At 43.3% G+C, this 242,736-nt stretch overlaps 1 protein-coding gene and 1 long non-coding RNA gene across 4 annotated transcripts; one reads left to right on the top strand and one right to left on the bottom strand.

Moving 5' to 3' along the window:
* Positions 1 to 60,001: 60,001 nt before the first annotated feature.
* On the top strand, positions 60,002 to 217,653 carry SH2B2 (SH2B adaptor protein 2). 2 transcript variants are annotated; one of them, XM_075854196.1, is made up of 9 exons: positions 60,002 to 60,137; positions 143,755 to 144,632; positions 165,263 to 165,364; positions 171,857 to 171,948; positions 173,959 to 174,053; positions 194,406 to 194,591; positions 200,972 to 201,165; positions 211,787 to 211,958; positions 213,294 to 217,653. In XM_075854196.1, exons 2-9 carry the CDS (start codon positions 143,781 to 143,783, stop codon positions 213,590 to 213,592), a joined length of 1,992 nt encoding a protein of 663 aa, XP_075710311.1. In that variant the 5' UTR covers positions 60,002 to 60,137; positions 143,755 to 143,780; the 3' UTR covers positions 213,593 to 217,653. The 2 variants fall into 2 exon arrangements, with proteins under 2 accessions (XP_075710311.1, XP_075710310.1); XM_075854195.1 differs by lacking the exon at positions 60,002 to 60,137 and adding an exon at positions 60,306 to 60,560.
* LOC142743438 (uncharacterized) lies at positions 193,591 to 202,810 on the bottom strand. Of its 2 annotated transcripts, none has more exons than XR_012881563.1 (3): positions 202,725 to 202,810; positions 194,284 to 194,649; positions 193,591 to 193,766 (listed from the first exon to the last, which is right to left on the bottom strand). It is a non-coding gene; the product is annotated as an uncharacterized LOC142743438 (long non-coding RNA). The 2 variants fall into 2 exon arrangements; XR_012881562.1 differs by having other exon boundaries at positions 194,414 to 194,649.
* Positions 217,654 to 242,736: the final 25,083 nt, after the last annotated feature.

Below are 242,736 nucleotides of genomic sequence, written 5' to 3'. Positions count from 1 at the left end.
GCACTGAGGAGGAGAACACAGCAGGTAATAAAGGACAGGGGGCGGAGCTAACTCCGACTGACCAGGCCGCGATAGGCTCTCCCACTCCTGAGCCTGCCACCCTGGTTGGTGGGAGAGGGTGTCAGTCGAACAGGTCTGGCCTCAGGTGTGGATTGATTAATCCCAGGAGTATACCTAGACGTAGTACCTGGCAGATCCCTAACAATATCTACCGGGCTGGGCTATATACAGGGGGACTATATCTACAGGGGGCTATATACTGGAGTGGGCTGTCTATAGAGCACCATATACAGGGGTGGGCTATATAGTATATAGCCCCCTGTAGATATAGCCCACCCCTGTATATGGTGCTCTATAGATAGCCCACCCCAGTATATAGCCCCCTGTAGATATAGTCGCCCTGTATATAGCCCAGCCCTGTATATATAGCCCACCCCTGTAGATATAGCCCACCCCTGTAGATATAGCCCACCCCTGTAGATATAGCGCCCCTGTAGATATAGCCCCCCTGTAGATATATTCCCCCTGTATATAGCCCACCCATGTGTATAGCCCCCCTCTGTAGATATAGCCACCCTGTGTATAGCTCACCCCTGTAGATATAGCCCCCCTGTGTATAGCCCAGCCCTGTAGATATGGTCCCCCTGTAGATATGGTCCCCCTGTAGATAGCCCACCCCTGTAGATATAGTCCCCCTGTAGATATAGTCCCCCTGTAGATATAGTCCCCCTGTAGATATAGCCCACCCCTGTATATAGTATCCCACAAATAGCTCCCCCTATAGTGCTCCACAGAAAGCCCACCCCTGTATATAGCCCCCTTGTACATATAGTCCACCCCTGTATATAGTGCTCCACAGATAGCCCACCCTTGTATATAGTATATACAGGGGTGGGCTATCTGTGGAGCACTATATACAGGGGTGGACTATATGTACAAGGGGGGGCTGTCTGTGAAACACTATATACAGGGGTGGACTATATGTAGAACTCTATATACAGGGGTGGGCTATATCTACAGGGGGCTATATACAGGGGTGGGCTATCTGTAGAGCACTATAGGGGGAGTTATTTGTGGGACACTATATACAGGGGTGGTCTATATGGGGGCACTATCTACAGGGGCTCTATGGCAGGCACTATCTACAGGGGTCACGGTGTGTGTGGGACACAGTGTATGGTGCTATTATAATTAGAGGTGCAGTGTATAGCGCTATTATATTTAGGGGCGTAGTTTGTGGCATAATGAGAACTTTATATTTATTTATAGGTGCAGAAATGTTGGAAAAGTGAGAAGCTGAAGACATGTGAGCGGCAAACTGCAGAAATGGGCTGTGACCGGGAGAAGTCATCATAGAGGTCTGGACCGGATGCAGAAAAAGAACTAGAATCTGAGACGTCACCGGTGAGTCACTTAATGTAAATGTTTATTCTGCCTCTAATCAGCACTGTAGTCACTGTATGATCTGCAGCGAGATGATGGGTGGTGTGATTATGATATGATTTATTTTTTGTGAAACGGCATCTCCCAGCATATCCTTACCATTGTTCGAGCCATGCTGGGAGCTGTAGTTTTACGCCATACAAACCTATACGGCAGGGGTTGCACTAAATTGAGCTGTATTTGTGCTGGTGTTGTATATATGTAGTGAGCTTGCTTCTGGGGCTGTATGTATGTACTGAGCTTGGTTCTGGTGTTGTGTATAGAACCATATTGCTTGTGAAATGTACAAATAATTTTATGCTCACGTTACATAAAAAGAAATGACACGTCGATTGGTAGAGAAAACAAACACGGCGAGGGGGAAGTAGATGTCGGGAAAGAGGTTTGGGGGGGTGGGCGCCAAACTAAATCTTTGCCCCGGGTGCTAGAGAACCTAGCTACGCCTCTGCTAATAGATGTAAGTGTACACAGTATAGACGGAGTCAATTCGGCCAACGGAATAAAATAAGGCAAGTAATATAAAGAAATGAGCATATGCAGGACTTTTCACCCATCTGTACGGTCTCTTGGCCAGTAAGCGACAAGGATTTCATTAAAGTTTGTAAGACTTGGAACTCTGTTATATGCTTACACTTTGCATTACATTGCACACATTGAATTAGCTCATCATATTGCAGCAGCATTACATAGTGTTATTAGTTAGTTACTATTACTCTTATGTGTTCTGAGGGGGTTTTTTGTGTTCTGAGTGTCAAGGTCTGTAGCAGATTTGAAGTCCAGTAGCTGAAACGATCAGGCAAGAGGGCGCAAAGAGCAAAAGTAGTCAAGTAAAAGTCCGAGTTCGGTACACAGATAAGTGGCAACGAGTTGTAGTGTGAGACACAGACGTGGCTGGGAAACAGTCCAAGTTCGGCACAAAGATAAGCGGTAATAGGTTGTGGTGTGAGGAAGAGACGTGGCCAGGAAACAGTGCAAGTTTGGTAATGAGCAGAAACAATTTAAAGAGAGGCAGCAAGGAACTACAGACAGGAAGCTCAACAGTCCGGCAAGGAGGAAGTGCAAGATCCACGCTTATATAGGAGCCAAACGGGTGAGACTAATTAGGCAATCAAGATAAATCAATTTCAAAGGTAAGGAATCAAGAGAAGCTAGACACTAGATTCAGCATTGGAATTGTCCAGCAGAACCATCATTAGCTCAATGAGAAGTGCCACAGTATTCCCCTTCTGTCAGGATGTTCTCTGGACGTCCAGCTTGCTTGTTAGGATATCTCTAATGAAATTCTTTATAGCCTAAGAGGATGAACATTTTCTTCTGGTTTCCCAGGAATTCTCAGGCATACCTTTTCCACTGGATCAAATGCTGCAGGTTATTCCAATAGGCAATGCGCATTACTAGCATATCATGTCCTCCATGCAGCTTCTGTTTCTATATAAGTGATCGATAGACATAGGGGAGCAGGATATAGAAGACATAAAAGCACTAGCTCAGAAAACTAAGAATGAGATTGAGCCTGCGGGGGGAAAAATGCTAAAGAATGTAGAATACAAATCATATAATTGTAATGACAGGGTAGGGAGACAGACAGGTGAGCCCTAATCTACCCGCCACTCAGTCCCTGCCTACTTGCAACGACCCGTCCTAAGCGACGGGGTACAACTGGGCGACGGTCCCTACGCTCAGTAAGTGCAAGACAGACAAACAGACAAGTGTACACAGAAGCGAGGGAAACGAGGCAGCTGCCAAGGAGACACCGTGAGCAACAAGAGTAGTGAACGAGCCGAGTCAAACCAGGAGAGAACGAGGTACCAAACGCTGAGCAGGAGAGTGGTCAGAAAGCCAAGGTCAATAACAAGCAGATGATGAGTAGTACAAGCAGCAGCAGCAAGCCAGGAAACAAGCATAGAAGAATCACAGGCAAAGGAGGAACAGTAAAGGTAGGTATAAATAGACAGTGGGCGGGAGCTAGCTCCGTCTGGCCAGGCTGTGATAGGCTCTCCCACTCCTAAGCCTGCCATCCTGAGTGGTGGAAGATGGAGTCAGTCTCACAGACATAGGAGCAGGTGCAGACTGATTGCCCATGGGCGTCGACACAGAAGCTGTGTCTGGCAAATCCTTTACAGTACCCCCCTTTTATGAGGGGCCACCGGACCCTTTCTAGGTGGACCTGGTTTATTGGGGAAATGAAGGTGGGACCTCCTGAGCAATACCCCAGCGTGAACATCCCGGGCGGTAACCCAAGTCCTCTCCTCAGGCCCGTATCCCCTCCAATGGACCAGGTACTGTAGGGAGCCTTGGACCATCCTGCTGTCCACAATTTGGCCACCTCGAATTCTACCCCCTCAGGGGTGAGAACAGGGACCGGAGGTTTCCTCGAGGGAGCCAAGGACGGGGAGCAGCGTTTAAGGAGGGAGGCATCAAAGACGTCGTGCACTCGAAAAGACGGGGGCAACTCCAGTCGGAAGGAGTCAGGCTTAAGGACTTCAATGACCTTGTACGGCCCTATAAACCGGGGAGCAAACTTCTTGGACAGGACTTTAAGGCGCAAATTTTTAGAAGATAGCCAGACCAGATCCCCGACCACAAACAAGAGGTTAGCAGAACGTCTTCTATCTGCCTGAGTCTTTTGTATGCTCTGAGATGCCTCTAGGTTCTTTTGAACCTGGGCCCAGACTGTGCACAGTTCCTGATGAACGACATCTACCTCGGGATTGTTGGAACTACCAGGTGAAACGGAGGAGAACCGTGGATTAAACCCAAAATTACAGAAAAAGGGGGAGACCCCTGACTAGTTACTGACCCTGTTATTAAGGGAAAATTCGGCGAGGGGAAGGAATGAGACCCAATCATGTTGACAGTCAGAGATAAAACACCTTAAATATTGTTCTAAAGACTGATTAGTCCTCTCCGTTTGGCCATTAGTTTCAGGATGGAAAGCCGAGGAGAAGGACAGATCAATCTCCAACTTTTTACAGAAGGCTCTCCAAAACAATGAAACAAATTGTACCCCTCTGTCAGAAACAATATTGACAGGAACCCCATGGAGACGCAGGATGTGTTTGACAAACAAGGTAGCTAACGTCTTAGCATTGGGTAGTTTCTTAAGGGGCACAAAGTGGCATATCTTACTGAAGCGGTCTACTACAACCCACACCACCGACTTGCCTTGAGATGGAGGCAAATTGGGGATAAAATCCATGGAGATATGGGTCCAAGGTCTCTGGGGAATGGGCAAAGAACATAGTAAGCCCGCTGGTCGGGACCTGGGAGTCTTGGACCTAGCACAAACCTCACAAGCGGCGACGTAGGCCTTAACGTCTTTAAGCAACCCAGGCCACCAGTAGTTTCTGGCAATGAGGTGCTTGGTACCCAGGATGCCTGGATGGCCAGATAGTGCAGAGTCATGATTTTCCCTAAGTACCCTTAGCCGGAGTTGCAGGGGAACAAACAGCTTGTTCTCAGGAAGGTTCCCGGGAGCTGAACCTTGATCAGCCGCAATTTCAGAGACTAAATCAGAATCAATAGAGGAAATGATTATACCTGGAGGCAAAATACAAGCAGGATCTTCCTCCGAAGGAGGCCTGCCATGATGCTACGCGACAGTGCGTCAGCCTTAATACTTTTAGACCTAGCACTATAGGTGACCAAAAAATTGAATCTGGTAAAAAATAACGCCCATCGAGCTTGTCTCGGGTTTAGCCTCCGGGCAGACTCTAAGAAAACCAGATTCTTGTGGTCGGTAAGGACCGTTACCTGGTGCCTAGCCCCCTCCAGGAAGTGGCGCCACTCTTCAAATGCCCATTTAATGGCTAAGAGTTCGCGGTTGCCAATATCATAGTTACTCTCAGTGGGCGAAAACTTCCTGGAGTAGTAGGCACAGGGACGGAGATGGGTGAGCGACCTGGTACCCTGGGACAAGACAGCCCCCACTCCCACCTCGGACGCGTCAACCTCCACGATAAATGGCTCCATTTGGTTGGGCTGAACCAGCACTGGGGCCGAGATAAAGCACTTCTTAAGGACCTCAAAAGCCTGGATAGCCTCAGGAGGCCAGTGGAGGAGATCAGCACCTTTGCGAGTGAGATCCGTAAGAGGCTTAGTGATGACCGAGAAGTTAGCAATAAATCTCCTGTAATAATTAGCGAATCCCAGGAAGCACTGTAACGCCTTCAGGGAGGCAGGTTGGACCCATTCCGCCACAGCCTGAACCTTGCGGAATTCATGAGGAGTGAGGATTTGACCCAAAAATAGTATCTCTTGCACCCCAAACACACATTTTTTGGTCTTAGCAAACAGTTTGTTTTCCCGAAGGACCTGGAGCACCTTCCTGACATGCTCAATGTGGGAGGACCAGTCCTTGGAAAACACAAGTATGTCATCAAGGTACACTACAAGAAATACCCCCAGGTAGTCTCTTAAAATCTCATTTATGAAATTCTGGAAGACCGCGGGAGCATTACACAACCCAAACGGCATGACGAGGTATTCGAAATGACCTTCGGGCGTGTTAAACGCAGTCTTCCACTCATCCCCCTCTTTGATGCGGATAAGGTTATAAGCCCCCCGTAGATCAAACTTAGAGAACCATTGGGCCCCCTGAACCTGATTGAAGAGATCAGGAATCAAAGGAAGGGGGTACTGGTTCCTTACAGTGACCTTATTCAAGTTCCGGTAGTCGATGCACGGCCTAAGACCACCATCCTTCTTCCCTACGAAGAAGAAGCCACCACCTACCGGAGAAGTAGAAGGGCGAATGTAACCCTTGGCCAGGCATTCCTGGATATACTCTCTCATGGCTTCACGTTCGGGACAAGAGAGATTGAATATCCTACCCTTAGGGAGCTTAGCTCCTGGTACCAAATCGATTGCGCAATCGTATTCTCTATGAGGAGGTAACACTTCGGAGGCCTCTTTAGAGAAAACATCAGCGAAGTCCTGAACAAACTCAGGTAGAGTGTTCACCTCCTCAGGGAGAGAAATAGAATTAACAGAAAAACATGACGTCATGCATTCATTACCCCATTTGGTAATATCCCCAGTATTCCAGTTAAACATGGGATTATGCATCTCCAACCAGGGAAGGCCTAAAACCAAATCGGACGATAATCCCTGCATCACCAGCACAGAGCACTGCTCCAAATGCATGGAGCCAACAAGGAGTTCAAAAACAGGCGTATGCTTTGTAAAATAACCATTAGCAAGAGGAGTGGAGTCGATACCCACTACCGGGACAGGTTTAGGCAAATCAATCAATGGCATAGCTAGAGACATAGCAAATTCCACAGACATAATATTAGCAGAAGACCCTGAATCCACGAAGGCACTGCCGGTAGCAGACCTACCGCCAAAAGAGACCTGAAAGGGAAGCAAGATTTTATTAGGTTTCATCTTTACGGGAAATACCTGTGCGCCCAAGTGACCTCCCCGATGATCACTTAGGCGCGGAAGTTCATCCGGCTGCTTATTCTTACGCCTAGGACAGTTGTTCACTTGATGCTTGTCATCCCCACAGTAGAAGCAGAGACCATTCTTCCTGCGGAACTCACTACGTTGTTGGGGGGACACGGAGGCCCCGAGTTGCATAGGTACATCTGAGTCTTCTGTGGAAGAACGAAGCAACGGAACCTCGGGAGGCATCATGGGGGAGTAAGAGGAGAAGGCACAAAAACGTTCAAGTCGTCGTACCCTGAGACGTCGGTCAAGTCGTACCGCTAAAGCCATAACCTGATCCAGGGAGTCAGCAGGGGGATGGCTAACTAGCAGGTCTTTCAGGGCGTTCGACAGACCCAATCTAAACTGGCACCTCAAGGCAGGGTCATTCCACCGAGAAGCTACACACCACTTCCTAAAGTCAGAACAATACTCCTCTACAGGTCTCTTACCCTGACGTAAGGTCACCAGCTGACTCTCGGGAAAGGCAGTCTTGTCAGTCTCGTCATAAATGAGCCCGAGAGCAGAAAAGAAAAGATCAACGGAGGAAAGTTCAGGGGCGTCAGGAGCCAAGGAGAAGGCCCATTCTTGGGGCCCGTCCTGGAGCCGGGACATAATTATACCCACCCGCTGGCTCTCAGAACCTGAGGAGTGGGGCTTTAAGCGAAAATAGAGCCTACAACTCTCCCGAAAGGAGAAAAAAGTCTTCCGGTCCCCTGAGAACCGGTCAGGCAACTTGAGGTGGGGTTCGAGAGGTGAGGTGGGGGGCACTACCAGGGAAGCATCACACAGGTTGTCCCTCTGAGCCAGGGACCTGTAGGGAGAGGCCCTGCATCTGCTGAGCCAGGGTCTCAAGGGGGTCAATAGATGTGTCAGGGACCAGGGTAGACTAGGTATATGGGCCTGTGATTATGTAATGACAGGGTAGGGAGACAGACAGGTGAGCCCTAATCTACCCGCCACTCAGTCCCTGCCTACTTGCAACGACTCGTCCTAAGCGACGGGGTACAACTGGGCGACGGTCCCTACGCTCAGTAAGTGCAAGACAGACAAACAGACAAGGGTACTCAGAAGCGAGGGAAACGGGGCAGCTGCCCACGGACCAGGAGAGAACGAGGTACCAAACGCTGAGCAGGAAAGTGGTCAGAAAGCCAAGGTCAATAACAAGCAGATGATGAGTAGTACAAGCAGCAGCAGCAAGCCAGGAAACAAGCATAGAAGAATCACAGGCAAAGGAGGAACAGGAAAGGCAGGTATAAATAGACAGTGGGTGGGAGCTAGCTCCGTCTGACCAGGCTGTGATAGGCTCTCCCACTCAAAAGCCTGCCATCCTGAGTGGTGGAAGATGAAGTTAGTCTCACAGACATAGGAGCAGGTGCAGACTGATTGCCCATGGGCGTCGACACAGAAGCTGTGTCTGGCAAATCCTTTACAATAATGGTCAGAAATAGTGATGTTCCTTATGTATCACATATGACCGCCTAATCTGAGAAATAACCTAAAAACTTAGGTACGCTTTAAACTGTAAAATAATAATAAGAAAAGATATGTAAAAGATACATTTTTCCAGATGAATAGGAAGGGCTGTTTTTTTCTTATGTTCCATTTTAAATCTTTTATGTTATATTATAGGTGAAACCTATGAATTCCAGGGGTGTGGCTAGGGGAGGGCAGAATGTTAAAACGAAATTGCACCCTTTTTTTCTCCTATATTTTTTTTTATCCTTTGACAACATAAAGCATGTTGCAGAATTTAAAAACTGCCTGTCCTGGATCTACAATTTCGTTTTCCCTACCCCCTCGCTACAACGGGAACATCCTCCACATCTGCCTCACTGCTGACCCTCACTCAAGGGGAGTCAACTCTTGGGAAGTATGCCATCTCCTTTCATACGCTGGCAGCGGAGATGGCTTGGAATAATGAGGCCTTTGTGGTGACTTTCTGGCAGGGCCTGGCCTCTTATATAAAGGATGAACTGGCAGCTTGAGAGCTTCCTGCTACCTTGGATGCCCTAATACTTCTGGCAACCCAGATTGATATGAGGACCCAAGAGCGCACTTTGGAAGTTTGTCGGGAGAAGAGGCCAAGTCGACTGGCACCGAAATTTCAAAGGTCTCTACTGCCCTGTTCTGCTGCACCTCCGGAGGAGCCTATGCAGGTAGACAGACTCCGACAGTCCAACTAGGACCGGCAACATAGATGTTTGAGAGGTTTATGTCTGTATTGTGGCCACAAGGGACATTTCCTGCACCAATGCCTGCAAAAGCCGGGAAACTCCAGCACCTTGGCTTGATTGGGGAGACAATCCTAGATGAATCTTCCGCGACTACTAAATTCTCTCCCAGACTTTCTATTCCGGTATCTATCGTCACTGCTGAAGGATCGCACGTTGTACCTGCTTACTTGGATTCTGGAGCGGCTGCAAACTTCATCCAACAGGAATTAGTAGACCGTCTACACTTGGCTACTGTTCCTCTAGAAAAACCTCTAGCAGTCGCTTCTGTTGATGAACAACCTCTGCTGGAACCTATGCTGTCTATCACCAAACCGCTGAGACTACAGATAGGAGTTCTACACTCGGAACTAATAACTTTCTATGTCCTATCCAAAGCTATAAAACCCCTCCTGCTGGGATAGCCATGGCTTCGCCAGCACACTCTAGTTCTTGATTGGAATTCCGGAGAGGTCCTCCAATGGGGCCCCCGATGTCTTCACCGCTGTCTGCCTCAGGTTTGTCCTGTTCTTTCTCCACTGCCTCTGTCTTTCAATGGTCTACCTCTAGAATATTCAAATTATGCAGATGTCTTTAGCAAGATGGAGGCAAATTTTCTTCCTCCTTATCGTCCCTACGGTTGTCCTATTGAGTTTCTTCCTGGAGCTTCACCGCCTCGTGAACGGGTTTATCCTCTCTCCTTGTTTGAAACGCAGGCCATGTCGGAGTATGTCAAGGAGAACCTGGGGAGGGGGTTCAACAGAAAATCTTCACGAGCTGGTGCTGGATTTTTCTTTGTGAAGAAAAAGGATGGATCACTCCAACCATGTATCGATTACCCTGGGTTGAACTTAATCACGGTAAAAAACAAGTACCCCTTGCCGCTTATATCCGAGCTCTTCGATAGCATTCGTGAAACCAAGATTTTGATAAAGCGGGACCTATAACCTGATCCAATTTCACAAGGGTGACGAATGGAAGACCGCATTCAACACCCGAGACGGTCACTACGAGTGTCTCGTAATGCCGTTTGGACTGTGTAACACTACAGCAGTGTTTCAGGAGTTTGTAAACGACATCTTCCATGATCTTCTCTATGTCTGCATCGTGGTTTATCTGGACGCCATCTTGATTTTCTCACCTAACCTGACGACGCAACGGAAGCATGTTCGCGACGTCCTGTCGTGATTAAGGGGTAACACTTATACGCTAAACTTGAAAAGCACGTATTTTAAAGAAAATCTTTGCCCTTCCTGGGCTATATTGTCTCTAATCATGGTCTACAAATGGATCCAGAGAAAGTTAGGTTCGTCTTGGAGTGGCCACATCCTCAAGGGCTCCGAGCCATACAGAGATTTCTAGGATTCGGAAATTTCTATCGACTGTTCATCCCAATTTTCTCGTCACTAACTGCCTCTATCTCGGTTCTTACCAGAAAGAGAGTGAAAACTAAGAACTGGACCTCTGAGGCGGCATTCTCCAACCTCAAGAGCGCCTTCACCTCTGCTTCTGTTCTTCATCATCCTGATGTAACACGACAGTTTTCATTGGAGGTTGACGCCTCTGCCATTGGTGCTGGAGCACTCTTGTTTCAAAAGAATTCCATGGGTAAGGCAGTATCATATGAATTTTTCTCCAAACTCTTCTCTCCTGCAGAGCGTAACTATTCTATTGGGGATCAAGAATTACTCGCCATAAAGTTGGCCTTTAAAGAGTGGAGATACCTGCTGGAGGGGGCTGATTATCCCATCATCATCGTCGCATATCACAAAAATCTTACTTATCTACAGTCTGCACAACTACTGAACACTTGTCAAGCCAGATGGTCATTGTTTTTCGCCAGATTTCAATTCCTGCGGACAATAAAATGAAGGCCCTTGCAAATCAAGGATATTCCTCCTGGAAATGTTTTTGTCCGTCTTGCTGACAGGAGAAGAATTCTCCGCTGGGGACATAATTCCAAACTGGCCAGGCACTTTGGTGTTCGTAAAACGCTGAACTTTATTGCTCGTCACTACTGGTGGCCCACACTACTGAAAGATGTCTTGGACTTTGTTTCTTCCTGTACGAACTGTGCCCACAACAAGGCTACTCATTCTAAACCTGCTGGTCTGCTCCTACCTCTGCTAGTTCCTGAAGCTAGCTGGCAACACATAGCCATGGATTTTATTACTGACCTCCCCCTTCTGCTGGATGTACTACGCTCTGGGCCGTGGTGGACCGCTTCTCCAAGATGGCGCAATTCGTTACTTTAACCGGCCTTCCCTCTGCTCCTCGTATGGCAAGTTTGTTTATCCAGCACATTTTTTGTTTGCACGGTCTCCCCCTCCATATTGTGTCAGATCGGGGGTTACAATTCACATCTAAGTTCTGGAGTGCCCTGTGTAGACTCTTGGATGTGAGATTGGACTTTTCTTCAGCACGCAGTCTAATGGTCAAGTTGAAAGGATCAACCAGGTACTTGAGAATTACCTTCGTCATTTCAGCTCAACAGGACAATTAGGTACAGCTTCTGCCATGGGCCGAATTCTCCTACAACAATCATACTAGTGAATCTACTGCTTATTCTTCATTGTGTACAGTCAACATCCACGTGTTCCTCTTCCTGTGCCAGCTACGTCTCAAGTGCCTGTAGCCAATTCTTTCTTCGGAGGTTTTCTTCACATCTGGTAGCAAACTAAGTCTGCGATTCTTCAGGCAGTTAATTGCATGAAAAGATATGCAGATAGGGGAAGAAAAATTCCTCCTCCATTTTCTCCTGGAGTCCAGGTCTGGTTGTCCTCCAGAAACATTCGCCTGAAGATCCCTTCCCACAAATTCGCCCCCAGATTCCTTGGTCCCTTCGAGGTTTTGCAACAGATAAACCCTGTATCCTATAAGCTTCGGCTACCGCCTACCCTCAAAATCCCCAACTCAAATCATGTCTCCCTCCTAAAGTCGGTGGTCCTGAACCGATTTAGTAAATCCCCTGGTTCTACAGTTGCTCCCTGCGGTTCTTCTGACATCTTTGAAGTAAAAGAGATTCTAGATTACTAAAGGCTAGGACGGAGAACCTTCTACCTGATGGACTGGAAAGGGTTTAGTCCTGAGGAGTGGTCATGGGAGCCTGGATCTAAGTGAGGGCGTAAGGGGGGGGGGGTTACTGCAATGGTCGCAGATCGCCAGCATTACTTACCCACCAGCGGCCGCAACCGCGGGCCTATGACTTCCAGCTGGCATCTCCCTCCTCGGAGACGCCAGTACTCGCGACTGCTCTTTTCCTATGCTCTGACTTGTGTATGCACGTGCGCTCATCCCCGGCCTTATAGGGCCAGTACACACCTACAAAAAAACTCCCTACCCAATCCCTACTCACACCCCTGTATAAAAAGGACTCTGCCCTCTTCCTACTTGCCTGAGCATTGTTGCGTCTCCCCATGTTCGTTAGCAAATAGTCCTTTAGTTGTATCTTGTTCCCAGTCTTCCCGTATCCTGTTTCCTGTATCCCGTATCCAGTAACAATTTGTTTTTGAGAGAAGTTGTGTTGGAGTCCAGTTCGCTCTCTGTGCCACGTGTCATCTGCCACGCCAAGTGTCTTCTGTCACGCCATTTGTCATCTGTGCCGAAGTGTCTACAATGCCACGTGTCTATCAGGACTGCTAAACAGGTACTCTACTTCTAAGGGCTTACATTGACTGTGTTTTCAGCCAGCTGCTACTCCGCTATGGCAGAGCGGCCTAGTGGGTCCACATACTAGAGTCATGACAGTCACTAGGTGGATAAAGTGTAATTGCTAATTTTTGTTTCTATGTACACGGCATTCCAAATTATTATGCAAATTTTATTTTTCGCTGATTTTCCTAAATAGTCGATGCAAATGACAGTCAGTATAATCTTCAAGCCATCAACCATTGGAGTATAATGCGAATTTTATTGAACAAATCTCCTAATGATAACAGATTTTTTTTTTAGAAGTAAAAAACTCAAAATGCACTGTTTCAAATTATTATGCACAACAGAGATCAAAACATTTTAAAGGTTGTAAAGAGAACTAAAATGGTAATTTTTTGAATTTGCAGCATCAGGAGGTCATATTTACAGAAATCAAAAGCTATTTCAATAAAAAAAAACTTAACAGGCCAAGTTACATGTTAACATAGGACCCCTTCTTTGATATCACCTTCACAATTCTTGCATCCATTGAATTTGTGAGTATTTGGACAGTTTCTGCTTGAATATCTTTGCAGGATGTCAGAATAGCCTCCCAGAGCTTCTGTTTTGATGTGAACTGCCTCCCACACTCAGATATTTTGCTTGAGGATGCTCCAAAGGTTCTCAATAGGGATGAGGTCAGGGGAACATGGGGGCCACACCATGAGTTTCTCTCCTTATATGCCCATAGCAGCCAATGACACAGAGGTATTCTTTGCAGCATGAGATGGTGCATTGTCATGCATTGTTTAGGGGTGGCCGAATAATAGTTTTATGCACACTTGCAAACCTTTGGATGATCCTACACCTTGAGGTTCGCGGGACTTCTGAGGCACCAGCGGCTTCAAATACCTGTTGCTGCTTTGCAATGGCATTTTAGCAGCTGCTCTCCTAATCCTATTAATTTGTCTGGCAGAAACCTTCCTCATTATGCCTTTATCTGAACGAACCCGTCTGTGCTCTGAATCAGCCACAAATTTTTTCACAGTACGATGTTTACGCTTCATTTTTCTTGAAATATCCAATGTTTTCATACCTTGTCCAACTTATTGCACTATTTCACGCTTTTTGGCAGCAGAGAGATCCTTTTTCTTTCCCATATTGCTTGAAACCTGTGGCCTGCTTAATAATGTGGAACGTCCTTCTTAAGTAGTTTTCCTTTGATTGGGCACACCTGGCAAACTAATTATCACAGGTGTCTGAGATTGATTACAATGATCCAAAGAGCCCTAAGACACAATACCATCCATGAGGTTAATTGAAAAACTAATAATTAAATGTTTATGACACTTAAATCCAATGTGCATAATAATTTGGAAGACGGTGTATATTAGCCCATTCTTTCTAGTAGCCACGCTTTCACAATGCAGTCAACCATAGTTAAACCTATTATCTGTTCATATTACCTAATGAAAAAAAAAGTTTCTTCTCTGCTTCTGCCATACATAAACAGTGTGCTACTTTGCTTAATAACACATTTTGAGTCATTGAAATGGGATGTTTTTCCTGATTTAAAGATAACACTGACCACACATAAAACCAGGAGTAATGAGAAGTGGGATTGTCACCCTGATAGCTTAATCAATGTAAAGGTCCCTTGGGGTCCTGACTTACAGAATTCTCACATCTAATCTAGATTCACCATTCAATAAAACATATACACATGTGGCAGCAGAACTTGTCATGTATTGCTAGTATCCGCTATAAAAATAACACTGATATCACCACAACAGGAAACTCAGTACTGAGAAGCAGAACATATACATAAACATAGGCATTGAAAGCCTAAGGGGAAGATGTATAAAGACTGCGCCAGTCTAAATAAAAAAATAAGCTAAAGTAAGGCACATGCCTCCTATCAAGTCTGTCACTTCTTGATCTGTCCATGCGACACTGAATGAAATCCACGCCAGACAGGAGCTGACTTAGATTTAATTTACGATAGTTTGTGACGTAAATTATTGTAAATGGCATAGGCCGCGGGTGGTCACACTCCCTTTTTGCTAGGCTCTGCCCACTTTTTATTAAAAGTGTCAATAGTGGGGAAATTGACTCAACATTGCGCTATAACATTTGAACGCCAATAAACTGCCGTAGAAACATTAACTCACCCACCGTTGTTTAGAGCAGAGGTTTATTAGGTTGAGTTCACACTGAGTTTTTTGCAGGCAAAAAATTCTGCCTCAGAATTTTGAGGCAGATTTTGATCTGCCTGCATGCCGTTTGCCACGTTTTTCGCTCGAGCCCATTGAGCGCCACGGTCAATAACGCCGCGAAATACGCTTTCTCTGCTTCCCATTGATGTTAATGGGAGGTCAGAGGCATAAACGGCCAAAGATAGGGCATGTCGCTTCTTTTTCCCGTGAGCGTTTTTTACCGCTCGCGGGGAAAAAACGCGTCCGCCTCTCAATCAATGGGAGGCGAATTTCAGCAGTTTTTTGCCGCGTTTTCTGACGCGCCTTAATGGCTGGCTCATTTTAATTCTCATCATTGTCCCACATCTGTGAAATATTTAGGTAAGATCTGAATGGGTCATTTCTGGAACTTAATGGGTCTGTTCTTTTCAACTGTTTTCAACATGTCAACATAATAAAAATAAAAGCATGTCCGGTGCAATGGTGGATTATCAGAGGGTGGTTTAGGCGGGTGCCTGGGGCCCGAGGCTTCTGGGGGGCCCATTGCCGCCCAAAGTACAATGTAGTTTTGTTGCGTTTTCGTCGCGAATCGCGGCAAAAAACTTGAGAAAATGGCACTGTATATGTCCTGCAAAAGGACCTTTAGACATAAGATCACATGACCTCATCGCTGACGTTCTTAGTACTGTTTAGAGACCTACTGGTCACATGACCGCAGGTCCATGAGCAGCAGCAAGACTCCACGGAGAAGACTGAGGTGAGCTGCTATGCAAGTATAAGGGGATGGATTTGTTTAAGGGGTCTGTATTTAGGTTATTTAGGGGGTCTGGTGTGGGGTCTGTATTTAGGGGCCTGGTTTGGGGACTGTATTTAGGGGGTCTGGTCTGTGTTTAGGAGGTTTGATGTCTCTATTAGTTTAAGGGGTCTGGGGTCAGTATCAGTTAAAGGGGTTTAGGGTCTGTATATTTAAGGGTCTAGTATTAGTTTGACGTCTGGGGACTGTATTTAGGGGGTCTGGTCTGGGCTCTGTATTAGTTTATGGGGTCTATTTACGGTCTGTATTAGATTAGGGGGTCTGGTCTGGGGTCTGTATTAAGGGAGTCAGGTCTGGGGTCATTATTAGTGTAGGGGGTCAGGTCTGGGGTCTGTATTTAGGGGGTCTGTATTTAGGGGTCTGGGGTCTGTATTAGTTTATAGGGTCTGTATTTAGGGGTTTTTTTTTAAACCGAAAAGAAAAATCTCGACATAATAATATTATATCAAAATATATTTATTTGTACTTTATTACACATCAATAAATACAAAACATACAAAAATAACCCCCCCCCCCCAAGTATATACTATAGACATATAAAATATAATTAAAAATATACCAGGTTCACATAATACAATATCAAAAATTATATATAGAGAAATGATTCCTCCCAAAAGAGAATCACATCCCAGGTAAAGTGGTAGCTATACCATATGTATGAGTAATCAAACTGACAGGTCCCTCCGATCAATAGAATATAGCAACCATGCTTATGATAATGGAGACCTAATCAGAAAAAAGCTATAAAAAGTTAGAAGTGGAACACAATACCTGTTAAGGACATGATACTGGGAGGATAAAACACCTGGACACCAAGCACCTCGACGCGCGTTTCGCAACCTTCGTCTGTATTTAGGGGGCCTGATCTAGGGTCTGTATTAGTTTAGGGGTCTTTATTTAGGGGTCTGTATTAGTTTAGGGGGTCTGTATTAAGGGAGTCAGGTCTGGGGTCATTATTAGTGTAGGGGGTCAGGTCTGGGGTCATTATTAGTGTATTAGGGTCTGGGGTCTGTATTAAGAGAGTCAGGTTTGGGGTCATTATTAGTGTAGGGGGTCGGGTCTGGGGTCTGTATTTAGGGGTCCTGTCTGTGGTCTGTATTTATTTAGGGGTTCTGATATAGGGTCTGTATTTATTTAGGGTGCTTGTTCTGGGGTCTGTATTTGTTTATGGGGGTCTGGTCTGTGGACTGCAGTAGTTTAGAAGGTCTGGGGTCTGTATGTATTCTATGATCTAGTCTGGGTAAAAGGTGTTGTCCGGGCACATCGATAGGTCATCAGTATAAAAACCGGTCCGTGCCCGGACAACCCCTTTAATTTATGGTCCTTGGCCTTGGTGTCTAAATTTGTGTGTTTCTATAGAGGCTGGAAATGGCTGCAGAAGTGATTGGCAAAGATGTCTCCCATCAGAGAAGACGTCACCTGTGAGTCACTCGATCTATAGAGGATCTGTCCCCTCTCCTGACATGTCTGTTGTAGGAAATCCTTGTATTCTACATATCTTTGTGTACCCAGGACTAATAGACAAATGTGTGTTACCATTCAGGAAGTGTCCCTGAACAGTGTGATACGGTCAGCGATGGTTGGAGACTGTCAGTAGTAGGGACACAGCCCTTTGACAAGGGGAATCGTAACAACCATTTGTCAATGCTAGCACAGAAAGGTGGTGTTCACTATAGACACGGCAGAGCGGCGGTGGGGAAGGTGGGCCCAAGTTTGTGGAACAGCCCAGGGCCTATGGTCTACTTAATCCGCCACTGGTCAGGTGAACACTAGAGGTAATGATCCACTGAAGAGGCAGTCAACCTCTTGACAGAAGAGAATAGTATGTGTTGAAGTTATTTTCTTCGCTGTACATCAGCTGTAATACACAGATGGTAATTCTTCTCTGAAGTGTCCGGCACTCAAGTAGGATATTATATAGCATTTGCTAATATGTTTTATGTTAAAGATGCCCATACAAATAAGACAAATCTTGTCTGAACCTGCAGATCGGCGGTGAGGTTAACTGACTATCTAATTTGTATGAAGGCCACCTGATTCTTCCCTGACAGCAGATGTCGCGGGGCAAAAGAAAGATCCGGTATGTTGGATTTGAGAGGGGTATGGCAGTGACTTATTCTCCTCCCCCCATTAAAATAAACATGCATGCTCGGCTGAGCCTAGCGTTTATGTATATGGGGGAGTCAGAAGAAGTAAGTGTCGGCCAGACAAGCATTTGCCAATAGTTATTTAATATGTATGACCGCCTTTAGACTCACTTCCCAAGAACTGGTCTCTGCACTTCTGACCTCACTGATTATATGTATGAATGTGATATTTATTAATTTTTTTTCCTGTTGCTTCTATAGCGCCATCTTATTATGCAGCACTGTACAGAGATTGTCATCACTCATATGAGTCCCTGTCACCAATGGGGCTCACAATCTACGGTAATTTAATTTTGGCTAAAACACACACACTGGGACCAATTTTATAAACTCCAATTACCCTATGAGTATGTTTTTTGAAGTATGAGAGGAAACCACGCAAAAACAGGAACATACAGACCCATTGTTGCAAGTTATCAGTGATATCCACTGAGCCACCATGCAATGGGCATCAACAACCGCCTTATGTCTATACAGACTGTGCATATGTACCTAAGGGGGGATTCACACGAGCGTGATTTGGCAGCGTGTAGGGCGCGTGGTTTTCGCGCGGCACGCAATGCCCTATAGAAGTCTATGGGGCAGTACACACAGTCCGTGTATTTTGCGCAGCGTTTGTTCGCTGCGCAAAATACGCGACAGGTTCAATAACTCTGCGTATTTCACGCATCACGCACCCATTGAAGTCAATGGGTGCGTGAAAACCAGGCAGGTCGCACGGAAGCACTTCCGTGCGAACAGCGCACGAGCTGTCAAAAGGATGAATGGAAACAGAAAAGCACCACGTGCTTTTCTGTTTCCAAGCATCCAAACGGAGTGTCTTTGCGAGGAGCGAACCCCGACAACCGAAGCTAACTTCACCGGGTTCGGCCAAACTCGTTTTGGCTGAACCCGGCCAAAAAATTTCCGGTCCGCGACGTCGGGAGACATTCACTGTGCTGAAAGAGTTAAACTGTTTCAGCACCATGGACAGTGACTTGCGATCCCAAAATACATGAACCTGTAAAAAAACCCGAAGTTCTAACTTACCGATTACTCCTGTCTCCTTCCTGCAGTCCGACCACCCGGGATGACACTTCAGTTCAAGTGACAGCTCCTTCCAATCACAGGCCAAGCACAGGCTGCAGCCAATCACAGGCTGCAGCGGTCACTTGGACTGCCGTGTCATCCAGGGAGGTGGGGCCCGATGTCAAGAGAGGCGCGTCACCAAGGACGCGTCACCAAGGACGCGTCACCAAGGCAACGGCCGGGAAGTTCTCGGTAGGTAGGAACTTTATCTTTTTTTTTACAGGTTTTTCGCTGTTGTGTTCGGCATTCACTGTCGAGGGTGCTGAAAGATTTAGCTCTTTCAGCACCTTGGACAGTGACGGGCGTCGACAAGCCTCATCTCTATGATGCCGGCTGCGCAAAAATCACGCAGCCGCGCATCAGACACGCATGACACACGCAGCTGTCAAATGGTTTTTGCGCTCGCAAAACGCCACGTTGTTTGCGTGCGCAAAAACGCAACGTTCGTGTGAATCTGCCCTAAATGTAACTTAACTAACGAGTCCCCTAAGCTTCTGTGGTACCTGAGATGAACTTGTAAGGCCCTAGCTTTAACCCCATATATATACGTGGATAAGATCACTACATGTGCTCCGTTATTTAATAGGTTTCCATAAAAGACCTTCGTGAAATGTCAATAAAACCATTTATTAGAGTCTTGTCATTAGACTCATCAATCTTGGTTTGCATGCAATTTTTTATAAAAACACTTCAAATAAAAGAATTACAATAGTACAAAAACCAAGAAATCCAACAAACTTCAGCATTCAGTATAGTTGCCTACTCAATGTTATGTCAAATATTAATGAAAACATAAAGGAAAGAGAAAAGAATAAAAAAGTGGACAAAAAAATCCCTAATTTATTCCTCCTACACACTCCCTCTCCACGCATCATACTATGAGGACGTTCCTGAGTAATACAACCATGGCTGCCAATCTTTAAGGAGCAGGTCTTTCTTATCCAAAACCATGCTATGTTAGCGATCATTAGTTGTTATCCAATTTAATTTGGCTTTAACAAAATCAAGTGGAACCACTGCCTTCTTCCATGAAGTGGCTTTGGAAATCTTAGCTATTACGAACAGATAGGAAAGAAACTTATGGGCATGGATAGATATCCCCCTGATGGACTTATTTAACAGAGCTTGAGTGTGTGACAATTGCAATTAAATTAAAGTAATGGAATACAGCATATTATATATTCGCCTCCAAAAGCGGCGTGTCTTAGGACATTCCCATCAAATATGCAGGGGACTTCCCATCCCTCCGCAATTCCTAAAACATAACGAAGGTCATGAAGGGAACATCTGAGACAGTTTTCAGGTAATAAATACCATCACAAAAGCACTATATAATTAGCTTTAACAAGAACATATTGATTAATATTTTAGCAGTACTAGTGGCCATATCTTGCTATGAGTGTAGGGACTCGCAATACGATGGGGACCCTTGATGTGGGTTGCGAGCTTGCGTATTATAGCCAAAATATCAACTAATACCTCATGTTTATCATTGATATTTATTGTTTATCATGGATATCTTTTCAGGATGCAGCTGGGCCTTGTAGTGCTGGGGGAGAATAGTGTGTCAGTATACTGTGTGGTGAATTTGGATGGTGCTGGGCAGCCCGCCTGATCTAATAGTATGGGCGTGACTAATAGGCTGTATGCCAGCATGGTGCACTACATGTAACCATGTGACTGACACACTTATAAAAGCTATATCTGTGTGCAATGATAATACTAAGCAGCCACCCCCGTCGTGAATAGTAGGCGTGAATGTCTGCTCATCGGTATATTGCACCTGTGCCACCTCCCTCTGTAGCATTGTAGTTTATCTGCGTCCTGCTGGGAAGTGGTGTGTGTACCTACCCTTTTGAGTAAATATGGCCTGTTTAGTCATTTTAAATTAGTACAGTTCTTTTTCAGTGATTGTACTTCCCATCCCTCCGCAATTCCTAAAACATAACGAAGATGAAGGGAACAGTACTAACTACCATCATAAAATCAATTTATGATTAGTTTTAACAAGGACACATTGATTAATATTTTAGCAGTAATAGTGGGCACATCTTGCTACTCATGAATAGAAAAATATCAAGACATGTCTCAGTCTCGCATATTCATAAAGGTCAACTTATTCATACAAATAAAGGATAAAGACACAAAATAAATAAATAATGGAGAGAATATGGTGGCTATTAGGATAATGGAAGCACAGACCTTCGAATAGGATTTAAACGGTAAGATCTACTTACAGAGTTTTCAATGAGAGTAAAAGATGGTAGATTTGATTGTAGCTAAACAGTCGGAATTTTATGCGTATCCGTAAAGAATTGTCTGAGGGTGAACTCACGGCGGCAGTAAAATGGCAGCAAACGTCACTTTATGCCCCCATATAGAAGTTAGGCCCCCAGTTTGTACCCACATAAATTTAGTGCCCTCTGTAGATAGTGCCACATATTCCCCTCCCAGGTAGTACCACACAGCCCCCCCTCCTAGGTAGTACCACACAGCCCCCCCCTCCTAGGTAGTGTTACACAGCCCCCCTCCCAGGTAGTGCCACACAGCCCCCCTCTCAGGTAGTGCCACACAGTCCCCCCTGTAGATAGCGCCATACAGTCCCCCCTGTAGATAGCGCCATATAGCCCCCATGTAGATATCGCCATACAGCCCCCCTGTAGATAGTTCCATACGGCCCCTTCTGTAGATAGCTCCATATGGCCCCCCCTATAAATAGCTCCATATGCCCCCCCTATAGATAGCGCCATATGGGCCCCCCTGTAGATAGCGCCATACGGGCCCCCCTGTAGATAGCGCCATATGCCCCCTGTAGGTAGCGATATACAGCCCCCTGCCTGTAGATCGTGCCACACAGGCCCCCTCCCAGGTAGTGCCACACAGCCCCCTGTAGATAGCGCTATACAGCCCCCCACCTGTAGATAGCCCCATATGGCCCCCCTGTAGATAGCGCCATATGGCCCCCCTGTAGATAGCGCCATACAGGCCCCTCTATAGATAGTGCCATATGCCCCCTGTAGGTAGTGCTATACAGCCCCCCGCTTGTAGATCGTGCCATACAGGCCCCCTCCCAGTTAGTGCCATACAGCTCCCCGTGTAGATAGCGCCATACAGCCCCCGCTGTAGATAGTGCCATACGGTCCCCTGTAGATAGTTCCATATGGCCCCTGCTCTAGATAGCGCCATATGGCCCCCCTGTAGATCGCGCCATACACCCCCGTAGGTAGCGCTATGCAGCCCCCCCCCACCTGTAGATAGTACCATACAGCCCCCCTGCAGATAGCACCATACAGCCCCCTCCTATAGATAGAGCCATATAGCAACCCCCAAACAAATAAAACAAAAACACTTCATACTCACCTAGGCCCCTTTCCCGCGATGAACAGAGTGAATCAACGCCAGCGTGATCCACGAACCTAGTAAACCTGTAACCTAGTAAACCTGTAACCTAGTAAATTGCAGAGCAGGGAGTTACCTCCACGCTCTTCTATAGTGTTCAATAGTATCTGCATATACTATTGAATGCGGCGTCGCTACCACTGTAGAAGCTAGAGCGGCTGCTAGCAGAGCCGCCGGGCATGGGGGGGCCGTGACGGCAGACGACACAGGCCCCTCATGCCGTGGGCCCCATAGCAGCCGCTATAACTGCTACAGCGGTAGCTACACCGCCTCCTAGTCAGGGGATCCCTCTAGAAGCAGAATCCCCGGCAGGAGTGTCAGCGACGCTCTGGCCGGGGATTCCACTCCTGGAGGCGCCAGGACGGCAGCGTTAGCACATGGCAGTCGAGTGGGCCCCCCAAGTGTAGTGGGCCCCTTCACTTTCACAGGTTGGCCGGGTGCTGAGGCTGGCCCTGGTCTGAGCCAAATCCCCAATGTCTCATAAAAGTTTTCTATTGTGTATAGATTTTTATTCAGCCACCATTTAAATGTCCGGGGTTGTAAAAATAGGATTTTGAATTAACCTTGCAGTAGGTGTATGCTGAGATGCAAAAGGGAATATATTCCTAAATTTATCTAATAAGGCAAGTGAAGAAGAGAGGAGGGGGCACATGATAACCGGTTTGATTCTTTAGTCATCCAGAGGAGCAGATCAATTGGTGTAGAAGGGGTAGCAGTTTGTTCTAAAGGTACCCATCGAGAAAGAGCGGACCTTTTATGTAATGACACTAAAGAAACCAAGCGAGCCACGTAATAATATTTTGTTAAATTCGGTAGACCCAGGTCACTAGAGGCTTTGAGCACATATAAAATATTTTGTGGTACTCTACACCGTTTAGGCCTCCAAGCGAATCACAAGACAACTTTTTGTAGTTGTGTCAAAAGAGTATCGGGTGCATCAATTGGTAGAGTATGAAAATAATATAACATTTTTGGTAGGAAGGTCATTTTTATGACTGTAATGCGACCTAACCATGACTTGTTCATAGAGGCCCATAGAGTCAAGTTGTCCTTCAGTCGTTGCTTCAGGGGTTTGAAATGGGACTGAATAGAAGGAGTTAAATGAATTCCTAAGTATTGAATCTTTTCTTCCCTCGATTCAAACTCAAAGTTTAGCTGAATCAATTTAGCCATATTTTGTGAGAAATTAATGTTAAAAGCTTCAATTTTGTCATGATTTATTTTGAGACCTGACACTCTAGAGAATGTATCAAGAACATGATACAGGTTCGGGAGAGAAGTTAAATGGAAGGACCAATAAAATATAGTCGGCAGAGTGAGCATTTATGGGTATATTCCCTTGATATCATCATTCATCCTGATTTAGTGGGCTAATGGTTCAATTGTTAAAATGAATAGAATGGGGGACAGGGGGTAACCCATTCTAGTTCCTCGAGCCATTGTGATCGAGGTTTAGAGAAAACCTGTAATATTTACTTGGACTGAAGGATTGGAGTATACACTGCGGAGAAGAGCTAGAAACTTCGGACCAAGTCCCTATCTAGACCCATCACTCTTGGATCTCTGTAACTCCCATTTATTTCCATGCAAAGGTGGTAGTGATACTTACTCATTCTTGATATTGGTGGTGTCTCAGCTTTCAGACTCCCACTCATATGACTAATGACATGTGTGAAATTGAATGATGATTTACATAAAAATATAAAAAAGTGTATCATATACTTATTCCTTATGTACTTCACACAAAATAATAGCGTAGCTAATTCTATTCACCTCTGTTTAACTATAATAATTATATGCCGTATAATTAGAAAGTTACTTTTGTGTTCGCTGCTTTAATTAACTTGATTACGTTTTCTGTTACATCTGCACTTACTTTCTGGATTATTTAACAGCTGCCACAATACCTTTCCATAGAACAGAAATTTTGTGTTTTTCCTCTGTTGCTTTTAATCCTTATCTTTTCATATGTTTATATAATTATAGCATTTGTCGTTTTCAGCCACAGTGAGTGATTTCACAGAGTGTAATTCTATAAAGGAAAGCTGTGAAAGAAACAGAGGCTAAGAGTTATGGATTATATTTCATAATAAAGCACTCTGAAGGATATCCGCTCAAACATACATTTGGCTCCACGGTGCTGGTTTCAAGTGAACTAAAAAACCAGACTCAGCACACAGCAGTCTATTAATAGAGAACCGTCCGAGTGCTGCGTCTTCATACATTGCAGGCTTCTTCAAGTATAAAGTTAATTATTCAAACAGCAAATGATTTATATGTAACTCTATTGCTACAATTGAACTGCTTAGAATTATTAGCATTTACCGGTTAACATTTGTTCCTTTGGCTCCAGTGGAGCAGATTTGGAAGATCAATGGCAGATTATACAGGTGGCGTTGATGGCGACGTCTGCGGTTCAGAGCCCTGCAGAGAAAGGAGGTGATAAAGGGTATATGCTACCTCCAGAAAAGTCTACTTTCCAATGTTACTTTTATATGTGTAGTTTGTACAAAGCTAGCATACCCCATATAAGAGAATTGAAATACATGGTCTTAAAAAAAGTTTTATTTTATTTACTCTTTATTTCATAATGTTCTGGAACTTCACAAAAGAGTTAATCAGTTATTTTCTTTTCTTATGCTACTAAATAACATTGGTGGGTGTTTGGAGGTTGGGATCTCCACTGGTGCCCTGAATAAATGGTCACCACCAGTTTAGGCCATGGCTACATTTAGTCCCAGGTTTGTGGATTTCTAAAGCTCACTTTAGCCCAGCCCTGGCTGCTGAATCAATACTTAGATGGGTATCAGTGGAGGTCCCATCACGTACTAATGTAACTTTGTGACGTGACTAAGTGACAACATCAGACAAGAATTCAGCTACTCTTCATCATAACACTGTTCTTCCATGAACAACATACATGCACTGATATTTTGTATCAAAATCCCTTGGAAAACAAAAATCAGTACTATTAAAGAGGATTTCTACCACAAATGTAAAAAAATGTCTATATACTAGTAAATCAGAAGTCAGAGCAGCAATCATTGTTTTTTTTTAAAGAAATTAGAACAGGAAGGGCAGCCATATTTGTTATCACATTTTAATGGTAGCCATGGGAAATGCTCCTGCTTCCTCTGACCTTAGTGACCACCTTAGAGGTGTCACTTGAAGTTTATTCACTCTTTTGATCTTAAAGAAGTTCTCCTTGACATTAAAATTGATTGACGAGTTGACTTTATATGCTTACACTTTCTAATATATTATATGTAGTAATGTGGCTTCCCAGGAACAGGTCTAAGGCACCAAATCTTGGTATGTTTGGCCCAATGACATACTCTGCCTCAAGTGCAATAATTGTCTCAGAGGATAAACTGCCCATACCAACCAATGAGGGCTCTGCTTTAATTTTCTTATCTGCACTGGAAAAATGAAACATGCAGTGTAATTGGTTGAATTGGGAAACACAGCAACTTGTTCACAGAGAAGGTGATAATATGATAATAGATGAGGCCCAATGTCCGTAAACAAGTAGGCACTGACCCTAAGATCTGCTCTCTGGATTAGCATTGCTACAACTAATTAATTACAAAGAGTACCTAGAGTACCCTACGCAATAAACTTTATTTGTAGTGTAACAGAGAACACCTTAATGTATGTATTGCATGTGCTACATTAACCCCTTCCCGACATCCGCCGTATATATACGGCGCACGCCGGGTGGGGGAATATGGAGCGGGCTCACGGGCTGAGACCGCTCTATAGAGCGAGTGTGTTGGGTGTGTGTTACAGCCGACACTTCTGGGTAACAAGCGGGATCCCACTTGTTTAACCCGTTAAATGCCGCTTCCAATAGCGATCGCGCCATTTAAATTACTAAAAACAGGGGGGCGACCCACTGTAACGTCCCAACGGCCCCCCCCCCGCGGTGAGATCGAGGGGAGCCGTTGGTTGGCACGGCTGCCTGGGGGCCTGACGAAGTCCCCCATGTCCGCCATCTTTGTACTCCTATGAAGCTCTGCCTCCGGGAGGGCTTCATAGGACACTGTCAGAAACGTGATATACTGCAATACATTAGTATTGCAGTATATCGCGCAAGCGATCTAACGATCGCTGGTTAAAGTCCCCAAGGGGGACAAGTAAAAAAAGTAAAAAACAGTCAAATAAAGTTTTTTTTTGTTTTCAATAGTTTTTTATTAAACAGTTTTTTGTAATATAATAATAACACAGACTCGCAGAGTCTCAACTTTTGCATATCAATAATACAATTAAACAAAGTATTAGACCCACATGGTCTCCAATAAATCTCACATTATATATCATTCATGATGTCAACACTTCTGCCAAATATATAGTATATAAATGCCTTCATTACTAACATAGGTAACCAATCTTGACATCACATTGCTTTATAGAGTACCTTAACATGGCCTCTAAGGAAAAAATATAAGAGAGAAAAACAAAACACACACAATAAACAAAAGAAGGATAAGGAGGGGGGGAAGGAAAGGTGTAGGGTAGAAGGGTCTCCTAACCATCTCTATGTATTCACGAAAATGTGTGGTTCCTCCATGGGTCCCAAATGGCATCAAATTTGTCTAATGTACCCGCCAGCTGATGTGTTAGGCGGTCATTAACCATTATCCATGAGATCTTAGCGATCAACATATCCATAGACAACGTGGGTGTTCGCCAGGCCCTAGCAATAGTTATTTTAGCTGCCAGAAACACATATCGGAGAAATTTACATGCGGGGGCCCGAACCTCGGGAATAGGACCGCATAGCAGAGCCGTAATCACATCCCTGGGGGGTTTGACTTGGATCACTGTGTTAATAAGCTGGTATACCTGGTTCCAAAATGTGGCAACCACTGGACACTCCCATAGAATATGCATTAGTGTACCCTCCGCACCACATTGTCTAAAGCAGTGCTTATCCACCAATGGGTTAAAGCGAGCTATACGAGTAGGGACCATATACCATCTCATTAATACTTTATAACCCGCTTCCACCAAGGATGTATTGATAGATAGTTTTGAGGTCGTACATGCCATCTCCCGCCACTGCTCCAATTCCACTCCCGTACCTAAATCGTGTTCCCATCGTGTCATGTAAGGGAGTTTACCTTCCGGAGTAACCAGATCGGAATATATCGTGGAAATTTTATGTCGTAAGCCAGAAAGCCAACACAGCCGTTCAAAAGTGGTCAATGTGCTGATGTCCCCCCTCCTGGATTTCCAGTTCAACAAGAAGTGGTGTATCTGGATATATCTAAAATGCTCCGATGGGGGCATCGAGTGTGAGTCCTTAAAGTAATCCAGAGTTCTGATGTCCCCCCCTACAAAAAAGTCCTTAATCCTGTAAAACCCCTTATTGAGCCACCACCGGAATTCCATTCTACGCAGACCCGGAGGAAAGGCAGAATTACCCGTGATGGTCATGAGCGGATTATGGGGTGATTTAATATGGAGTCTCTTTCTAAGCGAGTCCCACATCTGTAACATCTGAGAAAGCACAGGGGAGAGAACCGGAGGCCTGTCCGAGGACTCCATCCACAGTAGCGTTTCCAGCGGGAAACTGGTACATGCGGCCGTCTCAATTTGCGTCCACTGGGGACAGTATGGTCTCGCATACATATCTGTAAATTGCGCCAGACGTGCTGCGTGATAGTATTGTTGGATATTGGGAACCCCCAGACCCCCCTCCGTTTTAGGGGTGAATAAAGTTTGTCTCTGTATTCTCGGTCTTTTAGAACCCCAAATAAACCCCATGATGAGCCCTTGGATTTGTCTAAGCGCCTTCTGAGGGACCACAATAGGGAGCGTGCGAAAATAATATAGCAATCTGGGCAATATCGTCATTTTGATGGAGGCAATGCGGCCAAACCATGAAAGATTAAGAGGGGACCATCTAGTGAGATCCGTAGCTATTTGTTGAAAAAGTGGAGGGAAATTGTCCTCGTAAAGGGACTCTATGGTAGGTGTCAATTTAATACCCAAATACGTCAATCTACGTGCATCCCAATGAAAATCAAAGTTAATTTTTAGGAGCTTCACTACCCCTATTGGCAATGTAAGATTCATTGCCACCGACTTGGAGTGATTGACCTTAAGCCCAGACAGCTTGCCAAACTGATCAAGAATATGAAAGAGATTCGGCAATGATGTGAGAGGTGTCGATATGAAAAGCAGTATGTCATCCGCAAACAAGGCACATTTGTGTTCTACTCCTCCCACCTTCACCCCCCTAATGTCGGGAGAATCTCGTATGAGGTTGGCCAATGGCTCAATAGCCAGCGCAAACAGGGAAGGCGATAGCGGGCACCCCTGTCGCGTTCCTCTGCATATTGGAAAAGCTCCCGACATAAATCCCCTAGAATTTATTTTTGCTGTAGGAAGACAATATAAGATCCTAAGAATAGACAAAAATCCCGTACCGAAGCCCATTCTCTCAAGGACATAAAACAAATAGTCCCAGGATAGCGAGTCAAAGGCTTTCTGGAGGTCAAGGCTTAATAACATACTTTGACGTCCGGAAGTGCCATCCCACCCCGAACGAACAGCTGAGATAATGTCCACAGCCCGTCTCGTCTGGTCTTCCGCCTGGCGGAGGGGTATAAATCCCGCCTGATCCTTATGTATATATGTGGCTAGGAATGAATTCAATCTAACCGCCAGAATTTTTGTCATAATCTTAAGATCCACATCAAGAAGGGATATCGGGCGATAGTTAGCCTGATCTGTATGATCCTTATGAGGCTTGGGGATAAGATGTATATAGGCTAGATTCGAAAAAGGGGGCAAATTGTTACCCTCCCGATAAGCATTGAACAATTCAACCATGTGCGGGGCCAGGACCTCCCTAAAGTGTTTGTAATAACCTGAGGAAAACCCATCTGGCCCCGGGGCTTTGTGAGCCTTCAGATTTTTAATAACATCCAATACCTCCTCCAATCTAAATTCAGCATCCAGTGTTTCTCTATCCCCTTGGGAAAGTTTAGTAGGGAATGTTTTTTCCAACAAGACCCTAGCCTTATTTTTATCAAATTGAGGTGGAGCTGAGTACAACGCTGAATAAAAATCCTGAAAGGCCTTTACAACTTTTGTGGGATTCTGTGATAAAGATCCATCCGCCAATCGCAGTTTCGGTGGTGTTGAGGTGTTAAATCGGGGCGTGAGGCGTCTAGAGAGTAATGTTCCCGGTTTATCCCCTTGTGTAAAAAACTTATGTTGTGACCAACGCAGACTTTTTTCCGCCCAACTTGTCAGACATAAATTTAATTCTGTTCTAGCTTCTGCTAATTTTGCTTTAATAACTGCTGAGGGGTCTGTTTTAAATTTCTTAGACAGGTCCGCAAAATTCCTCTCCTTTAACGCCAGAACCTCCTTCAACCGTTTCTTATTACGCGAGGCTATCTGGATGAATTTCCCCCTAATCACTGCTTTGTGAGCCGCCCAATTGGACATAATTGAGGTGTCTGGTGCCTTATTAAGTAGAAAATATGTGTCCAATTCCCTTTGGATTTCTTTAACTATCTCCTGATCCGATAGTAATGACTCATTCAATCTCCAAGAGGAGATAGGCGGTCTCCCACATAAATCTGACAACCGAACCACAATCGGGTCATGATCAGACCAGGGTGTAGCTAAAATCCTAGCATCCGTGACCTTAGGGAGTAAGCTAGTTGACATCATAACATGATCAATACGGGTGTGGATATTATGGGCTGAGGAGAAATAAGTATAATCCCTTGCTGTGGGGTTAAAATCCCGCCAGACATCTATGACGTCCACCGAATGGAAGAAACGTGCTACTTGTATGCTGGTTGACGTAGGAGGTATAAGTCGCACCCTGAATGCGTGGGATTTATCCATGGACGCGTCCAAGGCGATATTAGAATCCCCACCCATGATTATCGGGCCCTCTATCGATGAATGGATCTTGCGCCACATACCCTGGAAGAACGCCGGTTGATTGGAGTTCGGGGCATAGTAGTTAATAAAGGTTATTGGAGATTCATGTAACAGACCCGAGACCAGGATGTACCTGCCATCCGGGTCAGAGATCGTGTTGTGAGGTGTAAACGGGACCGACCGAGACAACCATATGCCCACTCCCCTGTGCTTAGTAGAGGCACTAGCCAAAAATTTTTGTGAGTAGTGTTTATGAAAGTACGATGGAGCAGAGGAGGTAGAAAAATGTGTTTCCTGTAAAAATAGTATATCAACATGAGAGGATTTATAATACAAGAAAGCTTTTCGACGCTTGATCGGGGAATTAAGGCCCTGCACATTATGTGTGAGTAAGCTAAAGGTTTTAGCAGATTCCATGGCCGCCATCATAGAGCAGGAGGTAGAACCATGTGCGTATTAGGATCCCGCCATAGAGACAAAGGTCAGAAATAGGAAAGAAAGGAAAGGGAAGGGGGTAAAAGACAGAACAAAAATAAGACATACACAAGGTATCAATAGTACCGAACATAGTCTACCGACTAGGCAGTCAAGGAAGACTGCTAACAGGGGGACAGCAGACCGTCGTGAAGGCACAGCATTTCCGAAAATATATATCCAGACATTCAACCCCTTAACCTATATCAACCCTGAGCATAATAGGCATTCACATGTTAAATATAAGGTAAAGCAAACTTTCATATTTTTAAAAAAAAACAAAACAAACATATCTATAGCCAGAGTACCAACTCACTGCGAACTTGACCCATCCAAACCCTTCCTCGCCTTTTTCGGGTCAGCTTATAAACAAATTTCCATTACTATAAGTGGGAGTCCAGAGAAGCAAAAGAAATCCCCACATCCCCCCCAACGTATGGATCCCCGGCTCCCAGTCCGCTGAGAACTGCAAATGGCGGTATCCGGCTGAAATTCAGCCTCCGTGCTGCTTGAAGACATCTCCGGCCGATATGAAGAATAAAGAAAGAGAAAGAAAAAGAAACTATCTGCTTCTATAATCGACCTCCTTTCCGTCATGTCGGATTCAATTGTTGCCGACGAGATTCCACCCTCTGTTCCCGAGGAAACTCTGGACGGCCTCCTTGGGTACGCCATATTGGTGACAACGGGGGATCCCGTATGGGGAGTCGGGAGGAACTGGCTTTATCCTGGGGTGGTAGAATATGTAAGTCCCTCAGCAGGTCCTCTCCCTCCTGTAGCGTAGAGAAGCCATATTGCCTATTATTGCGCATGAAGAGGAGACGAAATGGGAATGCCCACCGGTATGGAATCGCATGGTGTTTGAGGGTCTGCAGAATAGGGCGAAGCATCCGCCTTTTTTGAATGGTTTGGGGAGCCAAATCAGCATATATCTGAACCGCTGTATTATAAATGGTGATCACCGGAAGCTTCCTAGCTCTTTCCATCACCTTCTCCTTAATCGAATAATAGTGGAGTTTCACTATAATATCTCTGGGAAGTCCATCCCTCCTCATGGCCGTCAAAGCTCTATGGGCCCGGTCAATTTCCATATGTGATTCCGATATATCAGGTATCAAGGTAGTGAGTAGCAGGCGAACCACCCCCGGTACCTCCGTCTGAGATTCCGGGACCCCTCTGATCCTGAAGTTATAGCGTCGAGAACGATTTTCCAGGTCCTCAATTCTGGTGTTCGCTTCCTCCAATTGCTCCTGCAGATCCTCCATAAATCTAGTATTCTGGTTAACTCTTGCAGTGACTGAGGTCATTTTGGTCTCAATAGCCTGCATATGCGCCCCCACTTTGTGTAAATCTTGATGTACCGCGGCTATCTTGGAGCTTATTTCCCCCATCTGAGCTTGCATGGCTCTTGATATGCAGGAAAAGATGGCGTCCTCTGTCAACCCGGAAGTAATGGCCGGCTGCATGGGCGAGTGCTGTGAGACGTGAACGGGCGCTAATTGCGGCAGTCCCAGGTCTGGGATCGGGCCCTCTTCTTGTAAATCCTCCTGTGCCTGCAATAGTGATGTGCTGCTATTTTCCCGCAGGAGCACAGGATAATCCTGTGATAACACCGCCGAACTGGATTCTATCTGTGTCCCCTGCTGCTGCTGCAGCAGGCCTTGCTCCGCCATGTTCGGCGCCGCCATCAGCATATCTGCCACGGACCTCTGAGCCTGGGTTTGCTTACCCCTTCTTCCACTCCCTCTGGCCATAGGTGGATGCCCGAACCTCTAAGGTACCTCTCCTTTCTTTTATGGGTCTCGATGTCTGCTGTTAGCGATATATATGCTGGATTGCCTTCACGAGGTGCGGAGCCTGGTTAGAACGCGTCCACCATGTTCAGCTGCGCGCATGCGCCCATAAAGTTTTTTTTTAACAAAAAAAATGTAAAAATTAAAAGCTAAAAAAAAAAACTTTTCCCATTTTCCCTCAAGCACAATGTAAAAAAATTAAAAAGCTAACATAACTGGTATCGACGCGTCCGTAAAAGTCTGAACTATTACAATATATCATTATTTAGTCCGCACGGTCAACACCGTAAAAAATTAAAAATTAAAAACCTCAGGATTGCTGTTTTTTGGTCCCTTCTTCTCCCACAAAAAATGAAATAAAAAGTGAACAAAAAGTCTCACGTACCCCAAAATAGTACCACTATAAACTGCAGCTCGCCCCACAAAAAATAAGCCCTCACACGGCTAAATCGACAAAAAAATAAAACCGTTATGGCTCTCAGAATGTGGCGACAAAACTCAAATTTTATTTTTAACAATCAGTTTTTTCCTTGTAAAAGTAGTAAAGCAAAGAAAACTATAGAAATGTAGTATCACTGTAATTGTATTGACCCGCAGAATAATGTTAACATGCCGTTTTTACTGTACGGTGAACGCCGTAAAAACAAAACCACCCAAAAGGTTGAGGAATCTCTGTTTTTTTCCTATTCCACCCCACATATATATTTTTTCTCGTTTCCCTCTACATTATATGGTACAAAAAATGGTGCTGTGAAAATCTACAACTCGTCCCGCAAAAAAACAGGCCCTCATATGCCAATATTGATGGAAAAATAAAAGAGTTATGGCTTTTGGAAGGTGGGGAGGAAAAAACTAAAGTGAAAATCCGAAAAATGGCTGCGGCGGGAGAGGGTTAAAGAAGATCTCTAGTGGAGAGACAACTTTCCATAACTGCACCCCCCCCCCCCCCCCCCATCTGATTGTCTATCCAGCTCTGGACTTCTTTTACGTATATTGCGCTCATTTTCCTGTTGTCCAGACTTCTGGCTACCACTGATCAGACACCATCTTGAATTTTAAATTTCAGCCTGTTCTCTATGCTATGCTATCAATCCCATGACAGCATCACATGACCAGCTAGACCCAATACCAACTCTGCCTGCTGGAACGACACAGTGAGGCTGAACTGTGATCTTCTTCATTATAACTGTGTGCCAGAAGCCTGTCTAATCATCATCAGTAATTATAATAAGAGTCCCCCCCCCCCCCCCATGAAGAGTCTGGGGAACATTTTGTGTGATTTCATTATACAGGAAGTTCCGGTGCCTGTATGAGTGACACAGGCTTACTAAATTAACTTAAGTAGGAAAAGTGTGTCACTGAAGCCTGATTCAGACTGTTGCTATGCAACAGTCCCAGTGTGATAAAGTGATAGAATCAGCAAGAAAAAGAGCAGGTAAGAGACTGACACATGGAATTTCTTAATGGAAAAAATGGCAAACTTTAGTTTTGTTGGAGCTTCTATTCAATAGTGTGGTAAACAGATTTTGGAATTGAGAACCTTTATCCAAATAATATCTATTACACAATGAATGGCGCAGGCATGGTAAATGTTACTATCTTATGGCTGGGATCAGAAATTCCAGATATCTTCTTATGTATGAAAACAAAACAATATAACACTTCATACAAAATTTAGCGTGTACTTTTTATGCTCTTTCTGTATTTATATGTATTTATATTATGCTTTGTCAGTTTTCATAAAATTTCTGATATGGGATATGTCACGTTTTTTTTCACTGGCAACTTTGCTACCAAAATGTGTTTGTTGGAATCTACTAAAAAGCAAAAGGTATTGATCGGCTGTGGTTTTGTAATCAATCCCATGTGCAAGTTAGTGTTTACTGTATTGGATTACATAGTTCCTCCATCCATTAGTAATCCTTTTAATTGGATAAGCATCAAGCATCACTGTTTAAGTAGATTTATTTTGGAACAATGTAAGGTCTGCACAGGGAGCAGAAGTGGCAGAATTGTGAGCCAGACTTAAATTAATAAATTCTATGTTTAGCACAAATCATTGTTCATAACTATTATAGTCCCTTCTTTTTTTTTATATAGGTTTGTACACAGCACTCTGTGTTCTAGGTGCACGGATAGGATCCCACTCCACTATCCAATATAAAAGTAAAACCTGGCACTCCTTTCTTTACTTATGCAATAACGATTTATTTTAAACTATCCACAGTGATGTAATAACGTTTCTGTCCAAGTACGACCTTCTTCAGATAGTAAGATTGCTGTGTATCAATCGAATGCACAAAATGTGAGGACAGGTTCTGACCACTAGCTCGTCCTTAAGAAACATTATGCGCTTCGTCCGACATAGTAATATCTTATATCATGTAGTTAATTTCAATGTAATACATTAAAGGGGTTCTCTGGAAAAGCAACATGTAAATAAAGGTTAGTTCGCAGTATACTTACAGAGGCTCTGTCACCAGTTTATAACTCCCCTATCTTCTACCTAATCTAATAGGCTCTTTAACAACAGTTGTTTTTTTTTAAAAACTTTTATTTTTTACCAAGTTATGGTAATTTTTAGTTTTACGCTAATTTGTTCTAAATGCCCAACTGGGTGTTTTTTTTACTTTTCACCAAGTGAGCGTTGTAAAGAAAAGTGTATGACGCTGGCCAATCAGCGTCATACACTTCTCTTCATTCATGCCCAGCTTGTTTCACTGCACAGGGTGATGTGACAGGACTTCCTGCCACAGGTCCTTCACCGGAGCCATAGAAGACGGAACAGATATCGCCTCCAGCCGCTGCAGATTCGGATAAACGTCCTGGCACGACTGGAGGCGATGTCTGTTCACTCTTCCGTCGCTCTGGTGAAGGAACTGCGGAGGAAGTCCCGTCACAGAGTGATCTTGCGAGATCACGCTGTGCAGTGAAACAAGCTGGGCATGAATGAAGAAAAGTGTATGACGCTGATTGGTCAGCGTTATACGCTTTTCTTTACAACGCCCACTTGGGGAAAAGTAAAAAAACGCCCAGTTGGGCATTTAGAACAAATTAGCATAAAACTGAAAATGATCATAACTTGGTCAAAAATAAAAGTTAAAAAAAAACAACAACAAACAACTGCCTATTAGATTAGGTGGAAGATAGGGCAGTTATAAACTGGTGACATAGCCTCTTTACATTTTTAGTTCTTTTCCAATTGCTGTATCTCTATGCCGATCTCGTGATATCTCCCACTTCCGCTGATGTCACAAACATCCCTCTTGAGATCTATTTTCCGGTGCATTCAGTGTACGGGCACATCGTTATTACACTGGAGGAGGGGGCAGACTGCTTCCTCTGTCACCTCCTTCTCTAAACATGCGTTGTAGATGCCAACCAGCGCAAGGCAGCTTGGGGATGGTAGTAAGGGAAGAGGACAGGAAATGGCTGAAGAACAGAAGAGCAAAATGGAAATAAACCGGAGTGCAGCCGCAGATCGGGGAATGTGAGGCATTGGGGGGACTTTCGCACACCATAAAAAGCAGCAACCCAACATTTAAAAATTATGCTATCAGTATCAGAATACTCCTTTAAGACATATGTATTTCCATTAAATATTGCAATGTGGTACTTTAATAAAATAACCTCAAAATGTATTATATTGTCCTTCTACAATCATCATTCCATGAAAGGATACTGTTAAAAAAACCTGATTCTCATTTTTTTAGTAGATATGGAGCTGAAAATTGCGTCATATTTATAAAGGGTCTGGCTGCCATCTTTTTAAAGAGACGAGAGTTTTCATTTTGGAGACGTGGTTTGATTTGTTGCAAACATGTATCTACTTTTTAAAGCATGTGTGGTGCTTTCATCACCACAAAATTGTTAGTTTCTGTAGCTTATGCCAGGTCAAATCAATCATGTAATGAAGAAGGGTTCTCTAAAGGAAGAGTACTTAGGCCCCATGCACACGACCATAAAAATCGTCCGTAGTTGCGGACCACAATTACAGTCCGCAATTACGGACCAATTCACTTCTATTTTTCACGGATACCTTCCCGTTTATTTACGGTAAGGTGTCCAGGCCGTAGAAGTGTACCGCAAAAGATAGGACATGTCCTATCTTTTGCTTTTATGGTCCATGCTCCCATACTTTGTATGGGAGAATGGGCCGAAAATGCGGGCGGCGGCCGTGTGCATGGGGCCTTAGGCCATATTCACATACACCTCTGTTCCATTTTTGTGAATTTTGCTGTATATCACATAAAATTGCACCATATTTGGCTGACAAATGATGTCATTCAAAAGACATGTTATATATATATATATATATATATATATATACAGAATTGGGGCAGGGTCCTATAAACTGCCCTATTCATATTGCTCTATGGAACAGAATAACAGCAACAAAGTACTGAATTAACCCCTTAAGGACGCAGCCTAGTTTTGGCCTTAAGGCTCAGAGCCCATTTTTCAAATCTGACATATTTCACTTTATGTGGTAATAACGTCGGAATGCTTAAACCTACCAAAGCGATTCTGAGATTGTTTTCTCGTGACACATTGGGCTTCATGTTCGTGGTAAAATTTGGTCGATATATTCAGTGTTTATTGGTGAAAAATTGCAAAATGTAGAGAAAATTTTGAAAAAATTGAATTTTTCAGAATTTAAATGCATCTGCTTGTAAAACAGATGGTTATACCACCCAAAATAGTTACTAGTTCACATTTCCCATATGTCTACTTTAGATTGGCATCATTTTTTGAACATTCTTTTATTTTTCTTGGACGTTCCAAGGCTTAGAACATAAACAGCAATTTCTCATATTTTTAAGAAAATGTCAAAATCCTTTTTTTTAAGGTACCTCTTGAGTTCTGAAGTAGCTTTGAGGGGCCTATGTATTAGAAACCCTGATAAAACACCCCATTTTAAAAACTAGACCCCTCAAAGTATTCAAAACAGCATTTAGAAAGTTTTTTAACCCTTCAGGCATTTCACAGGATTAAAGCAAAGTGGAGGTGAAATTTGCAAATTTCATTTTTCTTGCTGAATTTCAATTTTCTTCATTTTTTTTTCTGTAACACAGAAGGTTTTACCAGAAAAACACTACTAAATATGTATTGTCCAGATTCTGCAGTTTTTATAAATGTCCCACATGTGGCTCGACTGTGCTCGTGGAATAAAACACAAGCCCTAGAAGCAAAGAAGCACCTAGTGCATTTTGAGTCCTCTTTTTTTATTAGAATATATTTTAGGCAGCATGGCAGGTTTGAAGAGGTGTTGAGGTGCCAAAACAGTAGGAATCCCCCAATAGTGACCCCATTTTGGAAACTACACCCCTCAAGGAATTCATTTATGGTTGTTGTTACCATTTTGACCACACAGTTTTTTCATAGCACGTATTTGAATTGGGCTGTGAAATGAAAAAAATTTCATTTTTTTCCAATAAAATGTCATTTCTGATCAAAATTTCTTATTTTCACAGGGAACAAAATACCCCATTTTGTTGCCCAATTTGTCCTTAGTGTGGCAATACCCCATTTGTGGTGATAAACTGCTGTTTGGGCCCATGGGAGGGCTCAGAAGGAAAGGAGCGCTATGTGTTTGTTGGAGTCCAGATTTTGCTGGATTGGTTTTCGGGTGCCATGTCGCATTTGCAGAGCCTCAGAGGTATCAAAGCAATGGAAACCCACAAGAAGTGACCCCATTTTGGAAACTACACCCCTCAAGGAATACATTTATGGTTGTTGTTAGCATTTTGACCGCACAGTTTTTTCACAGCACCTATTTCAATTGGGCTGTGACATTAAAAAAATGACATTTTTTCCAATAAGATGTAATTTTTTATCAAAATTTCTTATTTTCACAATAAATAAAATACTCCATTTTGTTGCCCAATTTGTCCTGAGTGCGGCAATACCCCATTTGTGGTGATAAACTGCCGTTTGGGCCCATGGGAGGGCTCAGAAGGAAAGGACCACCATTTGGCCTACTGGGGATTTTCTAGTGCGAAGTCATGTATGCAGAAGCATCTGAGGTACCAGTACAGTTGAAACCCGCAAGAAGTGACCCCGTTTTAAAAACTACACCCTTAAGGCATTCATCTAGAGGTGTAGTGAGCATTTTGACCGGAGACATACACCCCATAAACTGTAATGTGGGTTCTCCCGGGTATGGCAATACCCTACATGTGGCTGTTATCAGCTGCTTGGGCACACAGCAGGGCTCAGAGGGGAAAGACGAGGGGGGATAAGCTGTGCGGAGTGCATCAGGATAAGTAAAATTGGGGTAAATTATAAACCAAGGGATGTATGATAAATTTTAAAACACTCTTTCATACAGAACTCTGGTTATTCGGGGCACGTGTCACATTGATATATTGTGTCATCCCTTATCGCCCTCTTATAGCAGACTTTGCACCTCTTTTGACTTTTTCCCTTCTTGCCAGTTTGGGGAACTTCTCCTGGAAAGTGTTGCCGCCCTGGTATGATGCGTGTGGCCCCGCTTCCAGAAGTACTGGGTGCCCCCCCCCCTTCTTGGTCCCTAAAGATTAGGTTCTTGATAATCACCTCTTGAAATTCCAGGAAAGTTCCCGTCTGGCCTGCACATCGACGTAGCACGTACGCATTGTACAAAGCCATCTGTATGATGTGCCCGGCCAGCTTCTTATACCACACCGCATGGCGCTGTAGGGCTTCAGGATTTGATCTGACAAGTCCATCCCTCCCATGTACCTATTGTAGTCCAGGATGCAGTCTGGTTTGGGGGTGGCCTTTCCTTCATATATCCTAAACCTGTAGGTATACCCTGATGCACTCTCGCACAGCTTATACATCTTCCCGCCATACCTTGCCCTCTTACCCGGCAGGTACTCGCAGAATTGAACCCTCCCTTTAACATGTACCAGGGACTCATCAATAGAAATACACTTCTCGGGGGTGAATGCTTGGGAAAACCGGGCACTGAAACGGTCTAATAGGGGTCTCCGTTTATACAAACGGTCAAAACTGGGGTCATCTCGGGGTGGGCACGGCTCATTATCAGTATAATGTAAGAAGCGAAGTATTGCCTCATTTATTTATTTTTTTAGGTTACAGTTCAGTTCTGAAGTTGCTTTGAGGGGCCCATATATTAGAAACCCCTATCAAACACCCCATTTTAGAAACTAGACCCCTCAAAGTATTCACAACAGCATTTAGAAAGTTTATGAACCCTTTAGGTGTTTCACAGAAATTTAGAGCAAAGTAGAGGTGAAATGTAAATTATTTTTTTGGGTCAGAAAAAGGATTTATCAGAGAAACGCAACTTAATACTTATTGCTCAGATTCTGCAGTTTAGAGAAATATCCCACATGTGGCCCTCAGGCGGTAATGGACTGAAGCACCGGCCTCCGAAGCAAAGGAGCACCCAGTGGATTTTGAGGCCTCTTTTTTATTAGGCACCATGTCCGGTTTGAAGAGGTCTTGTGGTGCCAAAACATTGGAAACCCCCCAAAAGTGACCCCAATTTGGAAACTAGACCCCTTGAGGAATCCATTGTAGTTTTATTGGGGTGCATGCTGCTTTTTGATCAGTTTTTATTCTATTTTTAGGTGGCGTGGTGACTAAAAAACAGCAATTCTACTATTGTTTTTTTATTCTATTTTTTTTACAGCGTTCACCGTGCGCTATAAATGACACATTCACTTTATTCTGCGGGGCGATACGATTACGGCGATACCATATGTTTATAGTTTTTTTTTATGTCTTATGGCGTTTGCACAATAAAATACGTTTTGTAAAAAATCATTCACTTTTTGTGTTACCTTATTCTAAGAGCCATAACTTTTTTATTTTTCAATCAATAAAGCCGTGCGAGGACTTATTTTTTGCGTAACGAACTGTAGTTTCGATCAGTACCATTTTTCGGTACATGCGACTTTTTGATCTCTTTTTATTTAATTTTTGGGAGGTGAAGTGACCAAACAATTGTGATTGTGGTACGGTTTATTATTATTTTCTTTTACAGCGTTCACCGTGCGGGATAAATAACAAAATCATTTTGTAGTTCAGGCCGTTACGGACGTGGCGATACCAATTATGTATAGTTTATTTGTTTGTTTAGATATTTTTATTAATAATAAATGACTGATAAGGTAAAAAGGGGGATTTTTACTTTTAATACTTTTAAAACTTTTATTTTCTTATTTTTACACATCTTTTTTTAACTTTTTTTTTACTTTATTACTTTGTCCCACTAGGGGACTTGAGGACAGGAGGCTCTGATCGCTATTCTAATACACTGCACTACATGCGTAGTGCAGTGTATTAGAACTGTCAGCTACTCACTGACAGCAAGCATAGTGGGTCCTGACGTTGTCAGGACCCACTAGGCTTCCGTCTATGGCATAGCCGGACGCCATTGTTTGGTGTCCGGTTGCCATAGTCACCATCGCCAGCCGCTATCGTGTAGCAGGCCGGCGATGGCAGCTTAACCCCTAAAAAGCTGCGATCTCTATAGAACGCGGTTTTTAAGGGGTTAATGAGCGGGGACACAGCGATCGGTCCCCGCTGTAGGAGGTGTGACAGCTGCTGTACGAGACAGCAGCTGTCACAGCTCCTGTATGTGTCGGGAGGACGGCCGAAACGGCCGTTACTCCCGAGACGTACTATTAGGTCATGGAGCGCGAACGATACAGCTACCATGACCTAATAGTACGTCCAGGAGCGGGAAGGGGTTAATGTTTTTACTTCAAATTCAATCAATGAGAAAAAAAAAGAACATTTAAAAAAAAAAAATTATGGGGGAAAAAATCTACAATATTATTTTGAGCAAAAAAAAGTACATGGATTTAATCTTTTATAATGATTTAATTATCCTCATGTAATTTCAGACTTCATTGATGTTGATATCCACAGAGGAAGATAGTACTATAAAATTAAATTAGAATGTTCTTCCAAGCAGAATTTAAAGAGGACCTTTCAGCTCTTCTGACATGTCTGTCTTAGTAAATACTTGTATTTCAAATGAAATAACTCCTTTTCTTAAAACTTGTGTTATGCCGTTCCTTTATTATCACTTTTAGAAATGTACAAATAAACTGACAACTGGGATATCAATGTTCGTATTTGATCTGTTGCATTCGTCACCCATAGGCTATAATGGTATCCGTGTAACGGATACATCATGAACTTTCATGACCCTGTTCATGACATATCCGATAAACGGATACCTTTATAGACTATTGGTGACGGATACCACTGTTAGGCTTCTGTCATTGGCCTCCATTTAAAGATAATTTGGGAAGCTTCAGTGATTTATGGAGAGTTGTCAATGAAGCTTCCCCATGTAGCAGGCGCTGCCCTGTCCGCACACTTAAGAATTTTATGGCCGTGATATAATGGAGTGTCAGCTCTGTGGAATTCTTGTGGATTCACACAGAGCTTTGCCACATAGAGAACCCCACACCCGAGATGGCAAGACCTTCAGAGCAGTCAGAGGTCTTGCATCAATGACTTAGCTTCCCAGGGTGGAGATAGCCGCTGTGGACTCCGGCTGTTTTGGAGGTTATGTGGTAGATATTTGAGTTGTGTGAGGAGTCCCCGGCTGCTTTTTATCTTGACCTGGGGAAGTTACGTCATTGGAGCTTCCTTGGGGTAGCCAGTTACGTCACTGGGGCTACCCCAAAGAAGCTCCAGTGACGTAGCTTACCCATACGGATAAAAAGTAGCCGGGGACTCCGGCTGCTCTGAAGGTCTTGACATCGCGGGGGTGTAGTCGGGCCAACGTGTGGGTGTGGGTGCAGGTGGTGACAACTGGTGTGAGGATCTCTGTGTGGCAGTGTTCTGTGTGGATCCCAGAGGAACCTTCAGAGCTGACATCATGCGTTATATCATGGGGAGAGAATCCCTTAAGTGTGCGGAGGGTGGCTAAAGTGTGCGGGCAGGGCAGCCTCTGCTTCATCGGGAAGCTCCAGTGATAACTGTCCATATATGGATAGTTACGTCACTATAGCTTTCTGATGCATACATTTCACCGGAGGCCTGTGACGGATGACATACAATGGAATCCATCACCCATAGGCCCCCTTTTTTTTAAAAGTGTATACTGTGCGGTATACTTTTGTTTACAGTATCCGGTGGGACGGAAAAACGGAGTCTACTACGTTATGTCATCCTTAAAAAAAATTTGTATACTGACATATACCAGCCCGACAGAGGCCAAAAGGAGACTCTTTTGGCCTCTGTCGGACTAATGGAGCACTCTGGACACGTTTAACGTGTATGTTGGGAGCTTTCCCGAAATACATACTAAACGTAGGGCATAAACGTGTTGTGAACAGGGCCTTTCATGTTTATATTGCTAGTTTTTGGGAGATGCACAGTCTACTTCATAAAGTTCCAAATCAATGACGAGTCTTAGACAATGGCTTTTGTGGGCATATTGACATATTTATTTACTGACTATTTATATAATCTCATACTTACATAATGTCACGGTGCGGGGTGTGGACCCACTGGGCCGTACTGCGTAGCGGGATAGCAGCTGGCCAACTAGGTACAATACAATGTCTATAGTCCAGAAAGGGTACCTGAGGCAATGTAGACAGTAGCGGTGACACAACTTGACTCTCAGATGCAGCGGAAGATACGACTTGACTTTCACTGTAGATGGCACAGTAGATGCAGTGGAAGACACGACTTGATTTTCACTGTAGATGGCACAGAGGCACAGTAGCATGGGATACAGTGTACAGGCAGCAGGAACGGGTAACACTGGGAACTGGAAAACACTAGGATACCATTTGCAAGACAAACTTTAGGTATACAACAACGCTCAGGCAAAGATCAAGTGGGCAGAGCCCTTTTTATAGTCCAGCAGCATTCTGGGCTAATTACTGATTTTTAATAACTGGACGCGTACTGGCCCTTTAAGGCCGTGCACACGCGGGCGCGCACGCCCTGCGGGAAACAGTCTCAGAACCCGGAAGTGAGTGCCGGCATCTCCCTGGAGGGAGATGCAGCTGAGAACACAGACTTCCATGGCCGCGGCCGTAAGAGGGTAAGTCTGAACGACGGTCCATGGCCATAGACGTTACAGTATCCCCCCCCTCTTACCCCCCCTCTTCTTGGGACCAGCGCGGGAGAGAAATCTCTTAATGAGGAAAGGGGCATCTTTGTTGGTGGCCAGGATCTCCCTCACTTCGAAAGTCCCTGACGAGCCGCCGGGAGCCACTTCGGAACTAAGAGTCCTGGAGAAGCGGTTCAGGACCACGGGCTTCAGCAAGGAGACATGTAAGGAGTTAGGGATCTTGATGGTAGGAGGCAGCCGAAGCTTGTAAGACACAGGATTGATTTGTAGCAGAATCTCGAAGGATCCGAGGAACCTGGGAGCAAACTTGCAAGACGGCACCCTCAGCCGGGTATTCCTGGAAGACAGCCAGACCATCGTACCTGGAAGAAACTGGGGAGGTTCTCGTCTTCTAGTGTCTGCCTTTCTCTTCATGCGGTCCATCGCCAGCAGAATAGAAGATCGTGTCTGTTGCCGTATCTGCAGAAAGTCCCTGAAGGCAGAGTCAGCTGCAGGCACCTGGGACATAGTAGAGACAGGAAGAGGTATACGAGGATGTTGGCCGTAGATCAGGGGTCTCAAGCACGCGGCCCGCAAGCCGCATGCGGCCCCTGGGGCTGTCATCTGCGGCCCGCGGGACACAGAGCCGATAGTATCGGCTCTGCTCCGAGACTCTGGAATTCCCTGACATCGCTGTCCACATATGAACAGCGATATCTGGGGCTTCCCCAGAGCCGGAGTCCCGGGCAGAGCGCTAGTACAGGCTCTGCTCCGGGACTCTGCGAAATTCCCTGACATCACTGCCCATATATGGACAGTGTGTCAGGGTCTTCCCCAGAGCGGAGTCCCGGGCAGAGCGCTAGTACAGGCTCTGCTCCGGGACTCTGTGGAATTGCCTGACATCGCTGCCCATATATGGACAGTGTGTCAGGGTCTTCCCCAGAGCGGAGTCCAGGGCAGAGCGCTACTATCGGCTCTGCTCCGGGACGCTGTGGAATTCCCTGACATCGCTGCCCATATATGGACAGTGTGTCAGGGTCTTCCCCAGAGCGGAGTCCCGGGCAGAGCGCTATTATCGGCTCTTCTCCAGGACTCTGGGGAAGCCTCTGACAACGCTGTCCATACATCGACAATGATGTCAGGGGTTTCCCCAGAGCAGGAGTCCCAGTGATGTCAGGAGCACAGCTGGAGTCCCAAGAAGAGCCTACTAGCGCTCTGCCCGGGACTCCATCTTTGGGGTTGCCCCTGACATCTCTGTCCATATATGGACAGTGATCTCAGGAGCAGAGCTGGAATCCAGCTGGAAGCGGCTCTGCTCCGGGACTCCAGCTCTGGGCAAGCCCCTGACATCACTGTGGTAGCATCTGCGGAGGGCACTGCTGTGGCAGCATCTACAGGGGGCACTGCTGTGGCAGCATCTACAGGGGGCACTGCTGTGGCAGCATCTACACAGGGCTCTGCGGCAGCATCCACCGAGGGCACTGTGGCACTATCTAAAAAGGGGTTGCCCCTGACATCTCTGTCCATATATGGACAGTGATCTCAGGAGCAGAGCTGGAATCCAGCTGGAAGCGGCTCTGCTCCGGGACTCCAGCTCTGGGAAAGCCCCTGACATCACTGTGGTAGCATCTGCGGAGGGCACTGCTGTGGCAGCATCTACAGGGGGCACTGCTGTGGCAGCATCTACAGGGGGCACTGCTGTGGCAGCATCTACAGAGGGCACTGCTGTGGCAGCATCCACCGAGGGCACTGTGGCACTATCTAAAAAGGGGCTGCCCAATCTTGACGTGTGCTAACTGAGCTGCCGGACTGCATTTAGCGACTCTTAAACTGGAAAGCTGGATTGTTGAAATAAGCACGTGGAGAAATCTCTAACATTTTAAACCTAGCGGTATTATTATAGTAATATAGTGTTATAGTAGTTCAAATAACTAATTGATTAACAATAAGGTTATGTGCACACGAGAAGTGGCTTTTACGTCTGAAAAGACAGACTGTTTTCAGGAGAAAACAGCTGCGTCGTTTCAGACGTAAAAGCTCCTCCTCGCATTATGCGAGGCGTCTTTGATGCTCATAAATTTTGAGCTGCTCTTCATTGACTTCAATGAAGAACGGCTCAAATTACGTTGCAAAGAAGTGCCCTGCACTTCTTTGCCGAGGCAGTCATTTTACGCGTCGTCGTTTGACAGCTGTCAAACAACGACGCGTAAATGACAGGTCGTCTGCACAGTATGTCGGCAAACTCATTCAAATGAATGGGCAGATGTTTGCCGACGTATTGTAGCCCTATTTTCTGACGTAAAACAAGGCATAATACGCCTCGTTTACGTCTGAAAATAGGTCGTGTGAACCCAGCCTAATTTTGTATTGTATCAAATTTGAAAGTAATGCGGCCTGACCACTTAACATTTTTTCTATATGCGGCCCACTTACCCTGCCGAGTTTAAAGACCCCTGCCGTAGATTATGAAGAATGGACTGGAGGTGGTGGACTCACTAGTATGGTTATTATAGGAGAACTCAGCCCACGGGAGCAGCTGCACCCAGTCATCATGCCGTCTGGAGACAAAGTGCCGCAGATAGTTCTCCATAATCTGGTTAACCCTTTCGACTTGTCCATTGGATTGAGGATGATAAGCTGAGGAGAAGTCCAACTTTATACTGAGGAGGCCGCAGTGTGCTCTATAGAACTTCGAGGTGAACTGGACCCCTCGATCCGAGACAATATGCAGAGGCAAGCCGTGCAGCCGGAAGATGTGTTGGACGAAGAGATCAGCCAGTTGAGAAGGAGAAGGCAGGTTAGTCAGTGGAACGAAATGAGACATTTTAGAAAATCGATCCACCACCACCCAGACCACACTGCATCCAGCAGAGAGAGGCAGATCAGTAACCAAGTCCATTGCAATATGTCACCATGGGGCATCGGGCACAGGCAGTGGTTGGAGCAGATCAGCTGGTCTGGATTGGGCAACTTTATTTGCTGCGCATATCGTACAGGATGAGACAAAGTCTGTGACGTCTTTGGGCAGTGTAGGCCACCAGAACTGATGGGCAATTAGGTCTCGGGTCTTACGGGCACCTGCATGACCTGCCAGCTTAGAACTATGACCCCAGCGAATTCTTCCTCTGTCTGACAGACATACAAGTCCTTCCCGGAGGAATGTCACTAACTTGCAGAGAGTTAATAGAATAGATGCAGGAAGGGTCGATAATATTCTGTGTAGACTCTACGATGTCCTCTGTTTCAAACGACCTAGACAAGGCATTGGTCCTCACATTCATAGGTCGGTAGTGGAGCTCGAACTGGAACCGAGCAAAGAATAGCGACCACCTGGCATGACGAGGGTTCAGCCATTGGGCCGTCTGAAAATAGGTCAGGTTCTTGTGGTTCGTGAAGACCAGGATAGGATGTGCTGCGCCTTCTAGTAGGTGTCTCCACTCCTGCAGGGCCAGCTTGATGGCCAGTAACTCCCGATTCACAATTGAGTAGTTGCTCTCTGCAGGAGAAAACAGCTTGGATTAGTAGCCACATACCACAGTCTTGCCTTTCGAACCTCTCTGGACCAAGAGCGCGCCAGCACCAACAGAGGAGGCGTCCACCTCCAACGAAAACTGTAGGGATACATCGGGATGATGAAGAATAGAGGCTGATGTGAAGGCCTTTTTTAAGGTTTTGAAAGCGGCCTCTGCCTCCGGAGTCCACACTTTGGCATTCATGCCCTTTTTGGTAAGAGTAGAGATGGGAGCAGTCAGGGAAGAGAAGTTGGGAATGAACAGCCAGTAGAAGTTGGCGAATCCTAGGAAGCGTTGTATGGCCCTTAAGCCTTGGGGGCGTGGCCATTCAAGGACCGCTTTTACCTTCTCAGGATCCATTCTGAGGCCTTGATATGAGATGATATAGCCCAGGAAGGGTAGAGACTTTCTTCGAAATACGCACTTCTCCAGCTTGGCATAAACATGATTCTCCCTTAATCGCACCAGATCCTGGCGGACATGACTCTGATGAGTTACTGGATCTGGGGAAAAAATCTAAATATCATCGAGATACACCACAACACAGACATAGAGGAGATCACGAAAAATGTAATTGTCAAATTCTTGAAACACCGCGGGGGCGTTACACAGGCCGAAGGGCATAACCAGGTATTCGTAGTGCCCATCACGTGTATTAAACGCAGTCTTCCACTCGTCACCCTGACGAATCCGGATTAAATTGTAGGCCCCGCGCAGGTCTAGTTTAGAAAAAAATGTTGCCCCCCGAATGCGATCAAAGAGTTCAGAGATTAACGGCAATGGGTATCTGTTCTTTACCGTGATCTGGTTGAGACCCCGGTAGTCAATACAGGGTCGGAGGGAACCATCATTTTTCTTGACAAAGATAAACCCGGCTCCGGCCGGGAATGAGGATTTACGTATGAAGCCCCTCTCAAGACTCTCCTTAATGTAGGTCGACATAGACTGAGTCTCTGGTAAGGAGAGAGGGTATACTCTACCGCGGGGAGGAGACGAGTCAGGAACTAAGTCGATAGGACTAGGATAAGCTCGATGTGGTGGCAGAGTCTCTGCTTCCTTCTTGTCGAAGACATCTGAGAACAGAGAGTAACAAGGAGGCAACCCTGCCAATGACTGAGACGGAAGAGACTGAGGCGGATCAATATGCCCCAGGCAGCGGTTGAGACACTTGGGACCCCACTGGAGAACCTCTCTAGAGTTCCAATCCAGGATTGGGGTGTGTAGACGGAGCAAAGGCAAACCCAGCAGCACGGGGTTGATGGCCTTGGGCAGGACAAACAGGGAGATGAGCTCAGAGTGAAGAGCTCCCACTTGAAGCCTCAACGGCTCGGTCACAAACATAATTGGGTCAGGCAGTGGCAGTCCATCTAACGAGGCAAGGACCAATGGCCTTTCCAGCAGAACAGTGGGCAAATGAAGAAGGTCCACCAGGTCTTAGCAGATGAAATTGGCTGCAGAGCCAGAGTCCAGATAGGCAGAGACCGGATGGGGCCTCTCACCAGCGGCGATGGTCACAGGAATGAAGTTTGGAGGAGAGTTCTCTATTAAATGCTGTATCGCCCGGGGTTGTCTCTTCAACCAATCCTAGGCGTTGGGGTTTTTTGGCTTATGGGGACACAGACGCACGACATGGCCAGCGAGGACGCAATATAGACAGAGACCAGAGGTGCGCCTGCGCTATTTCTCCTGTACTGTCAGTTTGAGCCGATCCACCTGTATCGGGACCTCGGGTGTAGCAAAAGAAGACGGCAAGAGGGGTTGCTGGAAGTTAGGCGCCAGTCTAGGAAGTTGTCTCTCTTGTTGCACTGCTTGAGACCTCTCTCTGAGCCTTATGTCCACTCGAGTGGCAAGTAGAATCAAGTTGTTCAAGGAAGATGGTAGATCCCGAGCAGCAAGTTCGTCCTTGATCACGGATGATAGACCATGCCAGAAGGAAGTGCCTCATTGTTCCAGGACAGTTCTCCTGCCAGGGTCCGGAACTGGATGGTGTATTCGCCCACGGAGGTGTCCTCCTGGCGAAGGTTCAACATAGCAGTGGCTGCCGATGAGACTCGTCCAGGCTCCTCGAACACGGTACGGATTATCCGCACAAACTCCTGGAAGTCCCCGTCGTTCCCAGATTGGGTTCGCCCATGCCAGAGCCTTGCCGGCAAGTAGGGAGATAATGAAGGCGATCCTGGCTGCGTCTGACGGGAATGCTCTGGCGTGCAGGGTAAAGGGGATATGACACTGATTAAGAAATCCCCTGCACATACTTATGTCTCCATGAAAACGAAGTGGCAATGGCAATGAGAAGCGTGGATCAGGACCGGAGCTGCCAGGAGGATCAATGAGGAGCTTGAACTGGAGCAGGGAAGGAAACAGCTAACGCCCCTAGCTGTTGTGCCATGGAGTCTACTGCCACAAGAAGTTGATCCTGTCATGCTCGCAGATCCTGCAGGTACGCCTGCATGGCTTGGGAGAGTGACAGGCCTTTAAATTGACTAGTGGGGTCCATGGTCTGAGCATACTGTCACGGCGCGGGGTGTGGACCCACTGGGCTGTACCGCGTAGCGGGATAGCAGCTGGCTAACTAGGTACAATACAATGTCTATAGTCCAGAAAGGGTACCTGGGGCAATGTAGACAATAGCAGTGACACAACTTGACTCTCACTGTAGATGGCACAGTAGCACGGGATACAGGGTACAGGCAGCAGGAACGGGTAACACTGGGAACTGGAAAACAATAGGAGACCATTTGCAAGACAAATTTTCGGTATATAACATCGCTCAGGCAAGGATTAAGTGGGCAGAGCCCTTTTTATAGTCCAGCAGCATTCTGGGCTAATTACTGATTTTTAACAACTGGACGCGTACTGGCCCTTTAAGGCCGTGTGCGGGCGCGCGTGCCCTGCGGGAAACAGTCTCAAAACACGAAAGTGAGTGCCGGCGTCTCCCTGGAGGGAGATGCCACCGAGAACACAGACGTCCTTGGCCGCGGCCGTCAGAGGGTAAGGTCCGAGGCCATAGACGTAACATATAAATTGTGACACAAGATATGATCTTGCTCTGTGCCCACACATGCATTTCCTAGCAAGCTTTCAGGAATGTAGCTTTGTGATTTGCCACTTTCATGATCATTGAAGGCTGTTGCCATGGAGACACAGTAAGTTATGTCCTTGGTACCCTCACACTCCATTCACAATTTCATCATTTTTGTCTCATACTTCAGTGCCACGCATAGTGGAAATGTATTAACATTTCAAACCTTTGTACCTTACTTCCTCTATTTTCATATTTTTGTCTATAGCTGTTTTGTATTATGTATCACAACTTTTTTTTCCATGTTTTCTTTTTGTGCATCTATTGAAATAACTCCTCCAGGTTACATAGCCTGTAAGCACGCTCAGAGGAAACACCTGTCACAAGAACTGTACACACATTTAAGTATCAGAACTTGAAGCAAAGTCGAAAGGCTGCTCTTCTGTATGCAAGAAAGATGAAAAAAATGACTCCATGATTAAAGATTCATGATAGATGAGTGCCTACTATTGAGGCAGCCATTTATCATTTATTATTGTCAGTCTATTCCTATAAAATTGCTTCTGACTAGTAATGTCACTAAATTGGTAAACTTGGACCTCCATTTTTATGGTGACATTTTTCTTGTTAAAAAGAACCTGTCACCTCCCCTGACATGTCTATATTGTACACAATTCTAGAACATATTTTCTGAACTCTGCATTATGCTGTTTCTCTTTTATTCTTCCTAGAATTTTATTAAGAAATTGGTGTTACCATTTCCCTTGTCAAAGGGTCATGTACCTACACACTGTGACTCTGTCAGCACTGCTTGGATATTGTCACGCTGTGAAGTGACACTCCCCAACTGGTAACACCCAGTTGTCAATTTATTCATAATTTTCTAGAATGAATAATCGAAAAACAGCAAAAAGCAGAGTTCTAAAAAAATTCTCCATAATTGTTATTTTATGGGGAATAAAATTATTTACTAAGACAGACAAGGCTAGATCCTCTTTAACCCCTTCAGGACTGAGCCTGTTTTGGCCCTCAGGACGAAGCCGATGTTTTCAAACCTGACGTGTTACTTTATGTGGTAATAACTTTGGAATCCTTTTACCTATCCAGGTGATTCTGAGATTGTTTACTCGTGACATATTGTACTTTGTTAGTGAAAAAATGTGGTCGATAAATTCAATATTTATTTTTAAAAAACAGCAATATTTAGAGAATTTTTTTTAAAAATAGCAATTTTTCTAAATTTAAATGTATCTGCTTGTAAAACAGATAGTAAAACCACACAAAATAGTTATTAGTTTACATTTCCCATATGTCTACTTTATGTTTGCATCGTTTTTTGAACATTCTTTTAATTTTCTAGGACGTTACAAGGCTTAGAACTTTAGCAGCAATTTTTCATATTTTCAAGAAAATTTCAAAAGGCTATTTTTTTAGGGGAAAAGTTTACTTCTGAAGTGGCTTTGAGGGCCTTATATATTAGAAAGTTCCCATAAATCACCCCATTTTGAAAACTGCACCCCTCAAAGTATTCAAAACAGCATTCAGAAAGTGTTTTAACCATTTAGGCGTTTCACAGGAATTAAAGCAATGTAGAGGTGAAATGTACAAATTTCATTTTTTTTGCCAAAATTAATTTGTAATAAAAAAAATTCTGTACCACAGAAGGTTTTGCCCAAGAAATTCAACACAATATTTATTGCCCAGATTCTGCAGTTTATAGAAATATCCCACATGTGGCCCTAGAGTGATAATGGACTGAAACACGGGCCTCAGAAGCAAAGGAGCACCTAGTGGATTTTGGGGCCTACTTTTTTTTAGAATATATTTTAGGCACTATGTCAGGTTTGAAGAGGTCCTGTGGTGCCAAAACAGTAAAGACCCCCCAAAAGTGACACCATTTTGGAAACTACACCCCTCAAGGAATTTATCTATGGGTATAGTTAGCATTTTGAACCCACAGTTTTTTTGCTAAATTTATTTGAATTAGTATGTGAAGATGAAAATCTACTTTTTTTCTGAAACAAACGTAGAAATTTTAATTTTTTACAAGAAATAAAGGAGAAAAAACACCCCAACATATGTAAAGAAATTTCTCCCGATTATAGCAATACCCCATATGTGGTAATAAACTGCTGTTTGGACCCACAGCAGGGCTCGGAAGAGAAGGAGCACCATTTGGATTTCTGATTTTGCTGGATTCGTTTTCAGTGCCGTGTCGCGTTTGCAATGCACTGGAAGGGCCAAAACCGTGGAAACCCCAAGAGTGACCCCATTTTGGATACTACACACCTCAAGGAATTTTTCTAGGGGTAAAGTTAGCATTTTAACCCCACAGTTGTTTTGCTGAATTCATTGGAATTAGTCCGTGAAAATCTACTTTTTTTTCTGAAAAAACGTAGACGTTTTTAATTTTTACAAGGAATAAAAGAGAAAAAGCACCCCAACATTTGTAAAACAATTTTTCCCGATTACGTAAATATGCCATATGTGGTAATAAACTGCTGTTTGGACCCACAGCAGGGCTTAGAAGGGAAGGAGCTCTGTTTGGCTTTTGGAGCCCAATTTTAACTGAAATGGTTTTCGGGTGTCATGTCACATTTGCAAAGCCCCTGAGGTACCAAAATAGTGGAAACCCCCCAAAAGTAACGCCATTTGGGAAACTACACCACTAAAGGAATCTATCTAGGGGTATAATGAGCATTTAGACCCCATAGGTATTTTGCAGAATTTATTAGAATTAGGCAGTGAATATTAATATCAACATTATTTCCACTAAAGTGTTGAATTTTTTCAATTTCACAAAAGATAAAGGAGGAAAAAGCACCCCAACATCTGTAAAGCAATTTCTGCAGAGTACGGCAATACCCCACATGTGGTCATAAATTTTTTTTTCATTAGAAATTAATTAACCCTTTCCGGACTGATCCATTTTTTGCTTTTTCTTTTTAGTTTTTCCCTCCCCGCTTTCCAAGAGCCATAACTTTTTTATTTTTCCGTCAATAGAGTGGTGTGAGGGCTTATTTTTTGCGGGACGAGCTGTAGTTTTTATTACATACAACTTTTTGAGCACTTTTTAATAATTTTTTTGGTAGAACCAAGTTGACCAAAAGATTTTGCGGTTTTAAATTCTTTATTTTTCACGGCGTTCACCGTGGGAGTTAAATAATGCTATATTGTAATAGTTTGGACTTTTACAGATGCAGCGATACCAATTTTGTGTATTTTTTTTCATTACTTTAGAGAAAAAATGGGAAAAGGTTTTTATTTTTGGACTTTAAATATTTATTTAATTTTTTTTCACTAATAATAGCAACTTACTTTTGTTTTTACCCATTTTATTAGTCCCCCTAGGGGACTTGAACCAGCAATCAGTAGATAGCTGGTACAATACACTGCAATACTAATGTATTGAAGTATATTGTAATTTTTACAAGCTCCTGTAACAGTGCGATCACAGTTCCTGTCCGTGTATAATGGAAAGTCATTGTAGGGTAGTTTCACCTTTTAACAAAATGTCACAGTTGAAATTAAAATAAAAAGTTGGGTTACTTTGCAAATACTTTGCTTTACTGTTTTTGCATCAACGTCAAGTAATATTATATATTTTTTTCCAGCAGCATTTCAAAGTCGTTCAAAATTCTGCTGGTTTTGTTAGGACCAGACAGCAAATGAAGGATAACTCCGCAGCAAATCCGCCCAAGAATCCGCAGGAAATACGCAGTGACAAACCGGCACCAAATCGTGCGGATTTTCTAGCGGATTTCCCTTTTGCGGAACAAAACCCCCTCGTATACTCACCTTACAAACAAAGCTCTCCTGTGGTGACGCTTCCCTGGCCTCCCACCGCTTCCCTGGCCTCTTCACCAAGCTCTAGTGATGACGTGTCGGCACATGTTACTGTTGCAGCCTGTGATTGTGAGTCGAGACAACACATCATCACTGAAGGCCGCTAAACAGAGACCGGCAGGGAACCAGGGTAGGATCACTACGGGAGCGCGAAAGGAATGGTAAGGTGAGTATGATAGTTTTTATTTTCTTTTAAATTAAATATGCACCTGCTGATTTTGCTGCGGATCCGCAGGCGATCCACAACAAAATCCGCAACGCTGGGATTTGATTGTGAATTTTAACTTCTCTATTAAAGTCAATGCAGAAAGTCCGCAATAAAACCGTGCTCATTCCGTGACTGGAATTGACATGATACGGATTAAAAAATACACACTGCAGGTCAATTTTTTCGTTTTCAAAAGGTATTTATTGGCATAAAAGGTAAAGTAGGAAGCATACAAACATAAATGTAACCATCCCCACGCAGGGGGATAGAATGGAGAGTAATTAATACTAAAAAGGGGTGATATAATAGTATGCAGGAAAGGGACATAGGAAGGGGCATTATACATGAATATTCAAAAAAAAGGTTGTGGGAGTTTGGGAAAAATGTTTCAGCATGGAAAAACCCCTTTAACTTTATTTAATTATTTTTTAAATGTTTCTTTAATCCCATTGGGGGACTTATTTTTAAACTGTAATGTAATGTCATATGTAATGTGAAATGCACAGGCGTTTGTTATGGAATACCTTAGATATGCCCTAACAGGGACTTCTACTGAAAAGCCCATGGGACCTTTATTTAGGTCACAGGCTGACCGTATAAAGCTGTCAGCCCCGATCCTGGCCGTTAGAAGGGATTTTTAAGAGATTTTGAACTACTCAATGCATTCCTATGGACAGCAATTTTTTTGTAGTGAAATAAATAGCCTTATGACTCACTACAAAACAAAAGTCTAGGTCTAGCCCCAGCCGTAGGTCTGGTCAAACCAATTAACTTCAGAAGTCACATAATTAGTTGAATTCGCTCCCCCTATGTGTAATCAAAATGTCACATGATCTGTCACATGAAGTCAGTATAAATATACCAGTTCTGAAAGGCCCCGAGTCCACAACACCAATGTCACGATGCAGGGTGTGGACCCACTGGGCCGTAGCGGGATGGCAGCTGGCCAAACAGGTGAAGTACAGAGTTCAATAGTTGAGGATACCTGAGGCAACGTAGACAGTAGCAAGGCAGACACGTCCTGGAACAGGCGGCGGGAAGACGTCAGGTGAGGCGTAGCAAAACAGGCGTAGACCGCAGCACAACACAGTAACAGCACAGCACGGCACTAGAACTGGGTAACACAGAAACAGGATACGGAATACAGGAACAAGGTACACTGGGAAACTGGAAGACACTGGGAGACCATTAGCACGACAATCTACGGGTAACAAACAACGCTCTGGTAAAGAGCAAGAGGGCAGAGCCCTTTTTATAGCCCAGGGCATCCTGGGCTAAATTGCAGACTTCCTGCAATATGCGCGCACTGGCCCTTTAAGGCCGTGCACGCGCAGGCGCGCGCGCCCTCCGGAGACAGTCTCAATGTCCGGAAGTGAGTGCCAGCGCCTCACAGGAGGACGACGCTGCACACAGGTAGGATGTCCATAGCCACGGCCGTCGAGGTTTAAGTCAGAACGACGGGCCGTGGCCATAGACGTTACAACCACTAAGCAACATCAAGACCAAGGGGCTCTCCAAATAGGTCAAAGACAAAGTTGATTCTCAAAGACATCAACGATAACACTAATGGAGCTCCAAAGATCCACAGCGGAGATAGAAGTACCTGTCTATAGGACAACTATAAGCCGTACGCTCCCCAGAACGGGGCTTTACGGAAGAGTGGCATGAAAAAAAAGCCATTGCTTATAGGAAAACATGAGAAAACAAGATTTGAATTCACCAAACAGCATGTGGCTGATTCCCCAAACACGTGGAAAAAGGTTCTCTGGTCAGATGAGACAAAAATTTAACTTTTGGCCATCATCGGAAATGCTATGTGTGGTGCAAACCCAACACTTCCCATCACCCCAAGAACTCCGTTCCCACAGTGAAGCATAATGGCTGCAATCATGCTGTGGGGAAGTTTTTTATCGGCACGGACTGGAAAACTAGTCAGGATTGAAGGAAAGATGGATGGCAGTAAATACAGGGCAATTCTTGAGGAAAACCTGTTTCAGTCTGCCAGAGATTTGAGACTGGGACGGAGGTTCACCTTCCAGGAGGACAATGACCATAAACATATTGCTAAAGTTACACTGAAGGAGTTTAAGGGGAAACATGTAAATGTCTTGGAATGGCCTAGTCAAAGCCCAGTCCTCAATTCAAATGGGAATCTGTGGCATGACTCTAAGGGAGGATTTACAGGAGCGTGTGCGTTTTGCGCGCACGAAAAATGCGACGTTTTGGGCGCGCAAAAGTCACTTAACAGCTTCGTGTGTCATCACCATATGATGCGCGGCTGCGTGATTTTCGCGCAGCCGCCATCATTATGACACTCTGTATGTTTGTAAACAGAAAAGCACGTGGTGCTTTTCTGTTTTCAATCATACTTCTTACTGCTGTTGCGCGAATCACGCACGTCCCACCGAAGTGCTTCCGTGTGGTGCGCGTGATTTTCACGCACCCATTGACTTCAATGGGTGCGTGATGAGCGAACAGCGCAGAAATATAGGACATGTCGTGCATTTCACGCAGCGGACACACGCTGCGTGAAAATCACGGACTGTCTGCACGGCGTTGCACGGACGTATTACACGCTTGTTTAAATCCTCCCAAAGGCCGAAATTAGACGACCAAGTGCAAACTTGAACGTGAAAAACTTCAGTTTTTCACGTCCAAGTTGCACCCGTGCAGGACCCGTTTTCACGGATCCCTCATAGACTTGGGTCTATCGAGGGATTTGTGAAAACGGAAGAAAATAGGACATGTTCTATCTTTCAACGGACCCTTCACACGGTCCGTTAAAATAACGGCCGTGTGAACGGCCCCATTGCAATACATGTGTCCGCGTGACAACCGTTGTTTTAACGGCCGTCACACAGTCCTGTGCTACGGTCGTCTGAGTTCGGCCTAAGACTGCTGTACACCAACACAACCTGTCTAACTTGGAGGAGTTTTGCCTGGAAGAATGAGTAAGGCGAGATTCACACAACAGGGTTTCCCGGCCGGGTGCCAGCCGTTCATAAATCGGCCGTCACCCGGCTGCATTAGGAATAATAGACCCCTAATGGGGCTATTCACACGACCGATTTTTTGACGGCCGTCAAAAAATGGGACATGCCCTATTTTCGGCCGGGTGCCCGGCTCCCATAGAACTCTATGGGGCCGGGTAATACACGGCCATCACGGGAATGTGGCCGGGTCTACCGTCACTCACGCACTCTCTCTCCTCCTCCTCACAGTGCAGAGTGCATGTGAGGAGGAGGAGGAGGAGGGTCTTTTTTTGCTCCCTGTAGGAGTCGGAATCCGCTACAGGAGAAGTGCGTGACTACACTGTCCATATATGGACACAGCGAAGTCACTCACTTCTGCTGCGGAATCCCCGACTTTATGGCCGGGGATTCCGCTACAGGAGAAGTGAGTGACTACACTGTCCATATATGGACACAGCGAAGTCACTCACTTCTGCAGCGGAATCCCCGACTCTATGGCCGGGGATGCCGCTACAGGAGAAGTGAGTGACTACACTGTCCATATATGGACACAGTGACGTCACTCACTTCTGAAGCGGAATTCCCGACCTGTGGCAGGGAATTCCTCTCCAGGAGAAGTCAGTGACTACACTGTCCATATATGGACATTAAAGTTAGTGACTTCTCCTGGAAGGGGGGGGGGGGGATAGGTGCAACCTACAGGGGCGCTGTGTGGCATCACCTACAGGGGACTTGGTGGCATCACCTACAGGGGGCTGGGTGGCATCACCTACAGGGGGCAGGGTGGCATCACCTACAGGGGGCAGGGTGGCATCACATGCAGGGGGCAGGGTGGCATCATCTGCAGGGGGCTGGGTGGCATCACCTACAGGGGGCTGGGTGGCATCACCTACAGGGGGCAGGGTGGTATCGCCTGCAGGGGGCTGTGTGGCATCGCCTGCAGGGGGCTGTGTGGCATCGCCTACAGGGGGCAGGGTGGCATCGCCTACAGGGGGCAGGGTGGCATCACCTACAGGTGGCTGTGTGGCATCATCTAAAGGGGGCTTGGTGGCATCACCTACAGGGGGCTTGGTGGCATCACCTACAGGGGACTTGGTGGCATCACCTACAGGGGACTTGGTGGCATTACCTACAGGGAGCTGGGTGGCATTCCTACAGGGGGCAGGGTGGCATCACCTACAGGGGGCTGTGTGGCATCACCTACAGGGGGCTGTGTGGCATCACCTACAGGGGGCTGTGTGGCATCACCTACAGGGGGCTGTGTGGCATTACCTACAGGGGGCTGGGTGGCATTACCTACCAGGGGGGCTGTGGCATTATCTACAAAGGGCTGTGTGTGGCAACAAAGTTAAATGAAATTCATCCAATTTTAAAACGGACAGGGAAAAAAACTGATTCAAATCGGGTCCAAATCGGCCGGTAAAAACGACAACTCGGCCCGGAACGGAATCGGAACGGATGCAAACCGGATGCAAACCGGCCGGGAAAATCGGCCAAAAACGGCCGACACTCGGACCCTGTCGTGTGAATGAGGCCTAAAAGTCCCAGTGTCCAGATGTGCTAAGCTAATAGAGACATTCCCCAAGAGACTTGTATCTGTAATTATAGGAAAAGATGGCTCCACAAAGTATTAACTTTCAGAGTCTGAATAATTATACACATTAAAGTTCTATGTTTTTTGTCCTAATTATTGTTTGTGTCACAGTATAAAATATTTTGCACCTTTAGGCTATGTTCACACAGAGTTTTTTGCAGGCAGATCAAATTCTGCCTCAAAATTCCGTCTGGAATTTTGAGGCAGATTTTGATCTGCCTGCACGTCGTTTGCCTCGTTTTTTTGCGGTGTTTTTCGCCCGCAGCCATTGAGCGTCACGGGCAACAAACGCATCAAAATACGCTTTCTCTGCCTCCCATAGGTCAGAGACGTAAACACCCGAAGATAGGGCATGTCGCTTCTTTTTCACGCGAGACGGTTTTGGGAGGCATTTTTGGCCGTTTTTTGGCACGTTTTCCAACACGGTTTCCGTGTCAAAAAAACTCTGTGTGAACTGGCCCTTAAAGGGAACCTGTCAGCAGTTTTAAGGCCTCGAAACTAATGACAGAGCGATATAGGGGAGGAGGAGGACATTGTAAACATATATTTTTTAGGCGTTTGCTCCTCCTGGTGTGGCGGTTGCTGGTACCACTCTCTGCACTGAATGACGGCTCTAGTGGCCAATCAGGAGACCGCTAGAACCATCAATCAACCATCAGAGGGGCGGGGCTTGCATCATGCAGTGCAGGGGCACTTGTACATAGAGTCCCGCCTCAGTGGCACATGCGATTGGCGTGCCGGTGAAATTATACATAATTTTTTCAGTCACGCAACTTGCATAATCGAGACAAATAGTATGTTTGCAATGCCCTCCCTATCCCCTATATCGCTCTGTCTGCAGTTTTGAGGCTTTAAAACTGCAGACAGCTTCTCTTTAAAATAATAGACATGTTATGTAAATCAAATGGTACAACCCCCAAAAATCTATTTTAATTCAACCTTGTAATGCAACAAAACAGGAAAAACACCAAGAGGGTGAAAACCTTTTGAAAGGTGCTGTACCACCCAGCTTTCCCTGAGGAATAAATAACTAAGACTAACAACACAATGACCTATATTTACTGGTGTATTTGTGTTTGTTTTTTTTGGAGAGGGGGGTCCTGTATAGACCAGCATTTGTGAATCCTCGCTTCCACTGAAGCAATATTGACATGACCTTACTGGAGGCAGCCCCTGTGAAACGAGGGGATTGTGCTGGTGAAAAAATCTCAATAGTAGCAGCAGCACAGACATGACACTGGCCCTTTAAGAGCTGCGCAGTGAGCCGGGCGCCGCCTCCAGCTCCGGGGGTGTGGAAAACAAGAAAGGGATTTGTGTGATCGTGTTATTTGTCGCCAGTGTGACAGGAATAGTGGAGCATGCTGACTACAAAGCCAGGGATGTAAATCCCCCTGCGCCCCGTGCACCAGCAATGATCCCCACCACAGGGTAAGTGACCCTGGCGCCAAGGCTGTGCCCTCACTCTCCGGGCAAGGCTGTAAGGGATTGCTGGGGACAGATTTGCTTTAAAGGGAGGGATCCAGGGACAAGTGCACATTGTGGGGCTGCCTGCCGAGCTGCTTTATATCATTACTGTGTTCCGGTGGCATTCATGGAGCATCCCTCGTGCCAGCCTCCGTGATCTGCATCCTTCATATATAACGGGGCTCTGCCTTGTTCGTTCTCTCCTGGCTGGTAAAGATGCCCCTGTGCCCTGGGGCTGCATTCTGTCCTGTATGAGCTGACCCTTCTGTGCCCCCTGCATTATTCATGGTGAAGCCAAAGCCAGGCAGATGTTGTGTGTGCCCTTCTGGGGGAGGACATGCCCTGCTACTACTGTAAAGCATCATGGAGACGTGGGGGGAGAGAGAGGTAAATGTTGTGTGACAGACTCATGGAATAACAGAGCGAGAAATATGTGTAAACAGCACTGTGGGGCTGGTCTGTATTGCATTCTAGGAGATGTGGGGTACTGAATGTCCTTTATATTATTGATAAGTCGTGACCATTGACTGTGATATGCGACATTCTACGGTTATAACCTGGAGACCACGCACTTAACCTTTTCTCGAGCGTTCGTCCTGTTCTCAACCGATAAAACGGAAGGAGGTTATAGGGACATTGCCGCTTGTACGGAGGGAAACGTCGTTTAAAACTGTTGCTTTCGTATTCCTCAAAAATTGCTCAAGACACTTGGAGAAAATTAAGCGCTCCATGAAACCGTCTCTTTAACTGTGATTGATCTAACTTCTCGTCCTAAGTCATGACATATCATGATGATACATACGTGGCACGACATGTGAATATTTAACCACGCCCCTATCTACCGATTAAAAATGAACAATTTCATCGCCATGGGTAGGTGTACGAGAAAATGGCATAAATTGTTTAGAACTATTGAGTATAACATGAGGGTGGATTTTTCCCCGGTATATTTATACAATTGATACACGCGCCCGATCGCTCTCGATCATTGGTCTGCTGACACTTATGGTGCACTTGATCATTGTTTCTCGCTGTATTAAAAGCGGTACATTAAATGCTACATTAACACCTATGGCAGGAGCCGTTCACAAAGCTCTTACTACAGAGTGCTGCCATTGCTTTTCTATAGCTGTAGTGGGGGCCATCTGGCATTTATTGCCCATTTACCTAAATAAACACCGCTATAGACTATAATGGATAAGAGGTTGCTTTGTGATTTTTTTTTTGTGGGGAAACATAATCTTATTCTTTAAAGGGAATGTGTCGCTAGAATTTTATTTTTTCAGTTAAACAATTAGTATTTGAGTGATTACACATTGTTTTAATTTTTTCACAAGTCAGGAAATATTATAAATTACATTCTAATTTATAACATTTCCATGTGCTGGCCACTAGAGGGAGCAGTTCCCAAAATTGCTGCATGGTCACTGTGGTAAAGCAACCTCCTTGATTTAGGCTGCAAATTTGGGGAGGACACACTCTCCTCTAGTGTCCTCACACAATCCCCCCTCCCTTCTTCTGGCTAGTGCCAGGAGAGGGAGGGGTTTGAATGTCTTCAAACCTCCTACACTGTGTGCCGCCATTTTCTGAGCGACTGCACAGTGTAGGAGGATTAGATACAGGGCTCAGCAGACTGTATCACACGAACATAATAGACACATCATACACAAACATAAATTACCTGCTCCTGCCTCCGCAGGTCTACACTCCTATACCTTGCGCCTTCGCTTCGTGGAACATATGGCCGGAAGCCGCGGCTGGAAGTCGTCATCTTACTGTCCAGTAGCGGCTTCCGGTCCACATGAATATGACGCCGGATTTCGCTCAACGAACTAGCTTAGTTTTGGTCTGTGTGGGAGCGGCGCATGCGCCGTTCCCACACAGACGGCGTACGCTTCTGAGAATGGAACGGCTCCTGTTCACATTCTCTATGAAATGGCGCCGGATTTCGCTCTGCCGAACACCTTCCTTTTGGTCTGTGTGTGAGCGGCGCATGTGCTGTTCCAACACAGACGGCGTATGCTATAGTGAATGGAACGGCTCCCGTTCGCATTCTCTATGGGGATGTATGTGCCGTATTCCATCTCTGTATGTGTCGTTAATCGACACATACAGAGATGGAAAAAAAAAATGGCAGCCCCCATAGAGAAGTAGAAGTTTGAATACTGTAAAAAGTAGAAAGTCACAACACTAATAAATAAAAATGTTGTTTATATTTTATTAAATGCAATATAATTTAAAAAAACTAAAATCATGACACCTTCCCTTTAACGCACATGGACGTATTGGACGGAGGAGAACGGGGTGTATTGGAAATACAAGAGGTCCCTGACAGCAGAGGCTTCATTCACATGGAGATCAGTTTGAAAAGATCTCTGTTTTTATTGAATTAATGGCCTCAGTGTTTCCTCATAACCGTGTTGGTCGAGCTGAGTGGTCATTTAAAGGTTTAATGTATTTATGATAATGACTGGTAGGAAAAGTCCAAGCAGACTCCACTCCCATCATGGAGCAGCAGATGGGTCGCATTGCTTGTATGTGCGGCGCACAGCTGCTGTACTGTACATCATAAAAGCTTATCACTCTTCCAGTATTGACTGCGGAAATGGAAATGTGCTCGGAGAACATGGTACCAGCTCTGTGGTCTGTGTGTTCTGTGAGGGATGCTGGGAATGGCTCATTAGATCGCATGTCGGAGTTACTTCCAAAAAACAAAAATATCCTAGATTAGATTTACAGGTAGCAATGAAAGCGCACAGAGTGGTAAATATAGCATGCATATTTGTCTATCATATGTCTGTATGTTAAAAAATATACTGGGGTCTGTCAATAAATCTATTATTTTTGGAGCATGTTATGTGCCTATTAGTGGGATCTGCTCTGACCAAGCTTCTCGTCAGGGAATAAAATATTGTGTACCCTCTGTATTAGGCCTCATGCATGTGTGGTACAGATCCATAATATGGCAACCATAGATTTTATTGCCCCATAGTGTACATGATTTTTTTTTCCCATACTCTGTTTCACGCCATATTACCTTTACGGAGACATACAGAGGGCCTATTGGTATGTAATACTATTACGGGGTCTGTGCAGGAGCCCTTCGTGAGGGAGAATGAGCCAATCAGAAATGTCAAGAGTGCTCATGTGACCGTTACTACTAGCTGGGTAGACTCTGATAGCCTCATTTATCAAAACTGTCTAAGAAAAGCTGACTTTGTTCCCATAGCAACCAATCAGAGCTCAGCTTTCCATTTGGAACAGCAGTTGAAGAAATGAAAGCTGAGTTCTGATTGGTTGCTATGGGCAACAAGGCCATTTTTTCCCTTAGACAGTTTTGATAAATGAGGCCCTAAATAAAAATAAAAAATAAAGTATATTGTAAAAAGTCCTTGAGAAATTCTCATCCATTAAGTTGATGAAAAATTAATGCAGTTGTTGCTGTACATCCATCTGTAAAAACTTGTTTGACAACCAATATGGCTGTATTATGGCTCTTTCTGGTGGTCACTCAGCTATTCTAGGGCCTTGAAGAACATGGTATTGCTCCATAGATAGGCTCATTTTCAGTTGATTTAATGGAAACCTGTCACAAGGTTTGGAGCCACTAAATCACCATCATGTTTTTCTACAGCTGGGGATTAGCGTTCCAATCTGCCAAACCTCAAATTGTCAATTTCGGCAGTAGTTAGTAAAGTATCTTACAATTTACCGAGATGAGCCCGGGAGCGGCATTGGACGCATGGCACAGATGAAGCGAAGTGTACGGTCTTTGGTTTTATGTGCGAAACTCGCATTTGCCCGTTGCCTCCGGACTTCTCTTGGTAAATTGTAATTTACTTCATAAACTATTCCCGAAACTGACGTTTTTGAGGTTGGCAGGTTTGGAACACTAAACCCCAGCTGTATAACGGCATGCTGGTGGTTTAGCGGCTCTATACCTAGTGACAAGTTCCCTTTCTCAAGACAACTCACTCTGTTTTAATTCACTGACAGCAAGCAATATGTTGATTTGGTAGAGAATGAAACAGAAAGTTTGTTAGAAAGTTGCATAAAATTTCATTTTACAATGATTGGAATGCCCATACATGCCCAATGGGACACGAAAATTGCCTTCCGATGTATGGCTGGACGTGACAAACCGTAGACAAACCCTCGTGTTTTCCTCCTTTGCAGAACGATCGTTCGTGATCGCACGAGTAACCCATACACATTCAACTCCTTTCAATACCCAGATGAAAGTTTCCAGTACCGACGACCAGTTTTTTGGAAGACTACTGTTGGCCATTGGGGTGGTTGTAATAATCGTTCGCTTAATTTTCTAAAGTGTCGATCGTTTGTTTTGGTCGAAATCGTCCACATTCATCAACTTTTATCTTATGTGTATGGCCACCTTAAGAGTCCTCTGAGTTCAAAAGCTGGTGGTGCCTTCAGATTGCAAGGGTTGGGCAAGGATCACTCGGCCCCTTACCACAACTTTACATACAAACTGGTATATGCTATGGAGCGTATGGTGGAATCTATGTTTTGAGATGACAGGATTCATTGTCCACTAATAATCTGTAATTCTAATCAAAGGCAACAATATTTTTTTAGCTAACCCAGTGACATGTCAAACCTTAAAATGTTGCTTTCGTATTGTTTTTTGATTTGGTGGATTCTCTGATGCCTTAATTGTTATTTACTTATTATTCTGTTCATGGGCATCATGTTGCATTTTATGTTTTGTCCAACTTTTCTGCAGGGAAAATAAACTATCCATAGCACATCAGTAGAGCTCCATTGATTGGTATCAGTCATGGCATTACCATTCACATGTGGCTTTATGTTTCGACTTTTAGGAGTGCGTCTTGATTAGTCATTCCCAATCCCTACCTTTATCAGCTAAACATATCATTACAAAAATCACTTAAAGGGATTGCCCACTTTCAGCAAATTAATGTTATTTTGTGTATACAATTTTCCAATATACTTTCTGTATTAATTCCTCACGCTTTTCAAGATCTCTGCTTGTTATTATTCAGTAGGAACATTCATTATTTCTTTCCAGTGGATAAAATTCTGTCTGTGGTCATTTGGTGGACACACAGGTGCTGGGATCATTAGACGACACAGCTCTGATACACATAGGGTGAGATCTACAGGGCGGATACGCTGCATAAAAGCACAGAGCGTATCTGCCCTTTGCGCTGCAGGGAATTCCAGACGAAAAACCGCACCAAAGTGTGGTGCAGTTTTTCGACCGGAATGTCCGCTGCAGTAAACTGCACCTAAAAAAAGTTTCATGCTTACGTAGCCATGGCAACGCGTCCCTCCGCCATCTTGCAGGCTGGCATCCTGGAATGACGATCCCATCCCAGGAGGCCAGTCTGGACGAAGAAACACAGAATTCTGGGTAAGTATAAGGGTATGTTCACACGGCAGCGTCCAATACGCCTGAAATTACGGAGCTGTTTTCTGGCGAAAACAGCTCCTCAATTTCAGAAGTAATTGCTCGTACTCGCGTTTTTTGCGGCATCAATTACGGACGTAATTGGAGCTGTTTTTCAATGGCGTCAATGAAAAACGGCTCCAATTACATCTCAAGAAGTGATATACACTTCTTTGATGCGGGCGCCTTTTTACGCACCGTCTTTTGACAGCGGCGCGTAAAAAAAAAGCCCATGTACACAGAACATCGTAACCCCGTTGATTTCAATGGGCAGATGTTTGCCAGCGGTTTGGAGCCGTATTTTCGGACGTAATTCGAGGCGTAAATTTACGTCCGTAAATAGGGCGTGTGAACATACCCTAAGATTATTTTTTTTCTGTGTTGTGTTTTTTCCGGCGGAATCACTGGAATCATCTGCTGTTTGTTGCGGGTTTTACCTCCCCATTATATTCAATGGGGAAAACTTGCAACAAATATACAGCACTTATGCAAATACAATAGTCAACTACGCTATTCCATACAGGGGCATTCAGTAAAAAAAGTTTTTTTTTTCAATGGAAGCCTATGGGTGACGTATGCCACAAAATGCCTGTACAGTTAGATACATCAGAGCCTTATTTTGGAAGTATATGTCGGGAGATCATTCTAACATACAGTGCTGTGTCAAGAAATGTAGCAATGCACTTACACACTTTTTCCTACCCAAGCTGCAATTTCAGTTTCTACCTAAACAGATAGGTAAAGTTTAGGCCTCATGCACACGACCGTAGCCATGTGCACGGCCGTGATTTTCGGGGCGGAGTGTCACCCGCAAGCCGTCCGCAAATCGCGGGCCGAGCACATGGCCACGGCCATTATTTGCTATGAGCCTGGACCGCAGAACACGGCCGTAGTAAGACATGTCCATTCTTTCTGCGTTCCGGGCTCCTGGGCCATGCACGGACCGTGGAAACCACGGTCGTGTGCATGGCCTCAGGAATGAATGGGGTCGCAATTCTCCCGTGGATTTTCGGGGGAATTGCTGCCGCAAAAGCACGTTCGTGTGCATGGGGCCTTATACTTTTGTATTGTTTTTTTATGTTTCTGTAAAAAAAAATAATGTTCTATCTGTTTCATCAGTAATTTAAAGGGGTTGTCCACTACTGGACAACTGATGACCTATCCACCGGATCGGTCATCAGTACGTGATCTGTGGGGGTCCGACACCTGGACCCCGTGCCGTTAAGCCGCTCCGGCTGCCTCCGAGTACATGCCAGAAGCAGTTGGCTCTTTACATAGCATAGCGGCCGTGCTGCAGTACTGCAGCTCTGCTCCTATTCAAGTGAATAGGAGCAGAGCTGCAGTTCGGCAGCACGGCCTCTGTACAGAGCCTTCTGCTTCCGGCTCCGTATATCACATAATGGGCCATAACATCCGTTGACTGGAGGCAGCCGGAGCGGCTAACGGTGTGGGGTCCGGGTGTCAGACCCGCACCGATAATATACTGATGGCCTATCTGGTGGATAGGTCATCAGTTGTTCAGTAGTGGACAACTCCTTTAAGTTTTTGTGGAATTATTTTATTGGCATAACTTTATTTATTGTGTCTTTAGCTATACAATCTCCAGAACTCTTGTGCTGCAAACGTATAAATTGTTACATGACAAACTTATTTATTGGACGGTGATGAAAATGTCTTAGACCTCATGCACACGACCGTATTTTTGTCCTCCCGTAAATACTGGCGTAAATACGGGTCCGGTGTCACACGTATTCGACCCGTTTTGCGCGAGTATTTACGGACCCGTGCCCGTAAATATGGGTCCGGTGTCACCCGTATTCCACCCGTATTTACGGGCACGTTTTTGGCTGCAAAATAGCACTGCACTAATCGGCAGCCTCTTCACTCTATCAGTGCAGGATAGAGAGAAGGGACAGCCCTTTCTGTAATAAAAGTTAAAGAAATTCATACTTACCCGGCCGTTGTCTTGGTGACGCGTCCCTCTCTTCACATCCAGCCCGACATCCCTGGATGACGCGGCAGTCCATGTGACCGCTGCAGCCTGTGATTGGCCTGTGATTGGCTGCAGCGGTCACCTGGGCTGTAACGTCATCCAGGGATGTCGGGCCGGATGTCAAGAGGGACGCGTCACCAAGGCAACGGCCGGGGGACCGGACTGGAGGAAGCAGGAAGTTCTCGGTAAGTATGAACGTCTTTTTTTTTTTTTTTTACAGGTTGCTCTATATTCTGATCGGAATTCACTGTCCAGGTGCTGAAAGAGTTACAGCCGATCAGTTAACTCTTTCAGCACCCTGGACAGTGACTATTTACCGACGTCGCCTAGCAACGCTGCCGTAATGACGGGTGCACACACGTAGGCACCCGTCATTACGGGAGCTCCACAGACTTCTATGGGCTGCCCGTGCCGTTATTACGGCCTGAAATAGGACATGTTCTATCTTTTTCAACGGCACGGGCACCTTCCCGTAAGAGAACGGGAAGGTACCCGTGGCCAATAGAAGTCTATGAGCCCGTTATTACGGGTCGTAATTACGACCCGTAATAACGGGAGTTTTTACGGTCGTGTGCATGAGGCCTTAGAAATATAATATACAATGAATCCATCCCTATACAATAAAAGTCCAGCAGAGTCGTCCTCTACTTTTAAAAGCTATGTACACCTTTAAAAACATTTGTTTTTAATAAAACAGTGTATCAGTGTGTTTTGTGCAACTTTTTAATGACTTTTTATTAAAAATGATTTGAAATAATCTGCCTCAAAATTCCTTCAGGGATTTTGAGGCAGATTTTGACCTGCTTGCAATTTCTTGCAGCGTTTTTTGCCCGTGGCCATTGATTTCAATGGGAGATCAGAGGCAGAATTGCGGCAAGAAAACGTATGCCACTTTTTTTTACCGCGAGCGGCTAAAAGCCACTGCATAAAATAAAACGCCTCCGCCTCCCATTGAAATAAATGGGAGGCAGTTTCAGATGTTTTTTAGCGCTGATTATATTATAGCTTCAGTACCTTCATGTTGGAAAAAAAGTTGTAAAAGATCAAAACATTTATGATGAAAATATTGTTGTGTTCTCTGCCTGTAATTGCATAAAATTTGTACAGACGACGGTGATAGGAATCATGACGATGACTTATTTTGACTTGTTTTTACCACATCGTGGTTGTTGAGAGTTGAGTTGTTATTGCAGTGTGTACCAGAATTGTGAATTATTTTACATTACATAGGGGAATAGATATAATAGTTTAAGTAATTGAATGTATTTAGAAAATGGAGTTGTGTTCCAAACATCCGTCCTTTCGACTGTCAGGAAGACGGCCTGTTTTATCTAATGTCGTATAATTAGCGTCGAGCACGTATGCTTCGTGAATTTGAATTTACAGTCTCTCGGGGTCGACAACAGACTGGAGATTAAAACATGAGCACCGTCTCTGGCTACTTTATCTTTAAACAAGTATTATTATGCATATTTAACATTAAAAAGATTAGAAATTCATATTATAAAAGCCAAAGGGTTAACTACAGATAAAATGAAAAGAGGCATGTAGTCCAGGTGCAAAAGAATCCCAAAAGAATCCCTGCTATTCTTCTTGTATAAAATCTTCCCTGCTGCTTAAAGGGAACCTGTCACATTGAATTTGCAGTCCAATCTGCAGGCAGTTATAAAGCAGGAGAAACGGAGCAGACTAATATATAGTTTTGTGGGAAAAGATTCAGTGTAACTTGTATTTTATTCATTCAGACCTCTGCTCATTCTGGGATTAGGAGTCCAGTGGGCGGTCTCACTCAATGATTGACAGCAGGGATTTAGATCTATAAATTACAAGTTCTTTTCCCACAAAAATATATACTGTACATCAATCTGCTCTGCTTCTTCTGAACTATGGCCCTGTTCACGCGTCGGATTCCACTGCAAAATTACGCTTCCCATTTATTTAAATGACGGACGCATTGCCGCTAGCCTTTTTTTTTTCAGCTAGCAGGAAAAAGAAGCGTCCTGCCCGATCTTTGGGCGGATTCCACCTGAACCTTCCATTTAAGTCAATGGGAGAAGCAATCTTCCTGCCGATGGCACGAATAATTCCGCGGTGCATTTCGTGGCGGGACCCGCCATGCAAAATCCACTGTGAGAATAGGGCCTATTACATGCTGCCTACGGAATGGACTGCGTTTCAACATGACATGATCCATTTATGTGTATTTCTATAAATTTGAATAAAACGGTTCAGGATATGTGAATAAAAAACGACATTTCATTCATTTTTATTGACACTCAAGTATTAGGAGAAGCTAGCTACTTGCTCTCTGGCATGTTTTACACATACAGCATTTTGATGCGTTTTTGGTGGCTTTTTTACCCAAGAATGCCCACATAGCATATTCTTTTTTGCAGCATTTTTACAGTCAGTGGTGTTCCATTAAAATGCAGCATTCTCGATTTATTGCGTTTTTTTTCCTGGCTTTTTAAAAATAACGCATGTACATCATGACACTAACTATAAAAGGCCACTAAAAACACATGTAATAACACCATAAGGCCGGATTCACACGAGCGTGTTTGGTCCGTGTGTCCGCTGCGTGAAACTCACTGCATGTCCTATACTTCTGTGCTTTTTGCGCATCACGCACCCATTAAAGTCAACGGGTGCGTGAAAATCACGGACATCAAACGGACGTCATCCGTGTGCTCTCCGTGTTTTTCACGCACCAGATGCTAAAGAAATGATGAGGAAAAAATAAAACACCTCCTTCAGTTTTTTTGCTGATGTAAAAAACGCGTGATATACAGATGACATAAAACGCAGACGCGCACCGTACACTGATACCACATGGAACTGCAACGCAGGAAAAACGCTGCATTTTTTATGCGCGCAAAACGGACATGTTCGTGGGAATAAGGCCTTAGGCTTAGGGTATGGTCACACGTGGCATTTGTTGCAGAAAATTCTGTGACTGCTCCATACAGTTGAACGGGGCTGCATGCACGTGGTGCAGAAACAAACTCATTCAGACGTATGGAATGGATTTTCATTCAGAGAAATTTCTGATGTCACAATTAAACTCCTTGCCAGAATTTTTCACTCACATTGCTTTTACATATCTCTGCTGTGAGCTGAACATCTGAGGTGTTTGAGATAGACCGGTTGCTATAGATACACAGCAGTCTCTCCCTAGCAACCAGTCAATCTCCTATTTCTCAAGTCTTCAACTGAAGACCAGATTCACAACTACAGGCAGAGGAAGGCACACAGGCTTTATAATACTCATTTCATCTTTTCTATACCTCTGAGGCCTTATTTACACGAACGTGTGCGTTTTGTGCGCGTAAAAAACGCAGCGTTTGCGCATGTTGCACTTCCGTGTGTCATCAGTGCTTGGTGCGTATCTGCGTTATTTTTGCGCGTATGGCATCCTTATGGCACGCGGTTTTGACGTTTACAAAATGAAATGAAGGAGGTGGTTTTCTTTTTCCCATCATATCTTGAGCAACTGTTGCGCGAATCACGCACAGAACATGGATGTGCGTCCGTCTGCTGTCCGTGATTTTCACGCACCCATTGGCTAAAAACGCTCAAGTATAGGACGTGCAGTGAGTTTAACGCAGCGGACACAGGCTGCGTGAAAAACACGGAATGTCTGAATGGCCCCGTTGACTTGCATAGGTCCGTGCAATGTGTGTGATTTTCACGCGCTTATCACAGACGTGAAATACGCTCGTGTAAATAAGGCCTTAAAAGGGGTTTTCTGATGGCATATGGTTGGTGTCCGATTGCCGGGGGCCCCTATCAATCCTGGGAATAAAGTGGCCGCATTTCTGGTTTAGCACGGTGTAAACTTCACAGTTTTACCCTGTACACCTGTCCTGCCGGCCACCTTCTGCGCAGGGAACTGCATCAAAGCTCTCTTCACTTAAATAAGGCTGCACAGAAGATGGCCGGAAACGCCACTATGCAGGGAAAAACGTCTAAATGTGCATGATCATTGAATATTTGTCATAATGAACGGTTTGCTTTTAAAGCAAAATGTAAACAAATAGCACAGTTTTTTTACTGTATTTTTTTTAAAGTGGATCACCAGGAAACAGTTTGCTAGGCAATAATAATCACTGTAATGGATATAAGTTGTCTTTGTGCAGACCTATTGGGGAGCTTGTGGTTGGTTTTAACATCCAATGTGCACAAGCAGCACTGAAGTGTAAGGTATGGAGAAAGGAAAGAGCAGCAGCAGTATGAGCCTCTGATGTGGCAGATTTCAGAATACTCCAGTCTTCCATTGTCACGATTTGAACCCAGAAACTCCTGTGTCCCAGGCAGTAGCTCTTCTCATTGAGCTTCTGGTTATGCTGGACAGCTCCAATGCTAAGGGTATGTTCACACGCTGAGCCAAAAACGTCTGAAAATACGGAGCTGTTTTCAAGGGAAAACAGCACCTGATTTTCAGAAGTTTTTTGAGCAACTCATGTTTTTCGCGCCGTTTTCGCGCCGTTTTTTTGCCCGTTTTTGGAGCTGTTTTCAATAGAGTCTATGAGAAAACGGCTCCAAAAACGGCCCAAGAAGTGTCCTGCACTTCTTTTGACGAGGCTGTAATTTTACGCGTCGTCTTTTGACAGCTGTCAAACGACGACGCGTAAATTACAGGTTGTCGGCAAACCCATTCAAATGAATGGGCAGATGTTTGCCGACGTATTGGAGCCCTATTTTCAGGCGTAAATCGAGGCATAATACGCCTCGTTTACGCCTGAAAATAGGTCGTGTGAACCCAGCCTAAATCTTTTGTTTGTTTAGGTTTTATTTACATTTCTTGAACTCTCAGACAACCCCTTTAAGGCTCTTTCCCCACAGGCATAGCTTTAGGGTGTACAGATGTAGCAGTTACACCCTAGACCTTAGGCCTCTCTGCCACATAAGAAGACACCGGTGTTCTAAATGGCACGTGGTAAAAGGGGGTCCTTTTACATATTTGGCATTAGGGCCCTGGAGCTTCAAGTTAAGCCAGTGTTCCTCCCGACCTCCACATTAACATGCACATTTGGCCGATCTGCCTCTTTTGCAGATCCGGTCAAAAGTACTAGAAATAGTGCAGCATGCAGTGCTATTTATTTTTTTTTTACTTTTTACGGAAACCTGACGGAATCCATTTAAGAAAAAGGTTAGAGTCATTATTGTCCTTCATTTACCGGCTCCGGTACTTCAGTTTCTTTCATTCTTCTGTTCCTATGAAGGTGTGAACCCAGCCTTAAACAGTGTAGAAAGTAGACAATAAGTCAGAATTACCCAACAGAAAGGTGATACTAAGAATTATCTTTTTATGCTTACAACTAGACATCTGCTTTAGGGGGGATTCACACGAACGTGTATTGGGTCCGTGCGGGCCGCGTGGTTTTCACGCGCCACGCACAGACCAATACAAGTCTATGGGGCAGTACAGACAGTCCGTGCTTTTTGCGCAGCGTTTGTCCGCTGCGCAAAAAGCGCGACATGCTCAATATCTCCGCGTATTTCGCGCATCACGCACCCATTGAAGTCAATGGGTGCGTGAAAACCACGCAGGTCGCACGGAAGCACTTCCGTGCCAACTGACTGAAACAGCGCACCAGCTGTCAAAAGGATGAATGTAAACAGAAAAGCACCACGTGCTTTTCTGTTTCCAAACATCCAAACGGAGTGTCTTTGAGATGAGCGAACCCGGACAACCGAACCGAACTTCACCGGGTTCGGCCGAACTCGTTTTGGCCGAACCCGGCAAAACAAATTCCGGTACGCGACGTCAGGCGATAGTCACTGTCCAGGGTGCTGAAAGAGTTAAACTGGTTCAGCACCCTGGACAGTGACTTCCGATCCCAATATACATGAACGTGTAAAAAAAAAAAAGAAATTCTGACTTACCGATAACTCCCGGCTTCTTCCTCCAGTCTGACCTCCCGGGATGACAATTCAGTCCAAGTGACAGCTGCAGCCAATCACAGGCCAAGCACAGGCTGCAGCCAATCACAGGCTGCAGCGGTCACATGGACTGCCGCGTCATCCAGGGAGGTGGGGCCAGATGTCAAGAGAGGCGCGTCACCAAGGACGCGTCACCAAGGCAACGGCCGGGAAGTTCTCGGTAAGTACGAACTTTTTCTTTTTTTTTTTAACAGGTTTCTCAATATTGTGATCGGCATTCACTGTCGAAGGTGTTGAAAGAGTTACTGCCGATCAGTTAACTCTTTCAGCACCCTGGACAGTGACTGACGTCGACTAGACTCATCTCTATGATGGCGGCTGCGCGAAAATCACGCAGCCGCGCATCATACACGGATGACACACGCAGATGTCAAGTGGTTTTTGCGCGCGCAAAACGCCGCGTTTTTTGCGCGCGCAAAAACGCAACGTTCGTCTGAATCTGCCCTTAAGGAAGAATGTTGTCAACACCCACGTCAGTCATGTGAAAAAGTAACATCCCCTTAAAACTTAATAAGTTGTTGTACTCCTTTTCCAGCAATAATTGCAACCAAACACTTCCTATAATTTGATACCAATCACTAGAAAATTCATTCAAAGTATAGAAAGGTTCTGCAAAGTAATGGATGTGTGTTGCATAAAAAAAAAGAAAAAAAGTCTGGTGGACCATCAGCTATTAGCCCATAAACATGCACATTATTTCAATGGGAAAGGATGTCTGGTACCTCTGCTGCTGCCTTAGGCTGGGTTCACACGACCATGTTACGTCCGTAATGGACGGAACGTATTTCGGCCGAAAGTCCCGGACCGAACACACTGCAGGGAGTTATGTACGATGCTAGGAGTCCCTGCCTCGCTGCAGGACAACTGTCCCGTACTGAAAACATGATTACAGTACGGGACAGTAGTTCCACGGAGAGGCAGGGACTCCTAGCATCGTACATAACTATGATGCTAGGAGCCCGGCTCCCTGCACTGTGTTCTGTCCGGGACTTTACGGACGTAACATGGTCGTGTGAACCCAGCCTAACACTGTGGGGGTTGGTCTGATTAACATACAACCCTTGTTTCCCCAGACTGGAGACATTGGGAGACAGTTGGACTGTCCACGTATATATTATAATTTCTACAGGATCCTCTAATTTATCTGATGTGTAATGGTCAACACCAGCCGCAGGGATGGAAATTAGGATTAGCACTCAATAATAGGAAAAATGCAAACACTGTAAGGACCGAAGGTAAAGACCAGACTTTTTTTTTTTAATTCAAATTCAGCAGTAAAGTGGCATGATCATCATCATCATCATCATCATCATCAACATCATCATCACTTGGGCATGTGGACACACGACAGGTTGCAGCAGCGAAGTTACATGGAAGAGAAAATAAAAGCATATTGATTTTTTGGGACTATTATTGATTTCTATAAAGCGCCAGGAAAATGTAGGTGCACTTAAGCCACCCACTGTCTAGTCATCAATAATTTAGGAAAGTATTCAAGTCTGTGGAGACAAATATGTGGTCCATGTAATACACGGATGGGCTTAGTTCGCCAGAGCATCAGCTTCCGAATACTAACTGGCTATCCGCTCTATGGGGTCCCCCTATTAAGTACCATACCCTAATAGGGGGTGTCTAATATCGATTACATCTAAGTTATGAACGTTATGAATTCTAAATTATGAAGTTATGGATATTAGCTGGATAATGTGTGTCAGAGACACGTAGGACCCTGCTCTCAGCCGAGCTGACAGCTCAGCTGAACTGACGGATTCGGCTGAGAGAAAATGCTACAGCTTCTATGTATACAGGATACATAGAAGCTGACTTTTTTTTTTTTTTCGAACCAAAGTAAAATAGAAAATTGCTTAAAAGCACAAACCACATTGATTAAAACAAAACATTCCATTCAAAGGTGTACATAGCTTTTAGGCTTATGTTCAAATCCTACAGTTTGTTTTTAGTCATTCATATTTGCTTAGTCTTATCTGACTTTAAATGCACTTTCAGACAGTTCCAAGATTTGGCAATGGCGCTCTTCACAGCTAGAGAAATATTACTGAGCATTTTATGAATCCTGAAAACATGAGGTCAGTATTGCAGTCAGTTGCGCTGCTGTCATTTCACAGTTTAGCACAATGTCTTGCAAGCCATCAACACTGATCATGTGCAGCACAGGTGACTGACTAATGTGCGCTGGTAAATTACCACTGTAATTGCTCATTTACATCTTATGGTATGTTCACTCGCCCTATTTACGGACGTAATTCAGGCGTTTTATGCCTGGAATTACGCCCGAAAAAACAGCTCCAAAGCGTCGGCAAACATCTGCCCATTGAATTCAATGAGTCTTACGGTGTTCTGTGCAGACAGGCTTTTTTTTTTACGCGCCGCTGTGAAAAGACGGCGCGTAAAAAGACGGCCGCCTCAAAGAAGTGCCTGTCACTTCTTGGGATGTAATTGGAGCCGTTTTTCATTGACTCCATTGAAAAACAGCTCCAATTACGTCCGTAATGGACGGCGCGAAAAACGCGAGTACGAGCAATTACGTCTGAAATTCATGAGTTGTTTTCGCCTGAAAACAGCGCAGTAATTTCAGACGTAATTGGCGTTGCCGTGTGAACATACTCTTACTGTGTTATTAGATAGGTACAAGTCTGTTGTGTAATGTATTTTCTGTTCCTCTGCGAGGAAATTGTTTATATTGAAAGAAACAACATTTTCATGTTTCATGTTAAGCGCTGTCGTCTCTTCTTTTTGAAAGAACATTCTATTGGTAAGAAAAGTGAGCAGCTACTATTTACTACCTCTCTAGTTTCTTCCTCTCTTTATCAGTGTGCACGAGTCCAATAAACTGGATATGATTGAACAGTAGCACAAGCTGCCATTTTGCTCTTCGAGTAGAAAATTATTGCCAAGGGAGACTGGAGACTGGGCATGTAGTCCATCTTTTTTAGAGGCGATCTGCAGGATCTTTTGGGTCTAATATTTATAACAATCAAATATCCAGACAACTGGCATCTAAGGCCCTGTTCACACTGAGTTTTTTTACGCGGAAACCGCGCCGCAAAACTCCTCAAAAACCGCCCGAAAATAGCTCCCATTGATTTCAATGGGAGTTGGACGAGTTTTTTTTACTGCGAGTAAAAAAACTGCGTCGCGGTAAAAAGAAGCGTCATGACCCAGCTTGAGGCGGTTTCCGCCTCCAAAACCCCATTTCAATTACTCAGAAAGAGGAAAAAAACGCCTCGACGAGTGTTCTGACGAGTTTTTGTCAAACCACTGTGCAAAAACCGTCTGGAGCAGTTTTTGCAGGAGGAATTTTCCTCCTGCAAAAAACTCCGTGTGAACATAGCTTAAATGTCTGTTCACATTTTTGTGGCAGATTTACTATTACTGTTGTGCCATAAGTTCTTCCTTCAGTTGCACCGCACCTTCTTTTCGGCAAAAATAATTTGAAACTAATTTTGTCAATGAAATGCACCAAAAAGAACAGATGTTTGCGACTCACCCGACAAGGGCACGTAACTTCGCTGGAAATCAAGCATGGTCTAAGATGTGTCATATTGCGCCCACATTTGTGCATAAAATGTTGGCTAAAATAAGCCAACCAAAAGGTGGTCTAAAGTTATACAGAAGCGTCTAAAGATACGACAATTTTATGATCCAGCATGAGCCACTGTGAAAAATTTAATTTTAATTCTAGTCTAATTCTAAGCTGTTCGAATTTAAGAGAGTATTAGCAAATCTGCCTCATGTTGTTTTTTCATAGGAGACATGTACTCAGCTTTTTTTTTTTTTTTTTTAAATCTTACATTTTTATTGAAAGATTTTTATACATTACAACCAAACAAAAATACACATAAGTAACAAACACACAATACTGTTCGTATTAGAATGACACTCCATACAAGTAAAACACAGTACTCAGCTTTTATTAGACATTCAAAGTAGTAAGAAATATGGTCTTGTACTGTATCCTTTCAGCACTGGGATCCTGGGTTCAAATCCGACCAAGGGCAACATGGAGTTTGTATGTTCTCCCCGTGTTTGCGTGGTATTCCTTCAGTACTCCGCTTTTTCCCACACTCCAAAACATATATAGGTTAATTTTCTTCCTATGAAATTGCCCCTAAAGGGGTTGTCCATGATTAGAAAAGCATGGCTACCTACTTCCAGAAAGAGTGCCGCATCTGTCCATGGGAAATTTCTGGTGTTGTAGCTGAGCTGAGCTGCAATACCACACACAGCCTGCAGACAGGTGTGGCACTGTTTTTGGAAACAAGCAGCCATGTTTTCCAATTGTGGTCCGGGCTCATTGAAATCAATGCACATTTTGTGTGTGCAAGATCTGTGATTGCGGACAACCCACCGATGACACTATGCTGCCCGTCCGTGCCGTAATCACGGACCGTGCCCACAGTCATAATTATAGACAAACACAATCTAACTAAACAAGTAACACACAAACACTTGTATTAGTCATTTCCCTTATTTGGGACATTGAGCAACCATCCACAGTGGATGGAGAAAAAGTAAATTAACCTGGATGTTAATGACTCCTTCAAGAGCTAATTGGCCAAATGTGTTTCAATTAGGCTTCATTTACACGAGCGTAATATACGCGCGTGCTTTTCACGCGTGTCGTACGCACCTATATTACTCTATGGGGCAGTGCAGACAATGCGTGAATTTTGCGCAGCGCGAGTGCGTTGCGTAAAACTCACGACATGTTCGTTTTTCGCGCATCACGCACCCATTGAAGTCAATGGGTGCGTGAAAACCACGCATGCCGCACGGAGCCACTTCCGTGCGAACTGCGTGATTCGGGCAAGAGCTGTCAAACTGAATGTAAACAGAAAAGCACCACATGCTTTTCTGTTTACAAACATCCAAACGGAGTGTCAGAATTTAGAGATGAGCGAACCGAACTTCACCGGGTTCGGCCGAACTCGTTTTGACCGAACCCGGCAAAAAAATTTCCGGGACGCGACGTCAGGAGTTAAACTGTTTCAGCACCCTGGACAGTGACTTCCGATCACAATATACATGAACGTGTAAAAAAAAAAAAGAAGTTCTGACTTACCGATAACTCCCGGCTTCTTCCTCCAGTCTGACCTCCCGGGATGACAATTCAGTCCAAGTGACAGTTGCAGCCAATCACAGGCCAAGCACAGGCTGCAGCCAATCACAGGCTGCAGCGGTCACATGGACTGCCGCGTCATCCAGGGAGGTGGGGCCGGATGTCAAGAGAGGGACGCGTCACCAAGGCAACGGCCGGGAGACCGGACTGGAGGAAGCAGGAAGTTCTTGGTAAGTATGAACGTCTTTTTTTTTATTCACAGGTTGCTGTATATTGTGATCAGAATTCACTGTCGAGGGTGCTGAAAGAGTTACTGCCGATCAGTTAACTCTTTCAGCACCCTGGACAGTGACTGACGTCGACTAGCCTCATCTCTATGATGGCGGCTGCGCGAAAATCACGCAGCCGCGCATCATACACTGATGACACACGGAGCTGTCAAGTGCCTTTTGCGCACGCAAAACGCTGCGTTTTTTTTCATGCGCAAAACGCACACGCTCGTGTAAATGAGGCCTTAAGGAGATTAGATTGGAAGTGTGGGTTTCACAGGTGCTTTGCCCAGAAAATAAAGGCACACAAAGCATTTTTACTGAAAAAGCTATTCTTCTAAAAAAAGATTGGTTAGTGTGAACAATGCCTTGATGGTAACAACTTTAAGAAGACCTCAGATATGTCTGAAGCTGGAAAAGGCTACAAAAGCATTGCTAAATACCTTGGTGTACATCAATCCACGGTTAGACAAATTGTCCACAAATGAAGAAAACTCAGGACTCTTGCTACTCTACCTAGTAATGGTCGTCCTGTTAAGATTACCTCAAGAGCACAACGGCAATCCTGAAAGAGGTAAAAAAAAAAAGAACCCAAAAAACATACTGAAGACTTATAGTATAAGCAAAGCTGCTTCTGTCCAGAAAAAAAGCATTGCAGACCGTCTCAAGTTTGCCCAAAACTACCTGGATGTTCCATAATGCTTCTGGGAAAATGTTCTATGGGCTGATGAGATAAAAGTGGAACTTTTTAGCACAAATACACAAAGCTATGTTTGGAGGAAATAGAATCCTACCTGTGAAGCATGGTGGAGGGAGATTCATGGTTTGGGGCTGCTTTTCTGCCTCAGGGACTGAACACCTTGTGATCATTGAGGGAGCAATGAATTCAAAAGGTGTATAAAAACATTTTACTGGAGAATGTAAGGGCAGCAGTCCATAACCTCAAGCTGAAGAGAAGCTGGGTGATGCAACAAGACAATGACCCAAAGCACACAAGTAAATCAACTAAAGAATGGTTGAAAAAGAAGATTTGTGTTTTGGATTGACCGAGTGTCACGACGCGGGGTGTGGACTCGCTGGGCCGTACCGCGTAGCGGGATAGCAGCTGGCCAACTAGGTAAAAAACAATGTATATAGTCCAGAAAGGGTACCTCAGGCAATGTAGACAGTAGCGGTGACACAACTTAACTTTCACTGTAGATGGCACAGTAGATGCAGCGGAAGACACGACTTTACTTTCACTGTAGATGGCAAGGTAGCACGGGATACAGGGTACAGGCAGCAGGAACGGGTAACACTGGGAACTGGAAAACACTGGGAGACCATTTTCAAGACAATCTTTAGGTATACAACAACGCTCAGGCAAGGATCATGTGGGCAGAGCCCTTTTTATAGTCCAGCAGCATTCTGGGCTAAATACTGATTATTAGCAACTGGACACGTACTGGCCCTTTAAGGCCGAGCGGGGGCGCGCGCGTCCTGCGGGAAACAGTCTCAGAACCCGGAAGTGAGTGCCGCCGAGAACACAGGCGTCCATGGCCGGGGCCGTCAGAGGGTAAGTCTGAACGACGGTCCGCGGCCATAGACGTTTCAACCGAGTCAGAGTCCTGATCTTAACGCTTATCAAGGTGCTGTGACGTGACCAGAAGAGTGCTGTGCACACAAGGCATCCCAGAAATATTGATGAACTGAAACATATTTGAAGGGAGGAATGGCCCAAAAAAGCTCCTCAACATTGTGCAAATCTTATTTGCCGCTACATGAAACGTTTGGTTGGGGTGATTGCTGCTAAAGAGGGATCTACTGGTTATTACATTTAAGGGTTCACTTACTTTTTCTCCTTGCACTGTGGATGTTTGCTCAATGTGCTCAATAGGAGACATAAACAGTACAACTGTATGTGTGATATTAGTTTAGTTAGATTGTGTTTCTCAATAATTGTGACTTAGATAATAATCAGACCACATTTTATTAGTAATTAATGCAAAAATCCAGGTTATTTCAAAGGGTTCACTTACTGTTTCTTGCAACTGTAATATAGACAACTCCTGTAGTGATTTCATTTTTTTTTTCCTATGGAATAAATATGGACATGTCTTGAGGTGACATCATGTCAGTGAATTATTGGGGACGTGTCCATGGGTGACATGTTGGGAAAGTGGTATGAACAAGTCCTTAGGTGACATGATGTTAGGGAATCAATATGAACAAGTCTGGAGATTACATTATATTTGGGAATGATATGTCCATGATTAGAATCATGTTGTAGCATTATTCTACACATATCCAAGACTGATTGGTGAGAAATGTTATTATCATCTAATTATTATTTTGCATGTCATACTCACATACAAGTCTATTTCTATCTTAATACGATTGTCTTGTCAGATCAGCCTCCACAACTTCTCATTTTTCTGTGGGAATCTGCACATAAATGTGTTTGTTAGATAGAATAACTGTCGTTTTCTTGTAGAACTTCTGCAGGAATTAACCAATAAATGTCCTTTATTTAAATCCTAAAGAAACGATATATGTATAATATAATTTACAATGAAAATTCTTCCACCGTATTTAAAAAGGGCTTGTCAGCTAACTTGACATATCTCTCTAAGGCTTTGTTCACATCTGCGTTGCGTTATTCCGTTCTGTTCCGTCAGGGGTGCAGAACAAGGGAATAAATGAAACAACGGTCCCGTTGCACAACGGACACCGCCGGTTGCCGACGAATCCCATTGACTTTAATAGGTTCCGTCGGTTTTCCGCCGGGGTGTCGGTGATTTTGACTCCGGTAAACCCTGCCAGATCTGTTACGGAGGCCCATAATGGAGCCTCCGACGCAGATATGAACAAAGCCTTAGTAAATACTTCAATTTCCTATAAACTAACATTTTTAAGACACGTTTTTAGAATTCTGAGTTATTTTATTTCTACATTTCCAGGAGAAACAACACAACAACTGGATGTTACCATTTCCCTTGTCAATGGGGCATGTCACTACTAGGGTTGTCACGATCCAAGAATTTGGACTAAAGTTCTTCCATTTTCTGATGTGAGGATGTGAGGGCGTGGTATGATGAATTTTGAACCCCTATGTGCCTCACATTTATAGTAATTAACCCCATCATGTTAATCAGTCATAATGGACAACTTTGGGTTAATGTGTGAGGTACAAGATGGGGTTAATTACCATTAATGTGAGCCACATGGAGGCTCATAATACCTCGTGCCTCACATTAATACGTGAAAGAAAGTCGTTTTTATTTTTTAACAGTGTAAACATCATAAATTACGCTAACATTTTTTTTATTATGGCCGCGACAATACCGAAATATGTGTATATTTTATGTATTGAAACTTTTATTTTAATGTTTATTGAAAATTTGTGTATTTTTAGTTTACATATCTTTCTTTTTTTTACTTTTTTATTTTTAAACTTTAATGTACTGGCATATATCTACATGCCAGTACATTAGCCTGTATACTGATAGTACACAGGCGGTTGTTAGAACATACCTAAGTATGCCCTAACAACAGGAAATATGGTCAGACAGCCCTGAGGTCCTTCAATGGACCCTGGGCTGTCTGCCCATATATGGTATGTTCCTCAATCGCGTCACAGGGATCCCCCCTTCTCATTTTCCCCTTGAATGCTGCGGTCAGCTTTGAATATCGGCAGGGATGAAAGGTTTCTCTGATCTCCGCCGTTAGAGCTGGGCTGTGTAATACAGCCATTGCCCCGCTCCTAACAATAAGTGTGCGCGTGCGGTCAGAATGAGGTGATGCGGCTGGCCCTGCACTAATGAGTGGCGGTGCAGGCACTGAAGACAGAACATGGGGGTGTTTTGTAGTGCGCCCGCCATGTTCTGTCTTCAGTTCCGGCGCTCATTAGTACAGCGCGGCTGCATCACGTCATGATGACCGTGCGCACGCACTTGTCAGGACTTAGGAGCGGGGCAATGGCTGTATTACACAGCCGCAGCACCGCTCTAACAACATTCATGTGTTACTATACTTAGCTATGCGGCCGCAAAGCTTAGTATCGAAATACATGAAATAACAGTATTGAACCGTATGAGGGTGCACAGTATTGAAACTGTATCGAAGTTTAGTTTCATCGTGCAACTACACACTCTGCATAGTCACTGCACACTCCGACTATCCAATTAGTGTTGACAGTGTAGCGACATACCCTATTAAAAAGTTGAATGGTGATGCCCAGTTGTAAATTTAGTCCTATATTTCCAGGAGGAATAACATAAGACCGACGCAATGCAGAATTCTACAAGTATTAACTAAAACTGATCTTTCTGAACAGCTCATAGAGGCTTCCGGCGTACGCACTAAATGTGTCCAAAGGGCTCCATTAGTCTGACGGAGGCCAAAATAGTGTCCTTTTGGCCTCCGTTTGGCTGGTATACACCGGTATACCTTTTTTTTTTTTGTATGGAATTGCATAGTAGTCTACGCTATTCCATACAACAGAATCCCATTAAAAAAACGTGTATCGTGCAGTATACATTTTTTTTTTTTTCATAATCTGAATTTTTTATTAAGAAGCAAACAAACTCAAGAAAAACATTTCAGTATACATACATGTTATTTTTGCATTATCTATATTTCTCTCAGGTAAGATGTTAACGTGTTTCCACATATTACCCACAAATTCACCTCTCAGATTATAGGCATTGTCTCTATTTGATAAGGTTTCTTTATAAAAATATATTTAAAGCTCTGTGTAAGGTGTGTGTTATCCTTCCATTCCCACTAAAGGAGGGAGGAAGGAGAAAGGGAAGGAGAGAGATAGGGAAAGAACCCGGAAATAGAAAGAAAAGGTTCCCTTCTCCCAGACAGGAGCCCCCAATTTAGCAGAGTGCTTCTGGCCGACCCCTCTATGGGGGGGGGGGGGGGTTCCGCCTAGCCATTTAGCAACGTGTGGACCAGATTTGAAGGTCGACCATGTACTCCACAGAGAAAGAACTGCACCAATGCGATCACTGTCCTCTGCAACTAGAGATTCCATTCGATATAAAGAGTCCATCTCCACTACCCATTCCACAACTGAGGGCGGCACGGTAGACTTCCAGTGTCTAGGAATAACTGTTCGTGCCGCAGTCAGGAAATGCCTTAGCAGCCCCTTTCTAATACTCGGCAGAGGGCCCGGAATTAGAGATAGCAAAGCCATTTGAGGAGTGGGTACCAGCTGTGTACCTTCCACTTCTGTATAGATTTCAAAAATCGCTTTCCAGAAGGTCTGCAAAACGTGACATGACCACCAGATGTGCAACATTGTTCCGGTCTCGGTCCCGCATCGCCAACACAAATCTGACACCTCAGGGTACATTTTGTTCAGATTCTGTGGGCAACGGTACCATCTAGTCAGGATTTTGAAGTTTTTTTCCTGTGCCTGACATGCTACCGGCATTTTGTGAGATCCCACTCAGCCTGTGACAGGACTACTCCTAGTTCTTGCTCCCATGTGCTGACGTATGCAGGAGGCTGGTCCTCACCGGCCTCTAAAAGTAAGGTATACAGGTTAGATATCACCCGATCCAGAGGCTCAGTTTGAAGCAACAACGACTCAAACGCTGTGCTAGTACCGATATGTATCCCACCCGGTAGCGCCGAGCGTAAAAAGGTGGACAATTGGGCATGCTCCATCCAGCAAAGCTTCCTCCCCGGGCAAGTTCCTCGCAACTCGGACCAAGAAGGGAGCCTCCCCCCCTCCGACATTACCTGACATAATCTCGTGTTTTCAGAAGAGGACCAAATCATAAACTCTTTCTTATTGACGGCTGGTAAAAATTCCGGGTTATCAAACAGCGGGCTAAGGAGTCCGGGTCTATGTGAAAGGCCCTTTCTAACCATCAGTCTGTCCCATAGAGTGAGGCAGTGCTGGGTCAGCAAGGGCAGGGTCGCAAGTGCCGGCCTATAATCGGGAAGAATCCATGGCAGCGATCTAAGTGAGAGCGTGACTATAGATTGCTCAATCCCTACCCATTGTTTCTTGGGTCCATTATGAAACCAGTCCACCACCCTTGCGAGTACTGCGGCCTGATGGTAAGTGGCCAAGTCCGGGAGTCCCGCTCCCCCCTTCAGTTTTGGACGGGATAGTGACTTCATATTAAGGCGTGGCCTCAATGTGCCCCACACAAATTTCCGAAAAGCTTTCTCCAATGCCTTAAAAAATGTTCCGGGGACTAATACTGGGAGAGCCTGAAACAGATATAAAAACCGAGGGAGGATGTCCATTTTGATTGCATTGATGCGGTCAAACCATGAGAGCTGCGCTCGATCATATGAAAGTAGATTTTTGAGAGTGGCTTGTAGTAACGGCTGATAATTGAGAGTGAAAAGATCCACCAGATCCCTAGGAATCTGAACTCCCAAATATTTGATTGACCTCGCCTGCCATTTAAAATTAAAGGATGACTTTTTAAAAGCTCCAGTGTCTCAGAAGATAAGGAGATGTTGAGTGCTTCAGTTTTCGTATAGTTTACTTTAAAGTTGCTGACCTAGCCAAATACTTTGAATTCTCTAATGAGTACTGGTAGGGAGATCACCGGGTTTGTCACGAAGAGCAAGAGATCATCCGCATATAAGGCCAATTTATGACAATCTCTACCTATTTCTATCCCTGTTATATCTGGGGAATTACGTATAGCCACCGCTAAGTGTTCCATCGTGATGACATAAAGTAATGGTGACGGGGCATCCCTGTCTAGTGCCGTTAGCAATCGAGAATGTTGTGGAAAGTATTCCGTTTGCCCTAACCCTTGCAGTAGGTGTCTGGTATAGGGACAGTATCTTATCTAGCATAATGAGGCCGATCCCAACCTGGGTCAACGCCGACTTCAGGAACCCCCAGTGTACCCGATCGAAGGCTTTTTCCGCGTCAACCGATATTAAACATGTGGGTAGCGACTTTTTCTGGACGTAGGAAATTAAGAGAGTAGTTTTATTGGTGTTATCCCTAGCCTCTCTATTTCGAACAAATCCCGCCTGATCTCCGTGAATACAACGTGGTAGGAGTGGGGCTAGTCTATTAGCAATAGCCTTAGAATAATGTTTTCCATCTACATTTATCAGGGAGATTGGACGGTAGTTAGAACATGCCGAGGGATCTTTCCCTGGTTTGGGGATCACAGTGATGGTTGCCGCCAACGTTTGCGGAGTGAATGGCACGGAGGTTGTAACTGCATTATATACCCTAGTCATATAGGGGAAAAGTTTATTAACAAAGGTTTTGTAAAAGGATGCCGGGAATCCATCCGGACCCGGACTTTTACCCGCTGGAGCTGACTTTATGATTGCCTGTATTTCAGATTCCGAGAAGGCCTCCCCTAGTGAGGCCGTCTCGGTCTCCTCCAAAGTCGGCAGCGCCGTCTGTTCAATATAGGAATCAATCCTCCGTTGAAGGGCACTTGGAGACATGTCCGCCAAAGGCCCCCTGAGGTTGTATAAGGCCTGATAGTAGTCCTTAAATGTATTAACAATGTCTTCTGGCTTATGTTTGACCTCACCCTGTGTTGTTTTTATCGCCGGTATAAAGGATTGAGGGACCCGTGGGTGTAATGCATTAGCTAATGCCCTCCCGCATTTGTTAGAATGTTCATATGCGAAACGCATCATCCGGTCTCGAAACGACGCATGCACCTGATCTAATAAATTCCTCAGCGAATTTCGAGCTTCTAGTTGCTCTACTAAAGTCTGGGGGAGTTGGGACTGCTTGTGAGTGGTCTCTAAAGTCTGTATCTGGGACAAGAGCTTATCAATTTTGAAAGCCTGTTCCCTCTTCAATCTCGAGCCTTGCTGTATAAATATACCTCTTAATACACTTTTCAACGCCTCCCACTGAACCGGCAGAGGGGTGGAGTCCTCCTCATGATGCTCCAGAAACTCTGAGATGGATTTGTTAATTGCCGTTTGGCAAACCGCATCCCGTAAAAGATGGGGGTTCAACCGCCAGTGCCATTCCCGCTGTTTAGTATCTGGGAAGATAAGAGACCAGTAAACCGGCGCATGATCCGCCCAAATCATAGTTCCAATCTGAGACTTCGGGGACCAGGAAAGTAAATGATGACTAATAAGAAACAAATCTATCCTGCTGTACGTGCAGTATACATTTTTAACATGGGAGCCTATGGGTGACATTCTACTGTATGGTATACGCCATAGGCATCCATTGAATGTATAGATTATGGCCTTTTCAATAGCCTTTCATGATGTATCTGCTAAACAGATAACATAATAGTCTATGGGTAACGGATGCGTTAAACTGATGCTTAACAGTGGCCTCCATCACCCATAGGCGATAATGTTATCCGTTTAAGGCCATGGAACCCACCGCAAAATTCCTCTTCCTATTCATTTCAATGTGAGTCAGATTCTTCTTTTTCCCGCTAACTGTTTTTTTATTTATTATTTAAACATCTGTTTATTGAGTTTCAACATTTTTTACAAACACACAAAAGGGCACAAGGACGCACCTGATACAATGCAAAAGACATAGTATAATATAGTGACCTTACACAAGACATTTGCGGTTCAGTCAAGAGAATAACAATACAGCAGAACAACCGCTTAACATCCCCCCAAACCCTCCACAATCTATTGAAATAAAGGGAGTTCAAACTACAAAGTCATGCACATGCAGAAATCCATATTTTAGTTGAGATTGCATAAAGTAGCACCCATATCTAGGAACTGAGTCCCTATAAACCTAGCTAACACTTCAAGTTACCCAGCGTACCAGCTACATTCCTCTTCAAGTACCATGAGATATAGCTGAAAGGAGACTGAAAATGCTTGCTCACAAAAACTTTCCAGGTCTTGAAAAATTTTGATGCACCAGACCCCGCGGAATGTTCAATCTCCAATCTATCCATATGAATAAATTTTTTCATTTGCGCAATCAGTTCAAAAATCGTTGGGACCTGAGGGGTAAGCCATCGAGCCAATAGACTGCGTTTAGCTATAACAAAAAATACATGTAGGGCTAGCGGAGTCAGGTACATCATGCGGTAGTGGAGCGCTTTCTAGAATCACTTCCCATGTGTCTGCTATAAATTTCCGTACCTCCTGCCAATATTGAGTCAATTTTGGGAATGCCCATAAACCATGGTGAAGATCTGTTTTCGGAGTGTCACACCTTGGGCAAGCCACCAATCTGTCAGGGACATTAGGATGAGAGGGAATGTTAAAACCATAGATGGCTTTATGAAGAAATGTAAAATGAGTTTCTCGCCACCGTTCATTGACAACCGCTTTCCTGACCTTCGACCAACCCCCAAGTATCTTCTGTGTTAGATCAACATCTGGGAACTCTTTGTTCCAGGCCTTAAACATTATAACTGTTGTGGATTTGGCCTGCCGTTCTCTCAATTTGCCATACAATCGGGACAAGGAGGATTTGATTGGAGGAGAGACAACCAGAAGGTCAAGGGGGTTGTCAAGGCATAAGTTAGATACATCCCGGAGTTGCGTTGTTAAAAAAGATCTCTATTGTCCATATGCCAGGAAATGATGAGACGGGACATGTTTGGAATCTACCAGTTTATGAAAAGTCGTATAACGACCTTCAGAAGGCTGGTAAATGTGTTGGAGTTGTAATATGCCCAAGGCGCGCCACTCTCTGAAATGCGGATTCTCCCTCCCCGGCGGTAAGGCTGGATGACCCTTCAAGTTCATATGTTTAGATACACGTTGTGGAAGTTTAAAAGAGGACCTGATGGTTTCCCAAGCCATAATAGTATCCCGGAATAACACCAAGCGCCTCACATTAATTGGGAGTGACCCGAGTGCCATATGTAAAAGGGCGGATAGGTGCCAGGGGACCACTATCCCCGCTTCTAGGGAATAATTTGAATAAAAGGCAGAGCCTTGTAGCCAGTCCAGACCGTGACGGGCAAGACATGCTAAATTATAACTATGAATATCAGGAAGATTAAGTCCTCCCAAATCCTTAGGGACCATACGTTTCCTCAAAGCTATTCTCTGACGTTTTCGTGAGCAAATGAATGAGGTAAAGGCCGAATTTAATTTTAGGACATCCCTATGCTTAAGAAGAAGATTGAGGACCTAAGCTGTGAAGCCACTTTACCAAAGGTGGCATACTATCAATACTTGCAAATTCGTCGTGCTCTTCAAAAGTGTCCTCAGCAGCAGGTTGTAAGCACATCGTCTCTAATTAAAAGGTTTATATTGGGCTATATAAAACCATATGAGGGGGATGTCCACTGCATATAAAGCATTGTTGAGGTTGGGGAATGTGGATGAGAAATTGCCATACATGCACAAATGGGATCATGATTTGAATATTCTGACAAATGTGACTCAGTGGAGAAGAGCTTGCGATTGGCTGTTCCTCTCGTTGTGTGAATAACTTGGAACAAGTAAAAAAAATACATTTGCGTTGGTATCTTTACCCTTCTCGATTGGTTCATGTTAATCCGGGATACTCAAGTCTCTGCTGGAGACAATGTGGGCAAGTAGGAACATTGGAGCATATGTGGTGTTCCTGCCCAATAGTCAAAGTGTTCTGGGAGGCTACTTTTCAGATTATTTCCTTGGTGGCTGGTTATGATGTTCCTCCAGCCTCAGATATGGCCTTATTGAATATCAGGGTAGCAGAGATGTCTCCAGACCACTGCTGGCCTGCGGTGCATATTTTAACCTCAGCGTGAAAGTGTGTGGCTTCACATTGGAAATCTTCCACTACCCCAACAATTACGGATTTATGTGCTAAGGTTAACTCCCATATTCATCACGAGTTTGCATTAGCCTCTAACCCATCACAATTGGTTGCACTTAAACGTCATTGGCACGCTTGGCTAAAAAGCTCGCTGGCTCTTCTCCCCAAAGAATATAAAAGCATATGATAAAGACATGGGTGCTTCCTATTGGAAAACAGGATGGCTCAAGTAGGGTTTTTTACTTGACCGATTATCACTATCTGCTGTTTAATATGTTATTACAGATGTATGTGAAGGCTGACATGTTATGTTTACTATGTTTATTATGTTTGTATGTCAGTAGGTTACGGTCACTTTGTGTGTAAATGTCCTGTGCTTGTTACTTGAAAAGAATAAAAAAATCTATATTTAAAAAAAAAAAAAAAAAAGAAGAGGGATGGTTTGCATTGGGTAAAGTAACTTAGGGAAACACACCATTTTAAGCAAGTAACACCTTCCCATAAAGGGGAGGGGTAAGTGATGCCAATGGGTCAATTCCTTAGCAATTTTAGTCAGTAAGGTTGGATAATTCAGAGTATATATAGAGTCGGGGGTACGACCAATATAAATTCCCAAATATTTTATTGAACTCTTAGGGTATGTTCACACGAGGGCGTCCGTAACGGCTGAAATTACGGGGATGTTTCAGCCTGAAAACATCCCCGTAATTTCAGCCGTAACGGCATGTGCAGGCGCTTGAACGCCGCGTCAATTACGGACGTAATTGGCGCTGATATTCATTGGGGTCAATGAGTAACGGTCACTTCTTTGACGCGGGCGTCTATTTACGTCATTTGACAGCGGCGCGTAAATTACGCCTCGTGTGAACAGACAAACGTCTGCCCATTGCTTTCAAAGGGCAGATGTTTGTCAGCGCTATTGAGGCGCTATTTTCGGACGTAATTCGGGGCAAAAACGCCCGAATTACGTCCGTAAATAGGCCGTGTGAACATACCCTCAGAGACAATTACAGGTACATTTAGAGTGGACCAATTGATCGGGCGGGAATATCGTGACAGATCCAGTAATTCGCACTTACTAACATTTACCTTGAAGCCAGAATGTGTCTCGAATAGCTTTAACATATCAAAAACCTTGGGTAGATCTCTAAGCGGATCAGATAAAAACACTAATACATCATCTGCAAAATACGTAGCTTTAATAACTTCTGTACCCACCGCTATGGCCCTTATGATTCCATCTGCCTCCAATGATCGAATAAATGGCTCAAGAGCAATATTAAACAAAAGAGGAGAGAGTGGGCATCCCTGGCGGGTACCTTTAAACGAAGGGATTGGTGGTGAAAGAAACCCAGGAGTATAAACTCTCGCTGTGGGATCCGTATACAGGGATTTCTGGTAAATGCGAAACGGGCCAACAATTTGCATACAGTCTAAGGTTTTACCCAACCATCCCCAGTCAACCATATCAAAAGCTTTTTCGGCATCTAACGTGAGGATTGCTGGAGATGGATGGGCAGAAGGATTAAGACTTATGTCATCTAAAACAGTGAGGATTTTACGGATATTAGAAACCGCCGAATGGCCCTTAGTAAAGCCCACTTGGTTCGGGGAGATTATTCTAGGAAGGATAGAAGCAAGTCTATCAGACATAATTTTAGACATTAATTTAAGATCCAAATTTATTAACGAAATTGGACGATGCTAATTCCAGATTCTTATCTGGTTTGGGAAGCACCTTAATGTATGCGACATTGGAAGAGGACGGAATCGGCTGACCCGACATATATCCATTATATAGACGAAGCAAACATGGAGTTATTTGATCCTTCAGAATTTTAAAAAATTCCCCGGTGCAACCATCGGGGCCTGGAGATTTCTGGTTTTTCAAAGAAGTAATGGCCAATTTGAGTTCAGGTTCTGTAATAGGGTAATTAAGTTGTAGACTTTCCTCCTCTGTGACGGTAGGCAAGTTTAAAGAGTCAAAAAGAAAGGGACTCAAAGAAGGGGAAGTCTGACGCCCAGTATAAAGTTCAGCATATAACTCCCTTAAAATGGTATTAATTTGCTTTGGCTGGACGTGAGACTGACCCGTTTTGTCTTGCAATTTAATGATATGAGACTGCGACTATGGCCACCTGGCCAGACGAGCCAGAAGTCTGCCCGATTTATTACCAAAACGAAAGAGTTTGGCCTCCAAGGCCGTACGTTTCCGTTTTTCACCCTTATCCAGCCACAATTTGTAATCCCCTTTAGCCTTCAACCAAGTTTCCCTGTGTTGTAGTGTAGGAATGTCCTGAAAAGAGGTATACGCTCGTCTAAGCGCTAGACTAAGGTCATGTATCTGCGTTTTGATTTTATTCTTAAGTGTGGAGATATAGTCCATTAAGTTACCTCGCAAGACTGCCTTCGCCGCGTCCCAGCATAACTGCGGATTATCTGCATGACTACCATTCGTGGAGTCATATTCCATCCACCAACCTCTGAGTAGAGATTGAAAAGACTCAGCTGTAGACCTGTTTGTAGGAAATCGCCATAGAAAATCTGTTCCACGAGGAAGGCAATCATGCAAGTCCAGAGTCACTGGTGAATGATCTGATATAAGCATCTGTTCCACCTCACAGGTATTGACCCTTTGCATTAGAGAAGTAGATAATAAAATGTAATCTATACGGGACCAAGACTGGTGTGGGTGCGAAAAATGGGAATACTCCCTAAATTCTGGGTTCCGCAAGCGCAAAATATCATGCAATTCCGTTTATTCCAGAAATTAAGCTAAAGCTGCATCCCCCGAAGATAAAGTACAAGACTACCGATTATGTGTAGTAGATCTATCCTCATTGGGATGCATAACAGTATTTAAGTCACCACCCAAAATTTTATTCGGGGTATTGTCAGTCCCGATGACATTACTCAGGGTCCTAAAAAAGGGAGCTGAACGCATATTTGGACCATATACATTGTATATACTAAGTGTGTCAGTGGGACCTGTGAGGGGAGTATCAAATGTATCAAACTACCTTCCGAGTCAGTAGACACATTAGACACTGTGCACAAAAGATTTTTGTGCAAAAGTATGATAACTCCGGCCTTGGACTCGCAGAAGAACCATATACCTGACCCACCCACATTTTGCGTAACCTAAAATAATCCGCCGTAGTCAAATGTAGGGATGTCACGATACCAGAATTTGGATTTCGATACCGATACTTCGTTTAGTATTGCGATTTCGATACCAATTCGATACTTTGCCAACAGTAATAATAAAAAAAAGTTCTTCCTTTTTCTGATGTGAGGCGTGAGGTGTGATGAATTTTGAATGTGCCTCACATTAATATGGTAAGACAGCCCTGGGGTCGTTCAATAGACCCTGGGCTGTCTGCCCATATATGGTATGTCTCTCAGTCGCGTCACAGGGAATTTCTGTGACGCGATCCAAGGGGCATCCCCTTTTCTCACTTCCTCTTGAACGCTGCAGTCAGCTTTGATCGCAGCATTCAGGGGAATAGCGGCGGAGATGAGAGGTTTCTCTGATTTCTGCTGTTATAGAGTGGGGCTGCGGCTGTGTAATACAGTCATTGCCCCGCTCCTGACAGTAAGTGTGCGCGCGGTCAGCATGAGGTGATGCGGCTGGCGCTGCACTATAATAAGCGGCGGCGCAGGCATTGAGGACATAACAGGGGGGTGTTTTGCAGTCCGCCTGCCATGTTCTGTCTTCAGTGCCGTTGCTCATTAGTGCAGCGCTGGCCGCATCACTTCATGCTGACCGTGCGCACATGTTAGGACTCAGGAGCGGGGCAATGTCTGTATTACACAGCCGCAGCCCCGCTCTCGTTCATTAATGTGTTACTATACTTAGCTGTGCGGAAACACAGCTAAGTATCTAAATACATGACATAACGGTATCGAACCGTTTGGGGATGCAGAGTATCGAAACAGTATCGAAGTTTCGATGCATCGTGCATCCCTAGTCAAATGTGTTTCTTGTAGCAGTGTGATGTCAGTATGTAAGCGTTGTAAGTATCGTAAGATCATCATACGCTTATGTGGCGCCTTGAGGCCTTTAACGTTCCAGGACACTACTGTCATGTTCTACACAATAGGAAAAAATATATGCATGCATGACTCTTGATATCCCCCCCCCCCCCACAGCCAACTCTCCCCAACACAAAAAACTAGTAAACACCTCACAGGAAGTATCTCTTGCCAACAATAATCCCATGGAAAGGTGCAATAAGACTTCACATACTTCCGACACAGAAGCGCACATAACCCTCGCCTCTAAGAGAATAATGCTCCCCCCCCCCCCCCCATTGCTCAGGATCGCAAGAGCAGGGAAGCCAATGCTAGATAAAAAAAACACATCTGATTATGAGCCAAGACATGAAAACAATGAAACTGACAGTTGGTCTGTAATAAACATGTCTAAGCATGCATAAGATGAGAAAAGCTAACATGGTAAGTCGCTGAGTGTAAAAGATCCAATGCAGTTCAGTCAGGTAACATGGGTAGAGCGGTCTCGCAGGCGTTGCACCTTAGGCGATGCAGACCCCGTTGCAATGATCAATGGAGAAGCAGTGGCAACGGGAGACTGGGATCCCGAGGCGCTAAGATCTGATGGGTGTAGAGAGTTCATCCGCCGTAATGCGATAGAAGCGTCCTCCGGAGATAAGAAGGTCGTAGAAGATCCATCGGAGTGGAAAATCTTGAGGACAGCTGGGTACAACAAGGCAAACTTAATATGTTTCTTATAAAGTTCCGAACAAGTCTGTGAAAAGGCACGCCTCTTCTTTGTAGCCTCTGTCGAGAAATCACCAAAAAGCAATATGCGTCGACCTTTGTACTCCATGTAAGCCATCGCGTCTGCTCTTAAAGGACTTCAATAAAGACATCTTATCCGAGTAGTCCAAATATTTGACTATGACTTGCCTCAGGCGATCTTTGTTCAAAGTGGCACCATTCTTTTGGTCTAGTGCCGATGCACGAATGTCCGGGCCAATCCTATGTGCTCGTTCAACTCTGCAGAGAGATCTCAACCCCAGAGCTTCAGGTAAATTGACCTCACAAATTTGTCGCAGGTCTTTCAACAGCACTGACTCAGGTAAACCAACTATATACGTAAGTTATTATGCCTGGATCTATTTTCAAGATCCTCAACTCGGTCCCACAGTTTTTTATTTTCTTGCTGCGTACCTTGAATAAGTTAGCGGAGATCAGTCAGTTCCGAGTCAACACGATGCACAGTCGTGTCCAAGAATTCCAACTGGGCAGCATGGTCAGCCACCGATGCATGTAGCTGAGTTAACGAAGTGGTGATCGTTTTGGATAAGGATTCTTGTAGATCCGGTGATATCAGTTGTGCTACTTGAATTGCCAGCTCCCTGTAGTCAATATGATATGGAACAGTACCCACAGCCGAGTCTTGTGTGGACGGTATCTCTGTCTGAACTGTCAGGCTGCTATGCGGGAAAGGCGCGTCCGCCATGTTGGATACTTGGTCAGCTGGACGAGTCTTACTCTGGGTTCTGGATTTGCCCCATGACGGACACAAATTTGTCCATATAATCACCTGGTCAGCTCCCCGGTGATGTAATGCTCGTCTGTGCTATCCCTGCGAAGTTCAGGCAGGTAAGTCTGAGTGGTATGAGGAGTGGAGGTAAGAGCGCTCGCTAATGTGCTGCCTCACATGTCGGGAACCGGAAGTCTCCTAGCTGTTTTTTCAGCTAGAAGAAAAAAGAAGTACCCTGCCTGATCTTTGGGCGGATTCCACCCGAACCTCCCAATGAAATCTTATCCAGTATTCTCTCTCTACCTGTATTATAAGGACATTTATACATTTGGCTTTCACTTTGTCCAAAAAAAAAATATCTGTAGTTTATTACTTATAGACTGGCAAGCACTCAAAAGAGTCCTGATTAAAGTCTTTGGGCCCATGCACACGAACGTGTTTTTGCGTCCGTGATTCCCCCGAAAATCCACGCGAGAATTGCGGACCCATTCATTTCTATGGGCCCATACACACTATCCGTGTTTTCACGGGTCCCCGCATGTCCGCAAATCCGTGCCGCAGAAACTCAGAAGTCAATGGGCCCATGGAAAATGCGGGTACACCTCCGTGTGTCAACCGCAGTTTGCGGATTTGCGGAAGTGTTGCTAGGCGACGACCGGGAATGAGTTCTGTCGTCATCCTGTTTTACCTAGGCTTTTTTTTTTTATCCGCATTTTGCGGATTACATACGGATGAACTGCGGATTACATACGGATGAACTGCGGAGGACATTTCACGGAACACGGTCCTGGAATTTGCGGACCAGAAAAACACTACGGTCGTGTGCATGAGGCCTTAGGCTACAGATTATAGCTCCCAACCTTCAAGTCTTCTTTATGTGCCATCCCATGTTTCTGAGATCAGGGATGGGAGGGCGGATTCTGTCTATGTAAGCAAGTCAGCAGTCCAAGTGCTTGCATAACAAAATAAGTGAGTGTATATATATTTTAGGCAGTTGTGGAGAATTGCTGCAAAGTAAGAATGCTTTCAAAAATAGAAGTGTTAATAGTTTTATTTGATCAATTAACAAAATACAAATCTGAATTAAATCAATGTTTGCCTTCAAAACAGCATCAATTCTAGGTATACTTGCACACAGTTTTTGAAGGAACTCGTCAGGGAGGTTGTTCTAAACATCTTGGAGAGCTAATCACAGAACTTCTGTGGATGTAGGCTTCCTCAAATCCTTCTGTCTCCATTTAATCCCAGACAGACTCGATGATGTTGAGATCAGGGCTTTGTGGGGGCCATATCATCACTTCCATTGCTCCTTGTTCTTCTTTACACTGAAGATAGTCCTTAATGACATTGGCTGTATATTTGGGATCGTTGTCCTGGTGCAGAATTAATTTTGAGCCAATCAGATGCCTCCCGGTATTGCATGATGGATAAGTATCTGCCGAAATTTCTCAGCATTGAGGACTCCATTAGTCCTGACCAAATCCCTAAGGCCTCATGCACACGAACGTATTTTTTCCCTCCCGTAAATACTGGCGTAAATACGGCTCCTTGGTCACACATATTCGACCCGTATTGCACCAGTATTTACGGACCCGTGCCCGTATTTACGGGCACGTTTTCGCTGCAAAATTGCACTGCACTAATCGGCAGCCCCTTTTCTCTATCAGTGCAGGATAGAGAGAAGGGGCAGCCCTTTCCGAGGTAACAGTAAAAGAAATTCATACTTACCCGGCCGTTGTCCCCTGTCCCCTGACGTCGCCTAGCAACGCTCCCGTAATTACGGGTGCACTTCTATGGGCCTGCCCGTTCTGTAATTACGGCCTAAAATAGGACATGTTCTATATTTTTCAACGGCCCGGGCACCTTCCCGTAAGCATACGGGAAGGTACCCGTGGCCAATAGAAGTCTATGGGCCCGTAATTACGGCCCGTGATTACGGGCGTTTTTACTTTTGCGTGCATGGGGCCTAACTCCATTTTCTGAAATTCAGCCCCAAACCTGCAGGGAACCTCCGCCATGCTTCACTGTTGCCTGCAGACACTCATTATTGTACTGCTCTCCAACCCTTCTGCGAACAAACTGCCCTCTGTTACAGCCAAATATTTCACATTTTGACTCATAAGTCCAGAGCACCTGCTGCCATTTTTATACACGCCAGTTTCTATGTTTTCGTGCATTGTTGAGTCGCTTGGCCTTGCTTGGCTGCAATTCTTCCATGAAGACCACTTCTGGCCAGACTTCTCCGAACAGTAGATGAGTATACCTGGGTCCCACTGGTTTCTGCCAGTTCTGTGCTGATGGCACTTCTGGACATCTTTCGATTACGAAGGGAAGTAAGCATCATGTGTCTTTGATCTGCTTCACAAAGTTTCCTTTGCCGACCGCTGCGTCTATGGTTCTCAATGTTGTCCGTTTCTTTGTGCTTCTTCAAAAGAGCTTGAACAGCACATCATGAAACTCCAGTCTGCTTTGAAATCTTTGCATGGGGGAGACCATGCTGATGCAGTATAACTACCTTGTGTCTTTTTGCTGTGCTCACTCATGCCATTGTGGACCTGTGACATGAAGCTGACTAACATAACCTCACCTTTTGTAGCAGAGTTTGGCCTCTTATACAACTGTTTCTGTTACTGTCAATGACTGTGTTTCAACCTACATATGAGAATGATGATCATTATAACCTCTTTGGTATAATTGGTTAATCATACACCTGACTATAATCCTACAAAATCCATGACTTTGTCCAAGTGTACCTAGAAGAATTGTAGCTGTTTTGAAGGCAAAGGGTGGTCACACCAAATATTTATTTGATTTCGATTTCTCTTGTGTTCATTCACTTTGTATGTTGTTAATTGATAAAAAAAAAACTATTAACACTTCCATATTTTTAAGGATTCTTACTTTCCATAATTTTTGGTGTGTGTGAGACGACAAAAAGTAGCGCTATTTAATGCAACTCACATGAAACGTGCTGTACACAACAAAATTTTACTTTCTTAGGAGTCTACTCCAAAGTTTCTTTCTGCGTTCTTTTGGAGATTTTTCAGGTCTCCTGATTACAACTTTTCCTGCATGCCTTTTGCACTTATAAAAGAAGCACATATAAAATCCTAAATGTTAAAATGTAGCTAAACGTTTGACAAACTTCTGACATGTCATAGAGACATGTAAGAAGTTTGGATTGGTGGGGGTCCGAGCACTGAGACCCCCACCAATCTCTAGAACGAAGCAGCTGAAGTGCTCGTGTGAGCGCTCAGCTCAGCTGCTTCGTGTCTGCTCGGCTTTTTCCGGAAAGCCGATGTATCGTGTACGGGCTCATAGACTTTCTATCCGTACACCGATACATTTATTTCCGGAAATAGCTGAACAGACACGAAGCGACTAGGCGCTCACACAAGCAATTCAGCTGCTTCGTTCTAGCGATTGGTGGGGGTCTCAGTGCTCGGACCCCCACCAATCCAAACTTCTGACATGTCACTATGACATGTCAGAAGTTTAGCTACACATTAAACATTATACATTATGTACTTACATCTCCTAGATCATGATTCCACACCAAAAATCTGCATTAAACTAGCACAATACATGTGTATGTGTTAGGGATCTGCCAGGTACTACATCTAGGTATACTCCTGGGATTAATCAATCCACACCTGAGGCCAGACCTGTTCGACTGACACCATCTCCCACCAACCAGGGTGGCAGGCTCAGGAGTGGGAGAGCCTATCGCGGCCTGGTCAGTCGGAGTTAGCTCCGCCCCCTGTCCTTTATTACCTGCTGTGTTCTCCTCCTCAGTGCTTGTAATTCTTTTGGATTCCTGGCCCCACTGCTGCTTGCTCCAGCCTGCTTCTGCCGTGCTTCTGCCTTGCTGCTGTTCTGCTTAACCCGCTTTGCTTGCCTCCGGCTTGCTTCCTCCTTCGTGCTCACTTGGGTATACTCCACTTCATCCTGGTCCTGACAACTCATTCACCGCTCCGTTTCCTCGCGGCGTTCCGTGGGCTACTGCCCCTTCCCTTGCGTGTTCCCTGTTTGTTCTCCCGTGCACTTAGACAGCGTAGGGACCGCCGCCCAGTTGTACCCCGTCGCCTAGGGCGGGTCGTTGCAAGTAGGCAGGGACAGGGCGGTGGGTAGATTAGGGCTCACTTTCCCTTCACCTCCTTCCTGCCATTACAGTATGTGTATTGAAATAATGCTCTACTTCTGAACTGGCCTTGAAGGCTATGTTCACACAGGGCGGATATGCTGCGTAAAAGCACACAGCATATGGGCCCTGTGTGCCACAGGGAATTCTGGCTGAAAAAATGCACCAAATTGTGGTGCAGTTTTCCGGGCGGAATGTCTGCTGCAGAAAAGTACACAGAAAAAAAAAAGGATACTTACCATGGCGACGCGTCCCCCTGACGTCATGACGCTCTTCAGCCCTGGGATGATGTTTCATCCGACATGACCGCGCAGCCTGTGATTGGCTGCCGTGGTCACATGGGATGAAACATCATTACTAGGAAGCCAGCCTGGAGGAAGAAACACAGACTTCTGGGTAAGAATATGATTTTTTTTTCTCAGTTGCGGTTTTTGAAGAGGAATCGTTGCGATTCTGCCACAAAAAATGTAACATCTGCTATTTGTTGCGGTACCTCCCCATTGAAATCCCGCAACAAATAAGCAGCGTATACGCAAATACACTTGACATGCTGCGGATTAAAGATATGCACCGAATGTCATTTTCTGAGCATTTTTTCCGCTCAGCATTTATTCAGCGTGTGGATAAGATTTGTTCTATCTCATCCACTTTGCCGCTACTTTATTATGCTGGGGATTTTCCGCAACATAATCTGTCGTGGAAAATCCGCAGTATTTACACATGTGAACTGACCCTTAAGCCGGTTTCCCACGGATCGGATACGCTGCGTAAAAGAAGCAGGGAGTTCTGGGTATGATCTTTTCAAAAATTTTCTGAGTTGGGATTTTTGTAGCGGAGTTCTTGGCTTTCTGTTTTGCATCCCCATTGAATTCAATGTTGAAAACCCACAACAGAAATGCAACGACAACCAGTATAAATTGACATGCTGTGGATTTAAGTTCCACATCGCAGGTCAATTTATGAACATTTCCACTTTTTTTACACTGCGTGGGCATGAGGTTTTAAAGATCTCATCCACTTTGCTGCTACTATAAATTCTGCGGAATTTCCGCACAGAATTCCGTTGCGGAAATTCCACAGCGTTTATGCTACGTGGGAACCCGGCCTTAAGGTTCTGGAGTATTCAGCTCCTTATTGCTGTTTGCACCTCTTGTAATAGATAATGAGGACAGACATTGGGAACAGACTTACTAAGACTGGTGTTTCATAGGCCAATCTTACCCTAAAGCCTGCAGGAGTAAGATACAACAACTATGTAAAGAGGTCGCACACCTCTTAATAAATTTGTCACATCTTCGGCTGTCTGCTCCACAGAGTAAAATCTATGGCAGCTAGGTAATAGCGTAGATTTATGCTATAATTTACGGCAGTTTCTGCCTTAAATTGTAGTAAATGTGTCGGGCGACGGGAGGCCCTGCCTCTTATGCGAAACTCCACTCACTTAAATTAATAAATTCCCCATTATCATGTGTTGGGAGAAAGGGTTTGTAATCTTGGGGAGGAAAAAAAAAACCTGAAAAGTAGCGTCATGTTGCATGAAATTTGCTATTATGTGTAGCTTCCATTATTCCCTACGGGTAGAAAGTAGCTTGGGACCTCAGACAGAAAATCTGATATGTCTGAGTTTTTGGCTAGATTTATGTGCGAGAGTGCGGCCAATGTAATCCCATGGAAAGATTTGTTATACAATCTTTACTTATTTCAGTTTTATTTCACTTTTTTGGGATATATATATATATATATATATATATATATATATATATATATATATATATGCTTGAGAAAGGCCCCATGGAGTAGGGCTGAAACGTCGCATGTGGTGAATAAATCCACTTTTTTCACTATCAAGGTGTGCTGTCTCGTATTTTGAAAGGATTTACTATATACATGTGTGTGTATATATATATATATATATATATATATATATATATATATATATATATATATATATATATATGTGTATGTATGTGTGTGTGTGGGAGCAGCACATTTATTTTATAAAATTATATAGCTGCCTGTGTACAAGTAAATTTTTGTCGAGCATATTTTCAGTTCTACTTTCTATGTGGTTACATAACTAAAAAAAAAGATATTTTCTATGTCACGCATGAAAGCACAAAGAATTTTTTTTATTGCTGCACACTAAACTTCATTCTTCAGTACGTACAGTATAAATGACGCTAACATAAATGTATACCATGTTATCACTTTATCATGTAATGTCAATGTAAACAAATTGGGCTTTTAACCCCTTAACGACCACAGTAAAAAAAAGTGTTAGGTTAGTTCTTCTGAAGCGCCGCCTTTTCACGGCGGCACTTTAGAAGATGTTTTTCCGAATCGGGCGCTGTGCTCCTGAAGCCCAGGCTGTTGCTAACAGCCTCAGGCTTCAGGGCAACGATTGGAGACCAATAGCAATGGTCTCCGGTCATGTTTAACCACTCAGGTGGTCAATATCAACTACCGAATCTGAGTGGTTTTAGAGGGAGGGGGCTAACTCTCTCACCCCATCGGCACCCCGGAAAGTGATTGCGGGGGGCGGATAGTTTCTATGGCAGCCTGGGCCTAACAAAGGCCCCCGAAGTCTGCTTTTACTGAATGCCTGTTAGGCCATGCCAGAGGCATGGCCTAACAGATGCCTGTGAGTTTTACACTGACAGGCATAATGCACAGCAATACAGAAGTATTGATGTGTATTATAAAAGTGATCAAATGATCGCATAGTGAAGTCCCCTAGTGGGACTAAAAAAAAAGTAAAAAAAAGTTTAATAAAGTTTGTAATAAATAAATAAAAGAAAAAACATTTCCCCTTACAAAATACTTTATTATGAAAATTGGTATTGCCGCGTCCGTAATGACCCCAACTATAAAACTATTACATTATTTAACTCGCACGGTGAACGCCGTAAAAAAATATGTAAAAAGCAATGCCAGAATTGTTGTTTTCTGTTCATCCTGCCTCTACAAAATTTTGATACACAGTGATCAAAAAGTGGCATGTATTTCAAAATGGTACCAATAAAAACTACAAGTCATCTCGCAAAAAAAAAAAGCCCTCATACAGCTGTGTCAGCAGAAAAATAAAAAAGTTATGGCTCTTAAAATATGGCAACACATAAACAAATAATTTAGAAAAAAATGTATTTTTACTGTGTAAAACATAAAAATATACATATATTTGGTATCACCACAATCGTAATGACCCGCTGAATAAAGTTACGTTATTTATACCACACAGTAAACGTCGTAAATTTAAAGGGGTTGTCCAGGAATACATTTTATTTATATTTTAACTTAATTGGACATATTTAAGTACATTTCTAATATAATGTCTGTTTACCTGTGGCAGCGTTACTCTGTTCTGATCTGCGGTCACGTGACCGCACCGAGCGTAAATGTTTTATTTCCTGTGACGTTCCGTGTCTTTGCTCAACCAGCACTTCCGGCTGAGAAAGGCACGGCGCATCAACTATGTTTACAGGCAGTGGGCTAGGCTTCAGAGCTCCGCCTCCTTTGGTCCTGACGCCTGTAAACATAGTTGATGACGTGCCGTGTCTCTACACAGCAGGAAGTACTGACTGAGCAGAGACACGGAACATCATCTCTGCTTGTACACGCCCCCTCCTCCTCCTATCTCGGAGTTCCCGCACTGCCTGCCCATCTCCTCTCATCTCCCATGCGGCCCCCCATGGCCCCCACCCCCCTGCAGCTCTTACTCGTGCCCCCCCTGGCAGCGGCACCCCTCCTGATGGTATATACAGTTATTACAGGGGTTATATAAATACAGGGATGATGGGGTTATATACAGGAATGATGGGGCCATTGTCCCTGTGCATAACCCGCATCATCCCTGTGTATTACCCCCATCAACACTATATAACCCCATCATCCCTGTGTATTACCTCATCATCCCTGTTTATAACCCCCATCATCCCTGTGTATTACCTCATCATCCGTCTATTAACTCATCATCCCTGTGGATGATGAGGTAATGCACGGATGATGGGGGTTATATACAAGGATGATGAGGGTTACATACAGGGATGATGAGGTAATACAGAGGGATGATCAAGGTTATATACAGGGATGATGAGGTAATACACAGGGATGATGGGGGTTACATATAGGTTGTATACAGGTATGATGGAGTTATATCATCCCTGTGTATAACCCCCCCATCATCCCTGTGTATTACATAATCATCCCTGTTTATAACCCCATCATCCGTGTGTATAAATACAACATCCCTGTGTATTACCCTCAACATCCCTGTATATAACCACCATCATCCCTGTATATAACCCTTATCCTCCCCTGTTTGATTATTACTGGGTGTGTGTGACAGTGCAGAGAGCTGAGTGACTGTAATTAGAGCAGGGAATGACCCTGTGAACATAGAGGGGCGTGGCAGTATACAAATAGCTGAGATGCTGTGGAGGGAGGAAGGGGGGGGGGGGTATAAGCTGTCTCCTCAGATGCAGCAAGGGATCATGGGTATGGTGGGTTACAAGACAGGAAACAGCCAGGACCAGAAGCAAGGGATGTAAACAAACAGAGCAGCAGTGACGATTCAGATCAAACAGAAACTGGTTAGAAAGTATGTAGGGGGTTTTAGGGAAGGGAAACCATGGCTAGAAACTTTTTCCTGGCCAACCCCTTTAAGTGTTTTTTTTACGCGGAAACCGCGTCGGAAAGCGCTCCAAAAAACGGCTGAAAATGCCTCCCATTGATAAACAACGGTCGCGGTAAAAAGAAGCGACATGCCCTATCTTCGGGCGTTTACGCCTCTGACCTCCCATTGACATTGGCGCAAAACGCGGCAAATGGCGTGCAGGCAGAGGAAAATCTGCCTCAACATTCCAAACTGAATATTGAGGCAGAATTTTCTAGCTCCAATCCCTGCCATTAACCCCTTCGATGCAGCGATCGAACGCAATCGCTGCATCTTAGCGGTTGCTAGCAGATCGCCAGCCCTGACATGCAATCAGGGCTGCCGACTGCTGCTATGGCAACAGGAGACACAATGGCATCCTGCTCTGCCGTTACGGAAGCCGATTAGGCCCCGCCGGGAGGCGAAGCCTAATCGGCTCGCTGTCAGTGAATAACTGACAGATCTAATACATTGCACTACGTAGGTAGTGCAATGTATTAGAACAAAAAAATCAGACAGTTGGACCTTCAAGTTCCCTAGTGGGACTTGGAAAAAAAGTATGGAAAAAATAAAAGTTTGAAAACATAATAAAAGTTTCAAGTAATAAAATAAAACACAATCGCTCTGTTCCCTTATCAAGTCCTTTATTATTGAAAAAAAAGAAGAAACCATACCTATTTGGTATTGCCGCGACTGTAACGACCTGAGGTATAAAAATATTATATTATTTATTGCACACGGTGAACAGCGTAGAAAAAAAACGTAAAAAACGTTACCAGAATTTCTGTTTTTTGGTCACTTTGCCCTACAAATATTGGAATAAAAAGTAATCAAAAAGTCGCACGTATCCAAAAATGGTACCTATAAAAACTATAGCTCGTCTTGCAAAAAAACAAGCCCTCATACAGCTCCGTCGACTAAAAAGTTATGGTTCACACAACTTGGCGACAGAAAAAATACATTCTTTTTACAAAAGTAATTTTATTGTGCAAAACGTTGTAAAACATAAAAAAGTGCTATAAATTATGTATCGCCGGAATCTGACTGACCCGCAGAATAAAGTTAACATGTCATTTATAACGCATGGTGAACGCTGTATAAAAAAACCTAAAAAAACTATGCCGGAATTGCGGGTTTTTTTTTTTGTTACCTGGCCTCTCAAAAAATAGGATAAAAAGTGATCAAAAAGACGCATGTACCCCAAAATAGTACCAATAATAACTACAGCTCGTCCCACAAAAAAACAGCCCTCATACCACTACGTCTATGAAAAAATAAAATTAGTTAAGGCTCCAATAAGTCAGGAAATAAAAAATATGCAGTTGTGCAGGTCTGAGGGGAACATTTCATCAGTTTTAAGAGGCGATTTATCAAGGCCCTAAAATTAGGGAACCACGAAGGGTAGGGCCCAAACATATCTTCTGGAAGTGAGGGTGCCCGTATTATACCAGGACAACACTTCCCAGCAAAATTCCCCAAACTGCAAAGGTGCGGAGTGTGGACCAAAAGGGGGATAAGAAAGGACATTTATCAGTGCGACACTGGCCTGTGCAGAAAGGATTGCTCCACAGCGTAAGGATGGGTTCACACAACCTATTTTCAGACGTAATGGAGGTGTTTTACACCTCTAATTACGTCTGAAAAAAACGGCTCCAATATGTCGGCAAACATCTGCCCATTACTTTCAATGGGCTTTACGATGCACTGTGCCTATGACCTGTCATTTTACGCGTCGCTGTCAAAAGACGGCGCGTAATATTACAGCCTCGTCAAAAGAAGTGCAGGACACTTCTTGGGACGTAATTGGAGCCGTTTTTCATTGACTCCAATTAAGAACAGCTCCAAATTACGTCCGTAAAAGACGCCCCGCAAATGTGAGTACATGCAATTACGTCTGAAATTCAGGAGCTGTTTTCTCCTGAAAACAGCTCCGTAATTTCAGACGTAATTGCAGTTATCGTGTGCACATACCCTAACACACATCTATGGATTATTTTATTGTTTTTTATACCCCATTATTATACCACCTGACTATGCCCCTGATATACTCTGCCCAGCTTACATGTACCCCCCACACTATAAACGGAAACACCAGCAATACTCAAACAAAACTACTACCAAGCAAAATCCGCCCTCCAAAAGCCAAATAGCGCTCCCTCCCTTCTGAACCCTACAGCGTACCCAAACAGCAGTTTACTTCCACATATATGGCATCGCCATACCCAGGAGAACCCTTTTAACAATTTTTGGGGTGTTTGTCTCCAGTGGCACAAGCTGTGCAAATCCCATTTTCACTCTACATCGAGTGCACACTAATTTCTACAAAACACCTGCGGGGTTAATATGCTCACTACCCCCCTAGGTGAATGCATTGAGGGGTGTAGTTTCCAAAATGTGGTCACTTCTGGGGGGTTTCCACTGTTTTGGTTCCACAGGTGCCCAGAAACCAATCCAGCAAAATCTGCACTCTAAAAGCCAAATGCCACTCCTTCCCTTCTGAGCCCTACTGTGTGCCAAAACAGCCGTTTATGACCACATATGGGGTATTGCCATACTCTGGAGAAGTTGTTTTACAAATGTTGGGTTCTTTTTTTCCTTTATTTGTTGAGAAAATGAAAAATTTTGAGCTAAAGCTACGTCTTATTGAAGAAAATGGATTGTTATTATTTTCACTGCCCAATTTTAATAAATTCTATGAAACATCTGTGGGGACAAAATGCTCCCCACACCCCTAGATGAATTCCTCAAGGGGTGTAGTTTCCTAAATGGAGTCACTTTTTGGGCGTTTTCATTGTTTTGTCCCCTCAGGTGATTTGCAAATGTGACATGGCCTCCGCAAACCATTCCTGCTAAATGTGATCTCCAAAAGCCAAATAGCGCTCTTTCCCTTCTAAGCCCTGCCGTGTTTCCAAAAAGCCATTTATGACCACATGTGGGGTATTGTTTCACTCTGGAGAAATTGCTTTACAAATGTTGTCGTGCTTTTTCTCCTTCAGTCCTTGTGGAAATTAGAAAAAATTAGCTAAACCTACATTTTCTTTGAAAAAATTTACATTTTCATGTTCAGGGCCTACTTCCAATAATTTCTGCAAAAAAACTTGTAAGGTCAAAACACTATACGCCTAGATAATTTCCTCAATGGGTGTAGTTTCCAAAATGGGGTCACTTGTGGGGGGTTTCCACTGTTTTGTCCCCTCAGGGGCTTTGTAAATGTGACATGGCCACCGCAAACCATTCCTGATAAATTTTAACTCCAAAAGCCAAATGGTGCTCTATCTCTTCTAAGCCCAAACAGCCATTTAGGACCACATGCGGGGTATTATTTTACTCGGGAGAAATTGCTTTACAAATTTTTCGTAATTTCTATAAAAAACCTGTTTCTTCAAAATGCTCACTATACCCCTAGATGATTTCCTTGAGGTGTGTAGTTTCCCAAATGGGGTCACTTTTGGGGTATTTCCACTGTTTTGGCACCTCAAGAGCCCTTCAAACCTGACATGGTGCCTAAAATATATTCGAATAAAAATAAGGCCATTAGGTGCTCCTTTGCTTCTGAGGCTGGTACTTCAGTCCAGTAGCAGGCTAGGGCCACATGTGGGATATTTCCTAAAACTGCAGAACCTGGGCAATAAATATTAAGTTGCATTTCTCTGGTAAAACTTTCTGTGTTACAAAAAAAATTGATTCAAAATTAATTTCCGCAAAAAAATATGTAATTTGTAAATTTCACCTCTACTTTGCTTTAATTCCTGTGAAACGTCTAAAGGGTCAAGACATTTTCTAAATGCTGTTTTGAATACTTTGAGGGGTGAAGTTTTTAAAATGGGGTGACTTTTTGGGGGTTTCTAATATATAAGGCCCTCAAAGCCACTTCACATCTGAACTGCCCCTGTATAAATAGCCTTTTGAAATTTTCTTGAAAATGTGAGAAATTGCTGCTGAAGTTCAAAGCCTTGTGACGTCCTAGAAAAAGAAAAGGATGTTCAAAAAAATTATGCCAATCTAAAGTTGACATATGGGGGATGTTAATTAGCAACATTTTTGTGTGGTATAACTGCCATTATTTACCATATATTTGCAATTTTTCCCTAAATTTTGGTGTTTTGCACAATTAAATATTGAACGTATCGAGCAAATTTTGCCAGTAACATAAAGTTCAATGTGTCACGAGAAAACCGTCTCAGAATCGTTTGGATAGGTAAAAGCATTCCGAAGTTATTACCACATGAAGTGAAACATGTCAGATTTGAAAAATGAGGCTCTGTCAGGAAGGTCAAAAGTGGCCAAAGCGGGAAAGGGTTTATTTTTTACCAAATGTACTAGTTTACTGTGGAAGGATATGTGACATGCTTAGGCTCTGTTCACGTCTGCGCTCGGTATTCCGTTGTTCGGTATTTTTAAAAAAAGGAATAGAACAACAAAAATCCCGCAAGAGCAGGTTCTGTTGAACAATGGAGAGAAAGGGTGTCTGTGATTTTTGCCAGAAACAATAGTGTAGCATGCTGCGCTATTGTTCCTGGTATTTTCGCCGGAATAAGTGACGGAGGCCCCTAACGGAGCCTCCAACGCAGATGTGAAGAGGGCCTAAGTCTAACAAGTGTTGTGCAGAGGTCATGACTCTAGAAATGTATGTGAGAGTCACCACGGACTGTAAAAGCTGCAGCTGACTGCAACTTCTTTGTTAAGCTAATGTGTAATGTGAGCCACATCCATAAATTTCAATGGGAAAAAAGTAATGCAATGTAAATCAGACAAAAGTTGTATCTAATAAAGTGTACCTTCCATGTCAAGGCATATGTGTTATATGGTACTCTGCTCACTAGAGGCCATTCAAGTATTCTGGAAAATATATGATTTAGCATTGTCTGATGCAATTTTTACATTCTCCATATAGTATAATTTTTGTTACAGTCCGTATTACAGTTAAGAGCTGCATTTCCAATTCTTCGGTCTTCATTGCTTAAAGCGTACTTAAAGGGAACCTGTCACCAGCATTTCACCTATTAAACCGACTATACCTGGTGGTAGTGGGTGAAAAATAATTTCTATATACGGTAACCTATAATTATCTTCTTAGTCGGCTCTGTAGCTTTAGTATTTAGCTTTTTAGTGTTCCCACACCGTATGCTAATGAGCAGAAAAGAGTCAAATCTTCTCTTGAAAAGAGTCAGATCTTCATTTGAAAAGAGTCATATCTTCATTCCTCAAGTCTTTCCAAGTTTACTTTGCCTCCTTACTTTTGATTGACAGCTTCTCACCTTTCCCCAGCACATGCGCTTGTGCATTGATGTCCTCTTTTGGTGTGTGCGCACAAAGGGACACCGCATAATTACGATAAAAGGCGCAAACGTTTGCAGACCGATATTTACAGTCGGAAGAGGAGTTTAGGAGCGGGGATAACGACAATGAACTTTTTATAGCAGCGGCCAGTGAGGGAGAAGTAAAGTTCAATAGGTGAAATGCTGGTGACAGGTTCCCTTTAACTTTTCAGGCCATTTTTTCAGAATAAGCGGTTATATGTGTGTACATGAGGAATAACACTATTTCTGTCCATTATATGACTTGCATATGGCATTTTTTAGCAGTTTTCTCCTCTGCAAACTCTATTTCTAATTCTCCGTTTTCCCTGAGCTAGTAGGTGGATCCTAGCTGCTATCATGTCTGCCATACTCTGCACACATAGAAGAGGAGAATCCCGATCTCCTATCTCTATCTATCACATATATAGAAGCTGCAGCAACATATGGGATATTATACAGCAGTAAGGAGCAGTGTAGCTAAGAATCCAGCACTGGGGTGACATATAACTCTTAATATAAGCTGCAGCACGTCTGTGTGTGCCTATGTCTCCTTTCTTTGCTCCTGATCCCTCCTCTCCATAGACTTTTATGGGCAGCTGTAACCTGATTCATCAGTGAGCTAATAATCTGTCTCAAGGAAAAAGCAATAAATTCACAGTTAGTGAATAGTTAGAAGGGAGGGGGGGAGAGGAGCCTGATAAGTGGAGAAAGAGGCATTTTTCTCTAAAAATATATATTACAAAGTTTCTTATATTCGCTCATACTATTGATTTATGCAAAGTTTGTTGAAAAGTTAGTGACCATTCAAATCTCCCAGCATTTCCTGCTATCTCAATATCTGCACTTGCATTCTAGGAAGTGCTCTCTTTTTTTTTTTTTTTTTTTTTTAAAACAGTGACTATAAATCTGAGGTGGGAAAATTCAACTGGACCCCTGCATTATAGGAGCTCAACAAAGCTTTCCAGGATGGCCCTTTTTATACTGTGTTTTCTCTGTACGTTTGATTTATGCACCGAGAAAGCTCCTGGCAGACGTCAAACATACTCATAGGTTCCCATGATACTGACGAAGGCCCAAAAAAATTCATATTTTTGGCCTCCGTCAGGCGATATAAGTCGAATATACTTTTTTTTAATGCTGGATAGAAAAGCGTAGTCGACTACGCTATAATTTCCAGAGGCATCCAGTACAAAAAAACCTATACGTTTAACAGGTGCCATAATAGCCTATGAGCCTTACCCCAGGGAAGCTCCAGTGACATAATTGTCCAATAATAGTTCCAGTTACCTCACTGAAACTAACCCAGGGCAGCTCTCCCCATGAGAGTCACCACGGTCACTACACATACTCACCCGCACGGCAGCTCGACTATCCCCCCCTCTGCTTTGTGGCTAGACCTTCAAAGGTGCTGGTCCCTAGCAGCTTTTAACCTCCGCCTGGGGCAGCTCCAGTGACATAGCTGTCCATTTATGGGCAGTTATTTTGCTGGAGCTTCAAGCGCTAGACCCAGGGACTCCAGCTGCTTTGAACGTCTTGCTGCCACACATAGGCGGGATAGTCGGACCAATTGTGTGGTTGAGTATGTGGGGTGACTGTGTGCTAGGCTGGGTGAGTGTGGGGGAGTTATTAGAGAAGGGGAGCGGACTGTGTAGGCAAAGTGGGATACATAGTAGGCTTCCGTCGGAGGTATAAGTCTGAACTCCTCTTGACATATATCTCTGAAAAAAGGCTCAGAAGTGTGAAAAGGGCTTATCAAGCTCGTCGACTATTTCCAATGACGACCAGCAACATTATGAATGCAGCTGTGGACCATAATACAGACTGTAAATAAGGATCAAAATTAGATAAGTAATGCATTACATTTACAATGACTTTTTATGCAGATTAATTCTATATGTAAATTGGTAAAATGGTATTTAAAGGTGGACACTATCATTAACAGTTTAAAGGAAGTGGTAGGCAGTATAGAAACCGAATCAACTGACAGCAATACCTTGCACCTGTTCAACTTATTTCTGTGTTCGGTCAAGCAGTGCATTCAACTGACAGGATATACTGTAGCTATCTGCCAGGAGAGACACATGTAGAGTAGGTAAACATGCTGCTGCAATAGATGTCTTGGGGGACCACGACCATCATTAGTGATCTACGACATACAGAGTTCAATTCCCTCCCTAATTCTGTCTTTGAATTGCTATGAATCTTCAGTATAGATGTTTTTAAGATTTTTAACTCCCAGTTTCGGCCACATCTCTTTCAAAATATCAAACCAATTCCTTATAGACCTTTTCCATGTCTGTTAACTGTAACTCCCAAGTGTCAAGTTTTGAAGATCCAGTGGATCAGTCCCGGATAAACGGCCTTCCCATGTAACCCCTCTCCAATGTCCCTAAGTTATGAATGGTCCAGGGAGCTGAGAGGACCTTTGGCACTTGGAGGACCTAAAGTTAAGTTGATAGTGTCAATAAGAAATGACTAGTATTATTAAAAGGGGTTGTCCTGGGGGGCGTGGCTAGGCGCACTGGAGAGCGGACGCACCTAAAGAGAGCTCCAGACCAGGTCCGTGAATAACGGGAGATTACGACGCTGAAATGGGGAAAGCTAAGACCTGTAGCTCGCTCAAATGCCCGCAGACACCGGGCACTTCGGACGTACCCATCCGCAACTTTTTCCAGCCGCTCCAGGAGCTGGCAGATCCGGACGAAGAAGGCGCCGGGTTCGTAGGCCTGCAGGCGCCATCTTGCCCGGACCATGAGGCGGAGGCGCCTCATCCGGAATTGGAGCCAGACCCAGAGACAAACTCGGTGGAGGGTGAGTCAGACCAGGGCCCCTGCCCCGACGATCAGCCCTCAGATATGGGGGAAGGAGAGCGGGATCAACGCCATCACCAGCCCACGGGACAACGAGGTTGGGCGGCGGCGGTTACAGCTCCCCAGCCGCAGGAACACGTGGCAACCTCCCCCGCACATTACCCCGTGCAGTATGCATCGCCTTGACCTCCTGTTAGTCCGGCGCACTCCCCGATACACCCAGGAGATGCCGACAGGGTCCTGAGCCCACCGGCGAAGAAAACGCTGTATGCACCTTAACCAAGCCCCCTACCAGGCAGTAGTAGAGAGAGGGGTTTTTCATGCGTGGATGCAGGCCCCTTACCTGTCCGGGAGCCGGGCCGCGATCACCGTTGTCACTGGACACCTAAAACGACCATGGGAGTGAGATCCATGCCGGGGTTGCCCCCTCCTGATCAAGCAGTGCTTACCCTGAGGGGACACCCAGAACTACAAGCTCTACTTGCCCTCCTACCCACAAAGAACGACATGTCTATATTAGCTGCAGACCTTAAAGCAGCTTGGTGTCAAGATCTTCAAAGAGTACAAGGTGAAGTCACGGCGCTACATGCCCGGGTAGAAGACTTGGAGGAGTTTAAAAGCCATATCTCGCAATCCGTGCAGGAGTTGGAAAGAGTCACTGAGACCCAAGCTGCGCAACAACCATTTCTGGCATCACAACAAGACGATCTGGAGAATAGAAATAGAAGGAATAACATACGAGTGTGCGGCCCCCCAGAAGCGACACGCACGGCTGACCTCCTTCCCACCCTTAGAGGAATCTTCAACGGCCTCATGAAGAAACCTGTGGAGTCCCACATCGAAATTGACCGAGCCCATCGAGCGCTCAGAGCCCGCAGTAATGATCCCAGCAGATCCTGGGACGTAATTTGCCGTATCCATTACTTCGCAGTCGAAGAGGAGATTATGCAGCAAGCAAGAGCTCTTCCGACCATTGACTTCGATGGAGCAACGATCTCACTGTTTCCAGATCTTTCACGGCGTACCCTGCGACAAAGAGCAATTTTGAAACCATTATTATCGGTTCTTCAGTCCCGTAACATGCCTTACAGATGGGGATTTCCTTTTGCTCTCCACGTAAAATGAGGGAACACGATGGCAAGCCTTGCTGTACCGGAAGAGCTTCCTACTTTTTTACAAGAATTAGAACTGCCGCGGATGTCCCTCCCTGCCTGGGAAGGCTTCCTCCGAGAGCCATCGGGCCCGTCGTCTTTTGCGGCTTCTTGGGATCTGAGGATTGCTCCTGAGCGACCATCATCTCCGAGACCACAGCGCATGCGTCGCAGACACACCACACCGCCGAGACGACCCCGGGATCGCTGACTCTTCACTCCCGCTTCTCGATCAACATCCAGTGGGTGAATATGCTACGGTTGCTGATGTGATTGCATATCTATACCAATGTTTTTCTTTCTCCTTGATGTCATTTGCATTCTCCTGTTTCATATGTTACTGTTTGATTTTCTGGGGTTAGACCTGGTCCCTCGGAGGGAGTAAATGTTCTCTGGTCTAGTCTTCTGTGACTCCCCCATAGAGTTAAACTAGTTTACTAGTAAAGAATTAGCGCGAGTGCGCTTCACTGATAGATTATCCTGCTGACAGTATCTACTGTCGCTTGATTTTGTTCCTTCTCCTCCCTTCTCCTTTTACTTTTCCCTTTTTTGTTCCTTTACTTTACTTTACCTTACTGTATTTATTATTTTTGTTTATTTTTGAAGAGACCGACGTGGTTTAGGGTGCTCGCCTCTTAACAGGATGACCGATATAACTGTGGCCTCGTTTAATGTGCAGGGTTTCAATGTCCCCCAGAAGAGGTCCCAAGTCCTTTATGCAATGCACAAGCAGAAAGCGCATATTGTGTGCCTACAAGAAACCCACTTCCACACAGATCATTTCCCTGACATGAAGAACAGATATTATACATCCATGTATCATAGTACTAACCCAGAGGGCAAAACAAAAGGGGTCTCTATTCTTATCCACAAGTCTCTCCCCCACAAAATCCTTCAGGTCCAAACGGACCCCGACGCACGCTTCCTCTTCCTTATCTGTGAGATAGGGGAGCAAATATACACGATTGCGAGTTTATATGCCCCAAATATAAATCAGGTTGCATTTTTAATTAAGACACTAGAGGCACTGCAGGTGTTCAAGAGAGGGAGCCTGCTTTTATGCGGTGACTTTAACATACCCCTTAATACATCCTGGGACACCTCATCTGGGAGATCTAGCATTGCACATAACAAACTTAATAAGATCAAAAAACTCTTCCATGAAATGCAGCTCTGCGATGTATGGAGATTGGCGCACCCGTCGGACAGGGATTACACCTTCTTCTCCCATGTTCATAACTCTTATAGTAGGATTGATTACATCTTTTCGAATCATAGTTTGCTTCCTCAAATTACCTTGTCGCATATTGGGAATATTTTGTTATCGGATCATGCACCTGTCTTCTGTGCGATCACCTTACTCCCCAAACAGAGGGGTTCTTTCACATGGAGGCTCAATGAATCCCTCCTGCAAGACTCCTTATGTAAGCTTGATCTTGAGAGAGCTGTGGCGCACTTTGAACAGGATCATGCTGACGACTCCACCTCCCCGCCGATTAAATGGGAAGCACTCAAATGCGTGTTGAGAGGTATCCTTATAAAGCATGGAGCTCGACTTAAAAAAGAGGCGAGCGCTAAACTTATCTCCCTGCTAGCCAAACTGCACGCGCAGGAAACCCAACATAGACGTACACTGCAGGCAGATGCACTACAAAAATTACTCCTAAAAAGACAGGAAATTCAGCATATACTCAATAAAAAATACGCCCGCTTGCGTCAAATATTTTCCCGCTCTATGTATGAATGGAGAAATAAACCCGGAAGAACTTTGGCCCTAGCGCTTAAAAACCGGATGTCAGCTTCCTATATCCCCTCGATCAAAGATGTTGCGGGGGTAGCAGTGCATACCTCGGACCAAATAGCGGAGGCTTTCTTGCAATATTATAGAGCATTGTACAATCTCCCCGTTCCGACGGACACTCAGAGCCCGTTGGGGGAACCTTGCTCATTGGCAAGGTACGTACTAGATACAGCTCTTCCCACATTAGCCACCGCAGACATTGAACTATTAGAGTCCCCCTTTACATTATAGGAGCTAACGAATGTGATTAAACAGCTGCCAATGGGTAAAAGCCCTGGCCCAGATGGGTTTACAGCAGCCTTTTATAAGTCTCTGTCTGACGGGCTTTCTCCAATATTGTTACGTGCCTTACAGGCGCTGTCTGGAGGGGCACCAACACCTCCTGAGTTTTTACTAGCACATATCACTGTTATTCCCAAAGAGGGCAAGGATCCACAATTGTGCACTAGCTATCGACCCATCTCCTTGATAAACACAGACGCAAAAATATATGCAAAACTTTTGGCGAATAGATTGGGGGGCCTGCTTGGATCCCTAGTCCACCCGGATCAGGTTGGCTTTGTTCCCACTAGAGAGGCCAGAGACAATACTCTGAAATCCTTCTCTCTTATAGATCATGCAAAGCGGGCTACCCTCCCCTGCATGTTGCTCTCACTTGATGCTGAGAAGGCCTTTGACCGGGTGGACTGGGGATTTATGTGGAAGACTGGAGCAGATTGGAGTAGGCCCATCCATGCTGCAGAGTATAAAAGCGCTTTACTCGGGCCCGCAAGCTAGGGTTCGGATAAACGGTCAGCTATCCTCTACTTTTAAAATAAACAATGGTACCAGACAGGGCTGCCCCTTGTCTCCCCTTCTCCATGCCTTAACCATGGAGCATCTTCTACAGGCGATTAGGCGCAACCCGGATATCAGCGGCATACAGGTCGGGGCACATCACGTTAAATGCTCTGCTTTCACGGATGATGTACTATTATACATCACGCAACCTTGTATCTCCCTGCCTGTACTGATGTCCACTATTGATGAATATAGCCGACATAGTAATTTTAAGATCAACCTCACAAAGAGCACGGCGTTGAACGTATCTCTTGATAGCAGCACCTTACAAGCCTTGCAGTCCTCTTTTGGCTTTACCTGGCAACCTAGGGCGATTAAATATCTGGGTATAATGATACCCTCGGACATAACGCAAACATATGCCATGAACTATGTTCCCCCCTTACAAACCATAAGTCGAGACTTGAATACATGGGAGGGAAAGTGTCTGTCCTGGCTAGGGAGAATCAATGTCTTGAAAATGAATGTACTACCCCGCTTACTGTACTTATATCAAACATTACCCTGTACCCCCCCCCCCCTAGGACGCTATTCCGAGAATTAAATGTTTGCTTTAAGAAATTTGTATGGGCTTCGAGAGGGCCAAGGGTGGCACGTCACGTCCTGGTACAACGGAAAAACAATGGGGGGTTAGCTTTACCGGATTGCTTCTTCTATTACATGGCCGCAACCTTGGCGAGGTTACTCGACATCGCTCATACCCCATCGGAAAAGAGGTGGATACAGTTGGAAGCAGCTCAGGCGAAACTACCATTGATCTCCCTTCCTTGGGCGCCTAGGCCACCAGGCAGTAGGATGGCATTCAAGTCCTTACCTCTGGTGGTAGGGGAGCTATTGCGGACTCTGGACAGGTACCTCGCCAGGATTGGCTTGTTCTCTAGAAACGGTCCGTTGACGCCAGTAGTAGGGAACAAGGATTTCGCTCCGGGATTGCAGCCGTCCTTTCTGGGTAGATTGGGTAGTGATGCGGACATGGGTGTCCCGTTTAAAAATGTTATGGTATCGGGTCAACTAAGACAGTATGAAGATTTGGTCCCAGTAGATGCCAGGTCCTTACGGTCGAAATGGGACTATCTCCAGTTGCAACACTAATTTAACAAAAATAAACTCTCACTACATTTGTCCAGGGATCTGACCCCTTTCGAGTCTCTGGTCTCCTCGTCCTCCACAACGTCGAGACCGATAGCACTGGTTTATGCTCTTTTACTGGAAGAGAAGAGGGTATCCAAACCTTCATATGCCCTAAGTTGGGAAAAAGAACTGGGGGTATCTATTCCACCCGCAGACTGGTCTAGGGCATTTACTTTATGCCATAAATTCTCAATCTCATGCAAAGCGCAAGAAACTAATTTTAAAATCTTGTCTCGGTGGTATAAGGTGCCGGCAGTCCTTAATCGGATATACCCGTCTACATCGGATCGGTGTTGGCGTTGTGGACTAGCGAGGGGAACGATGACCCATATATGGTGGGATTGCCCTATCCTTCGTCCATTTTGGGGATCGATACTATCTTTGATCAAGAACATCCTCGACATAACCTTAGAGGACTGCCCAGAAGTATTACTTCTATCCATAATACCGGGGGCGACCAAGGGATGGGCCCGCACGTTACTGGGCTACACTCTGGTTGCAGCCTGGATGGTGATTCCCAGACATTGGAAAAGTAATGTTACCCCTACGGTGTCGGAATGGATTAGGGAAATGTCACACATACACAATATGGAAGAGTCGATAGCTATAGTCCACCAGCGATCCGTCTCTCACTTTCAGACATGGCAGAAGTGGCATGATTTCCGTAACTCCCCAGAGTTTGAAGCGCTTATCTCTTAAACATCCGTCTGTCTGGTGCATTCTATCCTGTTTTTCGTCTTTTTCTTTTCTCTTTCTGCATTATCCATGCCGATCGGTGCCTACCCCTTCCTACCCACTAGTCCTATGAATAGTAGGTACCTGGATTACTCCTGGTAGTAATTTCTAGTAGTCTCCACAAGAGTTATCAGTGATTTTAGGATGTTGGTTTTCAGTGAAATAACAGCCTATCAGATGTAATGTTAGGAATATTCTAGGTGAACGCATGTTATTTGCTGTAAATGTGCCTGTGTACTCTTGATAACTTGTAACATGGTATGACAAATTTGAGTTTTGTATCTACCCCCCTTACTGTGTATTCCCTTTTTATTTTCCTTTCTGTATCCCCTTCGCAAATGTTATGAAAAACTTTAAAATAAAGAATTTATAAAAAAAAAAAGGGGTTGTCCTAGAATCGACAATTATCACCTATCCACAGGATAGGCGATAATTGTCATAGCTGGGACCCCACCAATCGCAAGAACAGGGGTTCCGAACCCCTCCCCCTTTCATCCTCTTGCACCCCTTGCAGTGAGAAGAAGCTTGAATGGAGAAGCGCTCAGGCTTGTGCCTGTTGCTCCATTCAATGTCTATGGGACTGACAGAAACAGACAAGCACTGTACTTAGTTGTTTTCATCATTCCCATAGACTTTGAATGGAGCGGCAGCGCACATGCTCAACCACCTCTCCGTTTAAAGTCCTCACTGCAGTGGAGCAGTGAGGAGGAACAAAGCAGTTTGGGACCCCGTTCTCGTGATCGTTGGGGATCCCAGCGATCAGACAGTTATCACCTATCCTGTGTATAGGTAATAATTATCGATTCTGAGAATACCTTTTTATGTGCAGGGCCTATTAGGCCTTAAAATGGCAAAACTGCAAATTTACAAAGCGTTGACATGCTGACGTGTACAAAACAATATATTTTTTAAAGCAGAAACATATTAATTTTTATAAGGGTTGTCCATTGATCTCGGTTTTGCACATGGTGGTTTCAATGATGTTGCCTAAAGAGACACTAAATTTAAAACGTATACATATATATTCACCCCCCTCCCCGCTCTCTGATTGACACATTTCTCCCTATGCAAGTAATAAGAAGAAATGTGTCAATCAGCGGCTGGGGGGCGAGGGAGCGTGAATATTAGAATATCATTGGACTCAAGCACTACATCGCATTCGGTGCGCCGCTAATATAACATCTAAATTCTCCGAAACTACAGTGATTTTGACAATCGGTGACAGACCGCTGAGGACAACATAAATCTATGACAGATCCTCTTTGTCTTTTTTTTTTGTCAGGGAATTTGGAGTTCTGTAGCAGAAAAAAACGTAGCTCTGACCGCTATAAAGATATGCTAAGTGAGGATGCACAAGACCGAGTGCCACTCGGGTCGTTTTTCACAGCATCCGAGTGGCACCTGATCGTTTTTATGGACCCATTCACTTTTGTGGGTGAATCGTGTCTGTGAAAACTGACCCGATTCTACGGTCCATGGAAAGATAGGACATGTCCTATCTTTCCACGGATCACTGACGGGACCCGGCCGGCACACGCTGTCGTGTGCATGAGGCATAATAAATTAACCAGCACAGAATTTTTTACCTATGTAGATAAAAAAAAGTGTAATTCATTTTAAAAACAATAAAAATGGGTGGTATTTAGCAGCAATTGATTCTTACTTTCTAGTTAGCCAATTCTTACATTTACTTTCAAATCCAAAGCAGCAGATTTTTTTAAATTAATCTCTAGTCATAGGCTATGAAAATATTAACCTAGCCACTGCATAGTGTTTAAATCAGATGACAAAAGATCATAAAAGCTGATTAATTTCCATGAATAACAGAGTTCCTCTCATCCAACATGGCCATCAGGAAGCCTAATATTGGTAAACCTATTAACAAAGGCAATATCATCAATCTCTGTTACTAATTGGCACTCCTAGGCTCTTGCTTGGCAGAGGTCCCTCTGTTCCAGGAATTACTGCCATACATACAATTGATATGGAACATTGGAAATGAAAGAGAGCGATGACATGAGGTCTTAAGTCTGTTTTAAAGCGTACCAAAATTGAGGGTGATTTTTCAAAATAAACTGTTATATGTGTGTACATGAGGAGTAACACTATTTCTGGCCATTATATGACCTGTATTCTGCATTTTCTAGCAGTTCTCTAATTTTCAGTTTTCTCTGAGCTAGTGGGAGGAGTCTAACTGCTATCATGTTTTCTATACACAGTACACATTGAAGAGGAGAATCCTGCTCTCTTGTCGTGCCCTTTTACAATATTTATATATAAATAGAAATATATATATATTTAAGCTGCAGCGTGGATGGAATTATACAGCAGTAATGAGCAGTGTCATGTGAGAAATTACACTTACCAGGAAGCTGCAGCAAGTCTGTCTGTGTCTCTTTCACTTTGCTCCCCCTCTCCTCTCTCCATAGACTTGTATGATCAGTGTGTCTCTCTCTCTCTCCCTCTCTGCTCCCTCCTTCCTCCCTTCTCCATAGACTTGTATAAGCAGGTAGTGAAGAGACACGCCCTTACCTTCTGCAGCTCCTCAATTCTCCCCTGTAACCAGGGACAGACTTTGTTTGACAATAGTGGGTGGACAGAAGGTTGCAGGAAGGGAGACACCTAGTACCAGTAACTTCATCCAGAATTTGCATGGATAAAACAGCATTTAATAGTATAGGCCATTTTACAAGGGCCAATGATCGGGCAAACAAGTGTTTATATGAACCTTCTTTCCCAATCGTTGCCCTGTGTAAACAGGGCAACAATCAGCCGATGAATGGGGAAATGCTCGTTCATCGTTTGAGCGCATCTTTTATGCAGCAATAAATATTATTGTAGTTGGCAGCATATCTCCCTGTGTAAATAGGGAGCTGTGCTGCCGACATGATGCAAATGCATGGGGGCGAGCGATCGTAGTAACTATCGCTCATCCCCATACATAGTCAATCATTTCTTCTTGTGAAAGGCGCAAACAAGCGCCGATCAACGAGCTGTCTCGTTGATTAGCGCTCATTTTCATGGCCAATATTGGCCGGTGCAAATGGACCTTTATTAAATGACAAAGTTGATCTACGTATATATCAGGTATACTATTAAAAGTCAGTGTCCATTTAAATTGTAGTAAAAAAAAATATTCAGAAATAATGATAGGTTACAAGGGACAGATACTCTATTACAATAAATATCTTGCCCAATTTAATACAATTGGCACCTTGGGTGTTATTTTTTGTTTTAATGGTTTTGTCTATTGTTTGAAAACAGTTTAAACAGAATTTGATAAACAGACAAAATCAGGATACGAGGTTAAAGGGTAAAATACACTGTTACTTCACAAATAGGCAAAATCTCTTCCTGTTTGTGTTGTTTAGCAGCGTATCTAGGGATCCCCCAAAAACAATTCATGGAGAGTATGTGCAAAATGAACAGAAAAATATATGGAATTAATTTTGATTTTATACTTAAAGGCATTCTGTCACCAGAATTTGGCCTATAAAAGCATCAGCACAGTAAGATAGTGCATCCTCACCTGAATATAACACGGTTTTCCTTTTTCAGATTCGTGGCTCCATTGCAGTTAGGGCGGATTTACACGAGCGTGTGCGTTTTGCGCGTGCAAAAAACACAGCGTTTTCCGCACGCAAAAGGTACTTGACAGCTCCGTGTGTCATGATCATATGGTGCGCGGCTGCGTGCTTTTCGCGCAGCCGCCATGATTATGAGGGTATGTTCACACGCTGAGCCAAAAACGTCTGAAAATACGGAGCTGTTTTCAAGGGAAAACAGCACTGATTTTCAGACGTTTTTTTGAGCAACTCACGTTTTTCGCTGCGTTTTCGCGCTGTTTTTACAGCCGTTTTTGGAGCTGTTTTCAATAGTCTATGAGAAAACGGCTCCAAAAACGTCCCAAGAAGTGTCCTGCACTTCTTTTGACGAGGCTGTAATTTTACGCGTCGTCTTTTGACAGCTGTCAAACGACGACGCGTAAATTACAGGTCGTCGCCACAGTACGTCGGCAAACCCATTCAAATGAATGGGCAGATGTTTGCCGACGTATTGGAGTCGTATTTTCAGGCGTAAATCGAGGCATAATACGCCTCGTTTACGCCTGAAAATAGGTCGTGTGAACCCAGCCTGACACTCTGTATGTTTGTAAACAGAAAAGCACGTGGTGCTTTTCTGTTTACATTCATAGTGTTACTTCTGTTGCGCGAATCACGCTCGTCCCACGGAAGTGCTTCCGTGTGGTGCGCGTGATGCGCGAAAAACGCCGAAATAGAGGACCTGTCGTGAGTTTTACGCAGCGGACTCATGCTGCGCAAAAATCACTGACAGTCTGCACTGCCCCATAGACTAGCATAGGTACGTACAACGCGCGTGAAAAGCACGCGCATTGTACGGACGTATTACACGTTCGTGTAAATCCGCCCTTATATAAGTTTATTCATAATATGCAAATGGGAAGTTTGGAGCAATGAGGGCGTCACTGTTGATCAAAAAAGCTCTACGTTCTATCACCAGTCCCTTCCCTCCCTTCCTTCTCTGATTGACAGGGCCACTGAAGTTTCACAGGTCGAATTACGTCACACTACACACGGATTAGTGCTGCTGCTTTTATAGGGCAACTTCTGGTGGCAGAATCCCTTTAAATAGGCTCTGTCACCAGTTTAATACTTCTCTATCTCCTACCTAATCTAATAAACGCTTTGTTGTAGATAACTACTATTTTTTTTGAAAAACGTTTATTAGTGACAAAGTTCTGATCATTTTTACATTTATGCAAATTTTTTCTAAATGCTCAACTGGGTGTTTTTTTTTAGTTTCACCAAGTGGGCGTTGTAAGAAAAGTGTATGACGCTGACCAATTAGCGTCACATACTTCATGCCCAGCTTTATTCACAGCACAGCATGATCTTGCGAGATCACGCTGTAGCGTCACTTACTCCTGCAATTAGTTCACCGGAGCGACAGGAGAATGACCAGACATCGCCTCCAGACGTGCCAGGACTGCTGCTGGGAAGAATAATCGTCCTGGCATGGCTGGAGGCGATGTCTGGTCATTCTCCCGTCGCTCCGGTGATGGAACTGCGGGAGTAAGTGACGTCACAGGGTGATCTCGCGAGATCACGTGGTGCTGTGAATAAAGCTGGGCATGAATGAAGAGAAGTGTATGACGCTTATTGGTCATACACTTTTCTTTACAATGCCCACTTGGTGAAACTAAAAGAAAACCACCCACTTGGGCATTTAGAAAAAATTAACATAAATGTAAAAATGATCAGAGCTTTGTCACTAATAAACGTTTTAAAAAACAAAACAAAACCGTAGTTATCTACAACAAAGCATTTATTAGATTAGGTAGGGGATAGAGAAGTGTTAAAACGGTGACAGAGCCTCTAAGTGTATGAACAGTCATAAAGGATGCAAAAACCTGAGAATGACCTTTAAGATTTGTCAATACATACTTTACAATATGAAATTAGAAAAAAATAGGATGTCGGCAAAGTAAGGGCTTGTCCATACTTAACGGAATTGCTGCATATTTTTCGTCCGGAATTGCGGATTGAAAATACGCAGCAGAATTCAGTAGCAGCAAAATGGGTGTGAATGAACAAATCTCATCCACACTCTGCGGACAATTTCAGTCCAGAAATTCACCTGCGGTACGTATTTTTAATTCCGCAGCATGTATATTACTGCACCGGAAAGTGGACTGAATTCCTGCATTTTGCATAGGAGATGTCACCATCATACAGGCATGAAAAAAATACAGCAAAATCCGCACTATTTTCTGCAGTGAAAAAGGCAGGAAATGGTGCATTTTTTCTGAAACAGATTGACAGCTAGTTTAAGCGGAAATGTAGCAAACATTTTTTTCTGCAGCAAATCCGTTATGTGTGGACAAGCCCTTAATGTAACAATGTCTTCATGAGTCATTTCGGGTTGACTCCGACATATCATGGATTACGGTGCTACTTATTCAAGCATGAGCATGTACCATCATTTCTATTGTTCATAAACCGTCTTTATTGCAACTATTTTGTCTTCATCAATGTTAGGTGACAATCTTCCTTAAAGCCACAAATAGGCATAAGGTATTTTAAAGTATGTTTTATTTTATCTTCTGAAAATGTTGATAAAAGTTGTCAGGTGTTAGGTACTATGCAATGAGATATTTGACATAATTGTATCCATTATTATTCATTAAGTTAAGCCTAGTCCTATAGATTTTCCCATGGAATCGTTTCATTCACTAAACTGCTATATTCTTAATATACTCGGCAACAATTGTAACAATAACAGCTTATAAAAAATAAAAATAAAATTGCACCAAATTTCCCAAGTAGATATCTATAACAGAACACCAATTCAAAATTCTAATCCCATCAGGGGTATATATAGTTAAAAAGTAACTTTTAGCAATAAATTACATACAGTACAACAAAACAATTGGTCATATGACCCTAAGGTATAGTCAATGTACACACATCATCTCTGAGAGGGATACAATTTACAAAGCCACTATTCCAGCATCCAAACAATGACCATATGTGCCATATAACACATTGCCATCCCCTGATTATATGACAGAAACATAATCCAAGTCGGTCACAATCCAAATGTTCTGTGAAAAGGATGTAAACCATAAACTCTTACCATATCTGTCATCCAATCTGTGGCTACACTGATCCAGTGTGAAAAACACGATTACCGCTCCGAAAAAGGCATCCGCTTCTGGAGGCTAACCCTATGTAAAAAGAAAGCCACATTGTGCCCCTATGTGCTGTAGGGACTTCTAATGGGGTCCATTACGGTTCCATCAAGGTTTCTGTCGTTTTGACAGCAAGAAGAGCACTTTAATTTAATTTAATTTCCCCAGCGTGGTGGTCGCATGTACCACTCTCTGCTCTGAGTAACGGCTCCTGCGGGCAATCAGGAGACCGCTAGAGATGTCACTCAGAGCACAGGGGCTGGCAGCGTAAAGTGAGGAAAGCCAAGGAGCACTTGCACATCTAGTGCCTACCCCAGTTGCACTTGCGACTGCGGTTTCGGGGAGTTAAACGACGAAAGATATAGTTACAATGTCCTACCCCATATCGCACTTTCAGCAGTTTTGATGTCTCAAAATTGTTGACAGACTCCCTTTTAAGCGCCATCACATGCCAGCTGATACTTTTTGTTGTAGACCTGTCATAACCATGACAAAACATTAAAAATTGTCATAATTTATGCACCTATTTACATTACGAAACGTAGCTTGTCCTATAATCTGATTATTCTTTTTTTCCTCTTGATATTTTCCCCTAACAGGAAATTTATGAGGCAGAAAAAAATGTACATGCTGTAAATATTTAATCCTGTTTTTCAAAGAAATCAATAAAAGATATTGATTGATCTTTTTCCAGATCAGTCAGCAAAGGCAAGACATTAGAAATCTGAACTAGCTGAAAAAATAGATGCAACACTGTGGAAAAAATAGCTTGAAAAAGATGCCTTGTTTGAAAGCCCAGGAATGTTCAAGCATGAATCTTACGGTTTGCTACATAAATTTCAAAACCAGAGGCTTACCAATAAACAGGAACATAGTGTTACATTTACATTCAAGGGACTGTTAAGTGGCATTGCTAGGGGCCACTGACGAGACTCCGGCATGTGCAAAGCAGTAAACATTGAATAAAAGATGAGCACACAACCTTCATGCCAAACACAAAACTGGAGTGCAGACCACAGAAAGTTCTCCCCCAGAGGAAAGCTCCACCGTCCGGGGTCATCGCAGGCTTTATTGTGATGCGTGTTTACTGTCCAAAGACAGGCACGCATATGAAACGGCTGTGCCATGACAAGGGCTCTATGCCCAACAACAAGCGAGGCTGAATTACTATTAAAGAGAAAAGTACACATAAACCCATGCCAGTACAGTCATGATCTAGTTATAGTTAATACATGGTTTAATAAGCTGTCAACGTTGTATCCTAACCCTCGTTGTATCCTAACCCTCGTATCCTATCCCTCGTATCCTATCCCTCGTTGTATCCTATCCCTCGTTGTATCCTATCCGTCGTTGTATCCTATCCCTCTCTGACTTTGTCCAAAAAAAATGAAATCTTGCCTCACATCTAATAATAAATGATAAATAAATTACAATTAAAATGTAGCTTACATAAAATGTGTTTGTTACTAGTTTAAAGGGGTTGTCTAGATTAGAAAACCCATTTCAAATGTCCTTTTAGGGAGTTTCGAGTTAATAGTTAGGGGTCCCCTCTATTACAAGGAGAGGCTCTCTCGCTCTCTCTGGAGGACCTGTTATGTCCGTGTGTTACATTGATTATTTTTTATTTTTTTTAATCAGTTCAATTTTATTCAACAAACTTCACATTATTACAGGTCATTGTACGTTCTCATACAGTGTATAAGCAAATTTCAACAGACCCAATTATTTATATCCAACCAAACATTCCCTTCCCCCCAACTCCCCCTTGTATCCCCCCAGCCGGTCTTCTCGATACCACTTTTCCAATCCTCTCTCCTTCTCTTCCCCTTTTCCATTCCCCATCCTACGCCTGCTCTCCGTATGTACCCCCCCGTCAGTGGCCCTATACCTGAACGTGTGACCTTAGTGTCATTAGCTCCGCAGAAGCATACCCAGATTGATCAATCCACCTAGCCCATTGTTTTTCAAACTTGACCTTGGACCCCCTCTTGGAGTATATCCTATATTCCATCAGAACCTGTGAGTTAAGTGCCCCTATGATTTCTTGTTTTGATGGTGGCTCCGCATCCAGCCAGTGCTTTGCTATTCCCTTCCTAACTTGATATAGTATTTTAGCGATTGCCAACCCTGACATCCTATCCCCCTCCAAATCTCCAACATACCCTAGCAGCATAACCACAGGATCCCATGGAATCTGTACCTCAAACACTCTCCCCACTAGCTCCAATATTTCCGTCCACAGAATCCCCAACCTCCCGCATGTCCAGAACATATGAAGGATGTCTGCTTTTTCCTCCGGGCACCTAGGGCACTTGGCATCTGCTCTTAATCCCATTTGTTTCAGCACCCACGGGGTCCTATACACCCTATGTATCAGAAACAACTGCGATCTTCGTTGTGCTACATTAATGGACAAAGTACTTGTTGCTGCCAATATCGCCTCCCAGTGGTCTGTTGTAATAGGACCCACATCCCTCTCCCATACAGCTTTCACTGATGCCATAGGATCCCCCAGATGTTCCACCAATAACCTGCGATAAACCAATGAAATTAATCCTTTGGACGTTACTGCTTTTGCAATATGCTCCAACACCCCCGCGGCATGTATTGTCATGTCTACACTGACCGCTTGTGTCTGCACAGCGTGCCGAATCTGCAGGTACTGATAGAACATGCGGGAGTCCAGCTGAAACTCCTCCCTTATTTGCTGAAAGGATTTGAGTATGCCTCCCTCGTACAACTGACTCAATCGTATTATGCCTTGCTGCTCCCACCCCTGCATCCCTTCCAATTTACCCAATTCCCCCAGATAAGCATTCCTCCAGAGTGGTGTATATTTAGTGCATTCTCCTATCCCCAGCAATTGCTTGCACTGCCACCACACCTTGTGTATGAGAAGCAGAGTGGGTCTGGTACTCGCCATCCGTTTATAGCTGTGCGCTTCCAGTCCTCCCAACGGGTTCTCCCCCCCCCCCCCCAGATATGATAGGATGCGCGCACTGGACCCCCATGTCTCTTCCTGCTCCCACCCCCAGAAATGCTGACATTGGGCAGCTAAATAATACACCCAAGCATTGGGCACAGCCAGGCCCCCCTCCTCTTTCGGCAGCTGTAATTTCTCCAGTTTAATCCTAGGTACCCCCTTCTTCCATACTAGGTCCCTAAAAAGGTTATGCAACCTCCTGAACCAATATTTGGGGATCCATACCGGGGAGTTATGTAGGACATACAGCACCTGGGGCATAAGGATCATTTTAATCAGATTCGTCCTACCCAGAGCCGATAGCGGTAACTTATTCCACGCCTCTACTTTGGCTTTTATCGTTGTTAACAGTGGCATTACATTAAGGGACATATAATCCTGTGCTTTCGCCGTCACCCTAACCCCCAAATACTTAAACTCCGTGACCACCGGTATCTCCACCTCCTCCTCCCCAGTCTGGATAACCCCCGGGTCCATGAGCATTAGAGTCGATTTTGACCAATTAATGAGTAGTCCTGAATATTTCCCAAACCGCTTAATTAGGGCCATCACTAACGGTAGTGTGCGCTCGGTATCCGCCATGAATAACAGCATATCGTCTGCGTATAATGCAATTCGTTCCTCCACCCCCCCATATCTCAACCCCTGAATATGTTCATGTTGTCTCACTGCGCACGCCAAGGGTTCCACCGCCAACGCGAACAACAATGGAGATAATGGACATCCCTGACGCGTTCCCCGCTCCAGCGCGAACCGATCCGATAGCACCCCATTCACCCTTATCTTTGCTGTCGGGGCTACATACAACAACTTTACCCATTTTATATAATTAGGGCCAAATCCCATTTTCTCCAGAACTGACCACAAATATTTCCACTCCACGCAATCGAATGCTTTAGCCGCGTCTAAGGACAGAATGGCTCTCCCCCCATGATTATCCGGCAGAACTTGTAAATTCAAGAACAGCCGTCTCAGATTCACCGCCGTCGATTTGGATGGCATAAATCCGGCCTGATCCTCATGTACCACCCCAGCCACTACCTTAGCTAATCGAAGCGCCAATACTTTCGCCATGATTTTAATATCCGCCGTCAATAGAGAAACTGGTCTATAGGAGCCCGGGAGCTGGGGATCCTTCCCCTCTTTAGGCAGAACGACTATAGTTGCTTCGTACATTGTTTCCGGAAGCCGCCCCCTATCAAAACTATCTAAAAGAGTGGCCAATAACTGCGGTGCGAGCTCCTCCCCATATTCCTTAAAAACTTCCACCGGAAGCCCATCCGGCCCGGCGCCTTTTCACTGGCTAGTATCCCTATGGCTGCCTGGAGCTCCTCCAGAGATATGGGCTCCTCCAATGTCCCTCTCTCCTCCCCTCCCAACCTGGGAAGTTCTATCTCCCCTATATACTCTTCCAGCTGTTGAGGTGTGTGCTCTGCCCTAGAGGCATACAAATCCGAGTAAAACTGCTGAAAAACTTTCAAAATCTGTCCTGTATCCGTCTCCGACTTCCCCCCCTCCCCTTTAATAGTGTGTATGTAATTATTCTCCCTCTGAGCCTGCGCCATCCTTGCCAGTAACCGTCCAGTGGTTTCCCCCTCCTCATAATATTGGCGTTTTAAAAACATCCTTTTGTTATCTGCCCTCTCCAACTGATGCTGTTTTAACAATCGCTGCGCCTCCACCCAATGCTTCAGTGTGTCTGGTGTGTTATCTATTATATGTAGCCTTTCTGTCTCTGTTACCCTTTCCAACAGCGCTTCCCCTAATTGTCTAGACCGTGTTTTTACTGCCGAAATGTGCTGGATGAACACCCCTCTCAGCCACGCCTTCATCGCGTCCCACAGTATCTCTTGCGGTACCGTTCCCGAATTGAATTGAAAGTATTCCTTTATGAGGTCTAAAATTTGTTTATGATCTATCAACTTCAGCCAAAAGGCATTAAGTTTCCAGCACCCTTGCCCCCGCCCTGTCCTCCCCTCCGTCTCTACCTTCATTACCAAAGGAGAATGATCCGATAACGCTCTTTGCAAGTACTCTATCTGGGCTACAAATGGTACCGCTGCCGGTGAGCTCAAGATTAAGTCTATCCTGGATAAAGACTGACATGTGGAAGACGCACAAGAATACTGAAAGCTATTTGGATGTTTATCCCTCCATATGTCCCGCCAACCCATTTCAGCAACAAGATGGCCAAACGCTGTTAAACCTCCCCCTGTCATGCCGAATTTATCCATATTGGTATTCAATACTGCGTTAAAATCCCCCATCACTAGTAACGGCACCTCCGGGTACCTAGCCAGTTCCTCCACCACTTTCTTGATACATCCGCTAGAAAATGGAGGGGGGACATACAACACCACCAACACACAATTCCAATGATACATCGTACAGTGTACCCCCACATACCGCCCCTCCCCATCCTGGAATGAGTCGTGACATATAAATGGCACTGCCCTATGTATGAGAAGACTCACCCCCCTTGAATATGTAGTATGATATGAATGAAAACTATGGCCTACCCAGGCCCTATGCATCATGGAGACTGAATCCCTAGTCATATGTGTCTCCTGTAGTCCTATCACCCTCAACTCCTGTTTCCTAATAAAATCAAATACCGCCTGTCGTTTTCTGGCTTCCCGCAGGCCCCGTACATTCCAGGACAAAAAATTAAGTGATCCCATCATCCCTCAACATATCCCAACACATCCTATCCTGTTCTCGTAATTTTACATATCCGACCGGCTGGGTCCTCTTTCCCTCCCTCCCCTCCCCCCCCTGTAACCTCCCCCGTAAACCTACCCCTTTCCAAGGGTTGGGGCGACAGAACGTATCTGCCATTACCCATAACAAGCGTCGGCAGGTCAACTCCGCCCACCGTACATTCAACAATACCATAACTCGTTATTCACTTTTCCCACGTAACTGACCATCCCTCCCGCTGCCTTTTTCTTGCAAATAAACAACCATCCCTTCAACATATCGGTACCCCTCAATGTCCATAAACACATTCCTCCTTTTCCGGTCTTCCGCGTTCACCGCAACCATGCCCTCCAACTCCAAGTCCAAACATGACCAGGAACCCTCAATGCCATATCTTGCAATTTTCTACGACACCTGGTTCAGTCCCGCATCCCCAGCCTCCTTTTGTCAGCCGGTCTGTTCCGGATCAACGCCGTCCCTCTGCCTCCGCCGGTCTCAGCTGACTTTCATGGCTATCCAACCATCTAACCGCTTCTCTCGGTGTCTCGAAAAAGGAAGTTGTGCCCAGCGCCACCACTCTCAGACGGGCAGGATACATCATTGAATATTGTACTTGTAACGCCCTTAGGCGTCTCTTTATATCCATAAACTGTGATCTTTTCCGTTGTACTTCCATAGAGAAATCCGGGAAGAAGGACACTTTCACCCCATTAAAGGAGATGTCTTGACGTTCTCTAGCTTTCCTCAGGATCTTGTCTCTATCTTTATAATGTAAAATCTTTATCAGCACCGGTCTTGGTGGCCTTCCCGGAGGGCCGGGTCTGGTCGGCACCCTGTGCGCTCTCTCCACCGCAAATAAAGGGGTCAATTCCTCTCTGCCAAATGTGTCTATCAGCCACTTTTCAAAGAAGTCATCCGGATTCGCTCCCTCCACTCTTTCTGGAACCCCCACTAGGCGAACGTTATTCCGTCTCAGCCGATTTTCCATGTCGTCTGTCTTAGCCAGCAATGTCGCCACTGCCTGCGAGTGTGCCTGTACATCCTGCTTTATGTGAGGAATCGCATCCTCCATGTCTGAGACACTCCCCTCCACGGCAGTGGTGCGTTCCGCTACTTTTTGCAAATCATTCCTGAGCAGCAAAATGTCCTCCTTCAATCCACCCATCTGGCTTGCTAAGGTATTAAGGACCATAGAATTTTGCTTCACCGCTGCCAAAATGTCCTTTAGGGAGGGTTCCTCCTTCCTTGCTCCACTTTTCCCTCCAGCACCTGGCTGATCCTGCATGGCGCCACTCATCTCCTCCTCCTCCTCCTCCTCACTTCTCATGTCCCCCGCCAAAGGAGAGTACCTGGATCCATAAGATGAGCCTCCAGCTGCCTGATCTCCAGCCGACTTTCGCTGCTGTGCAGCCGCCCCCCCTGCTCTCGGCGTGCGGGCGAACCTCTCCAGCTTCTCCACTACTTCCTGCCGGAGGCCTCTATTGCGGCCTTCCTTCTCCTCGACGCCATCTTGAGCGCGGGACCCGGGACTCGCTGGCGGCGACTTCTGCTTCTTTGAGCGCGTCATTATGGACGGGCACTCGTGCTCCTCCACCTCTAGACTCTGGTAAGACCCTGGGGAAGCTGTTTTCCCCGAATTTTACGGGATATATGGACCTTATAGGATGAATACAGCAGGAGCTCCGGTCACACACGTCCTCTCACATTCACCGCTAGGCCACACGCCCCGTGTTACATTGATTTTAATGAGAAGGTATTCTACATCTTCTTTGCTCTGGCACTGCAGGGGAATTAAATACTTGTTGCCAGGTTTCCTCATAGAATATTGCTGATCGTTGGGGGCACCAGCAGCGAGATACTATGCGATCAGCTTGTTGTAACTTAATTATTCTAACAAAAAATGGTTTGTCCAATGGCAAAAACCCCCTTAATTTAATACAATTTTTTTATTATTAGAATTACTAAGTAGTAGTAGTAGCAGCAGCAGTAGTAGTAGTAGTAGTAGTAGTAGTAGTAGTATAGTAGTAGCAGCAGCAAACATCTCTTAGGGCCAGTTGAGGCAGATCTGCCTAGAAAAACTCTGTGTGAACTGGGCTTTATGCTTCATGCAGACTGATGGATAGTGGATAAATTGTGGGGAAGTTGTATTTTTCCTTTCCACCTATTTTATTTACGCAATCTCCTGAGATATTTAGAAATGTTCATCAATTGCTTTGTACTTCCCCAAGAAGTCCACAAGAAGTGTTGACAAGCTCACGGAGATTAGATTCTTTAAGGGCTTTTTTCCCATGGACGGGTGTCAAATCGGCCGTAAAAAACTTCCGTTTTTCACGGCCAATTTGCATCTGTTTGTGACCCGATGTTACAGATTTTTTATGGACTTGAGTGTATTGAGAGTCCTATTTTTTCACAGACCGTTCACATGGTCCGTTAAAAAAAATGGCCATGTGAATAGCCCCATAGAAGTACATTGCTTTTAATGCAGCCGTGTGACAGCCGTTAAAAAACAAACGTCCGTCATATGTACATTAGGTTCCTATTACTCACCCACGTATGACTAGGATATGTCCTTACTTCCTCCCCACCCTCTATCCTTTTGTGTTAGTCTATTGTCCTGCTTGATATGATTATATATTATGTGTTCTTTTTGATAGAGTTTAAAGGGTAACTAAACGTTTGACAAACTTCTGACATGTCATAGTGACATGTCAGAAGTTTTGATTGGTGGGGGTCCGAGCACTGAGACCCCCACAAATCGCTAAAACAAAGCTGCAGAAGCGCTCATGTGAGCGCTCTGACGCTTCGTTTCTGTTCGGCTTTTTCCGGAAAGCCGATGTATCGGAGTATGGGCTACTATTGAGTCTGTACTCCGATACATTGATTTCCGGAAAAAGCCGAACAGACACGAAGCGGCTGAGAGCTCACACAAGCGCTTCTGACGCTTCGTTTTAGCGATGGGTGGGGGTCTCAGTTCTCGGATCCACCAATCAAAACTTCTGATATGTCACTATGACATGTCAGAAGTTTGTCAAACATTTAGTTACTGTTTAAGTGCGACGCTAGGAAGTAGTTGGAAAATGCGGTGGATAGTAACATCTATGCTGCCGAATGTCTATGTACTGCTGTTGATTGTATGTAAAGACATCTGCTGAGTATATATAAGACAGCTTGCTATCTGTTACAACTTCCTATCATTATTACCCTGGATTATTCCCTGGATTATTGTTTTATATGTTTTTAGCTCTTTTTCTATGAGCAGTATATGTTGTGAAAAAACCTTTCCGAAGGAAAAACATAAACAATTATTAAAAAACAACAACATCACGTCCGATTATCCGGTAGAAAGTTTATGAGCCCGTACACCAACTGCTCGACTTTCCGAGAAAAGACGTTCAGAAACGACGCGGCACAACGCTCACCCAAGCGCTTCTGCCGCTTAGTTTTAGTAATCGATGGGGGTCTCAGAGCTCAGGTTGCCACCAATCAAAACTTCTGACATGTAACTATGACATGTCAGAAGTTTTTTTTAAAGTTTAGTAACCCTTTAAATGGGATGGGAAGTCTCTCATACAATAAGAGACTAAAAAAAATTGGACTTGTTCAGCTTTAAAAAATACGCCTTGGATGTGATCTTATTAACATGTATATGTGTGGTAAATATAAAGAACCGGCACATGATTTATTCATTCCATGAACTGTACAAAGGACCAGAGGACATTCATTGCGTGTTGAGGAAAGGAGATTCAGATATCAATATAGGAGAGGATTCTTTATAGTTAGAAAAGTTAAAGGGAACCGGTCACTAGAATTTAGGGCACTAAACCACCAGCATTTTGTTATACTGCTGGGGTTTAGTGTCCTAAACATGCCTCTCTCAAAACTGTGTAATGCCCTACCCCAAGAGGTTGTAATGGAAGATACAATGATCACATAAAAAAAAAAAGGGCTAGATGTTTATCTAATGACAAATGGCATTGAGGGTTCTCAATAACCTAGCAAGGAATTATGTAAAAGTGATCTGGCAAAGGTTGAGCTTGATGGACATGTCTTTTTTCAACCTAGCTATGTAACTTGGGAGACAATGAATTACTTGGACGAATCCTAATTATTGTTCTCAGCCATGAAGATAGACTCTTTATGTTATTACTACAGTGAAAATAATCTTGTATTGGGCCAGCCATGCTGATTGACATGATCACCTTCCACTGCCATTCTCTATTATACAGGGTTAAAGAGACTCTGTCACCACATTATAAGTGCCCTGTCTCCTACATAATTAGATCAACGCTGTAATGTAGGTGACCGTAATGCTTTTTATTTCGAAAAACGATCTATTTTCACCACGTTAGGAGCGATGTTAGCTTTATGCTAATTAGTTTCTTAATGCCCAAGTGGGCGTGTTTTTACTTTAGACCAAGTGGGCGTTGTACAGAGGCGTGTATGACGCTGACCAATCAGCGTCATGCACTCCTCTACATTCATTTAGTCAGCGCATAGTGATACTGCGTTGTTCACTATGTGCTGTCTTTTACTGACATATTAACGTTACTGAAGTGTTTAGACCGCGAATAGATATTCCTTCCAGAAAGGACGGGATGTCTATTCACAATCCCGGCACTTCGGTAACCTTTCTGTGGTACTTACAGCAGAGCAAGCGTAAACTCGCAAGATCACGCTGTAAATGACAGGTTACAGCGAGATTATGCTTTGCTCTGCTGTAAGTACCACAGAAACGTTAACGAAGTACCGGGATTGTGAATAGACATCTCGTCCTGTCTGGAAGGAATGTCTATTCACTGTCTAAACACTTCAGTAACGTTAATATGTCAGTATAAGACAGCACATAGCGAACAACCCAGTGTCACTATGCGCTGTCTAAATGAATGGAGAGAAGTGCATGACGCTGATTGGTCAGCGTCATACACTCCTCTGTACAACGCCCACTTGGTCTAAAGTAAAAACACGCCCACTTGGGCATTAAGAAACTAATTAGCATAAATCTAAAATCGCTCCTAACGTGGTAAAAATAGATCATTTTTCTAAATAAAAAGCACTGCTGTCACCTACATTATAGCGCCAATCGCCTTATGTAGGAGATAGGGCACTTATAATGTGGTGACAGAGTCTCTTTAAGTTTGTGTTGTATAGTGTCTTACTGCTGATTATGTGATTTGGCATAGTATTTTTGTCACCAGTATTCTTGTTTGCGGTGACTCAGTGGCGTACTGCTTTCTGGGTTATTTCCAGTTTCATGCTCTTCACTGGGCAAGATTAAGGAAGTATGGGGGGTGGGGTTGCTTATCAGGCAAAGATACCATCTGTGAAAAAATCTGACAAATCTATACTTTCTTGGATTGTAGTATTACAATCCCCCCCTAATAAAATATTGTAATTTCCAAGGGACAGAAAAGAGATGATTTAAAAATAATTGTATTTATCATTATAAATCATAATTGGCCATAATCTTCATTGGTTCAGTCATCTAAGTCATCTATGCTGTATGTTACGAAAATAGCATGAGTAAAGGGTATTTTGGTTCCTTAAAATCCTAGTCACTCTATCCTTCTAGACTATTCTGGGGTGTTACTTTCGAGGCACTACACTACAGAAGTCATATTTTCCACTACTTGCACTGATGATTACCGACAAGCCTGAAACAATTGCATGTAAGTTATAATAAGTAGCTATTTCCTTTTAGGCTCAAGAAATGGGGGACAGATATCAGGGGGATAACTGCAGGATCAGACTACACAGGGTTGGTTTGTAGTCTGTAGCCATGGAGACACATAGGTCTGCATAGGAGCTATAGAGCTAAAACAGATTGTATTTTTAGTCAGGACTATTTATAAAGTTGCTTAATTTTTTTTTTTTTAATTGTTGATACTTTCAAGCAATAAAAAAATTGTTATGAAGATAGTCATACTCTTTATGTCCAGCTTATTCTAACCTTATAGCCTAACTTGTTGCAATTATAGGTACCATAAGAGTAACCAACATTACATTATAAGGCCTCGTGCACACGGCCGTGCCCGTACTCCCGGCCGTGGGCCGCATTTTCATGCCGTTCTCCCATACAAAGTATCAGAGCACGGCCCGTAAAAATCGAAAAGTAGGTCATGCTCCATAATTCCCGGCACGGTTCTACGGCACGGACACCCTTCCGTAGCGATACGGAAAGGTGTCTGCGGCCAATAGAACCGGGCGGGTCCGTAATTGCAGACCATATTGTGGTCTGCAATTATGGAGGTTTTTTTTACGGTCGTGTGCATGGGGCCTAAGTTAGTAGAAAACTCTTCCACAAAATCTGCTGACAATCTACAAGTAAGACCTACTACAACTTGTCAGAGACATCTGGGACCCACACCTATCTCAAGAATGGGGCCCCCTGATACCCGTCCTACCTTCTCCCGCTATCACTGGCCCCCAGCCAACTCTTAACTCAGTGTGGAAACATCCGAGCTTGCTGAGCTATGTGGTTTCTGTAACCCCCATAGAAGTGAATGGGAGTTATGGAAGCTGCGTAGCACGCGAGCTACACTTTCTCCACTCCCGTGCTCTAAAAATAGCATAGTTTGGTGTGCTATGATGTTTCCATAACTCCCATTCACTTCTATGAGAGATACAGAAACAGCGTAGTTAAGCAAAATTACCTTGTAACTCATGGGCAGGGCCCTGCTCTAGAGATAGGTGCAGGTCCCAACAGTAAGACCCATATCTATCGGCCATTTATGGCATATTCTGTGGATATGCCATAAATGTCCGAGATGGGAATACCCCTTTAAAGAACCAGAAATGGACTACCGATCCCTAAGTCTAAGGAGTTTCTGTAGTCAGAAGTGTATATGTACTATGGTTGCACGATGCATGAAAATATCGATACTATTTAGATGCTGTGCACCCTCAAACGATTCAATACCGTTAATTCATGTATTTCGATACTAAGCTGTGTGGTTGCACAGCTTAGTATTGTAATACATGAATGTAGTCAGAGCGGGGCTGCGGTTGTGTAATACAGCCATTGCCCCACTCCTGACAAGTGTGCACGCGTGGTCAGCATGAGGTGATGTGGCCGGCGCTGCACTAATGAGCTCCGGCACTGATTACTGCAGCGCCGGCCGCATTACCTCATGCTGACCGCTCGCAGACACTTGTTGTCAGGCGCGGGGCAATGTCTGTATTACAAAGCCACAGCCCCGCTCTAATGGCGGAGATCAGAGGAACCTCTGATCTCCGCCGCAATTCCTTTGAATGCTGCGTACAAAGCTGACCGCAGCATTCAAGAGGAAAATGAGAAGGGGGGATGCCCCTTGGATTGCGTCACAGAGAATTCCTGTGACGCGATCGAGGGACATACCATATATGGGCAGGCATATGGGCAGGGCTGTCCGACCAGATTTCCTGTTGTTAGGGCATACTTAGGTATGTCCTAACAACTGCCTCAGTACACATGCTAATGTACTGGCATATAGATATATGCCGGTACATTAAAGTTTAAAAATAAAAAAATAAAAAAAAGAATTAATGTTATATAAAAAAAAATACACTAATTTTTTACAATAATCATTCAAATAAAAGTCTCAATACATCAAATATACATACATTCGGTATTGCCGCGACCGTAATAACCTTAACAACTAATTTAAGCATCATTTATGATGTGTATGCTGTAAAAACAAACAAAGAAAAACTGCTTTCTTTCACTTATTAATAATGTGAGGCACATAGTATTATGAATTTTAAACCTCCATGTGCCTCATATTAACCCCTTAAAGACCAGGTCAATTTGAGTTTTTTCATTTTCGTTTTTTTCTCTCTGCCTTCCAAAAGCCATAACTTTTCTATTTCTTCGTCGACATAGCCATATGAGGGCTTTTTTTTTTGCGGGACAAGTTGTAGTTTTTCATGGCACCATTTATTGTACCGCATAATGTACTGGGAATCTGGGAAAAAATATTTGTGGGTGAAATGGGCAAAAATCAACGATTACACCATTTTTTGGGGGGTTTGTTTTTACGGCGTCCATCAGGCGGTAAAAACGACATGTTTACCTTTTTCTACAGGTTGATACGATTACGGCGATAAACAAAATTTATATGTTTTTTTTATGTTTTACCACTTTTTTTTTTTTAAAAAACCACTATTTGCTACAAAAAAATGTTTTGTGTCGCCATATTCTGAGAGCCATAACTTTTTTATTTTTACAGCAATTTAGAGGTGTGGGGGCTTAAATTTTGCGGGGCGAGCTGTAGTTTTCATCGGCACCATTTTGGGGTACATGCGACTTTTTGATAACTTTTTATTCCTTTTTTTCTTTTCGTTCACCGAGTGGGTTAAGCAACGCTATATTGTGACTTTTACGGACGCAGCAATACTAGTTATGTTAACTTTTAGTTGTTTTTTTTAACATTGCTTTAGTAAAAAATGGGAAATATTCTTTTTTTTAACTTTTAATATTTTATTTTTTTTGGAACATTACAAATATCTTTATTTAACAGTTTTTTTCTTTTTTTATTAGTCCCCCTAGGTGACTTGAACCAGCGATCGCTTGCATGATATACTGCATTGCACTATATCGTGATTCCTACAGTCTCCTTTGAAGCCCTGCCTTCATTAGGCCCCCAGGCTGCCATAACAACCGTCGTCACCGGCCGTTCCCATCGCGGGGGGCGCGATGCCGTGTTCGAGGGGACGCCGCCCCTGATTCTAAAAAAATTAAATGTCTCGGTCGCGACTGACCGCGGCATTTAAGGTGTTAAACAGGCAGAATCATTTGATCATGGATTCCACCCGTTGCAGTGAGGTGTCGGCTTTATAACACAGCCGTCACCCGCTGAGTATGGAGCGAGTTCAGCCCGTGAGCCCGCTCCATACTTCCCCTTAACGGCTACCGCGTACTTGTAGGTGGTATGTCATTAACCCCATAATGTACCTCCCAAATTAACCCAATGTTGTCCATTATGACTGTGAGAAACATGATGGGGTTAATTACTATTAATGTGAGGTACATGGGGGTTCAAAATTCATCACACCACGTGCCTCACATCAGAAAATGGAAGAACTTTTTTTTTATTTTATTATTCTTGGTGAAGTATCGTTTTGGCATTGAGAATCGCAATACTACACGAAGTATCAGTATCGAAGTCCAAATTCTGGTATCGTGACAACCCTAATATGTAGAATATAAAACACCAGTTATTTGATGTTGTAAATTTTTGCCTATTTCGGGTGGTATTCGTGCCATATTCCTATCAGACTAGAGTTGATATGGCATGTAGTCAGTGTGCACATACCAGGGGCTCTCCGGTGTGACAGAAACCTGGTGTTTACTTCTTGAAATGTGTAGGCATATTCCACATTAAAATGTCAGACTTTTGTATCTTGGCCACTAAGTATGTGACGTAGTAATTTTGTATATATTTTAGGGTCACCAAACCGGAAATTTTCTATAAAGTAGGTTAATTTAAATCACAGCTAAAAGTGCTGACAACTTTTTAGCCCAAGAATACTTCAAGTTGTCAGTACTTTTGTGGCCCGTATTACTTCTACAACACACAGACTTCCAGCAATTCTGCTGAACTGAACTTAGATCACCATAGAACCCTATTGTGATCGAAGTTTGGTTCAGTAGATTCTTGTGGGTTCCATGAATTGTGGTCATTATACAGACCCTAAAATGTATGTATATTTCATCCATATGAAACTGCCCATGAAAACATAAAAAGACAAAAAACTGCTGATATATATTTTATATTGTAATCATTATTTTTCATTTCTTGTAATAAGAGAAAGTCCATGGAGATATGTAATTTATAGAGCACATACATGGGTGATCCAGCTCATAATAGCAACAGGCTGTTATTTGTGCATCCCAAAAACCGAATAGATGTAGGGTATACAGAACAAGTAACACTAGGATTCATTGATGTAAAATTACTTTATGACTGTCCATTCAGATTAGTGAGATGCCCTCAACTAAACATGATCTACCCGGTACTAGAGCGTGTGGATTTAGGAGGCTTACTATTAAGTCAGGATTTGCAGGAAGTATGAATTTGGTCATCTTCGTAGGATCACATCCGTAATACTCTGCAAGTGATGACTTCATTATGTCACTAGTTAAGTCTCTGCTAGGGAGGTCTGTAGGATCACTACCCCCATCACTAACCAGCTTTTCCAGATTCTTTCTTCATCCGCTTCCCCTCATTCTTTTCCTTGTTTTTATGCCTTAATGAATCAACCAATTTTTTTTAACATGTTCTTTTTAAAATCCACTTCTTGAATTGACTTCTCTAATTTATTTCCTTAAAGGATACCTGTCAGCAGTTTTGAGGTTTTAAAACTGCTGACAGGGTGATATAGGGGAGGGGAAGGGCATTTTAAACTTACCTTTTTTTCTTGGTCTGACGTTTGATTCCCCTGGGCCAATCAGAAACCGCTAGAGCCGTCACTCAGAGCTGAGGGGCGGGGCTTGCAGCATACAGTGCAGATGCACTTGCACATTAAAGGAACAGTGTCATCACAAATTATTTTTTTATATGTTAAAGATGTTAGTGCTTTATTAAAAACGTTTATATTCATTTGTGTGTTTGTGTTTTACTTTTTCTTATTTTTACACTTTTTCTTCCCTATGGGGGCTGCCATTTTTTGTTCCATTTCTGTCTGTGTCGATTAACGACACATACAGACATGGAATACGGCAGCCACAGTCCCATAGGGACTGCGAACGGCTCCCGTCCCATTGACTTCAGTGTACGGCGTCTGTGTGGGAACTGCGCATGCGCCGCTCCCACACAGTCCAATTCGAAATTGGCGCCGTCCGGCGCCATTTTCCTGTGGACCGGAAGTCGCGGCCGGACAGTAATATTACTACTTCCGGTCGCGGCTTCCGGATTTGTGCACTTGGACCAGCGGCAGCAAACGGAGCGGACGGGCCGGAGGGAGCCGCGGCGGCAGGAGCAGGTAAGAGATTTCAATGTATGTTCGTGTTTGTGTGTGTTTACTACTGTATGTAAACCTACTACACTGTGTGTTAGCTCAAAAAATGGCGACACACAGCGTAGGAGGTTACACCGTTCAAACCCCTCGTTTATCCCGGCACTAGCCAGGATAAAGGAGGGGGGGATGCTGAGAGCTCACTAGAGCGAGGGCTTTTAACCCATTGTTGCAATGCTGCAATTTTGGGAATAGCTCCATCTAGTGACCAAAAATGGGTAGTATTATAAATTAGAATTAATTTATAATATTTCCTGACTATTTCCTGACTCGTGAAAAAAATAAAAAAAATTTGAACAATGTTTAATCACCCACACACTAAATGTTTAATTTTTTAAAAAAAAACATGTTTTTCTGGCAACACATTCCCTTTAAGTCCCGCCTAGGTTTCACTTGCGATCGGCGCGCGGAGGAATTAAACATAACTTTCCCTGTCATGCAACTTGCATGACTGAGAAAAAAGATAAGTTTAAAATGCCCTCCCTATCCCCTATTTTGCTCAGCAGTTTTGAGACCGCAAAGCTGCTGAAAGGTTCCCTTCAACTGTTCAGTTGCTTACTAATAATTTTTGCCTACAACTTTGCTTATTTCCCCCTCCTTATTTGTATTCCCCATTAGCCACTGACATTTTCAATATGATATACATATACAATATACAACTCACTAGCCCTACCAGTTCTTCATGTATGTCTATGCACATTCAAGATTGTGGTAGGAATGTTAAAGCAACACAATATTCTTATTATTGTATTCACTATTTTACATCTTAGATCAACTCTTTAAATAATAATGAATTAGTAGGATTGCTGAAAAGGACCACATGTTAGGTCCAAGTATAGTTTGTAATGTACGAATAAATAAGGTTGTTGTTGGGATGCGCTATGGAAGGCAAATCTAAGCGAAATATTTGTAAACATGCAGATTTTGTCTGCTACTTCTTTAATCTGCTGAATCTGTTTAAAAGTTGAGACAAATAGTTCTTGACAGTGTTCTCTGTGCCATTGCTGCTGGTCATCCTGCTAATATTTACAGCTATTAAAATAAATGTGATTTAAATAGGTTGCCCAAAGCTGGCAAGAAGTGTTCCTATTACTGCTTCAGTTCAGTTCACACCATACACATTTCTGCTGAAATAATTTTTAGAGCCAATTAAGAGAATCATTCGTAATATTGAGAAAGGAATGGAATTGAAATTGTTCACAGGGTAATATTAATATACAGGAAATAATGTGATTTTTATGCGATAAGTATTTTAGTTTTCATACTATTTTGACTTGTATTAAATAGAACAGCCACCACTAGGGGGAGCTTGGGAGTCTACTAAAGACAGATTTACTATTGAGGGCAAAGGTAGCGTTTTTAACCTTTTTTTAATAAAATCAGCCTAGTGGTGGCTTCTAGAATCCAAAAGATTATTAAAGGGGTTGTCCACTACCGGACAATTGATGACCTAGGTCATCAGTATATCATTGATGCGGGCCTGACACCCAAACCCCGCACGATCAGCTGCTCTCGTGGCCTGCGGGCACCGGATGTTATGGCACATTATGCAATGTACGGAGCCGGAAGCAGTTGGCTCCATACATTGCATAGCAGTCGTTCTGCCGAACTGCAGCTCTGGTCCTATTCACTTGAATAGGAGCAGTACGGCAGCTCAGCCCCTATTCGGTGACCGGAGCTATCTGCTTCCGGCATTGACGTCCGGTGCCAGACACCCACAGATCATCTACTGATGACCCATCTGGTGGATAGGTCATCAGCTGTCTGGTAGTAGACAACCCCTTAAACTCTAGGGCTGTTTAAAGGAAATCATGTGATTTGGAGCTCTATAACAAAATTAGAATTCTGACTCCTATAAAAATATATTCTGAAACTGATGAGCACATAATTTAGAATTTTTTAGATAAAAAATTAAACGAAATAAAATAACTTAAAGCGTACCAAACTTTTCAGGTGACTTTTCAGAAAAAACTGTCATATGAGTTTACATGAGAAATAACACTATTTCTGGCCATTATATGACTTGTATGTGGCATTATTTAGCAGGTGCTATCTCTAGTTCTCAGGTGTCTCTAACCCAGTGGGCGGAGCATAACAGCTATCATGTCTTCTGCACACTGAGGAGAGGAGAATCCTGCTCTCCTATTGCTATGTTTCACATATCTAGAAGCAGCAGCAGCATGGGGCAGATTATACAGCAGTAATGAGTAGTGTAGCTGAGACTCCAGCACTAGGGTGAGATTTATGTCTTACCAGCAGCATCTCTGTTTTTCTCTCTGCTTCTACTTCCGCCCCCTGCTCACCCCTCCCCCCTCCATAGACTTACATGCAGCATGTGTTTCTGAGTCACATTCTCACTCTGCTCCCCCTCCCCTCTCCATAGAAAGTTTTAGCCAGGCAGCGAAGTGACATCCCCCCACCTTTTGCAGTCCTTCAATTCTGTTCTATAACCAGGGTCGGCCAATGCTTGACAATAGGGGTGGACAGCAGATTACAGGAAGGGAGACACCTAGTGGCAGTAACTTTACACAGAATTTGCATGGATAAAACAACTAAATTTTAACAATAAGTAAATGACAAAGTTGATCTATATCATGTATACTATTCGATCAGCATAAATTGTCCATTTAAGATAGATACACTTATATATATATAAACCAATGTATGTATACGCCTATGCTTCAACACCAACACTTTTCTTTATTTTGCCTTGCAGATTTCTTAGAGAGGAATGGAACAGCCATGAATGGTGATGCACTTAAACAAGACTCTTCCTCCCAGCTTCCTGACTGGAAGGAGTTCTGCGAGCTTCATGCACAAGCCGCTGCAGTGGAATTTGCTCAGAAATTCTGCCAGTTTTTAAAGGAGAACCCTCAATACAATGCTCCAGGGGCAGAGACATCATTCTCCCACCATTTTGCTGCCAATTTTTTAGATTATTTCAGTTTTGAGGTTAGCAGGGTATATGTATCTGATTCTCCAACAAAGTATAACATTGTGCCCTTTGTAGGATTACAAAATTGCCAGGTGCCTTTAGCAAGGGATTTTGTTCCCAGGAAAGAGGAAACCTCCACAGAGTCACTAGACAGCATGGAGAATACTATGACAAATAAATATGTAAGCCGGACTCAAGCCAGGGCCCACAAGGTTTCCTCCTATGGACACTCACGAAGCTCTGAGGATGTTTCAGTACATGGGAGCTCCAAGCCAAAATTTAAAAAGGGTTTCTCATTGAGAAATATGAGTTTGTGTGTGGTGGACGGCATGAAGGAGATGTGGCATAGAAAGTCTTCTCCAGAGCCTGGCATAGACAATGGAACAATGAAGCGGTCAGAGCGTGAACATTGCACATCAGGCAACAAGGAACAAGTGGAGCCGCGGGAAAAATGGACTCACAAATTACGACTTTCAAAAATGCAGGCGGCTAAGATAGATCTGGTTGATATTCAGAGAGAAGGAACGCTCCGGTACATGGTAGCTGATGACACCAATTGTGTTGGCAGCTCTCAGTGGCAAAAATGTCGTTTGCTTTTGAGAAAAGCCGTGAAAATGGAGGGGGAACGATTTCTACTTGAATTCTATGTGCCTCCTAAGGTAAGAAATGGTTTTAGATCGTTGTTGTGTTTGTTTTTTTTCATTATATAGTGCATGTCCTATTATGGATAAATAAAAATAATGAAGTATTTTTTTTATTTTTGTTAAAATGTTGAGATCTTTTGAAAAATGGCTGTCATTGTCTAACAAAAGGGACAGCATCATTGGTGTGAAATGACTTCACAGCTAAATCAGTATCGGATCATATTTCAAATAAATTGATCAAAAACGGGCCATCTTCCTTGTTATTTTTACCACATGCCTGTGCAGGAGGGCGTTATAAACCCAAATCCGCCCAGTAGGAAGGGAAAAATGGTTCAAACTGAGCTGGGCCCCATAGCAGACATTCTGGTCCTTGTTTCCGCCAATGTCTGCGGTTGCAGGACATGTAAGAGGTTTAGAGATTAGATTAATCTGTCTATGGACAGCTTTAGTTTTTAGGGAGAATCAGCAGGAGTGTGGTGGAACTTTAGATAATGCTCTCTGGAGAAATTATGTAAATCACATTCTTTCAGAAAAAACATTACCTCTAAAGTACCCTCAAAGAGGTTTTCCCATTTTAGAAATTTCTGGCGTATCCCCAGTAGGGATGTCACGATACCAGAATTTGGACTTCGATACCGATACTTTGTGTAGTATTGCGATTTTCGATACCAAAGCGATACTTTGCCAACAGTAATAATTTAAAAAAAAAGTTCTTCCATTTTCTGATGTGAGGCGCGTGGTTTGATGAATTTTGAATGTGTCTCACATTAATAGTAATTAACCCCATCATGTTCCTCAGTCATAATGGACAACATTGGGTTAATGTGTAAGGTACATGATGGGGTTAATTACTATTAATGTGAGGCACATAGGGGTTAAATTCATTACACCTTACATTAAGGCTGGATTCACACGAACGTGGCGTTTTTGCGGACGCAAAAACGCGGCGTTTTGCGCGCGCAAAAACCACTTGACAGCTCCGTGTGTCATCAGTGTATGATGCGCGGCTGCGTGATTTTCGCGCAGCCGCCATCATAGAGATGAGGCTAGTCGACGTCAGTCACTGTCCAGGGTGCTGAAAGAGTTAACTGATCGACAGTAACTCTTTCAGCACCCTCGACAGTGAATGCCGATCACAATATCGAGCAACCTGTTAAAAAAAAAAAAAAAAGTTCGTACTTACCGAGAACTTCCCTCCCGGCCGTTGCCTTGGTGACGCGTCCTTGGTGACGCGCCTCTCTTGACATCTGGCCCCACCTCCTTGGATGACGCGGCAGTCCATGTGACCGCTGCAGCCTGTGCTTGGCCTGTGATTGGCTGGAGCTGTCACTTGGACTGAATTGTCATCCCGGGAGGTCAGACTGGAGGAAGAAGCCGGGAGTTATCGGTAAGTCAGAACTTCTTTTGTTTTTACACATTCATGTATATTGGGATCGGAAGTCACTGTCCAGGGTGCTGAAACAGTTTAACTCTTTCAGCACCCTGGACAGTGACTATCTCCTGACGTCTGGTACCGGAAATTTTTTTGCGAGTTCGGCCGAACCCGGTGAAGTTCGGTTCGGTTGTCCGGGTTCGCTCATCACAAAGACACTCCGTTTGGATGTTTGTAAACAGAAAAGCACGTGGTGCTTTTCTGTTTTCATTCATCCTTTTGACAGCTCTTGCGCGAATCACGCAGTTCGCACGGAAGTGCTTCCGTGCAGCATGCGTGGTTTTCACACACCCATTGACTTCAATGGGTGCGTGATGCGCGGAAAAACGCCGAAAGAACGGACATGTCGTGACTTTTTTTCAGCGGACTCACGCTGAGTAAAAATCACGCACATGTCCGCACGGCCCCATAGACTAATATAGGTCCGTGCAACGCGCGTGCAAATCACGCGCGTTGCACGGACGTTTTTCCCGTTCGTCTGAATAAAGCCTAAGTGAAATAAATAAGTTTATTTTTGGGTTTTATAGCTAACACATCATAAATGACGCAAAAAATGTGTTGTGCAGTTTACTACGCCAATACCGAATATGTGTATGTTTTATGTATTGAGACTTTTTTTTTATGTTTATTGTAAAAAATGTGCATGTGTATTTTTTTTATTTAACATTACTTTGTTTTTACTTTTTTATTTTTAAACTTAATGTACTGGCATATATCTATATACTGATAGTACACAGGCAGTTGTTAGGACATACCTAAGTATGCCCTAACAACAGGAAATATGGTAAGACATCCCTGGGGTCCTTCAATGGACCCTGGGCTGTCTGCCCATATATGGTATGTCCCTGAATCCGTGTGACGCGATCCAAGCGGTATCCCCCCTTCTAATTTTCCCCTTGAATGCTGCGGTTAGATTTGATCGCAGCATTCAGGGGAATAGCGGCGGAGGTCTGAGGTTTCTCTCATCTCTGCCGTTAGAGCGGGGCTGCGGCTGTGTAATACAGCCATTGCCCCGCTCCTGGCAACAAGTGCGCGCACGCGTGGTCAGCATGAGGTGATGCGGTCGGCGCTGCACTAATGAGTGCAGGCACTGAAGACAGAACATGGGGGTGTTTTGCAGTGCGTCCGCCATGTTCTGTCTTCAATGCCAGCGCTCATTAGTGCACTTGTCAGGACTCAGGAGCTGGATAATGACTGTATCACACAGCTGCAGCCCCGCTCTCATACATTCATGTGTTACAATGCTAAGCTGTGCGGCCGCACAGCCTAGTATCGAAATACATGTAATAACGGTATTGATCCGTTTGAGGGTGCGCGGAATCGAAACAGTATCGAAGTTTCGATGCATTGTGCATCCCTAATCCCCAGGATATGTCATAAATGTTGCATTGGGTGGTCTAGTGGAGGATCGGCATTGTCAGTGGCCACATCAATCCCCAATATGGGAGTTTCGAAAAGGAGAGCAAGTTTGTCATGCTCTGTGGAAATGCCATAAATATATGTGATGGGAAAAGCCCTTTAACATCTCAGATTTTTGGTCTTCTTTTGGACCTCCTCAGCACAGAGATGACATCTAGTTTGATGGAAGCATTACTTGACATCTCCCTACTTTCCATCTCATCATCTGTAATGGCATGTCACATACCTAGCCAGATCCATGCTCTGTACTGAAGACGTCAAAAGGAATGAAACTGATCTATCCCTGGGGTATATCCAACTTCGCTGTCTATTTACCGTTCCAGTGTCTAAAATGTAAAGTTAGGCAGCTTTGTAGTAGGTCTTGATTAAAACATGTTTATTGTTTTGTGTCTACAGCTCCTATGCAGACCTACATGTCGCCATTGTGACAGCCAACAAACTGAGTAGTCAGATCCTGCTGTCATTATTCCTTTTATTTATTCCCTAATTCTTGCTAACCTACCAAATGTATGTAGTAGTCAGTGTGATAAAGATAGAAGGGAATATGACTGCAGGAGCAGACTACACAGGAGTCTATTTATTGTGCGTTACCATGGAGACACATAAGGTCTGCATAGGAGCTGTAGACACAAAATGATATATTTTGAATCAAGATCTATTGCAAAGTTGTTTAGTTTTTCATTTTTAGGTGCATTACAGCAGTGAAGAGAAAAACTGGTTGCGATGATGGACACGGGTCTATGAAATCACCCCTGAGGAGGCTGGAAACCGCAGAGCTTGCCGAGTTACTCTATTTTCATAACTCCCATTGACTTCTATAGGAGTTACCGAAACAGCGTAGCTCTGCTGTTTCAGGAATCCTTGGCCACCTCTGCACTGAGCTGCAACCAGCGGGACGTTGTCAGGGAACCCTTGTTCAGCAGATAGATGGGACCCGCAGCTATCAGACATTTATGGCATATACTTTAACTGCGTAAAGGAGAAATTCTAGATCTTTGTTATATTGTCAGTAGGAATTTGGATATTATCTGCAACTCCCACTTTCCTTTATAAGAATCGTTAGTAATCTTATTCTGTTTACATTAATTTAAAAAAATATATATATATTTTCTTTTCACTGTGCACTTTAGTGTGTGGCATCTGTGTTGAATGGATGCTTGTGGTTTTGTCAGGTGGATATGTTATTTGTATGTATGTATGTATGTATGTATGTATGTATGTATGTATGTATGTATGTGTATATATATATATATATGTGTATATATATATATATATATATATATATATATATATAAAATAATCTTTATTTATATAGTGCCAACATATTCTGCAGCACTTTACAATTCAGAGGAAACATGTACAGACAATATCAGACATTACATAGTGTCAAAACTAATTTACAATTCAAACAAGAGGAGCGAGGACCCTGCTCGCAAGAGCTTACAATCTATGAGATGTATGTATGTATATTTGTTGGTTAATATTCATTTAGGGGGATTTTACCTTTAGATTTATCCATGTATAAGGCTTCATGCACACGACCGTGTTTCTCTTCAGTATGTTATCCGTATTTTTTGCATATAGCACACGGACCAATCATTTGTATGGGGCCATGCACACATCAGCGTTTTTTGCAGAGTTGTTGTTTTGTTTCGCAAATTATATAACAGGTCCTATCCCTGAACGTTTTTTGGACCTGTGCTGCCCATTCAAGTCTACGGGTCCGAAAAAATATCGGAGATTACACGGAAGCCATCCGTGTACTGTCCGCATTTTGCGGATACGTTGCTTGGAAATGCCTGCGAAGTCCGATGACGTGACCTTCCTATGGGTATTTCCAGGGGGGGGGGGGGTGAAAAAAGATAATGACAATTTTGTCCTTCTGTTTCTGGATGACCGAAGGAAACAACACGGCTGCAATACTCTGACATACGGACCCAAATCTGGACACTAGGATCCGAACTTTGTGTCCCGTTCAACGACAATGGTCGTGTGCATCAGGCCTTAGTGGGAGACCATTGGGGTTGGACTGTCTTATTGGAATGGCTCCCTGTTTGTTACTATTTTATAATTGTTAGGTCTTTGACGTACAATAAAGAAAGTGCTTTATATTAACCAGGGTGTGTGCCTTTTGGATGTCCTCTCTCCTTTCTTTTTTTGTAACACATGATCTAAGACTCTTTCTGGATTGGGGATAGCCATCGCTGAGGAGAAGTCAGTATTTCAGTGAGGCATTTTCTTTTGATCTAAAATAGATTCAGACAAATGTAAATACTTCCCCCAATATGTACAGTCAACCAGGGGCTGATATGGGATTTTAGAAGCTGTAGTTCCACATAGGGTTTTCACGCTACCAGAATTTAGACTTCGATACCGATACTTCGTGTAGTATTGTGATTCTCGATACCAAAACGATACTTTGCCAACAGTAATAATAAAAAAAAAAGTTCTTCCATTTTCTGATGTGAGGCACGAGGTGTGATGAATTTTGAACCTCCATGTGCCTCACATTAATAGTAATTAACCCCATCATTTTCCTCAGTCATAATGGACAACATTGGGTTAATGTGTGAGGTACATAATGAGGAAAATTACTATTAATGAGAGGCACATGGAGGTTTCAAAATTCATAATACCTCGTGCCTCACATTAATAAGTGAAAGAAAGCAGTTTTTTATTTTATAACAGCGTAAACATGAATGACGTTATAAATGTTATTACGGTCGCAACGATACCGAATATGTGTATATTTTATGTATTGAGACTATGTTTATTGTAAAAAAATGTTTGTTTGTTTTTTTATTTAACATTACCTATTTATTTTCTTTACTTTTTTTTTAAAAAACTTTAATGTACTGGTATATATCTATATGCCAGTACATTAGCCTTTGTACTAATAGTACACACAGACAGTTGTTAGGACATACCTCAGTATGCCCTAACAACAGGAACAATAGTCAGACAGCCCTGGGGTCCTTCAATGGACCCTGGGCTGTCTGCTCATATATGGTATGTCCCTCGATCGCCTCACAGGGATTCCCCGTGACGCGATCCAAGGGTCATCCCCCCTTTTCATTTACCCCTTGAATGCTGCAGTCAGCTATGATCGCAGCATTCAGGGGAATAACGGCGGAGATGAGGTGCCGCGGCCGGCGCTGCACTAATGAGCGACCGCCATGTTCTCTGTTCAGTGCCGGAAATTATTAGTTCAGCGCCGGCCGCATCACATCATGCTGACCGCGCGCACACTTGTCAGGACTCAGGAGCGGGGCAATGGCTGTATCACACAGCCACAGCCCCGCACTCACTACATTCATGTGTTACAATGCTAAGCTGTGCGGCCGCACAACTTAGTATCGAAATACATGAAATAACGGTATTGAACCGTTTCAGGGTGCACGGTATCGAAACCGTTTAGATGCATCGTGCATCCCTAGTTCCACATAATAGAGTGTGTATACACACTAAAAAAACATGAACATCTATATTTGTTGTGAAACAATAACTGAGCATGACGTTGGCAGTGAACCTAAGACTCTTCCTGCCAGTGGTGCACGGACCATTTGTCTGTCCTGGCACAGAATATGGAATATTGTAAAGCCAATGGAGTTTTGTCCAGCTGCTGGGTATCTGTGGCCCTCCTACGCAAGCTTTAGTAGTACACGGAGATTAGTTTCATAATACGGTAGATAATTAGCAAATTATTGCAGCTCAAGCATGTGAACTGGCGGAAATGCATTTTCACAAAAGACCCTTGTATTACATATTATCAACTTTCATAGAAAATAGTGAGCAAAACGTATAAAATTATTATAATTAAAAACAGTAAATTGCACAAAAATGGTGTGTTGCACTTCAAGGGTTAGCAGCCATAGGCTAAAGCTACATAGCGCTCGATGATTACTCTTGGCGTTACCAGTTGAAAAGTCCTGTTGAATATATGCCCGACTGCCATCCAGAAATCTAGACCGCGCATAATCTTTTTTTTTTTTCTTCGTATAGAGATTTTTTAGATAGTTAACTATGCATTTCAATAAAGTTGGGAATGTGGGATACCCGACATACACCAGCTAAAAGGACACCCTTTATCGTGGTGTATCCACCGACCACGCACCAATGAGATGGTGTTACTGGAGTGTAACATAGATGTGCTATGAGTTTCTCATCTGTTATAAAAGAGTTTTCACAACTGATAATATAAAATAAAATAAATAATAATTTTGCTGACCTTTTTTTTCCACCTTTCAATGTGGCAATGGCAGTATCATGAGGGAAATCAAGTAACATTTTCAAGTCACTTGCCAACTTTCTGTATAAAAGTGAGTGTTGACTTTCTTTTAGGCAAGGTTCACACTTTGGGGTACATTTATCAATGTATTTACGCATATTTTCTGGCATAGATACATTAAAAATCGTTATTCAGCCAACCAACATATTTATGAAGCCCCTGCACCACGTTTTGGTTGGGATTTTAGAGCGATTCTTAGGAAATATTTCCGACACTTTTCTAAGTTGTTTCTAAGTAGTTCGACCTGGCGTTGCTTTTAGACCACCGCAGATTTATAAGCAGCGAATACGCCTTGTTGATGAATCTGCCGCACACTACACTGGCTGGGGGAGAGACCGACGCACTGTTCGGATGGTACAACGATTCATTAGCATTGTGTACGCTGCAGTTCTTCTAAGGGGAAAACCCCTCCGGACAGATGTTACATTAATGTAAATAAGATTCGTTTGTGTTTTGTTTTTGGGTGTTTTTGTTTCGTTTTTTTAAATGATAGCATTTTGTCTTGTGCCATTTTCTTCCCATTGATGCAAAAAAACTTGGGTAAAAAAACCTGCAGGTCATGGTTATTATAGTTTTTGATACATGCAGCGGTTATCATAGCTGCCTTTAAACCGCGCGTATGTCGGTACTATGATGGAGTGGCTCAGTGGTTAGCTCTGTTGTCTAGCAGCGCTGAAACCCTAGAGTTGAATCCGACGAGGGAAATATCTGCATGAATTTGTGTGTGTGCTTGCGTGTCCTCCAGGTTATCGGTTTTCTTCTTTCACTTATAGGTTACTGGCTTTTTTATGAAATTGATTCTAGTGTGTGCGCGTTGTTGGCCATAGGAAAAGTAGCTTGTGCATCTCTTGACAGCGCTGCAAAACATGTTCACACTAGCGTCATGGCTTCCATTATTAAAGAGGCTCTGTCACCACATTATAAGTGCCCTATCGCCTACATAAGGAGATGGGCGCTATAGTGTAGGTGGCAGCAGTGCTTTTTATTTCGAAAAACGATCTATTTTCACCATGTTATGAGCGATTTTAGCTTTATGCTAATTTACTTTTGACCATGTGGGCGTTGTAAAGAGGAGTGGATAACGCTGACCAATCAGCGTCATATACTTCTTTCCATTCATTTAATCAGCGCATAGCAGAGCAAGCGTTATCTCGCGAGATCACGCTGTAAATTACCGTTTACAGCAAGATTATGCTTGCTGTGCTGTATGTCCCACACAAACGTTACCGAAGTATCGGGATTGTGAATAGACATCCCATCCGCTGGAAGAAATGTATTCACTGTCAAGACACTTCAGTAACGTTAATGTGTAAGTAAGTGACTGCACATACTGATCTAGCAAGATCACTATGCGCTGATTAAATGAATGGGGAGAAGTGTATGACGCTGATTGGTCGCTCATTGGTCAGCGTCATACACTCCTCTTTACAACGCCCACATGGTCAAAAGTAAAAACACGCCCAGTTGGGCAGTAAGAAAGTAATTAGTATAAAGCTAAAATCGCTCATAACGTGGTAAAAATAGATCGTTTTTCTAAATAAAAAAACACTGTTGTCACCTACATTATAGCGTCCATCTCATTATGTAGGAGATAGGGCACTTATAATGTGGTGACAGTCTCTTTAAAAGAGCCATGACCTTTGTGTTGCATCCGTTGTGTAACGCATCGTCATAGATCCCATTGACATCTAATAGGTTAGTCAGGTTTCCGTTTAATATTTCTTTACAGGAAAGAATAGGCTATACTTTTTTGGCATTCAGAAGGGATAATATATCCAATATACATTAAATACAGCAGAATTATTTTACATCAATACTTATTTTATATTATATTTCATAGAGCTCTAAACCAGCGGATTATTATGTGTAATGGAAACAAATATTAACCCCTTCCCAACGCGCCTACTGTCTTTTGACGGCAGGCGGCGCTTGTCCCGAAACTTTTACCGTCGCTGTTGAAAAGGCTTATGAGCGCTCCAGTGAGCTCATTCTCTAAACCAGAGCTGCTGCTAACAGCTCCTGTACTTAGAGGAGCCTCCAGAATACGGCCGGTGGCGGAGGAACCTCCGATCTCAGCAGTTTAAGGCCCTGTTCACACGGAGTATTTTGACAAGCTTTTTGGAGCGGAAACCGCTCCGCAGAGCTCGTCAAAAACCGGCCGAAAATGCCTCCCATTGATTTCAATGGGAGACGGGGCGGTTTTCTCCCGCGAGCGGTAAAACCGCCTCGCGGGAGAAAGAAGGGACATGCCCTATCTTCGCTCGTTTACGCCTCTGACCCCCCCATTGACATCAATAGGAGGCAGAGAAGCGTATTTCGCAGAGTTTTTTGCCCGTAGCACTCAATGGGCGCGAGTGAAAAACGCGGCGAAAATCGCGGCAGGAAGGACAAAACTGAATTTTGAGGCAGAATTTTCCTCCTGCAAAAAACTCAGTGTGAACGAGGCCTAACCTTTCTAGGTTCATGAGGGTGGCATGATCAAAGGGGACACCCCTTTCAATCTCATCACCGGGTTTCCTGGTGACCCAATCGGAGACTGGGAAAACCCTCTGCAGTCAGCCCTGGGGACATAGAAAGGACCCCAGGGTTCTCTGTTCTATAAGCCTGATATTAGGGCACACTGTGTGTTGCCCTAACAGCAGACTTAGTTGTTAAAAAATTATTTCTTCATGGGATTAAAAACTGCAAAAATCGCAACTCAGAAAAAAAAAAATCATACTTACCCAGAACTCTCTCCTTCTTCCTTCAGTCCGGCCTCCTGGGATGACGTTGCATCCCAATCACAGGCTTCAGCGTCACGTGGCCTGCAACGTTATCTTAGGAGGCCGGACTACGTGCAGACAAGAGGGAGGGGGGAAGTATGAATATTTTTTTTTTCCCAGCACAGCTTTCCGCAGCGGAAAATCCCTTCGAAAAACCACACCACATCGTGGTGCGGTTTTCCAGACGTAAAGCAATGCGGGTTCCATGTCGGATACGCTGCAAAGTTTTTACGAAGTGCATCTGACCTGTGGGCATCCGGCCTAAGGGGTTAAATAACGTATCGTTGGGTTGTAGTTTAGTATATACAGCTAGATCAAATATGTCTTGTCCTGGAATCAAAGTCTGAGCTAGAATAGGAAATATTTGCTGGATAATAAAAGATGTGATCATCTGTCTTAACCAGGTTTTTACTCCGTGTCGTAGGTTCTTTCATGGTGTCTGGCTTTGTTACGGCTGCCATTGAATTCATGAGACTCCCACCCAGATCAATTAGCACAACCACAAAACAAAGTGTATGGCTGTGAGAAGAGCAGCTGATGCCAAGAGAAGCTAGTTGAATATTCTGTTTGTACATCTAGTGAAAATGGGGCAATAAAAACCCTTCATTGATTGATTCCCTCATTTAACATGTAGCGTGAACCATCAGTGTCACAAATAGCCAGAGTGGCATAGATCATCATCCCTGTATGGAAGAAATGGTTTCATATTAAATCAGACAAATGTCCTCCCAGCTGCTATTACGGCTACAACACCTTGATTGGGGGCATATTATAGAACTAGCAATGTATATGTGCCTTTTTTTCTGCATTTTACTCCAAGCAACTGTCTTGTTTGCTGTACAACATATTTATTCATTATTTGCACTAGAATTGAGTGCAATTTGCACCTAAAAAATCTTTATAGCATATCCTGTGGCTATGACATAAATGTCTGGGATGGGAATACCCCTTTAAAGGGGTTTTCCAGCTTCTGACAACTGATGACCACCGGATAGGTCATCAGTACATGATCTGTGGGGGTCCGACACCCGGGTCCTGCACAGATCAGCTGGTCCCGCACAGATCATCTGGTCCGGTGCCTCTGTGCACCGGACGTACAAGCCGGAAGCAGTTAGCTCCAGCCACGGAATAGCGACCGAGCTGCAGTACTTCAGCTCTGCTCCTATTCAAGTGAATAGGAGCAGACCTTCAGTTCTGCAGCACGGCCGCTATGCTATGTACCGAGCCAACTGCTTCCGGGCTCCGTCCATAGCATTATGTGCCACAGCATCCAGTGCCCGCAGGCCACCAGAGTGGCTTATCGGTGCGCGGTCCGGGTGTCGGAGCCCCACCGATGACATACTGATGACCTATCCGGTGGATAGGTCATCAGTTCTCAGAAGTTGGACAACCCCTTTAAGCGAGTGTGAAAGACACGGTATTGCTGTTAAGAAGGCACATGCGGTCATAAATCTGTGGCATCATATGTCGATAAATTAGCAGTGCTTTAATTTAGGGCTTGTCCACGCATAACGGAAGTTTTGTTTTTCGGAAAATGTCAGTGAATAGCTAAAGGCCTTCAAGTATGACCCAGTAATTTATTATAGTGCAGGGGCAGGTGGTATTTCAGGGGAGGCAGATGGCAAATTAGTTAAATAAATGCAGAACAGGAATGAGGAATGACCCCAAATTCCCAAGAGTCTGAGGACACATTTCCGCAACACAACAAAGGATGTAGTAAGAGGTCATTCACTCCTAAAACCCACATTTACTTTGGCTAATGACAAGAACAAGGACAAGACCATTAAAATGTATCTATAGAAGTCCGCTAGTTAGTGGGATCAACCACATGAAGAATATTAGATCAATACTCTCTAGGTCAGTGCTTCATTTAATCTGAAAGCTGCTCACAGTGGGGCAGGTTTATTAATGTTTTTACTCCAGTTTTCTGGCGTAAATATATTTAAAAATATGGTGTTCCGGCTAAAATCCATATTTATGACTTATTTAGCAAGCTTTTCTGACGCTTTTGTTATAAAAAAAAAAAAGGGCTTGTGTACAGACACACACGTAGCTGTTCCTGTCTGGCCGAGGTGCGGCCGAAAACCATGCGGACATGCGGTTTTACTGTAAATCGGTGAAGTTTTCAAATTATAGCAATGTCCGAGTGGTTTTCGCAGGTAAACAGAAACAATAAAACATGTAGACATAAGCATTTAAAAACGGCGCTGATTTGCAGTAAAACCGCATGCCTGCGTGGTTCTCGGCCACATTGCAGCCGCACCTCAGCCAGACAGGGGGCGCTACGTGTGTGCGTACCCTTGAAAAGCAACAGCAGGTCTGACCCCAGCACCATGTCCATCAATATGTTGTTCATAGATATGGCGCACACTGCACTAAAATCTCCCAATATAAATTTTAGAATAATAAGGCCACGTTCATGAACACGTGTACTTTTTATTATTTGAACAGAGAGGCAATTTAATTAGTATTACTAACCATTCCTCCTCTTCTATCAGTATATTCTGACTGGAGGTTCCGGTTGCCTACACTTCCTGTCTGGATGACCCCCCCCCATTTTAGTACTAGATGACCACTATTTAAAGAGGCTCTGTCACCAGATTTTGCAGCCCCTATCTGCTATTGCAGCAGATCGGCGCTGCAATGTAGATTACAGTAACGTTTTTATTTTTAAAAAACGAGCATTTTTGGCCAAGTTATGACCATTTTCGTATTTATGCAAATGAGGCTTGCAAAAGTACAACTGGGCGTGTTGAAAAGTAAAAGTACAACTGGGCGTGTATTATGTGCGTACATCGGGGCGTGTTTACTACTTTTACTAGCTGGGCTTTCTGATGAGAAGTTTCATCCACTTCTCTTCAGAACGCCCAGCTTCTGGCAGTGCAGCACTGTGACGTCACTCACAGGTCCTGCATCGTGTCGGCACCAGAGGCTACAGTTGATTCTGCAGCAGCATCAGCATTTGCAGGTAAGTAGCTACATCGACTTACCTGCAAACGCCGATGCTGCTGCAGAATCATCTGTAGCCTCTGGTGTCGATGTGTCCTCGCTCGTCTGACACGATGCAGGACCTGTGAGTGACGTCACAGCGTGATCTCTGGAGAACACGGCTGTGTCTGCACTGCCAGAAGCTGGGCGTTGTGAAGAGAAGTGGATGATACTTCTATACACAACGCCCAGCTAGTAAAAGTAGTAAACACGCCCCGATGTACGCACATAATACACGCCCAGTTGTACTTTTACTTTTCAACACGCCCAGTTGTACTTTTGCAAGCCTCATTTGCATAAATACGAAAATGGTCATAACTTGGCCAAAAATGCTCGTTTTTTAAAAATAAAAACTTTACTGTAATCTACATTGCAGCACCGATCTGCTGCAATAGCAGATAGGGGTTGCAAAATCTGGTGACAGAGCCTCTTTAAGTACATAGACTGGTGATCACAGATCGTTCTAGGTGATATACAGTATACTGCCTCCCTGTGTTACGCAGCCCTGGCTCTCACACTCAGATAGCAGGAAGCATGAAAACTACATAAGAACCAAGCCACTTAAATAGTACTGTCAGCTCTCCTGATATACTTGTATTCCTCATGAAATAGCAATTCTGGAGCATCTGAACTTAGACCTCTGCCTTGTGCCATTCCTCTGTTATTCCTCCTGGAAATGTATGAATACATTGACAACTAGGCATTACTTTTACCCTTGTCATTAGGGTCTGACGCTGTCATCATAAATGAGACAATGTCTCTACTACATTTGTCATACATTATTGAACTCTACTGTTGCCCTTGTTCAAAATCATAGCATTAAACAAGCATCTGTTAACCGGTTAAGGACTAGGCTGTTTTACAGCTAAATGACCAGAGCAAATTTCACAATTTTGCTATGCGCTTCTTTAGATGACTATAACTCAGCAGGTGAATAAAGTTCATCTTTGAATTTTACACTCTTTTTAAAGGACAGATAGGGCTTTGTTTTAGTGGCATTTGTCAGTATATATCATTTTTATTTTTTTCTCTAAAGTGGGCAAAATTGGAAAAAAATGCAAGAATTTAGCAATTGCGCCAGTTTATGCTAGCATTTTTCACACACGGTATGGACCACGGACAAAATTAATCTCCTTTCACATTCTTCCACTTCTCCCGTGCATGGGGATACCAAATATGTGGCCTTATTCACTGTGCGGGCATGTGCCAGGGCTTGGCATAAAAGGAGGCTTTTCGGTCCAGGAATTTGGCATTTGATTTTATAGCCGCATACTGTTTTCTGGGGGGCCTAATGCTGCTGAAACATTAGAATCACCCCATAAATGACTTCATTCACACAAGTAGGCCCCACAAGGTTTCCTTCAAGGGGTTTATCATATTTTTAGACAGTCCAGTTTTCTTCTGAAAGTTTCTTGAATAAGATGGAACAAAATAAAATTACCTTTTTTTTTAACAAATGCGTCAGTTTATGCTAGCTTTTTCACACACAAAATGGACCACGGACAAAATTCATCGCATTTCACATTCTTCCACTTCTCCTGTGCATGGGGATACCAAATATGTGTGCTTTATTCACGGGCATGTGCCAGGGCTTGGCATAAAAGGAGGCTTTTTGGCCTTTTCGGTCCAGGAATTCTGCACTTGATTTTATAGCCGCATACTGTTTTCTGGGGGGCCTAATGCTGCTGAAACATTAGAATCACCCCATAAATTACTTCATTCACGCAAGTAGACCCCACAAGGTTTCCTTCAAGGGGTTTATCATATTTTTAGACAGTCCAGTTTTCTTCTGAAAGTTTCTTGAATAAGATGGATCAAAATAAAATTAGCAATTTTTTAGCAAATGCGTCAGTTTATACCAGCATTTTTCACACACGGCATAGACCACGGCCAAAATTCATCTCCTTTCACATTCTTCCACTTCTCCTGAGCATGGGGATACCAAATATGTGTGCCTTATTTATCACATAGAGATGTAGGAGGGCGGACGATAGAAGAAGCTTGTTTCACAAATCGCTTTTTTTCAAAGCTGGTTTTACAAAACTCAACAGAGTTTCTATAACACTTCCAAAATATCTGCTCTTGAAGCCGAAATCCCCAAATATTCATCTAGGGGTATAATGGGAATTTATTTTTTGAGGTTTTCTCAAATAAGAAATTGCAGGTTTATGCAAATGGAGCTCTCCAGCAGATGAACTTTAGAGAATATGCAAACATGACATCCACCCCCCACCCATTCCCTCCCTCACCCTTGGAGTAAAATCAGGGGAAAAATAAAAACGTAATGTAGGGCAAATATATTTTCAACGAATTAACTAAAATCTAATAATTCAGAACAGTGTGGTATTTTTTAAAACATGGCTCAATGCACAGGCCTGGTTGTGAGGGACATGAGGGACAGAAATATCGGGAATCTTTGCGGTGCCCGTCTTTTCTGCAGACGCGGCACTTTTTCTGGGGGTTGCTTCTGGTTGGTGTTGGGGGAATCCGACTGATGAAGTGTCTTTCAGTCAGTCGCGTGACATCCTCAGACTGGGGGCATTCTCGGGTGTCCTGAACATCAAAAATGAGGCCTTCAATAATTTTTTCCTGGAAATCCAGGTATGTGTCTCTGCCTCTGTTTTTTTTATAGAGCACAAATGAGTTGTGGATGGCCACCTGTAACAAATAAATGGCCACTTTTTTGTACCAGGTTTTAGTTTTGCGTTTTACTAAATAGGGCTGTAAAACCTGGTCGCTTAAATCCACCCCCCCCATGTACTTGTTATATTCGGACACGCTCACTGGTTTGTGCTTGTCCGATGTTGCCCCTCTTTCCCTCACTGCCACTGTTCCTGCGGTATGAATCGTGCTTAGCACATACACGTCTTTGCGATCCCTGAACTTGACCGCCAGCAATTCTTCAGATGCATAAGCACAGGAGTCCCCCTTTACCATGCGCTTCCCCACTAATTGCTGTGGAAAACCAATTCTGTTTTTGCGCATGGTACCACATGCCCCAGTCCTTGCAGCATGCAAATGCCTAAACAGGGGCACACTCGAATAAAAATTATCACAGTACAGGTGGTACCCCTTGTGAAGCAGAGGCTGCATTATCTCCCACACAATCTTACTGCTGGTGGAAAGATCAGGGGGGCATCCAGGAACATTTATTGTGCGGTCCCGCCCTTCATAAATCCTGAAGGCGGTGGTATATCCTGACCCGCTTTCACACAATTTGTAGAGCTTAACGCCATATCTTGCCCTTTTGGAAGGTAGATATTGGCGAAAGCTAAGTCTGCCATGAAAGTTGAGGAGGGATTCGTCCACACTTACATTCTGCTCAGGGGTGTAGAGTTGCAGAAATAAATTATTCAGGGAATTTATTAGCGGTCTTATTTTGAACAACCGATCCCGGTTTGCATCGGTACTTGGGGGGGCCTGTGCGTTGTCATTGAAGTGGAGGAACCTCATTATTGTCTCATAACGAGACCTGGGCATTACTGCAGAATATACTGGGGTGGCTTGGGCGGGTCTTGTTGACCAGTAAGACCTAATGGAGGGCTTTTTGACAATACCCATATTTAGGGTGAGCCCCAAAAAATTTTTTAATTCCTGCAAATTGGTGGGCGTCCAATCTCTGGCATGGGTGGATGAAGGTTTCTGCCTTATATATTGCGTGGCATATAAATTTGTTTCGTGGACAATCTGATTTAGGATGTCGTCCGTTATAAATAAATGGAAGTAATCCATTTGGACAAAATTTGTATTGTCCACGGTTATGCCAGGAGTGGCCGTAAATCCGTGGATTCTAGGCCCAAAAGATGGGGCAGGTGCCCATACAAGAGCCTGGACTGGAGGGACCAGGCTGTCCCGTGCTACAGCGCTACTTGGCCCTGCGCTTTCATGTTCTGCAGTTTCGACTGCATCAGGGACAACGGTCCCCTGAAGATGAACCTGAAGTGACGCTGTCATCGTCACTGCCCAAAACAGGTTCCATCTCGGACGCCATCTCTGATGCGGTCTCCGACTCAGACCACAGCATGGCGTATGCCTCCTCGGCGCTAAACAACTTCCTCGCCATAACGTAACTAACACTAACACTAACTAAAAAATTTTTTTTTATTTTTTTTTTTTTTTTTTTTTATAAAACACACAAACTAACTGCTATATATATCTACACTACCGCTAACAAAAAAATAAACCGCTATTGCTATATATATTATATATATGTGGATATATATATAATTATATACTCCCTACCTGCCTATTCTAATAGAATAAAAGATAGAAAGGTAGATAGATAGAAAAAAAGATAGATGGATAGATAGATAGATAGATAGATAGATTGTATAGATAGATAGAAATCTATCTATACAGAGAATGTTTTATAGTGTAACTGTATTTTTTTTGTAACTGTAACTGTAATCTTCTGGCAGCAATTCTCCCGAGTCTCTTCTCCTCCTCAAACTGAAACAATGTTTGAGGAGAAGAAAAGAGGCAGGAGATTTACTGCCAGAAAAGTCAAAATAAAACAAATGTGGTCGCTGTGATAGGTTTTCACAGCGACCACATGTTCAGGGACCATCAGATTGGTCCCTGATACTCTGCCCAGTGCCCAGAGCTGTTGGTAACAGCGTGGGCACAGGGCTGTGTGCACGCGATCGCAGTACAAGCAGGTTGGAATGCAAATGGAAGCAGCGCTCATACGACCGCTGTGGCCCCTTCAAAACTGCTGATCGGCGGGGTGCCGGGATTCAGACCCACACCGATCACTTATTGATGGCCTATCCTGAGAATAGGCCATCAATTTCTTAGGACTGGAAACCCCCTTTAGGTCATTGGCCTTGATCATTGCTATCCTACACAACATAGCCTGATGTATTCTGATGTGGTTTCCAGATCTAATCTCTACTCTGAAAGTTTTCACTGACTATAATGTGTTAAGAGTACTGTAACGTAATAATATTCCATGCCAAAATGAAATATTATAATTGTGCATAATTGTCCAGAAAAAGCTGGATGCCGGGAGATATGCCTAAGGCTGTAAGTATTCCAGAGACTTCAACATAACTTGTGTGAATTATGTATGAGACCTCGTCGTCAGTTATTAGTATGGCTGTCATAGTCCGCTCTGAATGTTCTCTTGCAGTCCACATGCTATTTACAAACCTAACCCATTGTGTTGGGAGAGTGATGGAATATTTGACATTGTAGGTGACACTCGCGCCATTTGAAAAAATCTATTATTCTCTGGAGACTCGTTTACCCCAAGATTATTTTTTCCCTGTTCACAGACATTCTACCTTGTAAAGTCTTCATTAAAGAGACTCTGTCACCACATTATAAGTGCCCTATCTCCTATATAAGGAGATCGGCGCTGTAATGTAGGTGATAGCAGGGCTTTTTATTTAGAAAAACAATCTATTTTTACCAGTTTAGGAGCGATTTTTAGCTTTATGCTAATGAGTTTCTTAATGCCCAAGTGGGCGTGTTTTTACTTTAGACCAAGTGGGCGTTATACAGAGGAGTGTATGACGCTGACCAATCAGTGACAATCAGCGTCACACGCTGTTCATTTACACTGCACCAGCGATATAGCTATATCGTTATGTGCAGCTACATACACACACTATAACATTACTGCAGTGTCCTGATAATGAATATACATTACCTCCAGCCAGGACGTGATGTGTATTCAGAATCCTGACACGTCTGAATCTTTTCTGTGAGATTTCCAGCAAGGCAAATGTAATCTCGCGAGATTACGATGTAAACGAGATTACGTTTGCCTTGCTGGAAATCTCACAGAAAAGATTCAGACGAGTCAAGATTCTGAATAAACATCACGTCCAGGCTGGTAGTGATGTATATTCATTGCCAGGACACTGTAGTAATGTTATAGTGTGTGTATGTAGCTGCACATAGCGATATAACTATATCGCTAGTGCAGTGTAAATGAATGGAGAGAAGAGTATGATGCCGATTGGTCAGCGTCATACACTCCTCTGTACAACGCCCACTTGGTCTAACGTAAAAACACGCCCACTTGGGCATTAAGAACCTCATTAGCATAAAGCTAAAAATCGCTCATAAAGTGGTAAAAATAGATAGTTTTTCTAAATAAAAAGCATTACTGTCACCTACATTACAGCGCCCATCTCCTTATATAGGAGATTGGGCACTTATAATGTGGTGACAGAGTCTTTTTAAGCTTCTTTCATGTCTGAATACGACAATTGTTTTGACCATTTGACAACTATTTGTACCATTCGTGAAATATCAGTCATATGTATGATGGCCTGGTCTTTAATAATAGTATAAATTACTCCGTGACATACGTGGAGACATAAATTGCACAGATCCAGACATTTTATATTGTGCTGTGTGATTTGTTAGTCAATGACAACTTCGCTACCTGCTTCCCAGCTGTCTGATGTGTACGAGGAAAACGTTCTTGCTTTTTCAGATTGTATGTATCTGTGTTGTTGTACATGAAACTGACTTTCTTGTTCTATTTTGTGTATGATGCAATTACTTGATTTAGAAATAAATCCAATAAGTGTGGCGAATTATATAAAATCTAAATACAATTCACGAAGAAGAAATGAAATAATACAAAATAATAATAATAATAGGTCATCTGCTTTGGAGATTTAAGATGCGACTTGTCATGCACATTGTGGAAATGTTCTTTCTATGTAAACCCCACCTAAGTACAGGCTTCAACCACATAATGGGTGAATCTATTATCAGACGCATCAGAGTGACCCCATAAACAGACTGAGGCGAGCAGCCCCATTAATTGTGTCAGCATTGTGCCCTCCATAGACCATTAGTAGAGTGAGAACCCACAATCAGTGCCAGTACACTGTCCCTTATAAACAATACTGCCAGCAGAGTGGCCCTAACAAACAATGCCAACAGAAGTGTACACAGTAAACAATACTAGCAGCAAAGTTCTCCCTCACAAACAGTGCCAGTATAGTGCCTACCTTTACAAAGCCATAGAATTCAATGAAATTCTTTCTGCCTCCAGCCACCACTAGGGGGAGTTCAATGGGAGTAATAAAAATACATACGCAGCTAGCTCCCCCTAGTGGCATTTTGCGGGAGATTTGCCTGCTCTGCTGGGAGTCCAGGAGATCTCCCCTATTTCAGGAGACTCCTGGAGAGTAGACAAGTATTCCACAAACATTAAACGCAGATCTGAACTCCACTTTACTATATATGTAAACCTCCAGAAGGGAAACAATGACGGAGATTTAACAATACAACCTTTCAAAGCACAACAACCAATCAGATTCATGCACTCATTTTTAAGAGGCCCTAGTTCAAAATAAAAGCAGTGACCTGATTGGTCCTTTTGATCCTAATTTTACTTTGCACTACTTTTGTTAAATCTCCCAAAATGTTTCCCCGCCCAGTCTCCAATCTAGGTCCTCTTTGGAATAAAAACAAAAACGACTTAGCTGGTCAGCAAGGGTCTCATGCCACCAACATTTTGGGATTATAGAAGGTGATCACACTGGTCTACTAAAGAGCAAAGACCTCAACAGTGGTCACCTGCGGAGGCCGAGGCTGTTGCTAAGCAGCCATCCAAACTCATCCAGGTTCTTCACGCTTGCAAATATTCTTCATTAATGAGACTGCAATCTCCATAATGAATGATTACAGCGGAAAACTCTCGTTTCATTATAGTTTTTATTTCATGTTGTTACTGAAGCTCCTTTATTCTACATGATAATAATGTGTTCATTCTCTTAATGTCTTACAGTCATCAAAACCTAAAGTAAGCATTCCTCTCTCTGCAATTATCGAGGTCCGCACTACAATGCCATTGGAGATGCCTGACAAAGACAACACGTTTGTACTAAAGGTACAACTTTACTCATATAAAGCAAGGTAGATGGGTGGCTGGCACTACTCTGTAATTGAATAAAAGGCAAAAATCCAAGACCAGGGGGGGAGTTGCTCCGCAGAATCCAAGCAGTGCCATACAGTTAAAAATACATAGGAGAAAGAAGTGGCACTCACCAAAAATACTTTATTGTGGGCCTCACAGCAGAGAAAAATGCCAGACGAAGTGTGCCCTTTACCTGAAACAGCCATTGCCTAGTGTGCAGTCCTGCATTCTCCCCGCTGTGATACCTACGAGGAATAGAATTAGGAATGTTTGATTTTTGGTGAGTGCTTCTTTGTTTTATGAACTTTCACTGCACAACTTTCCTTGCATGTTGTTTGTTGATAGGCTGGTATTTGGAGTACGTACAAATACATTTTATCTGTCGTCATTCCATTTCAAAGGTGGATTGGAGGATTACTCTGTTTCTGATCCCCAACCAAAAGCTAGTGAGCAATCATAACGTATTAAATGCAAAAGAAAGAGGAGGTTCAGACTTGCTTCATAGACTTGCTGCACTATCATTTCAAATTCTGTCTCCTGCGTCATACGATCTCTTTAGCAAGGAATCTCTCCACTTACTGTAATGTAAAAAAGTGACAGTATTCTCTTGTCAAAGAGACCTCCGGACGCTAAAATGGCCATTGCAAAAAAAGCCAAGAGCTCTACGACGACTTTAGGTTGTGCGATGATGTGGGACAGCGATTATTTTTTTTTTTAATGTAGCTGATGTGCAACCAAATGTTAATATAGAGTTCTAGTCAAATCCGATCATGTGACGTTTTTTGAGATGGTAAGTAAACCAGCAAACATAAGTATGGGAACTGTTTTGGACACATCTCTGGATCAGATAAAGGAGTGTCACTGAACAGCCCCAGCCATTTATTTTAGATCAAACAATAAATACTGTAATGTAAACCACTGTTTCCAAAATTAGCATAGTCTATATACATGTGATGTTTCCTTTCATATGCATCATGTGGTGGGAGTGACTGAGTCTGTGGTGAGCTTGGTTCTTCTTAATATGAAAAAAGTAGCCAAAACCCACAACGGGGTGTCATTTCCCTATCTGTACACTGCTGTTTCACCATAAAAGGTGTTACATAGTTAGTTAGTACGGCTGAAAAAAGACACATGTCCATCAAGTTCAACCAAGGGAAGGGAAAAGGGAAGGAAAAATTTCTACACATAGGAGCTAATATTTTTTTGTTCTAGGAAATTATCTAACCCTTTTTTAAAGCCATCTACTGTCCCTGCTGTGACCAGCTCCTGCGGTGACTATTCCATAGATTCACCGTTCTCACAGTAAAGAAGGCTTGTCGCCTCTGAAGCTTGAACCTTTTTTTCTCCAGACGGAGGGAGTGACCCCTTGTTTTTTGAGCGGGTTTTACAAGGAACAGGATATCACCATATTTTTTGTATGTGCCATTAATATATTTATATAAGTTAATCATGTCCCCCCTTAGTCGTCTTTTTTCAAGGCTAAATAGGTTTAATTCTTTCAATCTTTCCTCATAACTTAAATTCTCCATGCCCCTTATTAGCTTCGTTGCTCTTCTTTGTATTTTTTCCAACTCCAGGGCATCCTTTCTATGAACTGGAGCCCAGAACTGAACTGCATATTCTAGATGAGGCCTCACTAATGCTTTGTAAAGTGGCATTATTACATCCCTGTCCCGCGAGTCCATGCCTCTTTTAATACACGACAATATCCTGCTGGCCTTTGAAGCAGCTGATTGACACTGCATGCTGTTATTGAGTTTATGATTTACAAGTACACCCAGATCCTTCTCAACAAGTGAATCCGCCAGTGTAGCGCCCCCTAGGACATATGATGCATGCAGGTTGTTGGTACCCAGATGCATAACTTTACATTTATCTACATTAAACTTAATTTGCCAAGTGGACGCCCAAACACTTAGTTTGTTTAAATCTGCCTGCAATTCATGAACATCTTCCATAGACTGAACTATATTACATAGCTTGGTGTCATCTGCAAAAATAGAAATAGTGCTATTAATCCCTTCCTCTATATCATTAATAAATAAGTTGAATAATAGTGGTCCATGCACTGAACCCTGGGGTACACCACTTATAACCGGTGACCATTCAGAGTAGGAATCATTTACCACAACTCTCTGGATACGATCCTTGAGCCATTTCTCAATCCAATTACAAACTATATTTTCTAAACCTATAGTCCTTAATTTACCCATTAGGCGTCTATGGGGGACAGTGTCAAATGCCTTTGCAAAGTCCAAAAACACTAAATCCACAGCGGCCTCTCTGTCTAGACTTCTGCTCACCTCTTCATAAAAACAGATTAGGTTAGATTGACAACTTCTGTCCTTAGTAAAACCGTGCTGGCTGTCACTTATAATGCTATTTATTGTCACATAATCCTGTATATAGTCCCTCAATAGCCCCTCAAACATTTTCCCCACGATGGATGTTAAGCTTACTGGTCTATAATTACCCGGGGAAGACCTAGAGCCCTTTTTGAAAATAGGCACCACATTTGCCCTGCGCCAGTCCCTTGGCACTATACCAGTCACTAGAGATTCTCTGAATATTATGAAAAGGGGGACAGAAATAACTGAACTAAGCTCTTTAAGAATTCTAGGGTGTGACCCATCTGGTCCCGGGGCCTTGTGCACATTTATTTTATTTAATTTAGCTTGGACCATCTCTACATTCATCCAATTCAGTATATCAACTGATATATTAACAGCACTGGCACCGGCTACATCAGCTGCTCCTTCTTCTGTTGTATATACAGAGCTAAAGAACCCATTTAGTAACTCTGCCTTCTCTTGATCCCCTGTGATCAACTCCCCATTACCATTATCTAGGGGTCCTACATGTTCAGACCTTGGCTTTTTTGCATTTATATGCTTGAAGAATTTTTTAGGATTTGTTTTACTATCCTTGGCCACCTGCCTTTCATTTTGTATTTTTGCTAATTTTATTACATTTTTACAGATTTTATTAAGCTCTTTATATTTTACAAAGGCTACAGCTGTACCCTCAGATTTGTATTTTTTAAATGCCCTTTTTTTGTCATGTATTGCCCCTTTCACAGAAGGTGTAAGCCATGTGGGGTTTAATTTGAGTCGTTTATACTTATTACCTGTAGGAATAAATTTTGCACTATAATAACTCAAAGTAGATTTGAAAATCTCCCATTTATCATTTGTTCCATTATTTGACATTAGTTCTTTCCAGTCCATATCCTGAATTGCAGCCCTCATCCTGGGGAAATTGGCTTTCTTAAAATTAAATGTTTTTGCCCTCCCAGCCTGCGTTTGTTTTTTACAGTATAGGTAAAATGTAACTATATTGTGATCACTGTTACCGAGGTTTTCACGAACATTGACATTCCCAACAAGATCTGCATTATTAGAAATGACCAGATCCAACAGAGCTTCACCTCTAGTCGGGTCTTCCACAAACTGGCCCATAAAATTTTCCTGCAACAGGTTGAGGAAATGTCTCCCCTTTGCAGTTGAAGCCGAACCATGACACCAATTAATATCCCGGAAATTAAAATCTCCCATTATCACTACAGTACCCGCCTGTGCAGCCCGCTCCATCTGTTTATATATCTGACCTTCCATCTCCTCAGTTATATTGGGGGGTCTATAGATTACACCAAAAGTAATTTTTTGTTGTCTGAGATGGAAAAAAAAAAGAGGTCTGCTTTTTTCCCCCCAGAAACAGTGCCACTCCTGTCCATTGTGCAGTGATACGTAGTGCAGTTCAGCTCAGTTCAAGTGCATGCAATACAAAACACAGCCAGTAAACAAGGGTGGTGCTGTTTCTCTGTTTCTGGAGAGAAAAAAATAAAATACCCTTTTTTTTTTTTTTTTTTTTTAAACCCCTTTAGTACTTTTGTCTATTCTTTAATAATTTTTATTAAACGCCAATGTATCCCATAATAGGGAGCCAGGATACAGAAAACTGACAATCACTAGTTATCAATCATTTCATAATTGATTAAGATTTGTTAGAAGACTTGGAAGTACTTGGGGTTTTAGGGACAAGACATGTCCCGTTCTGTAAAGTGCTAGTAATTCCTCTGGTGAGCATGTCTATGGTTATACTGGCATTTCCTGATGTATGAATGGGACTAAACAGATCCTCAAGGTAAACTAAGGATACGTTCAACCACAAAAATATTCACGAGAAGATTGACATTTATAAATAATTCCGCTTTAGACTTCGGAGACTGAAGTATATTTGCTCAAGATATTGATTATGTAATAATTATTATTACTTTCTGTACTCTATCTGTTATATAATAAGGTTATGGTTAATATAAGTAGGAATGTTCATACAGAGTTAATAGATCTACGCACAGATACATGTCAGATGGTACGTTTTTATGAGCCAAAGTCACCAGGACTAACTGTAGTTTATGTCACCTCCCTGTGACACCCATTGAGAATGTAATAAAAGGAGCATGCAAACAAGTGGAATAGACGACCAGCTTACATCACAGCATTGAAGAAGTGCAGTAAAATCATCAGCGGGATTAGTCACCGTCTACTGACAGCACTGAATTTATTATTATATATCTTCGAAAGGTGCAGACTGTTAAAATTAATTTAATCTTTTATGATTTATCAGATTAATCTGGAATCAGGAACTCTAAGGGTCCTTTAACACAGGCCAATATTGGATAGAAAAACGAGCAACGATCAACTAGACAGCTCCGAGCTATATATGGGGACGAGCGATCGTTACTATGATATAAACAACCCGATCAGCCGATGAATGCTCGTTTGCACGACCATTGGCCCGTGTAAAAGGGCCTTAAAACTACGTTCACACATAGTAAATTTGTTGCAGGAAATATACTCACAGACGCAGGGAAATTTGTACAAAATTGTGCTGATTTTGGTGCGAATCTCCCTGTGGAAAAACAGCTGATTGTCTATAAAAAAAACATACTATGCTTACCTCCCCTGGCAGTGCTTCCCTCAGTCTCTGAACGCCCGACCTCCAGCTATGACGTGTCGTCACATAAATATTGCAGTTGCGCTTGGCTGCAGCGGTCATCGCTGGAGGCCATGTGTAAAGAGACTGTGGGAAGCATTGCCATGGGAGCTCCAGGGGAGGTGAGTATATTGCGGCAGTTTTATGAAAATGTAAACTTCTTGTAAACTATCTGGACTTGCGGATTTTGTTGTGGATCCGCAGGTTAATCCCCAGAAAAATCTGCAACGATAGGATTTGACTGCAGATTTCTTCTTTCACATTGAATTCAATGGGAAAGATCTGCAACAAATCCATGCACTTCTTTTTGACATGCGGCGGATTTAAATTTCTGCGCGTAAAATATTCGCAGCATGTGGATGAGTTTTTTTCATATATCATCCACTTTGCTGCTACTGTATTCTGCTCTGGAAAACCTGAGCAAATCCACTACGCTTGAACATACCCTAAGTCCCCGTTAATTGAGGCTTAGTTGCCACACATTACACTGGTGGTTTAGATTATATATAGTTAATATTAATTTTATTCATGCTGTAATAGAAATAAACACTCTTTTAGGATACAGGACCGCAGTCTTTTCAACCGCCGCGCTATTTAAAATCCTCCTCACTGTAATCATGCAATGAGGAAGAACGGGGGTCGGGATCCCCATTTTAGAGATCGTGGGGATCCCAGTCGTGGTGGCCCCCAGCGATCATACAGTTATTACTGCCCCTGTGTTTAATGACGGGGTAGGGAGACAGACAGGTGAGCCCTAATCTACCCGCCACTCAGTCCCTGCCTACTTGCAACGACCCGTCCTAGGCGACGAGGTACAACTGGGCGATGGTCCCTACGCTCAGTAAGTGCACGACAGACAAACAGACAAGGGTACACAGAAGCTAGGGAAATGGGGCAGCTGCCCACGGACACACCGTGAGCAACGAGAGTAGTGAACGAGCCGAGTCAAACCAGGAGTGCACGAGGTACAAAACGCTGAGCAGGAGAGTGGTCAGTAAGCCAAGGTCAATAACAAGCAGAGGATCAGTAGTTCAAGCAGCAGCAGCAGAGCCGGGAAACAAGCAGAGCAGAATCACAGGCAAAGGAGGAATAGGAAAGGCAGGTATAAATAGACAGTGGGCGGGAGCTAGTTCCATCTGGCCAGGCTGTGATAGGCTCTCCCACTCCTAAGCCTGCCATCCTCAGTGGTGGAAGATGGAGTCAGTCTCACAGACATAGGAGCAGGTGCAGACTGATTACCCACGGGCGTCGACACAGAAGCTGTGTCTGGCAGATCCTTTACACTGGATAAGTGATAAATGTTAATTGTGGGAAAACCCCTTTAAGTATTAATAGACTGATCGCTTTCCATTTGCAGTATGTGGTTTTTTTTATGTATATTTAAAGTTACACTTAATACAGTATGCTATTATTTAATTTACAAATGTGGCATTAAAAGATAACATATTCTATATATTTTTTGCTCCCCAGGTAGAAAACAGTGCAGAGTATATTTTAGAAACAATTGATTCTCTTCAGAAACATTCTTGGGTGGCCGATATACAAGACTGTATAGATCCTGGGTGAGTGTCATTAATATATTTACCCTCTATATTGTTTTTTGAAGCAATTACATGTAGCAAACTTTACATGTTAAATTTGATGTACATTTATGTCATAGTCGGTAAGGGAGGAGTATGAAGCGGGCTCACGAATTGGGTCCACTCCATACAGAGCAGGTTTTAGTTGTATATTACAGCTGACACCTCACTAAGCCATTAGACAGACAGGGGCTTCCTCTGTTACCTCATAGGCCCCCTTGCTACGTGATTGCGGAGAACCGATTGGTTAATATGGCAGATGGGGGGCCTAATGAAGGCCCCCAGGTCTGCCATGTTCATAATTAGGAGACAGCAAAAAGCACAATACATTTCAATACATAAGTCTAGTAGTAGGACTAGTCATGACATGATTGGAATTCCCTGGGATCCACACAGAGAATCCTCCACCTGCACGGCGGCCCTATAGCGATTTTCAAGCAGACTGAGTAGCTACTTTACTGTAGCTTCCCTGGGGTAGCCCCAGTTATGTAACTGTCCAGTTACATCTCTGGGGCTGCAAAAGGGATGCTCCGGTGAAAAAGCTTTCCGGGGCCAACATAGCAGTCAGGGACTCCAGGTACTAACAAGATGCTGCCATTGAGGGGAAGGTGTTGCGGTTGGGGGCCATCGTTCTGGACTTGTGTTGAGTACCTGGCTGCTAAATCAATCCAGGGAAGCTACGTCACTAGAGCTTCCCCAGGAAAGCCCTAGTGACTTAACTTTCCCAGTGTCACGGCGTGGGGTGTGGACCCACTGGGCCATACCGCGTAGCGGAAAGGCAGCTGGTCAATCAGGTACCATACAATGTCTATAGTCCAGAAAGGGTACCTGAGGCAATGTAGACAGTAACGGTGATTCAGGCTTAAGATGAGGCTCCGGCAGCAGACAGACATTCGGCGGGAGTTACACAGAAGATGCAGTGGAAGACACAACTCGACTTCAACTCTAGACGGCACAGAGGCACGGGATACAGGGTATAGGCAGCTGGAACGGGTAACACAGTGAACTGGAATACACTAAGAGACCATTTGCAAGACAAACTTTAGGTAACACAACAACGCTCAGGCAATGATCAAGAGGGCAGAGCCCTTTTCATAGTCCAGCAGCATTCTGGGCTAATTGCAGATTCTCACACGTCCATGGTCGCGGCCTTCAGAGGGGAAGTCAGAACGACGGTCCATGGCCATAGACGTTACACCCAGGCGAACATAGCAGCTGGGGACTCCAGCTGCTTTCAAAGTAGCCGAGGCCAGACTGCTCAAAAATTGTAATAGGGCCCCTATGCGGGTAGAGGGTTCTCTGTGTTGATTTTAGAGGATCTCACATAGAGGACTTGGGGAGATGGGACGGCCAGAGTCTGTGGGAAGGACGGCCTCTGCTGCCTTGGCGAGCTCCAGTGATAACTGTCCATTGATTGACAATTACATCACTGGAGCTTTCCGACGCATACGTCTAACAGAGGATTGTGAAGGATGCCATACAGTGATATTGGTGACACATAAGCCCCCGTGTTAAAAAAAAGTATATTGTTTGGTATTTGGTATATTTTTAATTGATCCAGTGGACTATAAAAGTGTAGTGTATTGTTCTATTCCATCCTTCAAAAAAAAAAAAAAAATGGTCTACTGACATATACCAGCCCGACGGGGGCCAAAAGTACACTCTTTGGGCCTCCGTCCGGCTAATGAAGCCCTATTGAGACGTTTAGCATGAGCTTTGGAAGCTTTCCCAATATACACGTTCGACGTAGGGAAAAAACGAGATATCTAAGTTAGACACATAAGCCAGCGGATAGATGTGGCACTTAATAGAAGAAACACTAGCTGCATAGTTACTGTAGTTACTATATTCCTTTCATTTTCAACTGTATTGACTTTTCTATCCGTCTCCATTTGTTCCAATTCTCTTTGGTGGCAAATTTCTAGTTTATAATACAGTAGATACTTACAAAAAATAATTACATTAGGTCAATTATAATCTCTTTCCTTGCAGAGATAGCGGAGATGACATAGAACTTTCTTCTTGTGAGCAGGCGGCATGCCTTCCTAGCCGTGTCTCATCATGTAGCTGTGAGTTTCTTGCTGAAGGTAAGGGGGGGGGGGGTTCCTAATATTGATTAAAGGGAACCTGACTACTTCTAGCATTGTAAAGTCAGTGACCTGGGTAGTGACAACAATTGCACATGTGGTTATAGGAAGTCTTGTGGTAGTCACAATAAACGGACATGACAGTTAATAAAGGAAGTAGGAGAAGAAGAAATGTTGTAGGGCAGACCACATAGGTAAGAAGATAATCACACAAAGGTACATATTTGACATCAGTGGCGGACACCCCATATAAGCAATCCCTGTTGCAGCAAAGACGCCCTGCAAGAAAATGAAGACGTGCTACTGATATCTTACTAAAAAAATAATAGTGCTCTACTGTCTATTAGATTGGACTAAACTAATGATTCCCATCCATGGCTCACAATTATCAGTGTAATGGCAAACCTACAAGGGATTTTCTGGAGAGCCAAAGAGGAGGAGGCCATCCGCTTTGACCAGCTCTCCACTATCATCACATTAGTAATTGATAAACAAGGGACCAGGTTCCTTCTGCTGTCTGCCATTGACACATACAATAAGCAATATAAATGCCCCGACCAATCACTGAACTGGATAATAACTGTAATCACATGTTTTCTCTAACAATTCATTGTTATTGTTTGGTATATATTTTGGTGTCATTTTGCTTCACATTAAATATACAATTTAAGACTTAATATGTTTTCCAAAATGATTGAAACATGCAAAGTAAATTAAAAGAAAAATACACAAAATCTAAACTTGGCCCTGCGAAACGTAGGACATGAAGAGATTGAATTATGAAATCATTATTAATACCTAAGGGAACGGGGGGCGTGGCTGACTCCCGCCGCGAGCAGTCGCATGCTGTGAGAGCTCCGTCCCGGCTTCAGTGTTTCTGCACTAATCCTGCCGTAAAACTTCCCGCAAATACTCCTTGAACTTGGGGCAATCGCAGGCATAGTAGAGGAGAGCTCAAAATGAGCAAGACACGCAATTCGGCGGCCGCTGATCGCCTCAAAGAGTTCGCCAGATCAAGTAGCCATCATGGCGCCGTTACTCCTGGACAGCAGCATGACGAGGCGGACCCTCAAGGAGATGAGGAGCCGGAACCATCACTAAAACAAGTCACAGCACAGCTCCTGACTGCCATACGTGAGTCTACTACTTCTCTTACTGGGAAAATAGATGAGGTTAAGGTGGACCTTGGATTGATGCGTCAGGATCTCCAGAAGCTAAGAGATCGGGTTCGTGACACCGAAAATCGGATCTCGCAAATAGAGGATGATTCTGCCCCTGTGGCGCGGCAAATCGGGGCCCTGGAGAGGGCGGCAGATGCATGGGCACAAAGATCGGACGATCTCGAGAATAGGATGCGCAGGAATAATGTTCGTATCCTGGGCCTGCCAGAACGTGCTGAAGGCAAGGACCCAGGGACATTTATGGAGCAATGGCTCAAAGATACGCTGCCTGATGCTACACTATCTGCGGCTTATGCGGTTGAACGAGCACATCGCGTTCCTGCCAGACCGCCTCCGCCAGGGGCCATGCCTAGGCCTATGTTGGTTCGTTTACTCAGCAGCAAGGATAGAGACGCCATTTTGAGAGCTGCGCGCCAAAAAGGCCAGATCACTAAACACCGCTACGGTCACGATTTTTCCAGATTTCTCTGCAGCGCTCCAGAAAGCTCGGGCTACATTTGTTGGCGTTAAACGACGGTTGAGAGATCTTCAGATTCAATACTCCATGGTCTTCCCAGCACGGCTCCGAGTTGTACATCATGATAAATCTGTCTTTTTCAATACTCCGGGAGAGGCTGACAAATGGCTAAACAGCCGAAATAATCCGGATCCCAGACCGTGATTGCTGCTTTTGTTATCCGACACCTAGAATTGGGGACACGGAGACTCGGTGACTTTCGTGGAGCTGCGGTTTTGCTTTTGGAACTTTTTTTTGTCTTCCTTTCCTCTTGGCGCCGATCCAGGTTGCTGCTTTGTGGTATAATATCTGTATATCTGATATGTGTTCACTGAATGTACACTCTCTTTAACCACTGTATTTTACTCTTGCCTATATTGTTGTTAATGGATTGGGATACTGGGATGTCCTTGAACAGGTTGCTAGACCGTTCTGGGGAGCCTTGTTACCCCATATTATTGCGGGTCCTTATATGACGGGTTGTATGCCTGTCTTGTGTGGGTTGGAGACGCTGGAGGGGGGAGGATGGAGCAATAGTCTGTGCAGTTTCCAGTTCCACACAGACTACCCCCGTGCTTCAGAGGGGATAATATTCCCCTAGTTCGGAAGATTTTCTTGATAAGGGGACTGAGTTCCCCCTCCTGCTATTGTTGTTTTGTTAAAATCTTCCACTTTTGTATTTTAAAGATCGTTCGTTAAGCGGTGCATGATGTCTCTAAGTGTTATGTCTTGGAATGTGCGGGGATTGGGAGAGCCACGTAAACGCAATCAAATCTTCTCTCAGATCAGAGCAGGAGGCCCACAAATAATATGTTTGCAAGAAACGCATTTAATATCAGACACTATTAAATTTATGAGGAAGCCATGGATACAATGGTCAGCACACTCCACGCACTCCTCATATTCCAGGGGGGTTTCCTTACTAATTCACAAGTCCCTGAGGTAGGAGCCAGGAGTTATGAAAAAAGACCCAGATGGGAGATATATTTTTGTACATGCATGGATAGAGAGCCATCCTTTTGTTATCCTGGGCATTTATATTCCCCCGACACAGTCCCTAGCGGTACTTTATGAAGCAGCCAACTTTGCATCAGCCTATCCCCAAGCTACGGTCCTCTGCATGGGAGACTATAATACTGTAGCAAATCCTACATTGGACAGATTTCGCCCGGATGTGGGGACAGATCCCCCTTGTGTAACTAGACCCCTCCCTTTATTGCTATTTCTGGAAGAGGTGGGATGGTATGATCTTTGGAGGTATATGTGGCCGGATGTTCTAGAATATACCTGTTATACCCCGGGGAGAAATGCACTGTCTCGGATTGACTACATTTGCGGTAATGTGCGGGCGTGTTCGGTGCTCGCATCTGTGGAACATTTACCCCGGGTGTTTTCTGATCACTCCCCTATGATGGTAAAATTGACCATGTCCCAGAGAAGAAGTCACATCTGTAGGAAAATACACCCATTTTGGTTAACTCAATTTACTCAGCAGGATCGCATTCCTGACCAAATTCACATTTACACACAGGGCAACGAAAATGGTACGAATCACTCAGCTTACTGGGGTGCATTAAAAGCCTACTTGAGGGGCTGTCTCCAGTCCTCCATTTCTTATATAAAAAAGGAATGGGTTAAAAGGGAACAGGAACTGGCTAACTCATGCAGGGTACTAGAAGCCACTTATGTATCGAACCCATCGGAAAATAATAGGGTCAGCTGGTTATGGACGGGAAGACAATATTTGTTGTATTTGACGGAAAAAAGCAAGCGTAAAATGTTCTTTGCAAACCAGAAATACTTTGAACAGGGAAACCAATCCAGGAGCCTGTTAGCACATCTCATCCACCAGAACACTTCCTCCCTGGCTATTTTGAAAATTAGAAGCCCTAATGGTGTTATTCTTACTGCCACGTCAGATATACTTTCTGCATTTTCTGATTTTTACAAAGGCTTATATGTCTCTAGAACCACGAAGACTGCAGAAGAGTTGCAGATATATTGTGAATCTATCACCTGCCCCTCTATAACTAATGAACAGAGTCTCCTACTTGATGGCATTATCACGATAGAAGAGCTGACTGAGGCAGTGAAGGATATGTCTAAGGGGAAAGCCTCGGGGCCGGATGGCATACCTTTGGAGGTTTATTTGAGATACCAAGAGCAGTTACTCCCAGAACTCCTTCATACATATCCTAAATCCTTGGTAGCGGGGTCCCTGCCCGACTCCTTCTATGAGGCCACAGTAGTAGTGATACTTAAACCGGATAAAGATCCCTTGGACTGTTCTTCCTACAGGCCCATAGCATTACTTAACGTAGATTATAACATTTTAACTAAGGTATTGGCAAATAGACTTAATGGTATTATGCCCTCTATCATTCACCCTGACCAAGCTGGGTTTATACAGGGGAGAAGTACGTCAGATAACCTACGCAGAGTCCAGATTGTTTCTCAGATTGCATCGCGACAGGGTGCGGACTGGGCCTTGGCATCTTTGGATGCAGCAAAGGCCTTTGACTCTATTGAGTGGCCATATTTACTTAATGTTCTGCGTGGGTTTGGATTTGGTCCTGTGTTTTGTCAGTGGGTCTCCTTTATTGTATCTACATCCCAGAGCGGCGGTGTTCTTGAACGGGCAGCTCTCTCCATACTTTGAATTGGCTCGTGGTACCAGACAGGGATGTCCGCTTTCACCTCTATTATTTGCAATCACTGTAGAACCCTTAGCTATTCTACTTAGATCTGATGTGATATACCGGGGCATACCCCTAAGTTCTACGGAACACCGAGTGGCATTATATGCTGACGACCTGTTGCTATTCATGTAATCCCCTGATGAGTCCCTAGATGTAGCAATGACCATAATTGATAGGTTTGGAGACTTCTCTGGACTGTCTATTAATTGGGGCAAGTCGTGTCTGATGTACTTTTCCCCGCGCAGAAATGTTATGGTGGGCTCATTGGTAGGGGGCTTGAGAGTGGTTTCTAGTTTTAAGTATTTGGGAATTCAAATCACGAGATTAGACGCTGACATGGTACAGGCAAATGTTGCTCCCCTAATTCCGATGTTTCGAGATAAATTTAAGATTTGGTCGGGACTACCTCTATCCATAGCAGGACGTATCAACCTTATCAAAATGGTGGTTCAGCCTAAATGTCTTTATATTCTGCAACACATATTTGTATATATTCCAAAGTCATTTTTCCAGGAAATAGAATCGCAGCTAATTAAATTCATATGGGGATCTTCTAGATCTAAGTTACAGCTAGCAAAATTGCAACGACCCAGAGATTTAGGGGGAATGGCCCTCTCTGATATATATTTATACTATCTGGCGGGCCAGCTCAAATATGTGGCCGCCTGGGTGTCACCTGACGTACCAGAGGGAATGGAACTATGTCTGGCAAACTATTTGGATATTCCTAAACTCTGGCCTGTATTAGAACCCTCGCTTCCCCTTAGTAGGAAATCTTTACCGATACATAAGGTTGCTCGCAATGTCTGGTCGGCGGCACTTAAAGGAACAGTGTCATCACAAATTATTTTTTTATATGTTAAAGATGTTAGTGCTTTATTAAAAACGTTTATATTTATTTGTGTGTTTGTGTTTTACTTTTTCTTATTTTTACACTTTTTCTTCCCTATGGGGGCTGCCATTTTTTGTTCCATTTCTGTATGTGTCGATTAACGACACATACAGACATGGAATACGGCAGCCACAGTCCCATAGGGACTGTGAACGGCTCCCGTCCCATTCACTTGTGTGTACGGCGTCTGTGTGGGAACTGCGCATGCGACGCACCCACACAGTCCAATTTGAAATTGGCGCCGTCCGGCGCCATTTTCCTGTGGACCGGAAGTCGCGGCCGGACAGTAATATTACTACTTCCGGTCGCGGCTTCCGGACTTGTGCACTTGCACCAGCGGCAGCAGACGGAGCGGACGGGCCGGAGGGAGCCGCGGCGGCAGGAGCAGGTAAGAGATTTAAATGTATGTTCCGTGTTTGTGTGTGTTTACTACTGTATGTAAACCTACTACACTGTGTGTTAGCTCAAAAAATGGCGACACACAGTGTAGGAGGTTACACCGTTCAAACCCCTCGTTTATCCCGGCACTAGCCAGGATAAAGGAGGGGGGGATGCTGAGAGCTCACTAGAGCGAGGGCTTTTCACGCAATGCTGCAATTTTGGGAATAGCTCCATCTAGTGACCAGAAATGGGTAATATTATAAATTAGAATTAATTTATAATATTTCCTGACTAGTGAAAAAAATAAAAAAAATTTGAACAATGTTTAATCACCTACACACTACATGTTTAATTTAAAAAAAAAAACAACATGTTTTTCTGGCAACACATTGCCTTTAAGATCTCAGGAGAGGACCAAATAATAGCGGAAACACCCCTATGGCAGAATGCGGCACTAGATCAGTTACTCCCCTCACAGGATGATACATTTTGGTCGACACTGGGGGTGAAGACGGTGGGAGATTTATTTGTGAATAATGTGATGCTGTCCTTTACTCAAGTTGAGGAAACTTATCAAGCTCCAAGACAAGCTTTCTATAAGTATTTACAATTGCGCCATTCACTGCTGGCTCAGTATAGGGGAAGAGTAACACCTATTTCCACCTATCCCTTGATTGGGGTCATTAGATCACAGGGCCCCGGAGGGTTAATTTCATCCATCTATTCTTACCTCATACATGCGAAGGCAAATAAAGCAGCTTTCCCAGCAATGGGCAGGTGGCAGACCTTGATCCCATCCCTAGATGAGGACTCCAGATTGGATCTGTTAGAGTCACATAGATTTGTTTCTCCTGCTATTAACAATAAGCTTATACAGCTCTACATCATACACCAGAGTTATCTTACCCCGGTCCGTCTTTATAAAATGGGTAGACGGCCTAATCCCAGTTGTCACAGGTGTCGCCATGAACCGGCTGATTTTCATCACATGATATGGGAATGCCCTCTACTTCAAGTTTTCTGGACTGAAGTTACTGACCTGTTATCCCGGGTATTGGAGGTCCCAGTTAGACTGGAACCAAGAGTTTGCTTATTCGGATTGGTGGAGGGTGGGATGTATCCTAATCCAACACGTACGTGCCTTCGGGCGACGTTATTTATGGCTAGGAAGGCTATTGCTATTAGATGGATGAATCCTCGTACTCCTACTAAATCTATGTGGATAGAACTGATTAATTCTATGATACCCTATGAACGAATTGTTTATGTTAACAGAAGATGCCCTGATAAATTTCATCGGGTGTGGGATCAGTGGTGTAATTCTGAGCTCACATCCTACTCCAACAATGCTTTATCTATGGCTTTTAGAGCAGTCCCTACTTAAAGGAACAGTGTCACCAAATATTTTTTTTAATATCAGTTTTATGTTAGGGTTTTATTAAAAACGTTTATATTTATTTGTGTATTTGTGTGTTACTTTTTTCTATTTTTACACTTTTTCTTCCCTATGGGGGCTGCCATTTTTTTTTCCATTTCTGTATGTGTCGATTAACGACACATACAGACATGGAATACGGCAGCTCCAGTCCCATAGGGTGTGCGCCGCTCCCACACAGTCCGATTTGAAATGCGCGCCGTCCGGCGCCATTTTCCTGTGGACCGGAAGTTGCGGCCGGGCAGTAAGATTACTACTTCCGGTCGCGGCTTCCGGACTTGTGCACATGGAGCAGCGGCAGCAGACGGAGCGGACGGACCGGAGGGAGCGGCGGCGACTGGAGCAGGTAAGTGATTTCTATGTATGTGCGTGTTTCAGTGTGTTTTACTAGTGTATGTAAACATTCTACACTGTGTGTTAGCTCAAAAAATGGCGACACACAGTGTAGGAGGTTAGACCGTTCAAACCCCTCGTTTCTCCCGGCACTAGCCAGGATAAAGGAGGGGGGATTCTGAGAGCTCACTAGAGCGAGGGATTTTTTCCAAATTTTGCAGCATAAAGCAATGTGGTTGCTTTACCACAGGCAATTCTGCAATTTTGGGAATTGCTCCATCTAGTGACCAGTGCTGGGAAATATTATAAATTGAATCCAATTTATAATATTTCCTGACTCGTGGAAAAAATAAAAAAAATTAGAACAATGTTTAATCACCTATACACTAACTGTTTAACTAAAAAAAACAAAACATGTTTATCTGGCAACATATTTCCTTTAAGGTGCTTTGTAGAAGGGGAGGAGAGAGGTTGCCTCTCCTATCTGTCTGGATAATTTATAGTTCAAGATGGGATGCGGCATTATAGATACCTCGGGTCTCTTAGAAGGAATCGGGATTTGCTGGCTCTCTGACTTCTGCATATGGTAATATATTATTGTTCTGAGAAAATATGGAACATCGTGCACTACGAACGATTGTGAAAGGTTTATATACTATGTTCTAGTTTATTTCCTGTTTAAATTGAGATTGATTGTAATGCCATGCATTGCTGACATGATATTGTAACACGCACTTTTGTATTAATGCGGGGCATGTCCGCTGTGCGGGGGCCCAGAAATGTCTTTTATCATGGTGTTTATGTATCTCCTTCAATAAAACGAGTTTAAAAAAAAAAAATACCTAAGGGAACCAAATGCCTGTCCTGAGCCTCAATTTTTGCCACAGAGATGACCAGGTGTTCAAGCTTTAGCTTTCATATGTGTCATGACTGTTTTTCAGCTTGACCTTTAACATCGAGCTTTGCCTGTTATCTATGACCTCATGTCGTGCCTGATTCCAACAATATTCTTGTGAGCCATGACATTGACTGGCTTCTCCCTTTATTGTACTTATCTACCAACGTCCTTCCACTAGCTCAGCCTGTGTGGTCCTTCTACTGACTCATCAGCTTTGCTGCCTGTCTGCACCACCTGTCCTCTGGAGCGATACACAGATTAACCCCTTCCCGACATTTGACGTACATGTACGTCATGGAAAGCATTGACTTCCCGCAAAATGCCGTACATGTACGTCAAACGTTTGGCACCGGCTCAGAAGCTGAGTCGGTGCCATCATCGTCGGATCTCAGCTGTATCTTACAGCTGACATCCGACTGTAACGGCGGGGACCGAAATTAGCTTTGATCCCCGCCATTAACCCCTTAAGTGCAGCGCTCAAACGCGATCGCTGCACTTAAGGTGTTTGCAGCTCATCGGAGCCCCAGCAATGAAATTGCCGGAGTTCCGGTGGCTGCAATGGCAACCGGAGGCCTAATACTGGCCTCCCGGTCTGCCTAGCACCGAAGCCGGTCAGGATCCGCCCGGCGGCGGAGCCTGATCGGCTTCCGTAGCTGCCGGCAAGATGGCGCCGGGTCAGGAGCTGATCCGGCGTCATCAGCGGTGGAGGTCAGCTGTACTGTACAGCTGACATCCACCTGTAACGGCAGGAACCGGAGCTAGCTCCGATCCCTGCCATTAACCCCTTCGATGCAGCAATCGAAAGCGATTGCTGCATCGTAGCGGTTACTAGCAGATCGCCAGCCCTGACAGGCAATCGGGACTGGCGACTGCTGTTATGGCAACAGGAGACACAATGGTCTCCTGCTCTGCCATTACGGAAGCCGATTTAGGCCCCGCCGGGAGGCGAAGCCTAATCGGCTTGCTGTCAGTGAATGACTGACAGATCTAATACATTGCACTACATAGGTAGTGCAATGTATTAGAAAAAAAAAAATCTGACCGTTGGACCTTCAAGTCCCCTAGTGGGACTTGAGAAAAAGTGTAAAAAAAGTATAAAAAAGTGTAAAAAAGTGCAAAAAATAAAAGTTTGAAAACAATAAAAGTTTCAAGTAATCAAATAACACACAATCCCCCTTTTACTCTTATCAAGTCCTTTATTATTGAAAAATAATAATAAACCATATGTATTTGGTATCGCCACGACCGTAACGACTGGAGGTATCAAAATATTATATTATTTATTGCACGCGGTGAACAGCGTAAAAAAAACCCGTAAAAAACGTTACCAGAGTTTCTGTTTTTTGGTCACTTTGCCCTACAAATATTACAATAAAAAGTGATCAAAAAGTCGCACGTATCCAAAAATGGTACCTATAAAAACTATAGCTCGTCCCGCAAAAAACAAGCCCTCATACAGCTCCGGCGACAAAAAAATTAAAAAGTTATGGTTCTCACAAGTTGGCGACAGAAAAAATACATTCTTTTTACAAAAGTAATTTTATTGTGCAAAAAGTTGTAAAACATAAAAAAGTGCTATAAATTAGGTATCGCCGGAATCGTACTGACCCGCAGAATAACGTTAACATGTAATTTATAATGCGTGGTGAACGCTGTATAAAAAAAACAAAAAAATCTGTGCCAGAATTGCGTTTTTTTGTTTACCTGGCATCCCAAAAAATAGGATAAAAGGTGATCAAAAAGTCACATGTACCCCAACATGGTACCAATAATAACTACAGCTCGTCCCGCAACAAACCAGCCCTCATACCGCTACGTCTATGAAAAATAAAATTAGTTATGGCTCCAATAAGTAAGGAAATAAAAAAATATGCAGTTGTGCCCGAGGGGAACATTTCTTCTGTTTCAAGAGGCGATTTATCAAGGACCTAAAATTAGGGAACCACGAAGGGGAGGGCCCAAACATATCCGCTGGAAGCGACAGTGACCGTATTATACCAGGACAACACTTCCCAGCAAAATTCCCCAAACTACAAAGGCGCGGAGTGTGGACCAAAAGGGGGATAACAAAGGACGCCATATATCAGTGCGACACCGGCCTGTGCAGAAAGGATTGCTTCACAGCGTAACACACATCTATGGATTATTTTTATTTTTTTATACCACCTGACTATGCCCCTTATATACTCCGCCCCGCTTACATGTACCCCCACATTATAAAACACCAGCAATACTCAAACAAATATAGTACCAAGCAAAATCCGCTCTCCAAAAGCCAAATGGTGCTCCCTCGGCCCTGAACCCTACAGCGTCCCCAAACAGCAGTTTCCTTCAACATATATGGCATCGTCATACCCGGGAGAACCCTTTTAACAATTTTTGGGGTGTGTCTCCAGTGTCATAAGCTTGGCATGACATATTTGCCACTGAATGGCATATCTAGGGAAAAATATAAATTTTTAATTTGCACCATCCGCAGCGCATTCATTTATGGAAAAGACCTGTGGGGTGAAAATGCTCACTACACCCCTTAATTAATGCCTTGAGGGGTGCAGTTCCATAGTGGGGGTCACTTATCAGGGGTTTCTTTTTATTATTTCACATCTGAGCCTCTGCAGTTGTGAACCAATACTTTGTAAATCGCCAAATTAGGCCTCCACTCCGCATGGTACTCTTCACTTCTGAGCCCTGTCATATGTCCAGACAAAAGATTAGGGTCACATGTAGGGTGTTTCTAAAACCGGGAAACACCGCATAATAATTAGAGAGCTGTCTTGTTATGGTGGCACAAGCCGGGCACCACATATTGGCATATCTATGGAAAAAAATCCAATTTTCACTCTGCAACATTGAGCGCACACTAATTTCTACAAAACACCTGCAGGGTTAAAATGCTCACTACACCCCTAGGTCAATGCATTGAGGGGTGTAGTTTCCAAAATGGGGTCACTTCTGGGGGGTTTCCACTGTTTTGGGCCCACAGGTGCCCAGAAACCAATCCAGCAACATCTGCACTCCAAATGGCGGTCCTTCCCATCTGAGCCCTGCGGTTTGCCCAAACAGCAGTTTATGACCACATATGGGGTATTGCCGTACTCGGGAGAAATTGCTTTACAAATTTTGGGTTCTTTTTTTCCTTTATTTGTTGAGAAAATGAAAAAATTTGCGCTAAAGCTACGTCTTATTGAAGAAAAAGGACTGTTTTTATTTTCACTGCCTAATTCTAATAAATTCTATGAAACATCTGTGGGGTCAAAATGCTCACTACACCCCTAGATGCATTCCTCAAGAGGTGTAGTTTCCTAAATGGAGTCCCTTTTTGGGCGTTTTCATTGTTTTGTCCCCTCAGGGGCTTTGCAAATGTGACATGGCCTCCGCAAATCATTCCTGCTAAATGTGATCTCAAAAAGTCAAATAGTGCTCTTTCCCTTCTAAGCCCTGCCGTGTGTCCAAACAGCCGTTTATTACTACATGTGGGGTATGGTTTTACTCGGGAGAAATTGCTTTACAAATTTTGTGGTGGTTTTTCTCCTTCAGTCCTTCTTCTGGAAATGAGAAAAAATTAGCTAAACCTACATTTTCTTTGAAAAAATTTAGATTATTATTTTCAGGGCCTACTTCCAATAATTTCTGCAAAAAAACTGTGGTGTCAAATCGCTCACTATACTCCTAGATAATTTCCTCAATGGGTGTAGTTTCCAAAATGGGGTCACTTGTGGGGGGTTTCCACTGTTTTATCGCCTCAGGGGCTTTGTAAATGTGACATGGCCTTCGCAAACCATTCCTGCTAAATTTGAGCTCCAAAAGCCAAATGGCGCTCTTTCCCTTCTCAGCCTCGCCGTGTGTCCAAACAGCCGTTTATTACCACATGTGGGGTATTGTTTTACTCGGGAGAAATTTCTTTACAAATTTTATGGTGCTTTTTCTCCTTTAGTCCTTGTGGAAATGAAAAAAAATTAGCTAAACCTACATTTTATTTGAAAAAATGTAGATTTTCATTTTCACAGCCTACTTGCAAAAATGTCTGCAAAAAACCTGTGGGGTCAAAATGCTCACTATACCCCTAGATAATTTCCTCAAGGGGTATAGTTTCCAAAATGGGGTCACTTGTTTGGGGTTTCCACTGTTTTGTCACCTCAGGGGCTTTGTAAATGTGACATGGCCTCCGCAAACCATTCCTGCTAAATGTGAACTCCAAAAGCCAAATAGCGCTCTTTCCCTTCTCAGCCACGCCGTGTCTCCAAACAACCGTTTATTACCACATGTGAGGTATTGTTTTACTCGGGAGAAATTGCTTTACAAATTTTGCGGTGCTTTTTCTCCTTTAGTCCTTGTGGAAATGAGAAAAAAAATCGCTAAACCTACATTTTCTTTGAAGAAATGTTGATTTTAATTTTCACGGCCTACTTCCAATAATTTCTGTAAAAAACCTGTGCGGTCAAAATGCTCACTACACCCCTAGATAATTTCCTTGAGGTGTCTAGTTTCCCAGATGGGGTCACTTTTGGGGGATTTTGACTGTTTTGGCACCGCAAGAGCCCTTCAAACCTGACATGGTGCCTAAAATATATTTTAACAAAAATAAGGCCCCAAAATCCCCTAGGTGCTCCTTTGCTTCTGAGGCCGGTGCTTCAGTCCAGTAGCACGCTACGGCCACATGTGGGATATTTCCTAAAACTGCAGAAACTGGGCAACAAATATTGAGTTGCATTTCTCTGGTAAAACCTTCTGTGTTATAAAAAAAATTGTATTAAAAATGTATTTCTGCAGAAAAATATGAAATTTGTAAATTTCACCTCTACTTTGCTTTAATTCCTGTGAAATGTGTAAAGGGTTAAGACATTTTCTAAATGCTGTTTTGAATACTTTGAGGGGTGAAGTTTTTAAAATGGGGTGACTTTTTTGGGGTTTCTAATATATAAGGCCCTCAAAGCCACTTCACATCTGAACTGGCCCCTGTAAAAATGTCCTTTTGAAATTTTCTTGAAAATGTGAGAAATTGCTGCTAAAGTTCTAAGCCTTGTGAGGTCATAGAAAAATAAAAGGATGTTCAAAAAACGATGCCAATCTAAAATAGACATATGGGTGATGTTAATTAGCAACAATTTTGTGTGGTATAACTGCCTGTCTTACAAGCAGATACATTTAAATTGAGAAAAATGCTAATTTTTGCAATTTTTCGCTAATTTTTGGTGTTTTTCACAATTAAATACTGAACATATCGAGCAAATTTTGCCAGTAACATAAAGTCCAATGTGTCACGAGAAAACAATCTCAGAATCGCTTGGATAGGTGAAAGCATTCCGGAGTTATTACCACATAAAGTGACACATGTCAGATTTGAAAAATGAGGCTCTGTCAGGAAGGTCAAAAGTGGCTAAAGAGGGAAGGGGTTAATGACCTAAAACTCCCTTGCAGCACAGTCCAAACCTTTTGTGGCTCTGTAGTGGCTCATTAGACTCCGCGCTTTAGTCCTGGCCGGAACCTCCGTTCTCTAAGGCTCTAGACCATCCAAGTTACTCTGCTACGTCCTCATTCTGTTCTTGAAGTTGTGGGCTATTATTTACGTGTCTTCATTATTAATAATGATAACACTACCTGAAAAATATTTCTGAAAATAGCACACGCTATCCCTTTTAATCTGCGATCTTATCCATAAAACACATTCTAGACATAAAGAAGACTTCTGATCACATGTTGGGGATTTGTTTAGATCCACACATAAATTTGCTGACATTGGATTTTTGTAAACCCACTCAAATGGTCCGGAAAGATTCTGCATGGAATAATGAACGTGCTGCAGATTTTAAAAGCCACATATTATTCATTATTGCTGCGGATTCTGCACAGAAAAGCCGCAGATTAGCTCCATTTAAAAACTAAGTGGGTAATCCACTTGCAGATAAGCTGGCACTTTTACAGCACAAATCTGAGTTTCAGACTTGGATTTCTGGCTTATCTAAGGCATATCCAACACATGTGAACATACCCTGACGCCTTCCATACACATTAAAGTCAACTGAACCTGCTGATCTAATGTGGATGGGGGCAGCCCAACAGTCCCTCGGCAACAGACATTGAGGAAAAGAAGGATTGCGCATGTTGGATTTTAATATGTCCGATCCTCTGTTCCTCCAGGAGATAAGCCAATGAAAAACACCTTTATTTATTCCCCTCTTTCCATTGAAAAAAAACAGGATAGCCTTGCTGAGCATACCTGTTTATGGGAAAGAAACGAAAGGTAACTGTAGGTGAATGAGTGTTCAACCAACAACTTTTTTAGGTATTTGGCTGCATTAGGGTGAACTTTGTTTTATGGTAGACTGGAAAGGCTTTGGTAAAAAGCAGAGCAGTTTTTTGAAGGATTCCAAGTCAAAAAGCTATTCATCAGGTGTCCTTGCTGGGGTTTTCAGTTACCTGACATGTTGCAATCAAGTGCTCACCGGCGGGTCTGCATTTGGAAAAGGGGTTCTCCTGATCCTTTTAATGGGTAACTAAACTTTCAATAAACTTCTGACATGTCACAGTGACTCAATAGAAAGTCTATGCACCCGTACACCGTTACATCGGCTTTCCCAAAAAAGCCAATCAGATACTAAGCGGCTCATCGCTCACCCGAAGCTTCTGCCGCTTCGTTTTAGCGATTGGTGGGGGTCTCAGTGCTCAAACCCCCACCAATCAAAACTTCTGACATGTCAGAAGTTTGTTGAAAGATTAGTTACACTTTAATCCCTTCCCGCACCTTGGCGTACATGCACGTCCAGGTGAGCAGTAACTTCGCGCACCTGGGCGTGCAGTTACGTCCGCGCTTTAACAGTTAACCGCAGCGCGGCGCTACACCGCAGCGGCGGTTAACTGTGCAGGGTGTCTGCCCTGCTCTCCCCATTGCCGATCAATGGCCTGCCGTCGCTGAAATCGGCAATTAACCCCTTCGATGCGGTGGTCGATTGCGATCACCACATTAAAGAGGTTTGGAGCAGATCGGCAGCCCCCCACGTGCATTTGCGGGGGCTGGCGATCCTTATCACGGCAACCAGAGGCCAGATTATGGCCTCCGGGTTGCGATGTACGAAAGCCTCGGAGGAGCAGCCTCCGTCGGGTCCTCCGAGACTTCCTGTCAGTGTGACTGTCACGTCACAATGACAGTTAGAACTCATTACACTACGTAGGTAGTGTAATGTGTTCCAGCAGCGATCAGAGCTGCAAGTCTAAGTGTCCCCTAGTGGGACAAGTAAAAAAAAGATAATAAAAATGTTTTTAAAAAGTGTAAAAATAGAAGTTAGAAGTGACATAAACAAAAAATGCTTTTTTTCCTATAAGTCTTTTATTATAGGAAAAAAATTAACACATTAAAAAAAGTATACATATTTGGTATCACCGCGTTCGTAACGACCCCAACTATAAAACTGTAATATTATTTTTCCCGCACGGTGAACACCACGAAAAAAATAAACGAAAAACAGTGCCTAAATCACAATTTTTTGGTTACCACCCCTCCCAAAATATACAATAAAAAGTGATCAAAAAGACGCATGTACGCCAAAATGGTACCAATACAAACTACAACCCGTCCCGCAAAAAACAAGCCCTTACACCGCTTTTTTGACTGAAAAATAAAATAGTTATTGCTCTCAGAATATGGTGACACAAAAAATAATTTATTTTATAAATAAGTGATTTTATTGCACAAAATTATATACATATGGTATCGCCGTAATCATATCGACCCGCAGAATAAAGTAAAATGGTCATTTATAGCCCAGGGTGAAGGCCATAAAAACAAAAAACATTGTCAGAATTGATGGTTTTTGGTCACCTTGCTTGCCAAAAAATGGAATAAAACGTGATAAAAAAAAATTCTGGTACCAATGAAAACTAGAGATTGTCCCGCAAAGAATAAGACCTCACCCAGCTCCGGTGGAGAAAAAATAAAAAAGTTCTGGCTCTCAGAATATGGCGATGCAAAATGTGCAGAGTGTCCAAAAACAGATAAGATTGGGCGCCATTTATCAGTGCGACTCCGGCCACATATCTATGAATTATTATTTATTTACTGCATTATTATACCCTCTTATTATACCCTGATGTACCCCACACAGATAACATATGCCCCCACATTATAAACTGAAACACCAGTAAAGCCCCAAACAGAACTACTACCAAGCTACATCTGCACCCCAAAAGCCAAATGGCGCTCCCTCCCTTCTGAGCCCTGCAGCGTGCCTAAACACCAGTTTACGTCCACAGATATGGCATCGCCATACCCGGGAGAACCCGGTTAATATTTTATGAGGGATTTGTGGCACAAACTGGGCATAAGATATAGTGCACTAAAATGGCATATGAGTGGAAAATTGTAATTTTCACTCTGCACCATCCGCTGCACATTAACCCCTTCGCCCACCACGACTTAATAGCATGTCGTAGTGTGGGGTGTGATGTATGGAGCGTCTCACGTAAAAAATAAAGAATTTAAAACTGCAAAATCACTGTTTTTTGGTCACCTTGGCTCTACCAAAAAATGTAATAAAAAGTGCTCAAAAAGTTGTATGTACCAAAAAATGGTACCAATAAAAACGACCGCTCGTCCCTCAATAAATAAGCCCTCACACCACTCTATTGACGGAAAAATAAAAAAGTTATCGCTCTTGGAAAGCGGGAAGGAAAAAACTAAAAAGGGAAAGAAAAAAATGGATCAGTCCGGAAAGGGCTAATTACTTTCTAATGAAAAACCATTTATGACTACACGTGGGGTATAGCCGTACTCGGGAGAAATTGCTTTACAAATGTTGGCCAGTTTTTTCCTCCTTTAGCCTTTGTGAAATTGAAAAAATGCAACATTTCAGTGGAAGAAATGTTGATATTCATTTTCACGGCCTAATTCTAATAAATCCTGCAAAAGACTTGTGGGGTCTAAATGCCCACTATAGCCCTAGATAGATTCTTTAAGTGGTGTAATTTCCAAAATGGGGGTGACTTTTGGGGGGTTTCCACTGTTTTGGCCTCTCAGGGGCTTTGCAAATGCGACATGGCACCTAAAAACCATTTCAGCTAAATTTGAGCTCCAAAAGCCAAATAGCGCTCCTTCCCTTCTAAGCCCTGCTGTGGGTCCAAACAGCAGTTTATTACCACATATGTCATATTTCCGTAATCGGGAGAAATTGTTTTACAAATGTTGGGGTGCTTTTTCTCCTTTATTCCTTGTAAAAATTAAAAATGGCTGCCTTTTTTCAGAAAAAAAGTAGATTTTTTACTTTTACAGAATAATTCCAATTAATTCAGCAAAACAACTGTGGCGTCAAAATGCTAACTTTACCCCTAGAAAAATTCCTTGATGAGTGTAGTTTCCAAAATGGGGTCACTTTCCGGGGGTTTCCACTATTTTGTTCCCTCCAGTGCATTGCAAACGCGACACAGCACTGAAAACTATTCCAGCAAAATCAGACTTTCAAAATCCAAATGGTGCTCCTTCCCTTCTGAATCCTGCTGTGGGTCCAAACAGCAGTTTATTACCACATATGGGGTATTGCTATAATCAGGAGAAATTGCTTTACATATGTTGGGGTGTTTTTTCTCTTTTATTCCTTGGAAAAATGTAACATTTCTACGTTTTTTCAGAAAAAAAGTAGATTTTCATCTTCACATACTAATTCAAATAAATTTAGCAAAAAAACTGTAGGTTCAAAATGCTAACTATACCCATAGATAAATTCCCCAAGGGGTGTAGTTTCCAAAATTAGGTCACTTTTGGGGATCTTTATGGTTTTGGCCCCATAAGGCCTCTTCAAACCTGACATGGTACCTAAAATATATTCTAAAAAAAAGGAGGCCCCAAAATCCACTAGGTGCTCCTTTGCTTCTGAGGCCTGTATTTCAGTAAATTAGCGCACTAGGGTCACATGTGGGATATATCTAAAAACTGCAGAATCTGGGCAATAAATAATAAGTTACATTTCTCAGGTAAAACTTTCTGTGGTATAGAATTTTTTTTTATTACAAATGAATTTTGTAAAAAAAAAAAATGAATTTGTACATTTCACCTCTACTTTGCTTTAATTCCTGTGAAACACCTAAAGGGTTAACACTTTCTGAATGCTGTTTTGAATACTTTGAGGGGTGCAGTTTTCAAAATGGGGTGATTTATGGGGACTTTCTAATATATAAGGCACTCAAAGCCACTTCAGAACTGAACTGGTCTTTGTAAAAATCGCCTTTTGACATTTTCTTGAAAATATGAGAAATCGCTGCTAAAGTTCTAAGCCTTGTAACGTCCTAGAAAAATAAAAAAATGTTCAAAAAACAATGCAAACATAAAGTAGACATATGGGATATGTTAACTAGTAACTATTTTGTGTGGTATTACTATCTGTTTTACAAGCAAATACATTTAAATTTAGAAAAATGCAAATTTTGCACATTTTCTCCAAATCTTGGTGTTTTTTACAAATAAATATTGAATATGTCACAAGAAAACAGTCTCAGAATCACTTGGATAGGTAAAAGCATTCCGGAGTTATTGCCACATAAAATGACACATGTCAGGTTTGAAAAATCGGCTTCGTCCTGAAGGCCAAAACAGGCTCAGTCCTAAAGGGGTTAAGTACATCCAAAATAAGTATTGTGCAGTTTTATCCCTTTTTGCTGCCCCATACCCATATATTTTTTAAAGTCTGACCCAAGCCTGACGATAAACAATAAAAGTACAAGATCTGCAGAGTTCATACATGCCACTTATGCCTATGTCTACATGCACATGCACACATAATCACCAAAACTGAATACACCCAAAATCTCGGTGATCCAGACACCGTAAACATCCAAGTCATGGAGTCGACAAATGTCCTGCTCATCTTCTAACCCATGTAGTTGGAAAAAAGACCCCCCCCCCCCCCCATGTGACAACCAGAGAACACATATCCTCTCTCATTGGTAAGAGGGGTGATTGCATGAAGAAATGTTCGTGTATCACCCGCCTGGAGTCACTGGAAAGACTACACAGGGGGAGAGATTACACAAAACCAACTCCCTGACTTCAAACGAGTGCTGCGCCCCGAATATTGCACCTAGAATGTAATTTGAAATTTGAGATTCTGGGCATTAACATGATACCAAAAGCTACACTGTAGCCCCTATATTCTAGTGGTGGCAAGTATTTAATGTCATAACATATTATATACGTCATCTATAACATATTATATATGTTATATATGCCATTGGCAGTGGAAGGGTTAAGGTTTTTATTTTGTGTAGTTCAGTCCTTGGATCATCAAGTGCTCACAAAAGCCAAAACCTCTGGTGTTCATTTTCAGCAATGTTCTGCTTCCTCCAGTTCGCAGATTTCTTCCAGCAGAAAGTCAGAGCGCTTCTCAGTCAGTGCCGATGGTGGCGCACCCCTGTCCTAAGTCATAATATTAGATTTTACAAAGTGGTAAGAACACTGACAGTATATGAGCGGAGGTCTTCTTATAATTATGAATATAGGATCAGTATTCCGCTAGTCTGTTTTTGTATCTGTGACTACCCAGACACATCAGATTTCACAGTAGGAATTTTGACTGCCATATTTGCAATTAACCATGAATATTAATAAGATCCGTCTAGTTATTGGCCCTCGTGGCTGAAAGCGATAATGTTTCTCATTTCTGACTGTCTTTTAGAATGATTAATGACACTATGAACAGCACTATACACAGGATCTATAAAATGAACATATGGAATACAATATGGCGGTCTTAAGGAAAGCCTGTTAATTTGTTGTGATAATATATTTGGATTTAATGAGACTCAAAGCTTAATATTTTATTACATGGTTTATATGTGACTTTTGCCTGCCTTGTTTGCCGGGCGGTTAATTATTATTTTAGTTCGTTTTATAAAAGCTAATAAATTAAATAGTTTAAAACGGTTTCACTTACATGCATTATAGTTCTGTATCAATCCTTTAAAATGTGTGATGATGTTAATATCAGTAAATGAAATACGTACAATGTGGTGTGCACATTATACACTGAGGAATATCTTCTTGCATTCTCATCAGGAGCTTACCGACCGATTGAAATGTGTGGTCAGGATGTTTCTGCAATGTCTGCCGTTCCTCATCCTCCACCTGCTGTAACTCCTCAGATCCGGAGTCGGGAGCATGCTTCAGCAGACCACCTTATACATGTCCCTCTAGAGAACTTCCTGCAGACCTTGGAAACTCCTGCATCTAACCAAGGAGCAGGTACAGTAAGCGGCTAATATGGAATCCATTGATCTCAGCAACGGTCAGATGGATTGTTCTTTAAATGAGAAAAAAAAATAATTGGCTGAAGCACAACTTGAATTATGTTAACTGATTATAAAAGAAGATCATTATTGACTATCCTGTTCATGGATATAAAATGGTTGGTTAATAGGATAAACTTTCATCATCAGTCATCAGTGCATTTATTTTGTGTTGGTTATATACACGCTGTACAGAGATTGCCACCATTCACATCAGTCTCTTCAAAGAGTATCTGTCACCAGATTTCCCAATACAAACTGCATACATTATTAATATGTCTCTCAGACCTGATGAATCCATGTAAGAATGGCTGTATAATCCGTTCTCAAAGTTTTCCTGCGTGATATTAAATTTAGCATTTTAGGAGACCAAGTATATGCATGATGTAATCTCCATCTTCTCCCACCTAAAGCCGTCAAGCTCCGATCAGTATCCCTCCTCCCCCGCACCATTCTGAAATATCACACATGCTCAGTACAAGCTGCAGTCTCCCTGGCTCTGCAGTAAAAGATAGCAGCAGTTGGACTTAGAAACTGTAATTCCTTATTAAAACTGAGGCTGGAAGAGAGGCTCTCTCACTACAGAGCCAGGGAATCTGCAGCCTGTACTGAGTATGTGCGAGATTTCAGCATGGTGCGGGGGAGGAGGGACACTGATCGGAGCTTGTCAGCTCTGGGTGGGAAGAGATGGAGATTACATCATGCATGTACTTGGTCTCATAAAATTATCATTTTAATATCAGGCAGGAAAACTTTGAGAAAGGATTATACAGACATTCTTTTTATTTTTTATTTTTTTTAAATCAGATCAAGTTTATTGGCACAGTGTTCCAATACAAAGAATAACAAGCATATATAATTCCAGCCAGTTGAAAAACATTACAGAATATACATATCAAGTAACAAACATGTCATCCCAACTATACTGTCATCCAGACCTATACCTCTAGCTAATACCTTATAATCTATCATAGCAGGGAGATATTCTCTCCCAATCGAATCCTCCCAGCATATCACAGTCTTAGGGCTTATTCAGACGAATGTGATATACATCCGTGCAACGCGCGTGATTTTCACGCGCCTCGCACGTACCTATATTAGTCTATGGGGCCGTGCAGACAGTCCGTGATTTTTACGCAGCGTGAGTCCGCTGCGTAAAACTCATGACATGTCCGTTCTTTATGCGTATTTCGCGCATCACGCACCCATTGAAGTCAATGGGTGCGTGAAAACCACGCATGGTACACGGAAGCACTTCCGTGGGACGCGCATGATTCGCACAACAGCAGTGAAAAGTATGAATGAAAACAGAAAAGCACCACGTGCTTTTCTGTTTACAAACATACAAACGGAGTGTCATAATGATGGCGGCTGCGCAAAAAGCACGCAGCCGCGCATCATATGCTGAGGCCACACGGAGCTGTTAAGTGCTTTTTGCGCACGCAAAACGCCACGTTTTTTGCGTGCGCAAAACGCACACTCTCGTGTGAATACGGCCTAATCTACATTCAATTCCAATATATGTCCCCACTTCCGTAACATATTGCTCCTGCTATAGGAATCACAGGCCTAGATATCTAAATGAATCTATAGCTTTCCTCCCGGTAAAAGTTGCCAGCTCCAACATCAACATTTTCTCTCCCATACCATCATCTCACATCCGAAGTCTGAGCACCTCAGCAAGCACAAGCCCTGAGCGTTCAGTCCTATGCAACGGAAATAGTTGTGACCTTCACTGCACAATATTTATGGACAGAGTGCTAGATGATGCCAAAATATCTACCCAGTGCTCCCGTGGTATATGACCCACATCTTGATCCCACTTCACTCTGACCGGTTCCATTAGGTCCCCTAGATGATTAGACAATAACATTTTATACACCATAGAAATCAATCCTTTAGATCCATCAGCTTTTTCCACATATTCCAATATGCCCAGAGCATGTATCTTCAGGTCTAACGACCCAGCTTGCGTCTGTAGTGCATGGCGGATCTGCAAAAATGTATAGAATACACGCTGTTCCAAATGATATTCATCCTTCAATTGTTGAAAGGATTTTAAGGTGTCCTCCACATACAATTAGCTAAGCCGTGATATGCCTTGACGTTCCCACCCAACCATTCCCTCCTAACTGCATATTTCCCATAGGACTAGGTTATTCCATAAAGGAGTATACTTAGTACATTCCCCCACCCCCAACAACTGCTTGCACTGTTGCCACACCTTATGTACTAGTAACAATGTCGGCCTATGTCTTGCTGTCCGCCTAAACGTATGAGCCTCCAACCCCCCTCATGGATTTCCCCCTCCCCTTAAAAACGCCAATATGCGAGCACTAGGCCCTAAGTTTCCATCGTCATCCCATCCCTGAAAATGTTGACATTGTGCAGCCAAAAAGTATACCCTCGCATTCAGCAGGGCCAGCCCTCCCTCATCCTTGAGAAGTTGAAGTTTCCCCAATTTAATCCTCGGGACCCCCCGCTTCCACACGAAAATCCTAAAAAGATTATGTAGCCTTCTGAACCAATGTTTCAGGATCCATACCGGGGAATTTTGAATTACATATAACACCTGGGGCATAATTATCATCTTTATTTGATTGGTTCGTCCCAGCGCCGAAAGAGGTAGCTTATTCCACGCCTCCACCCTGTCTTTAATCTTGGATAGCAACGGCAGCACATTAAGAGCCATATAGTATGATACCTTAGTAGGTAAAATCCGATACCACTGGTATACACATCCCGTCAACATTAACAGCGATGTCCAAGGCATCCAGAGGCATAACGGACAATTTTGTTGAGTTTATGGCTCACCCTGAGAATGTGCCAAAAGTTTTAATAACCATCATGACCTCAGGAAGCGTATTTTCAGCATCCGACACAAATAATAGGATATCATCCGTGTATAGAGCTATTCGCTCTTCCACTGAACCATACGTGAAACCCTTTATCCGTTAATGCTGACGTATAGCAAACGCCAATGGTTCCACTGCTAACGCAAACAACAAGGGTGACAATGTCGTGTCCCTCTACCCAAGAAGAATCTACTGGATAATTCTGTTTGCCCGAATTCTAGCTGTAGGGGCTATATAAAGGAGCTTCACCTATTTAATGTAGTTAGGACCAAATCCCATGGTATGCAGGTCATGCCACAAATATTCCCATTCCACACAATCGAAGGCTTCAGCTGCATCAAGCGTCAAAACCGCTCTCCCCGCACAGTCATCCGGTTCCACCTGCAGATTAATAAATAGACGTCTTAAATTAACCGCAGTGGATTTAGAAGGCATGAAGCCTGACTGATCTCTGTGTACCCCTGAGGTCACCACCCTACTCAATGTCAGTGCTAACACCTTTGCAAAAAAATTTATATCCGAGGACAATAAAGAGACCGGTCTATAAGAGTCCGGAATTTGCAGATCTTTCCCCTCTTTGGGCAGGACTACTATTGTTGCTTCATATAATGAGTCAGGCAGTCTCCCCCTCCCAAAACTATGTAAGAAGGTGTCAAGTAGCTGTGGCACCAGCACCTCCACGTATTCCTTAAAAATTTAAATTGGCACGTCATCCGGTCACCGGAGCCTTTTCATTTGCCATACTACGTATGGCCAGTTCAGTCTCCTCCAAAGAGATAGGTTCTCCAACACTCCCTTTTCCTCCACTCCAATATTTGGTAACATAAACCAATAGGTACATGCAGGAAAAGGTCTAAATAATATACATATTAGTATATGCTATATTATAGCCTATATATAAAGGCTAGACCTTGGTGAAACCAAGTGACTCTTGGTGTATTGCCCTAAATGACTGATATAAACCTAAAAACGTATAGGGCACGATTAACACAAGTAAATACAAAAAATATGACAAATTTTTATTGAGAAAATACAACATTAAAAGATAGGTCGTACTGAGCAAAAGCACAGAGACGTCTCACACTAGCAGAGAACATGCAAATACAAAGGGATACCTGACAATTGTCAAAAATCTATGTCCTAGATCTGGATGCAAATAGCCTGATCACATTGAAGATTTGATTATGCATTATGCGAAGAAAGAGTGTAACTAACACATGTGGCTACCACGTTGGTTATCAACACATAGTGAACAACAGTGGTCCAAAACTAATACTGGTGTGCTAGTAATGCAAGATACAGGCAAGTATAAGTGGAACAAGACCAAAGCAAGGAAAGGAAACATGTGACGTACCCATTGTGGTCCTCTGCTAGGAGAGAACGTCAGTCCCGACGCGCGTTTCGGCGAAATGCCTTCGTCCGGGGGTGTCGTCTCTCCTGCAGGAAGCTCCTCATTTAAAATATATGGCCAACCAATCACAGGCGTATCTGACATCACATGGGACCGTGAGTGTGTGTACAATGGCGTCAAGTGCCGGGGGCGGGGACACCCGTCATTCACCTCCGAACGCGCGTCATCAAGGGGGCGTGACCCAGCGGCGACTGACGTCGGAGAGACACGCCCACCCCAATAGAGACGCGCAGGACTGGAGGAAGCGGGGGCTCCTTCCCGACTCAAGCGCACAGGTAAACACTACTAAAATTTAAGGTATCCCATGCGATGTTGTAAACACAGGACCAGGTGGCAAGGAAGAGAAAGAGAGTTCAACAAAGGATTTAGTGTAAATCGATAGATCCTTATATGTTGAATTAAGTGCGGTGGACAAAAATATATTACACAAATGAGAAATGTATGTTATTGTATATAGCTACCGAAGGTGGTATTTAGACAGCAAATTTGTAATTATGTATACCATATACCGATTTTTACCGTATAATACGTAAATGGGTATATCGTACTGATGACCAATTATGGGTTTCGTGTATGTGTATAACAGTCATAGCCATGTAATGATGTATATAAAGCCATAACGAACCAGGCACGTATGTATCCCAACACACTATATATATATAGCTTGTTAGAAAGATATATGTATATAAATATAAATATTATGTGAAAAAAGTTTGTGCTTTATATTGTATTAAATCATTTGCCTCTTCTCATATCTATACAGTATGCACATAAAATTAAAAATTAAAAAATGAGGGGCAAAGAGGTGAAAATATGTGTTATGTCGGTATAATATTGAATTGTGACATGAATAAAGTGCAAAAAATGTGTGTATATGTTGTAGGAAAGTGCATGTGCAAATAAATAATATATATGTTATGATTATGAGACATTTATCATAATAATAGTGTGTGTGTGTGTGAAAATGTATAGATGGACAGTGATAATGTGGGATATGTTTGTGAACAGTGAAACAAGATACATATAAATATAGATTTCCTTGTAACAAATCATTTATATGTATCTTGTTTCACTGTTCACAAACATATCCCACATTATCACTGTCCATCTATACATTTTCACACACACACATTGTATTGCAAATGAGGCTTGCAAAAGTACAACTGGGCGTGTTGAAAAGTAAAAGTACAACTGGGCGTGTATTATGTGCGTACATGGGGGCGTTTTTACTTCTTACCTGCAAACTACTTACCTGCAAACGCCGATGCTGCTGCAGAATCATCTGTAGCCTCTGGTGCCGATGTGGCCTCGCTCGTCTGACACGATGCAGGACCTGGGGAAGTGACGTCACAGCGTGATCTGCCAGAAGCTGGGCGTTCTGAAGAGAAGTGGATGATACTTCTCGTCAGAACGCCCAGCTAGTAAAAGAAGTAAAAACGCCCCGATGTACGCACATAATACACGCCCAGTTGGACTTTTACTTTTCAACACGCCCAGTTGTACTTTTGCAAGCCTCATTTGCATAAATACAAAAATGGTCATAACTTGGCCAAAAATGCTCGTTTTTTAAAAATAAAAACGTTACTGTAATCTACATTGCTGCGCCTATCTGCTGCAATAGCAGATAGGGGTTGCACAATCTGGTGACAGAGCCTCTTTAAATGAATTTATTTTGTGTTTTTAATTCACTTTTATTAAAACATTTTCTGTATACATAGAAGCTGTATAGCTCATCTTAGCCGATTCCATCAGTTCAGCTAAAATGAAAGCTCGGCTGAGTGAGCGGGTCCTGTGGGTCTCTGACACACAGGATCCACCTAATATCTATCACATATAAGCTTTGAGATATTATAGAACTTGCTCATGTTATCTGGTATATTTGGAAAACTCTTTATCCAAGCTCATCCCAAAAGAGAATAATTTAAAGGGGTATACCCATCTTCGATATTTACGGCATATCCACAGGGGACAACAGACTAGAAAACGCATAATGTCATATATAGGAATATTTGACATTTATATAAACCAGTATTTTAATTAAAAATATATTTTTAAACATTGTGGCATTAGGTGAAGAAGGGGAGAACAATGCAGAAATAAATCTGTTAGAGTATCCGTGGTTCCATGGGACACTGTCAAGAATAAAGGCAGCTCAGCTTGTGCTCACTGGTGGAACTCGGAGTCATGGATTATTTGTCATCAGACAAAGTGAAACGCGCCCAGGAGAGTATGTGCTTACGTTCAACTTTCAAGGCAAAGCAAAGGCAAGTGTGCTATGTAAATGTTTATTTTACTGATAAGGTGTTAAAAAGTTAGCAAAGGAGACAGTATAAATTCCATTTGAAATAAAACTTTCTGTTTGGATCCTATAAGAATACGCTCCTCATAAAGTGATTGGTCAATAGTCATGGAAAAAAAATTTTATGCTCGCCACTGAAAGAGAATTTGTCATTAAAGAGCAGTTTTACTTTCTATGAATTTTTTTTTATTCCATAATTTATGATCGCTAACTCTGGACTACCAATACTGGTGTGATTCTATCTCTGACCGTTTTTTGCCACCAAATACGGAAGATTCACGTACCGTCTCTCTACTTTGTACAGCATCACTCTTTCGAGGGCTGGACCAGATATAATCAGAGGCTGGTAATGTCTTCCATTAAAGAGGCTCTGTCACCACATTATAAGTGGCCGATCTTGTACATGATGTGATCGGCGCTGTAATGTAGATTACAGCAGTGTTTTTTATTTAGAAAAACTATCATTTTTGACCGAGTTATGACCTATATTAGATTTATGCTAATGAGTTTCTCAATGGACAACTGTGCGTGTTTTACTTTTTGGTCAGCGTCATACACTCCTCTGTACAACGCCCACTTGGCCAATCAGTGACCAATCAGCGTCATACACTTCTCTCCATTCATTTACACAGCACATGGCGATATAGCTATATCGCTATGTGCAGCCACATAAACACACTATAACGCTACTCATGTGTCCTGACAATGAATATACATTTCCTCCAGCCAGAACGTGATGTATATTCAGAATCCTGACCACTTCTGTAGCGTCTGTGTGAGACTACAGCACAGCACAGCGAGATCTCGCTGTAAATGACAGTTTACGGCGTAATCTCGCGAGACTATGCCTGCTATGCTGTAACTCACAGAGAAGTGTCAGGATTCTGAATACACATCACGTCCTGGCTGGAGGGGATGTATATTCACTTTCAGGACACTTGATTAACATTAATGTGTGTGTATGTGGCTGCACATCGTGATCTAGTAAGAACACGATGCTGCTGGGTAAATGAATGGAGAGAAGTGTATGACGCTGATTGGTCACTGATTGGTCAGCATCCTACACTCCTCTGTACAACGCCCACTTGGTCAAAAAGTAAAACACGCCCAGTTGTCCATTGAGAAACTCATTAGCATAAAGCTAAAATAGGTCATTACTCCATCAAAAATGATAGTTTTTCTAAATAAAAAATACTGCTGTTCTCTACATTACAGCGCCGATCACATTATGTACAATATAGGCCACTTATAATGTGGTGACAGAGCCTCTTTAAGTTGTCCCCAGTCAGGCGTTTTAAATGTCATCTTGCCATACACATTAGATATTTGTTAGAGATTGCAACTAAACCTGCCGACAGTCTACTGTTTATGGGGATAGCCCAACTGCCACCTGATAACTCTCGTTGAGAGAAACAAGCGTTAAAAAACTTGGATTTTAACTCCCACGGTCCTTTGCTTTCCTTGGCGATAAGTTATTCTACAGTTGTCTAGCAGCTGCTTATCTCCCTGCCTCCATAAAATTACCATACTTATTCAACCAAGACGAATGGACGTGTTACAGGTGGAGTCAGGGAAGGCAGCTATTGGTTTCATGATGGTTTGGCTGACACCTATCTTATGTCTATAGTTAGCGTTATAGCCTCCAGCTGTCATTGGCTTCCACAGATATTGCTCATTGTAATATTACATCATAATGGAATGTACTCACATCCGTCATGAAATACTATAAGAAATGTAGGATATGTCTAAAACTTTGCTATATTTTAGAGGACTGCTTTGTAAAAATAATAATAATATTGATGATAATAAAAAGCAGCATGTGTGGGGGACATACATTAAGGCTATGTTCACACAGAGTTTTTTGCAGGCGGAATTTCTGCCTCAAAATTCCGTTTGGAAGTTTAAGGCCGATTTTCCTCTCCATGCACGCCGATTTTCACGGTGCTTTTCGCTGCGTTTTTTCACCCGCGGCCTTTGAGCGCCGCGGGTATAAAACGCCGCGAAATGCGCTTTCTCTGCCTCCCATTGAAGTCAATGGGAGGTCAGAGGCGTAAACGGGGCAGGGCAACGATCAGCCGATAAACAGGAAGACATGCTCCATACATGACAGAAATCATGATCCTAGTAACAATCGCTCGTCCCCATACTAGCTTCTTGTGAAAGGAGCATATGAGCGCCGATCAACGAGCTATCCCAAAATGGGACGGTGTAAGAGGACCTTAAAGAGGCTCTGCCACCAGATTACCGTATTTTCCGGACTATAAGGCGCACATAAAATGCTGAGAATTTCTCAGAAATAGAAAGTGCGCCTTATAATCCGGTGCGCCTTATATATGAACCCGACAGTAAAGAGAGGGGTTCATACAGGATCCTTTACCTCTATCGTGGGCGGCAGGGGTCGGCGGCGGCATACCACAGCACACACCATGTTCCTCCCCCCCGTGCGCCTATGAATTTATTCTTCACTTGGGTTTTTACAGTATCCATAAATGGATTGAGCATTACGGCCACCGTAGTCAGGAGCCACACTGAGTGATACTTACAGCTCTGTGCGCAGGATCCTTGCAATATATCTGTGCTTTAGCGTTAACTATACCCACTACCCCAAAAAATGCCTCCTGTTAAGAGACATGCTTATGATGCAGGTTTCAAGCTTAAAGCTATAAGTTATGCAGTAGAGCATGGAAATAGGGCAGCTGCAAGAGAATTCAACATTAATGAATCCATGGTGCGTAAGTGGAGAAAACAAGAAGATGCCCTCCGCCAAGTAAAGAAGACCAAACTGAGTTTCCGAGGAAACAAAGCAAGGTGGCCACAGTTGGAGGACAAAATAGAACAGTGGGTTATGGAACAGAGAAACGCAGGTAGAAGCGTCTCCACTGTCTCTATTCGACTCAAAGCCACTGCTTTAGCACGTGACATGGAGATCAAGGACTTTCGAGGAGGTCCTTCATGGTGCTTTCGTTTCATGAAAAGGCGTCATCTCTCCATTCGCACCAGAACTACTGTGTGCCAGCAATTACCAAAGGATTATGAAGAGAAGCTGGCCATTTTCCGCACCTACTGCATAACCAAGATAAATGAAAAGAATATCCAGCCAGAACACATTATTAACATGGATGAGGTTCCCCTCACTTTCGATATCCCCGTAAACCGTACTGTTGAGAAAACAGGGACCAGTACGATATCTATACGTACCACAGGAAATGAGAAGTCATCTTTCACTGTAGTTCTCGCTTGTCAGGCTAATGGCCAGAAACTACCACCCATGGTAATTTTCAAGAGGAAGACTTTGCCTAAAGAAAATTTTCCTGCTGGTGTCATCATTAAGGCTAACCCAAAGGGCTGGATGGATGAGGAGAAGATGAGTGAGTGGCTGAGGGAGGTCTACGTCAAGAGACCGGGTGGCTTTTTTCACAAATCCCCATCCCTATTGGTCTGTGACTCGATGCGCGCCCACGTGACCGATACTGTCAAAGCCCAAGTGAAGAAAACTAATTCGGAGCTTGCTGTCATCCCTGGTGGATTAACCAAAGAGCTCCAGCCGCTAGATATCAGCATCAACAGGTCATTTAAAGTTAAATTGCGAGCTGCATGGGAGCATTGGATGACAGAAGGTGACCACACATTCACCAACACAGGGAGGCAACGCCGTGCGAGTTATGCCACTATGTGCCAGTGGATCGTGGATGCCTGGAAGAATGTATCAGTCTCCAGTGTCATCCGAGCTTTCAGGAAGGCTGGAATCACCACTGAAGAGCCTAGCAGCAGCAACGAGACCAACTCGGATAATGAAGAGGAGGACCCCATGCTTGATGCCGAAATCGCCCAACTGTTCAACTCCGACACTGAAGATGACGGATTTGATGGATTTCTGGTGGAGGAATGAACTGAAAAAGTACGGTAAACGTTTTGATTTGCAATTACAGCTGAACCAGTTGCAAGTTATTGTTAAAAAGTGTAATAAATTTTGACTTGCAGTCTGAGCAATGGTTTATTTAACGGTAATGTGCTGCGCCTTATAATCCAGTGCGCCTTATATATGAAACAAGATTGCTTATAAGGCGCTCATAGAAAGTGCGCCTTATAATCCGGTGCGCCTTATAATCCGGAAAATACGGTATAAGTGCCCTATCTCCTACATAATCTGATCGGCGCTGGAATGTAGATAACAGCAGTGGTTATTTTGAAAAACGATCATTTTTGAGCAAGTTATGAGCAATTTTAGATTTAGTTTCTTAATGCCCAACTGGGCGTGTTTTTACTTTTGACCAAGTGGGTGTTGTAAAGAAGTGTATGAGGCTGACCAATCAGTGACCAATCAGCTTCATACACTTCTCATTGTTCCAGCCCAGCATGATCCACAGCACAGTGAGATTGTGCAGTGAAAGAAGCTGGGCTGAAACAATGAGAAGTGTATGACGCTGATTGGTCACTGATTGGTCAGCCTCATACACTTCTTTACAACACCCACTTGGTCAAAAGTAAAAACACGCCCAGTTGGGCATTAAGAAACTAAATCTAAAATTGCTCATAACTTGCTCAAAAATGATCGTTTTTCAAAATAACCACTGCTGTTCTCTACATTCCAGCGCCGATCAGATTATGTAGGAGATAGGGCATTTATAATCTGGTGACAGAGCCTCTTTAACCCCTTCCCGACATCCGCCGTATATATACGGCGCAGTGATGGTGCGGGCTCAGAAGCAGAGCCGGCACCATCACCGCGGGGTGACAGCTGTATTATACAGCTGGCACCCTCCTGTAACTGCCAGGACCGGAGCTACTCTCCGATCCGGCAAATTAACCCCTCAGATGCTGCGCTCAATAGAGCGCAGCATCTGATAGGTTTTCACCCGATCGGCAACCCAGTGACGCAATCGCTGGGTTGCTGTGGCAATCGGACGCCAGAAAATGGCGTCCGAGTCTGCCTTGTACGGGAGCCGATGAGGACCCGCCTGCGGCGTGTCCTCATAGGCTTGCTGTCAGTGAATAACTGACAGCGCTAATACACTGCACTAGGTATGTAGTGCAGTGTATTAGAGTAGCGATCGGGGCATCAGGCCCTCATGTCCCCTAGTGGGACAAGTAAAAAAATAAAAAAAAGTAAATAAAAATGTGGTAAAACAATTAAAAAACACACATTTCAAATAAAAATAAAGCTAAACTGACTTTTTTCCCATAGTAAGTCTTTTATTATGGGAAAAACCGTAAAAATAAAAAAAACTATACATAATTGGTATCGCCACGTCCGTAACGACCCAAACTACAAAACTATTATGTAATTTATCCCGCACGGTGAACGCGGTAAAAAAAAAACATGAAAAACAGCGCCAGAATATTTGTTTTTAGGTCACATCTCCTTCCAAAAAATGCTATAAAAAGTGATCAAAAAGTCACATTTACTCCAAAATAGTACTAATAAAGACGACAATCCGTCCCGCAAAAAATAATCCCTGACACCGCTTTGTGCACGCAAAAATAATAAAGTTATGGGTCTTAGAATATGGCGACACAGAAAACAAATGATTTTATAAAAAAAGTGATTTTATTGTGCAAAAGCTGCAATACATAAAAAAAACTATATAAATTTGGTATCGCCGTAATCGTATGGACCCGCAGAATAAAGCTAACATGTAATTTAGGGCGCACTGTGGATGCCGATAAAAAAAACAATAAAAAACGATTCCAGAATTGCTTGTTTTTGGTAATTTCCTTTACCAAAAAATGAAATAAAAAGTGATCAAAAAGTCGTATGTGTTCTAAAATGGTACCAATAAAATCTACAGCCCGTCTCACAAAAAACAAGCCCGCACACCGCTCAATCAACTGAAAAACAAAAAAGTTACGGCACTAGTAATGCGGTGATGAAAAAACATCTCAATGCGCAGGCCGGAGGGGAACGAACATTCCTTCAGTTTCAGGGCCATAGTATTTAGGAACTAGGAAAGGGAAGGGACATGGCACATCCGCTGGAAGCGAGGGCGCCCGTATTATACCAGCGCAAAACTTTCCCAGTAATATTTCCCAAACTACGAAGGAGAAAAAGTCCCCAAAAGGTGCAGAGTTACAAAAGGGGGATAAGAAAGAAAACCGTTTATCAGTGTGACACTGGCCTGTGCATAACGGATCACTTCACAGCGTAACCCACATCTATGGATAATTGTATTATTTACCCCATTATTATACCCTCTTATTATGCCCTGATGTACTCCGCACAGATTACATAGACCCTGATATACTCCGCACAGATTACATATGCCACCACATTATAAACTGAAATACCAGCAAAACCCCAAACAGAACTACCAAGCAAAATCCATGCTCAAAATGGTGGTCTTTCCCTTCTTAGCCCTACAGTGTGCCCAAACAGCAATTTATGGCCACAAGTAAGGCATTACCATACCCGGGAGAACCCGCTTAACAATTTATGGGGTAAGATTCTCTAGGGACACAACATCTTGTGCGGTGAATGGGCAGATCAGTGGAGAAATTGCAATTTTCACTTTGCACAATCCACTGCGTATTCATTTCTGAAAAACACCTGTGGAGTCTAAATTCTCACTACACCCCTTGATAAATGCCTTTAGGGGTGTAGGGGTGTAGTTTCTAAAACGGGGTCACTTTTGTTTGGTACATCAGTGGTTTTGCAAATGCAACATGGCGTCCGCAAACCATTCCAGCAAAATCTACGCTCCAAAAGATAAGTACCGCTCCTTTTCTTCTGAATGCTCCCATATACGTAAACAGCCGATTATAACCACATATGGGGCGTTACTGTTCTCGGGAGAAATTACTTTACAAATGTTGGGGTGCTTTTTCTTCTCTATTCCTTGCAAAAATGAAAAATGTATATCTAAAACTACATCTTGTTGGAAAAAAAAATATTTTTCATTTTTAATTCAGCAAAAAACCTTTGGGATCAAAATTTTCACTATACCCCTAGATGATTCCTCAGGGGGTGCAGTTTCCCAAATGGAGTCACTTTTGGGGTGTTTCCACTGTACTAGTACTACAGGAGCTCAGCAAATGTGACATGACACCCAGAAACCATTCCAAAATCCAAATGGTGCTCCTTCCATTCTGAGCCCTACCGTGTGTCCAAACAGATGTTTGTGACCACATGTGGGGTATTGTTTTACTCGGGAGAAGTTGCTTTACAAATGTTGCGGTGCTTTTTCTCCTTCAGTCCTTGTGGAAATGAAAAAAAAATACCTAAACCTACATTTTCTTTGAAAAAATGTAGATTTTCATTTTTACGGCCTACTTACAATAAGTTCTGTAAAAAAACTGGCTGGTCAAAATGCTTGCTACACCCCTAGATAATTTCCTCATGGGGTGTAGTTTCCAAAATGGGGTCACTTATTGGGGGTTTCCACTGTTTTGTCCCCTCGGGGGCTTTGCAAATGCGACATGGCCTCCGCAAACCATTCCTGCTAAATTTGAGTTCCAAAAGCCAAATGGCGCTCTTTCCCTTCTCAGCCTCGCTGTGTGTCCAAACAGCCGTTTATTACCACATGTGGGGTATTGTTTTACTCGGGAGAAATTTCTTTACAAATTTTATGGTGCTTTTTCTCCTTTAGTCCTTGTGGAAATGAAAAAAAATTAGCTAAACCTACATTTTATTTGAAAAAATGAAGATTTTCATTTTCATGACCTAGTTCCAAAAATGTTTGCAAAAAAACTGGCCGGTCAAAATGCTTGCTACACCCCTAGATAAATTCCTCGAGGGGTATAGTTTCCAAAATGGGGTCACTTGTTGGGGGTTTCCACTGTTTTGTCACCTCAGGGGCTTTGCAAATGCGACAAGGCCCCCGCAAACCATTCCTGCTAAATTTGAGCTCCAAGAGCCAAATGGCGCACTTTCCATTCTAAGCCCTGCCGTGTGTCCAAACAACCGTTTATTACCACATGTGGGGTATTGTTTTACTCGGGAGAAATTGCTCTACAAATGTTGTGGTGCTTTTTCTACTTTAGTTCTTTTGGAAATGAAAAAAAATTAGCTAAACCTACATTTTATTTGAAAAAATGTAGATTTTCATTTTCATGGCCTAGTTCCAAAAATTTTTGCAAAAAAACTGGCCGGTCAAAATGCTTGCTACACCCCTAGATAAATTCCTCGAGGGGTGTAGTTTCCAAAATGGGGTCACTTTTGGGGGGTTTCCACTGTTTTAGTTCCACTAGACCTGTTCAAAGCGGATATGGTGCCTAAAATATATTCTAATAAAAAGGAGGCCCAAAATCCACCAGGTGCTCCTTTGCTTTTGAGGCCGGTGTTTCAGTCCAGTAGCACACTAGGGCCATATGTGGGATATTTCCTAAAACTGCAGAACCTGGGCAATAAATATTGAGTTGCATTTCTTGGGTAAAACATTCTGTGGTACAAAAAAAATGGATTCAAAATGAATTTCTGGAAAAAAATAATGAACTTTGTAAATTTCACCTCTACTTTGCCTTAATTCCTGCGCAATGTCTAAAGGGTTAAGAAACTTTCTAAATGCTGTTTTGAATACTTTGATGGGTGCAGTTTTTAAAATGGGGTGACTTATTGGGGGTTTCTAATATCTAAGGACCTCAAAGCCACTTCACAACTGAACTGGCCCCTGTAAAAATAGCATTTTGAAATTTTCTTTAAAATGTGAGAAATTGCTGCTAAAGTTCTAAGCCTTGTAACGTCCTAGAAAAATAAAATGATGATCAAAATATGATGCCAATATAAAGTAGACATATGGGTGATGTTAATTAGCAACAATTTTGTGTGGTATAACTGCCTGTCTTACAAGCAGATACATTTAAATTGAGAAAAATGCTAATTTTTGCAATTTTTCGCTACATTTTGGTGTTTTTCACAATTAAATACTGAATGTATCGGGCAAATTTTGCCAGTAACATAAAGTCCAATGTGTCACGAGAAAACAATCTCAGAATCGCTTGGATAGGTAAAAGCATTCCGGAGTTATTACCACATAAAGTGAAACATGTCAGATTTGAAAAATGAGGCTCTGTCAGGAAGGTCAAAAGTGGCCAAAGAGGGAAGGGGTTAAGTCTCCAAGGCCAGATGTTTTTCATTGTTTGTGGAGAGCAGAGTAGAAATTGTTATCTCTCCACTGAAGGTCAGTGAGATCTTGAGATGTGTATTATTCTTTGAGGCATTGAATATTTTTTCAGGAAACTAATGAAAAAGTGGGCAATATGAATAACTATATAACTAATGATATAATAAATCCTGATTTATTTCTTTTTTATTGTTGACCTTTTAAAGATTAAACTGCATAACTTTATGAAGAATTGTCAGCAAAACTATTGGTAAATAAGGAAGTAGATATAAAAAAAAACAAATACATGTAAGAATTACACAACAACAATAAAAGATCAATGAAAATTTGACTATAGCCAGTAAATATCTAATGGATTTAGATTGTTTGCACCTGATCATTCTGTTATCATAAGGTGTATTGACACCTCCAGGCTTTGATCAGGCTTTTTGAAGCAGTTTTTGAAGCCAAAACCAGGAGTGAATTCAAATTGCAAAAAAAAACCCGGAACAAAACATGCACGTGTGAATGCACCTATAGGTGTAACTCGTTTTGTTAACAGTAGACATATTGGGGCAGATGTACTAATGCCGTGTAAGACTTAGACAGTGTAATCCTAGACCAGGCAGCCAGAAAATGTGGAGAATGCTGTGTGATAACATTTTTACATCTTGCTTGATCTGCTAGACACTTATACCACCTTTGATTTGGCTCAGAATTCTGTGGCAGTTTTTTTTTGGTGCACAATGGCACGTGTTAAGCCACGCCCCTTTTGTGTTAAGTCACTCCCTTTTCGTAGACGCTTTTAAAAAGTGTCTAGTGTGGCGCAAACCTCTGGTTTAACAAGAAATGCACCAGATTTGAGCACAATTTACATTACATTCGAGCTGCAGACACATTAGTACATCTGCCCCCATTGTGTGCAAAATTGACTGAGAAGAATAATGCACAATTCTATTTACCATCATGTAAGGAACATGTCTTCATTCTTGACAACTTTAGGGTAGATGACTAGATTCATTGTGGCAGGATTCAATTCTGTTTCTGAAGATAGTCTAGTTTCCTCTGAGGATTAAACTAGATAAGAGAAAGTTTGGTGGATGCAACGATCAGATCCCGGCACTGCTGGCCCAGAGATCTGGTGGCAGGGTCTCTATGTGACGTCACCACTCACAGCATCGACATATAGTGGGGACAGTGATGGAGTATGTAAAGGTGTGTAGAATACAATAGTCTGATATGACTTACCGCGGGTGCCAGGCAACCGGAAAACAAGTCATAATCACCAGGGCGCTCACATAGTCCTTATAATTATCTTTCAGATATAGCAAAACGTTATAACCAAAGGACAATTCTGAGTGGCTATTCTCATTGAATAGACCAATTTATTTATTAACTTTTTAATAAGTACTCAAGCACTATTTTGCAAGTTTTAACACGATTAATATTAAAAGTTTCCCCCTTTCTCTAAAATTACGTTCTTTTTTTTTTTATATTGGAACACTTCGGAAAATAAAAAATGTTAATTGTACAGGTTTTTTTTTTTCTCAGCACCTGCGATTGTCTCTGAATGAGAATGGTCAGTGTCTTGTGCAGCATCTGTGGTTCCAGACCATATTTGATATGCTGAAACACTTTCATTCACATCCAATACCTCTAGAATCCGGTGGCTCTGCTGACATCACTCTACGCAGTTATGTTGTTGTACAGTTCCCATCATCTGGTAAGACTTGCTTATTTATTTTACAGTAGACATTTTAAAAGTGACCCTCTAGGCACTACCCCTACCCGCTCCCACGCTGAGTGCTCAACTCAATTATAGAGAACAAAAAAGTTCCTTTTTTTCTCTTCTGTTATGGGGGCACTCTTTCTCATCTCCAAAGTTGTTCTCGTATGTGTTTTTAAGTTTATGTTTGTAGTCTGTGTAATAAGAACAGATTTGGAAGATCTATTTTGGAAAGGAGTTTTTTTTTTTTTTCTTTGTCCAAACCTTAGCTTTGGCTTAGTTAAATATCTATAGGGAAGAAACCTACCCCTTGACCCGGCGCTGACGGAATGTGATATGCAGCTGTTTGATGGAGTCTAGGGCCACATTTGAGGCCCCCACAATATATTAGTTTGACCACCAGTGATCTAGACCATGGAACATAGCCAGAGGGTTGTTTTTTTGGCAGATGGCCAGAACATTTTTATAGCTATGTTTATCTTCCTTCAATAAATCACACTGTATGCGACATTTTATGAACAACAACAAGCAAAAATGGTTGTAGACATTTCTACCAAGTAAAAGGTCACTTTGATTCTTTCTGGAAGAAAGTGATCATTTATCATATGGAGCCCATGTATGACTTACAAGAGAATGGCTGACCTTTCTTGCCATGAATACAGAAGGTCAAATGGAATTACTACAAGAAAAATATTTCTGGAAAGAATGTTTGTGTTTTGCAGAATGGTGCTGGACATCATTTACAGATGTTGGTTTATAGTGACTCGTGTGATAGCAAAACACTTATAATATTGGACTATTAGGCCAAATACGCACGATGCGTATTTTTGTGCAGGAAATCCGCAGCGTAATAATGTACCAGCAAAGTAAATGAGATTTCAAGAAATCTCATCTACACGTTCTGTTTTTTTCTGCAAATAAATTGACCTGTGGTGCGTATTTTAAAATCTGCAGCATGTCAATCTATCTTGCTTTTCTGCTTGCGAATTGTATCTGACTAGTTTAAAAAAAAAACGCAACAAAATCCACAGGTTATAAACGTACCTTGTTCCGCATCAAAATGTAAAAACCGCACCTAAAAATGCATAAAAAAATGCACTATTAGGTGCGGAATTACCTGCAGTTTTGATATGGATTCTCTGCACCAAATTCTGCAACGTGTGCATGTAGTCTTAGAAGCTGATCAGGTTGTCTTTAAGCTTGCAGGTCTGTAGATGATTTAGCTACTTTTATTAATGGTGAGCAACTCCCCCCCCCCCCCCCCATTGTGACATATATCCAGATCTTGATCAATTTCTAAGTCTTTTCATCTGATCTTTTATTCTTTTTAAGAACCTGGACCCTCTGCTGTTGGTTTTCAGCAACAAAGCTGCAGGACTGAAACTCAATCCCAACACTACTTCTCTAGTTCTGGTGGACCAAGTATCCAGCCTGTAACTCCTCCAGAAAACTCATCTTCCACTACACACCCAGCATATCACAGAGTGGAAGGGACTCTTGGTGCCAGAAGCCGAAGAAACAGTGCGGAGCTTTTGTTAGAATCATCAAATGGGAGCACAGAAGACTACCATGAAAGTGATGGGTCTCGGAGTAGGACAAGGGCCGTCGAGAATCAATATTCTTTTTACTGAAAAATAGAAACTACAGCACTAACGGTTTTCCACATTTCTAATTTATGTACTATAGCTGATCCTATAGCAGAACCCAAACTGTATAGGCAGAAATGTGAGGACCTCATTGTCTTGAAATCCAGTGGCGTAGGATATTACTGATCCCCATTTCACCTGTCTGAAGTTCAGTTGAAATCAATTATTTGCTACAGATTTTTTGGATGAATTTAATGTAAATAAAATCTCTAATGGAAGGTGAGGATCCCCTAAAGCTCATGAGTTAGTACTAGTGTGTAATCATTACCTTGCAACACCTCACAGTGCATTGGGAATGCACATTAAGTTTGAATTAAAGGGATTGTATGAGATTAGAAAAACAGGTCTGCTTTTTCCCTCCAGAAACTATAAAGGCCCTTTTACACGGGCCAATGATCGGGCAAATGAGCGTTAGTTTAAAACGCTCGTACATTAAGTGATCGTATTGTTTCTGCAGCACAAAATATTATTGTTGTGGGCACCGCATCACCCTGTGTAAACAGGAAGACGTGCTGCCGACATGATGGAATACATTACTGATCATAGCTTTTAGTGAAACGAGCGCCGATCAATGAGCTGCCTTATTGATCGGTGCTCATTTTTACGGCCTTTATTGGCAGGTGTAAAAGGACTTTAGACTCTTGTCCACAGGTTTTATTGCTGCTAAGCCTCATTCACTTACCACAAACAACAAATACCATTTAAATGAAGTTCTTGCACATTATATTATGTATGAGAGTATTTAGTAAAAAAAAATAAAAAAAAAGATACTAACCTATTCATATTTGGGTGTCATGTTTGAAAATTCTGCACATATATTTCCAATCATAGTTGTATTGACTTGCAAGTTTGGGAATATAATATTTGTGTCAAAGACAAACATCATGGACCCATTTCTTTGGAAACCCTTGTTCTCACCATGTTTGTTACCCTTTGATTTACACAGAATGACATGGAACATCTAGATCTGTCTAATATTCCTCACTCTGTATCAGAAGCACAAAGGTGCAGAGTTCAGCACAATTCATTCCTGCAAAGTTTATTAAGTAAATACACACAGGTCAATGATCAGCTATCGCTAGGAGCAGCACAGCGTATGATCACAACTTACATTCAATCCTACACAAACATTAAGTCACACTAAAAGTGTAATCCAGCGTGGCCGCCAGTTTGCTTAGACTTTTCAAGTACTTGGCCATTGTCACAATAGTTACACACCCCATAGAAGATGATGAAGGTTTTACTCTCTCACAGTAGAGACATACACCCCTCTGCTGTGGAAATTGGGTCATCACACGGCACAAGTCTTGTTTCTCCAGCCTTAGACAAACTAGCACCAGCAGGGTTTATTGCGGGCCTACACAGGTTAGTGGGAATTGGGCACTTTAGGGTCCTTTAGTTATTGCTTTGTTGTTATTAAGCATCTTACTTGATAGATATTTACTATAAATGTTACTTATGGTTTACTATATGGATATATTATTGCCCATCTTATGTCATATTGACAGTCAATATCCACAAGTCAAGAGTTCCACACATCTATTTCTGTGTCCAGGCTTCTGTACAGATAAAGCTGTTCCAAATCTGATAAAAACATAAAAGGACAATTTTCAGTTTTTCAGTACACAAGAATCGCCCTTGCCCCTGTTTGGAAATCAATAAAACCGACCAATTTTCCTACTAAATGGACTCTAGTCAGGAGAATAGGTATATGGGAACCAAAGTGGGATGGATTTAATAGATATACTGCTGAAACAAATAGTCCTTTTAGCCCTCTTGCACACGACCGAGTGCCACTCAGGCCATTTTTCATGGCATCCGAGTGGCACCCGATAGTTTTCAAGGACCCATTTACTTTAGTGGGTGACTCTCCAATCCATGGAAAGATAGAACATGTCCTATCTTTCCACGGATCACAGACGGGACTCAGGCGGAAAACGAGGTCGTGTGCATTAGAACTTATAGTAACATGTTCTGCATTCAACAAGCTATAAGAATGATGTCTGTTATTTTTTTATATTATCTTGGCTCCTGCAGCGCGATTTCTTAATGGGTTATCTGGTTATACATATCTATGGTTCCAGATCTCATAACTGCCTAATATGATAACATTTGGTTAGAGCACAAAAACAGCTGTTCATGAATTAATCCTCAGTCCTTGACCACATGACAGTTCAATGCTGTAATGTTACAACTTCGGCTATAGGTTAGATTTTTTATGTGACTGTATTTTTTCTTATTTTGCAGAACATTAGTAAAAAATAACAATGCTTCGTTTATGGTAGCAAATTCTGCAAGAGAGCAGAAAGGCAAACTTAGAAGACATTGGGGAAGATGCTGGATTCCAATGATCTTTTATCATTTATTTGTGATGTGTGGATTGAGGTGACCATCTTATGACGTCTGAGGTGCAGTGATGCAGCCTCCATTGTATACTAGTAAATGTGAAGGCCTGTTTACACATAATAATTTTCATTGCAATTCAATCAAATACAAACTATTTAATAATAATAGCCCAGTGTAAATGTACTAACGATCAACGATAAAAGTATCCTATGAAATTGGATGTTTATACATAAAAAGTATTATTTATCAAATTCTTAAAGTGGTTGTCTGGTAAATCCTCTACTAGGGCATTCTGAGCTAACACAAGAAGCTCCCCCGTTTAAGACCAATTAAAATTAAAGATCTATTAAAAAGAGCAAACACAAACTAAAAAGAGTGCTCTTCGCTCGTGAGGACCTGGCAGCACATGATTTACACAAATGGCCCATTTATTTCTCGTTATCATGTAATACTTTGCTTCACATGTGGTGGAGCTGTAGGAGAAATGAACAAAACCTGCTGTGTTCTGAAAACTAAAGCTGATCGCTGATCACTGACCATAATAGTCGTCACCTAACTTTACTATTGAACTGCATTGTTATTATGATCAAATATTACTTCTAACTAGGTCCTAATACATACAGTAACTGTAATGATGAAATCGTAATGATAGAAAATTGAAATGTGTAAACAAGCCCAGAAGGGAACCTGTCAGCGTTCTCGGAGGGCAGCATAAAGTGACAGAAATGCTGATTTCAGTGGTCTGTTAACTTATGTGTGCATGTGCTGTGATTTTTTTAAGGAACTGACCGTTTAAGGGTATGTTCACACGGAGTGTTTTCACCCGTATTTTGGGCCATAAACGTCCCGGAGAACGGCTGAAAAATCGGAAGCAGAACGCCTCCAAACATCTGCCCATTGATTTCAATGGGAAAAACAGCGTTCTGTTTTTTGTTTTCAAAAAAACGTCCGTGAAAAGAAGTGCATGTCACTTCTTCAGGCGTTTTTCGACCCGTTTTTCATAGACCCTATAGAAAAACAGCTCCAAAATCGGCTGTAAAAAACGCTGTGAAAATCGCGTGTGGCTTAAAAACGTCCGAAAATCAGGAGCTGTTTTCCTTTGAAAACAGCTCCTTATTTTCACAAGTTTTTGAGTTTGTGTGTGCACATACCCTAATCGTTGCAGTGCGATCCGAAGGAGTCCAACATATTCATGCGCTGCCGCTCCCACCACCCTCCAACCGCTGATTGATAGCTTTCTCCCTATGCACAGTGATAGCTTTCAATCAGCAGCAGGTGGGTGGGGGGAGCACGCAGGTCATGAATCCGCTGGACTCCTTCCTCAGATTAAGCTGTAACGATTAAACTGTAAGTTCACAAAAATCACATCACTATCACACATAAATGAAAGATCGCTGAAATCAGAGTGTCTGTTATTAGTTTATTCTGACCAGTCATAGCTGTAATAATATCTTCCTGTCCATTGAATCCTGCAGTCAGATATAGTCTTTCCTTTTCTATGGAAAAAGGGACCTATTGGTTAATCGCAAAAACATTTTTCAATATGCTGACTAATCTCTTTGTCCAATATTTAGAGCTTCTAGTTATCTTTCCCAATATGACCTGGTTGTAGTATTGGCCCAAAATATCTGACCATATATGCTTACCTGTAAGGGTATGTGCACACGAGGGAATTACGTCCGTAATTGACGGATGTATTTCGGCCGGAAGTACCGGACCGAACACAGTGCAGGGAGCCGGGCTCCTAGCATCATACTTATGTACGACGCTAGGAGTCCCTGCCTCGCTGCAGGACAACTGTCCCGTACTGTAATCATGTTTTCAGTACGGGACAGTTGTCCTGCAGCGAGGCAGGGACTCCTAGCATCGTACATAAGTATGATGCTAGGAGCCCGGCTCCCTGCACTGTGTTCGGTCCGGTACTTGCGGCTGAAATATGTCCGTCAATTACGGACGTAATGCCCTCGTGTGCACATACCCTAAGAAGACGTGCCTGAAATTCCCTATCTTGCAAACTGGAATCAGAGCTGAATTGTGTCCAGTGCACGGTGGCAGAAGGATGATGTGGTTGAACACGCTTAGGACATTTTCACATGCTGAATTTTCCGAAAGTGAAGCTTCACTCTTCTCCCGTTTCTTTATTCTGGTGATTACACTGCTACAATTGGACTAGGCATACTAGCGATTTGACGGTGAATAGAGGTTTGGTTGAGGAGGTTTTACAATTGGAACAGTGAACTAGTCAGTTTGGTATTTTACGGTTGTTCTCTCATTTGGCTCCATTTTACATATTCAATTTTGGTTTAACATGAATTATATTACCACAATAAAGACAGTAAATGATTACTATAAATGTTTTATTTTTTAGAGAACCCTGTAAACATGTAGATCAAGTGTATACATTTGTGTTGTTGTATAATTGTTCCATAATTTAAAAACTGCCAAAATGTAAGAAATAGAGGTTTTTGGTAATGTAATGACTATTTCTGTTTCCTTTAGTGTACGTTCCTTTTAAAGTCGTTAATAAAAAAATGCTTAAGTTTGTCTTGTTGATTTTATATGACGGTGAGACTTCTGAGATGAGTTCTTATGAACATGTGGAATGCCGGACTTGAATTCAAAAACTCAATACACTGCAATATTTCATAGTCATTTCATTAAGAGGCCCTAAGTGCGCATCTTCATTATCTTCTTTGAGACCATCCCCAAAAGGGAATGTGTCATCAAAAAACAACCAATTGTTAAAATCAAGTTTTTATATTAACTCCTTAATGACCGCCCACCATCTTTTGACATCAGGCGGTGCAGGTGCTTAGTCTACAGAGACGTCTTTTGGCGTCGCCGTAGATCAGGCTGATGAGCGCTCGGTTGAGAGCTCATCCTCTAAGCAGTATCTGTAACTAACAGCTCCTGATCCTAGAGAAGCCTCCTGAATACAGCTGGGGTCGGAAAACATTCGGACCCCAGCTGTTTAACACTTTGATTGCCGCGGTCCGTGACCGTGACATGATCAAAGGGAATTCCCCTCTTTGATCGCATCACCGGGATTCTGGTGATGCGATCAAACACTGGGGAATCCATCTTCAGTCAGCCCTGGGGACCTACAAAGGACCCCAGGGCTGTCTGTTCCGTTTACCTGCTGTTTGGGCACACTATGTGCTGCCCTAACAGCAGCCTGTGTCATAGTGACACAGTGTAATGTATTAGCATACAGGAGTATGCTAATACATTACAAGTAAAAAATAAAGTTATAAATAAAGTTATCCCTTAATGGGATTAAAAATATAGTAACAAAAAAAAAAAAAAAAGTCCAAAAAAAAGGCATTATTTTGCATAAAATGTATTTTATTGCCCCTACACTAAATAAAAACAAAAAAGCTACACATATTAGGTATCAATACGACTCTAATAACCTGAAGAATTAATCTAATGAGTTATTTAGTGTGAAACGTGAACAGGATAAAAAATAAACAAGAGAAACAATGCCAAGAATCGCTTTTTCCTATATTCACGTTGTAAAAAAATATGGGGGGGGGGGGAGGGAATACTATTTCTCTCGCATAAAACAAGGCCTCATACAGCCACGTCAATGAAAAAATAAAAAAGTTATGGCTGCTGAAAGGCAGAGAGGCAAAAACAGAAAAATTTAGCTGGTCATTAAGGTCTTTTCAGGCCCGGTCATTAAGTGGTTAAAGAGGCTCTGTCACCACATTATAAGTGCTTTTTATTTAGAAAAACTATCTATTTTTACCACATTAGGAGCGTATTACGGCATACACAGCAATTTTTCTTTCTTTTAAACCACGCCTCTAATTTCACCCAATCCCCACCCATACACATCCGGTTCAGCCCACACAGTATCATTCTCCCACACAGTATAATGCCAAATAGCTGCCACCATACAGTATAATGTCCCCACAGCTTCCGTTTGTCTCAGTTGTGCAGGGGTTCCGTCGGGTTCCGTCGTTTTGACGGAATCAACTGAGACAAACGGAAACCATTAGCACAGGATCCATCACCATCGAAATCAATGGTGATGGAAACAGAAACCTCTGGTTTCCGTTTGTCAGTCAGGGCTCCATTCCGACGGAAAGCTCTGTCGGAACGGAGCCTTGACGCAGATGTGAACGAAGCCTTACTTGGTTTCATCTTGTCAGATCAGTATGGATACCTTCTTACTATACTCACTGCTTACATGTTGGGCTTTATTTCTGAATAGCGCAAACATTGGAGAATTACAAATTAGTATAACTTTTCACACTATATGGCCAAAAGTATATAGAAACCTGACCAAGTATGTATATGAGCTTGTTGAACTTCACATTTTAAAAACCAGGGACGTTAATATGAAGTTAGCCTTCCTTTTGCACCTATAACGGTCTCCGCTCTGGGAGTGTTCTTCATAAGATTTTGGAGTGTGTCTGTGGGAACTTGTGTACATTCAGCCAAAAGAGCATTTGTGAGGTCTGACACTGATGTAGTACTAGAAAGTCTGGCTTGCAATCAGAGTTCTAAATCATCCCAAAGGTGTTCAATGGGGTTAATGTCAGGGCTCTGTGCAGGCTTCCACTCCAAACTTCTCAATCCATATCTTTATGGACCTTGCTTTGTGCAAAGGTACAGAGTCATGCTAGATAAGGAAGGAGCCCTCGCAAAACTTTTGCAAGCATACAATTGTCTAAAATGTCTTTGTGTGCTGTAGCATTATCATAGACCTTTAATGGAACTAAGGGGCCTAGTGCAAACCCTGAAAAACAACCCCAGACCATTATCCCTGCGCCACCAAATATTACAGTAGGCACAATGTATTCCGGTAGGTAGCGTAAGAGTAATCAATTAAAATAATTTTCTGGTATTTATACTTATAAGATTAATCTAGGGTCAAGAATAATTTGTTTAGCGAAGAAGAATGTGTATGGCCTTGGTGCTCAGTTAGTTTGTTATCAGTAGACATGACAATAGAGCACACTAGCAGAATTATATAATATTTTCGTTTCTTTCCTGCAATAATGTATGCATATTTTACTTGACTTATTTTAATTGGTTGTCAACATTTGAGTTTTGTCGAGTCTCATTGAATGATTGGAGCTACATCATAATGTATTCCATCTGTTATGAATAAAGGGAACTGTTGGACCTCCCTAGATTTCATTAAACGCTACCTGGTGTCTGCTTATTAGTTAAAGAGGCTCTACCACCACATTATAAGTGCCCTATCTCCTACATAATCTGATCGGCGCTGTAATGTAGATAACAGCAGTGGTTTTTATTTTGGAAAACGATCATTTTTTAGCAAGTTATGAGCAATTTTAGATTTATGATAATTAGTTACTTAATAGACAACTGGGCATTTTTTTTACCAAGTGGGCGTTGTAAAGAGAAGTGTATGACGCTGACCAATCAGCGTCATACACTTCTCTCCATTCACGTCCATTTGTACTCAGCACAGCTTGATCTCGCGAGATCACGCTGTGCTGTCACATACACCCGGCATTAACTTTACTGAAGTGTCTTGAGAGTGAATAGACATCACCTCCAGCCAGGATGCGATGTCTATTCACACTCGTGAGACTTCGGTAAAGTTTGTGTGGGACTTAATCGCAGCACAGCGTGATCTCGAGAGATCACGCTGTGAATTACAGCACAGCGTGATATCGCAAGATCACACTGTGCTGTGTGAGTAAGTCCCACAAAAACTTTACCGAAGTGTCGGGAGTGTGAATAGACATCGCGTCCTGGCTGGAGGCAATGTCTATTCACTCTCAAGTTAATGTGGGTGTATGTGACAGCACAGCGTAATCACGCGAGATCACGCTGTGCTGAGTACAAATGGACATGAATGGAGAGAAGTGTATGACGCTGATTGGTCAGCGTCATACAGTTCTCTTTACAATGCCCACTTGGTAAAAAGGTAAAGAAACTAATTAGCATAAATCTAAAATTGCTCATAACTTCCTAAAAAATGATCGTTTTTCAAAATAAAAACAACTGTTGTTATCTACATTACAGCGCCGATCAGATTATGTAGGAGATAGGCCACTTATAATCTGGTGACAGAGTCTCTTTAACTTTTGGCCAGTGAAATCCCTGATCCTTGACAACTTCTATTAGTGAATAGATTACTCTAGCAGTAGTGTTCTCCTGGAATCCAACAAACTCATATGCCCCGGACGGCCAAATATTAAAATGTAATTCATCGCTGTAGAGAACACGTTTCCACTGCTCCAGAGTCCATGTCTTACACCATTCCAACCGATGCTTGGCATAGCGCGCAAGGTTTTCTTAGACTTGTTTGCAGCTGTTCAACCATGGAAACCCATATCAATAAAGCGCCGGTCACACAGTTCTTGTGCTAATTTCACTTCCAGAGGCAGTTTAGAACTCTGCAGTAAGTGATGCAACAAAGGATAGTAGATTTTTTTTTTTTTTTATTCGTTTTATATAAAATGTTGCAGACAGGATGAAGGGCAAACAAGTGCACCAAGAAAATAAATTATGTTACATCACATGGGATACAGAAAGGGAAAAAAAAGGGGAAGTGGTAATCAGCAACATTCATAATTTTTTTTATAGTTTGTCAATAATAACACTTAAACAACAATAAAACCTGTTGTCTATGCCGTGAAAATATCACAATTATATGAGGAGTGTGTGCAATAGGCAAAGCAATAACCGAATAAGGTTAGGGAAATACACCATGAGACAGAAGTTAATGTTCCTCTACATCAAAAGTCTCTGGAGTATCTAACCAGGGACCCCAGACCTTGAAGAATTTATCCGGACATCCTCTATGTTGATATACTAATCGCTCATATGTTATCATTGTATTAACAAGACCTCTCTATTGAGCAACCGAGGGTGTGTTATCAGCCATCCAGCGAATAGCTATGGCCTTCCCAGCCAAGAAAATTTGCATGTAGTGTGGCCAAATCTCTTCATCTAAGATACCAAATAAAGCCACCTTAGGGGAAATGGGCACAGGGGACGGTAAAAGGGAGGATAAGAGGTTAAATATTTGTGCCCAAAAATCTGAAATATATGGACAGTTCCATATAAGATGCCAGAAATCTGCATCCAAACAATGGCATCTGTGACACTCCATTGTGGGTATTCTACCCATTTTATGCAATCTAATAGGGGTCAAATAGGATTGGTGTATAATATAGAACTGTATCAATTTATTATTTATCACTGGGGAAACTGACATATGAGAGCTAAACACTGCATCTTTATCATCCGATGAAAGATCAGGAATCTGCCCCAACCATCTTTCAAATACAGGCAACGGCACCGAAGTGAGCTTGGAAGAGAGTAAATGGGTGTATAGTGCTGATATGAGGCCCTTAGGTCCATGTGATTTCAAGATACCAATAAGGGGATAGTCAGATATAACACTAATGTTCGGCGGAAACTGGGAGTGGACAGCATGGCGAAGCTGAAAGTATCTATACCACTGTACGTGAGGGAAGTCGTGAGCCTCTCGTAACTGGAAGAGTGTAACAAAGGAACCCTCAGCTAAAACGTCTCCAACCTTCCCTACACCTAAGTCCTGCCAAAAACACGAGTCTATTCTAGGTAACTGATAAGAGTGCTACCCGCCACCAGAGAGGCCAGATACCTAGTCGAATCTAACAGAGGTTCATCTAGGAACCAATCCCTAATGCCTCGGAACTGGCCAGCTAAATAATAAATGTGCAAGTCAGACAGTGCCATTCCCCCCTCTGCATTGGGGCGCTGTAGGGTAGTGAGTTTAAGTTTAGAACGAGAGGAGCCCCAGATGAATGTAATAAATAAGGAGTTCAGAGAACGGAAATATGACTGAGGGACAGAAACCGGCATATGCTGCAGTATATATAAGCATTTAGGTTGGATGACCATCTTAATCAAGTTTATCCGACCAGCAATCGACAATGGTAATTTAGACCACAACTTCAATTTCAGGTTTATGTGAGTTAGTAACGGATCTATAGTTGCAGCCATCATCCGATTGTGGTCCAGAACCATCTCAATTCCCAAATATGTAAACCTGCAAACCACTTCCAAACCACATTGTGACACTATCGGATCCAGCGGTGGAGTAGAGGCTGTATACATTATAGCTGATTTTTGCCAATTTACCCTTAAAGAGGCTCTGTCACCAGATTTTGCAACCCCTATCTGCTATTGCAGCAGATCGGCGCTGCAATGTAGATAAGAGTAACGTTTTTATTTTTAAAAAACGAGCATTTTTGGCCAAGTTATGACCATTTTTGTATTTATGCAAATGAGGCTTGCAAAAGTACAACTGGGCGTGTTTACAGTAAAAGTCCAACTGGGCGTGTATTATGTGCATACATCGGGGCGTTTTTACTACTTTTACTAGCTGGGCGTTAGGAATGGGAGTGTATGATGCTGACGAATCAGCATCATCCACTTCTGTTCGTTAACACCCAGCTTCTGGCAGTGCAGACACACAGCGTGTTCTCGAGAGATCACGCTGTGACGTCACTCACTTCCTGCCCCAGGTCCTGCATCGTGTCGGCCACATCGGCACCAGAGGCTACAGTTGATTCTGCAGCAGCATCAGCGTTTGCAGGTAAGTAGCTACATCGACTTACCTGCAAACGCCGATGCTGCTGCAGAATCAACTGTAGCCTCTGGTGCCGATGTGTCCTCGCTCGTCCGACATGATGCAAGACCTGGGGCAGGAAGTGAGTGATGACACAGCGTGATCTCTCGAGAACACGCTGTGTCTGCACTGCCAGAAGCTGGGCGTTCTGAAGAGAAGTGGATGATACTTCTCGTCAGAACGCCCAGCTAGTAAAAGAAGTAAAAACGCCCCGATGTAACGCACATAATACACGCCCAGTTGGACTTTTACTTTAAACACGCCCAGTTGGACTTTAGCAAGCCTCATTTGCATAAATACAAAAATGGTCATAACTTGGCCAAAAATGCTCGTTTTTTAAAAATAAAAACGTTACTCTTATCTACATTGCAGCGCCGATCTGCTGCAATAGCAGATAGGGGTTGTAAAATCTGGTGACAGAGCCTCTTTAACCCTGAAAATCAGGAAAAAGTGTCAAGTAAATTAACAGCCAGGCCAAAGGACTCAGTAGGATTACTTAGGAAAAGGACCATGTCATCTGCATACAAACCCACCACACTAGTGATCCCCCTCCACTTCACACCCGTTATCATAGGGGTAGATCGTAAACGAATCCCTATAGCCTCTATAGCTATCGCAAATAAGGCCGGTGAAAGAGGGCAGCCCTGTCTTGTTCCTCTGGCAAGGGGGAAAGAGTCGGATGGAATGCCATTTACCACTACATTAGCCCTAGGAGACTTATACAACAGCTGGATCCTGGCTATAAATTGGGGTCCAAAGCCGAAACAAAAATGGCCATTCAACAGAGTCAAATGCTTTCATGGTATCTAATGAAGCAATAGCCCATGGCATATTATGTGCCCTGCCCACCTGTATGATGGTCTGCACTCGCTTAATATTAATAGTGGTAGATTTCCCAGGCATGAACCCAGTTTGATCCGGATGTATAATTGTCAATATAACCTGGTTTAGCCTTTTAGCAAGTATTTTTGTTAAGATTTTATAATCTACATTAACCAAGGAAATCGGTCTATACGAGCTACAACACTCTGGATCTTTACCTGGTTTCAAAAGAACTATAATAGAGGCATCATAGAAGGTGGAGGGGAGAGAATGGCTTTCAAAAGCTTTATGGAGAGTATCCAACAATAAGGGGTTAACATGCTCCTGATATTTTCTGTAGACCTCAATAGGGAGTTCATCAGGGTCAGGAGATTTGTTAGACGCCATATTGGATAGTAGATTTTTACACACCACACGCTCCAGCAATTGGCGGCCCTGCTGTGTCAGTTTGCTTGGTCTACTGCTTTGTGGCTGAGCAGTTGTTACTTCTGACACTTCGGTAACGTTTGTGTGGGACTTAATGACAGCACGCGTGATCTCGCGGGATTACGCTTGCTGTGCTGTAAATCCCACACAAACGTTACCGAAGTGTTGGGATTGTGAATAAACATTGCGTCCTGGCTGGAGGTGATGTCTATTCACTCTCATGATACTTCAGTAATGTTAAAGAGGCTCTGTCACCACAATATAAGTGCCCTATCTCCTACATAATCTGATTGGCGCTGTAATGTAGATAACAGCAGTGGTTTTTATTTTGAAAAATGATCATTTTTGAGCAAGTTATGAACAATTTTAGATTAGTTTCTTAAAGACCAACTGGGCGTGTTTTTACTTTTGACCAAGTGGGTGTTGTAAAGAAGTGTATGAGGCTGACCAATCAGCGTCATACACTTCTCATTGTTCCAGCCCAGCTTCTTTCACTGCACAATCCCACTGGGCTGGAACAATGAGAAGTGTAGGACACTGATTGGTCGCGGATTGGTCGCTGATTGGTCACTGATTTGTCAGCCTCATACACTTCTTTACAACACCCACTTGGTCAAAAGTAAAAACACGCCCAGTTGGTCTTTAAGAAACTAATCTAAAATTGCTCATAACTTGCTCAAAAATGATCGTTTTTCAAAATAAAAACCACTGCTGTTATCTACATTAGTCATTTGCATAAATCTCAAATAGGTCATAACTCCGTCAAAATTGATAGTTTTTTTTCTAAATAAAAAACACTGTTGTTATCTACATTACAGTGCCGATCACATTATGTAAGAGATAGGGCACTTATAATCTGGTGACAGCCTCTTTAACCCCTTCCCACTCCTGGACGTACTATTGGGTCATGGCAGCTGTATCGTTCGCGCTCCATGACCTAATAGTACGTCTCGGGAGTAACGGCCGTTTCGGCCGTCCTCCCGACACATACAGGAGCTGTGACAGCTGCTGTCTCGTACAGCAGCTGTCACAGCTCCTACAGCGGGGACCGATCGCTGTGTCCCTGCTGATTAACCCCTTAAAAGCCGCGTTCTATAGAGATCGCGGCTTTTTAGGGGTTAAGCTGCCATCGCCGGCCTGCTACACGATAGCGGCCGGCGATGGTGACTATGGCAACCGGACACCAAACAATGGCGTCCGGCTATGCCATAGACGGAAGCCTGGTGGGTCCTAACAAAGTCAGGACCCACTATGCTTGCTGTCAGTGAGTAGCTGACAGTTCTAATACACTGCACTACGCATGTAGTGCAGTGTATTAGAATTGCGATCAGGGCCTCCTGCCCTCAAGTCCCCTAGTGGGACAAAGTAATAAAGTAAAAAAAAAAGATGTGTAAAAATAAGAAAATAAAAGTTTTAAAAGTATTAAAAGTAAAAATCCCCCTTTTTCCCTTATCAGTCATTTATTATTAATAAAAATATATAAACAAACAAATAAACTATACATAATTGGTATCGCCGTGTCCGTAACGGCCTGAACTACAAAATTATTTAGTTATTTATCCCGCACGGTGAACGCCGTAAAAGAAAATAATAATAAACCGTACCACAATCACAATTGTTTGGTCACTTCACCTCCCAAAAAATGGAATAAAAAGAGATCAAAAAGTCGCATGTACCGAAAAATGGTACCGATCGAAACTGCAGTTTGTTACGCAAAAAATAAGTCCTCGCACGGCTTTATTGATTGAAAAATAAAAACGTTATGGCTCTTAGAATAAGGTAACACAAAAAGTAAATGATTTTTTACAAAACGTATTTTATTGTGCAAACGCCATAAGACATAAAAAAAAACTATAAACATCTGGTATCGCCGTAATCGTATCGCCACGCAGAATAAAGTGAATATGTCATTTATAGCGCACGGTGAACGCTGTAAAAAAAATTGAATAAAAAAACAATAGTAGAATTGCTGTTTTTTAGTCACCACGCCAACTAAAAATAGAATAAAAACTGATCAAAAAGCCGCATGCACCCCAAGAAAACTACAATGGATTCCTCAAGGGGTCTAGTTTCCAAAATGGGGTCACTTTTGGGGGGTTTCCAATGTTTTGGCACCACAAGACCTCTTCAAACCGGACATGGTGCCTAATAAAAAAGAGGCCTCAAAATCCACTAGGTGCTCCTTTGCTTCGGAGGCCGGGGCTTCAGTCCAGTATCGCACTAGGGCCACATGTGGGATATTTCTCAAAACTGCAGAATCTGGGTAATAAATATTAAGTTGCGTTTCTCTGATAAATCCTTTTGTGTTGTAAAAAAAATGGTATAAAGAGGATTTTCTGACAAAAAAAAAATTGTAAATTTCACCTCTACTTTGCTCTACATTTCTGTGAAACACCTAAAGGGTTCATAAACTTTCTAAATGCTGTTGTGAATATTATATTATGGAAAATGGGAAAGAGGGAAAGGAGGGAAAATGGGAAAGAGGGAAAGGAGGGAAATTGTAGCTGACAGCCCACAATTGAGCCATGCACGATGGAGTCGTACGGCATTTATGTCGATACAGCCTATATGGGATAAGATTTTCCGGCTGACACACCTGTCTCTCCAACTTCACCTGGACCCGGGTACTACATACTGCATGCCTGATAAAGGAACCCTGCTGGGACGGATAGTTTCCCTTGGATTGCCGTTGCTACTCTCTGTCCTCCTTTGGCTCAATTGTGGGCTGTCAGCTACAACATGGTCTGCTGCAAAGGCATGGATCTTGCGAACCAACAGTTCGTTATTTAAAAGGAACTTTGCGACTACTACCTGATCGATTTCCTGGGGGTTGCATTATCGATGCTAAGTATACGATCTGATACATGTCATTGGAAAAATAATTTCCATCTTCTCTTCTTATATTGATTCGTGTTCATGTGTCTGTCTGACGTTCCCTTTTTGATCTAGTTAAGCATATTGGTTACGTATATTGATTCCAATATATACGTGCACTATGAGGTTAAATTTACCTCATAATAACCATAGCTACCAGCTATTTCAGACTTGGCACGGCATAAATCCACCAATTGAATTGTTAATACACTACTCTTCACCTGAACCGGTGTTTTTCTCTTTAATCAAACCTCATGTATGTTTTAATTTGAGAGTGTAAATTTTATGCTACATTTCTATCAACTTATACGCTAACATACATGTATGGTAGATAATATCTACACAAATTTATTATTTAATACCCGGCCGGGTGTGTGACGTTCTTCTTGTTTGTTTTTAGTATCTGTGTTGTGTTTGCTTATTTTGACATAGTATTGCACTTTGTGCTACTTTGTCATATTTTTAACAATTGTCCAATAAAATTTCATATACTTTTATAACACATGCTGAGCCGAGTGCCTATTTGCCGGTGGTAACCTTATCACACTTTCCTTCCCTTCTCCCCCCTTTCCCTCCTTCCCATAATATAATGCTTATATATTATTTATACCCACTGGTTGGCACCGTACAATTTGTACTGAGCTGTAGCATATGACATGATCTGATCCCTATATTTTAAGGCTGTTGTGAAAACTTTGAGGGGTCTAGTTTCTAAAATGGGGTTTTTGATAGTGGTTTCTAATATATGGGCCCCTCAAAGCAACTTCAGAACTGAACTGTAACCTAAAAAAATAAATAAATTAGGCAATACTTTGCTTCTTACATTATACTGATAATGAGCCGTGCCCATCCCGAGATGACCCCAGTTTTGACCGTTTGTATAAACGGAGACCCCTATTAGACCGTTCCAGTGCCCAGTTTTCCCAAGCATACACCCCCGAGAAGTGTATTTCTATTGAGGAGTCCCTGGTACATTTTAAAGGGAGGGTTCAATTCCGCGAGTACCTGCCGGGTAAGAGGGCAAGGTATGGCGTGAAAATGTATAAGCTGTGCGAGAGTGCATCAGGGTATACCTACAGATTTAGGATATATGAAGGAAAGGCCACCCCCAAACCAGACTGCATCCTGGACTACAATAGGTACATGGGAGGGGTGGACTTGTCAGATCAAGTCCTGAAGCCCTACAGCGCCATGCGGTGTGGTATAAGAAGCCGGCCGTGCACATCATACAGATGGCATTGTACAATGTGTACGTGCTACGTCGATGTGCACGCCAGAGTGGAACTTTTACTGGAATTTCAAGAGGTGATTATCAAGAACCTAATCTTTAGGGACCAAGAAGGGGGGGGGGGCACCCAGTACTTCTGGAAGCATCGTACCAGGGCGGCAACACTTTCCAGGAGAAGTTCCCCAAACTGGCAAGAAGGGAAAAAGTCAAAAGAGGTGCAAAGTCTGCTATAAGAGGGCGATAAGGGATGACACAATATATCAAAGTGACACGTGTCCCGAAAAACCAGAGCTCTGTATGAAAGAGTGTTTTAAAATTTATCATACATCCCTTGGTTTATAATTTACCCCAATTTTACTTACCCTGATGCACTCCGCACAGCTTATCCCCCCTCGTCTTTCCCTTCTGAGCCCTGCTGTGTGCCCAGGCAGCTGATAACAGCCACATGTAGGGTATTGCCGTACCCAGGAGAACCCACATTACAGTTTATGGGGTGTAGGTCTCCGGTCAAAATGCTCACTACACCTCTAGATGAATGCCTTAAGGGTGTAGTTTTTAAAACGAGGTCACTTCTTGCGGGTTTCAACTGTACTGGTACCTCAGGGGCTTCTCCATACATGACTTCGCACTAGAAAATCCCCAGTAGGCCAAATGGTGGTCCTTTCCTTCTGAGCCCTCCCATGGGCCCAAACGGCAGTTTATCACCACAAATGGGGTATTGCAGTACTCAGAACAAATTGCGCAACAGAATGGGGTATTTTGTTTCTTGTGAAAATAAGAAATTTTCAGCCAAAACTACATATTATTTGAAAAAAATAATTTTGTTTTAATTCCCAGCCCAATTCAAATAAGTTCTGTGAAAAAACGATGGGGTCAAAATGGTCACAACACCCATAAATGAATTCCTTGAGGGGTGTAGTTTCCAAAATGGGGCCACTTCTGGTGGGTTTCCATTGCTTTGATACCTCTGGGGCTCTGCAAATGCGACATGGCACCCGAAAACCAATCCAGCAAAATCTGCACTCCAAAGAACACACAGTGCTCCTTCCCTTCTGAGGCCTCCCATGGGCCTAAACGGCAGTTTATCACCACAAATGGGGTATTGCCACACTAAGGACAAATTGGGCAACAAAATGGGGTATTTTGTTGCCTGTGAAAATAAGAAATTTTTATCACAAATGACATTTTATTGGAAAAAATTAAATTTTTTTCATTTCACAGCCCAATTCAAATACGTGCTGTGAAAAAACTGTGCGGTCAAAATGGTAACAACAACCATAAATGAATTCCTTGAGCGGTGTAGTTTCCAAAATGGGGTCACTATTGGGGGATTCTTACTGTTTTGGCACCTCAAGACCTTTTCAAACCTGGCATGCTGCCTAAAATATATTCTAATAAAAAAGAGGCCTCAAAATGCACTAGGTGCTTCTTTGCTTCTGGGGCTTGTGTTTTATTCCACGAGCGCAGTAGAGCCACATGTGGGAAATTTCTAAAAACGGCAGAATCTGGACAATACATATTTATTAGTGTTTCTCTTGTAAAACCTTCTGTGTTACAGAAAAAAAAATTGAAATTCAGCAAGAAAAATGAAATTTGCAAATTTCACCTCCACTTTGCTTTAATTCCTGTGAAATGCCTGAAGGGTTAAAAAACTTTCTAAATGCTGTTTTGAATACTTTGAGGGGTCTAGTTTTTAAAATGGGGTGTTTTATCAGGGTTTCTAATACATAGGCCCCTCAAAGCCACTTCAGAACTCAAGAGGTACCTGAAAAAAATTGCTGTTTATGTTCTAAGCCTTGTAACGTCCAAGAAAAATAAAATAATGTTCAAAAAACGATGCCAACCTAAAGTAGACATATGGGAAATGTGAACTAGTAACTATTTTGGGTGGTATAACCGTCTGTTTTACAAGCAGATGCATTTAAATTCTGAAAAATGCTATTTTTTCAACATTTTCTCTAAATTTTGCAATTTTTCACCAATAAACACTGAATATATCGACTAAATTTTACCACGAACATGAAGCCCAATGTGTCACGAGAAAACAAGCTCAGAATCGCTTGGATAGGTTTTTGTTTTTTTTAAATATCCTTTTTATTGTCAGTTTTCAAATTTTCTTACAAACATTTCACGTAAGAGTTACATCATGAGTGCGCAGCACTCAACTGTCATGGGATTAACTTTTGAATTAAATTCAACATAACATATAAACACATCAACATATAAACATGGCATAATTGTCGATCTTCAGATGGACCAAACAAACAAACAAACATGACTCGCCCAACTCCAACACCACCTAGATCATCAATGAGTTTCCACTCATCCTTTCTCCCCCATCTGGTTCACAGTTGCATCCTCCCTAAACCGCCTGCCAAGAGCTGCGTGCAGTACCACTTTGTGTACTGGAAAGGCCTAACAATTTCCGCTATTTCGGCTGTTGTACATTGCGTTTCTATAAATACTTGCCAATTATCAAATAGCTTCTTGGTTCCCGTTTCCTTCCGCCTTTCCACCTCCGCCCTCTCAAGAACCAATAACTGTTTCAGCCGTGACACAATCAATTCTAACCCCGGCGTATCTGCCTCTAACCAGTGACTCAGGAGGCATCTCAAAGCTACCAATAAAATCGTGTGCACCAACACGGGAGGTGATCTTACTCCTCGAGCACCCTCTTCCTCCGGCGGCCGCGCCTGATGGAATAGTAGCACTTGAGGCGTCATTGGGAGATTCGTTTTCCAATGGTAGTTAATATATTTCTGTACCATCCCCCAAAATCGTTTCGTATGCACACATCCCCATACTCCATGCCACAAGTTCGTCAGCGGTGTATTGCACTTGGGACAACTTGTAATGCGATCAGGGAAAGATTGTGAGGGCAAGATATTAAAGCCATATATAGCTGAATGCATCAACTTGAAATAGGTTTCCCTCCAGCTCTCATTTATCACACTCTTCCGTACCGTCTCCCAACCCCCCAGTATGGTCTCTCCTATATCTGGATCCTGAGTCCACCGTTCCCAGCTTTTAAAACTAATCCTTAATTGCGGACGAACAAAACCCTCTCTCAATGCTCTATACATTCCTGAAATGGTCGCCCGCCCAGTTGTTGGACCTATGACCTCATCCAGAGTGTACGTAGTAGCTTCCTTACTCAAATCCCTGAGCCTGGAGGTACAAAATGTTCGTACCTGAAGTACTTGCAAAAAATTGACTCTACCTACTATGGGTCTGAGTTTAGCGGTGATTTCCTCCCCAGTTAACCACCTCTTTTCCTCTGTATGCATAAGATCCCCTGCGCTACCAATGCCTACCCTTCCCCATGAGGCAATTCCGTCCCCCTTGTCCATTCCCGGTAAAAACTCCGGATGGCCGCTCAACGGCATATACTTCGATACCAGGTGGGGTAACCCCAACTGCTTACGTACCACTTTCCAAGCTAGAACTGTATCCCTCAATACAATGGAGGTTTTGAGACGGCACGGAAGAGAAGCGATTCTACAATGTAACAAAGCTTTCAGGTTCCAAGGTGAAGCATACTCCCCCTCCAGATCTAAGTTGGAATAATTGCTTGTTTCATGAAGCCAATCTACTACATGACGCAAAAGACAGACCACGTTATAACCCCTGACATTCGGAAAGTTCACACCCCCTTCTTGTTTACCCATCATGAACTTGGTGAGTGCTATACGCGGCCTTTTTCCTGCCCATATAAATTTAGTGAATGAAGCCGTCAATTTCGAGACATCCACATGCTTCAATAAGAGAGGTAGCGTTTGAAAGGGGTATAGCAATCTAGGAAAACTAACCATCTTGATCAGATGACATCTTCCCAAGAGGGACAACGGCAATTGGCCCCATCTAGTGAGTTCCGCTTGTATTTTTTTAATTAACGGGGGATAATTTAAGCCATACAGAGTGTCTGGTACCCTCCCTATTTTGATACCCAGATAGGTAATGCAGTGTTCCACCGGTGATATCCCGCAACCCAAGGATTGCCAAAAGGTCTTTGGCAATGGCCTGCCCAACTCCAGCAGTTCGCTCTTAGCTATATTGACTTTGTATCCCGAGCATTGCCCAAATTCCTGCAAAAATTGAAAAACCTTCCCTAAATGCTCCTGAGGGTTTGACATAAAAAGTATGACATCATCAGCGAACAGGGCTAATTTCACTGCACAAGATCCCACTTGAATGCCTCTGAACATATCCGATTCCTCCAGGAATCTGGCCATAGGTTCCAGTGCTAGATTGAATAGCAGGGGCGACAAGGGGCAACCCTGTCGTGTTCCTTTATGTAATTGGAAGGGATCTGATCTGAACCCCGAGGAGTGAACACGTGCTTGCGGGCTATTGTAGACTCCCTTCAGGAAGACCCGGAAATCTCCCTGAATGTTCATTTTGTCTAGCACCATCCCCAGCCATTCCCATTGTATGTTATCAAAGGCTTTCTCTGCGTCTAGCGCTAAAAGTGCCGGCCGGGTACCTGGCTGGGGATCGTGCCTGACTGTTTCTAGCACCGTCAATACCTTGTGTAAATTTGTCACTGCAGCCCTGCCCTTTACAAAACCTACCTGAGATTTTCCCACCAGTATGGGTAGATACATAGCCAGTGGATTGGCCAAAATTTTTGTGAGCAATTTCTGATCTTGATCTATCAGCGAGATGGGGTCAAGAGGATTCTTCCCCTTCTTGGGTAACACCTTTATATGCGCTACCTTGGCCTCTGCTGGTACAGCTCCCGTTCCTAGTAAAGTATTATAATATGCCACCAAGGTAGGGCTGATTTCTTCTCTCAGAGATTTGAAAAACTCCCCTGTGAATCCATCCGGACCCGGGGCCTTTCCGTTAGATAATGTTTTAATGGCGCTCCAAACTTCCTCTAGTGTAATTTCCGCGCTCAAATGACCATTCTGCTCCTGGGTGAGCCCTGGCAGCTTCACCTTCTCCAAAAATTCCCTCCCTTTTTGGAGATCTATGGGTGTTTCTGAGTAAAGGGCTTGGTAATATTTACTTAATATGGTATTGATTTTTTTTGGGTCCGAGGTAGGAATTCCGTTTGATTCTTTAAGTGTTGAAATATGCGCCGGTGCATACCTCCCCTTTGCTAACCGCGCTAATAATTTGCCCGCCTTATTGCCGAAACGCATTAAATCAGCATCAAATTGGGTCCGGTAAATACTCTCTCTTTTGTCTAACCATTGATCAAACTGTCGCTTGGCTTCCTTCCATTCCTCCCCCAATAGCATTGATGGCGAATGTAGGAATGCTGTGTACGCACGCCTCAATCTGTCACTCGCTGCCTTATATCCTTCGGTCGTCTTACGTTTAAGATTAGACATATACTGCATGATTTTCCCTCTTATTACCGCCTTGGCTGTACGCCAATACAATGACGGTTCCGAGCGATGCGCTACATTATCCCCATCAAATTCCATCCACCACCCCTTAAGCTTCTGTGTAAAGCCCTCATCCTTTGCCAGAAAAGCGGGAAACCTCCAGATAAAATCTGTTCCTCTAGCTACTGTGTCAGCCACTGTAATGGTAACCGGAGCATGGTCCGAAATAACTAGATCTTCAATTGCCGCTTCACGTAAACGTCGCGCCATTGCGTCACTAACTAACAAATAATCAATACGCAACCATGACTGATGAACATGAGAGAAATGTGTATATTCCCGCGCATCTGGGTGTAAACTCCTCCACGCATCTATTAGGGCCGTGTGTCTTAAAAAGTCGGGCAAGATCCTATCTCTGCTTCTCTGCGAACTAGTCCCTGCGCTCCTATCCTCCTTTGAAGACCTTACAGTGTTAAGGTCTCCCCCTAAAATCAAAAACCTAGTGCGATCCTGCTGGAGTTGGGTTTCCAAGTGACCAAAAAAACCAGTGTTAACCGTATTTGGGCCATACACATTATAAATACTGATGGTTTCCCCTTCATGCTCCATCACTAGATGGATCCAACGGCCCTCGTCATCCCGCTCCTGGGACACCAGTGTAAACGCAAAGTTTTTATGTACCAGAATTATAACTCCCGCCTTACCCTCCCTTGCCGACGAGCCAAAAACCTGACCCACCCAGAACTTTTGCAAATACTTAAACTCCGGCTCGGTAAGGTGAGTTTCCTGCAATAGGGCCACATCAGGATGCAATCGTTTCATGTGCCTTAAAAGTTTGGTCCGTTTCTGTGGGGATCTCAGCCCTTTAACGTTCCAAGAGACTATTTTCATGTTATTGGACCGTGTTTAAGATGAGCTAAAGTGCCTAAAAGTCGTGTGGAGTCCAGGGAGTCAGATCCGTCTTTTCCCAAGAGCCATGTACAAACATTAACATTAACATCATAACCAAACCCTGGCTTGTAAGCCAGAACCAACAAGGCCAACCATCCCTTACCTAACAAAATCATAAAATCACCTGCGGTAAGGGTTAGCAGTCCCTTAATACCCACTGGTGTATGTGACTTCACTTTTTTCTGTTATGCCAGAACGCGCCCCTCCCTCCCCCTCCCCCCCAGCCTGCCTATATGGCTCCTTCCATGAGGAAGTAACACCTGCCCTTGCCCCCTCAGTACCTCTTTGTCGCCTGCACACCCTTATGTACATTCCCTTATCATTACTTTAACAGCCTAGAATCCGTTAGGATTGCATCCTCACATTTCCCTATGAACCTTGCTTCGCTTCAAGGTTTCCCTACCTCCGTGTCCCCTATCTCCTACCACAATTTCCCTCAGTCTGCCATTGTAACAGATAACACTAATCCCTTGCGTGGGGGAGGCATTGTATCACTCCCGGTCAATCCCGCCCACCAGGGACAGTCTCAGATCCTGATCTAACTCCCTCACAAATATCTTGCAGTGAAAATGCAGGGAAATATCAGAATGCATATACTTCAACCTTGATAACATTGTAACATTGTAACAATAGGTCAACTGTTGACCGGTACATAGTGCTGTATAAGACCGCAAAATATCCCCCTCAATAACTTTCAGATTATCTGTAAACTTATCTGTAGCTGGTCGGAAATCTGCAATTGGTCTACAGCGTCCACAAAATCATCATCACATCAGTTTAAATAAAATGCGCCAAAAAGGACTTCGTCCGTCAATCAGGAGACGTGGATCGGGTGCGGTCCCATGTTCGCCTCTGCGGCTTCGGAGATTCCCCTCTATTTCCGGCTCGACCCCCCCGGGATCTTCCAGGTGTGGGCATTAAGGCTTCTGCCCAGGTTCGCTCCATATTTAGCCGGTTCCTTTTGTCTTCTCTTGACTTGCGCTGCGGACTATGTACTGGACTGTGACGCTCCTCTTGCTGTGATCTGCTCCCACAAAGCTCCGCAAGTGCGTCCTCCGCTTCCTGTGGAGTGGTGAAAACCTTATTCCGCCCGTTCTCTTGAAACACCCGCAGGATGGCTGGGTACTGCAGGCTAAAGCGTATTCTCGCTTGGAACAGCGCGGTGCAGATCTTGCTGAAAGCCCGCCTTCGTTTTGCAACCTCCGCCGAGAAATCCTCAAATAGTAGCACTTTCATGCCCATTATTTCCAAAGGACGCGATCTGCTGCGGAAAGCTTTCATGAGTGCCACCTTGTCATTGTAATCCAACAGTTTGAAGATTACTTGTCTGGGACGATGTGAATTGTGGTCAACTGTTGCTGGGAGGTTTCTGGGGTCCGGCCCCACTCTGTGCGCCCTCTCCACCCGGCATGGACGGGGGAGACCTAAGGCTTCCGGCAGTGTCCTCTCACACACTCGTTGCAAATCAGCAGACATCACCGCTTCTTTCAGCCCCACCAGTCGCAGGTTGCTCCTCCTGGAGCGATTTTCCAGATCCTCCACCTTGTCCCCCAACTGCGTAGTAACAGACAGCACCCCTCTAAGTTTGGATTGCAGGCGTTCATTTTCATCCTCCAGCAGCGTCATACGCTGTTCTAACACATCAGCTCTGATAGTGACTTGTGCCAGCTCCGCATGCACGCGGTTTAGAGAATCTTGCACCGTTTTTTCCAGTGCCTTTTGCAGGTCTGGCGCTATCTGTTTGGCTACTTCACGGGCCAGGGTTACATAGTCAATGGCTACTGGAAGAGCGGACAATACATGCTCTGCCGGGCTTGAAAGCTGGGACTGATGGTGCTGCAGCTCATCTTCCTGTGTGTATAGCAGGGTCGCAGTGGCGGGAAGCGCCGCCATCTTACCTCCCTTTACCACGGCCGCGGCTGATTCCTCCATGGCTGGCTTCTGCGCGCTTCTGAGGAGGTACCTGTCCATACAGGCACCCCCGATGATGTTGCCGTGTGCAGGGCTGGTGACTTCCCCGCTGATTATCGTCGCCGTAGCGACTATTGCGAGCTTACAGGCTGGACGGGAGCGGGAGCTCAGTCACTCGCGTCCTGCATCCCCAGTGCCGGAACCGGAAGTCGCTTGGATAGGTTTAAGCATTCCGACGTTATTACCACATAAAGTGAAATATGTCAGATTTGAAAAATGGGCTCTGAGCCTTAAGGCCAAAACTAGGCTGCGTCCTTAAAGAGGCTCTGTCACCAGATTTTGCAACCCCTATCTCCTATTGCAGCAGATCGGCGCTGCAATGGAGATAAGAGTAACGTTTTTGTTTTTTTTAAAACGAGCATTTTTGGCCAAGTTATGACCGTTTTTATATTTATGTAAATGAGGCTTTCTAAAGTACAACTGGGCGTGTTTAAAGTAAAAGTCCAACTGGGCGTGTATTGTGTTCGTTACATCGGGGCGTTTTTACTTATTTTACTAGCTGGGCGTTGTGTATAGAAGTATCATCCACTTCTCTTCACAACGCCCAGCTTCTGGCAGTGCAGACACACAGTGTGTTCTCGAGAGATCACGCTGTGACGTCACTTCCTGCCCCAGGTCCTGCATCGTGTCGGACCAGCGAGGACACATCGGCACCAGAGGCTACATTTGATTCTGCAGCAGCATCGGCGTTTGCAGGTAAGTCGATGTAGCTACTTACCTGCAAACGCTGATGCTGCTGCAGAATCAAATGTAGCCTCTGGTGCCGATGTGGCCGACACGATGCAGGACCTGGGGCAGGAAGTGACGTCACAGCGTGATCTCTCGAGAACACGCTGTGTGTCTGCACTGCCAGAAGCTGGGCGTTGTGAAGAGAAGTGGATGATACTTCTATACACAACGCCCAGCTAGTAAAAGAAGTAAAAACGCCCCGATGTAACGAACACAATACACGCCCAGTTGTACTTTTACTTTAAACACGCCCAGTTGTACTTTAGAAAGCCTCATTTACATAAATATAAAAACGATCATAACTTGGCCAAAAATGCTTAATTAATGGTTATTACTGTGGGGGATACTTATGTATAAATGTGTTTGTACTATACTATTAATTTAATTTAATCTTAAATATGATTTACTCTATTTTATTTTATATATTTTTTTGTAAATATATTATATATTTATTAATTTATGTGTATGTAATATAGTGTTATCTCATTTCACTTTATTTTTGGATCTGTGCTGCTCATCCTGATCGGTACCCGTGATTTATTGTTATGGGTTTCATTTGGGATCAGCATCTATGAATCCAATTACCTACTACTGTGCACTTTACATTTATATACAATTATGGGTTTGGTCCGTTTTTTGGTCCTCTTAAATTATTAAATATTATTTTTTATGGGTGGTTTTAATACACATGATTTGTTATGTTGGATCCTGTATGTTACGTCTAATCACATCTAATCATTATGTGTATAGGGTAATTGTGGTCAGTCATGTATACCTATATTTATATATTTATATAATTATTTGTTAAGCAATTTAATTTTGGATTTAATGTTACGCTTATTATGATACTTTCGCAATATTCCGGTCTATTATCATGTGCATATATATATATATGTATTATTGATAGCTTTTGACAGTTGCAAGGATTGGATTTAGGACACTTTCCCCTAATGACAGTATGCTTCCTGCTTCACCTGTTGGGTACTTGATGGGTGCGCATGCGGGTCGCGTGATCTCTCATGCATCAGACCGGAAGTTGTCTCTAGGTCTGAGAACGAGTCCTGGTTTCCAGGTACGAACTTCCGGCCGTGACGCGAATGGTCTGACGCGTGGAGATGGGCGTGACCTGTCATGCGTCGCTTCTCATCACCTCATTTGTAGGTGTACTTAAGAGGGGAATCAGGCATACTTCACCTCCTGACGAAGGAAGCGAAACGCACGTCGAGGTTGTCCTTGGATCGGAGTGTGTCCCTTATCATGTCCACTTTAGGTAAATGACTATCTACTTAGATTTTTGTAGACTTTGATACACTTTTGCATTATATTGAGTCATATTCTGCCGTCTTAGTTGATCATTCTAGATATTGGATCTTCTGGCTATTTACTCATATGTCTCATGTTATCATCTTGTTATATCATATGGTCATTTCCGTGGGACTTGATGCACATTCCCATCTGGGGTGTTTTTAGTTTTTTGTATTTTAGATGTATGTTTTTTGTGGGTAACTTCTCCCATATGGGATAATAAAGATTTACATATTTTATTTTCTGCCTACTTGGTGTTATTTTTTACATCAGGTATATTTTTGGATTTCTGATAAATCATTGTCATACCTGATGGTTTGACTTATGCTTCAAGTACAATTTCTGTTGATAAAGTCGATGTAGCTACTTACCTGCAAACGCTGATGCTGCTGCAGAATCAAATGTAGCCTCTGGTGCCGATGTGTCCTCGCTCGTCCGACACGATGCAGGACCTGGGGCAGGAAGTGAGTGACGTCACAGCGTGAGATCTCTCGAGAACACGCTGTGTCTGCACTGCCAGAAGCTGGGCGTTGTGAAGAGAAGTGGATGACACTTCTATACACAACGCCCAGCTAGTAAAAGAAGTAAAAACACCCCGATGTAACGAACACAATACACGCCCAGTTGTACTTTTACTTTAAACACGCCCAGTTGTACTTTAGAAAGCCTCATTTACATAAATATACGAATACGGATACGAAATCTCGCGAGATCACGGAGCTAAACGAGATTTGGTTTCACTTGCCGGAATCTCACAAAGAAAGAGTCAGAAGTGTCAGGATTCGGAGTACACATGACGTCCAGGCTGGATGGTCATGTGTATTCATTATCAGGACACTGTAGTAATGTTAGGGTTTGTGTATGAGGCTGCACATAGTGATATAACTATATCGCTAGTGCAGTGTAAATGAATGAAGAGGAGTGCATGATGCCGATTGGTCAGCGTCATAGACTCCTCTGTACAACGCCCACTTGGTTGAAAGTAAAAGTATGCCCACTTGGGCATTAAGAAAACTCATTAGCATAAACCAAAATCGCTCCTAACGTTGTGAAAAAAGCTAGTTTTTTTTAAATAAAAAGCATTACTGTCACCTACATTACAGCGCCCATCTCCTTATGTAGGAGATAGGGCACTTATAATGTGGTGACAGAGTCTCTTTAAGGGGTTAAGGTCCTCTTACACTGCCCATCCTGTTTGCTCCTGTCACAAGGAGCTAGTGTGGGGACGAGCACTCGTTACTCCGATTGCTCATCCCCATAAATTTCTATCATGTAGGCAGCACATCTTCCTGTTTACACAGGGAGATGTGCTGCAGACAACTATAATATTTTAGACAGCTAAAACTATATGATCAGCAGATGATCGAGCGTTTGTTCATTAATCTGCTAATCGCTGCCCTGTTTACACAGGGCAATTATTGGCAATGAGCATACTATGAAAGAGCGTTTGCCCGATAATTGGCCCTTTACAGTTGACCAGTCCAGATCTAGTAGATCAGAAATTTGTGGCAAAGGTGGCATGTTTAAAGTCACTGAACTTTTCAGTATGACCTATACAAACAATGTTTATCTATGGAGATTGTATGACTGTTGGCTTGATTTTATGCACCTCTTTGCAATGGGTGTGGATCAAACGCTTAGGGTATGTTTACACGACAGCGTCCGTAACGGCCGAAATTACGGGGATGTTTTCAGGAGGAAACATCCCCGTAATTTCAGCCGTAACGGCATGTGCAGGCGCTTGAACGCCGCGTCAGTTACGGACGTAATTGGCGCTGCTTTTCATTGGAGTCAATGAATAACAGCTCCAATTACGCCCCAAGAAGTGACAGGTCACTTCTTTGACGCGGGCGTCTATTTACGCGCCTTCATTTGACAGCGGCGCGTAAATATACGCCTCGTGTGAACAGACAAACATCAGCCCATTGCTTTCAATGGGCAGATGTTTGTCAGCGCTATCAAGGCGCTTTTTTCGGACGTAATTCGGGGCAAAAACGCCCGAATTACGTCCGTAATTAGTGTGTGTGCACATACCCTTAAACTCAATAATTAGGTGGGTTGTTCACATACTTTTGCTCATATAGTGTATTTTTGTCTTTAATAAGCCCTAAATTTAGCAATTTATACTTATTTTATAGGTAAACACTCTTTAAAGAGGCTCTGTCACCAGATTTTGCAACCCCTATCTGCTATTGCAGCAGATAGGCGCTGCAATGTAGATTACAGTAACGTTTTTATTTTTAAAAAACGAGCATTTTTGGCCAAGTTATGACCATTTTTGTATTTATGCAAATGAGGCTTGCAAAAGTACAACTGGGCGTGTTGAAAAGTAAAAGTACAACTGGGCGTGTATTATGTGCGTACATCGGGGCGTGTTTACTACTTTTACTAGCTGGGCGTTCTGATGAGAAGTATCATCCACTTCTCTTCAGAACGCCCAGCTTCTGGCAGTGCAGATCTGTGACGTCACTCACAGGTCCTGCATCGTGTCGGCACCAGAGGCTACAGTTGATTCTGCAGCAGCATCAGCATT

This window comes from Rhinoderma darwinii, chromosome 2, assembly GCF_050947455.1.
Source record: "Rhinoderma darwinii isolate aRhiDar2 chromosome 2, aRhiDar2.hap1, whole genome shotgun sequence".
NCBI lineage: Eukaryota > Metazoa > Chordata > Amphibia > Anura > Rhinodermatidae > Rhinoderma > Rhinoderma darwinii.
This window is presented reverse-complemented; position numbering and strand designations above follow the sequence as displayed.

What these genes read in the sequence shown, in the direction of transcription:
- SH2B2 (XM_075854195.1), top strand. Translation starts at nt 60,482, where the DNA reads ATGTTGTGTGTGCCCTTCTGGGGGAGGACATGCCCTGCTACTACTGTA. An exon ending in AATTCTATGTGCCTCCTAAG is followed by an intron (nt 144,633 to 165,262) that starts GTAAGAAATGGT and finishes AATGTCTTACAG; the next exon opens with TCATCAAAACCTAAAGTAAG. An exon ending in ACTTTCAAGGCAAAGCAAAG is followed by an intron (nt 201,166 to 211,786) that starts GCAAGTGTGCTA and finishes TTTTTTTCTCAG; the next exon opens with CACCTGCGATTGTCTCTGAA.